At 42.4% G+C, this 267,777-nt stretch overlaps 2 protein-coding genes and 3 long non-coding RNA genes across 13 annotated transcripts; 3 read left to right on the top strand and 2 right to left on the bottom strand.

Annotated features, from left to right (window-relative positions):
* The first annotated feature begins 11,315 nt into the window (after positions 1 to 11,315).
* Positions 11,316 to 37,584, top strand: LOC309849919. 6 transcript variants are annotated; one of them, XR_014303991.1, is made up of 5 exons: positions 11,316 to 11,687; positions 14,424 to 15,012; positions 21,994 to 22,288; positions 32,693 to 32,755; positions 36,678 to 37,584. It is a non-coding gene; the product is annotated as an uncharacterized lncRNA (long non-coding RNA). The 6 variants fall into 6 exon arrangements; XR_014303992.1 differs by lacking the exon at positions 36,678 to 37,584 and having other exon boundaries at positions 32,693 to 33,117; XR_014303993.1 differs by lacking the exons at positions 32,693 to 32,755; positions 36,678 to 37,584 and adding an exon at positions 25,972 to 27,206 and having other exon boundaries at positions 21,994 to 22,849.
* A 55,644-nt stretch (positions 37,585 to 93,228) lies between these two features.
* LOC309849679 lies at positions 93,229 to 94,859 on the top strand. The gene is made up of 3 exons (XR_014303834.1): positions 93,229 to 93,410; positions 94,255 to 94,396; positions 94,737 to 94,859. It is a non-coding gene; the product is annotated as an uncharacterized lncRNA (long non-coding RNA).
* A 29,590-nt stretch (positions 94,860 to 124,449) lies between these two features.
* Positions 124,450 to 203,069, bottom strand: TGFB2 (transforming growth factor beta 2). 4 transcript variants are annotated; one of them, XM_082702998.1, is made up of 9 exons: positions 202,717 to 203,069; positions 188,967 to 189,050; positions 155,798 to 155,836; positions 154,074 to 154,237; positions 133,541 to 133,673; positions 133,308 to 133,418; positions 131,618 to 131,795; positions 130,276 to 130,429; positions 124,450 to 127,268 (listed from the first exon to the last, which is right to left on the bottom strand). In XM_082702998.1, the coding sequence occupies exons 1-9, from the start codon at positions 203,060 to 203,062 to the stop codon at positions 127,110 to 127,112; spliced, it is 1,368 nt and encodes a 455-aa protein (XP_082559124.1). In that variant the 5' UTR covers positions 203,063 to 203,069; the 3' UTR covers positions 124,450 to 127,109. The 4 variants fall into 4 exon arrangements, with proteins under 4 accessions (XP_082559124.1, XP_082559127.1, XP_082559125.1 ...); XM_082703001.1 differs by having other exon boundaries at positions 131,618 to 131,680; XM_082702999.1 differs by lacking the exon at positions 155,798 to 155,836.
* On the top strand, positions 198,260 to 219,604 carry LOC309849931. The gene is made up of 6 exons (XR_014303999.1): positions 198,260 to 201,264; positions 201,677 to 202,567; positions 213,521 to 214,603; positions 214,810 to 215,862; positions 216,087 to 218,760; positions 219,011 to 219,604. It is a non-coding gene; the product is annotated as an uncharacterized lncRNA (long non-coding RNA).
* RRP15 (ribosomal RNA processing 15 homolog) lies at positions 219,415 to 258,580 on the bottom strand. Its single transcript, XM_082703009.1, is given in 6 exon segments — positions 219,415 to 219,925; positions 241,743 to 241,944; positions 244,647 to 244,744; positions 247,212 to 247,486; positions 258,422 to 258,550; positions 258,553 to 258,580. Coding segments are annotated over 6 exon segments (831 nt in total). The 5' UTR covers positions 258,566 to 258,580; the 3' UTR covers positions 219,415 to 219,811.
* Between the last annotated feature and the right edge of the window lie 9,197 nt (positions 258,581 to 267,777).

The following is a 267,777-nucleotide window of genomic DNA, read 5'->3' as shown; positions in this document are numbered from 1 at the left end:
ATAGCTTTTTGATAGACTTAACAGAATCTCAATTCCTTGAAATTGTATTGAAGACTTTCTTGTTATTATAGGTTATTGTGGTTTAAAACAAAAGAATTTTTTGGTTATTTCTATTTACAAAGTCAATAGCTTTTGTAGAAATTTTGAAAATAAAGAAAAACCAAGAGGAAAGTTTTTTAAACCACCCGTCACCACTTAAAACATTACGAAATGTTTCTCTTCTCCCCACAACAGGGCTTGAGCACATTTTAAAAATCAATTGCTTCACTTATTGGACATTTGGTTTGTTTATAAAATTTTGCCATTAGTTAAAAAAACCTTGATGTATATCCTCAGAAGTTTAGTGCACAATTCTGAGAATACCTACTCATCACAGCCTCGCTTGCACTGGAAATGGCATCCACTTTTCAAATATCTAATGGAGTAGTCAACTACCAAAGATGGTGGGTACTTTCATACTTATTGATAAACTGTGTTTCTCTTCGGGATTATAGGATTATATAAATTTCCCTCTAGATACAGTTATTACCTCTTTCTTAGTGAGCTATAAAGGGTCCTTACAGATTAAAAATGTAATATTATGATAAAATTTTAAGTTTCAAAATGCTCCTGAGATTTAACAATCACGAATCATTTATGACTACAAAAATAATTTCAGTGGTGAGGCAGGTATGGGAACCATGTTGCCAAAATCGAAATATGAATGAAAGTAAGGAGTGAAAAATCTAGTATTGAAGTGAACAGAGAAAAGAAAGAGAAGAATATGCAGAGACAGAAACAGGATCTCATGTGAGGAATTGATTGTGTGTGTTAGCTTCCATTATTGGATGTGGGAAGAAGATAGAGAGATTAACTGATGGTACAAGATTCCAGAAGAATAAGTATGTAAGATTGAGAATACAGGTAGAGAAAAACAGAATTGGGAAGGATGAGAGAGTTTCTCTCTTAAGAGTTAAAGGTGCCTGAAAATGCAGAAGTCTGGAGCTTGTGGGAAGACAAATGAAGGAGACCAATTTATCATTTTCATTTCTGGTATTTGTCTGCTTTTCACAAGCTGAGACACAGATAAAAAAGAAAAATAGCACAAGATAGGGCAAAACAGTGTCTGCCATTTGAGTAGCATAAAAACACTTCTCCTTTAGAGAGATGAAGAGAAGATTGGTTTTTATAAATTCTCTCAAAGTCTTAAGGACTTTGACTTTAAGGCGAAGACTCAAAGTTAGTTGAAAGAAGCATTCTAAATATGCTTAAGGAGGTAATGGAGGGGGAGCTGATTAAAATGGGAATTTTCTGAGTTTTTTAAATTATTATTTTGAAAGAACAGAAGGTAGAAAGACCTATATCTCTTCCTTAGTATTTTCTAAAGAAAAAGCTATTAAAGCCACATTTTATGAAATTTCATTTTTCAATAGATGATAGAATCTAGAAAGAAAAAATACCCAGGAGAAAAAAATTCCACCACTTCAACAAATCATTTGACAAAAAGGTCCATGGGAATACTTTTAGCATTTTTTTTTTAATTTATTCCCTCTCCCCTCACTTACTCCATGAGCTTTTATTACTGCTTAGTGTGTGTAGCACTGGGTCAGACAAAATCTATCAGGGAGAATGGTAGGTGGGAGTGATCCAAGTGATGGTTTCTTACATGTGCGTAGGTCATCCTGTTAAAAGTGTTAGCTATTCACTTGTAAAGATCCCTGCTATTCTACCCTTAGAAGTTCATCCCCTGAGTCCTGCCTGACCTTTTCATCTCATGAGTGGACATAGAATAATACTATGAGGGGGGACATAGACTCTGGGGACAAACCAGACAGGAGAGCCACACAGATTAGGAAAAAAGAAGTTACAACGCCAGATATAAAGAGGGTCAAAATATAGGGGAAAAAGTTTAGAGTCAAAACACACAAAAAAATCTACCAACTTGTTAGATCTGATGGGTGAATACAATTCTGAAAACAAAATTCAGAACCACAAAGAAGAATCCTAACTAATATTTGTGGGTTTTACTAGGTACAGGGCTAAATATTTTGTATGCATTACTTCAAGTACTTTTTATGAAGACACAATGAGCATTATTTCCGTTTCGCAGGTGAGGAAACCAAGGCTCAGCTAGATTTAAGTCACAGCGCTCCAAAGTGCCAAAGCCTGCATTTGAATTCAGGATGCAAAATCAGTTCTGTCTGCCTTATGAGTCAGAGCTTGTAACCACACATCTCCCTTCCAGGAGGGAGCAGAGCTGGTGGACACTGTGAACCAGGAATGGGAACTGGCCCCAGGGCTTTGGCCATAAATAGGGCCTAATTAAGATGGCGACCAGTTAGGATCACCGTTAGGTGACCATGATGGATGAGGTGGCATGAACTAACGTCTCAAGTTGGCACTGGCTTATTTGAGGATTCTCCACTAAAACGCAAATACTCGAAGGATTTTCCAACTCTAACCATTTATTGGTTAACAGTTTTGTAGGAATGAGACTGTTAATTAGCAGAATTCTGGTGGGAGCAGTAACCAAGACAGATACCTAGATTTTCCTGGAAATTGTCCCTAGAAGGAAACTAGGACTCAAGGACCAGGTCGAAGGGTTTGGCTTAGCAGCCATATTCTATTTGGTTTAAGTTGTCAGCAACTCCCATAGGTAATGTTTGTTAATAAGAAGGAAGGAAAGAGGAAAGGCGGGTGGGGGAAGCTTGAAGATACAGGGGACTTCTATTCAAGGAGTAGGATCATCACACTGGGATGGAGTTAGGGATGGGGACATGATTATGGACCCTAAAGAAAGTGATGGATATGTGTTCACTGGAAAGAACAGATGACATGTCAGGCCAGAGAGCGAAGGAGCAAGATGACAAGGGCAAAAATTAAAGAATCGCAAAGAGCTGGCTGCGAGATCAGCTTTGCCAGAGCGAAGAAACAGTCCAAAGCTCCAGGAGCTTCCAGCTCTTGAAAAACAGCAGATGCGGGGCGGCAGGGTGTAGACTGACTCGCTGCAGGTTCTGGTCTGCGGGCCGGTGCATGGAAAACTGAAAGAGACAGTGAGACCACGTATAATTCCTTCCAGTCTCAGGAGTGTCGGCCGCCATTGTTTGGAGGAAGGGAAGTTCGCGCATGTCAGGAAGAGGAGATGGCTTGTTACATCCCGGGCTTCTAGAGGGTTCGTGGCCTATATCCTGATAGAGATCAGGGTCTGAGCAGCATCCTCTCTACACAACGGACTGCTCCCTTATCTGAGCTCCATCCACATGGCCACGTGGCCTGTCCTACCAGATGGAGGACATTTTGCACATAATGCCCTTGGCAGGAAAAGAAAATCTATTTTTAGCTGACTGTTCATTTTTCATGATGTGCGTTACAAAAGCCCTGGTGTAGCCCAATTCATTTATAAGTGGACTTAAAACACTTTAAAATACAATGAAGCCATGTGGCTACATGTCGACTCCCGGGAGTTGGGTTCCTGTACGGGAGAGTGCGATTTAGTCTCTCTGTACCTACCTTAAAAATGTATAAAACAGGCAGGATTTAGGTTGAAGTATAACAGACTTAGTGGGGTCCTAACCCGTGGAATGGAAAGACCACACAACAGAAGGATTGGAACTTATTAGTGGGGATGGATGAACCGCTCTGTGGTTTCGGCTGAAACGCCTGGGATTGCTTTTTCAAATGTTTTAAATTTGATAATATATATACATATATAGACACACACACATATATTAAAAAAGCAACTCTGTTTGCCAAAATCTTTTCCCCCGTCTCCATTCTTCAGCCCATATGGATTTTAAATGTTTGTAATCCATACATCTCTGATGTGTTCACACAAGGCCCTCTGAGGACTGGCTCATAAAAGATTGCCCTCTGAGGAAATTTCTGCACAAATCTTTTCTCTCAGAGTTGCCGCATTTTGCTCAAGCCCAGCTTCTACCCCTTTGCCCCACTTTTCTGTGAGAGATATGGAGTAAACAAAAAAGCATGGACTTTGACCCCTTAATCCACTCCTAATTCTCTGCTTTAATCAGTGTGACTTCAGACAGAAATGTAACTTCTTTAGCTTTCTCCTTTTCTCACTCAGGAAGAGGAGCGGGGAAGAACAGGGGGCACCTGAAGGTTCTCTGACCCTGGGATTCTAAGTCGGGGATGCTGATGGCCACCACCCAGGAGGCCTCAGTGACTTCCAGGTTTGCTGCCTCGCTTTCTAACTCGCTCCTAACCCAGAACTTCCTTCTTCGAAATGTGGGAAATTACCAAAGGAACCAAAATAAGTAAGGAACCACAGGGTCTAGCTAAGGGCAGCACTTAGTTCGGGCAAATGGGTGTGGCAACAAAGAGAAAGAAGGCTGGCCAGTGGCCCTAAAAGGGACTGGAAATGTCCCCTCCAACCTGTCCCCTCCCATCTCAGGGTGCTTAAAGTGACAGCACCAAGGAAGTAATGCCAAAGGAAGAAGGTGGGACATAAAATCAACCTCACCCTGTCCTTTCCCTGGCCTTTCCAAGAAAACCCTACACAGAGCAGGAGTCTAGAAACCCAGAACTGAGAACTGAGAACTCCCACTAGCGGACTAGCGGACTTCTAGTCAAGCGAGAGCAAGTGCAATACAGGGAGGTATGGAATCAGAGAGGCCTGGGTTCAAATCCAGTCACTTCTTTCCCTATGAGCTAAATAAAAGACTTAGAACTTTAACTAAAGATGCTTTAAAAACCATAAGATGAAAGATTCACATGGAGGCCAAGTGCAGTTGAAGAGACTGGTCTAGCCCCTCCCCTGGGGGAAGCAGTGGATGCCATCGGAACCTTCCCAAGCTATGGGGCTGGGACTGATCTCGGCATGCGTTCCTCCATGCTTCCTTGCAAGCCTAACACAACAGGGTTGCGCTGTGTATTTAGGGCAGACGTGAAGGCCAGAGAGCAGCATGCAGGAAAAGGAAATGCAAAAGGGGGAGCATGTAACTGCCATTTCTCCACCGTGTCAGGGAAAGCAGTGGACAAGGGCTAGAGTGATTGATGAGGGGCAGAGTCCTTGTTAGCACCAGTGGCCAAGCTTCCTTTCCTGCTGACCTCTCCACATATCCCCCGGCCACCAGCTCCCACGGAAGGCTGGGACATCAGAAAAGGAGGAGGAGAGAACAATATAATGAAGGCCTCGAGCAGATTCCTTGTCCCCCCGCGTCCCACCCCCAGCTCGGCCAGGCCTGGAGCTGTGACAGTCATTGAATCTGCCCTTCGTGGATTTAACTGACTATAAATGGGCAAGAAAGCACATGGAAGGGCCTAGAGAAACAGTTTTGAATCTGTGCCTGATCGTGGCTTCTCGGCCTTCCTCTCTGCAGCCTCAGGAAAGAGGGATGAGGCAAGGCAGTGGCCAGAAGGAAAGTTCTTGGGAGTCTCCCCTTGCCCCCCACAACCCTGCGGAAGCCAAAGAAGTTCTGCTTTGATCAGTTTGCGTATTCCCCTAAATTGTAGTTGAAGAAAGGAAGCAGCCAGTAATGACGATAATGTTTCAGCTTGGGGACTCGTGGCAGCTGAGAGAGGCGCAGGCTCCCCTGGCAGAGGGTAAGTGTGTGTGTGGGGGGGGTGCGTACACCCTCCAAGGCCCCCCGACAGGGAGCGACTGCTTCTGGAAGGCCACAGCCAGCCTGCCGCAGCAGCGGGGGCAGGAGGCGAGACCCAGCCAAGCCCGAGAGGCGGCGGCATAGACAGCAAGGGTAGTGGAAAGATTTCTGTCTGTCTACCTAGGGCTGAGGGTGAGCCTCCCAGAGGGCAAGGAAAAGAACCCAGTTACTCACCGCCCTCCGCTCCTGTGACTGATTTCTGCCTTCCTCTGTGATATTTAATTGATTATAAACTAACCAGGAATCCCAAAGGAGCCCCCAGCCTCTGCTGAGGTAGCCGGTCAGTCGGGGAGCTGTCAGAATCCGAGGATTTTGTGGCTGAAATGTATAGCGAATGACCCAGGTCTGGGCGGCTGTGTGACGCACGACAGCATACATCGGATGACTCATGGAAGTCCGGGGTGGAAAAGACCTATGAGGTCATTTTTTCCGTCTGCCAGCATTGCAGGTTTATTCTCTGCCAAGGTGGGATTATATTCAAATATTTGGTCCAGTCTCATTTAAACTGATTCAAGGAATGGGGCTCCCACAAGCTCCCCTGGGATCTTAATTCCACAGGATCATTGATCTCAATCTTCGGAAAATGTTCCTGATGTTCACTTTAAATTTTCCTTTGCTCAATTTCATCCCATTAATCCTGCTTATTAGCCCTCAGGCCACCCTAAATAATATCCCTTGTTCTTTCCTGTTGACATTCCTCCAGTACTGGTAGGGAGGAGACGGGGGAATACAGAAATGTCTTCTTGGCTTGGCTTACAGTCCTCACTATAAAATGAAGAATAGGAATGTTCTGAATAATAGCTTAAGATATTGAGGAGACTGTGTGTATCAGAGGAGAAGGGGTTTTCCAGACTTGTCGAGGCAATCAATGGCAGGTGTTCCTGAGCTAAACTTTACATTCTAAATATTCTGCATCAGAGAGTGGCAGGGATGAAATGTCACTTAATCCGCCACCCCACCATCTAGTATGGATAACGGGCTATGTCCTCCTAGTCTTTGGGGGAGATAATTCTATATAACCCTCTGATTATTTTTCCCCAGGGGGCAGGGATCACATCAAGCAGCCATAAACCACATTAGTTAAACATTACTCAGGGAGGAATGTCACTTTCGAGGGCACAAGGCACAGAAGCCCTGGGAGCCAGCAAAGGCAATCACCACCAGATCCTGAAGCCCCAGAGGGGGGGAGTCAGCTATGGGATCCTGAAAAGGCTTTTCAGGTGCTCAGGTGCTTACTAAAAATACAAATTATTGGGGTCCCTCTTAGACCAACTCTGATTCAGAATTGTGGCCAAAGCTTAGGACTCTGTATTTGTATAAGCTTCATAACATTGGAAAAGCCCAGATCCTGGGGTAGCTCTAACCCACTACCATTCGGGAACACCTTGGACTAAAATGGGGAAACTGAGCTAGAGTTCAAAGAGAAGCGTTTGGCTGCCAGTGGCCTGAGCTTATTGGCCATCAGAGCACAGTGTGTGGGTGTGGAGGAAGGTGAACTCAGTAAAAGATAAGTCTGAACCCTGGTCGATTCGAACGAGGGCTAAGCTAAAATTGCCAACCTTTTAACTTGTTCTCTGCACATTGTACAAATTAATTCTATAAGGGAAACCCAGCTGTGAAGTGAAGGAAGAAGGAGAAAAATACTCAATGTCAATTTGTAAACGTGCACACACCCGTGTAATTTCAAGGAGTCTCAGGCCTGAGTTTGAGCTTGAGGTAGGATAAAGGTAGTTTGTAGCACACCAGTGTTTCACCCCAGAACATGGACATGAATATTCACCTACTTATTTTAATATCAATAAAAACTGGAAACAAACCAAGTGCCCAAAAAGCCAGTGGATACCACAAATTACGGTGTATTCAGACATTGGAATTTTACCCCACATTGAAAAGAAATGAATTATTGATAGATGCACCATCAAAGATGAAGCTCAAAAACATTATACTGTGAAAAAGTCAGACACAAGTGTGTACATACACTATGATTCCATTTACACAAAGTTATAGAAGAAGAAAACCTAATCTTAAATTAGACTCTAAATGGGACAGGTGGTTACCTGGGGGCAGCGACTGTCAGTATTAACTGAGAAGGGACAAGAGGAAACTTTTTGAAAGCAGACGCTTAACGCACTGAGCCACCCAGGCGTCCCTAGAGGAAACTTTCTGAAGAAATAAAATTGCTCCACATCCTTATTGGGTTGGTGGTTACACTAGGGTCTATGTGGCAACACCCATCACACATTAACGTGAGAAGGCTGCATTTCTGGGCTCCTGGGTGGCTCAATTGGTTAAGCTACTGCAGGTCATGGTCCCAGAGTCCCGGGATGCAGTCCCACATAGGGCTCCCCGCTCTGCAGGGTGGGTCTGCTTCTCCCTCTGACTGTCTCCCCTCTCATACTCTCTCCCACTCTCTCTCAAGTAAATAAATAAATAAATAAATAAAATCTAAAAAAAAAAAAAAGAAAGAAGGTTGCATTTTACTCAACATGAATTATTATACCCGAATAAAAATGATTTAAAAGAAAAAAAATTACAATACTTCAATTTTTTCCTCCATTTGCCTTTCTCAAAAATGTGTCATTTTTTAAAAAAAATTCTCCCTTAGCCTGTTAATTACTAAGACCTTACTAAAAATTCAACAAATATTTACTCAGCATCTATGTTCCAAATTCTAGTCCAGACACTGGATCAGTTTCCCCAACACAACGTGCAAAACTTCCTACCTGATAAAGCTTACACTTAATTACCAAGGAAGAGAAGATTCCTGCAGATTATTCAGCCCTAGAAAACAGTATGTCTTTTCATTACAAGCTCGTGATCTCATTGTGTAGGTGTCTTCATGCGGGTCTACTTTGTGAGGCTTTGTGTTAAAGGTATAGATTTATCACAGTAACGTACTGATTATTAATGAGATTACTGAAGCCCGAAGGAGTTCAGTTTTCCCAGCGGGACTGAGCCGGACTGATTTAAATATTTTATTTATTTATTTGACAGACAGATCACAAGTAGGCAGAGAGCCAAGCAGAGAGAGAGGAGGAAGCAGGCTCCCTGCCGAGCAGAAGAGTCCGATGCGGGGCTCGATCCCAGGACCCTGGTATCATGACCTGAGCCGAAGGTAGAGGCCTTAACCCACTGAGCCACCCAGGCACCCCCTGAGCCACGCTGATTTAAAATAGAAGTGATGGTGATCAGTCCCAGCACCTTTCTTTGTCATCCTGTACTACGCCCACAGCCTCCCCAGCTCCTCACTCCAGGAGACAGCTGGGGCCCAGGGAGATGACTGTTCTATATTAAATTACCTTCTCTTCAAGAAGGACATAATGACCATTAGAAAGGGCTTTCTTATCCTTCTAATGACCTTCACGTCCTTGTTTGGGACAGGACTGGTTTGCTAATCCCAGTCAGAGCTTTGTTGTTCCCGATGCTGGAGGAAGCCTCTCAGGGCTGCTGACACCCTTGTGCCCAGTGCCGGAGTGCAGCTCCCACTTGTTTTGCAACTGAGTGGTTCGGCCCAGGCCCTCTGCCCACAGAGTCACCTCCCACTGCCCTGCGTCCTCCCTGGAGAACACCCCCATTTCTTAACACTCTGAGCAATGGCTGTCTTCCATGCCCCTTGTTGGAAACTCTTGGATCTCTTTTGTTCCTTGCTCAGGCCCTGGAGGACCTGGGGTGGGCTCTGTGTCAGGTCCAACCACCTTGGCATTTACCTCAGAAACGTTTCCTCCCAGAGCCATGTAGCTATGGGTGTCTCTCAGAGGTAGGCACCTTTATAGGCTGAACTGGGGAAAAACATCTTTAAAACAAAGAGTTCCTACCTCTCAGAGGCTTTGCAATACAAGGTTCTAGGAGAGAATGGGATAAAGATAAAGACCTGATGCTTCCTGGAAATAAAGTAAATAACCAAAAAGAAAAAAAAAAATCTCTCAAGAGGCATTGTTGGATTTTTGTCATCTTTTTCCTTCTTCCCTACCTTCCACTCATACACACAATAAGATATGGAACAAAGCGAATATCTGAAAGTTAACTCACCATCTTGAACAAAACAAAAAAAAAGAAAAAAACATTTTTTAAATGCCCTTTGGTAATACAAGCTTGCCAGACTCAGTATTTATTTTTAGGCAGTACGATGTTCCAGGAATTACATACACTAGGTGCTTTCCCACACATCATCTCTTAACAATCCATTGAGGTAGGAATGACCTTCCTCACAATAAGGATGAGAAAACTGGGACTCCCAGAGATTAAAAGACTTGCCCAGAGTCGCCAAACTCAGTGAATGATACAATCAGGCCTGAGAGTCTAAGAGTATGACTCTCTTAAGAGTCGGACTCTTAGAGATAAAGCCCTCAGCCTTCTCTTTCATCATACTGCAAGAAAAGATGCTTATGATCTTTTAGGAGACAAACACATTTTATAATTAATTACATATTAGTTTTCAGCCTCTGCTAACATGATACCAAAACATAGTGCGTGTGTGTTTGTGAAAGAGGGAGCCCCAATTTCAGCAAATGAAGGCAGCAGGATCTTAAGGTAGCGGTCTTATTTATCACAGAGTTACCAAACCCTCGTGGGAGACCCCTCAACCTCCTTTCTGCCTCTGTTTCTTGGCTCAGCCCCACCCTCTGACAAGCAGTAGCTAGAAATCCTTCTTAAGCAGGCGTCTGTGCCCCAAAGGGCTAAAACCACACTCAAACTTCCTACGGTGGTCAGAGGGTGGAGGGTGGGGCTTCTCAGGCAGAGGACTCTTCCAAAGTGAGTCCCCACCTCTGCTGTGCTGGTGCTTGGATTAACTTCACAGACCCAGGGGAAAATCAGCCCCAGTGTGCAGAAGCCCCCTCCCACCAGAAAAAGGTTCTCATCAACCTAGGGATGGTCTGGGGCTAGGGAGGTAGTGCTTGAAACCTATTGGTGATTCATCACGTTTTTATTTTTCTGGGAACACAATCTGCTAATAATATGTAAGTTATTGTTTTGTTTGGTTTTGTCTGTCAGACAGTTGAATTTCAATCATATTTTTAGGAACAATTTGTTTCAAGCACTTTATGGCTGTCTCTATAAAGAATGCTTGCTAGTAATTGATCCATCATAGGTGTGTTTCTGAAGACTTTTCTGCAAATCAGAGCTGGAGGAATCGGAATCATAGGAATTAAGCAGTAAAGGGGTATGCTATGAAGGGAATCGTCAGTTACTCTACTAGTAAAACAAAAATCCTTTTTGTCAAGGAAGTTATTAAAAATTTAAAAATTAGGAAAAAAATTTAGAGCCTACCTCATTCATCTTCCTTGCAAATACACATTTCTTTCTTATCTTGGACCAACTTCAAGTAAGGGTATCACAGATAATGGGTTGGTACCAAAGAAAAAGCTATACTAACGTTCCTTTGGGGAGCCTTTGTTGGGTCCCATTGTGAAGAAGGAATGCCTTTGCCTTGGCCAACAACACAGAGATAGAAAACATGCCCAGGACCAGAGCTGAACACCCATTCACATGGGACAGGAGAAGGTACAAGTGTTGAACACATATACTAAGACCTGCCAACATTTTTCACTTACAAGTTTCTGAAAGGATGGGATTTCATCCTGGACTGGGTAAAGAGGAAAAGGCTAAGCCAAATTTTTTTCACTGATGTAAATATGTGGCTTCCAGGAATTCCAACAGGAGCCGCCCCTATGACTCCAAGGTCAAAATCCACAGCTCAGGGGATTTCTATTCATGCAAAGCAAGCCGAGAGTGGGTGTTTTCTAGGGGACCAAGTTCACTTTCTGGAAATTGTTAATTTTTGGAAGTAATAACACCCACAGACAATACTGGGGAGACTGAGACTCTCAAGGAGACAGGTCAAGCTTCCCAATTTCAATCTTCATCCAATTATATCATTTGAAGTGGTTACAAGAGATTTCACATTTTCTCCTCACCTCTTTCTGCTTAAACCCCCAACGATGCCAGGAGGATCAAGAATTTCAGCCATGAATGAAGATCATTCCAGCCGCCCTCTTCTCTGGACTGTATCCTGAGAGACAGCTCCTGGTTCCATGCCCCAACTGCCCACTTACATATCCCGGCGGGATGTTGATTTCACCTGGTTAGGTAAGCAAATATGGTGCTTACTTACAGAGCCCATTGGGTTGGACATTATCATCTGCAAATGGCTTGCATTGAGAACCAACTCAGTCATCTGAAAACTGGAACATGCTTTCCTATAGGGCCTCTCCGTCTATGCCAGATCTGGCCTAATCTTGACAAATAAGGTAACTGTGTGCGTGCTATTTTGGCCTAGATGTTCCTATTCTCTGGAAAATTCCTAGAATTGGAGGCACCATTTCTGACTGACCCAAAGCAGGAAATTGTGACTGTCGGTGATGGAGTGAACTTACTGGTTGTCTGAATTGGGATTAACACACAGTAATGCATGGTGGGCAAGTAGGGTCCAAATTCAATAGCTATAATCTATGAAATGAAAGAGCCATCAGGGAGGGGAAAGACAGGGGTCTAAGCATCTGAGCAGTGTTTGAACTTTTTCCCTTAACAAGGATCTGCTTTTCTAAAAACCCAACTCTCTCAGATTAGTTGGGTGATTGTTCCTCGGGAGTTTTATTTCTCTACAGGGAGAATTTCCAACACACAGCGTTACTCCTTTTCATCCCTAATTGTGATGCCTCCTGCTAATTGAAAGCTAGGCCTTGTGGTTTCCAGAACACTAATTTGTGATGGTAAAAGCTTTACCCATCATAAATTATTTCATTGTTCAACAAGGATGTAAAATAATTAATTGGCTATTTGGCAGATAAGTTCAGCATTTGCAGGATCTGTTTTATAAGAAATTTTATTGATGAAAATGTGTCTAAAGCTTTAGCAATGCACTTGGCTTTAGCATTTGGCAGCAAGGAGACAAAATCTTAAAGCCAAAAACCTCCCTAGGGCATGAAGCAAAGTACAACTTTGCATCTATATTCCTGCTGTAGGTCATTGGGGGTCTCCTTTTACAGACAATTGGCAAAAGGTTTCAGTGGCTGTTTTATGATCCGTTTTGATTTTGTATATGAGCAAATCTCACATTTCGACCACGAGACAAACCCATGTTTTACCCCATTGCCCTTCAACGATTTTTCAAGAAGTTGCATTAACTTTTAAAATTGACAAGAATAAATAGAGACACCATAAATTTTTAAAGTTGAAGTCACAGGCATCACACGCTAACTTACTTATTGTTAGGCAGCTGGGAATGGGGGTGTTTGGTTTATGTTCTTTTTTAGACACAGAAATGTCTAGAATTCATCAGCAGCAAATGTACGTGGCCGTTCTGACGCTACGATATTTAGGAAATTAAACTGGGTCTTGCATGACACTCATCCAACCAGTTCAGTCTAACCAGTGTCTTAAAGAAAATCCTAAAATTGATTGTTTAGTGATGAATGGACAAAAAGAACCAAACTGAAATTTCAGTAGATGCTAGATGAATGGCTTTTCCATTTGTAAGCCTGTCTATATCGTATACAAAACTGTCTCAGAGACACCATGGAAATGCTGGTTGACTGATGCAATGCTCCAATAAGCACTCCATTCTGTCTCAAACAGAACGTCAACAGAGGCAAAAGTGATACGGACAGTGCTTGCTCCTTGAATGGGAGCCATTTGCTGTACCAATATGTGTTTATAATAAATGCTTCCAGATTAAAATGTCTATTCTCACATTCAAATGTACTCTTCAAAATAGCCTAATTTGGAATAAAAAAAAATATTCTGGGAAAAAAGTAGCATATTCAAAAACTGCAACTAAAGAGGTTACACATTTATGAGAATAATTTCCATTGTATTATAACTAAGACCAGAAGAACAACCAAGAAAAATTGATTATCCAGCATAGTGTTGACATCTCTTCCTTGCTAACACAACAGAGTTCTGAACACATTTCCATATAATCTCTTCTTTTCAAGGATTCATGATTTGGCTTCACAGTTTTCTGAAGACCAAAGCAACTTATTTAAAAATTTTGAAAAATAGTGACTATTTTTAAAATCTCAAAAATGTAAAAAGCTATAAGGAAAGTACTGGAATTGGGCTGGGGTGGGCAGCTGAGGTCATCCTCTGGGAGGGGTGAAAGGAGCCCAGTGCTGGCCTGGACCTGGCCTCCTCATAGCCCCCCTGGTGCTCAGGGGTCTGCTGAAGAACTGCTGGGGTTCTCAGGTATTACCCCAGGAGACAACTCTTCTCTCTTCCATCTCCTTGGTGCCAGCTCCTAGGGTATGGTGGGCATGGCTGTGAGCAGTCATGTTTCTTGATGGGAGTCCAAGCTAGGAATGATGACTCCAGCCTTAAGAAAAAGAAGCAGAAGGAAGGGGGGATGGGTAAAAAGGAAGAGAAAGAAAAGAAAAAAAAAAAAAGAAAAAGAAAAAAGCCTTTAATGAGTTGTGTTAGTTGGGGTTCTCCAGAGAAACAGAATGAACAGGAGAGAAAAAGGGATGGAGAGAGACGGTACATGTACAGGTTATCTGTCTGGCATCCATCAATCATCTATTTATCTGTATATCCGCTTATGGATAGATATTTCTATTAAGTAAAAAAAATTTATTTTAAGGAATTGGCTCACATTATTATGTGGGCTGGCAAGTCTGAAATCTACAAGGACAGACAGAAAGCTTGAAATGCAGGCAAGATTTTATGTTGCAGTGTTGAGGCAGATTTTTTTTCCCTTCAGGAAAACTGCTTTTGCTTCTACAGCTTTCATCTGATTGGATGAGGTCAACCCCATCAGAGAGTGTACTCTCTTCTGTTTAAGGTCAACTGATTGTAAGCGGTAATCATATCTACAAATTCCCTCCACAGCAACATCTAGACCGCTATTTGACCAAACATCTGGGCACCATAGCTTAGCCCACATACAATCGACCCATACAATCAACCACCACAGGAGTATTGTGTGGGTTTTATAAATGAAGCCCAGGAAGAGGAAAGAATGTTTATGGAGTACGGGAAACCTCCTGCCTTTCTCCCACAATTGAAGACTGACAAGATTCCAAGACGTTAGTCAACCCAGTAGGAACCTTACAGTCACCCTGGTTTGGGACATCAAAGGGAACAGATCTGAGTTATAAATAAGGTTTTGCTCCAGATAACACACAGCCAAGTACTGTGGGTTCAGGAAATCACTCTTCTTACTTTCATCAACCTCAAAGAAAGGTTCTCTCTCTGGAGTTGGTGACACCAAGAGAAATGTCTGAGGTGTATTCACTGCTTCTGACCAAGGCTCCCCCTGCCGCATCAGAGGGACGGAAACAGCAGGGCTGTGGCTGTGCCCGGACCCACACACATTAATCATTTTAATGAAGTGGAGCCAGTCGTCTTTGTCAAATCGTTGGGTCAATCCACTTCAAAATATCAGAATAAGGTGTCGGATAGAGTTGATCATATTTTGGTGAGTAAACTGACTTCACTTGTTCATTTAGGGGAAAAAGTTGAAATGTGCTCAGTCTTAGTCACGGGATGCTTTGGGTGTTTTTCTTTCAAACTACACCTCATCGAAGACAAGCTCTTTCCAAAAATGCAGGAGACATGTGGGCAAAGTGACACCAGTCCCTGAATAAATTGTTACACTGATCTTCCTGTGACTAAAATATATCAATTCAAATAATCTCTTCAGAGCGTTTAAGGTACAGGAAGTGAGTCATAGAGAGAACTCCCTCCAGGCTCTGGATTTGGAAAAAAAAAAAAAAAAAAAAAAAACAGAACAAAACAAAAAGCAAAACAAAACAACAACAAAAAAAACAAACCCTTCATTAATTAGTGAGAAGGTGAATTTGAGAAATCTGAGTTAATATTATTTTGAAAAGAAATACCATTTGTGACTTTCAAGTTCTTTCAAATATAATAACTTCAAAGTATTTTTCAATCTAGTTCTTTTGTGAATGTGTGTGTGTGTGTGTGTGTGTGTGTGTGTGTGTGTGTTTTAATTCGTGAGAATAAAATAAAGTCATTCACATGGAAAGGAAAGTTGCTATGGCAAAGCAATATATTATTATTTAATTATTTCATGTTTGGTTGATGTTTGCTGGTTGTCAAAAGAATGAATAAGAAATTGTCTACTAAAGCAAATATTAACATTTTGAATGGGTATTGTTATAGTATTCTCTTTCCTTTGCGCATGTTAGACTGTACTTCATAATTTAAAATTAAATTAAAATTTGAAATATATTTTCCTCATGAGAAAGACCGTTCCATGTTCCAGAGCTCTGGGAACTTAAGCTCAATGGGCACTTGATAGAGTTTTTTTAATTTAATGAGGACAGAGCCCATCCTGGAAACATCTCCTATTAGCATGGGTTCTCCGAGAAACAGAACCAATAGGATGTGTGCATATGTTGAGAAAGGGACATATGGTAAGGAATCGGCTCACGTGGCTATGGAGGCTGATGAATCCCAAGTTTCCTCATTCCTAAATCAGAGACTCAAGGAAGTTCTGGTTTAAGTTTCAGTGCAAGTGCAAGAAAAAGCTGCTGTCTCAGCTCCAAAAGACTCAGGCAGAGAGAATGCGTTCTCTTTTACTCTGACTTCTGTTCTAGCTAGGATCCCCGTGGACTGGGTGAGGTCCACCCACCTTATGGAGGGTAACGTGCTTTCCTCAGTTTACCAGTTCAAATGCAGTCTCCTCCAGAAACACCCACATAGACACATCCAGAATAACGTTTAATGAAACTTCTGAGCACCTTGTGGTCTAGTCATGTTGACACATAAAATTAATCTTCATGTCCCCCCTTACCAACACACACACACACACACACACACACAACCTGGCTGAGAATCTACAAAGAAGGGAAGTTGGAGGCTGTGCTGGAGGCAAGTGGCCTTGGCCTAAGGGGATCCTTCCGAAGAGAAGACATGGCGGGGAGTAGGGAGGAGGGTGAAGCAAATGTTCAGTGTACAGTTTATAGGCTCACTTGTACCCAGAGGCCCAGACCCAAGTAGCCTTATGATGTTCCCATGAGTCCTGCGGAGCTGGCAAGGAAGGATTTCTGTACCCCATGAGCTAACCACGCCTCAGAGGTGAGCACTTCTCTAAACACCCCAGACCTGAACAAGGCTGGGGAAATAGCACAAGGCAGTAGGATGGTGTGGCAGGCAGAAGGACCCGTAGTCAGTCCCTAAAAAGTCAGTCCATATGGAGAACCTAAACTGCACAAGCCACGGGTACTAATAGAGTTCAAAGAAGAGAGAAAATAAAGACTATTGTTAGACTTCCCAGCACTTTGGCAAGTGCCAGGCACCATAAAGGATTTTTTTAAATTTAGAAAAAAAAAAAGTGGATAGACATTTCAAAACCTTGAATATTAGGTTTTATTTCATACCCCTTACAGTTTTAAGGTGTTTGCAAATAGTTGCTTTCTTCCATAAGAATCTGGTTGCTAGGACAACCCTTTTTCCCTGTTCTATTAACCTACCTCTTTGAACTTTACCAGACTTTATTTGAACATAGCTTCCCACTCATCGGCTTTCCACTCATTTTGTCTCCTCCAGATTCCAACACAAGATACAGAATTGCATTTGGTTGTCATTTTTCCGTAGTCTTCTCCAGGCTGCATGTCTCCTTTTGTCCTTGTCCTTTATGACACTGAAGACTTTTTAAAAAGTTGTTTAATAGAATGCCCCTCAATTTCTGTTTGATATTTTCTCATGGTCAGGTTGAAGTGAGGCATCTTTGACAAAGACACCACACAGGTGATGTTCTGTGCTCCCCAGTGTATGCTATCTGTGGGTATGTGATGTCCACATATCTTATGACTGGTTGTATCCAGCTTGATCATTTGGTTGAGATGGTATCTGCCAGGTTTCTCAACTATGAATTCACTATTTTTTCCTTTGTAATGAATAAATATCTTGGGGACAGTATTGTGATGCGATTCAAATATTCTGTTCCTCCGTAAACATTTGTCCATTGTTCTTAGGACCTACTGAGGGCTCTTTCCTGCAACAATTATTCCTGTGATGTTTACCTAATGGTGACTTCTATTTCCATCATTCTTCCTATATGTACTGATCATAATTTTTCTGTAAGAATCTTCTGTAAGATATCTTCTCCCCCATGTATTTGCATATTCAATTAGTTGATATCAGTATGGAATTGTGGGCATTTATTTTATTTGGGGGACTATAATTCCATAGTATTTATTCTTTTGTTCAAATTGTTCCAGCTTTGGCCAACAGGATCTCCTTCAGATACAGATCCCCCGTGTCTTTTCAACATGATCTCATTTTTCTTTTCTCTTGGGCACGTCCTTGCATTCAGGCTTTATAGAATATTCCAGGCTTATCTTACATTTTCCTATTCCAATCCTGGAACCAACCACTTCTCCAAGGAGCCCAGGTTTCTATTGTTGAAGGATGATATTGAGAAGCATAGAGCCAGGCACAGACAATATTTTTTTAATAGAAAGTTACTCCTCAGCCCTTAAATATCATCTTGAGATATCAACTGCTGAGGCTAGTATGACACAGCATATATACTTAGAACATTCACTATTTTGTCAAATGTCCTTTCTTCTCCTGTTGCATATTGTCCATTCACTCAATCAAAATTTTATGTCCCAGATACTGTGTTGGACCCTGGCTAATAAAACAGTGAAAGAGATAAATTCAGTCCCTGTCCTGTGAGGTTTACAGGCTACTAGACTTTCTAGAAGAAATTACAAAGCAATATGCTAAGTACAGAGGCTGAACCCCCATGAGGTGTATCAGATTCCTGCAGAGGGAGCCCCTGAGACGTGGGGTGAGGTGAGGACTCTAGGGTAAAGAAAAGTTTCTCAGAAGAAACCCTACCAAAACTGAAGTTTGGAAAGGGCTTAGTCTCAAAAAGAGGGCATTGGGGTAGGAAGCAAAGAAAGAGAAAACATTGAGGACGGGGTTAAAAGCCTGCACCAGACAGAACGTATCTCAGCCTGAAAACGAAGGGCTGTGGCCAATAGGAAGAGTACGGTACTGGCTCCAAGGAGTATCAAGGGATACAGCTAGAGGGCCAAGCAGAAGCCGAATCAAGATGGGCTTTGTTAAACAGATTTAAGAGTCTGCATTTATTCTAATAGCCACTGAAAGCCACAGAAACCTTTTTAGCTGGAAGTGGCATGATCAGATTTATACCATAGACACATCACTCAGGCTAACCTGTGAAGCATGATTCAAGGGGAACATGGCCAGCAACTGTTTTAGCAATTAGGTGACATGATGTAACTGGGAGAAGGGAGAGAAGTGAATGAGTTCTAGTGATATTTAGGAAGGAAAGTCAGCGGAACAAGATGATTTATTGAATAAGAGAGATGAGAAGGAAGCAGAATTCACGGGAGACTGAAGTCTAATTGTGTTGTTGAATGTCCCTCAATTTGCCTTTGTCTGGTTGTTTCCCCTTGGTTGGTTTCAGGTTATGCATGTTCGGCAGAAATATGACATAATGATCTGTGTCCTTCATCAAAAGGCACGTGATTTCAGTGGGTCCCACATTCAGGGATGTTAGCTTTGATCACCCAGATATGGTGGCGTTTGCCAAATTTCTCCAGTCTGAAGGTATCTTTTATAACATTCTTGCAAATAAATAACCTGTAGGAAGATGCTCTGAGACTACCTATCTGATTACCCAACCAACTTACATTCAGTAGTTTAAGTATCCATTGAAAGATTCTTGCCCAAAACAATTATTTATATGAAACTTGCAAAATAGTAATTTTCTAATTCTCTCATTTCTTCTTCTTTTTTTAAATTTTTTAATTAACATATAATGTATTATTAGCCCCAGGGGTACAGGTCTGTGAATCACCAGGTTTACATACTTCACAGCACTCACCACAGCACATACCTTCCCCAATGTCCATAACCCAACTACCCTCTCCCTACCCCCCTACCCCTGGCAACCCTCAGTTTGTTTTGTGAGATTAGGAGTCTCTTATGGTTTGTCTCCCTCCCAATCCTATCTTGTTTCATTTATTTCTTGTTTAGTTACCTGGCAGTTAATAGAATATAAGCAAATGAACAAGAAAAGGAAATAAAGTTTCTTCCTCACTTTCCTCATTTATAATTTTTGGTATCAACATGGAGACCAGATTATCTTATTCAATGTACTATATAGTTTATTACTATGGGAAGTTTTGATACTCAAATTTTTCCTGATTTAACTGGTGGAAGCCCCTCTAAGCTGGCTTCAATAATCTTTTCAGGTGCATCATACTCTGGTTTTCTCACACAAAAAGATATTTCCAACACAATGTTCACTTTCTTTGCTCCAAGCCAGGGACCAAATATTTTCCTACTACTTCCTGTCTCTCTATTATTTATTTATTTATTTATTTATTTATTTATTTAACAGAGAGAAATCACAAGTAGATGGAGAGGCAGGCAGAGAGAGAGAGAGAGGGAAGCAGGCTCCCTGCTGAGCAGAGAGCCGGATGTGGGGCTCGATCCCAGGACCCTGGGATCATGGCCTGAGCTGAAGGCAGAGGCTTTAACCCACTGAGCCACCCAGGCACCCTAAAAAATTATTTTTGAGAATTTCTTGAGGTCTAGAGAAAAGATGCATACTACCAGGGAGAATTTGCTTTGGTTTTTGTTAACAGTTTAGGGAGATTACTAATCAATACTACTTCAGATTAAATTCATGGTTGAGTATTTTCGGAACCCACCCAACGAGTTGGAATCAGGGACTGTCCCTGGTCTCTGTTTAGCAGTCTCATTTAGTACCACACCCAGTTATTAGGTCTCACTAATTGCTGGCTGTTTACTCTGTTGTTTGAGTAAGGGCATTTTTTGATGCCAGTCTTTGGGTTTTCTTCTGGGCCCAAGAAGGCTCTCCTTTGCTATCTCGCTCTCTCTGATGAACTAACCGACCTATGGTTTTACATGACTGCTCTTAATCTAGAGGAGCCGTTATTTTTAAGAGTGCTTTAGTCTCCAACTTTCCAACACTGTTTTAAATAAAATCAATGCCTTTGGGGAAAACTTCAGAGCCCTCCTTGTTTTGCCTCTTCCGTTTGGTGAAATTTCTGAGCCGCTGTTCTGGGCACTGGGTCAGATGGTAGCCTCTAGTCTCCATGGCTTTCTCCTCTATCTTGTTTCTTTGCAACTGCAAGTGAGTTTGGCTGAGGGGGTTTGAGGCTTCAATATTCTCCACGTGCTATATCTGAATTAGAGCCTCCACCTTGTAAGAGGGGCTGGGTGGAGAAAGATAGTCTCCCCCCTAAAATCACTGTATACCTAACCATGAATTTCAAACCTTCAACTCAGGGTTGAAGAAAAGGAGAAAAGCTAGTAACCCGCTCTTCCTGGGAAGGAACCAAGCTTCTTGGTCATTTGGGAGCTGAGAGAGAGCCCTGTATTTTTTGCCCCATCTGCCCAGAGTAAAGCTTCCATCAAGCTGAGCTGGGAAAGGAGGAGAGAAAGAGAGAGAGAGGGCAGGTCAGGGCTCAAATGCCGCAGACTCTTGCTGTTCTTACTGAGATTAGATTTTCTTGAATAAATATTTCTTCATTTGCTGTATGTTTTTAGGACAATTGCCAGAGACTTGAAATGGTTGGGGTTTTTTATATGTATCATTTTCACCAGTTACGCTTGTTTCAGTGGAGAGTGGGTCCACAGGGCTCCCCATGATGCTGTCCCAGAATTGGAACTCCCATTTCTCTTTCATTCCTATATTGTTTGTTTGACATGGAAAAGCCATAAGTTTTTATAGAGTCAGATCTATTCGTATTTCCTTCCATTATTTGTTTTACTTCTTTCAGGCTTGGAAATTCATCTACGTCTGGAAACTTGGCATAATAGTCACCTATTTTTATGTTTTCCTAAGTCGACACCTAATTTTTAGTACATCCAGAACTTATCTTAATATAAGATGCATGACTGATATCAAAATTAACTTTTCTCCAAAGAGAAAATATCAACATCATTTGTTGAGTGATCTCTTAGTCTTTCCATTTTTCCATGACCTTTTACCATTTATTGAGTTATTACCTACAATGTAGGTCCATGTATGTTTTTATATATACCACATTGCATGAATAATTTTATTTTTATAACATATTTTTAAATCCCCTTCATTATTCCGAATGCTCAAAATTATCTTAGCTGTTTTCATGAATGTATTCTGCCAGGTGAACTTAAGAATTACTTTGCTAACTCATAATATTCTAATACAATTTTCATCAGAATGAATAATCTGTAAATCAATTTGGAAAAACTCACACTTTTTGCGTTATTTGGTTGTTCCATATGAGAGAAAGAAACTGAAGGACTCCATGAAAATCTGCTTTTTGCTCCCTTTCCTGCTTCTGTTCTTACTAGCACCTACACCCCCACCCTACCATGCCTTAATGTATGTCCTCCTCATAAAGGACAAGGAGTTAATGATTTGTTTGGAATCTTCCAGCAGAACAGATAACATCTAAGGAATGACCCGGCAAAGCCATCGTGTGCATATTCCAGACCATTGGTGCTAGACATCTTGACGCCAAGACCCCCTGACTGCAGGGAATAAGTGACTTATGATGGACACCTGGACCTTGTCCTTATTCTGACCAGCTCCTGGATGCCTGAGAGGACACATGCAACAGGCCATACTGATCAATAAAAACCGCAGGCCCCAAGCAAAGACAAGACTCCCTCCTTTCCTTTCTGAGTCTCCCAGACGCTCTGTCTGTACCTACAGTGTCTCTATACCTTCAGTAAGTGCTGCTTTTGGCTCCTGCTGGCTTGCATTTGACTTCTATCCTGCCCACAGCCAAGGATCCTCTTGGCTGGTTCTGTGAGACCCTCCTTTGGGTCCTCAGACCTAAGCTTCCGGCATCCCAGAGAAGAATGTAATGCGTCTTTTCATTCATTTCAATCATCCTTAAAAGCTCACAGAAAATTTGAAGCTTTCTTCCTCAAAGTCCAGTATATTTATCGTTAAGGTTATTCTTAATGTTTTTTTCTTAATTGCTTTGTTTTGTTTTGTTTTTGATTGCTCACATGAATAAGAGTTTTTCAATATGTCACATAATGATGTCTGTGATACAGGAAAATACCAGTATTTCTGAGTGTATGCCATCTGTCCATCTTATGAACTCATCATGAACTTAACAGCTTTTCCATTTAGTTCTCTGAGGATGTGGAGCAGTGAAGTCAAGTTACCTACAAATAAGAATGGTCTTCAACCTCCCCACTGCCATCATTTTCAAGGACAAGATACACAGTTCCCTGTCATCTCATTTACAATGTTAAGTGCAGAATTGAGGTTCTTGCAGGTAAAGGATGTCCAAAATCCATTTCTTTGAAATGGCCAAGAAATGTTGAGTGGTTTTATTGTCATGGGGCCCCCAGCAAGACCCCTTTCAAGTGCAGACCCCAGAATGTCACAGAGCAAGGCCTTCAGGCATGGTTCCCTTCATGCAAATGAAGAAGGCAGATGGAAATCATTGTGATGAAAATCTAATTTTTCAAGAGCTTTAGTGTGCATTATCCACATGGTCCAAGCATTTGCAACAAAAATTTAAGGTCAAACTGGCCTCTTTTAAGAGCCCTCTCTTGCTGCCAAAAACTGCATGCTTGTGCTTAGGGTATAGAACTCAATTTAATATCACTCAGAGTCAAATGTAATTAGAAAGACAGACTAACTGGAAACAAAGTAGAACTGTATTCCAGGATCAAGTATACCTATTTTAAATATCTTGTACTATAGAGTAAAAGGCCTAATTCCAGGGTCAGTATAACACTATGACAATGCTCGTACCCCTCTAGTCCAGGAAAAAAGAGTCAGAATCCCAACTCTGCCTTTCTCTAGCTGTTTGACCTTGTGCAATATAGTCATGTTAGTTGAGGTGGGACTTGATTCTAGCCCAAAATACCTGTGGCATGAAATTAAACATCACTATTTCTCTCTCCCCTAAAAGTCTGGACTTAGCTATTAAGGGAATGGGACAGAGCAGCCTCACAGTGACCTCAGAGACTGTGCTGCCATTCCCAAGGGGTGGGCCTTCTCCTTACGACTCAAAATGGTACCTAGGGTCTCACATCATATTCGTATTTCTGGTAGTAAGATAGGGACAATGAAGGACTCCATAAAAACCTATTTTTTGCTCCTTTTCCTGATTCTCTTTTTACCATGACCCACATCCTCACCTTATATGTATAAAGTTATACGTTATAATGCAAATGGTGTGTCTTCCTTGTAAGGGATGAGGAGTTAGTGATTTCTTCAGAATAGATAATATCTAAGGAAGGACCGGGTGAGAATGATGAGAGGAAGCCATCAGATGAGTATTCCCAACCTCCAGCACTAGACATCTCAACACCAAGACCCCCTGGTTCCGAGGAATAATATCTCAGCCTTCATCTTTGTTCTAACTAGTCCCTAGATGTCTGAGAGAACTATACAATCTTCAGTGAAACTCCCCCACACACTGGAAAAACACGAGACTGTCTCTCCTTTCCTTTCTGAATCTCCCAGACATGCTGTCTGTACCTGCACTTTTTCTATACCTTCAGTAAACTGTTCTCACCTCTTGCTGGTTTCTGGTGATTTCCATCCCACACCTCACCAGGGACCCTGTTGGCTGGTCCTGCAGGAACTCTTCCGGGTCCTCAGACCTGGCCTGCCCATATCAGCAGGATAGGCAAAACAAACAATGAAAAACCAAACAAAAGACAATACCACCACCAAACAAACCCAAAAAGGACACAGGGTGAACATGACTGTCTTTTAAGGAAAGTTCCCTGGTACAGCCACACAAAGCTTTTCATTTATATTACATGGATCAGAACATGGGTCCAAGACAATAATTTATGGCAAGGGAAGTTGGGAAGAGTGTGCTAGGTGTCTGACTAAAACCGAAAGCTTCCATTAGGGAATTTAAAAATTGTGGACATTGGTAGACATTTATTTGTGTTTGTTCTTGTATTTTACTTTTATTTGTCCTCATTTCCGTATTTATAAAATGAGCAGAATGATGATAATCTCACAGTATTATTGTAAGGATGAATTTAACTGAGGTCATATTTGTAAGATGCTTAACTCATATCCTACATAGGGAGCATTCAATAAATTTTGGCGATCATTGTCAACAAACGATTGTGTTGGCAATATACATTTTATTGGTTTCTACTACAAATACAATGTTTTTATAATAGGTACAAATTATCTGAGGAATCACTGTAAAGTTCAAAACTGTACAGCCATGAGTCTTGAACTGTGTTTCCTACAGTTGTGTTGAGTGAGCCTGCTAAGATCTAGGAAAGTAGGGCCATTTGCCGTGGTCACACAGATTTGCAGCTTGGATCTAGAACCCCAAGCCTCCTAATTCATATTCCAAACCACTCCAAGCCACTCGCCATGTGGGCCACAGTTAGAATGAGAGTCTCAACTTCTGATCCGATACCAACTACCCACTGCATGGACCCCTTGACAGGACTCTTGGAATAGCTAGATACACATCATTCCTGGGGATGCTTAGGTTCTGCTGATGTGAGGAGGAAGGCTCTGAGGTAATGGGTCCTGTGTGCAGATGACTGAGGATTTGTTTGCGAACCTTCTACCAGGTAGAAATTCCATCCTCAGTTTTACCCTCTCAGTGTTTGAACCCATCTAGATCTCTCCTCCTCTCTCTCATGAAACCACATTTGAGATTCACCTTTTTCTAGATCACATTGTCAAATGTGACAATGGTAATAGTAGTAGTAAGAGCTACCATAACAACCAAATGCTATTTCATTCCAGATATCCAGTCAGGTACTCCTTATGCATTACTGCCTTCATCTGATCATCAGAAGCTCTCTATGAGATAGATCTTGTCATGATATCCATTTAACAGATATGCATGGTGAGGCACAATGAGAGTAGATGACTTGTCTAACGTCACACAGTGGGTCAGTGGCAGAATGCAGATTTGAACCTGGTAAATTCTAAATGTCCTTCTTCATTAAATTACATTAATTTTCATATATTATTTACTTTTCTTTCCTCCATTGTTTTCACCTACTAAACATACCTTTATGGTCTCATAATAATTTTCACTTGCTCATATTTTGCTCTAGCTTTAAATGCATATCTTATTCCTAATACTGATGATCTCATCATGATTTTTGCTCCCAGGGAAAAGACTGAAGTATAGGAATACCTAGTATGGTATGTTGTTTGCACATAGCAAATATTCAAAATATTTGGTTGAATGACTAAGAAAGATGTGAAACATAGAATTTCCCCCTTCGAATTTTCTGCCTAAGGAGAAATAGAATAGAAATTCGCCTCAATCATATAAAAACATTTGGGGAATTTTCTTTGGTTGACCTGCACTGCTTAGATTTCAGTGGCCCCAGAACTAATCCTCACATTTAACAGCTAATGCTTTGATTATTTCTCTTCCTCATACAGATACCATCGAGTGATGAAACTTGTCTTAACTTCCTTATACAGAAACTTCAAATGATGAAGTTATCTATCTAACTTCTCTGTTAATGTTACACCTCTGTAGCTCACACTGAGGAATTTGTTGGAACACTTCATTTTTTTTTCCCATAATCATACACATATGCCTCTCAGGGAGACATTCTATGTATAAAACTTATTTCTAAAAGACAAACTTAACATTTTATGGATACCTAGTCAAATAGTGGCTTTAAAATGTTAAGGATAAAGTGATTATAGAAATGTGTATTTTATTTTATTTTATTTCATTTAATTTTTTTTTTATAAGACTAGGAAGAGGTTTCACAGATGTATATTTTGCCAGAATGTTGCCCCCGATTATGCATGGATTCAGGGTCAAAAATCCAGCTCCATGATTCCCTTCAGCTCAGGCCCAGAGGAAATAATCCAAAGTGATGTCAGTTGGCTGTGAGCCAACCCATGACCAAAGCCCAAGCACACTCAGAGGGGACCCAGAGTTAGGTCCATGTGAGTCTCCTGTGGTCCCTTCACTGTGACCCTGTCATGCCCTGTGAGCAGCGGTCAGCCTCTTGGGTCTGTCCTCAGTGTTACGTGTCTCCTCTTTCATAGAGTACTGCCAATAGGAACGTTCTTACTTCACCATCTGGGACTGCTGTCCACAAATGCTTCTGTATATATAGTAAATGATCACAAGCAAAGGAATGGGTTTCAGTCCCATAAGCAGCAGAGCAGTGCTGACAAAACTTAAAGCTGCATTTCACAGGGCTAACGCAAAAGAGTATTTTTATCTGCTGCCTCCTTGTAGCCTTACAGGTGCCAAGCGCTGGACATCTGAAAACTTGCAGACTCCATAGCATAGAAGGGAACCCAACTGTTGTAGAAGCACGTGACACAGCAAGCCTTGAACACAGTTTTCCAAATCACTAAACTCCAGAGAAACTTCTATGAGCCTCAGAGCAAAAAGCCTAGGATGTACAAGCATTATTAATGAGCTCTGTTCTCAGTAACACATCTTTCAATTAAAAAATTATACATGAACTAGAGCGTGTCATGCTTAGCGAAATAAGTCAAGCAGAGAAAGACAACTATCATATGATATCCCTGATATGAGGAAGTGGTGATACAACATGGGGGCTTAAGTGGGTAGGAGAAGAATCAATGAAACAAGATGGGATTGGGAGGGAGACAAACAATAAGTGACTCTTAATCTCACAAAACAAACTGAGGGTTGCTGGGGGGAGGGGGTTTGGGAGAAGGGGGTGGGATTATGGACATTGGGGAGGGTATGTGCTTTGGTGAGAGCTGTGAAGTGTGTAAACCTGGTGATTCACAGACCTGTACCCCTGGGGATAAAAATATATGTTTATAAAAAATAAAAAATTAAAAAAAATTATACATCTTACCTTTAAAAAAATCAGATAGAGTATGTAAACTTTTCAAAATTCTTTCAATGTCAGAAAGCACACAATGAATGAAAGTACTAAATAAATAAATGTTTGACAATGATGATTTTCTAGCTACTGCATATTTGTCCCATACGTACATAAAACATGGTTCCATAATATACATAAATATCCTTCAGGTGTCAAGGGTTCCTGCATGGCTCAATCAGTTAATTGTTAAAAATAAACAAACAAACAAATAAATAAGAATTTGAAAATTTAAAAAAAAAATTCTTTAACTCCAAGCATCAATTCCTTCTCGTCAAATAAAACTGGCCCAGAAAGCCATACTAACACAGGACCATTTTTCCATGCAAGGATGACCGCCTTGATGGCTTTATTCCAGAAAACTAGCCATTTTCTCCAAATCAATGGAACCACATATCCGTTCCAATTCTGAAGTTAGCAAATCAAGTGGAGCACTAGTGAAGGGTCTCAAGGCCCTATTCAAGGATAGAGCATGGTCCACTAGGAAATTGTAAACACAAACTGGACCCAAAGATAGGGGATTGCAGTGAACACAAAACTAGGTGCACAGAGTATAAAAGCAAAGAACGAGTGGAAAATCACAACACTGTTGACTGATGAGACTTCATGTAAAATAAATGCAGTTTCCGGTTGGTTCATAGAGTGATGAAGTTCCTTATAAAAATCTCCCTATTTTAAGTAAAAGCAGCAATAAGAAGGAACAACAGGCTAAATGACTCCCTGAACAGGAGGATGTAGTAATACACATGAGATAAAGAAAATGAGACAGTGAAATAGGAAGCTTCCCAGAGTTGTAGTGAGAACAGCAGAGCTCTATGAAAAAATCCTTCTCATGGAGACTGAGGCATCCTGAGGGACCCCGAAAGCCCCACACAACACGCACAAATGGAGAATAGACAGTGCAAAGAGGGAAAAAGAAAAAGACCAAGAAAAAAGTGCAGACTGTGGAGAGAATGAATCACTTCCTGCCTGAAGAAGTGTCCACGTGAATAAACAGAGCAGCTCATTGGTTAGGCGGTCAGTCAGTGAGATCCTCACCTTAGCAGCTCTAACTGGACAGCCATGTTCAGTCTCCCAAATGGTCAGTAACTGACGGCCATGGCCAAGCCCACACTTGCAGAGTGTGCTTGTACTTAGTTCTTGTGTTTACCTAGTTCCCATTTAGAGAGTAGTTCATGCATTCTGGATGACTAGGCTTTTTTTTTTTAAAGCATTTTCATTTGCAGGCAATGGTAATGTATTGTTGGCTATACAAAAAGAAGCAAGCAAGCAAAACCAACACAAAAGCAGATTCAGAGCTGTTGTAGGGACCAAAGTCCAATTGTAGTGGTTTTGAGAGAGGATAGGAAAAGAACAATGAGGAAAACCATAGCATGGAAACATTTTTTGAAGAGTTTTGCTTTGAACGGAGGAGAGACCTAGGATTCATGGTGAAGTTTTTTTTAAATTTTTTAAGACGGAAGGAAAAGCATGCTTTCTGTTGCTGCTCTAATTTCTCCCCCAAAAGAAGGAGATGCTGCAGGAAAGAACCAGACATGTCAGAGCAATGGTTTCCAGTGGGTCAGAGTGATAGAGCTCTGGGGAGACGTAGTGGGTATATGCGAGGATGGCAGCTTGCCAGAAGTCTCTTCTGATTATTCCTGTTTCCCCCCTGAAATAGTCAGTGAGACCCAAGAGTGAGGACTAGGGAAAAGGCACTGGAGATTTGAGGGAGAAGTCACAGAATTGTTACCTAGAAGACTGCAAGAAGGAAAATAGAGCTGCAAAGTACAGTATGATTGCCAAATAGCATTCCAGTTCCCCTGAAGGCCCATGCTCATGAATTTAACATGAGAGGAGTATGCCATTTTCCTCGGCCTTATTTCATGGAGTGTAGGTGCAAGTGTTTGAGAGGCGGAATGTTGTAATCAGCTAGAGTTGAGGTTTTTACTGTGTGTGATGAGGAAACAGTGGGGCTAGGAAGCTGGCCATGTCCACAAGAGAGATGGTAATCAACCACGGAATCTAAGTTAGGGAAGGAGTGAAGTATGAACATGAGCAGGATGAGAGACAATGAAAAGGAAGTAGAAACGATGGGTTTGAGCACATCAGTACAGTTTGAGAATTGTTTGTTCTTGGGGACTGGAGGAAGTGAACAGCAGAGGGGAGAAGTGATAATCTGAAAACTGGATGTTGAAAATTGAGATTGCAGAAATGTCCATTTCGGTAAGGACAAGGTAGGTCAGGAAGTGTCTGAAATGGGGATAACATTGCTAGTAGAGAGGTTAATAATCTCAAAGGGGCTCATGGGTGGTTCAGTTGGTTAAGGGCCAAATCTTGATTTTGTCTCAGGTTATGTACTCAGGGTCATGAGATTAAGCCCTGCTTTGGGCTTCATGCTTAGCATGAAGTCTGCTTGAGTCTCCCTCTCCTTCTCTCTCTGCTCTTTCTTCCACTTGTGTTCTCTCTCTCAAACAAATAAAAAATAAAATCTTTGAAAAAAAAAAAAAAACTCCAGAAAAGGGTGATGGAAGGGTCATCTGTGTGGTGATTGAAGTCCCCCAAAAGGAAGGTAATGGTACTGTTGGAGAGAGTGATGGTCACCTAGGACTGTACAACTCAATGAGTAGTGCAGCAGAAATGATATCACCTGGGTTCTCATTATTTATTTAGAATCTCAGGCTCCATCACAGAAATACTGAATCAGAATCCACAGTTTAGGAAGATCCTCCAAGACATGCATATGTCCACTGAAGCCTGAGAAGCATTTGATCAGGAACTAAACATCCTTGTGAAATGAGGAGAAACCCAAGTGTTGAGTGACCATAACCAGGAGGGGAGTCTGATGACAGATTCAAAGCCGGATGCTTTTAGGGAAGAAAAATAGTGAATGAGCTGGAAATGATAATGAGAAGCAAAGAGTACCACCCCCTCCCCACACACACACACACCAACTTCTGGGATGAGTAGCAAAAACAGCCACCATGTGAAAGGATGCCAGGGAGACAGTGTCCCCAGGGAAACCTAGGTCTCATTCAGAACAGAAAGACAACATCAAAATCTGGAGAAAGGCTGTGTCCTTGAAATCTCAGGAAAATATTGAACTTGATGATTATGGCCAGTGAACTGTGGAAGGCACAGCAAAGGGAAGTTTAGTCTGAGGAGGTCCCAGAGATGTCCCTGTGGTAATAATCCTATAGAATTAGAGGGGTACCTGGGCACTTAACCATGGTGACTGACTGATGTTAAATAGAGATGAAAGAGGTCATGACTTATTCCTGGAAGATTCCAAGCAATATGATTGTCCGTGTTGAGGATTAGAGAAACGTAGGTGCTCAGAGGGAGCTGTCTTCATTTCTAATTATGGAGACTTAGAGGCAAGAAGAAAATTAGAAACCAATTCCAGTTCTCTCAACAGAGGAATGAATGAATGAAGTTACTACATACAATGAATTATGATGGAGTTACATAAATTACCCACAACTATGTGTTTTGACATGGCTAAACTCCACATAATTTCAATGAAATATGCTGCAGTGAAGTTTTGATAGCAAACATTTGGTTTGATAAGATTTACATAAAAAAATATAAAGGCAGGAACACTCGGGTGGCTAAGCAGTTTGGATGTCCAACTCTTAATTCCAGCTTGGGTCATGATCTCAGGGTTGTGGGATTGACCCCTGCATCAAGCTCTGCACTGGGTGTGAAGCCTGCTTAAGATTCTCTCTCTCCTTCTGTCCCTCCGTGCTCATTCTCTCTCTCTCTCTCTCTAAAATAAATAAGTAAATCTCTCTCTTGAAAATGTAAAAGCAAAAGACAATAGTGCATGTTGTTAATGAATATATAGGTATATATGGGAAGATATAATAAATATATACATAACAAGAAACTCTGACAATGATCCACCAATTTTTGGAAATTGATTACCTCTTGAAGAGAAACAAAGAAAGGGTAGAGATGGGATTTGTTATATTTGTAAGGCTTATTAAAAAATAAAAATAGATCCTGAGCAAATACAGTAAATATCAACATCTGTTCCATTTTGTACACACATGAATTTCTGTTATGATTACTTGAAATGTTTTTAATTTTAAAATAATACACTGAGGGGTGCCTGGGTGGCTCAGTTGGTTAAGTGACTGCCTTAGGCTCAGGTCGTGATCCCAGAATTCCAGGATCAAGTCCCTCATTGGGCTCCCAGCTCCATGGGGAGTCTGCTTCTTCCTCTGACCTTCTCCCCTTTCATGCTCTTTTTTCACTCTCTCTTTCTCAAATACATAAATAAAATCTTTTTTTTTTAAAGATTTTATTTATTTATTTGACAGAGAGAAATCACAAGTAGACTGAGAGGCAGGCAGAGAGAGAGAGAGGGAAGCAGGCTCCCCGCTGAGCAGAGAGCCCGACGCGGGACTCGATCCCAGGACCCTGAGATCATGACCCGAGCCGAAGGCAGCGGCTTAACCCACTGAGCCACCCAGGCGCCCCCATAAATAAAATCTTTAAAAAATAATAATAATACATGAGGGACACCTGGGTGGCTCAGTAGGTTAAGTGTCTGCCTTTGGCTCAGGTCATAATTCCAGGGTCCTGGGATAGAGTCCCCTATTGGAATCCTTGTTCTGCAGGGAGCCTGCTTCTCCCTCTACCTGCCACTCCCCCTGCTTGTGTGCTTGCTCTCTCTTTCTCTCTCTGACAAATAAACAAATAAAATCTTTAAACGAATACACTGAAATGATAGATAATGGAAGAGGGATTATAATTCTCTAATGAACCTTGGGAGATAGACACCGAGGCTCTTTACAAATAGAGACATGGTCATTTCATCCAGCAACCCCTTCTTTCTTTAAAGTGTAGCCACAAGAACCCATCTCAACCCTACCGTGACCTTCCCTCTACTCCCTTTCTCCAGGGTAAATGCATCATATTCTCTTGTGCAGAGCAATTTAGATTTTACATTTGCCCTCTCCTTCTAGACCCTTTGTAGGTCATATTTCACAACTAAATAACATTTTGTGTTACCTAGACAGTTTCTTCCCTGAGAAGAAATTTGATATTTGTTGTTAAGCAGCAAGGAGAAGGGAATAAATAAATTATCACAAAAGATACCTGCAAAAGCCCAAATGATCCATCCCTTGCAAACAAACACACAGATACAACCAATAGAGGGTGAACTTTGACCGTTTTTTTCTGGTGATGATGATAATGATGATGATGGATTTGAGATACAGATGAGAGAACTTCTGCTGGAATGAGTCATAACGTGGGATTTAGGTTTTTGTTTCTGTTTGTTTTTTCAGTGCAGCATTCCATGGACTCATCAATCAGAAATCAAAGGCAATTGAATTCTTGGGCCTCTACAGGTATATGCAGCAGATAGTGTATGAGCTAAAAGCCCTACATTGGCTGAGAAAACTCACCAATTCTGTCTTCTTAAAAATATCTTCAATCCATCCATCAACTGAAGTACAAGCATCAGCCACTAAGATTTGACTGACACGTCACAATGCAAACTTAGTCACTTTTGTAACACTAGGGAGTTTTATTTCAGTTCATGCATGCGCTATGACTGCTGAAACAACAAATGCAAGGTTGAACCACATTCATAGTGTCCAAATCAAGGGCAATGCTGTACCAAAGCATTTCCTGATCTTTCCCTGGTCACCTCCTGACGAGCCTGTTTAGACCTGTCTTCGTAATTGTCATCTGTCTCATGAAATTTTAATGACATAAAGGCGGTGTATATCTCCCTGTGTCTTGTGTGCATGTCTGGGCTTCATACATTAAAAAAAAAAAGTAAGCTTCCCTCTCTAAGAACCAATCTGTGCCTCCTTGGGGGTGATAGACCCCTGCTAGGATGGCCGCTGGATGGTGAAGCCTGTTGTTATCTTACGATGAACTTACAAACTGATTTTAGACCCTATCCTCTCTCCTCTTGTTTAATCCTCATTGCAACACAAATACATTAACATATGTGAAGTTATAGAGCTTAATATTTGATCAGAATGAAGTAATACTGCAAGTAAACAGGATCAATGGACAATTTTCCCTTCATTCAACATGAGCAATTTGATCATTACCTTAAAAGCAGAATGTTGTTAATGCCCAGGCATTGGCATATCGACTTTCCTTTTGTTCCTTCTTTAGTTGACCACAATGGTTCTCAAATTTTAATGAACAGAAGAATTTCTGTGCAGGATTGTACACACAATATCGTATGTACTCTCTATTATGAGTTAGTTAAGGGCTTTCTCAAGGGTAATTTGGGTTCTACTCAATTTTCGCCTTGCATGCTGATTTTAGAACCTAACCATTGAATGATTCACAATTTTGTGCATTAGTCAGGCCCTGGCTGAGTCTATACTCAGTTCCGGGCACCAGTTTTAAGAGGGGCAATGACAAACTAAATTATGCTTTACTAGAAGATCACAACTATGGCATGAGAAAAAAAATGGTTACATTAACCAGGGGCAGTTACCCTGAGAAAAGTATGCTTGGGAGAATCCTAGTAACTGTCCTCAAATATTTGAATAACTAGCAAAAAGGATTAAGCATTAAAGCAAACTATTAGCTCAGATGTTAGTTCGAACCCTTTGACCTTAGGAAGATTAAATAACAGAACCAGGCCTTAATTTCCCCATATAAAAATATGAAATATTCATATATATTCATATTTATAATTATAATTATATTTATAATATTCATATTTTGCATTTATTTTATCAGATGGCCATGTTATCCATGAGGTTAAAAAGAGGATTTAATGAGTTTTTATATATATGTAAAGTGCTAAGAATAGTGACCAATAGATTGTGCTATCCCAATGCTAGTTCCAGGAAATACACAGTTCTAAGATACGGATTACTAATTTTAGAAAAGTGCCTCTTCACAGCATAGTGAATGGCCCTTTGCTGGAAGCAATCAAGCAGAAACAGGCAGAGTATCTGTCCGTGATATTACAAAGCAGAACAGACCATAATTGGGCGGGTGTGCCGCTAGGCGATCTCTCAGACTGTGTCAAGCCTGAGACTTAATGTGTACGCAGAACCACCACCTACATAATTATCTCCAACCTGAAGCTACTTGAATATTTGGTTTGAGGGAAGGTGTTTGCAGAACTGACCCATAAACAAAATCCCACAGAGCAGTGGCCTGAAAATCATCCCTGTGTGGTTAGTGCTGTGTCTTCATGCCTGGTCAACCCCAATGCTGAGCACATTAGCTACCCGAACATCGGAGCCTTCTGACCTCCCCCTTGGTCCTTACACTGAAAATTCTTTGTTAGCCACCCAATGACTGCCAGTTCCTACTGAAAATATGTCTCGACCTTAAATGGACTGTGTTTTTCCTGATGCTAACAATGACTGGCCTTCACTACTAAGAAAGGGACTGTATATCTGAATTCTTGTCGTGATATAGCTCCCCCGCACAAACACGGCTTACTGAAAGCTGCAGACTGCTTTACTTTAAAAGGTACACATAGCTCCGAATAACTCGGGGCAAGCGATTATTTCCACTTAATTTGTGAAATTGTTCTGACCAGTTATCAACAATCACACGGGCACGGCCACAAACATAAATTTGAAGTCCAGCTTGAAAAGTTGTAATTCAGTAGTCTTCTTTTGATTTTTCTCTTTTACCTTTCTTCAGTACTTGACCATTCTTCTGACCTCCTCCTTAAAACTCTTTCCCTAATTCAGTGACTTGCAAATCGGCGGACTCAGTATCCTTTACATGCATCCTGGCCCTGTCGCATTTTTCCATCCCTCCTCCCCCCATGCCCACACACCCTCTGTTCCCTGTGGTCCTTAGGTTCTGCTCTTCCGTGCTCTTCTCCCAGGGAACTCATCTCTTTGTTATCTTTAAATACCGTCACTGTCAAGTTGTCCAACCAGGCCCCTTAGGGGATGGTACTGAGGAAAGATGGAAGAACACTTTGATAGAACGCTGCCCTTCATTTGGACACTACAAATGCAGTTCAGATCGCATTTGTTGTTGTAGCTGTCCCATTGGATGCATTCTGAATTTGAATAAAATGCACCAGTTTTGCAAAAGAACTTTGATTACTGGGTAACGAATGACGAAAGGATTTTTTTTAAGCCTCGCAGGGTCGATTTTGCAACGTTAGTCTAACTTACTGGCTGGATTGAGTACTTCCATCGGTCGATCGGTTGAGGACGCCTTGAGCTCAGGCCTTTGCTCGGACACCTGCTGGAGAGTCCTACTCTCAGGATGCCTCTAGGCAAAGGCTTCTATCACAACCCCAATAGAATCTGTGTACAAATGAGCCGTACCCCTGCCCACTCCCCACAATCTGACTGTTTCTACTCAGATCCAAACACCCAACTGTCTTTAATTAGTTTCCTCCCCTTCAGCTCTTACCTGAACAGCTTCCGTATTGAGCCACAAGGCACCCCTGACATTCTCCATAAAATACCACACCTTAACCTCTCCTTCATATTGGCATTGAACCTTCGCAATCAAAGGTCTGGATGACAACAAAAGTTCCTGAGTTCTCCCTGTCTCTCACCTCCTTTCTCACAAATCCAATACATCGGGCTCCTAAAACACTAGTTTTCCCAAAATCATTAATTCTTCTCCCACTAACTGTTTATCAAGTGTCACACTATTTATCGGGCATTGGCGCTACATGCCAGGAAGACACTCCGGAGTAGTAGCCTCAGAAGAGGGCTCCAGTCAATCTTTGTGGAGAATTTGTAAAACTCTGGTATTTCCTTAGATTTAGTGGATAGTAAGTGGATATTCAGTGGATGTTAGTGGACATTTAGTGGATATGATTTAATGGATATTTGTTGAGCACCCTGGCACTGCTGATTCTTACTAGGAGGGGACTGAGTCAAATGATGGGAGTTGCAAACTTAGCACAACAGCGTAGCATATTGAAAATTGTTCCTCTGGGGCCACTGTGTGCTTGCCTCCTGCAACTGCATTAATGCTCCCACATCTCCTTCCAGTTTGCCACGGTACAAAGGGCAAAGTCAAGGGAATGGGAGGGGAATAAAGACGTTCTTATTCTTGCTATTTATTTGCCTAGCCCACACCTCTGCATGGGGTCAGGCTCACAAATGAAAGAAGGATGGAGTTGTTGTTTCTTCAGGCTCATCAAAAAAGCCTTTGACCAAAAATATATCACCTTGTGGGTCCATCTCGTAGTAAAAACTCACAAGGTCGTTTTTGGAATAAAAACATTCAGTGCTCAGCCTCAAATGTGATGCAGGGAACGACATATTAAATCATGATTGGCCTTTGCTTCCTCACCACCAGGTAAATCACGGTCAACACCGCAGCTATGCCACCGTCTCTCACACATCCTTGTGGATGCTGTCACGTGAGCTCAAGCCCCTTCAGAGCCAGTGTGTGGGCTGGTGCCAGTTGGGCCCTAAATATCTCGAGGACGTACTATCGCCGAAGACTATACTGCAGTCTATGCCTCCCAATTGGTCTGTCCTCTTCACTGACTCCCATCCTGTTAAAAAAAGAATTCAGCCCCTGGTATAATCCACATCTAATATAGTATAAAATATAAGGCCCTGTCTTTCCAAACAGAATTTTTGTAATATATAACATCAGTCCTGTCATCTCACAAAGCTCCATTGGCTGTTCACCTACTGGTCTTCCAATGAACATGGTGATGCTTGGCCACTCTGTCCCTCCAACTAAAGCTGTCTTTCCCTCTCCTCCTCCTTTTCCAAGTCATGGCTTACCTCTAAAATCCTAGCCCAAATTTTGTTTTCCAGGAAATCTTCCCAGACTCTTCCTAGTTTTCCCTCTCCTCTGAAATCTCCCAACAAGTATCATACGGTCTGTTCATTTTTAGCACGTGTTCTTTGAAGAGTCCATTTTTTTCATGTAGGTATTTCCTTTTTAAGAGATTGTGAATTTCTCAGTGACTGAGATATGATCTTCTATTACTTTTGTATTTTCATTAAAAAGCAGACATTAGGGGTGCCTGGGTAGCTCGGTTGGTTAAGTGACTGCCTTCAACTCAGGTTATGACCTCAGGGCCCTGGATCGGGCCTGCATCAGGCTCCTTGATCCTTGGGAGCCTGCTTCTCCTTCTCCCTCTGCCTACTGATCCCCCTGCTTGTGCACTCTCTGTCTCTGTCAAATAAATAAATATATATATATTTTTTTAAACAGGCATTGTTCATTTTGAAAAAATGCGGGAAGCCCATCCACTTAAAGAGCATCTTTCTGTGTATATATTGTAATTCAATAAATGGAATTTAACAAAAGAGCAATGGGTATAATTGATGTACTGACAAAGCCAATGGAAGAAATGGAAAGCCATAGAACACAAGGTAGGGAACGTCCAATTGAAGATCTGTGTGAGACAGAAGAACAGATTGCATTAACGTTCTGAACATGAGTTGCAGCGAAGAGGACAATATCACCTGAGCTGCTAAACTGTACATGTTAGATAGGTGGGGGAAGAATTTCTTGAAAAAAATATCTGTCAATGACCTACTATATATACTGCGCTAGGCTCTGAACAGGATAACCATAATTAACTGCCCTCCTGAAGTCAAAATCTCATGGTGCCTCTGAAAATACGTGTTCTAGAGTTTTATGGGCTCTCATAATCAAGGACTCTTTTTTGAGTTTGGCCAAACTGTAGTCAAACACTCACAGTCATCGCTGAGAACAAGAAAGATTTTTAAGTCAGTTTTACAGACTTCTGAAGGGTTGAGACTAAAAGTTGCAATGTAATAATATAAGGAACAAAAAGTAATGACCTGAATGCAATTTAGAGATTTTCTAATTTATAAGGACCAAAAGAAACCATCAGTCTCTCAGGACAGATTTGGAGCTGCCAGGCATGGAAAAACCTAGCCTCTAATCCTGGTTCAGACTCAAACTGGCTGTGAGACCATGGGAAAGGCACCCAATCTCTCTGAGCCACATTTGTCTCTCCATAAAATGTGGATAATGGACTACACCATCTCAGAGACAACTTCCACTTCCAGTGTTCTGGGATTCTGTAATTGCTATGGTTTGGAATTCATTTACTTTTCTTAAGATTTTATTTATTCATTTGAGAAAGAAAGAGAGAGAGAGAGCATGAGTGGGTGGAGGATGGAAGGAGAAGCAGACTTTCCAATGAGTGGGAGCCCAACTAGGCCCTCGATCCCAGGCCCCTGGGATCGTGACCTGAGCCGAAGGCGGATGCTTAACCAAAGGAGCCATCCGGGTGCCCCAGCTACGGGTTGGAATTTAGTATGAGACTCCTCTGCCCCAGATCCCACCTACTGGAAGCGAATGGAGAGCCAAAGGTCCTTGAAAATGAGAACTCCCAAGAAGTCAGGGCAGAATGTACCCACCAAAGGCAGAATACTATTCTTTCTCTTCTATAATATGCTCTCTTTGGGGTTAGCAGAGAGAGCTTGAACAGCCAGAGGTAAGAATGTTGACACATCTTCTCCTTTCTACAACCTCTTGCAGGTGTCCCAAGGTGTCCTTCTGGCTCATATTTGATGAAGACCCAAAAGAGCTTTTAACATGTCTAGCATTCCTATACAGTGTCTTTGCTGAGTCCCCAGTAACAAAGATACTTGTGGCTTAGCATATCTTTGGGAGAAGATGAGCTGATGCCTGGGTGCCTGAGGGCTCGTGGATGGCCTTGTCTATGGCTCTGTGGGAACCCTTGAACCAAATGGATGCCTATGGCCCAACAAGTCTATAGGGAATGTCCCCATATAACTTTCCTGTATCTGAAAACAGCAATGCAAAAAATTGAAACTTCTGCTCTTGAGTTGGCAGCAGAACTGTGGGAAAAGTTTTGGATGAAAGGAAAATCAGTGAAGATTGGTCTTTTGGCTCTGCCTTTTCATAAAAGGCAAAAATGACTCTTCCCTTAATGAAGGGTGGCTGGGGGAAGCTTAGAAGATTCACCGATTTGGTTTCGTTTTAGTTGGCTTATCTAAACCAGATCCAAATGATCTAAGACTTTTGGGTTATAAAATGGGAGTGGAATTCTTAGGGCAGACATGTAAAATTTCCAAGGCTCCCTATTTCTTGTCATCCTTTCAGCAATGCAGTGCCAGCAAAAACCAGCTAATAGAATCTCATGATCCAAAATTAATTTGGAAAAAAAAATAACCAGCCAGAATTCTTTAACCTAAAAAACAGGGTGGCAATTTAGGTTGGATTTGCATTTTCGGCAAAGGTTCATGTCAGGCTTGCTTTTGTGTTTGTGGACACACTAAATAAATATTGTGTATATTTAAATATAAAATGTGATATATATATATATACACACATATACACATATGTATGTATGTATATACATATGTGTATATGTGTGTATATATCACATTTATATTTGTATAAAATATATATGTATATATATGTATATATGTGTATATATATATTGGTAGAAGTGACTACCACTATCAAACTAATTAATGTAGCTATCCTTTATCAGGTTTAATTCTAAAGAGGACATTTCTCAAGCCTGGGCCACCAGCAAAACTGGGAGAGGGCTGGGGTCCAGTAAACACTCCTGGAGGGTCACCAGATTTCAGGCTGAAAGTAGGTAGATTCCTCCTCAATTATGCTCCTCTAGGGGAGAGAAGAGGAAAAACTGAAAAGTCTTTTTTTCTTCTTCTTCTTTAAGCTTTTATTTATTTATCTGTCAGAGAGAGAGAGAGAGAGAGAGAGAGAGCAGGAGCAGGGGGAGTGGCAGGCAGAGGAAGAAACGGGCTCCCAGCTGAGTAAGGAGTTGGATGTGGAACTTGATCCCAGGACCCTGGAATCGTGACTTGAGCCCGGGGCAGAAGCTTAAACAACTGAGCCACCCAGGCGTCCCTGAAAAGGCTATTTTTTAAAATAAGATTTTACTAATCTACAAAAGGCTTAACTTCCACCATGGAGGCTTCCCTGACTATTCTATTCTCTTATTTTCCTTCTATGAACTATAACATTTGCCAGAAATTTTACTTTTAAAACTGGCAATATAACTCGTTGTCTTTCCTTATGGTCACATAAAAGACAGTCTAAGGGAGAAAAATCAATTTCAGTTTGTGTTTGGCAAGCTGGAACTCAGATGGTTGAAATTCACTTATAGTTTGAAATTCCTATTCAATTGGCATGCAATGCATTACATTATATTTACTCTGATTCATATAACTGAGGGTCTTAACTTTAAATTATGTGGTAGCCATAATTTGTGAATTCAGTTTTTAATGTTTTTAAATTACAGAAGTGGGGCATGGGTTTATTTTTGTATTTTGAAATAACAACCGTTTAAGCCCAATGATGATGTTAATTTCCAATTTAGTGTTTTACAAAATACTTCAGCTCTAACAGAAATTCAGGCATGCAGAGTTGGTAAGACCACGATTTCTGACTTTTGAAAGCTTACATGTAAAATAGTATGGTTTATATTAATAAAAAACACAGGTAAAATGATTTTTTTTGTTGCTACACAGTCACTGGTTTATCTTTTTATCATATTAAAAACAGCACTTAAATTAGATGTATTTATATGTATTTAATTTAATCTTAAAATAACCATCCTGATTTCCTCAGGATCTACCTTTCATTACATCTTAACTATTACCCAGATCAAATATAAGTTATCTCCTTTAGTGGAATCAATAAAACTATGCTTTTTGTCTAGTTCATAGAAAATCTAGTTCCAGCAACAAATTCATACTCCTGCCTTTCACAACCATACACACACAGACAAACACACACGTACACTTGTGTGTCACCAGTAAAACTCCAACAAGAAAATGCTACCTTTCTAACCGGCTTTTATTCAGTATTCCCTAATCGCATAATGCTGTGATAGAAAGCAATCCTCTCAAGATAACTTTCCAAAATATAGAGGAAAAAATACAAGAAAATGCAAAGGTGTTGAGTCTTCTCAAATAGAAGAACCTCCGAATTTTGCGGCATCAGGTACAGAGGAGGTCATCTACCTGGCATTCCTCTTTCAGTGCTCATTTCAACTCATCCCTTAGTCACCATGAGGATATTTTTTAACAGTTTTGTGGCAGTCAGCTGATAAAGTTCATCTAATTTCATAGAAATAAGAGGGTCAATTTGTAAAACTCTAAGATCAGTTGCTTTTTGGAAAAAAGGTTCTGCAGCTACATCAGCAACCTTGTTGCTTCAGAAAAGATGCCTACAGTCTCTTCAGACCATTGTGCTTTGTTTGGCATTACTGGTATTGTTTTTGCCCTAGAGTGGCTAAGATCTCCATTTATTCTTGAAGCTTCTGAACAGTGTCCAATGCATTTTATTGTGTGAACACTAATACAAACTGGAAAAGGGAAAATCTATTGGTATCATAATTTTTTGTATCTGGGGAGTTTTCTTCATCTTTGTTTTTGTTCTTTCCTTTTTTAAAAAGATTTTCCTTGTTTATTTATTTAAAGAAATAGAGAGAAAGCACAAGGTGGGGAGAGAGAAACAGAAGAAGAGGGACAAGCAGACCCTGTGCCGAGCCCCCAGCCCACTGTGGGGCTCCATCCCTCAACCCCGAGATCATGAGCTGAGTCGAAATCAAGAGTCGGATGGTTAACCGACTGAGCCACCCAGGCACCACTTTTGTTATTTCTAAGTGAGAATACTTACTCTTCAAGACCTGATTCTCCATGAATTGACCTTCCTGTTGCTAACAATTCTCTCGTATTTGTATCTTTATAGTAGTTCATTCTGAAATCTGGGATAGTTTCTCAGCTTATTGTCTATTTCATTCTTAAAGTGTTCTGTGACATGGAGTCCGCATTTTAGTATTTTAAAACAGAATTTATTTTGATTACTGTTTTTGTTTTGAAAATTCTTATCTCAGCCTGCCTTAAATAGAAATAATATTCTCATTGAGAACAAGATGTTCTGTAAATATTTCTTACACCTCATGAAATAAATCTGTCCATTTTTTCTGAGTAACTAATGCTTTGTTCTCTTATGCCACAAAAGATTTTCAAAGGCTCGTGTTTATTTTTCTATTTCCTCATTCTTGAGTAATGTAATGAACAAACCCTGAAAGGCTGGGTTAAAGTCCATGCTTAGCAACCTTTTCAGAAAGAGCGAGACAGCCATGCCTGCTGTTGGAAGACGGTAAGTCTAAAGTCATTTTCACCAACGCCTACATGCTAACTATTTCCTCCACCATAACCTATAGCAGGAGAGACAACTGTTGCCAAAAAATTCTAAACAAAAGCAAATTCCTTCACCAGAGCAGACACTTAACTGACTGAGACACCCACGTGCCCCAACAAAGTGTCTTATATGGTCAATTTTTTTTTTTAATTTATGCAACTAATATATTCCATCCACTCTATCTTTTCCTTCTGTCTGGCCACCATGAGGTAGCTGTAGGCATTTTTGAAATCCCAATAAAAGAAATTAAGTTTGGGATCAATTTAGTTTGTTTTAGTGGAAAAAATTTGTGTGGCTCATAGACACTTCCATGCATAGGTAAATTCTTGCTGGTGGTGTTAGTGAAGGAACGGTTTCCAAGAACATTCCTATTGGCCCCATTAAAACTCCACCCTAAGTTGTGACAGAATGAGCAGGGCCACAATAGAAACACATACTAGAGCACCCGGCACAAGAAGTGTGTGAGTAGAAGTAGGTCTAAAATGGATGGAATCCAAAATTTACACATGGAAAGTTCTTCTAAGTTTTATAGATCAAATAGGAAAGAAACTTGATGCTTTTCCCAAAATTGGCAGCAATTCTAAAAATTTGCAACATTATGAATGAGTTATTTGAAAGAAACCTCATGAAATTGTCAGTATTAAATTGTGTATCCCAAACTAATATAATAACGTATGTTAATTATACTTCAGTTAAAAAAAATTATCAATATTTAAAAATAATTTTGGATCAACCATAAAAGAGGAAGGATTGAACTATCTTTCTATGTCTGTTGTAGAAAAAAAAAAAGTATTACAAAATCATTATGTGAAGAGGCATTGAATTATTATTATGCAATCAAAAATTAATTAAAATGAATTATTAGTTAATTTTTAAAATCATGTTCTTTTCTGGCTTTTTTATTACCCTCCTTTTATTTTTATTGCCCTCCTTTTATGGGCCAAAAAGCAGGACATGAATTTCCCTTTGTGAAGATCTTTCCCTTCCTCTCGACAGAACCAGGAAGAGAACAACTCCTCACTCAAGGCAAAGTCAGCACTGAGATAAGTCTGCAAACAAACCTTAGTGAAATATCCCTTATCTTCCATTAGTCCCCTGCCCCCATATATTTACCTTCCCACAACACACCACCCCTAGAAGCTTAAACCTTTTTGTTAAAATGGCATATCAGCCCCCAGGTCTAACCACCTCTTTGCATATTTATTTCTTTTCTATGGAAGTCTCCATGCACAGAAAAAATTAAAATATTAACATCAAATAAAGCATGTGTGCCTTTCCCCCCACTTAGTCTTCCTTTTGTCAGTTTAATTCACAAGCTGCAGTCACTTAAACTAAGAGGGTAGAGAAAGCTTTTTCCTCCTTTACAATAGTAATTAAACAGCAGTGAGTTACATAAATAAAGTTCAGCTGTAGTTTATGCCTTGTAAAATTAAGGTTAAGCACACAGTCTATGGTCAAGGATTAAAATGAATCTAATAGGCTCAAACCTCAGTGTGAACCTAGTCCATGGTCCCACTAACCTCAGACTGAGCTAACTCATTTAACTGAACTGAGCAAGGACCACTCATCGTGTATGTCACAGGATTGGCTTCTGGTCTAAAATCCGGTACCGGACCACCTTGCACAGAGATTACCTTACCCCATCACCCACGATGACACTCAAGGAACTTGAAAACACACCTCACATTAGTCCTCATGGAGGCCAAACTTTGCTCAGAAATTGTTATTATCACAGGAAAGGTGACCTGTGTGTGTGTGTGTGTGTGACCTGAAGTTAGTAACCTTCTCAAACTCTTGGGGCTTTAGAGGCACCAACACTCATTTTGCCATTGGTTCTTCCTGAATATTAACAATCTCTGTTGACTTTGAAAGGAAAAGTACTCCATATGTTCCAGAAGCATGTGTCCTTCAATCACCACATGGGAGACATAAATAAATATTACATGTACATAGGCTTGAACTTTTTTAAATGTGGAAGAGACTACTTTTATCTTTACGATGAGCAGTTCTCATTTGGATGTCTGAAAGGGGGGAAAAAGAAGCTACAGGTTCTCCCCCTGGTTTAGCTACTCATTCTATATGTGATCTCAGGCATTGGAAATGTGTCTTCCCATTGAACTTGAGTTATTATAGCAGATCCTTCTGGGTACCGTTGAACCACATATTCAGTAAAGATGGAGTTCAGACCTTCTAGTCTCATGCTCTTTAGTCCCACTGATGACCAAGGGACCAAATCTTCTGTACCCTAATTCAGAAATAGGAACCATATATTTTACCAGAAGTTAAGGAGACTGCTCTCCTGACCACTTCAGGAGAACATTCAGGTCTTCATTCGACTGTGAAGAACTCATCTGCTGTGAGATTTATCGATCTCAAAACTTGGAACAGTTTGTTCAGTGATGAAGGAGGTAGGAGGTAACCTCTTCTACCTTGATGCTTTTAAAATATAAACCGAGCCAAGAAAATACTCCTTAAAAAGGCACTATTTGGGGCACCTGGGTGGCTCAGTCATTTAACATCTGCCTTCAGCTCAGGTCATGATCCTAAGGTCCTGGGATCGAGCCCGACATGGCGCTCCCTGCTCCACAAGAAGCCTGCTTCTCCCTCTCCTACTCCCCCTGCTTGTGTTCCCTCTCTCACTGTGTCTCTCTGTGTCAAATAAATAAATAAAATCTTTCAAAATAAATAAATAATTGAAAAGGCGCTAGTCACATGAACTTCCATCTCCCTTGTATGGCTTCTAGTACCTTGCCTTAGGAAGATGGAGGAGGAGAAGGAGCTGGAGGAAGAGGGGGAGGGAGGAAGGTAATGAGAACTCACAGAAACAGTGTGCGTGCAATGCTAGGTCAAGGAGAGGCGAACACTTCAATGTCCAATACTACAATTCTGATATACAAGCAACAGTATAAAGGTCCTCATAATTCTAGAACGAGGTCCCAGGATACCCACTGCTCATATTCAACTACCGGTACCCCTGCCATGGACTCGTCTTATCATTATTCAGTGCTGTATCACTCGGCAGAGTATAAATGGATCTGATCCTTTGCGAGGTTTTCTCTTCCTCCTATAGCCCTACTCTCATCTCTCCGTGCTAACCAAGCAGAAAGCTCCAGTGGTTTGTTGTCTCTTTTGCTGCTGGAGGATATAGTCAGACTGAGTTTCAAATTAATGAATTCTATTCGACATCTCCTAGATTTTTCTAAGATACTAAAAATTAACATATCAGACATACACTCCTGACATGTCCTCAATTTTGAGGCTTCCCCATGCTTTCCCTCCCAGGAAAGGCTGTCACTATCCACCTCCTTTAGGAGCAAAACCCAACAACTGTGTAGACTCCCCTCTACCTCAACACCCATTCCCAACCCCCAGAACTTGTTGGTTTTACCCCTTACATAATTCTCAGATACAGGTGTTCCCCTAACATTTGCAGAGTCCAGGGCAAGAGCCCAACATACAATATGTCTAAATATTTAAAAGGTATGAATAAAGTAAGTGAACTGTCAGGCAAAATAGATCTATCCTCCTACCTTAACCAACATACCTTCCCAAGGTCTCAGAGAGCAGGGTCCGAATGAGAAATCCTCCCTCTCCTTGAAGCCCATGTCCTTATTTGTATACGCCCTCTCATCCCATTCCCCTGCAAGGGACCCTGTGGACACACAGGGGCACCCAGAATTTATGTCTGAGCCCTGCAAGCTTTCTTCACAATCTCCTAGGCCACCCTGAGGCCTGGGGCCATTCATTCTATATGTTCAGAGCACCCCTAAGGGGACACACTGGAAAGGGGACAGCCTAGGCCGTGGAGCGGGACGCAGGATCACTGGGGCTGAATGAGTGGACGAAGAGTCCCCAGCCCAGGTTTAAGTGTCCACAACGCAGAACAAGATGTTGATTTATTCATGCCTGAGAAGCCCAATATCTAGCACAGGTCTGACATATACTAGATGTTTCATAAGCATTTGATTTTTAAAGTACATGATTGAGGGGCGCCTGGGTGGCTCAGTGGGTTAAGCCTCTGCCTTCGGCTCAGGTCATGATCTCAGGGTCCTGGGATCGAGCCCCGCATCGGGCTCTCTGCTCAGCGGGGAGCCTGCTTCCTCCTCTCTCTCTGCCTGCCTCTCTGCCTACTTGTGATCTCTGTCAAATAAATAAAATATTTTAAAAAACAAACAAACAAAAAAGTACATGATTGAATTAATGAACTTTCATCTTAGATATCAGCACACAAACTGGGATGCCTTGACCCATTGCCTTAACAGTGTAATCCTTAGTCCTGGGGTCCGTCCTGTTGTACATCTTACAAAATGATTTACCTAGAAGCAAAGGCAGCGTATTTGTCAAGTTTTAAGATGAAATAAAGCTGAAGGAATGTGGAAGAAACTAATGGAGTATGAACCAGAAAAATCACTCGTAATGATCTTCAATGATGACATAAAATGATTACATAAAACCAAAACAGCCTTCATTTAAATGACCACTGGCTTCCCTTCAGTGAAAATTCTTCCAGTTTTGTTGCTGTCATTGTTATTCACATCTATCCATCTCTCCTCTCTTATGCAGATATATGTGTGAATGGAGAGAAACAAACTTGTTTACACTTTTATTGTTTAGAGAATGGAAATCACTTGGCACATGACCTTGTGTACTTGCTTTTTTTTCTAGTCAATACCACACCATTAAATTTTCTTCTGAAGCACAATTTTCTAATACCACAGGAGGTATTCTGTAATTTATTGAACTATTACAAGATTGTTTTCAACTTTGTTACTTTGGATGTTGTTGCCATAATCCCTAAAAAAAAAAAAAGTTTGTCCGAATCCTTAATTCTTGACAAAAACTCCTTCAATTTCATTGTTGCCATATACACAGAGAACTCGCTTTCCAAAAAGTCTGTATCAATTCACTTTCCACCAGAGGTGTGGTGGGTCCTTGTTTCCCTGTTCCTTTGCCAAATTTCTGGTTCCATCTTTGAAAAATCTTTGTCTCTCTCTTGGTTACATGTGGTATCTCAACAGTTTTGACTTAGTTTTTGCATTGTTTGTGAGGCAGAATGATGTCTTCTACTTTATCATCTGTATTTGTATTTCCTCTGACAAAAATGAAACTTAAAAATATATACTTTTGCACTTGTAACCCCAAAACTCAAAAATATGGAGAACATAGCATGGAGAAATGTCACTTGATAATAGATTACATGAAAGAGAAAATGAAAAAAAAAATGCAAAGGGAATAAGACAGCTGTCTTTAAATATCTGAACAGTTAGCATATAGAAAAGGAATAATGTTTAGTTTATATTTTTTCCAAGAGGAAAAAGTAGGGCAAGCAGATGGAAAGTTACAGGTTGGCAGAATTTAGCTCATCTGAAGAAAGAACTTTTTAACTGTCTCAGCTATCCAAAGAGGGAATGGGTTGCCTCTCATAGTGAGATTCCCGCCACTAATGGAGTTAAAAAGTATAAACAGTCTGCTGTTGGGAAGTTGTAGAAAGAAGGGCTTCCTGTACTGGGTTAACTGGATGACTTTGAACGTCTCCTCAAATGCACGATTCTTTGCTTCTGAGAACCTGGGTTCACAGTCACATTTTTTTTTTTTTTTTTTTTTTTTTAGGATTTGACTTATTTATTTAAGAGAGAACAAGGAAGAGAGAGAGAGAGAATGAGCCGGGGGGAGGGCAGAGGAAGAGGTAGAAACAAGCTTCCTCCTGAGCAGAGAGCCTGATGCAGGACTCAATCCCAGGACCCTGGGATAATGACCTGAGCTGAAGCCAAACACTTAATGCACTGAGCCCCCCAGGCACCCCACAATAATTAATAAATGTATTACTATCTACCACTTTCAATATTAACTACCATGTAAATAAAAATAGAAATTTCTTTAAAAGAACCATTTTTTTATATCATCTAATCAAGAGATTGTGGCAGCTGGGTTTGGGGCCTTTTTTATTATTATTTTTTACTTTTAGCTAAGCACAAAAACTTAAACTCCCTTGAGATTTTTCTCTGCTCAACTTAGAATATGTTTATAATATATTGTAAATAAGATTACTGAAGCTGTTAAACCTTTAAGTCAATATTTTTTTAAAACATGAACAGTTTGATAATAGACTAACAGAGATTAAAAAGAATTGTCTAGTTAGCAGTCCTGCTAGAATTTGCGAGCACTTTGTTGACATTTCAGTGAAAGTAACGTACATCCTGAAAAGTAATAAAACTGTCTTGCATTCAACTCATCTACACATTTTTCACTAAACTAGATGTGCCCCCCAATAGCAAGTTGAGAATTTCTAGTGTGGAGATTTGGCTCCATTTGCATCTACAGGTGATGATAAATGAAAATCTTTTTTTTTTTTTAAGATTTTATTTATTTACTTGACAGAGAGAGATCACAAGTAGACAGAGAGGCAGGCAGAGAGAGAGAGAGAGGGAAGCAGACTCCCTGCTGAGCAGAGAGCCCCGATGCGGGACTCGATCCCAGGACCCTGAGATCGTGACCTGAGCCGAAGGCAGCTGCTTAACCCACTGAGCCACCCAGGTGCCCGATAAGATGAAAATCTTAAAACATTTTCATGTTTTCATGGAGGATGTGTTCTCTCCTTGCTTCTCTTGGGTCACCTAGTAAAGTAACACCCGACCTTCCTTCACCCTCTTTCGAAAAAAAGAAGACTGTTGGACGCATCCTATGTCGACCCAGAGGAGTACAATCGTTCCACAAGAACAGGCCCCTTTGCTGCATTCAGCTGTAAAAATCAGCCTTTACGTTTGGCTTATAAAAGCGGGCATCACATTGCAGACTATGGGGATTCTGAATCAATTAGTCAGATCTAAGGCTTTAATTCATCCTAATACAGTAATGAGTGAGCTTGCTGTGGTATGCATTAGCGCCCAACTCTTTCCAATATTCCACTATGGATTTGGTGGATTTTTTTTTTTTTTTTTAAGCCCAGCTTGTTAAGTGATACCAGCCTACATTGTGTTATATGATCTTGCTGATACCGCAGATAAAACATAGCTGCTATTTATTTTGGTAATTTAATATGGTAGAAGGACTTAGAGAACTGTGCTGTTCACAGGCTATTTCAGGGTAACAGTGACCCACCCTGGGCCAGAGAAATCGAGTTAAACTGGGTCCTCTGTTTTCCATTCTGTTTTGTAGCAACGTGCTTCTGGGCTATGTTTAACCCCAAGAAAGCTGGAAACGCTGGCTGGGTTGGGAAGAAAAGCCCATAGACTGGCTGTCATGCAGCATCGGTCCATCTCTATTTCTGTGAAGTCATTTATGGTTTTCCTCCTCCCGTTTCCAATTTAGGGAACTAAAAACTTCTTTTTGGAATGCTTACTTTCTAAAATTATGTGAGGGGGAAAGAGACCTCATCTGGCCTTCTTCACGGGGCTTATAATGGACATGCACCCAAGCAGAGTCAAGAAATTCCAGGTGAGGGATACCTGGGTGGCTCAGGCCGTGAAGCAGCTGCCTTTGGCTCAGGTTGTGATCTTGGGATCCTGGGATGGAGCCTCACTCCACCCCCCAATCCTCCCAGAGCTCCATGGAGCTCTTTGCTCAGCAGGGAGTCTGCTGCTCCTTCTCTCTGCCTATGCGTGCTAGCTCTCTCTGTCTCTCTCAAATAAATAAATAAAAACTTAAAAAAAAAAAAATCCAGGAAAAATCTAGATGCCATCCAGAAAACCTTTTCTGCCTTGTTCTGGCAGAGTCGACCTAATGAACATAACTAAGAGTTCAAGAGTAAAAATGGAAACAGAGCCAGGTAAACCTGGCTACTTGAGGTTTTCCCAGAACACTACACTTTCCCACTTCCATGACTTTGGGTATGCTATTCTGCCAGGAATGTCAGTCAAAATCTCTGGGGAGTGGGTTGGGGTCTGACACCGGGAGAATTTTCCAAATACATGTACCTTTTTCCTCTATACTTCCTGCCCACCCCCACTGGGAACTCTGGTTTATAAAGTACCAAGTAACCACTGACAGAGTTGATGTTATTACACATTTAGTAGAGAGAAAGATAAGTAAAATAATAATATTTTTTGTCATTCAATCTAACTTTTTGCTTCCTTCCTTTTTTTTTTTCCATCTACCCTTCTTTCTCGGTAATTTTGAAGGAAAGCTGTACGTCATGACCTCTGCTACATGGTGGAGAAAAAGAAATAAATGGGGCTTCATTCCTGTGAAGCTCATGAAGATCTGGATAGGGAAATATATATAAATAATTCACTTAATGGGCAAACATTTAGGTAAGGTGCTTCCCGGGCATGGCCTAATTACTGCTGGATGAAGTGTACTATAAAAGCCAGAAGATCCAAACAGGAGAGACAAATGCCAGGATATGGACATTTGTTGTCCAACCTTTGGTGGGTGTTTTGAACACAAAACTTCTATAATTTCTCAGAGCCCCTCCACTGTCTCCCACATTCTTTCTTAGAGCCAAGCTACCTAGTCATGTGCCAAGCTGCCTCTTCCCTTCCTAACTTGGTAGGAATGTGATGCTATGGAGCATCACGGGGTCTGGCTTCCTGAGAGGCTATAAAAGAGGCAGATGTCGCAACTTAGAACTCTGGGAAAATTAACTCCCAGAGGCTGAATCTTGGCTAACGGGAAACAAGAGATCAGAGATCAGCTCTGCTGTCTTCTCCATGGACTCCTCTGAGGTGTGATTCTCCTTGGAAACCTCCCAGAAATTTCTTCACCATGAAGTGACACAGGTTTTTACTAAATTATTGTATTTTTCAACTCATTGTGAAGCAGTGGCCAACGAAGTAACCCAGCACATCACATGACTTCCCATCATTCCTTGTCTCAAGGTCCCTTTTTCCCCTCAGTCCCACCACCTTAGGCTTGCACCTCTGAAATCAATTATTGACATTTTAATCCTTGCCTCAAGCTCTGCTTCCTAAAAGAACAAGAATATGATGGTTGGATTTGTGAACATCTGATGATTCTTCCACAGTGAGAAAAGAATTTTTGAGGGGGAGGAAAAAAAAACTGGATTACCTTCTCTTTGAAATCTTGTTTGCATATCTTGGTTACTGTGTTAAGGGTCTGTTGATAGGTGACTGGATAAAGAAAATGTGTTATGTTCAGGGAGAGCAGAAGATTATTCGTACATGAGAAAGGAGTACATCCTGCTACTTGGAACAATATGGATGGACCTTGAGCTCATTATGTTAAGTGAAATAAGTCAGATAGAGAAAGACAAGTACTTTATGATATCATTTTTGTGTGGAATTTTAAGAAACCACACTTATAAAAATAGGTAATAGAAGGCTGGTTACTGGGGAATAGGGAATGGGGAAATAAGACAGATATTGTTGGGCGCCTGGGTGGCTCAGTGGGTTAAAGCCTCTGCCTTCAGCTCAGGTCATGACCTCAGGGTCCTGGGATCGAGCCCCACATCTGCAGGGAGCCTGCTTCCTCCTCTCTCTCTCTCTCTCTGCCTGCCTTTCTGTCTACTTGTGATCTCTGTCTGTCAAATAAATAAATAAGATCTTAAAAAAAAAAAAAAAAGACAGATATTGTTTAAGGGTACAAACTTACAACACATAGTAAATAGACAGGCAATGCAAAATATAGCAAATATGAACAACAATATGGTATTATAATCATGAAACTTGCTAAAAGACTAGAACTTAATTATTCCAACTACTGCAAAGAAAGAATAATTATAAAGTCTGGCAGAGGTGCTAATTATTGATATAATGACAATCATATAGCAATATATAAATGTATCAAATTAACACGTTATATACCTTAAATTTACTCAAGGTTATATGTCAAATATATCTCAATTAAAAAAAAAGAAATCCTGTTTGTTTATTCTATAGATTAAAAACACTATTATTTAAATACTGACAAGCTGTTTTCTAGTGATTATAGAACCTTGAATGATAATATGTTTATCCATTTTCTAGTAAGTGGAATTAGTCTGTTCATGGCATATTCATGGACAAGTCCTAGCTCTTCATATTACATAGAAGCTGTTGCTAGCTTTCTTTTATAACACTGTTCATCTTCTTCTTGGGGAGACTCAAGGATTGTATAAAACAAAAAACCTGAACATTATTTTCAAAGTAAGAAGAGACAAATTCTTACACATTTATCATAAAGTGGACATGAGGGATGTTTTTCTTCCAAAACTAAATTTCTGCTTCCTGAACTAATCCCATCCATGTCATATTCCTTCTGCTCTACATCCTTCCCTATAAATGATAAGGGCCATTTCTTTCCTTGCTTTCATTCTTATCCTTTGCTTCTGGTAGTTACAGAGTTCTCAAACCACTATTATCTGCCTTTCTCCTCCACTTCTTGGCAAACTATGCATAATCTATATGACTTTTCAAATGATTTCCTTAGGAAATGCAAAACAATTCTATAATTTGCATTTGAATTATTACAAATGCACACTTCACTTTTATATCAGTGTCTTTCTTGACACCTGTCTAAAATCTTCCAGTAGGCACAAACGGATTAGCTAGAAAAACAATTTTTCTCAACTTGCCCAAATACCAGTAGTTCAAACGCAACAAAATTTCAAAGAAAATAAAATGTTGAAATACAACCACCACCACCTCCTCCTGCCAGAATAGCAGCTCCATGGGGTCTATTCGACTGTTCGGTTCACTGCTCTATCCTCAGAACATAGAACACTTACAGCACAATAAACATTTGTCAAATGAATAAATTAACAAGTAAACGTATGAAGCTCTATTTAAGATTCATGCAAATCCAGTCAGGATCTCGCCTGAATCCAAGCAAACCCTGAAAGTTCATGCAAATGCTACCCCTCTAAGAGGACTGTCTTAGACTCCATTCCATCCCTAAATTATCCTCCATCCTTTGAACTTCATTACTATTTTATTGGCGCATCTCTTATGACATTTATTCCTTTCTCCCCAAAAGCATATTTTCACTTGCACTTAGATCTTTGAGTTCTAGTTCATCTTCATATTCTCCACTGTGCCTAGCACAATACCTGACCAACCTTCATGTTCTTGAAGAGGAAGTGTGTGTGTATGCGTGCATGTGTGCGTGCGTGTGCATGTGTGTGTGTATCCTGGTTTATAAAATCAATTCAAGTAATTATCTTTGGAGATGCCATAATTATCTCAATCAAAATTATATGCATAGATAACAGGAAATTAATCCTGATAATGTCCTGTCTAAAGAAGAACAAAGATTTCCTCATATGTTGAGCAATAGTGTCTACTAAGTCATGTGATCCATCCTAAAGGTTTGGGGTAGAGGGAAACCCAGGCAAAAATTACATCAATATCATATTTCCCCAGAATAATTACCTTAGACATTACCTTAGACATTCATCTGCTGATTTATCTTCTACCATGCACATACTTAAGACAAATTATATTATTATTTTTACTTATAAAAGGAAAACACAGGATTTCCTCCTCAAACATTTTTTTCTGGTTGACCCCAAATTTGCTCTGAGTCCATTGCTCTAACACTCACTCTGATTTTTCTCTAAACTTCTGGATCATAATTCACCCAGATCATTAGCAATTTTCTTCCTTTATTACATGATTTCTGTCTGCCCCTGGGTGGCTTTATTTTAATTAGGAAAAAAAAATGGAAAAGTTTGAATTGTAAACACACAGAGGTTCTGTTGGCAAATAGGAGTTTGGCAGAAGAAAGGCCCGTGGTCAGCTTAGCTGCACTTTATTGGCTCAAAAACAAGAACGATTTTGAAGGAAATTAGGATAGGTTTTTTTTAAGTGACAATTTTCTCCATCAGGTAGATTACACTATTTCCTGTTATTTTATGATACTGATATTTCACTTATACATTTTCTCCAGCTCCCATAAAATTTTCCATCTGGAGTGTACTTTTCTAATCCCTTTGTAAGCCTTTGGATTCAGTTTCTCCTTTTTTTTTTTCCCCCTTAAGTGTCAGTCTCCAGCAACCTTTATCAGATACCAGGGAACATAAGTTTACATCTTAGTTAAGGAGCTTACCCACTCAGAGAAAGCTACCCATACAGCCCTCAAGGGTGGAGGCGGGGGTAGAAATCAGGCTCAACTACTAAAGTTACCTTTGCCTGAAACCTTAGCTCATGCCTTGAACGGCTTACAACGAAAATCCTTGAAAATTAAGACTCCTAGGGCTTCAAGCCGATAGACATTTTTCCACACAGGAGATGAAAGAGCAGGTACACCCGAAGTTTCTTTCAAAAGGGAGGAGCAGCATTTGGCTGAGATCTGTAGGAAAGGAAAAATAAAGTAAGTGCTCTTTAAAAGCTTAAATAGTACCAAGCAGATCTTTTTCTTCCCCTCTCTCCCGGTGGAGCTATAAAGTCTTCCCAGGCTACAACCAGGCAGAATAAAAGAAAGAGAACAAAGGCTGAAACGTCATGTGGATAAAGTTACAGACTGATTAAAATTCATGTGACAAGATTTTATTAGTGATGGAGCAGAGTGGGAAACATTTTCTTTATGCATGTTATTTCCTGTTTCTGGAATACTAGGTTGCTTCTTTCCTTCGTCCAACATGGCGCTCAATTGGCTTCTTCTTGTTCCTCTTTGATTATTGGCCATGCCGTGGTTTAACTTGCCTGCTCTGGACATGTCCTTGTCCTCTCTCCTATTTCTGGTGGCTTTGTTCCAATAGCTTTGCCATGACTTCCAGAATTTTAATAGCACCCCAGGAAAATTTGTTGAGAAAAAAAAAATATGAGAATGATAATAAACATGTTTACCCGAATTTTTAAGTAGGAAAGCTGAGAATAAATACTGAATTCTGAAAGGCAGAGGAGCATTTCCTCTGCCCAAATGAAGGAGAAGATGGACATATTGCTGGCTGTGTGGTCACGCCGATGATCTAGAACAAGTTGGGTGCAAGGCCAGAGAGAAGACGAAGAAATCTTGGGGAGCCAGAAGGACAGGGAATGGAAGGGATGATCAAGGATCCTCTTGTGGGGAGGATGCTACGGCATTAAGGACCCAAAACATTACTGTCTTCCTTCTCAGTGATCTGGAGTGTTCTAGAATACAATTCCAGTGTTAGGCTGTCTGCTTCATGCCACCAGCAATGTTAATACAAAAGTTTGGGCAATTGTCTAGATAATTCCTACTAAAGAAAACCTACCAGGAAAACAGAAATTTCACAGTATTTACATTCAAAGTATAACGTGATAGTCACCAATCCAAATCAAATTGAAAAATACTGCCTCACATATTAAATATTTGGTTTATATCTGCCCAGTGAATCAATGAATGAGTGGAAGAGTAAGCTGAGCCAATTGGGAGCTTCTATTTCACTCTCTATTTTGCCTAAATCAACAGCACATCAGCACCTGACCTGAAACATTTTATCATAAACATTTTATGTTTATTCCTCAAGAATTTTACAAAAATTCTAAAAGCTGCCAGCCACTTAGACACTCACAGCCTATTGTATGCTATTGCATTTTTGCAAGAGCAAAACCACTTCTTGAAATTATGGTGCTAGCCAAAGGATCACCCAGTGTTTGGTTGCAAAAATGATCAAAATTGAATTTTTTCTGGGGACTAAAATTTTCTGTTGGAGAAAAATAATGGACAGGAATTAACTGGAGAACAATTTACTGGAAAGGGACTATCACATCACATGAAAGACAATGTTTAGGGAAATAGTATGTTGATCTTTTAAAATTACAATAATGAAGTATTCTTTAATTTTAAACAACATTTTATCTTTGCTCTGAAAGATGGTTATACGTGGAGTCAGATTTTTCTCACCCTATTCTTTTCACCATTTAGAAATAACTTTGCATTTTAAGAATAATGCATGTAGGGTGCCTGCATGGCTCAGTCAGTTAGGCAGAGTCCTGAGATCAAGTGGCGTGTCAGGCTCCCTGTTCAGCGGGGGGTCTGCTTCTCTGTCCCTCCCCTGACTGGTCTTTATCTCTCTCTCTCCCTCTGTCTCACTTGCTAACTCTCTCTCTCTCAAATAAATAAATAAAAAATTTTTTTAAAGAAAAAAGAAGAATGCATGTAAGCAAAATCACTGAACGCATAAGGAATATGGACCAGTTTCACTTTGTGGAGCTCCTTCTAAGATGATCAGTCATATGGTTTCAGGAATTCTTATCCACACATCTACGTATTGCTATAATTCATCAAACTTTCACTTCAAAATTATGCGTAAGGGAAAAACATTTTCTTTCTCTCTGCATCCAAACTATCAAAGCAACCCTTTGCAGTATTTGACACCAAGACAATAAATCCAACCATGTAGGAAAACATGAGGTAAAAATCCAGTAGGAAGGAATTGAAATATTCCCAGTAGACTGAGTTTTCTACTTAACTGAATAATCTGGGGAATTTATCCAACCAAGTCAATTTTGAGCAGATGAATTAATAATCCTTTTAGATTGGGTTAGAAAACCAAAATCAAGAAGCTAAGATCTTTTCTTTTTAATTTAGCTTTAATTTTGAAGACATATAACATATCAATCATTTTTAAGTGGATAGTTCAATAGGGTTAATTATATTCACATTGTTGTGCAACAGATCTTGAGAACATTTTCTAACATTTAAAAAAAGACTTTACTTAATTTCAAGAGAAAGAATGAGCAGGGTGTAAGGGCAGAGGGAGAAAGACAGAAAGAATCCCAGGCAGACTCCTCGTTGAGTGTGGACCCTGACGCAGGGCTCAATCTCACAACCCTGAGATCACGACCTGAGCAGAAATCAAGAGTCAGATGCTTAACCAACTGAGCCACCCAGATACTCCCAGAACACTTTCATACACATTAAGCAACTTCCCTTACCCTAGTCTGGCAACCGTTCTACTTCTTGTTTCTATGAATTTGGCTACTCTAGATACTGCCTATAAGTGAAATCATAGAGTATTTTCTTTCTTTTTTTTTTTTTAAGATTTTATTTATTTATTTGACAAAGATCACAAGTAGGCAGAGAGGCAGGCAGAGAGAGAGGAGGAAGCAGGCTCCCCACTGAGCAGAGAGCCCGATGCAGGGCTGGATCCCAGAACCCTGGGATCATGACCTGAGCTGAAGGCAGAGGCTTTAACCCAATGAGCCACCCAGGCGCCCCCATAGAGTATTTTCCATTGTGACTTACTTATTTCACTTAGTATAATCTGAAGGTTCACTCATGTTATAGCACGTGTCAGAATCTTCTTCCTCTTTAAGGCTGAATAATATTCCATTGTATGGATAATTACATTTTATTTCTCCATTTTGGCAGATTTTTGCCAAGATGTTTACTAATCTGTTGTCACCACGTAGACATATTCTCTCCTTCCCCTGAAATAACTGAAAGGGGGGAGGGGTAAGGATAAGGGTATAACTGCTTACTCAGCATTTCTCACAAAATGATCTTGCCAGACCCAACCAATATATAAATATTTTGATTTTTCAAAATTTAGGAGTCTAAACCATTATATATTGTCAGCCATTTGACTTAAGCAAAAAGTGATTAGAACCCTGAGTATGTATTTGTAGGCCAAACTCAAGTTCTTTTCCTTCTGGGAATCCACGCTGTAACACTGTAGAGCTTGTTTCAGGATGCCAAATTTGATAGAAAACATTCTTTTTGTAAGTATATGAACTCAGCCCTGGTCCATCCCTGTACTGGCCCTGAGTCCATTCTCTTGGGAAGGCACCTTCTGTGGCCGCTGAGGTGCCTAAGAAAAGGAGTGATTTCTTTCTTCCCCCTGTGTCACCTAATGCCCTGGTTACACTGTAAGTGTGACAAGGGGCCTGGGAGGCTGCAAGATCTGTAATTAGGATTTCATACTTATCCGGTAGCTAGATAAAATACAGGACACCCAGTTCAATTTGAATTGTAGATCACCAAAGAAGAATGTTTCAGCCTAAGTATGTCCCCAACGTTGCATGGGACATACTTAGGTTAAAACATTCTTCACTGGTGATCTAATATTCAAATTGAACTGGCTGTTCTTGGTATTTACGTGTAAGTGTGACAATTCTAGGTGATTCTGTCCTTGTTGTGTAAAACTTTGAACTTCAAAAAGCAGGAAGAAGAGATCATCCAATCAAAGTGTACCAACAATAGGGCGCATTTAAAGAAACAGCAGGAGGCCATTCTGCGAATTAAATAAAGGTCTCTAATCCTTGGTTTAAAAAAAAAGGGAGAAGGAGGGCCTCTCTTCCCTGCCACTGCCACACAGCAAAGAGCAGTAGGACCACATGAGGATGGGCCAGAATGGAGGACTGTATAACCATCAGATCTGCATAAGCCAGTCCCAGTAGGGACAAGACCAGCCAGCCAGGCCAGGTCACTGGCATCCAAGGAGGCCCCAAGGCTACCAGCCAGAGTGACAGAAGCAACAGCTATGGCTACAAAGCAGCTGAACAGACACTGGTCTCAGCTTCCAAGAAGGACATCTGAGCCTCCCAGGTATCCTGCCAAAGGAGGGGGAGTAGATATTTGGGAACTGAGGTGCTGACAATTCTGGTGGTAGGGGCTCATTTCAAAACCTCTTTTCAAATCCATTGCCATGCCCCCTTTTCTGCTGCACACCCTACACACTCATTCCCAGAGTGACGTTCTCAAAAATCAAAGCTAATTAGACTTTTCAAAAGCATAAAATATACCATTTGCTGCCCCCCCCACCATACTGTCCGATGTAGCCTACCCATGTTCTGCACTGTTCTTTCCAACTTGCCTTCGAATCCAGAAACCTCCATAAACTCCTGCACCTCCCTGAGCTCCCCAGTCCTTCAGGTATAAAGGGAAACACTTCAAGATTTGAAAACTTAAAAAGACATTCTTGAATCCAAAAATAAAAAGAGGAGTCGATGCCAAAAGATACGGTGCAGATAAATCTTAATAAATACCGGAGTATCCGTCCTGAGCATAACATATTATTGAAGCATCTCTCATTCTGTATCCTTAAGAGAAGTATGGGAATTAGAAGTAACAGAGTTGAAAAGTTAGTCAATTCACACCCTCCCTCCAGCTTTGAAGTTCACTGACATTTTCTACTCAAGAAGCTTGACAGCTGGGAAACCAGGCAACGAAAGTCCGAGAAGTCGTCCACCCACTATACATACCTTTCTTTGGAAAACACAAAGTCCATTTGAAGTGAGATGGATTGCACCGTTTACATAAGCTCTGAACAGTTACTGGTCCTGGTTCTCTCTTATCAGTGGGAGAAAACATGAAAATAAAGAATCATAGGCTTACTCAGTGACGAGTCACACGCTAGATACAAAAACCTAGGCTCTCAGTTTATCCAACAGAGGAAGATACGGAATGGTTATTCTGAAGAAAACTGCTCCCAATACATTACTAAATTTGGTTCTTCTTGGAAAGAAAATCAGAAAGAGTGAACTGAACTAGGACTTTAAAAAAAAAATGTACGCTTGATCCAACCCTCCACCAAAGGGACCAAGATTTCTGGTGACAGTGCAGATTGCCTAGAGGTTTGAAGACCCTGGCAAAGAGCAATGATTGCCCGTAAGATGTGACTGGAGAGTTCTGGGAAATCTCTCTCAGGCTGGTCTGACTTGTATGACTGATGTTGCCAATATTAATCAATAAGGACATCTATGAACATACATAAAAAGTAGAAAATGGATTTTCAAATATATCGTGGCCACTTTATGTCTTCTTTCAAGATTCTTGTCACATGGCAACTTTGGTCAAACAGATCCCCAGAGCCTAGATCCGTGTGAAAGGGTTCTCCTCCTGGAAAAGTAAGCCAAAGTCCACCACCAAAGTACCAGTAATGAGTTTCCTCTAATAACAGAACTGCTTGGTATCCATTTTCTCCTTGGATTCACAGAATATGCATGTGAGGTAGACACTTTTGTTCCTACTTGGTATTGAAAGAAAGTAAAGTCTTACCAGGCGCCTTCCCACCACATCTTCCCCTCTCCCCACGGCCCCCCAATCTCCCCAGGCTCCCACTGTCTCACCCATACTCCATGTTGTCAGCAAACTGAAATTCTCTCCAGTAAAATGCTGTGCCAGCAATCTGTCCTATTCCTGACTAGTGAGATGCAGTTCCTTCTCTGCAACATGCTCTTTCCTCAAATATTCACTTAACCTTTGAAGTCTCAGCTGAAAGGCTGAGAAAACTTTATCTGACCCTGGAGGGCAGAGACACATGCCTCTCTGGATGGTCACCGGCTCCTACCTGTCCTCCCAAATAACACTTACTACACTTGATCATAATGACTGGTTTAATGGTCTGTCTTCTCCACTCAAGCTTTAAATTCTGTGAAGGCAGAAATCATGCCCAATGCTAAAAATTTTTAGGCACCTACCAAATATTTGTTGAAATATTAAATAAATATTTAAATGAAGTGACTTCCCAACATAAATGAAGTGACTTCCCAACATCACAGAGAGGTTCAGACCCAGAACTAGAATCTGGTCTCTAGTTCTAGTAAAAGTAGTAAAAAGGTCTCTAGTTCTAGTAAAAGTTCACGTGGTTAGATGGAGGTCTTGTGTTTTCAAGATGATAAAGAACAGCAACCAGGTCGGAGGATGTTCTGAACAAACTAGGAGTATGAGAAGAACTCACAGTACATATTAATCCATGAAATGTGAAAATTCACTGGACGTATGTGCGATAGATCACCAAACCATTCAGAATATGCTAACGTCACATTCTTGACGTTACCCTAGGGGAAACTACAGTTCCATCATGAAAAATACATCATATTATGTCATTTAAATATTAGCCATAATGTCCTTAAAAAAAAAAAAAAGAGCATCAACCTGAAACTCTGCCATAATCTCTTCCCTTGCTTAAGCGAGCTTTGTGTTAAATGCAAAGACAATACAGCTGGCTCATACACAATGTTCTGTGCAGTCGGAACTTATGAGCTCATCCTATCATCAGGGACTCAACCAAATTAGTCTTCATTCTCCACCAATATCAAAACCATCTTATCTTCTTCACCTTGTGTATCTGTCTGTGGCCATTACATCATCTTTTTTGCATGTTTACGTCTTTCTCCTTTACTAGCCTTTTGTATTCACCTAAATTAGTATTCAAACCCTCATTCTCAACCAGCTGTTCCTGACTGAGTTCTTTCCACCTTGGAAATGAAACAAGTGACTTACATTGGAAATCCATCCCTGCCCTTTGTTTTTGGCCAACCTAGTCAACTGATTGGCTTCACTGCTTTCCTCCACCAAAATGACTGATCATTTCACTCAATTACCTTAAGTGGAGAGTCACCTCGCTTTGAGCAGAGGAGCTGAAATTAATTTCACAATTCAGAAGCTAGAACATTGCTTATGATTCATAATCAACTCAGCTCAACCAGAAACAATCTTGTAATCTTTTCTTCAAGTTCAAAACAGAGACTTCTGAAAAGATAGTTGCATTACTTTTAGGGGCACACGTAAGCCCCAGTTCTTCATATTTCCTTGGAAGGGAGGACAATCCCATTTCACTCCCAGGAAGGGAAAAATGAGAGAAACGTTTTTGTCTTCTCTCTCTCTCACTCCCTCCCTAAGAGCGCAAGAGCGATTATCAGATTGGCAAGAATGGAAGAGGAGAGGGAACATGTGGACCTTAGCCCCTTCCAACAGATTTAAGAGCTCTGTCCATCTCCATTCCTCCATGTGGCAGGCAAACTCGGGCAGGATTCGCCCTGCCAGGCACAGCCTGCAACACTCAAACTGTGCCTCTTCACCTTGTGAATCGGTCCAACTTAGGGGGAAACAATGAAACAAACCTGATTACAGCCTCTCCTTTAAGTCCTGTTTTCCAATCTTTTATCTTCAATCCTGATGTCTATACCCATTGATCTCATCCCCCTGTCTATCTGGCTTCGAATACAGAGGAAGACAGGGCTCTAATTAATAACCAGATCTCAACAAGTGTCTAATTTTCTATTTCCCCTCGGAGCCCTTGGCTGACTACATCACCCACATCTCTCTGCCACCGGGAAACTTACAGACCACAGGACGGATCCTGCTGCTTACAGGATTTGTGTCCTTGGGCTGAACAAATTAACTACTTTTTGCCTCAACTCTCTCACTTCAAAACTCCAAAAAGGACTCCAAATCATTATTCTTTTATGAGAATGAAATGAGTTAATTATATATAGCCTCTAGCTCAGTGTCTGGCATAGATAGGTCTTGGTTTATATCCCAGCTATGTCACTTTCAAACATAAAGACGTTTCTCCAGAGTGCCCATAAAGATAAAACTAAGCAGAGAATAGAGGATGTTATCTGCATAAAGCCTGCACCATTTATCTGAGGAGAGAGTGCATTATCTAAAGTAAATACCTTAGGTGGTTTAGATTCACCAAATATGGTTCAGCTCACCCTGTCTTTCCTCTTGGGGGTATCTCCCCATAAGACTGCTGCGAAAAAATGTGATAAGAAGCTCCTATTGACTGTAAAGCCAAAAGAAACAACACCTAGCCACCCATGCCAGAGGTAACTGAGCAGAGAGCTATGATCTTCCCCTCAAGCCTGCTCCTGAGTCTTTTGCAAACCTCACCAGGAGAGTCTCTGAGATTTCCAGCTCTCATGAGCAAATCCAAATGGTTTAGATAGCTGAGATAAAGAGCTCACGTTGGCTAAGTGGGGCCATTGTGTTTGAACAAACACCTTTGAAAGGTAGGGATATTCTTTGAATTTTTTCTTCTCTTAGAAACTGAAACCAGGGGTATTTAGGATTTCTTTAGCCTACCCTCTTGTGTTATTTCCTTTCCACTCTCAACTTCATTTTGCTGTACTTGTCATCACTTCATATTCTATGGACTGTATAAGCTCTCCTTTGTTCTGACTATTTTAAGCATCCTCCTTATCATATTTGTTCCTTCCTTGCTCAATGGTCTTAGCATCAGGTTTGAGATCCCTAGACATGCTGGGGCCATAATACAGAATCCCAGGAGAGTTGGAGAGGTCCTTTTTCTTTCCTGAGGTGTTTGCTGCCTCTTCTCTGAGGTTAAAATGGTAAAAAACAAAGAAATTATTTCCTCTAATTGGGGGCTCTAAGAGCATTTTTATCCTGACAAATAAAAGGGATTATATTGTAACTTTCGATAATGAGAAAAATCGTGTTCAAATGGAAGTCATGTGTGTGTCCATTTTGCTGCTTCTGATGCTACAAATCAACAGAACATAATAACAGTTTTAGTATTAATTTGAAGCCAGGACCGGTCTTGTCTACATATGGACAAGAGGGCTGCCCAAGACACTTCTTGACCTGCTTGTTGGAGGCTGATACTACATCTGTAAAGGAGAGAGCTTTTCTTTCTTGCTTGCTTGCTTGCTTTCCTTCTTTCTTCAAGAGAACATGTTCGCACAGGCAGAGGAGGAGGTGCCGAGGAAGAGGGAGAGTGACAAAGTAAAGTATTAAAGTAAAGTAGACTCCACACCCAGTGCAGAGCCTCACTTGGGGCCCAATCTCATGGCCCTGAGATCACCACCTGAAGCTAAACCAAGAGTCAGACACTTAACCAACTGAGCCACCCAGATGCCCCAAGGGGAAAACTTTTCTACCACTAATTAAGGGTCAGGATTGACATGAACATGCAATGGAGTAAAGCCACACCTTGTATAAGATGTGTTTCCCTACCTGATCTATTTCTATCACAGTACACCCAAAGGATATGTCACACACCAACATAACAGTGGCTCTCAGCAGTAGTGTCTCTCACTAAGCTGAGGTTCGGGGACGAGAAGGCTGTAAGAATCAATGACACCTGGGTGCCTGGGGGGCTCAGTTGGTTAAACGTCTGCCTTCAACTCAGGTCATGATCCCAAGGTCCTGGGAGCATGTTGGACCTCCTGCTCACAGGGAACCTTCTTCTCCCTCTCCTCCCCTCTCTCTCAAATAAAAGAAAAAATCTTTAAAAAGAAAAAAAGAATCAATAACACTGGGGCGCCTGGGTGGCTTAGCTGGTTAAGCATCCAACTCTTGATTTGGGCTGAGGTCATCATCTCAGGGTCATGAGACTGAGCCCCACGTCTGGCTCCACACAGAGCACATGGAGCCTGCTTAAGATTTTCTCTTCCTCCCTCTCTCTCTCTCTCTCACTCTCTCCCCCTCTGCCCTTCTCTTCCACTCATGAGTGAATTCCTTTTCATTAAAATTAGAATTAAAAATAAATTCATTTTCAAAAGAATAAGACTTCATAGAAGGATAGACACAAGGGAAAAGGAGCCATAGAATGAAGCAGTCAAGAGCAGTGTAGATAAACTTGGAGGACTGCATAATCTTGCCAAGGTTGACTCTGCCAATGGCGAAAAGCAAAAACTCTTCTGTGTGGTGCTAGTGCAGGGTTGGGGCAGTTGAGAAACTATGGAGACTCTTTGTTAGTACTTTTATCCTGACTGTTCAAATCATGGGTGTTCTATTCCAAAGTGGGTCTGACAAAACCCAAAGGAGCAGCCACCCTACCTTCACAGATGTGCAAGTAGAGCTCTCCCTGCCGAGAGAGGGAGAGACTCCAGGGAAACACCAGGCAGAATAGAGACTGGAGAGATGCGACGTTATGAAGACAGGAACCTAGTCGCCACTCATCAAGGATCACTGTGTGTCATTAGTGGGCTAATGGTAGGATTATATTCCTATTTAACTTATATCTTCTCTGTGAGGTGTTAGTATATGGTTTTAAGAAGAGAAAATGGAAATTTATAGTGTTTAATTTGAGGATACAACTACTGACCCCAAAAGCCTTCAGTCTTTCTACATCATATTCTCCTCTCCTTCATATCCTGCAAACACCTTCAAGGCTCACAGATAAAATTTCCAGATAGTTGGACCGTCCTAGATCAGTTGCATGGGTTGGTGCTTTTTCAGCACTGACATATTTGGAAACATTCCTGGACTCCGAGCTGGGTGTTTCTATCCTAACACTGTAATCAAGTATAATAAGCATGACTCAGAAGTGAACTAATAAAAATGCTCACAAAACAGACCAAGCAGGCTATTCATTCCCACAGACTTATGGAAGGAAGATTGGACCACCACTCTCCAGGCATGAACTATGCTCAGAAGATTGAAGATAGACAAGATCCCACCCTGCCTGCCAGCCTCCCAGTGGAGAAGCTGGATTGCTGGTAGTCCTGGGCAGTGATTCTCAAAATATGATCCTCAGAGCAGCCGCAGCCTCTGGGATCTTGCTAGAAATGCACATTTTCAGCCGATACCAGAAGTTCTGAATCAAAAACTAAAGGTAGAGATGGGAAATCTGTGTTTTAATAAAAAATGGTGATTCTAAGGCACACCAGAGTTTGAGAACCACTGAGCTTCCCTCTTGTACCTTGAGAATTCCATTACTTATGAGTCCAATCAATCAGCTAAGCAACAAAAATTGAATGATCCCCAGTCTTCCCAGATTCTGTAGAACAATAAAAGAATCTTCTCTACCCTCAAGGAGTTAAATACAAACGTGAAGCAAATACTGAACAATTTGAGTTAGTACATAATATCATGCTGCACCGTGTAGTTCAGATGCCTAGAGAGAACCATGTGGCTGTTACATATGGTTAGCAGAGATCAGCCAATTATAATTCAGGTGAGCAGAGAAAATGCATACTCAAACACCACTTCAAACAATGCAAAAGATCTGTGGATTGCTAACCAACTGTAACAGCCAACGGCTGGCCTGATGCTGATCCCTTAGAAATGGGGTGGCTCTTGGAGAAAAGCATAAAGGACACGAAACAGAATCACAAACAGTTCCAGATTCTACACATAATTGCCTCTGGCTGGAAACCAAAGGCTTGCATGCTCAGCATGGGAAGTACTTTTGCTCATGCATCAAGCCCTACTTGTGCCCACAGATAGTGATCTCCACATTAAAGGACTCTAATCACAGAGTCTGGGCAGATGGCTGTGCAGACCAGTCACTGTAGTAGATCAGAGAGTTGTATTTTGGATTTGGCCCAACCAGAAAGGATTCAGGTGTCACAATTGGTCAGTAGAGAAGTGGCTGTCAAATAACCATTCAGAGTGTCTTCTGTATATAGGATACATTGGTTATAGGTGGTTAAAACAGTACCCACTTTTGAGAAGTTAAAAAAATGTCATAGAAATGCCAAGAAAAACAACAACAACAACAACAAATAAACAATGGAAAGCACAAAAGCAGAATCATGTAAATACAGACTGAACGGACTTTACTGAGCAGGTTGTCCAAGGAGTGACTAGAACCAGGCACTCTTAGCAAACAAAAATGGAACTCAATTATGGAAGAGAAACAGAGGGCAAAGATTGAACTTTAAGGAAAGGAAAATAGAATGGATGATGGTTGGAGGCAACAGGAACAAAGGATATAAAGAAGATCAAAAGCACTGATTTTCTTGAGAATAAAAACATGGACCACCTTGGAAAGGAAGATGGTCCTGAGAAGGTCAGTGAGTAGGGGGGCCTTGAGATCTATTGTCTAGAAACTTAACTCTGTTTCTTTAAAGTCTACGTTCAACTACCCTATGATCCAGCAATTGCACTACTCAGTATTTACCCAAAGGATGCAAAAATATAGATTTGATGGGGTACATGCACTCTGATGTTTATAGTAGTATTATCAACAGTAGCCAAACTATGGAAAGAGCACAGGTTCCATTGATTGATGAACGTGTAAAGAACTGTGGCAATGGACTATATATACAATGGACTATTACTCGGCCATCAAAAAGAATGAAATCTTGCCATTCATAATGATGTGGATGGTGCTAGAACGTATTAAGCTAAGCAAAATAAGCCAGTCAGAGAAAGACAAATACCATATGATTTCACTCACAGGTGGAATTTAAGAAACAATACAGATGGACATATGGGAGGGAGAAAAAAATAGAGAGACAGAGAAACCATGAGACTCTTAAAGACAGAGAAGAAACAAAAGGTTGATGGAGGGAGGTGGGTGGGGGGAATGGGCTGGATGGGTGGTGGGCATCAAGTAAGGCACTTGTCATGTTGAGCGCTGGGTATTGTACATTAGTGATGAATCACTGAGTTCTACCCCTGAAACCAATATTGCACTGCATGATAACTAACTAGAATTTCAATTAAAATGTGAAGGAAAAATAAAAATAAAGTCTATATCCAGAAACCAATGCAAATTTCTGGGAAGAAAAATGCCATGATGGAAATTATGGCTCAGGAGGACTTCCCACTTCCCAGTAATGCTGAGAGTGAAAGGGCTCCCGTCTTGCTTTGTGGTTATGGAGTTAGAGGCAAGGTCGAGAAAATGGAAGAAACAGCACAGAGAACAAGGACAAAGACTGAGTGGAAAAGTTGCCAGCACCCAGGGTGTGGTGAGGATTCCTCAACCCTGTCTGCACTAGAGAATCATCAAATATCCCAACCCAGACCAATTACGTTTTAATCTCTCCAAGCTGACAAGACATTGGCACCTTTTAAAAGTGCTTCCATCATTTCCACGGTACAGCCAGAGTTAAAAGCCCCCAGCCTAAAACATTAGTTCCAGGGACAAGGATAAAGAAGTATGATGTTGGCTAAGATTAGAAGTCTTTGATGGACATGTTCAGTTAGTTGGTTGCAAGAATTTTCAAAGTAGATTAAGTGTGGTGGGAAGGAAAAGATGGGAATTTAAGCCAAAAGATGGAAATGGGAAGTAAAAATTACAGGGATCCATCAAGCTGTGTTAAAAGGTATGCTTCTAAGAGACTATAGACAGCACAGACAAGCCAATATGGACACTGGCGGACCACTGCTCTGTGATGTATGAGAAAAAGAGAGCAGATTAGGGCTCAAAGAAAGGGGAGATCAGTGAATGAGAAGAAGGGCAGAGGCAGACCCTCAAGGATGCTATCTAATTCATCAGATATCGAATTCTTATCAGTACTTAAATCTGAATTCCTGCATTATTCTCTTCCTTCCGTCACCTTCAGTTGGATTGAGGATTACCAAGCAGTATCCTAGTTTTCTTCCCCGCCTTTTCAAGTGATGGTTACCTTCTCATCTCTGACCTCTGACTTGTAATTGGTATTCCAGTGGTATTTTCCTCAGTGACTGTGCTCTTCCATGCTCTGGACCACTGAAAACTTAGCGGGTACCTAACTGTACGGATAAATCAGCTACAGCTTACCTATAGTAATAGATCCAAGTCTTGAAAACATATAGGGTAATTCATCCCCACTAATGCTACTAGTTTGTAATTGAACTAAGCTGAATGCACACTGACCTGTCTTGAGTATAAATTAGTATCACGATTTTTTTTTCTGCCTCTAAGCATCCAAGCAAAATGTTCAAAACTTAAAAATCTCAAAAAGATACTCCCTGGGATACCAGGGTGGCTCCTTCGGTTAAGTGTCTGACTCTTGGGTTCAGTTCAGGTCATGATCTCACAGTCCTGAGATCGAGCCCTGCATCAGGCTCTGCAGTCATCAAGAAGTCCGTTTCAGATTCTCTCTCCCTCTCCCTCCTGCTTCGTCCCTCTCCGCATCTACTCATTCTCTCTCTTTCCCTCTCTCTCACTCACTCAAATAAATAAATAAAATCTTAAAAAAAAAAAGATATACCGTTTCATATATTTATCCTTTAAATCTTACTTAATTCAAGTCATTCCTAGGTAAATAAGTGGTAAGAGGAATAGATTACCAGGATAGGTTTAGACTAATGATTGGTGGTGGAAAAAGCTGATGAGTCAACCTCAGTGATCACGGTGCTGGTCAGAGTCTGACGGATCTTTTACCATCAGTGTCCACAATGCTCGTCAGAGAAGTTCCCCAACATCACTGTCATTGACTCTCTGAAACCCTTCATATCTCACCACACTTTCAAAGTCACTTGGTATGGACACAGCATTATGAACAACCGACAGGCAATGAGAGAAAAACAGGAGGTGGTCCGGTGTGGAGCAGGAGTGACTGACAGAAGCCCAGGGTTGTTTTGAGAGATCTGAGAATAGGATCATTTTGTCTTTTGTCAGTTCATTAGTGGACATTTTTATGCTCTGATTCCTCTTGCTTCTTAAGTGTTATCTTGAGAGACCCACACATTTCGTTTTCTTATGAAAATCTATTTTCTTATGTGTTATAGTATTTGCATTCATGAGTGTGTATTTCTTATTTCTCTAATTGATTTCATCAGGCATCTCTTTCTGTTATGACCTTTTTTAAAAAAAAAAAAATGAACCTTTGAATCACAGATTGGATCAAGTCACCTTCTGGCTTAAAACAATTCAGGGGTTTCTCATTGCTCTTAGGATAAAGACCAAAATCCCTAAAAGGCTCTTTTGGAAACAACCTAATTATCTATCCATAGATGAATGGATAAAGAAGTTGTGGTATAGATACAATAGAATATTATTCAGCCATAAAAAAGGGAAGAAATCCCAACATTTGCAACAACATGTATGGACCTTAAGGAAATATGCTAAGTGAAATAATTCAGACAGAGAAGGACAGATACTGTAGGATCTCACTTAAATGTATATATGTGTGTGTGTATATATATATATATATGAAAAAGACATATTTGTAGTTACAAAGTGCAGGTGGTGGGGGGAGAGGGAATTGATTGGAGGAAAGTGGTCAAAAGCTACAAACTCCCAGTTATAAGGTAAGTAAGTATTGTGCCATAATATCCAGCATGATGACAGCGTATAATACTGCTGTATGAGATACGAAACTTGTTCAGAGAGTAAATCCTAAGAGTTCTCATCACCAGGAAAAACACGTTTTGTTATAGCTCTACAAGATGACGGGTGTGAATTAAACTTACTGCAATAATCATTTCACAATATACATAGGTGCATCCATTATGCTGTTCCTCTTAGCCTTACACAGTGACGTAGGCCAGTTATATTCCAGTAGAACTAGGGGGGGGGGGAGCCCTTGCTGGAATCTCAAAGCCTTGCAGGGCGGGGCTCCTGTCGACCTGGTAACACATTACACCTTGTCCTTTGTGTTCCAGAATTTATGAAATGGTTCAATAATCAGCTTATTGGATGACGTTTTCTTTTGTTCTCCCAAATGGTCCCATGCGTCATTAGCTGGAGTCCAGCAACAGCCCTCTGAGCACCCCGTCTTGGCTTGTCTTCTTGCTCAATCTCCTCCTCACGCTGCTTTTCGGACGAGCTGAGCAGCTCATGTGTTTTTACCTTCCTCTATGGAAGTGTCTTTTCCCAGAGAGACACATATTCCCTACCTTAAGTTCCTTCAGGTTTCTCCTCAGAAGCCCCCTCAGACAGATCCATCCCTAACCAGCCTATCTGGCCCCGAAGCCCGCTCCCACCACCATCTCGGCACTCTGTCCTGACAGCTGATTGATTTGACTTCTGTGCACTTAGCACGATGTGAGGTGTGTGTGTATGTGTGTGTGTCGGTCCATCTGTCCGTCAGCATCTATTTATTTATTGCCAGTGAGCTGCCTCTTCTCACCAGAGTTGAAGATCTATTGAGACCAAGGACTTGGTATTTGTTCACTGCTGTATTCATAGCAAATAACATAATACCAGACAAGTGGCAGGTCTTCAATAAATATTTGTTGAATGAATAAACGAGTGAATGAATGGATCAATTGACATTTGTATTACAATGTCTTCTTTCAAAATGTGTTGACGTTTCAGTCCTCCTTGACTGATTCCAAGCACGCCTCTAGCTTTGGGCTGGATTCACACAGCCTTCCGTGAAGTGCTTCGATCGGCAAACGGGCAGGTGTCTGTCCCAGTCTCTCACAAAGAGAGCTGACCCTTTGCGCAGGTCTAAATGCACAATGTTTGTAGGTCTATGCATTGTTTTGTCCAAAGCGGGGCTCTGCAGCTTTTCAAGAGACCTCTTCAATATCAACAGCAACAACACCGACAGCGCCCCAATGTCTGGAACATGGTTCTCTGGGTCTTCGTGGTGAGAGTCTCCTTCCTAGTCCCCTTTCCCAGGACTCCTGACCATCCCAGAACTCATTCTCCCAGCTCAGGATCCCTTCACTTGAAAACTAACCTCTACCAATCAAGACCCGAATGGTGATGACGTTGACAATGAGGCTTGGTGAACTGACATTACTTCTCTGACCATTTCCATCTGCGTAGACACCGTTTTGTCACTCAGCATCATTTACTGACCATCATGCATAGTGCAGAGTGCCAGGTGCCGAGGGGAATAATAAAGGCTTGTGTTATAAAGTAATTACCTTGGCCGTGGAAAACACTCAATAAATATGTGTTGAGTGATTCATTATTGTACTCTTTGGTTTCTGTATTCACAGGCTTACTCGGTTCTTCTTCTGCTAATTTTTCTTCTAAATCCAAGGCATATTTTATAAAAACTTTCATTACAATCCAAAGAAAATAACTCATGACACAAATTAGGAATAAAAGAAAAACCAGATAATATAACAAACCTAGCAATAGTTCATCTGAAAGCCTAACAGAGCTGAGAACGTGGCTCACCGGCACCGAAAAAGAACATTTGGAGGCTGCAGCAGCAGAGGGAAGGGAAGAAGATGTTTGTTCCTTTAACAAATTCTGTCATTTAGACACAAATGAGACCAGGGGATCATTCAAATGAGCCTAAATTGAATTGTATTCTTGGCCTGGATATATTTCTTTGAGTGAGAGAACAAATGATTTACCCAAGTTTAAGCAAAGAGTTAACCTACTCGGGGGAATGTGGCCAAACGAGCTGGCTCCCAGCTCAGCGTGCATCGTTTTCAACCCTCATTACCGCCAGAGCCCAGAGTTTGTGCAGGGCAACAGTTTAGCCTAGTGAGAGCATTCACCTTTCCAGAATCCTTGCAAGCTCAAGGTGGTCACGTTACCCAGCATGGGACAATGAGAGCGACGTGGAAGGTCATAGGGTTATTTTTCTAATGAAAAGGGTCAAACTCAGCGGGCAGGCATCTCTTGCCCTCACCCCTTCTCGCTTTTTCTGGCTTGAAGGTGAAGGCAGTGCCTGGAGGTCGAAGGAGTCATCTTGTGCTCCCGAGGACGAAAAGCATATGGTAAGAATGGTGGGGCAGGAAGCTAGAAAAGCTTCTGCTCGCAGCGGTTTCTGTGAGTGGCTACACCAGCCTTGAACGACCACTTTGGACCTTGAGCAAGTCACCGTGGTCTGGGTCCACGTAGCCTAATGCCTCCTGACGGAAGGAACTTTTGAGGGCTCCAAAAAATGTGTCGTTTGATGGAGATTTTTCAGACGCATTCTTCTTTTCTGCTCTATTTTCTATGTGTGAGTTAGCCTTTACCACTCTCCCTGGCTGGCTCATGTCACCATTCCTCACTGTAAAAATTTTGTTTCTTGGGGCACCTGGGTGGCTCAGTCAGTTAAGTGGCTGCCTTCAGCTCGGGTCATGACCTCAGGGTCCTGGGATCGAGCCCCATGTTGGGCTCCCCGCTCAGCAGGGAGCCTGCTTCCCCCTCTGCCTGCTGCTCTCCTGCTTGTATTCTCTCTCTCTCTCTCTCTCTCTCTCACAAATAAAATATTAAAAAAAAAATGTTTCTTAAAAATAATGTAGACTTTAAAATTTTTCACTGACATAGCCCACCCTCATATGATTGTAGAATTATTGTCGTCTCCCAAAATCCAAGTAGCATTTTTCAGTTATCTAGTAAAATCTCTGATGTGGACGACTAAATCAAGAGGCATATCTTAGGGGCACCTGGGTGGCTCCGTCAGTTCCGCATCTGCCTTCAGCTCGTCTCACGATCCAGGGATCCTGACATTGAGCCCAGCATGGGACTCCCTGTTCAGTGGGGAGCCTGCTTCTCCCTCTCCCCATGCCTGCTGCTCCCCTGCATGTGCTCTCTCTCCCCCTCTCCCTCTGTCTGTCAAATGCATAAATAAGATCTTTAAAAAAGAGAAAGAGAGAGACATATGTCAGTAAGTAAGTAAGCACACACATTTCATAGCCATAGACATCGGGCTTGAATCCTGCCTCCACCCTTTGGAAACTCTGTGACCGAGGACACAGGACTTCACCTCTCCTCTCGCTGCCCGCCATCCCATAAATCTGGTGCTACCACATTCATCACCGCACTTCGCACATCGCACAGGAGTCCCCAACATACTTGTCTCTCTCCTCAACTGTGCTGGGAACATTTTGGAATTAGAGCTAGTATCTCTCTCCAGTGGCTTTCTCTTCCCAGTTCGCAGCCCAGCACCTATCCCCAGAGGACATTCAGTGAGTATTTGCTGAATGCATAAGTAAACAATTCTGAAACCATAACTAACCAAACAGCTTTCCGAATAGGATATTTTGCTGCAGAGAGTTTAGGAAACGTGGCATGCGAAAATATGAGTGGTGGCTGGGAAACAACTGTGAGGAACACCAGGGGGAACATTCCACTAGAAAGTTCTTCACCAAAAACCATGGTATGGTAACAGCATCTCGAATGGGGAGGCAGTAGGTGTCCTCAGTGTCTCTCTTACACTCAGTGCAACACGTGGGAATGTATGCAACTGCTCAATGGAAGTCAAAGGCAGTTTGAAACAAGATCATCCCCTAGACTTGGAGTCTGTTGCATTCTGTATGTTTGGCTTCCTTCCCTCCCATCAGTGGAGGATTCTCATCTCCCCTGACTGGATAGTGTGTAGGGAAGTGGGATCCTGCTCTCCACACACACGACTCTAATAGGAAAGTCCGCAGAGCTGTGCACCGTGTGCTCCTGGGGCCCTCGGGTAGGAAGTGGTGCAGACGGAGTAAGGAAGGTGGCAGGGCCTCTGCCAACATAGTGAGTGGACGGCTTCTCTGCCTCAAAAGTCCACTCACTGCTATGAGTCGGAGAACCCACAACACAGATGGAACACCCACTTTATTTAAAAACAAACAACAAAATTCTTCCAGGAACTATGAAGGGGACAGACATCCAGTCACTGGTATCTAAGGTTTCTCTTGAGCGCTTTTTTGTAACAGACCCCGTGCAAAGCACTTTGCACATGCTCTCTCGCCGCAACCGTGTGAGATGGGCGCTACCGTGATCTTCATTCGCAGATGGAGAAGCTTGGGCCCAGAAGGTGAAGCAACCTTTTGGAGGTTGAGAATTATGGCTTCTGGATAGAACCCTTGGTCTGTCATTCCAAAAATCTATGCCTTTACTCATTCTGATAACTCTCTCAAAGAGCCTAGTGTCTAACAGGAAACACACGCATGCACACACACACACACACACACATGTGCATACCCACTCATGGATAGAGATGGAGATATATACATCCACGCTCTCACAACACACACACACACACACAAAGAGACACAAACTAACATATACTCATACACACACACACACACAAAGAGACACAAACTAACACATACTCATACACACACACACACACACACACACACACATACACAGCACCCAGCCTAGGGCTGCTCTTCTCCTTCCCCTCTGCTCCTCATAAAGACCTTCTGAGTTAGCCAAGAACTCTCCCTTACAGAAAATACCATGCGTTTGAAGGGTCTGCAAATAACAGAGGCCTAAAAAGACGTTTTAGAGCATGAAATAATATTCCTGTATGGAATTTTGTAAATGAACAATCAAGATAACTTATATTGACCTCTTACAAACACGTTCAGATCCAAAGAAGTTACTTGTCATCTTGTTAGTCTTGTTAAAAGTCAAAAGGATGAGTGGGCAGAGACCTGACCCTCTATGCCAGGCTTTAAAAAAAGAAAAAAAAAAAAGTCCCATCTCATTCTGTAGAATATTTTCCCTATCTTTCTGTTACAGAGAGAACTTACTTCTTTTGTTACACATGATGTCAGACAGTGAGAAGACAATCCTTAGAGAGCTTCTATTTGAAGTGGTTCAATTAAAAGATGAGTCACATTCTCAGGACTGTTTTCCAGGTTCTGAGATATTTTCCACTTTTTTTTCTTTCCCACAGCCAACACAAGGAAAATGAACTGTGTGGGTCAGGTAATGCAGGCAACAGACCACGAGATCATTGCCAAAACTGTAACCACCCCAGCGACGCCAAAGGAAAATATTCATTAAAGTGGCACATGTTAATAGTGTTGAATTCAAAACACTTGTTTGGACATCCAGATGTCGGAAAGGGCCGCATCCTGATTAGCTGAAATCGTCTCCGTTCTTCCAGATCTTCCTTCCTTATTTTGATGGCAAGTCAAGTTTCAGGGAAATTCTTTCCCACTACTGTCTACTGATCACATCACCCAAGCATTTAAAAACCTTACTTGTTTCCTATAAGAAGAAATGGAAAGCATAACCACAAATATTTGTGTAAATGTCACCGTGTATTATTGGAAGCTTTGTTCGGTCGGTTTGAGAGTTACTGCCCCAAGTTCTCCTAGCCGGACCCTCTCAGACGCTTCGTACCTGGAACACACGCTCCCAGACACGCCCACACACTCACTCGCTCTCAGCGTTTTCAAAGTGGGAGTGATTTTCCATTTCTTTTACCCTCTCTGCCGCAGTCTGCAGACAGAAGGTGTATGCTCAGTAAGAGGCTTTCACGCCAAGGGGAAGGGGAAGGGCAAGAGAGCTGTTCTGTGCCCCAGAAGGACAGACAACAAACCCCATGGAAAAGGCGAGCAGGCCCCCTCTGGGAGACAGCCAGAGCAGCGCCCCAGCCTGTCATTCACCAAAAAGGAAGAAAAGAGTGAGGCAGCGATATTCAGCGTTAACTCTTTCCTGGAAGGCTCTGAACCAGATGCCCAGGGTTTCATTTCTATGGAATTAGATCATAAATGGGACCAAGCTCGCTGTTCAGTCATTTGCCACCAAATAGCAAGAATGCAATGTCCTAACATGGAAAGAATGTCATGCCCTAAACATTTATTTCTGGCCATGGCCTTCCCAGCCTCGAGATCAAAACTTCAGCTAATAGATAAACACAGGCCACGGACCCCTCTCCGACCTACTCCTCACTTCCCCTGATAGACAGCACCCTGCTCGCCCAGCCTGGCACGTTCCTCTTGTCCATATTTTAGCCTGCCTCAGCCGCAGTGATCTTTAACCTCCGTCGTGTTTATACAAGAAGTCTCCCTCACATTTTCTCACACCCATTCATCCCGCTGGTAGGACCAGGATTTCTCTCTCCATCTTCCTTTGTCTCACTGGTGCTTCTAGGAAAGCGATTCTGTATTTTATTAACTGACTAACTACCAGGCATGCCTCCGGCTCCCTCACTCACGCATGGCTGTCTCTAGATGAGATGTGTGTGCAGGGAGAGAATGTGGAAGAGAGCAGGGGTCCGAAGGATTTCCCAAGCACTCGGGTGCAACTGAATTATCTTTGGGCAACATCATGACATGCCAGAATTGGCTTTATTTCCACAAGATCTGTGCATGAAAAGTCATTCATCACCTCAAAATCAACACAGTTTCTTGCCCAATAGTCAAATGCTTTGGTCCCTGCATAGTTCATTCTGTATCAAGTCAACTGTGCTTTCTTCTAGAGACAAATTTAGACTGGCAGTTTCTCTACATTCTATATTTTAATACTTTGCCTGTCTTTCCAGGCCCAGAACTGGCATTTGCCACATGGTTACACAGCAAGAATTCAGTGAATTTATTTGATATCAGATTTTCCCAAATTAAAAAGAAAAAAGAAGGAAAGAAAAAAAATCTCTAAAGATGGAAAGGAAAACATTGGTCAAAATGAATGACACTGGATCCACACCGAGGGTCAATATTTTTATTTTAGTCACACCTTAGTCACGTCCATTGCTTCATCCCAAGCAGATGTGTTGTTTCACATAAGACCTACGGCCCCCCAAATTATACAGTTGAGGAAGAGGGGATTACAGGCTCTAGGGTTACACTGTTGAGGATCAAATTCCAGCTGCAGCTCTTATCAATGATGTGACTTTGGACAAGCGACTCAGTTTTCTAAGCCTCTATATCTGAAGAGCAGGGGATAATGATAGCACCTCATATTTTAGGGTGATTGGAAGATTTAAATGAGATATTTCAAAAAAGCTTTTAGCTCAGCACCTGGCACAAGAGATAAGGTTAATAAATGCTTATTATTATTATTATTATTATTACGGTAGGAAATTTTATTTTAAAGAAACTATGGGAACTTCCTACTTTATACATTTACAGCCTTAGAAAGATTCATTTTGTGAAGGAAAGCAATTGTTTTACAAAGTAGAAAATTATGCCATTATTAATTGTGTTATGCATATATGGATTTGGGGTAGGCGTGCAAGAGATGGTTACATCAATTTCGTTAATAAGTTTTACTAAAAATATTTATATATACATAAAGTTTAAAAATATTTATAAACACACACATATATACTTGTGTGTATATATATATGTATACACATATATATACACACTACACATACATTGATATTGTATACATGTGCATACATATACACTTTTTTTTTTCTTTTGAATCAAATATCATCAGTGCTCTACAAGTTGGATAATCTACCAAGGACACATACCAGTGCTTCCCTCTTCTCTAAAGATTCCGACAGGGAAACTCCACTCAGTAATTCACAACTTCCTGTACTACAACACTCCAGGCTCATTTCAGAAGACAAATTTTAGTGACTTACTTGTGTCATCACCATTACTCCATCCACAGTCAGTCTGTAACTACCTCAACAGACAATCACTGTGAGCACAAGAAAACCAGCAGGGCTCTGCAGAGCGCCAGCCTCCCCTAAATGCTCAGAGCATAAGTCATCACTCATATTGACTTGAACTGATTCACACTGAGCAGGGCTTCTTCCTTACTGATTAGATTCCCTCTCTATCTCTTTCAGGGATAGGGAAACCCAATTTTTTTTTAAAGCTCTTGGGTCCTGCAATATCTCCAAACATCCTAAAGCCTCCATTTCTCTATCCCATTCTATTCTATCCAGACCCCATCAAATTGTGTTCTAAGAGAAAGTCTTTCTCTTTTCAACAATACCACAAGGAAAAGTGGAAAAATAGAAACTATAGACAGAACAACAGACCATTCCACCTAATAAACCTTTACTTTTTTGGCAAGGATTCATAAAGGCTTTGTCATTGGAATTTTGGGGTAAGAACCAATTTCAGCTGACACATATTACATACGCAAATTGGTACAGATCCTGTCTCAACAGTGAGGAAAGGTGTTGTTCAGGAACTATTGTCAGTGGACTCAACATGAGAACCAATGGTTGTTCTTCATTCTCAATTCAGGATCCACTCAAGTCTCAGAAGAAAGAAGAGACTGTAATAGGAAGGAAAAGAAAGAGAAGGGAGAGGTTGGTTGGGCTGGGAGGTGGGGAGGAACTCTCGCATCTATTTTAATAAGCCAAATTGAAGATAGTAAAATAACTGAAGCCCTGCCTAGTCCAACTTCAAATGCTATCTAAAATGGTCGCCACCTGCCTTCTAAACCATTCACTTTGACCAGGGTCCTGAACACACTCACTCATTGCCAATATGGCCAATAATAATTAAATAGATTTAAATTTAATAATAATTAGAGAATGTTTCACCCCAAATATAAATTTGTCCATACATTTCATTTAACCTTTATTCATTCATCTTTGAATAAAATCCTTCTCATCCATTGAGAAGGCTACAATAGCCTTCTCAGTGTCTTGAGTTTTCCTTCTTGTAGACGCTGGCTCCCAGTCTCTGAAATAATAATTAAAAGCCATTAATTTAATTGTAAAAATAACAATTAAAAGCACTCAGGTCTTGTCATTTGGGCCCTTAGCATCAGCCATCCCCTACTTTGTGTGAGGGTGGGAAAGGCTAGGCAAAGGGGAAGAGAAAGCAGAAACCTGCTGGGCATTATTCTAATCAGTGAGGAAAGGTTTTGTTGAGGAACAACAAAACCAGTTGGCTTCCAGCACAGACCAGCCCCTGTTTTGCAGAGCAGTTATCCCCAGGGTGCTGCAGAGGAGAATGGCAAGGCCGAGCAGGACCCAGGCTTTCACTACGCTCCATTCAGGAAGCTTTCATTTGCTCTGTGCTGGGAAGTCCATAGGACGCTAACAAAACTCTGAGCTTGTTATGGCTCAAGCTCAAATAGTAAAGCCCGTCAGCCGGGGTGGAGGGTAGCAACCTGAGAAAAAGCTCAGGGGAGCAAGAATACCTCAGTCTGGAGAATATAATAGCTATTTAGTCAGCGAGCCAGGCTGATAAGTGTCTTTCTCTCCCTCAGTCAACCTCATAAGTTTGGAGCAATATCTCCAAATGGACGATATCAGGAAGCAGAGATATGGAAATAGAAATGGATATCCATCAATCACAATACACCAGGCTATCAACAGCTCCGCGGAGGGCCTGGTTTTCATGGAGAAATAATTCCTAAATGCCTCAAAGGAGCAACCTGAATGAGATTCTTTCTCCAAATGACACACAAAGAGCCTTGCAGCCGGAAGCATGGAGGGAGTTTGCGTGGGACTTTCTCTTTTTTGGTCAAGGTTCTACTCTTGCTAGAAAGGGGACAATCTGTTGCTTCATGAAGATTATGAAAAGGAGTCTGATAGTATGAAAAAAGTGGGAAGGGCCCCTGGAATGGGAAATGGGAGAGCAGAGCTCTTGTCCCAACCTCAGGAGACACATCATGTGATCTCATCAGGTCTGTTTTCTCAACTGGAAAGTATGAGGATTAGACCTGATGGTCCCCAAGTCTCCTGTGCTTTATAAGACTTAGTTATCAAATATTGGCACCCACCTGCAATGGAGCTATTCTGGACAACATCACACTTGGACTGAACAGATATGGATCCAGATACCATGAGGATTCCTTCCTTCACCTGTAATGATAGTCAGTGCAATCAAACTACAAAAACAATAACACCACAAAACAGAAACAAAAATCAAATGAATTGCCATTAGTTAATAACTGTTAGTCTGAATTGTTCATGTTTTTAACAAAATGATAGTTTGAGAGGGAAAAATTAAGAACACCATACACACAAAATTAAACAGGAAGCACTAAATTCATAAAACTTGTAATTAATAGTATGAAGACAAAGGATTAGCAAAATGTGGATAATGGGAAGAGGGTGACAAGATGGCTGGTATTTGATATTGAATTGATTGGCATAGTGGAGGGAAGAAAGTTATAAACCAATTTGAAAATGTAACATAAAATCTTGGCTACAAAGCTACTAATTGGCTGCAGTAACTTTGAGGGGTACTGAGTCTAGCACCTCAGTTTTGTGGATTCAATATCTTTTCAGTAATAACCATATTGGGGTCCCATGTTAGGAAATTGGAGACACAATTAGTTACTTTCCCTCCATCTGAAAAGCAAGGCCAGGTTCATGGTGAGACCCTAGTGTTCACTGGACTAAGCGTAGATACAGAGTGGAAAGTCGCCCATTCGAATCTCACCTCTTCCCCACTGCCTTTTTCTCTGCTGAGTCTCCAGAACTTAGCACAGTGCTAACACAGAGAGAACACTCAACAAAATTTATTGAATACATTTGGACCCAAAACAGGTGTGTAATCATCCTTTTATCTTTTTCATTTTTGTTCAGTTATTCACTACTCATTCATTAAAAAAAAAAAAATTATGAGTCAATTACTGCATTAGTTGCTGGGGATAAGATGTGAACTAAACAGACATTGTTCCTCCTTACAAAGAGCCTACTCTAATAGAAGAGATAGACATTAGCCAGACAACCACATAACAATGCCCCGTATGAAGAGAAATGATGGTGTGGACCATGAAGGAAAAGGTAGAGCAATGTGAAAAGAGGCCTGATCTTAGTCGTGGTCAAGAGTGAGAAGGGCTGTTCCAGAAGCTTCCCTATGGCAGTGACTGTTGAACTAATACCTGGAAGGTGAGTAGTAGCCAATCAGTCAAGTACGGAAAAGAGCAATTTGGATACAAGGAGCAGCATGAGATGGAATGGAGCATGGCAGAAGGGAGGAGATTTGGAAAGAAGGTTATGGGAGCTGGAGCACAGCCAGTGAGAAGGCACTGGAGGGACTGTGGCATCCTGCTAAGGACCAAGAGAATGAGTGACAGATATTCCAAGAATGGGATTGCTCTCAGCATTTGGAAAGCTGGGAGAGCCAGGAAGCTAACCCAGAAGAGGAAGACCTTGACAGAACACTGAAGAGCAGGACAAATTACCCAGAATTTTCCAAGTATGTAGACCAGAGAAGGAAATTTGCAAGGATCCTAAGGTGCCTCCAACAGGACCTACCTGATAGCGTAAAATCAAATGAAAAGAAGAGTGTCAGACAAATATCCATATAAAAACCCACACAATTACCCATGTAACTGATTTCAATGGAGTTTTTTCCCTAAGTTCCATCAAAACAAAGAGTAGACAACACACACCAACATATCTGCTTTGTGTATGTATGCCGCAAAGGTTAGTTTAGCAAAGACACAGTTTGCATGTGAAGTTCTCCATCTGCAACAGAAGGAAAATAGATCTGTTCCTACCAACTCATTCAAGACTCAAGAGAATGAGCCAGTGAAGAAGGAAACTACATTTAGTCAATTGTGCTGTATCTCTGGGTATAAATGAAGCACACATCCCTATGCTTAGCTGTGTTTGTATTTCAAACCAGTTGCAATTGCTTTCTTACAACACAGTCATGTTAATAAGTGTGTTTCTGGAAGATTTGAGGTACTCCACATATATTAACTCATTTTCCCTTCCCAACCACCCTATGTGCTTAGTATTGGTATTAATCACCATTTGACATTTGAGAAAACTGAGGCACAGACAGGACAGGTGACTTAGCCAAGGCCATAGAAAATCAGGAGGGGAATAGGGATTTAAAGCCAGGACATCTGGCATAAGAGTTTTATACTCTTACCCTTTACATGAAATGATCTCCGTAATATACTTAAACCAGGAGTCAGCAAACGTTTTCCAGAAAGGCCCAGATAGCAAATATTTGCAGCTTTACAGGCCATACCCCATCTCTGTCTCTACTACTTCACTGTTGCAATGTGACAGCAGCCACTGACAACATGTAAACAAAGGAGAATGACCGGATGTGACCCACGGCAGGCCTGACCAACCCTTGACACAAGCTGTCATAGCAAATAAAAAAAGGATTATGTTTCATAAATTACAAAGTGTGAAACAGATTTCCCTTATTGGTCTTTTTTAAAAGTTTCAGTTTGTACATATTCGTTTATTTTTTCAACCAAATATATTGAGCGCACACTCTGGGCTAGGTCTTTTGTAGCCTTAAGGAGACGTTAGTGAGCCTAATAATTTCTACCCTCCCGGAGCTACGTTCTAGTGGAAGAGAGAAGATACTACGCAATCCATAAGGATCTGCTGGCTAGCTATAGACTGCCATGCGGTGGTAAGCATAAGGAAGAGAAATAGAGTAGGACAAGGATTTGAACTTGACCTTGGCTGCTATTGCTGAGCCTGTGGTCAGGGAGAGTCTCCCTGATGGGGAGATTGGGGTACTAAATAGTTCTCGAAGTCTGGGGGCTACAATCACATACAGAGTACATACATTTTGAACAAAAAGAAGAGATCCGAGGACCAAAACCTGCAGTCTTCCAACATTCCAAAGCTAAGAAGTGAAAGATCCAGCAAATACTGAGAGGGGGATGGCCATTGGGGTAGGAGGCACATGAGACAGTGATGTCAAGAACCCAAGTAGGGAAAGTGTTTCAATAAAGAGAGTGAGGCCAAGTGCACTAAATGCTATTACCATTCACTTGGAAGAGTTCGGAGAGGTGCCCATCAGTTTTGGCAGTGAGCATGTTCTTGGTGACTTTGACAGTGGCCTTTCCAGAAAAGGGAAGAAGGCTTGATTGAATGGGATGTAAGAGCAGGTGAAGGAAAGAAAAGAAAATGCTTCCTGATTGTGGAAGAACTCCTGCCAGGAACTTTGCTAAAAGGAAAAGAGATAGAACGGGGTAGATACATGATAACATAGCCTAAAGAATGGGTGTTTGTTTGCATTTTAAGTAGGAAGATAAAATACAATATGCTTTCATGCTAATAGAAATAATATATTAAAGAAGGAAAAACTGATCAAGTGAGACAAAGAATAAATATATTTGCATTTGCAATTGATAACCATCTATACAACAAACATTAGTATACTTCAGTGGTTTCGTGTAATGTTGATCTCTACTGGTACAAGGTGCACAGATACATTTCAGCTGTCATTTCCATGTGACAGCTCGGTGAATGCAACACAGAAGCAGAGCTAATATCTAACCAGTCTGTACCAGTGCAAACATAGCAGTTGTCTGTGGTCACTATTCTGATTGTTTGATGTAATTCTAGTTGTTAAACCTTTTGTTGATCATCCCTGCTTGGGATCTGTCATTATATGATACATAGTCATTGTGTACACAATCAAAATTTCCTAAGAATCTTAGCTTTTCAAGAGAGGTCACCAACAATGAAATTTTAAAATACATATATATCAGTTTTAGCACACTAAGCACAGGATAGCAATTTTCTGATAATTGAATGGTTTTAAATAAAACACATGCCTGTCTTAGTCTGTCTACATTTTGGGTACTCCTTCAGAGTTGCTTGATAGGGGCATTTTTAGAAATAGCAAGGCACTCCAAGTAGAATGATATCTCATTCCCAAAACACTGTGCTGGTGGTTTTGCTGCGCTAATCTGTGGGTGATGCAGGCACAGAGCAAATGTGTGTGGACTGAAAGCCCAGACCGTGCCCAACCACAGGGAGGCTTTCGACAGGGTTTATGACATTAGGCCTGCTGGAAGGATGGCCACAGCTCCAGCTACATTCCCAAGAAGCACAAATGCCTTTGAAGGAGAGGTATCTTGTTTGGAGGAAATTCCAGAATCATTTTCAAATTCCCAGGTATGGAGATAAAATGAAAAATTAAGTACCCTCATCAAACTCCTATTAAGAACACATGAAGACTAATACCCAACTTCCTTTAAAATATTTTCCATTCAGCATTTTCTCATTTTATTTTATACTATAGAACATACAAATTTGGGGTAAGAAGGGGGAAAATCGGAGTAGATTCCTGAGCTCCTTAAAGGCAAGTGCCTTGATGTTTTTGTATCTCACCAAATGGCACTCAGGCAGGTATTTGATGGATGAATAAATAAATGGATGAGCAAACACTGAGAGGCCAACCTTGCATCATCTCTGACCTCTTACACATTGCTTTTGTGGTTTCTACAGCATGATTTATTTATCTACCCCTTGTTTTTCATACCTAAGTCACTGAAGTCCAATTTCTCAAGCCAGATTTAGTTAACAAAGGCTTTACTGATGCCTCAAATGTTTATAACCCAACACTAGAGATATAGTTCGTGTATTTTTTAGTGTGCTATTCATCATTTTGTTCCTTTTCTTTCTTTCCTTTTTAACAAGGATCTAGACTTGGCTAGCCAATACTCTCTTATCGGGCCATTTATTCATTCAACACACATTCACTAATATGAGCTAGACCAGTGTCCTGAATACTGGAGATACTCAGGGAAAGAAGGTGCCAGACATCTGGGAGCTCACTGGCTAGAGGCTGTGGCCATGACAAAGCACGGGATTATTTTAACAAGGGCCCACTCCTCCATCACCACCCTCCTTGATGTCTCTAACACTCATCATTGAATCATTCAGGTCAAGACAGTGCCCGAATCCTGTTTGTTTAACTTTGGAAATATCTCTTCAATGATCACTAGCAAATGAATTTCCCAACAGCTGTAGCATTATCATATAGCCTCCCTGAGGGCAAGACTCAGGGTTCCTTCATTTTGTTCAGCCTTTATACACAGATGATGATAGTTCCGTGCTGTCTTAGAAAGACTTCTTATTCCTGGTCTTGATTGCTAGCGGGTGGCGCGCTGGGCTGGGGAGAGGGAGCTTTAGAAAGTAGAACCTCTCTAAACTTCACTTTCCTTGAATATAAAATAAGATCGGTAGAGTCGATAGTCTTAAGATCTTTTCTAACCGCCAATGACTGTGATTATTTAATACTAAAGAAATGTTCATTACTCAGCTAGAAGGAATCTCTGGCACCTAAAAGTATATTTTGAAGGAAGTGGAGTTTAGAAGTGAAATGTGACCTTTGAAGTACCTTGAAGAATCAGGGACCCGCTTTCAGATGCAGAGAGCCACATTAATGCAAGTGACATCAAATTAAGGGCTCTTGAAAAGTTGCAGCTAAATAAAAAGGAAACTAGTTTTGCTGAACAGCACCCAATTTTCCCAAACCAGATGCAAACAAGTACTTAAATCTGGTCAGAGACTTACTATTGTAATTTTTTAATCTGATCTGCCTGTTCTGGGAAAGTCATGGCAGCAAGTTATAGGAAATGAGCCCTGAATTCTTGCCACCCAGAGTATGAAGATTTGCCACCCAGAGCCTGTTCTAACAGTAGTAATGATGATAGGAGGCACCTCCCTGACCCTGTTCTCTTGTCCACAAAATCAAAAGGTCAAATCCAGAGACCACAGAAATCCCATGCAGCTCTGTCATAACATAAGTTTAGATAGCCTGCAACATTAGCATGGTTTAATCCTACCATTTCAGACCACCTATACAGTATCAATTGAGCAACATTAGTTACTCAATGATCCAAAAACCTGTCATTGTAATTTTAGCTTAAATTATAACAAACTCATAGGTTCCTGCACTCAAGGAAAGCCAGAAGGCCCAGATCAACTCATTTGATGATTAAGCATCTATGCATGCACAGAACTTGCTGGACACTATAGGGAGCATAGATGAACATATCATAGACATTGTCCCAGGAAACATGAGAGAGACATGCTAGGTGCATCCCGTTTATTCATTCCTTTAGAATTCTTCAGGTCCAACACTAACAATGCCAGACGATTTCTGCTCCAGGCCCCCTGGGAGTAGAGCAGGGAAAGAGGTAAAGTCAGCATGAAGTTCTTCGAATCCAGAAGAGGGAGGAAACATGGCACCTGAGTAGGGTTAAGAAAGTTAGCAGGTTAGTAGGATTCAAGAAGATGAAATGTGGGCGAAGATTAGCCCAGGCACAGGGGTCTGATGGGCAGAGGTAGAGAGCAGAGCATCAACAATTACACAGAGCACAGTGTGTGTGGCTTTTCCAGTACCACAGGCTGACTGGATGTGAGAATATGGAAGAAGCCAGAGTCCAGACCTGAAAATAGACGGGGCCAGAGGAGGAAATATCTGCAGGTCCCTGTTCTTACTCAGCCTTAGCCCACAAGGTATTCCATGGATGTATGGACCCTCCCCGTGAAATGGAAGAGCTACATCATTGCTTTAGAGAACTTCCAGAAGATGCCAAAAGGAAGCTCCATTCCTTCCTCTTGGGACCATCTTGCGTGACAATGTATGCTTCAGGAATTAAAATAGAAGCTTTGTTTATTGTAAATGAAAAACTAGCCAAAAGGAAGTGGCGCCTTTATACAGTGACTTTCTGTGACTTTTCTGGATCATAAAATGTGCTTCGTTATTCATGACTACAAAACAGAGGCATTTCTGTTGTTCATGTTGAGGAATGATGCAGCTCATGTTCAGAATATACTACTGGCCTTCATTTACCCAAAGGAGCAAGTCCAGTTCTTTTCAGCTGTTGTTTCAAATTCTTCTTTTTCATTATCCTATTCTTCCTTCCTTGCTCCTCTCCATGTTAATACACATTGCAGCGGCAAAAAGAACTATTAAATAAGGTATCAAGTAATAGAATAAATCCATTTACAAGGGTTTAAATAAGATCTCACATCTACATATATGCCCATGTAGGCAAATATTCAGACTAATTATGTGGCTACATGGTTAAATTCTGCTTCCCTGAGTCAACAGATAAAGAAACTTATGGAAAAAGAAACCATAAAAATTATCAGTGGTACAGTAGCAGCTAGGCAGTTGAAGAGCCAGGAACAGAATACAGGAGCCCTCCCTGCTCATTCTTTCATTATTTCTCCACACTGTCCCCTTTAGAGCAAAGATAACACCCAACCTTTCTTGGAAAGCACCACATTTTTCAGGCTATGTTTCTTTTGGAGTTGTTCTGGAGACAACAACATCATTAAAATTTGAGGCAAAGGACAGACATAATGTCTATCTGGTTGCTATTAGTGTTTTGGAAACTCCAAATGAAATGCTTCTTTCTAGTTAGCAACTGGAGGTGTTGATCAAACAATAGTTTCCCAGCCAACCTAAAAACTGGATGTACCCAGATGACTTTGCACTCAAACATTGGAATTTTGAGGGCATGTGTGTAAAGCTTGATTAATCATGGTACCGACCTTAGCAAAGCCATAGAAGACTTTGGCTTTGCTAAGTAGCATGACATATGTAAGACAAAAAACCCATATCGTGAGTCTATGGCATGCCAGAAACAGTCACTTCGCATGGCATTACCAACTTCACCATCTAAAGCAACTTTGTTCCAATGTCTTAAACCAGTGGTAATCTATTGAATAATTAATCCCATGGTGGCTCTAGAGCTCCTCTTTACAAACTGAGAATATACTCGGGCATGAAAATATGGGAAAGCATTCAGATATGAATTGCTGAAATAACTACAAGGAAATCTCACTGCACACATACAAGTTATGTTGACATGGAAGAATATCTCCCCATCAGTCTGAGTAAACTATTACATAACAGCTAAGCTATAATAAAATCCTGATTCCAAATCAAATAAGTCTCCCAGACTTCTAAAATGAGTCACCAACAGCTTTATAAACATACAAAATACTTGACAAGGAAGTCTCTGATAATTTTTTAGTAATTATGTCTGCAAATTGTTCCTTGCTGACATCACCATTAGAAATGGTTTCCCATAAGTTTGCATTGCCTCTTCACATCTGTTCATTAATCACTAATGCTTTGAATATTTCTATCATTATTAGGTAATTCACAGCATTTACATGATTCCACAGCACTCTCCTCGGTGGAATTTTTAATTAGGGGAATCAGTGTGATCAAAGCTGACATAACCATGGTCTCAAGTTTCTTGCAGTATTTAGTGCAGGTTCACAATAGTGACATACCTTTATCCTAAAATCGTATTTCACAAACAAAGATGACATGACTTCTAAACACCTCCAAGAAAATGCAGAAGAAAGAAGGGAGCTGGGCCGGGGAGCGATGGGGGAACATGCAAGGGGTGGTGGCAGGGTGGTCACTGAATTGACATCTTTTGTGTTGAAAGACGTTTCAAAGCACTGGCGTCATCTCTCTTTGTGTTGGACATGAGATTTAAAGTTCTGATCTGACATGTGATTCACAAACCAGTCCTGAGCCAAAGACGAGTGTCAGATCCTGAGTTCTTCATACCGTATTGTCTGGCAGTGCGTCTAGGAGAGAGGAAGAGCTGTGAGAGTTAAGTAAGCACTGCCGATCTGAAATAAAGAAAGAGCAGTCTCAGCCTGGGCCTCAGGTCAGGTTCATCCCGGAAAGGAGGGCAACATTGCCGACAATTTCAGGCTAAGATGAAGGAAAGTGGTTGGGAACAAGAGGACTCTTTGGCCTAAACTAGGCCATTATAATGGATGTGACCCAGAATAAACTAAGTCCTTGATCTCCCTGTAACTGTACTCATCCAGTGATAAACACTGGCTCCCTGGAAGCCTGAGAAAGTACAATATTTAGAGGAGTTCAAAATGTGTCTAAATGGAATTTGGATTTCTCCCTAAATGACCTGTGTGGTTGGCATGCCAGAAGCTTGCCACTGGAATGCCACTGGAATGAAGATGGTTGAACAAGCAGAGGAATAAGCACGGTACTTCCTGTCGAAAACAAAATTGCTATCTTCATCAGGCCTGAAACCTCCTGTGTAATATGCAGAATAAATACATGGGAAAGATGCTTTCTATGGGGAAATGGTAGTTCTGAGGGTCAGTTTTAACACAAAAGAAGCTTTTTATCGTTAAAGCTATCCAACATAGTAATAGATTAAATGTAGAGTAGCATTTCCGAACAGGAAACACTCAGGTAGAAGTTATATTTAAGCACCATATAAGTGACTCATACATTAATTTATTCATGCATGGCATGGTATTCATAGAAAGACTTTTAAACATAAGGTGCCAATAATGCAGAGACTAATAAGATATAGTCACTAACATACAGTAATTCACAGAATAGTCAATAAGCTACATACATAGCCGTACATAGAACATGACTTTATAAGGAGCTGGAGAAATATTTATCTTCCACCGGCCTTGTGATTGGTTGCTTTTCTGTGCTTCTGAAACAAAACAAAATCTTCAGATCTATCATTTATATTACTGGAAAAGAAAATAATGCCTACCCCTTTAATTTAAAGAGACACAGCGAGTTGGAATAACACGAAGAGAATAGTAGAACAAGCAGTACTGCCAAAAAAAGTGAATCAGTAGGGGGAAAAGATAAAGGAAAAATAAAGTGATATCAGTAGACCCTTGGAAATCATGCTTTCTATGGCAAAAAAAAAAAAAAAAGAACAAAACTTTTCTCCCTCTTCTCTGATCCAAGAAGTAAATATCTTCTCATCACCCTAATTAAAAGACCTTTCTGACTTCAGAAATTGCCCTGATAGGAAAATTCTTTCTAGCTTATTTCAGTAAGTTAACCCTAAAAATTAATAGTCATATAAGCTATGTTTAGCTTACATTTAAAATTTAGGAAATTAGGAACATTTAAAAATTTAGGAAAGAGTGAACACTGAAAATGAAGAAAGACAAAGTACTTATCTTATCTAAGATCCCTGGGATGAGGAAACCAAAAAATGAGAACCATGAGCCACTGTCAATTATTTTGAAGAACTCCAAGGAACATGAGAGGTGACAGAAGCCTGGGGAAAGAAAAGAGTGGTTCTGGACCAAGCTCACTCTGGGTTCACTGAACTAAGCAAGAAATATTAACTTATTTCCTGTTCTGACAGCTGAGAACTTTGACTGTCTTGGAAGGACACTTGACAAGGTGAGTCATGATGTCCTGGTGGGGAAAATGAAGAAATGTGAACCCAACTGACCAGCTGGTTGGTGACTTTATAACTTAAAGTGACTATAATCTAAGTAAGGTGGCCATGGAGGGCACCTAACTTGGAAAGAAGATTCTCACAGCAAGCTATGGATGCCCAAAATTAACTCATTTCTCACTGAATTCAGGGAGGGTGCTACTGAAATAATGATACTTTAAATGGACAACATAAACTAGAAAGGAACACCTGATTAGTTGATAGAACTTTTTTCCATGTATACTGCTTAATATGCTGCTACTTCTGAAAGCCAATGTCATATCTCACTAGTATTAAAAGTATGATTGAGATGGTATAGCAGATGAAGGGTAGAAATTAAAAGCATGCATATCTCAATGCAAAATAAAGAAGAAATTTCTGATACATACATTGTTGGAAAATTTATTGGCCTTCTAGAAGAGGCTTGGAGGGTACTGAAGTGATTTTTTTCTTTGTGACTGTATAGATCTATCCAATATGGTAGTCAATAATTGCATGGGTCACTGAACATTGAAAGTGTGCCTTGTCCAAGTTAGGAAGTGCTTTGTCAAATACACTGAATTTTTGAAGACTTGGTAGGAAAAACTTGAATATAAATCATATCCACACAATGTGAAGTGAGTTTACACATTGGGTGAGGACTGAGCCCCCTCTATATCCTTGGGACTCCACATTTCATGCTATGGATTAAAAAACTGCCAATAGAAACTGAAAAATAATTAACACTTCATTGCTAATTTGAAAAATGCCTTTCTAGCAACTACCATTTGTTGATTTAAGAGTCCTGCTTAGGTTAAGACCATTTGTGGAAGAAACTGAATGGCAGTGACTCATCACACAAGTGTCCTTGGATTCTTGGCATTTTCTATTAGAGCCATCATGTTGATCAGCCATCCTGTTGATATCTGTAGCCACAGAATCTTGAACTAACATTTATCATCCTTTATAATAGGCACTTTTAATTCAATAATTTTCCAATTCTTATTTCCTACAGTATCTTACAGAGATGATGTCTAGTAGTTTGGTTAGTGATGGGAGAAAAAGCTTCAGAAAATTGCAAAAGAGCTCAACCTTGAGTATTTAACGCTGTGTGTTAGGAAAACTGAGGGGAACAAGTACAGTCTATGTTCATAAATTGGTTTATAATAGTCATCTACCTGTTTCAAGGTTAAACTTTTATCTCCTTAACTGGATAATTACATCCCTTTGAAATCAGCATGCTAGTCCCTTGTATGAAGTGTGAGCTTTGGACAAGAGATTTGTGAAGCATAGACAGATGCTTGTTGCATGGATGGATTATAGTAATGCTCATTATTTGGGGAGACGATTTACTTCTCAGAGAGGAGTGGAATATTCAGATAAGCCCAGAAAGCAATATAGGAACAGATGCTATCTCAGATCACTGTCAATTCTAACCCCCACCTACCTGCCTGCCAATAAGCTCTTCATGGAGTTTATCATCTAACCATGGAGCTCACCATCATGGATCAGAAGACATTAGATCTGAAGACACCAACTCTGAAACCTACATCTCCTAACTCTGGTCTTGACCTCTAACGTTCCACCTGGATGTTACTACCAAGGTATCTTGTACGATTGTAAGGGCTTAGCCTTTTATGGCATGAGGGGATAGTAGTTAGCATTAATGCTCATCCTTGACTCGAAATGCTCTGCTTTTCAGTGGCCTTGATCCATGATGAACTAAAAATTTTGACCAAATTTCAGGATCCCAGAGCCCAGCAGGGACTTTTTATATAATTGGCATTCATATTGTTTTACAGGCATTTGGCCTGTTAGGAAGCTTGTGACGGGCACTTAGAAGTCAAATGACAAGAGTAATTAAGAATAGCCATGAAGGATGATGTAAAGGCATCTCCATTTCAGGCAGGGAAGAGCACAGAAATGTTCTACCCACTGGGTCATAGATAAAAATAGCGGCCATCTACTGGTGCCAGGTACTTCACAGGATTCTCTCATTTTATCCTCGCTGTCTCTTTATGAGATGGGTGCTGTAATATCCCGATGTCATCCATGAGGAATCTCAGGCAAGGAGAGTTTCTGCTACTTGTCAGTTGTTATAGTCCCTGGGGTTGGAGCTCCGTCCTACATTGATCCCATTCCATTGATCTGAAGCCTGCTATCCTGTACTGACTGAGGGGAGTACAGTCCTTCCTAGCTGGGAGCCCAGCGGGTCTCAGAGGAGTCCCTGCTGAGACCTTCATAGACTGTGAAGAGTTGCTTCCTCTGAGAGTAGGAGAGAGGGCAGCTGAATTGCCAAGACGCAATTTGCACCCTTGTGAGAGATGAGAGAGGCTGTGCCTAGAGAGTTCTGGATGATAAAGGACCCCACTCCAAAGAATCCTGGGGACCTCAGAGTTCTGTGCCTCACACGGTAAGATAACCAAAACAAGCACACCAAAAACAAAACAAAACAAAACAAAAACAAAAAAAAAACCAAACAAACCAAATTACCTAAAATTAGGGCTGCACAATTTCAGTAACAGTTCACTCTCCAACTGCCCCCAGAAAGAGGCAAACCAGTGCCTCCTATTTCCCACGGAAACTTGCTTCTTTTGTACCTTAGTCATTAGAGTGTTCCAATCGAGCTCCGTGCAGATTAAAACCCTTTATGGACTTGCTATCTCTGTGTTCTGATCCAAATTTAGTCAAAAAATGAAGGACCGTGGTCACCATCAGAAGCCAAGGAGGAAAAAAAAAAATGCATATAAACTCATTACCATTAGACCTTAGAGTTCTTATCCTTACAATGTTGGGTCAGAAATGTTATCTTGAAGTAAAGGAAACCAAGCAAAAAAGAGATGATGGCATCTCTCTCAAAGAGACAAGCAGGAAACAATCAGAAATGCAGGGGTTGCCTGTGTAGACAGCACTGGTTCCAGATCCGGTTCTGAAGGCCTCCTGAGAAAAAGAGGCAGGAAGAAGGAAGGAGGGCCTTCCCGATCACCTCCTGCCAGAAGAAAGTTTGAGCAAGAACGTGGCAGAGCGAAAGGAGCCCAAGAACAACACGGCTGGGTGAAGGGAATGTCAGAGAGCGTGAATCTCAGCTTTGCACTTCCCGGAGGCCCAATATCTGACCAAATTTAGAAGTAAACAACAGCTGGAAAGGAAGAGGAAGAAAAGAAAGAAGAGACACATTTATCCAGGTGCTGTGAAATGTGAGGGGGAGTCGGATATGCTTGAGAGTGGCATCAGATGTCAAGGAGAGGCCGCAGGGTGGGGGGGGGGGGGCAGCTGCAGGAGGAGAGGAACAGCCAAGGGCCACATTAGAGAACGCCCGCCAGCAGACAGCTCCAAAGCCAAAAGGATGTTGGCCTTTATGGTCAAAGCACAGTTCTAGGCCCTCATAAAGGACAAGTGCCAGAAAAGGAGGCAGGAGGGGAGGGAGGCAGGAGAGAAGTAATTAGGGGCTGAGTGGACAGACGGTGGGAAGCAAAGAACCCACACTTCCGGCCCCTGACGTGGTTATCTCTACGCAGCCCTTTCCTGCCTGGCTTATTTGCAACCACCAAATCCTCCAAATTATAATAAATATGAGAATGTTTTCCACGGCTGAAGTCTCCAGTTAAAGTTAAAACGGAGGAAAGGTGAAAGAGTGAAGAGTGTAGGTCCCTCCACCCAAGGTTATCTTCAGCCTTAAACGGGGGACTCCAATCGCAAAGCCTGGAAGAGGGTCGTCCGAGAAAGAGTAGAAACTGGCTGGTAAGGAAGGACAATGCAATCAGAGTGGTCAACGAGCTGTACAGCGCAAGGGGCAGATGTCTGAATTACCTAATTTAATGGAGTTCAATTTTGTGTTTGCCCCTGCCAGTCAAGAAACAGCCATCTAGCAATATGGTCAGGCGGAAATGATGTATTATTTAGAAGAAGAAAACAGTTCCAAATTTCATGTCATGTGAGACTAATAGCCTCATACACGTGCATCCAAATAATACATAATCAGTACTGTTGTTTATCATCATTATTATTATTATTATTTATTAACAACAGTGGTGTGGAACCCAATTTCTCAGTGACTGAGGTCAGCCCCCAATGGATGACTCACGCACATGGCCGATCTACATAATGGGCTAAGATTACCATCTGGTATAACAATCTACATCACAAGACTCCACATTTCCTGTTACCCAGGGTAAGTAAATTTCAAGCATGAGGGAAAATTTTAGCAAGTTTCTCCAAGTACCTTCACTGTGAGACGAATGTGGCTTTCACAGAGAGGAGGGGAAGGAAAATTATGAGGTAAAGGTTATTCTCTCTTTCATCTACCCCTGACTTCCCCCCACAGGAGAGAAGCACCACCTTTGCAATCCTGGCTTCTACCATCTAGAAAATCTAAGTGGCCTAACTGATCTCTAACAGAGGCCCTCCTGGCTTTATAGGAGACAAGCATTTGAAACGACAGTGAGAGCAGGGGGTATGTGTCTGAAAATCCCTAGCCCTTCCCTCCTCACCCTATTCTTTTATTTATTTAGTTTGTTTCTGGAATGAAGATACCGAAGCATGTCGTGAAAACACACAAGGATACATAATCCCTTGAGGATTCCTTTAGTATTTTGTATTTCTAATAAAGACATCCACATCTGAAATCATTCTCACACAGAACTAACTTTGCTTCGTTTTTAAGATTTTCCTACCCATAAAGATGTTATTACTGTCATAACTGGAACTGCCAGGCTTTCCATCTGAGGCAGGCTTCATACCTGCCTGCGCGAAGCCCCCTGGTGCATTTTCTCAACACCCATCTCTTCTTCTGAGCCACGCCCCCCAACAGTTCACCAATCACAGAAGCCCTCCAAGGGCTTTGGTTGGGTGGGGGGAACATAAGACAAGCCAACAACCCCACTCTTGGTTTGGTTCTTCAGATTCTTTTGTATGATTTAATCTTTTTTTTTCCCTCTGCATTTTTCACCTATTTAGAACTTCACAGTTTTGCAATTCATATTTTTAAATTAAGATTAGAATTCAGCTAGATAAGAGATTTCTCTCTCTCTATTTGCTACCTGTTAGAAAGTGTTGTGTTATGCCCATTCAAGTATAAACAAAGAAATGTAATCTAACCAGGAAGAAAAGCAAACGAATAGTTTATGGCAACCTTTGCTTATGAGCAATAGCTCTGTGTATTGTTAATAATACAAAGTCCTTTGCACGATAGTCTGAAGCAAGGATCGACAAACTTTTCCTGGCAACTCAGACAGTAAATATTTTAGGCTTTGTGGAGGCAAAATAGAAGATACTGTAGTTATTTAACTAAAAAGTATTTATATAACAAAAAGACAAATATATTTATATAACAAAGACAAATATTCCACAAAATTTTTATTAATATAGTTCAAAATGTAATAATACAATTGAGTATAGTTTTTTTGTAATATAGATCTACTAAGAAGAAAGAAGTTATTGGGAGGGGTGGTAACATTTTTCGTAGTTGGGGTTCTGAGCTGGTTCCCTATCATCCAAGTGGGACACACATTCATCTGTAGCATTCCTGGCTCACTGGCTGTAAAAATAGGCAACAGACTGAACTTGATTGAGGAGCCAGAGTTTGCCATCCTCTGCCTTATAGTCTTATGTGCTTTCAAGTGAGTCTCATACCTACCATCTTACTTTGTGCTTCCCAGTATTTCTATGAGAAGTCTAGATAGCTATATCATTCCTGGATTATAGATGAGGCTCCTAAGACTTCCAAAAATAGAGTGCCTTGCTGAGGGAAAAGCTAGTAAATACTGGCACCAAGACTTAACCCTGAACTTCCTAATTTTTCACACACTCCAACAGGGGGCCGATAGGGGAAGTCTCTGCTTCCTCTGGCTTGCCCAGGTAAATAGTCAAATGTTAATAATATTGCAAGATGGTGTTGGTACTACCCCAAAGATTCTTGTAATCCTATTTTTGAATGGTCTATCTTGAATGACAATACATCTTCCTTAGACATTGATTTGACTTTTGGTAAGATCCCCAAATCCTTAGATGCCAAGTTTCATTGAACACAAGCTTAGTTTGAGTCACAAACAAGGGTTAGCTATAATGTGATGAGACTTTCTATCTGAATTGATCTCAAAAAACCAATTGTGAAGAAAATGTCCAAGCAGAAATACCTACTCCTGTTCCCCAAAAGAAAAGAAATCTTCCAGGATAAATGAATAGCCTCCCAGTTGACTTAGCTTTATAACATTCTAGAATTAGAAGAGACTTTGAAGATAAATTTTTCCAACTTCCTTCATTTACAGAAGAAAAAGAAAAAATAGACCCAGAAAGACTATTTTGAAGACTAGCATTCAATTGGATTGTAAAATCTAATATTTAGTTTTAAAATCCTTCTCTCAGTAATAATAAACACTGAAGAAATTCTCTCCAGAATATAGCTTATAAATAACACTGGGTATAGTGTTATTTACACTAACAAGGGTAAGATTTCTACCCTAAAAAGACTGGTGAGTTTGATCTTTTTAAGGCAAACTACTGGTCCTGATGACATCTCAAAATCTTTCCCAGCCTCTGAACTCCCTAATACTGTATAGACTCATCTGGAATTAAAGTCAAGTTTTGTGGGTAGTAGTGACCATTTACTGAGAGCTTCCTGTGTCTTGCAGAGTGTTTAGCTCTTAGTTAATAGACGTTCCTAACAACCCAAAAGATAACTTATATTATTCCCATTTTATAGATTAGAAGACCTGCACAAAGAGCTTTGTCTAAGATCACGTTTAGAGTTAGAGGCACATATTGGATTCCAACTTAATCGGTTTGTTAGAGTTCAATCCAAGAAGCAAGATCACCAAAAAGAGATATATATTTGACTTTACACAATCATAAGCTCAACAGTTTATGTACCGCTGGGCCTGAAGTCAGAAGTCAGGGTTTCAGGAAAGGAAAGATGGACACAAAATAGGGGAAAGCAAGGACAAATGAAATCCATGAGGATAAGCTGGAATCTACGAGAGTCAACTGGAAACCATGTGAGCCTCTCGCTGCCTCCAACTCTCCAACTCCAATGATTCAGGTAACCTGCCAGTGAGCTGTGCCCTCTGCAGTCAAATGCTCTACCCCTGAGTTATAACCCTGAGCTGTGTCCTCTGTCACAATATTGCACACCAACCTTTCCAGGTTCTCAGCTTCGGTTTTCATGTAACCATTGTTCTTTCTGCTCTTTTTTGGGGACTAAGACCTCTAGACCAACAGATCATGGGCATGAAGAAAAAATTCCACTAATTTATCACTAGGAGTGAGATAAGAGAAACCATTCAACATGTCTACCTCTATCTATGAGATTAATAAATCCTATCTATGAGAGAAAGAAGACCATCATCTGCTCACTAGTTTAGAGCAGATAAAGCCTCTTGGAGGCTATGACTTTAGTCATCTATTCTATTTACATCCAGTTGGCACTGTAACAAGTCTTCATGAAGCCATGCTACCATTAATTTTTTTTTAAGATTTTATTTAGGGGCTCCTGGGTGGCTCAGTGGGTTAAAGCCTCTGCCTTCGGCTCAGGTCATGATCCCAGGGTCCTGGGATCGAGCCCCACATCGGGCTCTCTGCTCAGCGGGGAGCCTGCTTCCTCCTCTCTCTCTGCCTGCCTCTCTGCCTACTTGTAATCTCTCTCTGTCAAATAAATAAAATTCTTAAAAAAAAAAAAAAGATTTTATTTATTTATTTGACAGAGAGAGAGAGAGAGCACAATCAGGGGAGTGGGAGAGTTAGAGGCATTCTCCTCACTGAGCAGGGAGCCATATGTAGGACTCAATCCCAGGACCCTGAGATCATGACCTGAGCTGAATGCAGTCTCTTAACCAACCAAGCCACCCAGGGACCCCTCCATGCTACCATTCTATCTGGCCTAATCCTTCAGAGCAATGGGGGAACCCAGGAAGAGCACTGAACTGCAGGATTTAATTTCCTGTAGAATGAAGTCCTTTGTTAAAAACAATATTGTGTGGTGATCATGGCATTCTAGAAGTCCATTGATGGTAGTGTTAGCAGAAGAACTACAGGAAGGTAAAGTGAAATCTACATCTAGAGTAAATATCTATTCCAATGAGAACAAAATTCTAGTGCTTTCCTCTTCCAAGAAGGAAATGACCCAATGCAATCAACTTTCCACCAAATTTCTGCCTAAACCTTCCAGGCAATGGTGCCATCTTAGGGGCTCAGTCCTGTTCTCTGCTGCTGGAAGGACAGATCTTCAGAAGCGGCTGAAGCCAAACCAACCTTAGTGAGTATAAGACTCTGTTTTTGTGCACATGTACAACCTCCACTCCCACTTCTCTGTCCATAATGTTTGAAGAACCCATTGAGCAAGTCAAGGAACACCTAGGGAGAGATATCGACTTCTGTCAATAAGACATTATTGACATAAGACATAAGAATATTAACTTCTGGCAATAAGACAGATCATCTTGTATATTGATCATTAAGATCTTCCTCTGCTTCATTTGGTTTTGGACACACATTCAGAGATCCATCCACATTTCTTCCCCAGACCTTTTTGTCACTAATTTTCCAATTGAGCTCCTTCTAAGTCTCTGACCATCTGGGAAACCATAGCCACAGCCATGAGTCATTGTACATCTACTACATCTACTACATCTCTTACCCTCTCTTTCTAAGCAAAATGAATGACTTTTAATTACACTGCTCAAAGTTTTGCACACTGACATACTTTTCCTTACCTGCGGTGTCTTTAGGGCACCCAGAGTGAAGCTATAGAACTACAACAATTTTCTTTGGAATAGTGCTAGCATGCCATCCAGAACTACCCTTAAATCAGGAGAAGATAATTGTTTCTTCCATCAACTGATAATAGAGAACCTCCATGAGGCCATAGGCCTATGCCAAGATGGAAGGAGCGTTGTAGCAAGAGAATGTCCCATGAGCATCTCTGCTTTTGCATATACAACTTCCTTTTGCCTTCAGAAACTGCTCTAAGCTGATCTCATTTATAACACTCTCATTCAATAATGGAGTACTTCTCCACACATACAACTTGATGACCCAAGTCGATGCGTGTCTCCTTGGCCTTAACTATTGTGTCATCTTACGGTTGGAATTCATAACAAACAGGAGCCATGATATTGGGTGTAGAAGGAGACATCAGGCAACCACTCTTCTTTTCAACAACACTGCAGACATTATTTGTGTTAACACTGCTGATTTCAAATACAAAGCAGGTTTAATGGAAGAGCCAAACCCAAGCAACCCCTGGGGAAAGGATAATGGAAGATGCTTGATTTACACTCTCGAAGATAATGACCTGTAAGCAGTAAGTAAGGAGAAAAGATCTCCCAAATTATATATAATTTAAGTTCTTTTTGTTATGCTATCTCTTAAGACTTATTTATTTAAACAAGATGGGGCCAGGGAGGGAGACAAAGCATAAGAGACTCTTAGTCTCAGGAAACAAACTGAGGGTTGGTGGGGGGTGGAGAGGAGGGTGAGGGTGGCTGGGTGATGGACATTGGGGAGGGTATGTGCTATGGTGAATGCTGTGAATTGTGTAAGACTGATGATTCACAGACCTGTACCCCTGAAGCAAATAATGCATTATATGCTAATAAAAAAATATTTAGTTCAGAGAAAGAAAACAGGGGTGAGGGAGGAAGGCCAGAGGAAAAGACTCAAGCAGAATCCTTGCTGAGTGTGGAATCGATGTGGAGCTTAATCTTATGAGCCTGAGATCATGACCTGAGCCTAAATTAAGAGTCAGATGCTCAACCAACTGAGTCACCCAGGTGCCCCTATATAATTTAAGTTCCAAATATCTTTTTAAGTAAATGGGGGCTTCCAGTTTTTAGTTGTTGCTGTTAATGATGCACTCCCAGAGCCAAGAACAAAGTATTCAGCCTCCTCTGAACTCTTTAATTTCCCTCTCAAATTTTCTAAAATAAAACATTATATAAACTACAATAATTGTTCAAAAATGTTAACATTGGGGCACCTGAGTGGCTCAGTGGGTTAAGCCACTGCCTTCGGCTCAGGTCATGATCTCAGGGTCCTGGGATCGAGTCCCGCATCGGGCTCTCTGCTCAGCAGGGAGCCTGCTTCCCCTCTCTCTCTCTCTGCCTGCCTCTCTGCCTACTTGTGATCTCTGTCTGTCAAATAAATAAATAAAATCTTTAAAAAAAAAAGTTAAGATTATTCCACTGTCAAACTTGAAACATTTTGCATCCCATTTTGACAAATCTTATAATGATAACCAACTCATAAGTTTGAGTGTCCCTTTGGGACGTTCTAATCTGATTCAAGCAAACTTGATTCTGGGCTCCACAAGGAAGGAGAAGGTAAAAGGAAAGAGAAGCACTTCCTCTGTGAAGCAGGAGGGGGAAAAATATCTTCTCTTGGGAAACAGAGTGCAAATACAATACGGTAAAAGTGTGGCTTTGATGTCCATATTACTACTTTCCTCATCACAGACCAAAGGAAGACTTCACATAAGCAGAAAGATGGTGCATCTATGAAGAGAGAACTATTAGTTTATCAATATCTTACAAATAATAATAAGAGAGTGATTTTTTTCCAAAGAGCCTTCCAAGTATTGCATTTCCAATGATTACAATTAAAAGCAACTGGAACGAATCACCCCTAGAAATTTGAACGAGAATTTTCCTTCTAGTCTTTGGGTGACTTTTACTCCCTGGACTTCACCACGGTGGCTGAGGACTGCGAGTGTTGGCACCCTGGGAATGTGTCTGGTTTTTCCTGGGAGGATTGTCTCGCCCTGGTTACTATTGGACATAAATGAGAAATGACGTTGAGAACGCAGTCACTGTCAAGGCTTTAGAAAAAGGGGGTTGGTAAGTGGTGACAAGGATAATCCAAGAACTGTAGTTACTGTCAAGTGCAAGGATAATCGTAAGAATTGCAGTTAAGCCAAGGAGCATTAATGCTTGGCGTGGGAATGCTTCATCAAATTTAGGGAGCCTTCTTGCTGAACTCTAACAAACGCTAAAAGGATTCTGTGCCCTGGGGATATCCACCAACTCAGAGGCTAGCCTATGTTTAACATTTTTCTTCCGCTGAGGTAGAAAGTAGACACCCCACGTAGATTCGTGGAGAATTGATTTTGTATGTGGAGTGGTAAGAGATGCCAGCAAGGTGAGGGAATGGAATCCATAGGGATGGAGCAAGAAGAAGGCACATTTCACATGTGTCCACGCTCATGCTGCTACCGGTCTGATCTGAAATTCTACACCCTGTACCGAAGAAGATGCTTACAACAGTCATGGGTCGCAACATGAAATCCTTTATTCCCACGGCAAATAGCATTGGAAAATGATGCTCCATGCAATTAAGGTTTGTTGGGATTTTTTTTTTTTTCTCTTCACATATGGCAATATTTATCTTCAAAGTTTTCCTCCTTGGCTCACGGGCTCCTTTGTAGAGCAGCTGGTCTTGTGTGGCCTAATTGTAAGATGATTTGTTGTGTGATTCAGTAGCATTGTTTATTTGTACAGTGGTTCAATGGAATTTATAAACTGCATAATATTGTTCTAGACTGTTTTCTTTTTATTAAGACGCCACATTTTCTCCAGCATTCATGACTGGGATTATAATTAGGTGGAGCATTCAAGATATTTTCATCCCAACTTCCTCTGTTAATTAATGACATTAAACAAGAAACCCTTGCATTTCAGTGAAAAGATGGAGGCAGGCATAAAAAGAGGACTGGATGGACAAATCAAGTTAAAATCCATCTTTGTCTTGCACACAAGAGCTTGTTAACAAATACTCAAATGTAACGAATACAAGCTGCAAGTTATTTCTAATTAGTCCTAGCTGTTCTCAGGAAAACCGAGTCAAATCATGGAGTCTTTTAGAAAAGATCCCTTTTGCTATTCTTGGTCTGTCCCTGAGAAACCCTCAGTAAATGGTCCCAGTGACTTGTCACACGTTCTTTAATGATGAAATGTTTCCAGTGCTGCCAGGCCTATAAAAAGTTCTAAGAGCAATTTGACCTTCCCACTTAGTTTCCTTTATTAAAAAGAAGCCGTGTGTGGGTTTTTTTGTTTTATTTTTTTTCCAATCAGAATATTTCTAAATAAAGTATAAATGGTATTTTCAAGGGGCTTTGGGGTTAAAAATAATAAATAAAAAAAGTTGTAATTCCAGAATCGGGAAGGGGACTTGAAATCTTACAATGTTAAGATACGTTGGAGCTGGAAAGAAAGTCTTAAGGCAAAATAGGGATGTCACAGGGGAAAAGCCAGCTAGCTATTGGTCAAGCCGTTTCCAACATGGCACTGCTTTGGTGAATGAGTCACAGACCAGAGTCTGGCCCCCCGCCTTTTCAGTCAGCAACTGGACCTTATCAATAATTCCAGACATAGTCAGAATCTTGGGGAGAGACCCACACCCTCAGTTCACAGGAGATTAATGTGTAAACCAAAGGTCAATTTACTAATTTATTATGGTTGATATCTATGTCCAGGGTCCCGAGTGCTTGCCCCTCCCATCTAAGACCTCCCTTTCCATGTACTGAACAGCTAGGAGGTTGGGTTATTAATCTGAATGTTGCTTGGTTGGCGTGGAGCTGAAACAAATGGGTGGGGAATGTCTTGAGGATCATGTCATCTAAGCTAAGATAAGGTTTAATGAAACGCCCATCATCTCACAGGAAACACTCTACAGATATCTATGTCTCCCAAATTCAGTCATTTGAATCCTCCAGCTAAGACTTAGCATAAATCATTAACACACTTACTCTTTTTCTTCTCTGCGCACGTCTTTATTTAAAAGTGTTAAGATTATAATTAACCAATTATCAAATGACTATTTCTGTGGGCATCAGAAAGTATGCTGTCCACTTCCCTTATGTGCTTATTTAATTTCTCTAAATCTCTATGAGCATCCTTTTGTTTTGTTTTGTTTTGTTTTACCCCTCTCTAAGTTTCTTGGATAATCCTTGCCATTATCCCAATGCATCAACTTCAGACTTCAGGATTCAATCATCCACTGAAGATATGCTCATTTACCTGGAATGTATTGAGGAAATGCTAAGTGCAGAGAACCGAGTTTGGTACAGTTAAAGGCACGAAAGGAAGAGGAGATGAGCTCCTGCTGTCAGGAAACCTCACATCCAATTAGGAAGATGAAGTATCCACACACAAATTCTAAAGAACAATGCAGGGCAGTACATGGCTTCATGCCAAACATGTAGTGGAGTTCAAAGAAAGGGGAAAACAGGGTCGTTCGGAGAGGGTTTCATGGAAGGAGTGGAATTTCGGAGGAAAACTGTATATGGATCCCAGGGTAAGGCAGGCTTTCTCCGTCTAGGCACTGCTGACATTGTGTGAGGACCCTTGCCATGCATTGTAGGGTGTATGGCATAGCCCTGTCCTCTGTCCCATGAACCAGTAGCACCCTCCCACCAAGTGCAACAACCAAAATTCCCCGCACATTGTCAAACAGCCCTTGGAACGCCAAATCCCCTTTACTGGGAACCAGAGGGTTAAGGTGACCACTCATCTAACTGAAAGATCCAACTGACCCTTAGAGATGGGTGACCAGTGCCCAGCAGGGAGAGAGGTTAGCGCTACAGATCCAGAATAAGAGCCAGCAACACAAAACTGTGAACAGGTTAAGATCGGGGAGGCAAGGAGACTTGGGGCAATCTAAGAGATACAGGCCTGGGACTGGATGTAGGATAATACATAACTGAAGTCACATAATTTCCTTTTTACCCTTAAGCTGATTTTTCAAAATGCTCCTGCCTTTTTTCTGAATGGTGATTTTCTTTTATTGGCAGGGGGGGGGGCATGTCCTTAAAACCATAAGAAAAACCTCAAATAAAAAGATAGGTTGGCTACATGCAGCCAGTTATCTCAGGAGACATTTAAATAACCTAGAGGAACAGATAGGACTGTAGGCATGACATCAGGAGAGCTTTTCGGGGCACAGAGCTCCCTCCTGACTCTACACGATTCTGCCTGAGAATGTGAAACCTAAACTGAGTGCTGAAATATATGATTACTCCAGGACACATTTCAAAATAACCACCACCCTAAGCAGCATCATTACCGTCCATTCTATAATGCCTTTCCAGAGTGCTGTCTTTCCATTAGGGCTACATAGGAGAAAGGTCTCACTCATCCTCAGCCGCTAATTTTCCTGAAATGCCCCATGGACAAGCCAGCTCAGAGCCAGAAATGGTCACGTGCTGGTGACCCCGGGGGGAGGGGGAAGGGACCCGGGAAGGGCAAATGGACACCTGAGACTAGAGAAGGCCTGTGACGATTCCATCAAGTCTTCCACAGCTTCATTGTCTCCTGGATTCAATTTGTAATCATTCTAGCAGGAAGCGAGGAGGCGCCAGGAGGCCCACAGGATCCGTCCTTTAAAAGAAGAAAAAAAAAAAAAAAAGCAAAAACCCAGTTGACCTTTCCAACTTGTGTCTTAAAATTGTGCTTGTTTGTAACTCACCCCAAACCAGCTACGGTGAGGAAATATGGTTGGGGGTCGGTAAGAGGTGATGGAGGTGCTGGGGCACAGTGAAGGGCCATCGGAGGGGAGAAGAAACCAGGATCTATCTGGAACTTTCCCCAGCCTGGCTAAGTCAGCTTCCATGCTTTCTATTTCGCTCTTTGCCTGGACGCTAGCACCTCGGGAGCAAGCGGGGCAGAAACAACGCTGATTCAGAAAGTCTGGTTGCCAGACATTCTGTCAGAAGCAGAAAGACGAAGAGGACCCTGTAGAAAAGGCAGGCAGGACATGGTGAGGGCTGTTGCCCCTGCCTGCCTGCCTGCCTGCCGATGGTCAGAAACTCTCTCGGGTCAAAGAAAATCAGAGTGGAAAGAAGACTTCATTTAAACAAACAAACAAACAAACAAATACTCAGTTTCCTCTGATTTCCAGAATTTCTGGGTAGGCATCAACTGGAAACCGCCACAGTGGGGTTCGGGGGGGGGGGGTTGTCATACAATTTCTTTTTCCCCAATAAAATCATTTTTATGCAATGTTTCTTTTAAGGTCTTCTGAGATGGTTTTTATTTTGCCCGAAGAAATTCATCTCTTCCTTTTAAACCTCTCCTTCTCCATCCATTACTATTTGCTTCCTTTAAAAAAAGAAGAAACCACTCATATTATGACATACACTAGAATAGCACCAAGACCTATTCTTAGATTGATATATAAGGAATTCACTCACCACTCCCTTCAGGATTAAGGAGCATTAACCTTTGGAATGCAGTCTTTATATGCATGTCAGGGTATTTTTAAGAATGGGAAAACCCAGGATACAGATAAACAACATGGGTTCCAAATGGGGGTTATTTTTAGACCTGAGATGCCAAAGTGTATAAAGCTACAGATACCAAAATGTTTCTCATCCTGGTGGACATACCACCCCCCCCCCCTTCTTGTCACCTTCACAGTCCACTCTCCCCTTGGTCTGGTGCACTGTATGCACACATGCAAACACACACACACACCCTCAGACCTCTTCATAAAACCCCATTGCCACAATCTCTAGTCTTGATTATAACCCAAACTGTGATGAGGAGTAGAAATATTGAACTGTTGTTTTCTGCAGACAAAAGAGGACTTTTACTGAGGCTTCCTTCCAAAACTTTTTTTTTCCCCCAAAACGCTGGGGTAGCTGTGAGTTTTTCTGTCAGCCTTTAAATGTGAGTTCTTCCTACAAACCAGTCGCAAACTCTTGAGCGTGTAATGGGAAAATGCTGTGGATGGTATCCTTCCTGCCATTCCTACCAGGAAGCAGTCTCTGAGAAATGGACAGAGGGACCATTGAAAAGAATGGGAAAAGCTCCCTTATGTGATATGGCATATAAAATCCGCAATGAAAAAAAAAAAAAAGTAACAGCACTTGAAAGTTTAACTCATTTGTGCTGATCATTGTGCACTCTTTGGAGTTTTCATAGAGAACATGAAGAGTCACATGTTTATTCCCAAACTGGTGAATCTCTCTACCATATAGAGTGCACATTAATGGATCTTTTGTTTTCCACTAATCTAGGACACATGTCATCCTCTAAAGAACTAATGGGAAGGGAGGATAATGGGAACTGTTTGCCTGATTCTTGGGGAAATACAGCAGATGTATGGGCCCTGGCACCTGGACGGAATCAACTTTTCTATTTGGCTTGACCCAAATTGTCTGAGTCTGTTTATGTTCTAGGGAAGGAATATCATTATGCTAATGATTTTCATAATCTTAGTCAACTGATACAATATCTGGGATTTGTTGCAGAATAGTCCAGTGAAAGGAAGAAGAAAGTGAGGGGAAGTAGAGAGAAAAAGCTGACAGCTCGAGGTAGCGAAAACCCTTGTACATGAAGGGTTATGGGACTATTTGTGATACCTTTGTGATGTCTGAAATTTTCCATAGTAAAAAGCTTCTTAAAATTTTATTTTAATAAATATATTTATTTATTTTAAGAAGGTATTTTTCATATCAACTCTTTGAGTAACTCTTGCATAAAAGCACATTTTCCCAGTTTAACTTACACAGTGGAAGCCCCATGGAGCTAGCAATCTAGTTTGGGGTATTATGAAGTCATGCAAACAGTAAGACACCCAGAATCCCAAATCCTTGTCTCATTACTTACTAGCAAAGAGATTTCAGGCAAAATTGCTGGCTCTCCCTGAATTCGGTAATATCACATCTGAATTGTAAACAGTAATACCTACATTATCATAGAATTGATGTGAAGTTTAAAGAAATTAATACATCTAAAGGGATCCTTCCATGATAGGTGATTGATAAATGTCAGTTTTATTTTTCAACAAAACCATTAATGCAATATAAAATGCTGACTTTATGTCAGATGCCAAAGAAACAGAACAAGTGTTCATTTCAGCATATATTTGATCTCCATATATTAAGTATCTTCCGTGTGATTTGAACCATGCTGGGCATAACACAGAATAATAAAGGATCCTAGTTCTAGAAGATTCCATAGCTATGTAGAAGTCAGATCTATAAATTTATACAGCCAGTTAGGGGCAAGTCAAAATAGGCATATGCACGTGGAATTCCAGGAGCCCTGGAGAAGACGCTGTGAGCTTAGCCCAGGAGGGGTCATCGAGTGGTTAATCAGGCACTCAATTAGGCATCCTACTGACCACTAAACCCTGCTCCACAGCCTCCCAGGGAATCCATCCAAGCTCCCAGCCAATCCATTGCCTTCCCTGTCCATATCCTAGGTAACCAACAGACAGCCGCGGAAACGGAGCATACACAGTGGAAGGAAACCAGAACAAATAACCTCTGGCATTTCCACTCATTTCAGGACAGTACATCTGAATTGTTCATAAACAGAGAACAGAACTGTTGGAAGGAACGTTGGTAGATTGGAGGGTCCGGCTTGAGGGGCTGGGGCGAGGGCTCATACAATGGGGACACTTGAGCCCCAGAGAGGCGGTCAGTGGCAGAGTCCCCCTGGGCATCAGAAGGCAGTCTCTGGCAGGCTCTGCCTTGGGTCAGGGGACAAAGAGGATTTGAAAACTGAAAAAGAGAATCGCTGGGGTGGTAGTGCACAGAAAGAGGCGATGTCCAAATAACTTGTCCCTCCCATTTTCTATTGGCACTATAAATACCATTCTAAAATGTTACCGTAACTTAATGAGTCTCTTTTAGGAAGCATTTGGTAGTGAGTCATCTCAAAACTATGTATGAAGCTAAAAACCCTGCTCTGATTTTTTGCAACTCCTCAACTGGCTTTTACTGGGTCTGGTTTAAAATCCCATTTCTGTGACCAGGAAGGACCTGTGCAATGTACAGACAAGGTCACCTTTGCTGCCGTGGGATCACAAACAGCCTTCACTCCTGTCTGGCCAGGGGGCTTCCAGGGGAAGAAGGGAGAGAGTCAGAGACCGCTTTTTAGTAAGACTTGAGACAGGGGCTCATTTTGACGAATAAAAGGTTTTCAGAATGAGATCCTTATCGGATGACAGGCAATAGACAGAAGAGTACTAGACCGATGGCCCAACACAAGAGACTTCGAAAGATTGGTCCCAATCCCCAAACATCCTGGATCCACTTTCCTCTCATGTCCATTGCTACAGCACTGGCCAAGCCGCCATTTTGGCCAACTGCCTAGGTAATCTCCACACGCTTTCCTTTCAGACCTCATCCTCTCCACCTTGTGGCTCCTCAGAAAGTCAACAAAAAATTCAAGGCCCTGCACTAGACAGTAATCCTAGCAGAACTGCTACATCACCTTACAAAGTGAGGGCCTTGCGCATTACATCAAATCCTTACCACACACAGCAAAATAGACAGTGTTCATTAGCTCTAGGTTTTTGGTGCTGTTTAGTGATTCTGCCTTTTGAATTAGAATTATTTGTCAGTACAACAGTAATATATGTTTACTACATGAACATTTTAAGGTAAAACAACAACAACAACAACATAGAGATAAGAACTCTTATCCGACTCCTTGAACATAAGAATGATGAGCATTTGGGTACATTTTTCTGCTGAATTGCACAGGGATTAAGAGTATAGGCTTGAAGACAGTGGCTTGCTTTAATATTAGCTCCTCCATTGGACACCTAGGTGACTTTGGCCAATCTATTTGACTTCTCATCATCCCACGTTCCTCACCTGAAAAATGGAGACTACAACAGAAGCAATCATAGGAACATTGTAAAGACTAATCCTCAGAAATGGGGTGCTGCAGCCAAAAGAGAGAGAGCAGAAAGGGGCTCAGTACTTGAGAGTAGAGGAGAAAGAGGAGAAATTCTGTCAGGAAACCTGGGCAAACTCCTGTGACTGATTATAAAATTGAGCTCTGAGCTAGTTGGCAGACAGAATAAGAATAGATTATTGAGGCATCATATTCTCTCATCATCTCATTAAAGAAAGCTTCCCATTATATCAGGAAAGATTTGTATTCTATTAGCAGTTGACTCTAAGAGGAATTATCGTATGGTCTTTTACATGTGGGACCAAAGAGAACATAGTAGGGATTATATTTTAAATATTTACCAAAACACAGATGTTTCTGGCAATCATCTTATATCTTCTCTTCATGCTCTCCAAGTACGTAATTACTTGCTTTTAAAATTGAATAATATCTATAAAAACAAACTTAAATCAGCCCCCTAAATATCAGATTATCCTTGACTTTGCAGCCTTTCATTGTTTTATCATAAATCTCTATGGTTTAATACAGTCTTTCATTTTACTGCTGTATATATTTCCTACTTACAGGTTTTTTTTTAAGGTTTGTTTTGTTTTGTTTTGTTTTGTTTTGTTTTGTTTGACAGAGAACACAAGCAGGCAGAGAGGCAGGCAGAGAGAGAGAAGAAGGGAAGCAGGCTCCCTGCTGAGCAGAGAGCCCAATGTGGGGCTCCATCCCAGGACCCTGAGACCATGACCTGAGCTGAAGGCAGAGGCTTTAACCCACTGAGCCACCCAGGCGCCCCTCTAATTACAGGTTCTTGATAGAATGGTTAATGAACAACATTCAACTGAGTGAGATTTAAAGACCTTTTTGACTTTGTATAGTGATTCACCAATCAGGCAGCACCCAATGGGCCACCAGACAGAATCAAGCTCCAAAGAGTTGTACAGCTCCAGAGGGTTTTATAGAGCAAAGTGAGCAGGAACAAGGAAGCTATTCTGGGAAAAAAGCAAACAGGTTCTTACTGTAAAACTACTTCTCTTATATGAAGCAAAGAGCCCTGTCAGGTAACTTCTGCAGGCAAGCACTCATTGGTTGACCTAAGTTTCCTTTTCTGGGAAAGCCAAGCATACAATGATGGGTAAGCTTGGGTTTGCTGATATGGGACTTAGCATGAGGGATTCCATCTTGGGCTCATTCTGGTTCCTTTAATAGAGATCATGCATGAAATTTGCTCCCCTTGAGAAGAGAACATGAGTTTTAAAATAGGGTGAATATAGTATGTTGATTATGGCATCAAAACCAATATCTTTTTATAAAACTTTTTAAAAAAGAATTGAAAGCAAGATTTTACTGAACTCATTAAATTTGCTTAAGAATAGTTGAAAACTCTTATTAAGCTCTCTATGTACCCCAAACTGACAACAACTAAAAATATTTCTTCTGTGTCTTTTCTGTATGGTCATTGTATTAAGTCCCCCAAGTCTCTGTACATAACACTTTCCTTCCAGAATTACCAAGCCCTGAATACTTGAAAACATTAATGCTGCATTTTTAAATGACATCTCACATTTGAATTTTCTATTAATCCAAATGGCTCTATTAATGTGTCTCTGTAATTAAAGCTGTGTAGATACCGAGAGGATAAAAACAGCCCAGTGATCAGAACCAGGCCCCTAGAATGACAGAAAGTTCCAAAACCATCCATGGAACAGGCTTCCTTTTTGAACAGCTGGTTTATGTTGCAAAGATCACAGAAAGCTCAAGATAGCCTTTTCTTTGTGTATGAGACTTGTGAGTAAGAGTTAACAAGATCCATAGTTAGGAAATGACATCACAACTTTCCAAGGGGGGGTGTGGATTTACTTTGTAATTTGTGCACTGAATGGTGTTTCTGATAGTGATTGTCTAGTCATGGGGGTGGGAACAGGGAGGTCCTTTTCATGCCACCTGCAGCGCACTTCCATGGTGTGAGGGCTGTTTGGGGGCTCACTATGAAGGTACAGGAGATGACTTAAAGTTCTAAACTCCTCAGCTCTTCAAGAACAGTCCTAGAGCTTTGGAGGTTCAACTTCCAGAGGCCATGTCCAATATCAGCCACATCACATAGCACCCAGCACACCCAGCCTGGGGAGGGGGTATGGACTGAGGTAGGAGAAATGGTGACCCAGTAAAAGAGCCCAGTGTACAGTTGAGGAAGAAATTTCTGCTCTAAGGCTCCGTGCATGGCTCCAATTGGTTCCCTTTATTGGTAAAGTTTTTCTTTGTGGGTTTTCTTTCTGGTCTATTGAGGACTTGACCAATAGCCCATGGAATGTGTCAGCTCTAATTGCCTGTGTGGATTGGCACAAGTCATGCCTCAAAATTGGAATGTTGTCACATATAACATAGTCCTGCAGAGGAAGCAATGTGGCCTGGAAAATGTTTTATCCAAACATTCCTTAAAAGCAATTGTGTTCTGCCATAGTAAGGGGCGGACAACCTTTACCAGCTGAGCGACTTGCCAAGAGGCCTGCGTCTCCACACACGTCAAGACACTTTTACCCCCCCGGGCCGCTAAAAAAGCAGACTTCCTCTTCCCTCTCAGAATATCAGACAATGGCCAATTGCATTGGGGGGGCGCTCTAGTACGGTCGTCACCAAGGCCAGCTTTCTAAAAGCGGGTAAATTGGAGAGCAGCAAAGAAAAAAAGATGAGGCACCTATGCACCTGGGCTGGGCTTTGGGGTGAGCCTCCTAAATGACCAGCAGCTTACACAAGCCTGGCCTGATGGGCAGGTAAGAGCTGGCAAAGTCAGGCAAAGCTCGCTGGAACAAGTTCGAAGGAAGCATGGAAACTGTCTTCATGAGGAGACTGGCCACTAAGAGAGATGCCGTGAATTCAGGCTATAATGTGATTAGGGAGATGAAGAAACAACAGCTACATCGAGGGAGCATCTGTGAGGTGCCAGGCACAGTGAGTTGGCATTTTTGCCAATATAATCTGAGGACTCTGAAGTCCAAGCCCTCACATTCTCTCACAGAGTCTGTTTTCTTTAGAAATAAACGGTGGTAATCTGGTTCCTGCGAACCAATTAAGTGGTAAATATCAGGCCACGCAGAAAAATCAGTGCTTTGCTTATTCACTCTGTTTCCCTCTGCACCTAGCAGACAGGTGCTGGGCGAGAAAAACAGATGCTTAAACCCAATACTACCACATAGGCAGGAAAACATTCACTTCCCATGTCATAAGCCCAGATACTATTCCTCTTGCCTCAGAAATATACCTCATTAAGGCACCTAGGCAGATACCAAAGCATTGTTGACAATAAAGAACGTAGCAAAATAGCTTTCTTTATCTAAAACCAGTCTATTGGTTGACTGACTGAAGTTTTTGAAAAATTAGCAAAATTGAGTTGCTCTTTTGTCACAAGAGAGTGAGTTGAATGGAGACTAGTAGCAAAGCCAGAACTCTACATCCGTTGGAAAGATATGATCAAGAGCTCCCACCAGGGAAGGACTCTCTACAAGAGAAACTTTCCAGAAAGTTCCCATAGAAAAAACTCAGACCCACAGGAAATGTCTAGTTGAGTTGATGGATCGCAGACCACCCCACTTGCCAAACTCCCATTTCAACCTCTTGCAGCCACCATCATGTGAAGAAACAATTCTCCTTTTCGTCCTGGGATACATCTTTTTTGGGAAATGACAAACTGTGGTCTTCTAAACATTTCGTGTTTGATATTTGACATTTTCCCAAGAGACCCAACCCTACCCTCACGGTGCAATGGAATGGAGATAAAGATTGCTTCTTTTTTTAGAGAAGGACAATACTGCTTTGGGAGGGCTAGAGAGATAAGCAACCATCTCCCAGCAGAGAGTGGGGTCGAAATAATCAAGATCCCCAGAGAAGTGAGTGTGAGTCTGTTACCACCTGATATTATTGATACTTAATCTTCAAACTGATAGTCTTTCAAATATTTATAGTGTCTGGAAACTGTATGTCCCTGAAATGGTTCTGGTTTTATGAACACTTTTTCATAAATGGAATCGCCTGTGCCAGATGGTCAGTGACAAAAGCTGACATTAGATGTTGCATTGAATTTACCTGGAAGTTTTTTTTTTTTTTTTTTTTAGCTATAAAATCCCCTTCTCTTTCCCCCAAAGTGATCTGAGTTAGTAGGTCAGGGGTGCACTTAGGAACCTTTAATTTTAAAAACTCTGGGTGCTTCTGTTGTGTACCCTGGCTTGGAACCAATGGGGGCAGATGGAATGCCTGTGCAGGAGGGAGTGTGAGGGGCGCCTGGGTGGCTCAGTGGGTTAAGCCTCTGCTTTCGGCTCAGGTCATGATCTCAGGGTCCTGGGATCGAGCCCTGCATCAGGCTCTCTGCTCAGCAGAGAGCCTGCTTCCCCCTCTCTCTCTGCCTCCCTCTCTGCCTATTAAAAAAAAAAAAAGAAGGGAGTGTGAGACTTTTACTTATCCCACAATTGTAGATTTTTCAATCTGTCTTACAAAGAAGACTGAATAGCAGAGTTTGGTCTAGTTGGTCCAAATCTTTCTCTATTTTCAGCAGAAATATCCAGCCATGATCAGATCATTGAAACCCATTATGTATATATAGTTTATTATCCTTTGAATGTTCTCAGGAATAAGTAGTCTTTTTCTTTATACTTCTGAGTTAAATGGCTATAGGTTGAGTTGTGTTCCCTCAAAAAAAGATCTGTGGGAATCCTAATTCCAAGTATCTCCAAATATGACCTTATTGGGAGATAAGGTCTTAACAGAACTAATTAAAATGAGGTCATTAGGGTGGGTCCTAACCCAATATGACTGGGGTCTTTGTTAAAAGGGGATATTTGGACACAGAGATAGATGTTCTAGAGGAAAGATGATGTGAAGAGACACGGGAAAAAGATGGCCGTCCATAAATCAAGGAGAGAGGCCTGCTTAGAATAGATACTTCCCTTACACCCCTCAGAATGAACCACCCCTGGCAACATAAATTAATGTTGTTAACATAATAAATTTATGTTGTTAAGTCACCCAGTTTGTGGTGCTTTCTTACAGAAGCCTTGGGAAAAGAACACATAAACATCAGTCAATATTTGGTGGCCCAGCCTCCATCTACCTTCTTAATAAATGTAATATTTCTCCGGTGTAATTAATGTTTTCCTAGTATAGGGAGTCTTGCTGGGAGGGTAACTCCCTTTTGCTACACTACCATAGTAGCCAAGGGAACCAGATTTTTCTTCTAAATTCCCAGGTTCTAGCAAAGGAATTGGCCTATGACCTAAGTTCAGCCCATCGGTTGTCTTCTGGGACTTTCCATCTTGAAGGAGGAAAGCACAGATGGAGAGAGCCTGAGGAAGCTCTGTAGCACCTCCACTAGCTATTCCTGCAAACAGAATGTTGGTTTCTCCTTCCTGCTTCCCGTCCTTCCAGAGCTTCCTTGGTCCCTGCTAATCCCCTAGTCTGATCTCCCTGAATCCTGTTTTGTTGTCCTTGTTGTTGTTTTTAGAGACGGGCAGAGGGAGAGGGAGAGAGAGATTCTGAAGCCAGGCTCCATGCCCAGTGAGGAGCCCAACCCCAGGCTCGATCTCACAATTCTGAGATCACGACCTGAGCTGAAACCAAGAGTCAGACACTTCTAACTGAGCTAACTAGGTGCCCCCTGAGTCCTGTTTTTGGAGCATCAGATGAGATTATCACTAGTTAGTCTTTTTTTGACCCTACAAAACAGCCAGTTTCATATGGCTCAACCTAATAATTTTGCCAGAGTCATTTTCTGTTGTTTGTTGCTAAGAACCTCAATGCACTTCTAATGCTTCTCACACATTCTTCATTATAGCCCACTAATATAATTTCCAGGTGCCTGTCTTCCCAATACCACTATATTCCCAACACCTATAGAGTGCTTATCACATCATAGGTGCTCAATAAATATTTAATGATTTGATCACTTTTGACTTTCAGCTTGTGTCTCTTTCAGGAGACTCTGAGTACCTTGTGGCCAGAGATTATGAATTTACCATCTCTGAATCTCCAGCAATTTATACATTTCCCGGTGATATAAGATGTTGTTGAATGACTGAACTCACTAAAAAAAATACTTTTTCAATAAGAAAGGATCCATGCAATTCATCTTTTTTTTTTTTTTTTAACTTATAGGCCCTCTTAGTTTTATCAATAACTTAAAAGTCCTGTAGCTAACTTCTTAATTTCAAAGGCAGAAATAGTAATTATTATTGTTACCATTGTTATATAACCAATCAACTTAAATGATGGCTTAAAATGGCAATAATCATTTTTATTACCTTCCATGGTTATGAGTATTGATGAGCTCAGCTGAGCAATATTTGCCTGAGATTCTTTGTACAGAAAAAGTCAGTCACAGTGACTGGAACAATCTGAAGCCTTCTTCACTCACCTGTGTGACAGTTGATGTTGACCATCAGCTAGGATCTCAGCTGAGGCTATAGGCTGGAACACTTAAAAATGGTCTGTGCATGTGGTTTGGATTTCTTTACAGCATGATAACCAGTTTCCAAGAAGAAGTTTCTGAAGAGAACCGGATAAAAGCTATGTTACCTTTTATGATCAACCCTTGGATATCATGTAGTATCACCTTCATTACAGTCCCAAGTCCAGCCAGATCCAATGAGACAAGACCTGTATTCCACAAGGAATGGGAAGAGTATCTATTTCATGATGTAAAATGTGCATGTGGGATGAGATATATGGTGGCAGCCATTTTAAAAAAATATAATCCACCAGAGTGTACCCTCTGACTACAGTGATTCACATCCCTCCCAAAATGCCACATACACTCAACCTCCTCCCTCAAAACTTCCATGTCTCATGCCATAAGTTTGAAGTCTAGGATTTTGTCATTTAAATCAGATACAAATATGGTTGAAATTCAGGTGAAAATTCTTAAGTACAACATCCTAAGTACTGTTTCTCTTGATGTGAAGGCCTATAAACTCAGTGGCCAACATAATACAGGAAGAATATGGTTCCCCCTCCCACCACAAAGGAAATAAAAGTTTCACAACTATAGGAAAGAGATTGGAGCCAACTTGATTAGGGTGTAGAAGATGAGAAGAGGACCATGATCCTGTTCTTTGGTCAAGTTTAAGGAATATCCGCGTCCACACTTTCCCAGACAGTAAGCCTCGTGGGGCAAACATGGGACCTGAACTGCAGAAAAACAATGACTGAAGGAGATGTTTGAAAGGATTACCTAAAGCAGCATCAGTGAGTTCTATGAACTCAGCATGAGTCAAGGAAAACAGGCAAGAACATCCAATATCTCTGAAAAAGACACAGAAATGGGAGAGTCAACCAACCACCAGAGACTGGAGATTGGGATGTGGACAATATAAAGCATATCTTCTTAACAGCAAGAAGGACACAGTGGGTCCCCTGGCCTCAGGAGCACATAAAGCAAACATAGAGGGTAGGGTGGGCCTGAGCCAGTTTGCCCTGAGATCCAATCCTCACTGTCCCCCGACTCTGTTCTCTGACATGGGGAAGCTAATTCTTACAGGTTGCATTACCCTGACTTCCATCTCACCTGGCTTCCCACTGAGTGTAACCAGAGGAGAGGCTGACAGGACACAGGGCAAGGGGAAGAAAGAATCTAGGGGGCTTCTATCCTGTTTTGCTTCAGACAACATTTCCAGCAAAGACTGTGGCACTTCAAAGCTCCAGCCCCCAACAGAGGGGCCACTCCAACGCAGCCCCTGAATTCATAACACTGCATCCTCGCTTGTCCCTCTGGGTAGTATTAGCTTTCTGCTGTTGCTAGCCTTTGGGTTGCCTTAAAGTCTCCTATGTGTTTCCTCATCTCTTCCAGAACTGGTAACCAGTTCTGCAGACCAAATTCCTATTTCAAACACCAGTGTTTTTTTATTTTCCTGTTTTGACCTCCTCTGATATAGAAGGCCATGTCCACGATGGGTTATGACATACTCCAGGGATCAGCGAAAAGAGAACCGCAGACCAAATATGTACCTCCGATAGACCCCATAAGCCTCCACCAGGACCCGCATGCTACTGAGAACAGAGAAAAAGGAGGAGTGGGCCAAGCAAATCCAATGCTGAGTAATTAGCCAAAAGAAACAGCTTTTAAACTGTAGCAGCGTAGTTTTCTTCACTTGGCAGGCTTAATTGTTCCACTACTTGAACAAAACAAGAGGCTTATAAGTTAAGTGAATTCGGTCAGAGAAACAGAAAATTCCTTCCTTCACATCTGAACACAGAGTCTTAAAACAAACATCTACCATGTCCAGGATTTTAGATTTGCCTTCTATGCAATGGCAATGCTCTGTTAGGTTTCTTTCAGGGGCTGACATATTTGATCATTGCTTGAGAAAGATCCTCTTGCTGAATTGGGAAGCGTGTTTCAGAGGGAACAAGAGAAGAGACAGTGAGACATGTTTGTCTTTTTATGATAGCATAAATTGCGGGTCCAGATGTAGTCTTCCTTAAGGACCTGAGCAATTTGATCATTTGGGATCTATACCCCTCAATAAATGCTCCTGTTAATAAAGATGACAACCCAATTTCCTTTCTTCCATGGTCAAGGACAGAGCCCCAAACAAATTTCTTTAAAATTTGAGGGAAATGCTAGAAATACGAATGCAGAAAATAAGTCTTTAAACCTTGCTTTCCCACTGACTGTAGACTTTGGAGCACACGGGGAATGATATCACATCCCAAACGCAGTCATCCCTGGAGCCTTTATGATAGACACAAATTAATGCAGAATTCACCTGAAGAGACCCTCTGGTTGAAGTAAATTTTGGAAATATTCTCATTTTTGCTACTGTGCAACTAGAGGGTCATTTTAGAAACTCACCACAGTTATTTACACTATTTAATCATTCTTCACGGCCTTATGAAACCCTTGATAACTGACCAATGTTGAGGAAGTTTTAGTCGAGATCAGAGTTTCTCAATTATAGCAATACTGACAATCTTTGGCTAACTACTTCTTTATTGAGGGAGGCCATCCCGCCCACTGTAGGATGTTTAGTTGCATCCTTGGCCTTTACCCACCAGAATCAAGTTGGACTTCCTGAATTGTAACAACCAAAAGTGTCTCCAGATCTTGTCAAATGTCTCAGGAACAAGGAGGCAAAAGTGTCCCTGGCTCAGAGTCCCTGGAACTGGGATTAGATGGAACAAGTTACCCATGGGGGCTATCAATCAAGACACACACACTTGTAAGTCGTAGTGATGATTCTGGAGATGTTGGCATGGCAGGCAACAAAGCTATGATAATGGTAATTTGGTGCATTCCAAGCTATGAGCTCTTGGGGTGCTGACCTAGTTCCTGTTGACTTTCAAGAGTTCTAGGTGATGGAATGAATTTCAGAAGCCCTGTTTGCTGGTCCTTCATCTTCAGAGATAACATTGTTCCAGTCTTCCTTCATTATGAAAAGCTGCTTATCAATTTTCTTGTGTAAATTTGCAGAGTTGGGTTATCTCCCAGGAGAGCTAATTTTCCAGCCTTATCTCTGGTTGGCAATTGAAAGGCTTTGCCCATTGACAGGCTCTGATGGAGAAAGCATTTTGGGAAGTAGTAGCTCTTCCTTCTCCTATACCTACCAAATGATGCCTGGGAAGTGGATGATGATTCTGCCTCCTTCAGAGATAGAAACCATGTCTCCGTGTTGGCAACAAGGAAGGTACAGTGTGAGCTCACATTCCAGCATCTTCTTTCAGGTTTTCACTGGAGTGAAATCCCTGCTCAAACAGAATATGATCAGAGCAGAGTTTATTGATTTGGCCTGTGTTGTTCACTTTTGTGAACTTAAAACCTGAAACAAAATCTGATACATAGGATAAACTCAGTAATTACTTGTCAAGAGAATGATGCTTCCTGCTCGCGGGTACCAATCATAGAAAAACACATGAGGGCTACCTACAAATCAGGAAAAAAAAAAAATACAAAGTACTTTATAGATCACCTAATCCAATGCTTGTGTTTTATTAAAGAAGGGCATACTGAGAATGCTGATTTCTTGGGGTCCTAGACAGTGCCTCAGCAACAGAGTTGGGACTCTGCACCTATCCCAGGCCTTTCCTCAAATTAACAAACATTCATTAAATTTCCATGAGTTAAATTGTGCTGGAACACAATATAAATAAGGACTGAGCAAACATAGGAAACACAGGATTGGGATGGCTAACTGTTCTGAGAGAGACCCCTGGGGGGAGGGAGGATGTGACCATTCCCCAAACCCAGGGCAGCAGGACAGAGACAGAGAACAAAGGTCCCCTTCTTCTAGTCACATCATTTATGCAAGCAGCAGGTTGGCTTTTAAAAGACTCCTAGTGAAAGACAAGAGCACCGTGGGAGTCCTCCTTTGACTCTTCTGCTTCAAGTTAAGCCCAGCTGACCAATTTGTTCCGTATTTTTTCAGTACCTTTGTTCGGCTGCTTTGATATCACACACAGACAGCAAACTCTTGGACTACATGCGAGCCGCACATGAAGCTGGAGCTCCGTGGCCCTCCCTTTTCCATGTTCCCTCCTTCCTTCTCCTTCCATTGCGCCCTGAAGTGATCCCTGATATCACTACTCCAGATCCCTGATCAAGAGTAAATAAACTAAAATCGATTCTAGTACCTCTGGGTTGCAATTGGTTCTGGTGCTACGATGTTGAAACACACACACACACACACTTTGGGAAAGATCATACGGGAATAATTCTTCATTGTTGACCACCAGAGGCTGTACCAAGTGGGCAGTATTCGGGGGGATTGCCCGACCTCCCCAGGGCGCCAGTGTGCCTCCCACAGCAGCTCCTATCTACTTCACCTCTGTAGGAATCTGAACGTGGCAAGTGGCTTCTTGGACCACCAGGACATGAGCGAGGGGAAGATGTACACACATGCTGATGTGACATTCGAAACATCACAAAATGAACCACCAGCGCTTGATTTAAAGTTCTCAGTTTTCTGTACTGTTTAATTTAATTTTGTTTCAAATGAAGAAATTAGTGTTACGCCCATATTTGAGGACAAGCCAAACTGCATGACTTCACATGGCCTTTAGAGTCGTATTGGATTACATAACTTCTTAGCTTGTTTGCTCCCAACATCCTGAGATTTGGAATTTTCTATATGCTTCAGAATGGAGATTTGGGCCTGAGGAGAGGGTTTCCATCTCAGGGGCTGGCCAGACCTTTATGATGTCACCTGAGTAACACATCTGTGTTCTTTCAGTTGGGTTGGCATCTATAAGAGAGAAAATCCTACTTTGGGGGAAAAGCCTGAGAGATTATATTGGGCTTTTTCCTTTACCACTAACTTCTTGCCTTGCTCTTTAATTATGTCTGTTCTCTCAGGCGGACTGATTTCCCTAGTTTTGATCACACAGTACAGAGTCTCCCTCTGTTACATTCTGTTCCTTTCACTAGGTCTCTGCCCAGTTACAGGAACACACTCATCTCTTCTTCAAACAGCCATTACTTGCTTGAAATAAAAAAAAAAACAACTCAAAGTATTTCAGGGAAATAAAGACACCATCAGGAAAAAAATCTAAAGCAATTCTTTCATTGAAAGAAGGCCATTGGAAAGCATTTTTAAAATCATTTTGCGAAATAATTTCAGTAAGTTACTCATATCTATCAATACAATGATCAAATATGTATCTTAACAATTTCTCCAATCTCATAGGATCTAGTTTGATGTTTCAAAAGAGGTATAAAACTAACCTTTCCTTTCTTGTCTCTGACTTGGAATACTAGTGAAACCACAGTCTTATTTCCCTTTGTTCAGCATGTAAAATGCAGTTGCAGAGACAAGGGGAGGACAGAGAACAGAGCAACTGATTTAAACTGATTTAAAACTGATTTTTAGCAGATTAGCCACAAAGAGATGAAATCCAGTTATAGCTAGAATTACAAGGTAACAGCCTTTGATAGAAACAAAAGCATGTGTTAGCTTCAAGCCCAGAAGTAGGTTTGCAGGGAAGCTCTTAAAATTTACGATGCCCTGGCTTTTCCCACTGTTATGGGCCCTTTCTAAGACTGTGAATCTAATTTTGTATTTGTAATTTTGATTCTGTTTTAAAAAGATAGATAGATAGATAGATAGATAGATAGATAGATAAATGATAGATAGATAATTTCAAAACACAACCCTGAGTCCCAGGATCGAATCCTACATCGGGCTCCCAGCTCCACAGAGAGTCTGCTTCTCCCTCTAACCTCCTCGCTCTTGTTCTCCCTCGCTGTCTCTCTCAAATAAATAAATAAAATATTTAAAAAAGAAAAAAGAAAGAAAAGCAATGTCTTCTCCAGCCCAGTAACTCAAATGAGCACAACAAGTGTTTTGTGTCCTCCCTAAATACAACAGAAAAAGTTGTCACAGGTGTATCAGTGAAGATTCTTATGGACTGAAAACATTTAATAAGATAGTCCAATGACTCTAGGAGTGGGTGGTACTGCCCCACACAGTGGCTTTGCTGGTACGTAGCAATTAATTTTGTCAAGAGTTTTGTCAGTGGGGTTTGGATAATACTTGCATTTTCCTTACTATATTAGTCAACCAGTGCCAGCTGTTAGGTTGAACCCTAAGGAATTGTCAACATACAAGAAATCATGAGCTACAAAACCAGTTTCAGGGGGTTTGGTCTAATATTGTTCAATGGTATGTTAATTATAAAAACAAAAGCTGGTCAGTAGCTGTTGGGGGTAGTTTAGATTTTCTTTCTAAAGAGAGCAGCTTCCAAATTCTACATTAGAGCTGTCGAATAAGAAATAGAACTTCCAGTTTCTGGTTCTGCGTATAAAGAACTGGAAGTGGCCACTTCATCTTAACAACTAGTACTGTCAACTGAGCAGACTGAAAAATCAGAAAGTCTTTTTGGAATCTTAGGAGAGGAGAAAACTGCAGCTTCCAGAACTGGAGAAAAAGACAGGCAAACATAGGCCATCACAGCTTCCAAGACCAGAGTCTCACAAGCCAGAACCAATGCAGGAAGCATTGCAGGGCTAGAAAAACTGGAAGTATCATTGATGAATGGCAGAAGGCTCAGTGCAAACAGCTCTGAAAGTTAAGGAATTCTAGGGGGACCCAGTTACAGGGGAGGCCCCACAATACTGTTAAGATTTACCTCCAGGAGCTCTACCACATTCCCAGAGTAGATATTGGAGAACAATTTTATAGTACACCCATCAGGCAGAGGGGGCAAAGAGCCATTCTGAAATATACCTAAGCACTCTGTTCTTAGCATGGCCCCCTCTCAGGGGAAACTAATTAACCGAAGGCTAACTAGCCAGAGTATCAGAGCCTAACTGACCTAGAGAAGGGAAGGAAATACCAACTCCAACCCACTCTAGCCATGCTGTGCTACCTAATGGTGGTGGAGAAGAAAAACTGAGAAACTCTTATGAAGTTCAGAGCCCAGGGGCAGAGGCATACTGAGACAGAGACCTCTCCAGGAGACTGTAGTACAGAATGTTTCCCCTACCATCTCAACACCAAGCCAGTAAGGCCTATTTACAGCAGTTTCTTTCACCCAGTATGTCATGTCTAGCTATCAAGAAAAAAATTACAAGGCATACTAAAAGGCAAAAACACAATTTGAAGAGACACAGCAAGCATCAGAATCAGACCTGGCAGGGATATTGAAATGACTAGATAGGGAATTTAAAACAATTTTGATTAACATGCTAAGGGCTCTAAAGGATAAAGCAGACAGCGCGCAAGAACAGATAGACAGGCAATGTAAGCAGAGAGACGGAAATCCTAAGAAAGAACCAAAAAGAAATGCTAGAGAAATGGAATGTGAGCCACGTGGATAATTTTAACTTTATGATAATAGTACTAAAAAAGTAAAAGAAACAGGTGAAATTAATTTTAATAATGTCCTTTATTTAATCCCATATATCCAAAATAGTATTATTCAGACATGTTATCAAGATCAAAACTTAATGAGACATTTTACATTCTTATTTTGGTATTGTCTTTGAAATCTGATGTGTATTTTACACTTTGCTATATCTCAGTTCAGATTAGACATATTTCAACTGCTTGAAAGCCACATATGCCTAGCAGCTAGTGTACTTACTGGACAATGAAATTCTAGACCCTTCCCTTACAAACTGAGGGATCGTGGACACATGATTTAACCAAGCTGTGTCTAATCACTTCCCTGCAAAATGGAGCTGTTAAAAACAACAACAACAACAACAACTATATCATAAGGTAATATGTGAGGTTCACTAGGTTAACAGAGAACAGGAGCTGGTCGGTGCTCAGCAAACCACAGTTCTATCATCATCTTATTAGGAAGTAGGTCATTCAGTTGGCCACTTTGTCTCTTTAACAGAATTACAGAGTATTCTCAGAAATAACTCATGGCTTGATCCATTTATGAGAAATAGAGTCTGGAGCATTTACACACTCACTCTCAAGACAGGGAAGTACGGCCCCAGGTTACAGTCTGAATATAAACAGTTCGTTACAATAGAATCTCCAAGAGTCCAAAACAGAACAAGTTGAGAAATATATTAAGACAGCAGTTTACTGATTATCCACTCTCGTCCAAACGTCAAGGGAAATACTTGTCATACGTAGATTCACTGGACCACAGGAACACAAAAACTAACCTGCAAAGCCCTGTAAATCAGGTAGTCTAGTCCTCATTTACAAAATAAAGAAACAGGTCTCAGAGTGGCTGACAAACTTGCCAAAGCTAATGTGAGGTGACACTCTTCGTTCCCCGGCTACCCTCCTTTTCTTACTCATCACAGGAAGGCAGTGAGGGCTTGGATGATGGGCCCCACACTGGCCACTCTGCAGAGAAGCAGGAAATAACTGTGATCAAGTGAAACACTTCCTTTAACTGTGAGTTGAAGATAGAAGATGAAACACAGACGATCGTAGAAAAGGGACCATTTTCTTTTTATTACACCTAAACTCGCATTGAGGGTCTGTTCCCATGTGAGGTTTCGATGGTGGGCACAAACTGGTTTTTGCATCGGAAAAAGCAAGACAACCAGATTGAGCCACGACTACTTTTTTATTAGTCCCATTTCTTATGAGATTGGCAACTCACTTGTGAAGCCTGGCCTTGAAGGGAAAAGGCCAAAGCTCTTTGCGAGAATAGGGGTTTTTCAGGGCAGCGGACTGGGGAGAGAGAGAGGAGTAGCTGCTCTGAACACCAATCCCAGAGAGCACGTGGCTCTTGTTCTATCCGGCTGGCTCAGCAGCTACCCAAGTTATGGGGCTACAGGGGATACTGTCTAGACCAGTTCTTTTGGCCCTGCGGTTGGCAGAACATAGAACCAGAAAGCCAAGGCATGGTTCAAACAACTCTCTGCATTTTTTCTGGTAGACAGTCAAGCTGGATGGAAACCGAATCTCAAACAATTACCAAATGGCAATAAACAACAGAATAAAAAGACTGCACAGGGCTTTCTCTGGTCCTTGGTCGACACATCCTAGCTCATGAGCTATAAAACATGACATTTCTGGAGAGAATATCCTTGAAAATAAAAGCCCAACCTTAAAGATGTAGGACTTTTCCAGCTCGAGATGATTCTCAGGGCGGTAAAGGTGTTCTCTAGTCTCAGTGATAATCCCGTGAGAGGAAAAACACATCAACATCCAATTGAAATAATTTATTTACCACTAGAGCACCACAAAACAGACATACATCATGTTTAAAATACAGCGTAATCGGTCATCAAAGTACAAAACAGCTATTCTTATATTCCATTTTTTTAAACCATGCCGACCATGAAATCGTACTGCTGCTTAACATAAAAACCACCATCCCACCCCCCACCCATAGACTAACATCTTCCCATTCCCACCCGCCTCCCTCCCTGCCCACCACAATATTTACTTATAGGAGATAAAGACCTTACAGAACCTCCAAACTAAAAAAAAAAGGATTCAAGAGATCTTATAATAGAGCATTTAAAATATTATCAGTGCATTCATGAGGAAAGACAAAATAATACAAAACAAAACGTCATTCTGAGAGGAAAACACCTGCAGAAATAAAAGTGATTTACATAGAATTAATAGAAAACGGAAGGAAAAAAATCAACACACTCGTTTCTGAGGTCAGGTCACACCCAACACCAGGGTCCTCTACTACCATGGCGTCCCTTCTCTTGCCTTTCCAGTTTGCAAATCTGTGAATCCAATTCGTCATCTCATTAATGGCCAGAAAACGGCAGACAAGAAGTCCACTGGATCGCACACACAACTTCAGTTGGATTCACACCTCGCCAGGCAACCCTTTCGGGGACCCTGCATATACTCCATTGTTTTACTTATTAATTTTTCTTCTCGAGCTAAGGATGAGACAACTGGTAAACTGACCTACCAACCTTGACAGAACGTTACCTTCTCTGCAACAATATGGCAAATCATTCACTTATTAAAGCAAGGTAAATTCTAGCCTCAGATCTAGATAACTCTCATTCAGAGGGATAAACAGAATTTTTTGATCGTGGGCATATTTGGTTTGTACCTCTAATGACCATCAAAGAACATCTATGAAGACCTTAACTTTAGTGAAATCAACTAAGTGACTCGCGCTAAATGGGGCTTTTTTCCTCCCTTAAAAAAAAAAAAAAAATCAACAAAAATGTCAGTCTTTCCATTTCCCCCCGAACACTAAAAACCTGACTAAAGGAAAAGATGTCTCCTATGAACTGTCTGATCTCAAGAACCATAGAATTCTGTGAACATACTGATTAAACTAAGTTGCAGAAAGCTGTCTCCACTCAGCCATGAAGATTCTGAGTTTCGGTCAGATCCTGACTGAAACGAAAATACTTCAGCTCAGTGATCTATGTGTATATCTATCATATTCCCGAATTTAACTAGCACAGAAGATGGTTAACATTGGAATTGATTAGTAATGATGCTTAGGAGATGAAGGAAGACTTTTGAACTTGAATCGATCCTTTTTATAAAAGGAAAACGGAAGGACAAGTGGACTCACATAGCTTATGTCATAATATTGGACAATACACAAAGCGCACGGGGAGAAATACTATAAAACACATAATTGTAGTGCAAGTCAAACTGCAGGGCCTTTCCTCCAGAGTCCTGGCCGCCTAAAGGAAACACACAGGTCTGAGCGATCATTAAAAAGAGCCCCAGTGTAAGTCCAATCTAAATCATAGTTGACATTATTACAGAACATTAAAAATATGGTAAAAATTTACACATTACATGTAAAGTAGTTAACGTTCTGATTTAATAGTTTACAGAAGAGATCTGCAGATGTGTCTCCAATTACACTGGCTTCTCTACCCATCTATTGTAAGAATGTAGGTACGGTTACATATATGGAAATGAAGAAAAACCTATAGCATAGCCATACAGCAACACTTGAAGGTCTGAAATTGGACCGGTACGTATCAAAACATTTCAACATGTCACTGGTTTACTGAACTGACAAAGAGCCATTTACAATTAAAAGGAAAGAAAAAAATCTTACAGACTTATTCTGACTGAAATTTTCCTTTATTAACAGGCTTTTCAGTTTTGAGCCTTACAAGAAGCTTCCTTAGGCAGTTGGTACATAGCATGTGTTTTCAGGGTCTTTATCTTAATGCAGACTTGCTTGGTCACAGAATAACTCGCCTGCGTTTTCATCCCGTTAATATGACCTCTTTTTTTTCTGGCTCATTTGAGTTCAAGTTCCTTAAGCCATCCATGAGTTCCTGGCAAAGTATTTGGTCTCCACTTTAGACACCTGTTTTATTTTCCAAGGGCAATGAAACGTTCATTATGTAGTAACACACAATAAATAACTCACTGTTAACTCGAACGGTAACGGGAAGGGTGCCTATCGCATAGCAATACAGAAAAATCAAGTGAGGCATGTGATAGGAATGGTACGTACAGCAACTCCACTTAATGGGATTTTCCTGTTTGTTTGTTTGTTTTTCCTTTCACATAATTAACACTAACAAATTCTTCCAGTGTTTATTTTTTTCTTAAAAAAAAAAAAGGTTTCGCTTCTTGTCTCTCTCACTTACAGAGTAGGTGAAATGTAGAATAAAGCCTTCAATTTGTTTCATTTTGTTTTGTTTCAGATGCCAGTTTTAACAAACAGAACACAGACTTCCAAAGTGTTTGAACTAGTACCGTTTTTTTTTTTTTCAAAATTTTTTTTAACACTGTCGAAGCAAGGCTCTCTTAGGTTTTCTTGTTATAAACATTGTCTTTGTTCTTGTCGTCACCCTCCTGCTTATCTTCATCACCATGGGATGATCATCTCGCCACTTTTCCAAGAATCTTAGCTGCACTTGCAAGACTTTACGATCATATTAGAGAGTTGTTCAATCTTGGGTGTCTTGCCGATGTAGTAGAGAATGGTGAGCGGTTCTAAATCCTGGGACACACAGCAAGGAGAAGCAGATGCTTCTGGATTTATGGTATTATATAGGCTGAGAACCTGAAAGAACATAGGAGAGGAAAGAGAACATAGGAAAATACCAATAAAAAAAAGGAAGGGGAGTGACTTTAAAAAGAACAATTCCATAGTGCTATAGTGTGACCTTATCAGTCACGGAACTCAGGAGACAATTTAAATGTACTGGTTTACAATTTCCTTCTCTTAAACCCCCAATTATGGTCAACTTCGTATGTGTTCCTAGTAATCACTGAATTCATCATTTTCCTACAGAATCCTTTCCTCATGCGTGCTAAACAAATGATTTTGTAAAAGCTCAGATTGTACAAAATCGCCCATTCAACAAATTTTACAGTTTCCCCAATAATTCTTGACTTTGATCACTGCATCGCTGTATACCCACTTGCCAGACGGTCGAAAAATTTGGTGCTCTTAGTATTTGCTTTGGTGTCTACCCTTCCTTGTAACCAAGTGTCTATTTCTAATTCCCACCTAGGTTAGCACTCCCTTTGGCTCAGACACTCTATGGACTTTGTTTTGACCTCATAGCTGGAGTAAGCAGAATGAGACTGCTGGGCTCCGTGAAGAAGCAAATGCAGGGAGAAGTAGAAGAATCACAGGCCGGATGAAAACTCCCATCAGCGCTTTAATCTACCCTCACGTATAGAAAAAAACACCTGTCTGCCTGTGAAACCTCTCTGTGCTGTGTCTTGGCAGGCCAATTTAATGTCACCTACATTTTTGTTTTAAAGAAAAAAAGATACAAGTTTTTTCATTTAATATTGCTTCATAACACAATCAAGAATTAACCAGTTAAGAGTTACTTAAGAATGACACCAGGGCGCCTGGGTGGCTCTGTGGGTTAAGCGTCTGCCTTCGGCTCAGGTCATGGTCTCAGGGTCCTGGGATCGAGCCCCGCATCAGCTCCCGGGGAGTCTGCTTTTCCCTCTGCCCCACCCCCTTGCTCATACTCTCTCACACGTGTTCTCTCTCTCTCAAAAATAAATAAATAAAAATCTTAAAAAAAAAAAAAAAAGACTGACATGAAAAGCAAGCTCTATTTTTTAATTATTCACTTTCTTTCATTTTGCTTAAAACAACAATAGTAATAATAATCAGCCCTCCATTAGATTCCATGTGGTAAATGGGCATGTCTAAGTGGGAGGGCTTTAGCCAGTCCCACAGTGGAATGAAAAGAAAGTTCTAGAGTTAGTCCCATACCCTTAACTCGGTTTCATATCCACAGGGGATGGGCCTTTAACCCATGGAAGTACGTAGGTTCCCCAGTGATGATAAAGAGACGTTTCCAAGGATGCCATTAATGTGTTAGTCAACAGCAAGTGACCTTTTCCTCGAGATTCACTGCGATTTTTTCAGCCGAAGACAGAAGATCTGTTCAGTGCGGCAACACTGACTACTTTATTAAGCTACCTCTGGCTTCTTGGGTAACTGTCCAAACCACATATTTGTGACCATGACAGTTATTCTTCCTCTCCCGTTGAAAAACAAGCATGGTCTCAGCCTTCACACACTCCCTCTGTGTATCAGGGAGGGGAATTATATTTCTACTTGGCAATGGGGCCTTGCCCACATTCTAGCTACTGTTGCCACAGCCCAGTTGAAACAGCCTGGCCAGAGAGCTCAGACAAAGGGACAGGCATGAGCAAGCTTTCCTCACATGGCCAAGCACGTGGTCAGCCTGGAGTGCCAAAACCTACAGGGGGTTGAGAAAATAGCTGAAGGAAGGAGTGTCCTATTTGTCAATTGAAAGCCCAGCATATGTAGACATTTATAAATAAATAGACTTCATGTTCTACTAGCACGTGATCTTTCATATGAATTAAAGAGGAATTTTATAACACAGATTGTCTAAAATCATCAATAACCCCCAAACTCTTGAATTGAGTCGAGTGCCTTATGTGATCCTCTTGGAAACAGGTCCATTTTCCTACCCTGCAGTGAAGGCAATTTTTCTAATGCTTCTTTAATAAGGAGATTTACAGAGACATAACCCCAATGTGTAGCCACATTTCAGGAATAAGACTCAGTAAGGTAGAGCAAACCGAGGCCTGGTTATAAAACAAGGAAGTCTGCATTCCAAGTTTTGGTTTGTCATCAACTGTTAGATCCTTGATCTATACAATCTAGACCCCAATTTCTGTAAGTAAAGTGAAATGTTCAGATGAGATAATTTATGAAGACCTTCCCTTCTCTGAAATCCTACATTATGAGGTACGAGGAAAAAAGCATTAGGACAAGCATCATTATTCCATAGAAAAAGTCTTTGCTGATCTGGGCTACTCATCCATGGCCTCCCGTCAAGGACTGGCCCTCTGAATTAGCCTTCTAACCTCACTGAAGTGATCCGACAAAATATTTAGATTCTTGTGTACTTTGGGTATATTCAAAAAGACTTGGAGATCCTAATTTTCCCATAGCTTTCTCTAATTTCATCAATTTGCTCTTTATATCTACTCTCAAGTCTGGCTTTGTTATTTTAAAAGATCATCTTTAACATAAACATTCCTTTTTACTGATGAGAAATTGAGGGATTGAGGTTTAGAGAAGTCAAATGACTTTTTAATTGTCGTGCACGAGTGAGTCACTATTCCAAAGCATCGAACGAGGTCCTCAAAGTTCTTTCCAATGCGACAGTCCTTGATACAGATGATGAGAGCTCCTTTTTTTAGATTGGGACTTGGGTCCTTTCACATCCAAGCTATGCATGACCCCAAGTGATAAATGGATTCCAAAAGATTTTTTTATAGCTACCAGTCACTTGTAATATAAAATAAAGAAAAAAAAGAACAAAACTGTCTCCTAGATGCTTATCATTGAATTGGGAAGGCAAAACCCACACTTGAAACTGAGCAGTGTCACTTCTGACTTCACCTACCCCCTACATTCTTCCTGGCCATTCAAGAGGATCGTTCCAGTACCCATTCATGTGCGATGAACAGGTACCAGGCTAAACAGAATTCACTGGACATATTACCTGTAGGTACACATTAGCGACCCAACAATAGAAGAAATGGAGCCAAATACTTACCCTACTGTGCTGAGTGTCTGAACTCCATAAATATGGGCACGCTCCAGCACAGAAGTTGGCATTGTACCCTTTAGGTTCATGTATCCATTTCCATCCAAGATCCCTCTTGAAATCAATGTAAAGTGGACGCAGGCAGCAATTATCCTGTACATTTCTGTTAGAAGAAAGAGCAGTGGAGATTTTACAGCTGATTCCCCCCCACACACACCCAATTCCAAGCCAGAAAAATGACTCCTTCACTCATGCAAACAGCATCCAATGAGCAAGTACCATGGGCTAGGTCCGAATGGTTTTATAGGAATCTCAAATGACTTTCACGATGGAATGTCATGGTGACCTGATGGACTACTTCCCCTTACGAATTCTAAACCTCAAGTCCCTTGGTTGGCTGTGACCTTGAAAGTCAAGCCTTTCCCTTAAATGACTAGATAGAAGCAGAGAGGTGGCTGAAGAGACCAATCCCCCCTTTCCAACAACACTGAGCAGTTTTGCCTGGTCAGCCTCAAAGGTCCTTTCAAATATAAAAGTACAACAACTATTTGTAAAGAACCTCCTAAGGCATTTTCCTTTGAAATGAAATCCATAATTTCATCTCATGCTCCTAGACTAGGGAATGAACCAGAAATCAAGACACAAGGAGCCTCGCTGAGGGTAACCACTGACTCTGGCGACCAAAAAAAGCCATTTTACTCATGAACTCTCTGAGCATCTATCAGTGAGGACCTCTTACTGCCCCATAACTCTCAAAATAAAGAACCTTCCTCTCAGGAGACTTGATAAGAAACCATAGGAGAACACTCACAACCTCCCCTCTATGAACTCTTACAGGAGTAGTTAATAAATCTGTGTTGCCTTCACTTCTCTCAGATTCAGTAGCTAATGACACAGTAGCATTCTTCTATTTCTCTCATCTCTGTGAAAAAGGGTATGGCCATGGGCGCTCTACAGTGGGCAGTGAGGGTACGGAGGACTTCATAGAGACAGTGAGTCTTTCCAATTAAGGATCAGCCATCATACCCCTCAAGTAACCTTATATTTGCTCTGGGGAGCAGGGAGCTCATTTTCTTCTTCAGCCCCAAAGTGCTTCAGGGGGATCTAGGAAAAACTTCAGGGGACTAATTTTTTGACTTCACCCTTGGTTCCTTGCAATGGGGCCATGGAAGACTACACAAAAAACAGTTTGGAGCCTCTGGGAAGAAGGCTGTTAGGAGGTAGGGTGACTATCCTGTCCTATACCTGGCCTTAAGCCATGAGTGGAGTTTAGCTCAATTTGTAAGAAAAGACAAAGGCAGTGTGAGAGTCGACAGATGTGATTACTTTGTTTTATTTTGATTTCCTTTACCTAAAACAATATGCTGCATCCAAAGCACGCTTCTTCCGCCGGTTGGACTGTTGTGACTCAAGTCTGTAGGAGGGCAACAACATTAGCAGGAGGTGTGGGGTCTTCCCACTGTTTTTTTTCCTAGTGGACTTTATAGTTTTCTGATCACCACTGGTATATGTGGAGGCGCCATCAATACCTTGAAAAAATGCATTTGGGTGACAAACATTTAGCTTTACCTTCATCAAATACAATCAGCCATTCTTTCTTTCCTTTGCATCTTGTCACAAGCAGCCATGATGACCTCACAATGGCATCACCGGCTGGCTACCGTCATTCTCCACGGAAATCGATACGGCACGAGGAGACAATCACAGGCGACAATGGACACTTCTCACTGAGACTAGTGGCAGGAGACAGTTCAGTGTCCAAGGCAGGGCTTGTTGGTTATGAAGGTCACTACAGAAGAAGACTTTGACCATAGTCCAAGGGCGACCTAGCTAGTTTATTTGAACTGAACCCTCAGTTCAGGCCGTGTCCAGCCCCTCAGCGACTGAAGGGCATGGCAAAAGAACACGGCTTGTCCCCCGCCAGTTCACTCTCTTCCTCAGGCTACTAAACTCAAAAGACTTTCCTCATGAACACAACCCGAGACTCACAAGAAATTGCAGTGAATTAAGTTCAAGTGAAACAGAAGTCACCCTTACCTAATGCTATTTGGGGAAGCTGTGAAGAAAGGGCTTTTTCATTTATTTTATGGCGTCTTCAACACTTTCCTGATTCCATCTGAGATTCAGAAACTCGAGCTCCCCAAAGCATGCTCAAGAGACTGCCAGTTTAAGCATTTAATCTCCACACTCCAGAGAATCATGGCTACGTTAGAGACTAAAATAAATCTCTCGACCTCCTGGAGTAGTTTTCCATGAGCGAGGGCCACTGGAGCCTTCTGCAAGTGGACGGGGGTCCCGGGTGGTGGTAGCTGGGGTAGGGGAATCAGCTCCCTGGCATGTCACTGTGGCCCGAGCACACGGAACACTTCCCTCCTGCCTCTCATCATCCAAACTGGCTGGCTCACAAGGGAAGCAAGTCCAACTGTTGGCATCTCCTCCTTCTCCCCGACCTATGGCTAATCACTAAGAGGTAAGGAGGAGCAGGGAGAAACTAAAACCTCATTATGTCTTTATAAATTATTCCAGAAGTTTGATCAGGCAGCCAGTGGAAATACTGGGTGCCAGCTAGAAACAGTGGAGTGTTCTGATTCACATAAGATGAGGTCAAGAGGCTATGGTATGAGGGGCTTCTCAAGTGAAGTATGGTTGTAGGCCTCCTGACGTTGCACTTGGGGCATTATCGATGGATGTCCTTGAATGTATGCGATCTTCTGCTCTAATACTAGCATAGCTAGAAAGCTGGATTGCTTAAATGAAGAGTACAGGGCTTACCTGACTAATAGTTTGGAAAGCTGATGAATCAGTCAGTATTGCCAAGCAATCACAGGGCATGGAGCAGAGTAAACTGGGAAGCGATTGCTTGGTCCTAATTCTTTCTGCCTTCGTTTATCTTTCTCCAGCCTTATCTTTACCCAAACAATTATAACTCATCAGGCCTCACCAAACAATTCCATTTTCACATGCAAACAGGCTTGATCCCCCACGAGATTATCAACACAGACCCTCCCCTCCCCCACCTCATATGACCAAGTTTCAGTTACCTGCAAATCTTGCTTCTAGCTCTTCACTTTTATTGGGAATGATGTAATTATTAGATGGCACAAAGGTGCAGCAGGGACAGTGTAAACTTATTTTAAATCCCAGGTTTCTGTCTGGAAAACATTAAGTCAAGGAGGTCATTTGGATGTGTGATCATACCCTTAAATCTGCAATCAACTTACAATAATGTGGGGTCACTGAGCATCTAGGGACGAGGACAGAGGGCGGCTGTAACCTTTATGGTGGAGCCATTCGTGGACGGCATCCGTCACGTCAAAGGAAAGCCATTCGCCTTCTGCTCTCGTCTTGACGACTTTGCTGTCAATGTAGCGCTGGGTTGGAGACGTTAAATCTTTGGATTTGAGAATCTGGAGAAGGAGAGAGAGAGGGAACAAGCTCAGTTGGCAACCAGTCAGCATGACTAACCCGAAGCCATTAACAGTATTCCAAGTCATTATCTAAACTCAGCTCCGCTCTGGTACACCCATGTATTGTCATCTAACGGCACGTGTGCATAAAAGCATGACACCAGGCCGTGTGCCATGAAAAATAGAGCTACTAAGTCAGCTGTGTATTATGATAAAGGTGACATGAACCATAAAGCCAAGTGTCTAAGAGAAAGTGACAGTAATTATTTTACTTTGCTGACATACGCTTTGTGAGATTCCAGCCATAAATTCTATGCTATTAAGTTAGCGGTTTTGTTCTGCTTTTTAATTTGGAGAGCTGGGAGGTGGGGGGGGACAGGAAGAGTGGGCCAGTCCAGAGGACCCATGCTCACCCACCCTCTAACAGCCCTGAATTATATAAATTTCCTTCTAATAAAGAGAAAAAGTTCCCAACCTTGGTTCTTAAATCCACCCCCATTAACATATGTGGCACGCCTCAGCTTTTGAGGTAAGTCGCTGGCTGGGATTTTTACGCTCCAGGTGTGACTTGTTATGATTGATAAAGATATTCCATATCCTGCAGACAAAGAATGAATTGGGGCAGGAGCAGTCTGGCCCAGTGTGAGACTCTGAAAGCCAACCAGCCTGAACACTGAGACTTCAGAAGGATTCGTTTAGTTCAAAGACATAAAGAGCCACTGAAGGAGGTTCTTGGGTTTCTATAGGAAGTGAACACTTCAGGTGGTTTTTAAAAAATTCTGTCTGTCTTTAAATGATGGTGTCTTATGAACCAGTCAAACCAAGATCTCATTCTCTTAGAGCTCTATCAAATCCCTACCCAAACCTGTATCTTGCCTTCCCTTAGTACTCAGGGGCTTATACTGCCCTTCCTGATGTTGAGTCTAACTATCCTGGGCTTGGTTCATACATGTGGGTTGGTCTCTCCAACAAGCTCATATGCTTCCCCAGGGCAGTGATCATATCTTCAACTTGATGCCATTTCCAGGCATAGCATTCAATTTAATTCAGTGTCTATTAAAGGACTATTTAAATATCCAGAAGCCTTACTTACTCTCCTTTCAACCTTGCAAAAACAAAGATGCATAATCTTCCTGCTGATTTTAAAAGGCACTTTTCTTTCGTATGTGTACATGACTTGTTCAGATAAGTAATTTACCAACAAATGCTTCCTAAAATATTTGGCATTAGGGTGGACTTTCTTTTTTTCGGGATGAAGTAAGTTCAGGAAAGGAAAGAGATTCTCATAACGGAACTTTGGGGGGCCCTCAAAAATTTTAGACAAAATCTACTCTACTGGTCTTGCCCTTGAGGGTCGACACACCCCACTAAGTGAAGACAATCTAGAGGCATTCGTGATTCCACCACAGACAAGAGATGTTCTTGGTAAATTAAAGGAAACAAGTAAACATGGTATGAGGGCTGGGTGCACTGGGCTTTGGGCTTGGCACACATTATTTCCTTTCATTGAATCCTCAAGATGTTCCTGTAAAGTGGATTAAGGAAACTGAGATTCGGGGAGGTTCATGAACTCATTCAGTGCCTCACGGTGGGCCTGTAGGGAGAGAGGATTCAAAGCAATCCCCTAACTTCCTCACTCTGGTGCTGGATTTTGAAGACCAAAGAGTTATGGGGTCATATTTGAATCACCATTCATCCTTACCCCTTCCAGATGACCAAGAAACATTCAGTGATCGAAGTAAAGATTTTTAAATAAGGTTAAAATAAATGTTGGTACAAAAAAGGAAATAAAACATGTGGAATGTATACACAGTTAATCCTGATGTAAACCTCTAAAGATACAGCCTCCCAGCAGGCCAATCCTCTGGAAACCAAACCTTGCCTTGAAAACACTCCCAGGTGGGTAAATAAGACACCACATATCCAATTCATAACAAATGGTATAATTAAACTAACCTAGGATTAAAATGATAAAACAATGGTTGAGATGTGTTCAGGCATTTCCATCTTAAAATTAATAAAAAATTCAGAACGCGTTTTTCTAATTTTAAATTTCTTCCCCTAGTGGACTGCCTATACTGATACATTATTTCATAATGTCTTTATATTTGCTTTATTCCTAATCAGCACAATGTATGTCTTTTATTTTTTTTTTAAGATTTTATTTATTTATTTGACAGACAGAGATCACAAGTAGGCAGAGAGGCAGGCAGAAAGAGAGGAGGAAGCAGGCTCCCTGCCAAGCAGAGAGCCCGATGCGGGGCTCGATCCCAGGACCATGAGATCATGACCTGAGCCGAAGGCAGAGGCTTTAACCCACTGAGCCACCCAGGCACCCCAGCACAATGTATGTCTTATTCACCTTCATATCCCTAACACTTAGACACAATGTCTAGAACAAAACATTGCTTTCATTGTTGTAGTAATTACATATTATATATATATATATATATAAAATATATCAAATATCTATGATATCGATCTCTGATATAAGTATCATTGAAGACACAGATTTTTTTTTAATGACCATATTGATCAAATGGACAGAAAAAAACACAAACCAGCAAATCTATGGAAATTCTTCACCTCAGAGAGAGCAATAAATCTAGAGGATCTTTCTTTCAAAGAAGACCAAAAGAGATCAAAAGATTCTGAAACCTTTTTCTTTTTTAAATCTCATCCTCTAATAAGTCTTTCCTCAGCCACAAAACACCAGTAGGTTCTGATGGTGGACAGCTTCATATTCTCACCTGACTGATAGGTTCTCTGTGTCTTTTCACTGGTTCAAGAACAAGCCCATTTAAGCCACCCAAGAATGACTGCTACTTAGCTACACAATTCTGAAACAGAGTGGTGGCTTTGGTCTTGTGGGTTTGCTGTCTCAAATTTTATGGCCAAGGAGTTCTTAAACTCACTTGTTGCAACTGAACTCCATTCTTTCTTACCAAGTCCTCCATGGAAACAGGAAACAGCTGCTTTCCATCACTCATAGACTATCCCTCATATTCTTGGAGACTAGTATTAAGTCCCCCTCAGCATGCCCGCTCTCTCTCTCTCTAAGCTAAATAAACCCTGTTCCCTTAGCCCATATTTAGAGGAGCTATTTCCCAAACCTTTAATCACTTGGGTCACTAACTGGGATGACTGATGCTCTATAAAAGTATTCCTCCTCCAGCTTCGTGGTGTTGTTTCAGAACTGGCTAGAAAACCTTCTAATCGCATCTGAAAGTCTGAAATCTTAACTTAAAAGGTATCTTCTTTCTAAGAATAGACACCACCTCTCTATTCCCTGGTTATCTTTCATTTAACATGCACACAAAATTAAACGGGAAGGGAGGAAAATCAACCTACTGCTAATATTGATTAGGACTTCCTCAAATTCAAGAGTTTATACCAAAATGACTAAATCAGTCACTCTCACTCCATTTTAGCCTTTGCCATCATCTTTCCCAGTCTCCCGACGAGTGTATTGAACATGAAAAGGACTGGATATGCAGTTGTCGTTTTTTTCTAGAGCCAGAGTCGCTTCTAAATTCCTCTATAGATCGTATCATGACAAAGATAGTTCAGATGAATACTAGAAGTTCTCTGAACTGGCTTCCACTCAACTAGCCAGATTCACCAGTATTCTCCATTTGTTCTGTAATGCATATTGGCGTATGCTGGGGTTCATTGTTGGAGAACTCCTCTCTAGTATGTTCCGAGAACTTCTGGTCTTACCCGTTGAGTCATATGCTTAGCAAATATCAACTGTACATGTTTCTAAACCAGTGTATGACAGTTGGGCTTGATATTGTAATTTTCCAGGGGAATCAAATGGTCTAGAAAGGATGAAATGCAGGCCCCAAAGTTAAGAGAGATCTGTTGCTTCTGTGAAAACCAAGGTGAATGCTTAGGAAAATCTTCAGTACAGAAAAGTTAAAAACACTTAAAACAAAACAAAACAAAATACCAGTTTGGTCGTTCCTCATAAAGGTAGACATAGAATTACCATTTGACTCAGTGATTCCACTCCTAGGTATATAACCAAAAGAACTGAAAGCAGGCACTCAAACAGATACTTGCATCCCAATGTTCAAGCAATCCCAATACTCACAATCTCTGAAAAGTAAAAACAACCCAAGTATTCATCAACAGATAAACAAACAATATAAATAAAACATACCATAGGCACATATTATTTAGCCATGAAAATGAACAAAATTCTGACATACTACAACACAGATGAATCTTGAAAACATTATGCTAAGTAAACTAAGCCGGACACCAGAGGATGAATAAAGATGATTTCACTTCCACGAGGCACCTAGGATAAGCGAATTCATAGAGATAACAGTAGAATAGAAGTCACCAGGTTTGATGGGTAGGGAAAATGGAAAGTTACTGGTTCATGGGTGCAGAGTTTCTGTTTGGGATGATGGGAAATTTCTGAAAATAGTGAGTGGTAGTGGTTATATGACATTGTAAATGTACTTAATGCCACTGAATTGCATACCTAAAAAATGGTTAAAAGGTTACATTTATGTGTATTTAACCACAACAGTCTTTCTCTAATTTCAGATGTCAGAGAGACAGCTTATAGAAGAAATAACAAAAGGAATAATATAATAAAAACCTAGAAGGAGCCTGGGGCACCTCAGTGGCTCAGTTGGTTAAGTGTGTAACTCCTGATTTTGGCTCAGGTCATGACCTCAGGGTCCTGAGATCGAGTCTCACATCAGGCTCCACATTCAGGATGGAGTCTCTTTGGGATTCTCTCCTTCTCCCTCTGCTCCTCCCCCAGCTCACTCTCTGACATAAATAAATAAATAAATATCTTAACAAACAAACAAACAAAAAACCCTAGAAGGATTCTGTTACTTGTGTTGCTCAACACATTGCCCTGAAATTTCTTTCTTCTTCAAAATTTCTTTCTTTCTTCTAGAAATTGTAGGTGATGCATAATGGATGTGGTTCATGCAAAAAATACAACATGGATTGGCAGTAGGCAGAGCCATGGAAAAATCCTTGGCCTTTTATAAAACACAAAGCATGTAAAGTGTGTGTGTGTGTGTGTGTGTGTGTGTGTGTGTGTGTCTTTGGGTATGTATATGCATATACATATATATGTTTTAAGTTAAAATATCTGTTTACCTCTCTCACTCACTTGCTCCTGTTTCTATAAAACCTCTGCTTTGACTTTTTTTTTTAAATAACAGACCAACAACTGTTTCTGATTGAATTAGAAAGCATACTGAAAATGAAATTTAGCTGCCTCTCGCTTAGCTACCACCCACAGTGGTATGAATGTTACCTTCATTACATTACTGATATACACACATTATCTATAATATGTGCAAAATACCCACATACCGCCTTTGGCAAGGCTCTAAACTCTACACTGAATTACAAAACTTCCTACACAAAAGGATCCATTCATCTCTCTGGCACTGGAAAGCAGCCAATCAGGAGTGGATCGAGGCAAAAGTCACTGATGTTACCCAATAGTTCAGGGCAAAAAAAAAAAAAAAAAAAAAAAAAGGAAGAAAGAAAGAAATAGAAGACTAGATGCAAAATTACAGCCAGAGGAAATCTTAGTCTTAAAGGAATAACAATATAAATCAACTCAGGATTTGGCTCAGACACCAAGGGCAATACCTATTCCTCTCCTATGAGACACTGGAAAGAGAGAAAGCAAGCATTAAAAATTCTATTTTACTTCGCATATTCAGACATCAATGGACCTACAGGAGAACTAGGGAGCCAATTCAACCCAGACTTCTAATGCAAAGGTAAATTTAACAATAGGGTTGTAGAGAAAACTCCCAACACTAGGGTAACTAGTTGTTGCTGTTGTTTTAAATGCATTTAATGTTCTTAATGTACTTAACATTTAAAAGCATTTAAATGTTTGCGGTTACTGGCACAGAGTGATTAGCAAATGCTGAATGAGCACAGTCTCTCAGAGGTGCCTGACCTCACACTCTAACTTCCCTACTATGAAGTATCGGTGTCAGAAAGTTCCCAGAAGGCCATCAGCTCCAATCCATACGATTAATTCATTGACATCTTGGTCTCTGAAGACTTCTCGTGATGGCGGACTCACAACTTCTTGAGGAAGGCCCTCTCGCTTCTGAATAATTTGTATGTTGTAATCCTTCCTTCTCTTGGATGCGAAATCTCCACCAACTAGTCTTACTTAATAATAATATCATTGCTTCATATGGGTACTATCATTTCCGGTTTTTCAAGTATTTCCACAGGCTCATGTTTTTCAGTCTTCACAAAAACCCTGTGGTGTGGATATCATGGCCCTTACCATCCAAGGTACACGATTAAAGGGAAAGAAGCCTGAAGTGCTTACCTGTCTGATCACCATATGGGTTTCCCCATATGGTGTTTGTTCTCTGGAAAAAGACATGAAATTCTCTTTCTTTTCTATGTCAGGCCCCTGTCATAGGAGGCGCCTCTCTCAACGGCTTCCTGCAGGACGAGGTTTGAGGTCCTTCACCATCCTTGTTAAGCTCCCACCTCGATGTTCCTCTTATAATCCCTTCTTCAGCGCACTCGGAGGCCGTCTAGCAGGATGCGGAGAATATTACAGAATGCGCCACATGTGGAAAAGAGGGGCGATGGCTTCCCTTGTTCTGGTCACTATTTTTAATGCAAACTATTTACTTTTGGCAGCAGCCGCATCACACCATTGGGTCATAGTAAACTTTTTATAAAATAAAACCTTTGTCCTGACACAAACCGTTAAGTCAGATTTTCCATCCCCAATCCTTTCTGGAATGACATGGAATAAAGAGACAGAAATGCAGGGGGGCAAAAAGGGAAGAGAAGGTTGGTTTATCTAGCCGCATGGTTCTCTAACTTCAGCCTACATTAGAAACATCTGGAGGACTTACTAAATAAAACACAGATTGCTAAACCCTAAGCCCCCAGACTTTCTGATCTAATAGAGACGAGATTGGGGCCCAAGAATTTGCATTTCTGACATATTCCTAGGCGACGCAGAAGCTGCTGGTCGACTCTGAGAACCAGAGCTCTAGTCTACATTTATGCGATTCATTCTTGAACCTAAATGACAATTGCACATTATCTCAGTTAATTTTGAACTTCTTATTTGACCTTGACCTTAGTTTTTAGCCTCTTGAGAGCTCTCTGAATCCTGTTTGCTACTCAACATATACGCTATTCATCAGGGTGATGGTAACATCATTAAACCACCTAGAGCCAAAACCATGACTTCTTGCTGGATCTTTGGGTCCTTCTTTCCTGGTTGGCCCTGTTTCTTTAATCAACACTCTGTGGTTTAATCAACACTCCTTATATACAGCAGAAAAAAGTAGTTCACTACTTTGAGGTGTGAGGCCCAGTTTAGTTCAGGAGTCTTGCCCATTTTGCCACTGACAATCGAATCTGGTGGTCCGTTAGGTTTCTTTGAAGATCCCCATAGGCTTGCCAAGTGTCTTTGGAAATTGTTAATGCAACAAAAAGTTTCATAGGCTTTGAAGTCAGGCAAACATAAACTAGCACTTACTGGATTTGTGATTTTCTTATTTATGGAATGGGTTAATAAAACCCACCTTCTATGGTTGTTAATAGAATTAAATAACACATGAGTAGGGAAAGCATCTATCACATTGCTGGTATTCAATAAATGTGAATTATTATAATTATGTTCCTTATCTGGTCAAAATCTTCCAGAGGCTTCTACTATCTAGTGAATAAACTCCAGATCCCATAGTTTAGTATTTAAGACATAACTTGCTACCAATCTATCAGCCTAGACTTGCCTCTCATCCCTAGAAATCTAAACCCTATCCCTAAAACGTGTATTCCATGTCCCAACTCTGCGTTTAGACTAGAATCCCCATGAGTATGCCTTCCCCACTCTCCCAGTTTTTACTTAAAAACAAAAACAAGCTTAACAATCACAAAAACCTTCTTACTCTTCAGCTCAGCTTTTCAATGAAATGGTCACTTTCACTCTGAAATCCCTTTTCTCGTCCGAGCCCCTCAGCAATCACTGTGTGTGCCAAGTATTCAGCCCCTTGCACACCGGCCTCAAGGGTAATCCTGCCTGTGCGTACACGTCCATTTCTTCCAAGGGAATAACCAGCTACTAAAAGAGAGGGAAACATGCACGTATTTACATCCCCATAATCCCTGTGCTCTAGTTTGCTGACCCTGGAGGCTTTTTATATGATCAGTTCATTAGTTTGGTTATTGACTCATTTGTTGAATAATTGCTGGGCACCTTATACGTGTACGAGTCTTCATTTATTCATCTCTTCCAATGTATTTCATAGCTCACTTCTCCAGGCTAGTTCAACCGCTCTGAAGCACTTGTTGTAAGCAAAGCATTACCCTTCTGTCCGGGACAGTAAGATGGTCTCCGTTCCTAAAAGAGTCCATGCTCTAGTAAGAGAATAGGGTCTCACAACAACAACTGAAAGCCCTGCCTTCACGGGCCACAGTGAGGTCATGTTGCAGGGCATGACCGGGAGCAGGGAGATAACTATCACCAAAGTGACAGGTAACTACTAACGTCGGAAAGGCTAGCAAGAAGCCTGGGCACTGTGAGAACACAGGCCACATCATAGAGACGTCCTGGCTCATTACAAAAGAGAACAAATAAATGTCATCTTCCTTTCTCTGCAGGGCTCCTTCACCCATCCTAAGCACTGGAAGCTTGAACTTAGGGAGAGTTTGCCCCGGAAGTACATTAATGTACTTGGTACATTAGCTCTTGGAACACAGCACTACAAACTGGGTGGTTTAAAAGAGCAGAAATGAACTCTCTCATGGTCCTGGGGGTCAGAAGTCAGAAAGCAAGGTGTTGGCTGGGCCATGTTTCCTGGGACACCTCCAGAAGGGGATCCTTTCTTACCTCTCTCAATACCTGGTGTTTTGCTGGCAATCTTTGGCATTTGTTGGTTTGAAGCTACCTAACTTCGATCTCTGCCTTTGTCTCACATGGCATTGTCTCTGTGTGTCTCTGTCTTTATGTGGTCATCTTATAAGAACACTGATCATACAGAATGAGGGTTCTACCCCCTACCACAATAGGACCTCATTTTGACCTAACCGATTGTATCTATAATGACTCTATTTCCAAGAAAGGTCACCTTCTGAGGCCCCGGGGATTAGGACTTCAACATGTCTTTTTTTGAGGGAGCACAATTAAACTATCACAATAAGTGTTCGTATGTTACACTGGGCTGAGTACGTTCCAAATGCTCTGACCATGAAGTCCTTTAAAACAAAGGACGTTCTGGCTCTTTCTTATTCTTCCACAAAGTATGCCACTGAATTTGCACAGTCCGTTCTTGGCAAATGCTTGTTGACTAGCAGACTTCATTAGAAAGACACACACAATCAAGTGATAAATAAGCCCTTGAACAATCCATCTTTTACACTATAAATTTGGAATTTTATGCACACACATCACAAAGATTATGTGTATGTGTATCTATATACCATATTTTATGTATATGACAAGGAGGAGAGAAAGAATTATCAGTGTAAGCAACTTTATACTGTCTTTTCCTTGTCTATTTAATATATTTCACTGTGGAATGAAAATAAGGGAGAAAAAGCAAGAAAGGGAATTTTCAAGTAATAGAAAGTAGGGCTTTACGGAGAATCAGAAATAGAGAAATGGTTTCTTTTCTTCCCCTGAGGCATAAATGTAGCTCTCTGTTCCTGCTCGCCTGCAGGCTCCTTGAACAACGCTGGGTCACTTTAGGGTGCTTAACACACAGACAGACCACCTGATGATCCTTCAGAAGTGGCTTAACGGACCCAATACTTATCTTGCTTCTCCCATCGCCCTGTCTTGTAATTGCCCTGGCTGCTTTGAAATCGCATCCCTCTAAGAGGAGGTGGTAATGTATACCTCACAAGAGCTTCGAGAGGGCCTGGAGAGTAGATTCCCATGGAGTACAGATCAGCTTCAAAAGAAAGACACATAAAAATACAGTGTCTCTGGGTTTCAGATATCTACATTATTGTGTCACTATAGTAAGTCTTTCTCTGTAAGGCACAGAGTTCCTGTATTATACATATCCGTGTGCAATTAGGATAAAGAAGGGCATATATACATCTCTAATGACCTTTATGGAAATGTCGCCAGAGAGGTCTTCAAGCTACACATATACACACAAACACACATACACGCGCACACACATAGGAAAGCCTTGCCTCTGTGATGAACACACCTTATAATTCTCTATTGTTTTCTTCCACTTTTTTTTCATTCTCTACAGATGGGCCTTTGTGCTGACTGCCCGTATGCATAAACAAGTAAATTCATTTCCACAGGTCTGAGGGATGAAGGAGTCCTTTGTGTGAACACAAAGTCTCTCAGATGTCACAGCTCAATAGCATTCAGAAGACCATCACCTACGAATCACACAGCAGAGGAAAAAAAAAAGATTCAGCTGGGCAAAAGTCACGTCTGTGCAGGCTAGAAAGAGACGTGTGCAGGCCAACAGTTAGTGACAGCTTCTGAAGGGAAACCAGGTCAAGACCTCAAGTCACGTCTATCCTTGAGGCTGGACCACACAGCCTAGGACTGCGGATTTTGATAATTCCAGTTGTTTCCTGCTGTGGGAAGAAGGAGTCTCCCCAACAAGACTGCAAGCTCTCTGGGGCCATATCTTCTGATTTTTTTTGATTGATCTCCCTTTCCAAGTCCACTCTGACTTGACACCAACACACACATACTTGAAAACCATACTTCTAACACCCTTTCCTACTTCCTGGCTCCCAACAACACATATGGCCTACATTACAATTTAAGTCCCTTCTTAGATTCAGTTGAGAACTTTAATTTAGGGGGTGAGATTATAAAGCAATGAGTCGAAAAATAAAATAATGACTCCGGTTTTTCTGCAGACATAGAGTTTATGGGTTACCTAAGAATATCAGTTTCACAAATCTCTTATGTAATATATTTTTTTTTTACCTACATCATTCTTATCCACTTAACCAGCACTAGCTCTGAATAAATAACAAAAAAATGGGTAGATATATGTTTCTTTCTCGATAGTTAGATATCTTTAAAACAAATGAAGCAGAATTTCCAAATCCAAATAAAGAAAAAAATATTTCTCAGAAGAGTCCCCCTCATGATATTACACACTTATTTCACAACATTTCCTTGCACTTGAATCTCATTTTGAAATACGTCTTCAATTCCTTGGAAAACATTTGTTGAACACCCACCGCGTACCACGTACCATTCCAGGAATCTGTCCCCGGGGTGAAGGTAAAGCAGATAGAGGAAGGGCAGAAGATCAAGTGCAGCCAAATGATGAAGGGCCTGGAGGCGAAGCATGCAGTGGAGAGTGGGGGTGGGGAATGTTGGGAAGAGGGGCCCTCAGATGTCAGGGTGGCCACGAAGGTCCATGTGGGAGGAGCGCACAGTGGCCAGAGTTTAGGAGGGAGTAAAGGCGGGTGTCGGAGGAGGCGGCGCGGGGGAGAGGCCCGAGTGTGGGCAGAAAGCGCAGGGGGCGGTGGTGCTGGAGGCCTAGCGACAAACAGGCCCACACACAGTAAGGGCTTGGGCTCCTTGGTGACATGAGGTGAGAAGCCATCACAGGGCTTTCAACAGGGGATTGAGATCTGACCCACATCTCGGTGGGAATCAGGTCTTAACTACACACACACACACTCTAAGGAGGTCGGGGGCACCAGCCAGGCCCGGGGGCCACACCTGGACCGGTCAGGACGCTACTGCAAAGGCTAGAGGCAAAAACTCCTTGGATGAGAGTAGCAGCCGCAGAGATGAGAAGGGGCTGGATTTCAGATCTGTCTTTGAAAACCAGCTATCACGTAGGAAAATTAATGACTTTTCAATTTCCTCTTCACCAGAACTTTGGCAGTTTCCAGAAATTAACACCACCTTTCAGAGGTTCGGATCTGTTTCCATTGAAGGAATTCCCAATTATGTATTTGTAGGCTCTGAACCCAGTTCTAGAGGAGAGGTTTTCAAAAAAAAAAAAAAAAAAATCCCGAGCGCTGTGAATATCAAGAAATAAACATGCATCCTCCCTCGGAGCCATCTTTTGCCCTAGTGAAGGTTGTCCAACAGTTGGCAGACATTAAGATTTTTTAAAACGGAGCCTTAACGAAGCAAACAAGGAGCTGCTCCCCGCGAGCCCGCCCTGCCCCCCGATAACAGGAAGTCGGTCTGATGAGGCCTCATCCAACCAGACATGAGCGACAAAATCACACAGTGGTGTCATCATCACAAGCCATGTCTAGGGGAAATATAAACCATGTTCTGGATGATAAGCAAAACCCTGATGATAATGCACTCTCCGTGCATCCAACATGCCAGACCCTTCACGTGCTTCTCCTCCCCGTGACGCGTTAGAACCGTGATCTCCATTTTATGATGAAAAACTGAGGCTCGGAGACATGAATGGTTTGTAAGACCAAAACGCTAATAAATAAGAAGAGGCAGAAGATGAACCCAACCCCCTACCCCTACCCCTACCCCCACCCCCACCCCGCAACACCCCTCCACAAAGATTCTCTTCTTGCCTGCCTGGAGCTGCTCCTTAGCAGCAGAGTGAGACCAACAGGAGCGGAACTGAGTTGAAAATAGTATTTTAGGAGGCGCAGAAGCGAACTCCTGGGGCAGCCACCGAGAGCCTGACCCCACAGCAATGGAGACCGGAGGCAGTTTTCATTTTTACGAGACTGTGAGCAGATCAAAAATGGAAGAGGCTGTTTCTTACAAACATTCAAACCCAACGCTTTGGCAACTATAGTAATAATATGAGAGTAACCATTGAGTCGAAGTACATTGTGCTAGGAGTTTCCACGCATCCCGTGTTCACTTTACGAAGTCCTGGCCAAGGAGGTGTTTTTACGCACATTTTACTGATGTGGAAATTGGCTCAGTGATGTGACTTCCTCAGACTCTCCGGAGGGGCGAAACCACACCTTGAACTCCCGCTGGCCCCACCCCAGGGCCTGCGTTCTTCCTGCGAGTGTGGGCAAGTGGTCCAGAGCATGGCCTGTGGGGCCAGACTGCCCGGGTTCGAATTCTACCTCTGCAAGGGCCTGGGCAAGTTACTCGACTTCTCCGCGCCTCAGTTTCCTCTTTTGTAAAATGAGGATAAGAACCCACCTCAGAGGCTTATTAAAAGGATTGAATGACTCCATCTATATAAAACACTTAAATCATGCCTAGTATACAGTGTGCCCTGTGTGTTGGTGATAATTATCAATATCATTACACAATCATATTCCACAAAAGGAACATGGAATTATTAGTAACTATTGCATGACTATCCATGTTTCTTTCAATACAGTGGGGGAACTACTATTCGCACAACTTTTGGGGTCCCGTCTGCTCTCAAGGTTAACATTGAGTAACGTCATGACTTAACCCGAATGATAACAATCCGATTTCCTCGTGAGGCAAGCCTGTCCTTCGATCAGTTTGAAAAAACCAGAGATATTAATAGCCTTGTGCAAACAAAGTGTTTATTATATATACCTCATGGCTTTTTTTTTTTTTTTTTTAAGCGGGTTACTCTACTGTGTGTCTCCAACGTGGCGCCAGAGTCAGGATCAGCATTAAGGGGATTGTATGCGGTAAAATTCTGTACAACAGAAGCACAGTATAACTTTTTTTTCAGTAGCACTTTTTGCAAGTCTAACTTAACAGACAGTCAGTTTTTTTGGCTGACTTCTTTTTATTTTACACACCCTTGGGCAATATGAGAAATGAAAACTGAACTCTGTGTGTGTGTGTGTGTGTGTGTGTGTGTGTGCATAGGAACACGTGCATGTGCATGTGTTTGGGGTTCGGAAAAGGGGGTAATTCTTATTAACCCCATCAATGCCATGCTCCCCACAGTGAGGGAACCTCACATTTCGTTTTGCCGCCTTAGAGTCCCTTCAAAAGTAGACTCAAGCCCTTAACCTTGCATTTTCACTGTAAAGCCTCAGGGTGTGCATATTTTAAAATATTTTGCAGAGATTATGTATGTATATATAAAATTATACACACACACACACATATATATAAAACATACATATGTATTCTATATATTACATATATAAGATTCAGAATTCCTCTGAAATCCACTTGAGTTTATTTTGTCTCAGCACATTTATCTTCTACTAACCAACAGGCACCCATCAGCAGACTACTCTCCCAAGCTATCTGCCGCCAACACTAACGGTCTCATACCAGCGCCATGCAAGACCTTTTTCTCCCAATGTTTTATGATATATGAGCTCATGACATCACCTTGTCTCCCAAGGAGTGACTTTGCATGATTTTATTAGTGGCCTGAAGCTAACAAATTAATCTTAAAAATAATCTGGCAACTGACTTGGGCAGGTAATTCTGTTAGGGCTCTTCCTCTTCAAGGAATTAAAGGTTTTGAAGCCAAAATCGAAGAGATGACATGGAAGGAATTGAGTGCCCACTCTCCATCTGGGAGGTAGAGACATTGTTTAATGTCACCCTTCCAATAAACACCAAGCTAATCAGGAATTGTTAAGGAAACTTAGGTCACAATACTCTTGCCATTGAACCTGCCACCATGTTGCCTTGTAAAGGGTGAAAAGAAAGCATAGATGAAGCCATCGAATCCCGGGGTATTAGCGCAGTCCCAACATGATTAAAGAAGTCGCTGTGCATATTAATTAACCAAATCTGCTCTGATCTCAGTCTGATATATTCAGATATCCCTGCTGTAAATATTGCTGGGCTCAAGGGAATCTCTTGATTCAGACAGATGGTTTCACCCAAGGAGTCCAACCCAGATGCCAGGCTGCCCCCCACCCCAAACTGTCACAACTCCCCCTCTGGGGAAAAAAAAAATGAATTCTGAGGCATTTCTCTGGATCCTTTTAGCTTTTGCTTTAAGAGTACTTTGGGAATATCTCTATTAGTGGAAAGACTGTACTTCTGAGACACAGTGTCAGATAACAGATTGTTATTTGAGGCCATGAAATTTTGGGGTAGCTTGTTATTCAGTGACTAGATTGTCAAAACAGTCATGAAGGTACAAGTCTTACTATCCTAGAGGTAGTCAAGTTTGAAACGCGCAGTTAGTTTGGAAAGGGTGTGAGTTAGTGAGGGGAAGCTAGAAATATCTGAAAGCTACAAGGTCCTTTGAGGTCAGTATAGCTAACGTTAAGTATTGGTTGGTGCTCTCATGGCACCATGAAGTCATGACTGCCCTTAAATAAGTTATTAATTTCTTGGACCCTCGTTTCTTCACTTGTAAAATTGGGAATTTTTCCCAGTCCAAGATGTCAGGTGCCTTTGTTCAAGTTGGTGATATTCATTTTGAAGAACGTTTCTCTTCCCTAGCTATTCTCTCTCTTATAACTCTGGGCATGATTTTAATCGTAAACGTAGGAGCAGGTTAATCAGAGAAAGATGTGTTCAAATTTCCAAATAAGCTGAGAGCTATTTTCAAGATTGTAGGTTCGAAGGCATTCCCAGAGCACTGGAGCTTTATCTGATCGTATTCCAATAAAGGCTGCCTTTGGCATAAAGCTTTAAAAACATGGTAAGGGTCATTCCCATTTGGAAAAGGTTCAGTTTGTGTCTTTTTTCCCCTCTTCTTTTTCTTCATCTATCAAAGTGCTTTATCCCCCTCATAGTCCCTCCAGCATTGGTGTAGACTTGAAGTCATTGCAGGATTCCACCAGTATATGCTATTTACAGTCCGTCGACATCAGCAAAGTCAGAGCAGGAGGACAGTAAGGCTTTATTTTACCACCATTCATCAAAGTTCTGACAGACTATTCTGTAGAGAGAGGAGAGCCGTGAGAACTCCGAGTCCCCTCGCCAAGCTAAATGTGACTTCCACAGAAGCTCGGGTGTCCTAAAGCTCCCAGGAGAGGAGAATCAACACACACATAGCCCCGGACAAGACAAACTGTGAACTCACTCACAGAAAAGCTATCTTATCCAGCCTGGTAATCTGACTCTAGAAGGAAACCTGTATAGATCTATACAGGTATAGACAGCTATAGACAGAAGAACCCCCAAACCCTGCCTGAAATCTGGGATTCCCAATGGAGAATGAAGAATGAGCACATCCAATGATCTGAGAGCCTTTGCAAACCACACCTGTCCAGATGCAGGTTTTTAATTTTTTTTTTTTCCCCTCTAAGGAGAATTGGAATCTAGAGACTGTGGGTGGGCCTTATAAAAGTTCCCACGGGGCTTTCATACTTGGGGGAGCACCAGCACCTACCCATGAACTTGCATGTGCGCATACTTATACACACACATTCTCCCCCTGCGTAAAACAAATGCCCTGAGGAATTCTAATAAATTATCCATTCAACCATCTGAACAGCCTGAGAACCTATTCATAGTCCTCCTACCCTTCTTTTCCTAGGGAGTAGAATGCCAGTTGTGTGTCAAGTATACAGTAATCAAAGGGCATCTGGAAATTTCAGAGGCTTTGTTCTTCTGAATAGTGGAGCTCTCCAAATAGCAAAAGATCTCCTCTTGTAAGCACCAAGCCTTGCCCCCACCCCCACAAGATAACGTCTCAGCAGTTTCAGACGTGAAACTCTGAAATTTTATTGCATGTATTCAGTTTCCTGAATATCATCTAACCTTACCTTCATAATTCAAGGCTCTTAAAGCACCAATTTCCGTACCGGGGCTAGAAGAGGGGAAAAAAAATAAATAAACTCCCTCTTCTAGAGGGAGTTTATTCCTGAAGCCTGCAGAGATGCCACATGGCTGCTGAAGGCAAGTGGAAAGTCAGAGAACAAGCCAAAAATGGGACTCCAAATAAAGACACCACAGCAGACGTCAGGAGCCCGGTGGGATGCCATAGCTGTCAGGGCTGGGTTAGCTATAAACAGGGCAAGATTTAGAAAAAGGGCCCGCAACAAGCACCGTGTTCATTCTATGATCTGATTTTTGGGGCCAGCATCATCGAGGTGCGTGGGCAAAAATCCAAGTCTAAAGGATCATCCGCTTCTGTCAAAGCATCCACCCCCAGCCCTCCCCTTCTAATTCAGCGCTTCTGATTTCTTGTGGTCCTAGAGACGACCCCCCCTGGTCACAAGTGAATAAAGGGCCAAAGGCTGCCTTTCCATGAACTCAGCTGTGTGTGTGCTTTGTGTCTTCTGTGACGGTGGTCAGGGGTCTCTGACTTACTTCCTAGCTGTGTTTCAGGAGGGGAGACTGCTGCCTTGTTGAGCTCCCCAGAGATGAGGAAACCAACCACCTCCTTCCAGTTCCTGTTTTCAGGGACAGAGAACCAGCCCATGCTCACCCTCTTCACACAACACGCTTCTGTCTTGGGCTGTTCCTCTTCCAACTGGGGACTCCAATCTGTGCAGATCTTACTGCTCCAGTGATGGGAGAGCCCATGTGGCAGTAACCTTCCAGAAGGTACACAGCCACTAAGAAGTCACTGAGGAAGAATTCACGAAAGGTCCTCTACATGACCAGCCTCGAGGGACACACCCCTTCCTGGCGATGAGACGGTCTCCGAGAGTAAGGCAAGTGCTCAAGTTAATTCTGCCTTTACCAGAGGCCACTCCTTGGAGCACAGGGTCAGGGGCCTAAGAGTAACAGTGACTTGGCTGCTTAGCTTAGAGGCAACAAGATGTAAGAGATCCTGCCTTCAACTGATTGAAGTCAGACCACTGAAATGGAACCAGGGAGGATATTCCATGATGCTATCCTCCATACACAAGACACATAAAGGCAATTTTTTTTAAAGATTTTATTCATTTATTTGACAGAGAGAGAGAGATGACAAGTAGGCAGAGAGGCAGGCAGAGAGAGAAGGGAATCAGGCTCCCTGCTGAGCAGAGAACCCCGTGAGGGGCTCCATCCCAGGACCCTGAGATCATGACCTGAGCTGAAGGCAGAGGATTAACCTACTGAGCCACCCAGGTTCCCCATATAAAGGCAATTTAATTGAGAAAGAAGAAAAGAGAGAACATGGAATCATGTTTTGGGGTTTTTTTGTTTTGTTTTGTTTTATTTTTAAATTATCTTGAATTATCTATATGGCTACCTTTGCCCTAGCTTCTTTTTCCGAGAACCCAGTCTTTGTTTTCCCTCCAGACACCAATCCACTCTCTGGCTGGCCTGGTTTCTCTTGTTTTCCTTCTCTTCTGGCTGATACCCAGGCAAAGAGGAAGGGAATGCACGAGGTGTAGTAAGAAGCGGGCACCTGGGAGTCACAGCTGAACTGGGGTGGCCACCCTGCCCCTTCCTAGCTGTGTTGATCCTGGCCAAGGGACTTACTTTCTCTTTGACTCAGCATCTTCCCCTGTGAAAAGGAGGAAGAACACAGTAGTCAAAAGAATACCTTCAATGGGTGAATGTGGTCAAAAATGTCGAAACTTCCAGTAATAAGATAGATAAGTCCTGGGGGTACAAGATACAGCATGGGGACTAGAGCCAACCACGCTGTAGCAGGTATTTGAAAGTTGCTCAGAGAGTACATCTTGAAAGCCCTCACCACAGAGGGGGGAAATTGTGTAACTATGGGAAGTGATCGATGTAAACTGAACTTACTGTGGTAGACATTTTGCAATACAGACATACGTCAAATCACTATGTTGTACCCCTTAAACTAGTATCATGTTATACTGCTATTATATTTCAGTCATTTCTATAAAAGAAAAGAATACCTCACCATGCCAGCCTCGCAGTAGAACTGTGAGTATTAAAGGAGACAATACTTAAAACATGCTTAACAGAGTCTCTGGTACTCAGGAAGCCCACGCTGACACTATCGTAGGTGACCAGAAGCAATGGCTGCCCTCACGGTGCTCTCAGAACATGCACCAAGATTTGAGGTCCTCCAAGAAGAGGTCCTTGGGGATTCATTTTAATAAGTAAGAATTAGCTTTCATGAACACACATGTACTTGAAGACTCTTTTTAAAACTTTTAAAACCTACTCTCTGCAACCTCATACACAACATTGATTAGCGTGGTAATTCCTCATTCTCATAACAAACACAAAGAAAATTCTCATCCGAAGTATCGATGTTTCCAAGTGATTAGAGTCCAGAACAACTAGAAGTTTCTGCCTACAGATGTCAATACCTTTCTTTTCCTCAAGTAAGTCCCGTTTTTAGTCATACAGTCACCCATGCCTCCTCCTTAGCATCATGGCGCTCTGGTGTGTTCTTGACCCTTAGTTTCCCTCCAGACACTGTCCCAGAAGGATGAGCTTCTCCCAGTCTCCTCTCACCCCCAGTCTCTCCCGAGCACCCATCTACATGGGGCCCTCAACGGGCCCCTTCAAGGCTGTGTTTTTGAATGGGTTGCTCCTCTGTCGAGAATGATCGTCCCTCATCCTGTTTTAACCGATGCTTCTCAAGGCCCTGGTCCGATGTCAACTCCCTGGTCAAAGCTCTTCAACTCTGCCCTCTACACACACCGTTCCTGTCACCCTACGACCCGCGGAAGTCACTCGTGCACAGGTCTGCCTCCCTCCTCAGACTCAGGGCTTTTTGAACAGTGTTTCCAAGTGCATTCAAATCACCCCAAGGTCTTGTGAAAACCGTAGATTCTGCTCTACATTGTGTTTGTTCTGACTCAGCAAGGCTGGGATCATGCAGGAGGTTCTGCATCTCCCTCAGCTTCTAGACTGCCCTGTAATCCACTTGAGAAGCTTTAAGAGCCTTTCAGATATGTCAGTGACTTGGTACTTCCTCTTCATTCTCCTTCTCATCATCTTTTCTTTTTTTAATATTTTATTTATTTATTTGACAGACAGAGATCCCAAGTAGGCAGAGAGAGAGGAAGAGAAGCAGGCTCCCTGCTGAGCAGAGAACCTGACGTGGGGCTCCATCCCAGGACCCTGAGATCATGACCTGAGCCGAAGGCAGAGGCTTTAACCCACTGAGCCACCCAGGTGCCCCGTCATCATCATCTTTTAACACAGGTGCCCAGCACCTGTACTTAGAGAGATGAAAGCGATGTCAGGGCTGCCTGAAATAATGCAGGGCAGAGGCAGACAGGAAATGGGGCTGGGGGGAGCTGGACAGAGAAGGAGGTTAGCGAAGGGGCAGGAGATAGGAAAGAGGGGACAAAAAGAGGGAAAATTATAGGGAGAGAGAGGACAATAGAAAGGCAACACTGTCTGACTTTCCAGGTTGAGGAGGTGGATTTCTGGGTGCCATCCCTCCCGGGGGAGGGGGGTGCCCCAGCCATTTATGCCACCAGAGAAAGGTGCTCAGACCTTCACCACTTCCTCCTAAAGGTTCTTCCTTCCCGACCGATTGAGGAACGAGGTACCGAGAGCAAAGGAATAACAAATGAGAGTCTCCCTCACGATTGTGAGTGTCCAGAATGGTTTTTGTCACAACGGCAGAAAGGATTTTTACCTGAAGACTTCAAACTAACTGTTCACCAAACCACGTACACGAAAGTTACCTGGTAGAGTTCGATCCGTTGCTCGGGCACTCTGGCTTTCGGGTTCTGTAAACGAAAGACTCTGAACTCTGCTTTCACCAAGTTGGATGCATTCTTCTCCATCGCCGAGACGTCGAAGCGGACGATTCTGAAGTAGGGTCTGTAGAAAGTGGGCGGGATGGCATCTGTAAAAAGGGCAATCATTGAAAATGATAAAATCCATTATTCTCTCAAAAAGGACCCTGAGGCACGAGATCGTCTCAAGAAAACCAACGGGAAATATCTACAGAAGGATTTCGTTTCCAAGGGCCAATTTAATACCATTAACAATTTAACCAGAGGCGGGGGGAAATAAATAAACATGTGCATTTGGTTACGGGAGTCACAGATTAATAGAGATTAACAAACCACTTCCAACTCCGTTCGAGGGCATGCCGTGAACCCCATCCTTTGAAAGTTGACAGAGCCGTGGAAAATCCTAGACGGTTGTGACCTGGAGCAAGATTGTGACAGTTGACGCCTGGAGAGAGCTGTCGGGCTTACATACACTTTAATCAAATGAGCCAAGAAAATAGCTCCTAATGGCAAGCAGTCTGCCCATGGATTTTTTTTTCCTTGAAGTTTTGGCATCCGAATCCCCTGCTCTATCCAGGTTCGTGCATTGCATCTTTTTTGGCTTCAATAGTTTGGTTTTTTCACACACATATGACCAAATATACCCTCTAGTTAAGTTAAGTTAATAAAATTTGAATTTAAAAAGATGGTAATAATAACATCCAAATACGAGTTATCTGGTCTAATGAGGAGGAAGAGAGGAAGAGTCCGCCCCAACACCTTCAATTCTAAGCTGAAACACACAGAGGCAGCTAGTAACCAACAATTTCAAGTTCACGGGTTGCTAGAGGTTTGCTGTAATATTTTACAGTCATTTGCCACTGCCTTTGAACAAGCACGTGAGCTTCTCCAACAAAACCCAAGCGGGTCCCCATCCCGGCCACGCAGTTCAGACACGGCATCCGTGTATGGAGCCTGTACACTGCGCAGGTCACTTGTTCCAGATTTTTCTACAATTCTCCTCCCAGATCTTCTGTAAACTTCCCTTCATTATTCCGGAATGTTCCATCCAAATCGGGTAGCTCCAGTCCTTTCTACCCTCTTCTCGAATGTGTAGCTTCGTTACAACATAATCATTCACAGTTGTTTATGGCTTTTTACAAGTGTTTTTATGGCTTCTGCATTATGTTTGTTTATTTTGTTTTCCCCCGTGGAAATTTTGAGAATCTTGAGGGCAGAGACCAGATTTGCCAGGTCTTCCTCCCTGCCCGTGCAAACCCCACAGCCCTGGACAGGGCCCCCTGCACACTTGGAATTCACCAACCATCCCCTGTTGGCACGGTTGGTCATCAGTAGGAGTCTTGAAAGACTTGGCCATCTGGCTATTGGCAAGACTAACTTCTTATTAAATAAACGAGCCATCTTGCCGATCTTAAAAGAGAAATAAATACCTTTCATGATTTCTTGGGAAACCCGTGCCCTGACGATGAGACTGGAACAGATAACAAGTCACTATACATTGTGTATATAAGTAGCTTGCGATTAAATGCATAATTAGGCTTCCTGTTCACGGTTACTTTGTAAAGTGCTAACTAGTTAGATTTCCTCATTTCCCCCCTCTTGTCCATTCCCCCACATTTGAGTCAGCAGGGAGATATGGCCAGTGTTGAGATGAGGGAAACACCACTCACTTGATGTCACTCCGGAATCTCCCATGTGCAAGATTTTCCCTGAGAAGCAGGAAAAAAAAAAAGGCAAAAACATGTGACCATTTGCTGATCTTAAGAGCTCAGCACTCTTATCCCTCAAGGGGGGGTTACCCCATCCCTCTCCCCACGTCCTGGGACTCCCAGAAAGCCACTTTTGGGGAAGGGGTGAATGCCCAGCCACGCTCCGCACCATGACTGCCAAAGGACCTTGTGAATGGAAGCTTTGTAGCTCGTGAGTCAGGAGTCTCTAAACAAACAAACAAACAAAATAAAAACCCCCAAAAATCTAAAGCATCCAGGTGTCAGAGAAAAGAAAGTATTCATGTGGACACAGCGATGGCCCAGCACACTACAACTGTGAGGGAGTCGGGGGACGGTGTTCAGGTGGACAGACATGCCTTCAAGCAACCCGGTTTTCTGGACCCCCGAGCCCTGCAATTTGTAAAGGTCACACTGCTGGGCTGCTGGGAAGAAATCGATCTTTCTCTCCTCTGGAACATGCCGCCCCCCTCACCCCCGCCAGGTGATTGGACCAGCTGGTCATGGCCTGACCAGCTGAGCCACAAACAGGCGGGGAGGCCCAGCCCAGAAGCTGAAGCCAGGCTGGAGCCAGGTTCTCCGGCTTCCTACACCCTCCAGGCTGGCCAGAACCTTCCACAGGCCTAATGGCTGAATTCGTCTTCCCATGGCCCCCCACCATTAGACAGCAGAAGCTTCAGACACGCTCTGAAGCAGCATCCGGAGGAGCAAAGCCCATTCGGCGCGTTTTCCCCTCCACGTTCTGCAGAAGCCCCACAGGCTGGTTCCTCTTCCCCAAACACCCACCGTTCACACCCACCCGCCCAATCTCATCCCTCCATCGAGTTTGTAAATAAGTGCTCTTGAGATTTATTTTTATTCTCTTTTGTGTTTATTAAACTTGGAGCAATCCCCCCCACCCCCTTTCTGGTCTTCTGCCCAAACTCACTCTCTCTTTTTATGGCTGCTTCAGACCACGAGGTCAATTTTGTTTCTTCTTCTTCTAAGCAAATTGTCCAATGATCCTGTCCGAGGCTTTTGAGCTCTAAAGGGGCGTTTGCAAATATTTACAGCAGCAGCTTGATGGTTAAGTGCAGCTGTTCTGCTCGGCTCCCTATACACTGGTGAACGGCCCTCCGCCCCTCTGGCTCTTAGAACCCCTTCCGCTAGTTCTGTTTCAAGACCTGATAACACAGATCTGCATTTGCGGGGGGTGGGGGGCGGTCTTGCTTTAGAAGCAGAAGGAGCTCAGACACCAGGAGAGGCCCCCAGAGCAGCCCCCACCAGCAACTCTACTTTGGTCTCTAACCACAGGGAAGGGACCCAGCCAGGAGGAAGCCGCAGCCTCCCCCACACCCTTGCTCCAGGACACGGGGCCAGGAGATCCCTCGATAAAGACTGTTGACCAGAAAGAACTGACGACTGCTTCCAAGGGCCAGCTGCAGCTGTCCCCTGCTGTCATGTGCTACGGGACGCAGCCCCCTGCCTGGCTGAGGAACTTGAGTGACTTGGCAAATGTTTCTGCATTGGGGCAGGGTGGGGGGGTAGAGAAAGAGTCACAGCAAATTGCTCTGGCCTGGGCTGTGACCCTGCCCTTGCCTCATAAAAGCTTCTGTAGGCCCAGTGTGGGCAGGGCCGACAGCGGGCCATCGACACCCAGCCAGGGGATGGGGCCGGCTCGCTCCCCGGGTTCGGGGCGCCAAAGCAGCCGGGTGGGGATGTAATGGCTTATGCAGCCCTAATCCACCCACTTCGCCTTGGAGGGATGGAGCTTTTTCCTCTGCCTTCTCCAAGAACTCGTTTCCCCCGTTGGAATGGGAGTTCTCCCCAAAGTCCTCTGTAATTCCAATCCCAGCTCCTACTCCCCAGCCAGGTGGTCAGGTACTTGGGTTTGACCTTTGCCAGCTTACCCACACTCACATCCTGTTTGGCTCCTGCCTCTCCATTTCTGACCCACTTTTTTTTTTTTTTTTTTTTTTTTTGGTTCAATCAAATTGATTTTCCTGCAACCCTTTGGATCAGACCACCAGGCTGATTCTCTGCCTCCTCCTGTGCTCTTTCCCGCGGGCCTGCTTCTCAGGGAAAATCTTGCACATGGGAGATTCCCGAATGACATCAAGTGAATGGTGTTTCCCTCGTCTCAACACTGGCCATATCTCCCTGCTGAATCAAATGTGGGGGAATGGACAAGAGGGGGGAAATGAGGAAATCTAACTAGTTAGCACTTTACAAAGTAACCGTGAACAGGAAGCCTAATTATGCATTTAATCACAAGCTACTTAAATAAGCAATGTATACTGACTTGTTATCTGTTCCAATGATTTAATAATAGCTTATTATGTATTATCTTCTCCTGAAGTAAACGCCTCCAGTCCAGGAACCTTTACATACAGTTCTTTGATTCATCACAGCCCAGGGCCCGCGGCATGGACGTGTGACCAGACAGTCACACAGAGTTCCCATGCTCAGAAAAGCGTCATACTCGAGTTTAATGCTCTACAGCCACCATCTTGAAATCCTTAATAATTTCATCTTTGAATTGAGGTTTTAGAAGGGAAGTCTGATGGGACAAATGAGATGTACACAGGGGGCGTAAAGCCTTGGCTCGTAAGCTATTCCATCTCTCATTACCTGCGGGCCTTCCTATGATCAGTCTTCAGCCCACTAGCCCTCACCCCTCTAAGGCCCCTAGCCTCCCCTGGGAGAGTCGGGGTCAGGCACACACCATTGAACCCTCTCAGGGCAGCGCAGCAGCTGTCTCCACCTGAGGCTCACAGCGTTGCCGTGCATTCAGAGGGCAACTCTTGCCCACTGTGACCCAGGTTACCAAGCACCCTGCAGGTTTGCAAACCTACGGGTTGGAGTGGCAGTCTGGAGAGGCCAGGCTCAACACAGCATCAGTCTGGTGGCTGGAAGCAGCAGGCGCCCAGCTACACAGTCCCAGGGTAGAGGGCAGAGCCCTGGGGGCTACGCGTCTGCTCCTGCTCTGGGAGCATCCCCGCCCGTACCCATGGGAGCACGACATCAAGGAGCCCAGGACATCACCGCAACGGGTCAAGAGAGAGGAGAGAGAAAGAGATCACGGAGCCAAGGAAGAAGCTTTATATTTTAGAATCTTTGACAGCACACGTTCCCTGCTTTTTAAACAAGAGGCCCCACATTTTCATTTGGAAAAGCAACCCACACAGTTTTAGAGCCAGCCTCACCCCGGTGAAAGCTACAGGATCTTAATGCCATGTGGGACCTTCAAGGCCATCTGAATGTTAATCCCAAATCATCCAGTGCTAGCTAACGGCAACGGGGACATTACTGGGCTTTTCGGAGCCCGTTTCTCCATCTGTGCAATGATTTAAATAATTCCCTATCTGATATGCATGGAGTCATGTGGTCAGGATGCAAAACGAAGCAGACGGAACATTGGAGCCCTGGTCTGGCACGAATTTCCCTGCAGAAACGGCCCTTCCTGTCCCCCACCTCATTCTACAACAAAGCTGCCACGGGCTCCTCAGGGCTGCCTTGAATACCCTGGGGAAGAGAAAACTCCCCTACCGCCTACTAACTTCATTAGAAGCGGAGAAGAGAAGGAGCAGGAGCAGCTAAGTGGACTGCGGCAGTTTCAAACGACTCTACGTCTGAGTGCCTAGGAGTCAATCTAAGTTTCCTCAGAATCCCCACCGCCCGCCTTCAGCCTCCTGCCTCAGAAAGGAGCCAAAAGACATCTTTCTTCTCACCGGACTTCTCTGGGTCAAGCTATTCCATCGCCCCCTCTGACGCTCATAGTAGGATTACTTAATAGTAGTAGCAGTAGTAGGACTACATAGTAGGACTACTTACCCAAAAAGGCAGCAAAAACACCACCTGAGAAAAGTCTGACAGCATGACCAGCATGATGAGCTCTGACAACGAATGTGGACGGGGCTCTGCAAGAAATACCTCTGAGAATGTGCAGGGCTCAGCCTTTAGAAAGGCAACGAGCCACTGGACCGTCTGGTGCCTACTTCCTAATATGGTTGTCTTCTTGCCCGAGGCACTCACCATTCACCTGGACCTTAAATACAAGGTAGTCTCCCTTCCTGGGGACGGAATGCGGGGGCCTTACCAAGTAGTCCAGGCTCCTGGTGATAAGGGGAGCAGTGGGCCCTCCATAGTGGGGGTTCTCAAAGAGTGGGTGTGGGGTAGGGGTGGTCCGCATTTTGTCAAACTCCTTGGGCAACTCGTACATTCCCTAAAGCTTGACAACCACTGAAATTAAAGACAGAAGAAAAGAAATTCACCGAGAAGACAAAGGAGCACCTATGAGAGATTTTTTTCTTTGAAACCACCGATCATCACATACTACTTAAATTGAAAATTCTAATTATTAGTCTTTCTTTTTTGTCCATCTCCTGCTGCTAGAATATAAACTCCATGGAGAGAGCTTTGTTTTATTCAATGAAGTATCCGCAGTATCTAGGAAAGCACATAGAACATAGTAGTCATCCATTAAATAGTTTTAGAATGATTTTTTTTAAGACAAAGGAGTAGCTAAACTTTTTTTTTTTTTTTTAAAGAAAGAAAGAAAGTAATCTATTGGGAGCATCCAAACTTTTGATCAGGCATTACACATGAACAAAAAGAGTAGGACAGGGTGCCTGTGTGGTTCAGTCAGTTAAGTATCAGCCTTTGGCTCAGGTCATGATCCCAGGGTCCAGGGATAGAGCCCCACATCGGGCTCCCTGCTCAGTGGAGAGCCTGCTTCTCCCTCTGCCTACTTCTGCTCTCTCTCTGTCAAATAAATAAATATTTTTTTTTAAAGAGGAAAGAAAGAAAGAAGAGAAGAAAAAAAGAGAAGACAGAGAAAACGTGAAATACATGACTCTGATAATGGAAAAGCAGAACTCCCCCATGATTTGTACTAATTGTCTCCCCTGACTCCACATTTCAAACGAAAGAACTTTGAAAATATGAATGCCTGGGTCCCAGCCCCAGAAACTGTTTAATTAATTGGACTACGAGTGACGTTCTTGAGCCCCTCAGCAGATTCTCAAGCAGAGACAGAACAGAGAACCCAATCCCTTAAAAAGGAATTGATAACACTTAACTTGAAGAAGGAGACAACTTAGAGACCCCAAATATTTCAGGCTCTTGCATATGGAAAGTTCTTATTTTCCAAAAGGGCCAGAGAGTCATATGGCTCAACGTATAAATATTTTTATAATAATTTAGAAGAGTTTTTAAAAATGCACTATCTTTCAGGGTTGGGAGTGCTCACGTCACAAAGAATTCATGTAGTTTCAAGGCCAAAGATGCAATGCGGTGTCCTGAAGCTGGGGGCGGGAGGAACTAGGTAGCCACCCAGCTCAGTTGTGAACTCATCTTTCTCATTTTGATGTTCTCCATTCATGAACCTCCAAAAAATGATTTCCTCCCCTAAATCCCACATTAGATGATTGTCACTCACTACCTATATGGGAATTACCTGGGGGTGGGGTGGGAGAACTTATTAATGTGCTTATCACCTGGCTCCATTCCAGACCTACAGGGAGGATTTCAGATGATTCTGTTTTACACTCAGGTCGGAGAGCATCTGCCCTAGCCCACGGTCCAACCACAACGAAGTTGGCCAGGCTTCCCTTCCCGCTACTCGGGGTCATGAACTAACCAGGGATGAAGAAATATGTCCATCCACCATCCACACCCTGAAAAAGAATGGCCCGGATCACTGCAGCCTCAGAGTTCTACTCCATGACCCCCTCCCAATTTATTCCAGCTTCCTAGACGTCATGTCTGCTCCGAGGGTGTTTTTCATCCCATTTCACAGACAAAGAAATTAAGAGCAAGGAGAATGAACTAGCTCTTGGCTAAGGTCAAGGCAAGCCTGGCTCTTCCATCAGTTCTGGCTTTTTACTCTAATGCCTGCCTTCTGCTCAAAGGAATCCCTTGAATAAGAAGGCATGACCATCACCCCAGGCAGAAATGCTGACCCAAGCACTGGGGCACAGCCACAAAACCCAACACGGAGAAGTGGCTTGTTCTCAACTAAGGATCAGCGTGACCTTGCCTTAAAGCTCAAGAGAGTTCAACATGAGATCAAGTATTTTCACCGATACTTCTGGAAAGAATGACCCCGATCTGGAGACCTGGGTCTTGCTCAGTGTGAATGTTTCCCCATGAGACACACTTTGCCAACATCAGCATGGTCCAGAACCCTAGGCCCCGTCCCCCGCCACGGATGTGCCTGGTGGCCGTCATTCCCGAGGGGTCCACAGGCTCCTACCCCGGGCTCCTCGAATGAACAGAGCTAACTTCTCACCTCCCGCCCCAGAAAAGACCACCTCCCGTGCAGCTCCGCATAACCGGTATAGACTTTTGACATCCCTAATGAGTGTCGTGGCCCCTCATTCCTGCCATCCCCAGCTCTGAGGGAAGTAATTTGGGGTTCATTAGACAGTCCCCAGAGTGCGGCAAGGCAAGCAACCCACTGAACGGCTGGAGGGCAATAAACTAGCTTCTATTTGTGTGTGCAGAGACACGGCCAGCGAGAAACCAAGACAATTGTGTTTTGGGGTTTTCTGAAATTTGTCTTGGCCCACGGGCTATGGATTTTATTTCACTACCACATCCCAAACACGGCTGACATTCAAGTCACAGCAATTTAACCCAAAATGACTGAGAAATAAACAGTGCATCCGTGGTTTCTGATGTTCTCTCCGGCCGTCCCTCCTATTAAATGTAACACGGCACCGGCGCATCTGCCATTTAAGGGGGAGGGGGGCGTCTCCAAGTCGGGGACAGTGTCGAACTTGACGGGCTGTTGGCATCTGCGAGGCTAAGTGTGTCAGCATCGGCTTATGTGACTTGGCCTTCCTCTCGCTGCTATTTGAGACCGTGCGTCGTGTCAGCAGGAGTTTCTGGGCCCCTTCCCGCACAGAGCACACACACAGGAAAATAACAGTGGGGCCGGCCCCTGGCAGTCGGCCTTCTCGAACTGTGACAGACACGGGGTTTCTAGTGTCTGCTCCCAAGTTTCCATCGGGCTCATAAAACCCCACCTCCATGGAAACACGCCTTCTGGTTCAATTCCTCTAACGTGTCTCCCTCATCAGGCTCAGGGCTAGGCCGGCGATGCGTGTGTAGGGCGTGCTGGGTTTTAGCAGCAAAATCTGTGGCTGTGGAAACGGGCAGGCCAAGCCCTGCTGTTAGGAGGCCAGTGGTTAACTGAGCAATGTCTCAGGCCCCGAGCGCCACTGTGAGGGCCCCCGTGAATGTGGCGTCTCCCTTTCCAGTGGTCTCCCCGCGGCGGGGTCTTCTCCATGTTGGACAGGCCTTTGAAGGCACTCTGTCACTCTGTCACTCTGTCGCTGTCTCATTCTTTAAAGCACATAAAGCTCCTGGCTTGGGTTTCTTTCTCTCTCTCTCTCCCTCTCTCTCTCCCATTCTTATCTTCTTTCCTTCCCTTGCTCCACTTTCTCTCTCTTCTCTTCAATTTGTGCTTTCTTCTGTCTAGGATACCTAATGGGGCAAAACAGTCACAATTTGGGGGCACTAATGGCGTTTAAAGAGGCCAATGACCCTATGACGTAGTTACCCATACAACTACTCTAGAATTCAGCAACGGCTCCCAACAAGGTCAGTAGGAAAAAAAAAGGCAACATGCATTGACTTCGCAGACAAGTTAAACTTGGACATTTAGGATGTCATCCTTAATCTCTTAATGGACTAGAAGCACGCTTCATTTTTAATCTCTTTCTACAGACTGAGAAACTGAGGAGTAAAACCTCCCCAGGATTACCCCCAAACACTGGCAAAAGGCGGCTTCAAATGCTCAATCTGAGACCTTCTAGCTCACCCCTGCGAAGAGAGCATTTATATCCCCAAACTTCAATAATTCCCCTTTCCAAAAAGGACCGCCCTTTCCCTGCAGCTCTAGGACTGGTGTGGATTCTGGACATGATTAATGGACACAGTGCTCATTACCAGGCTGAAAATCTTCCTCTAATCCTCCTGACATTAAGGCAGTGATGCATATAATGGCCACTGCGTGTCTGGTACTGTGAGCTTCTCCCTGTGTTTGCTTGTAAGCTTCTTGCTTGTGGCCTAACTTCTTTGTCAGGCAATTGTCTAATTACGTGGGCTGTGCTGATCGGCTGTTGCTCTGCCCTAAAGCTAAGCTAATGAGCAGGGAGGCACACCTTGCTAGGATTACAAGCGATTCACCAACTTAACCAAGGGGCAGGGGCTATTATTATGCACATATTAAACTCTTAACTTGGGAGTGAGTAAAGACGAAAAGGAAGAGATGGTCTGGATTATCCAGTTTGAGAGAAGGAAAGTGAATACAGCCCACATTCCGTCTCCCTGAAACTCTGTGTTGCACTTCAAGGCATTGCCTGGCACTTCCCACGTGCTCTCTCAAGGTCATTGGCATCTAATTCTTCTTACTGCAGTTTTCTCTACAACAAGAGAAGACCCCATTGCGTCTCTCCCAGAACTCCTCACTGACACAGAACTCAAAATTCAGGTATCCTACAATGTCTGACAGCTCTGGTGGTACAAAATCACTTCTCTATGCTGCGCTGAGATTGGTTTTGCAGCCCTTCCCATTTGGTCTAGTTTTTGATTTACTCTACTTCTGCTTGACCCTGCTCAGAAATTTGGAAACCAGTTCTTATGTCTCCCCACCCCTATTTCTTTCCTAAGCAAACATCCTTACTTCCTTTCATTATTTTTCATGAAAGCTTTTTACTTCCACGTTATCCTCTTTGTTCCAATCTTAAAATCAGACCCTCAAGTCTGAACATAATTCTCAAGGCAGAAGAGAGTAGCACTATCACCTCCCTTACTGTGGGACTTATACTTTTATTAATGCATCCCAATGGTACATCATTCTCACTCTTTTTTCTCACCTTTGCACTCATATTTTCTAAGTCTTTTGAATGCATAATACATTGCAAGTCTGAGGTCTTTTTTACACAAACTATTTTACAGATGTTACTGTCTTGGGCCTTATACCCTGAGGCTTTTTTTGGGTGCAGATTTTACAGTGATCAACCCCTGTTCAAATGCCTCTACTTATTTGACCTCATTCCTCATTTCAAATATGCTCAGATGGATTTGTAATCTGATTTAGGAAGCATCAGCCTTCTTTTGTTAAATGACATTGCAGAGGACTGAATCTGAAAATCAGAAAGCCACTTAGCTTGTATTTCCTACAATACCCTAGATCATGAACCGAGTTTCTAAATTGTGTTTGGGTGAATACAGACCTGAATCCATGCTACAGCTTCTTCCTTTGAGCTGTTTCCACTCTGCCAGGCACCCCTATGTACGACTCATCTCCGTGGGGACAGCCAAGTCCAGGGGAAGGGGCCCCGAGTTACACACAGTACCATAGGGTTGCTGTTTGCCCAGTGGCCTTCTTTCTAAAGCAGGTCAGCAGGACAGCTATATCCTACTGCCAACTGTCAAGGAAAATGGCCAACAGGACAAAGTTGAGGAAGGTTCCGGAACCCACCTCCCCCCAGAATGCCTATCCTCTACGAATCGATACTCTGAGGGTTAGTTTCCAAACACACTTCCTTGAAAAGCTGAATGGAAGGTCTGAATGGTTCATTGTGCTGAATGCTAGCCCTGAATCTCAAACATAAAGATGGTAGGGAGGAAGAATGGCTTGGAAGGAATTTTTAGTTAGCAGATAATCTTATTAGCATTTCAGTAGATGGTCACTCAGTACCTAAAAAAAAAATATTTGCGTTTCAGAGGATGGTGCTTTCCTGTATTCAGTAAAGGGCGTGTACTCTTCCCTCCATCCTGTTTGTACTGGCAACACGGCTATGGGCAATTAAGATATGGGGCCATACAGGAATTATAGGAATCCAGATTAACTGTGGCATGAACGTGTTCTGGAATGGAGCCTCCGGTGTTTTGCTTGTTTTAAGAAATCAGGTTCATTTGGGTGCTTAGCAACTTATGTTCAAGGTGGGGCCACCATTTGTGAGAGGAGAAAAAAACAATCTTTAAAGAAATCTTCATGGCAGAACTAGACCACAACTGAGTCCTTTTACGTGTTCAAGGATGGTTAGTTTCATTTAAGTATCCAAGAGCAAGGCCGGTGGCTTAGCATCAATCTCATGGGTCAGGTGCAGAGAGGATACAAAATGTGTCAATATCACCTGCTCTTAGAGACACTGAGCTAGAAAACTGACAGGGCAACAGCAGCCAGGACATCCCAAGATTGAGTCCAACCTGTCCTCCTTACCTCTGTATCCCCGCAAAGACCGAAAGCACGGAGATTTTGAGGACAGACAGAATTCTTAAGGGAAAAAAAGAGTTTCTCCTCTTTGGGAAAACGTAAGCTCTGTCTTACGGCTCTCTCAAGTTTTTTCTCAGACGCCCTCAGAAGTCTTTTGGACAAGGGGTCAAAACTCAGGTGATTTCTGAAGCTTTGTCCTCAGAAGTTCTATTTCCTCACGGCCAGAAAGCAGATGACACAGGACAGACCCTTTTACTTAGTCCCAAGCAGTGGCTCTCCTCCATTTCCTCAAAAGCATTTCCTAAGCCCTTCAAAGAAGAGCTCTTTGAAGAAAGCTAGTGCTTCTCAGATGAGTTGGGATGAGAGCAAACAGAAGTCCCAGAGAACCAGAGAGGTATCCACCCGTGTATGGAAGCAGAAGAAAACACGCAGCAGGCGAAAGTAGAGAGATGGGAATTTCTACGAAGGCAGCAGAGGTCTTACACACGCACAGCCTAGTGGACCTTAAAGTCAGCGGAATTACTTTTGCCAGGTTAGGTGACTGAGTTATGTCTTTTTGATGCCTATTTCTTGCCATTTTGCTTTGATTTCATTAGACTTTTAAAAACTGAGGTATAATGGACATACAGTATTCTATTCATTTCAGCTGATTCATTAGACCATTTTTAAAGGCTAGACAACAGATCTGAAAAGCATTCCTGTGTCAGAAAAGTGAGAAAACCATCACTTCCATAATCTCATCTGAATACATTAATTTAGCTTTTGTGTATACAAATGAATGAAAGTTCACCAGTGAAGAACACACACATTGTGCAGCAGAGAACCCACAGGATACTGGCTTGAGTTCAGTCACTGCTGGAGGGGTCTGGACAAGGGAAACTTCGTAACTCTTTTCAAGGGCTCTTAAACCCCTTGAGAATTCTCTTTAGCAGGGAGGGAGCTGTGTCTTTGCATCTCGGAAGCCCTAGATCAGAGATCGCTGAGAGTCAGCAAGAGGTCTGTAGACATCTGTCTCTCCAAGAAAACTCATTGGTGAGTTTGCTTTTAGACCTTCCTGACCAGGATGCACATTGGACCAGCCCTGGGAGCACCAGCACTAGGAAGACAGGCACTGGGCACACTAGTACTAGTACTGGAAGCATAGGCACTGGCAGCACTGGCTCTATATTGGGGGAGGGGTCTTCGTAACTTTCACGAGCACAGGGGCTAAATGCGTTGCCTTCCCACTCCTATGTTCCAGCTCCAGACCCAGGACAGGACCACCTAGCACGTCATAGGTGCTCAGTACCACAAAGCAGAAGGAAGTACATTCTTTCCTCAAAAAGCTAAGCCACATGATGACAATGAATGCTAATCACATCCGCACAGGACTTGGCATTGCACAACACACTTTCACATCTATTACTTCACTGGAGCCGAATAACCTACGAACAAGGTAGCATTATCCCCATTATACTGTTAAGGAAACCACCACGCGGAGAGGCCGAATATTTTATTTAAAGGGTTCTCCAGGCTTCCTAGAGTTAATCTAATGCTCATCTCCTAACACCAGGTTTAGGAGCTGCATCCCTTCTGCAATGTAAAGCAGGTCCTAAAGAGAAGGGACAGCAGGCTGAGAAGACTGAGTTTGAGACCGCCGTGATCGTCCCCCGTGAAGAGCTACAGCGACATGGAAATAAACACGCTGTCCTTTCCGCCGCTCTGATGTCCAGTGCAAGGGGTTTTCTCCTCACTGATACTGAGAACAGCTATTTCTAGTGCCGAGAGCAAAAACATCTTCCCGTACAAGCACGACCAGCTAAGGGTGACAGCGCAGAGACGGGGCCAAGATGAAGAACCAGACTGATGGTCATCCCAGACAGCCGCCTCAGGGACCGTGGTCTCCCATGACCTCTGTGACTGGTACTTCAGGAATGACCTAGAGATGAGAGGGAAGCTGAGGGACAGCCAGCTTCCCCAGTTTCAGCGGGAGATGCTCGATGTCTTTAGAACCCGCTGATTTCTTCCACAATGGGGGCGGCTGCCTCCGTGGGCATGACAAAGATTCAGAGACACTTTTTGATCATGAGCCTCAGGGACGACATCATTTAGTGGTTCAGAGACAGTCCACAAGGACCTGGGAGTTGGCAGCACTTTTGACTGCTCCCTCTGGCTGTGGAGAACACAGCAGTAGCTGCGACCTCTCTTCCCCCAAGATGGCCTCACCCAGGTCATTCTGCTCAGGTAGGCCATGGCGCAGCCCAAACACAGATGGACTTTCACAAACTCCAGCTAATCCCTTTGCTATTTTTTTTTTTTTAACTGACTGACCACACATTGTGCTTGTATTATAGGAAGGAAGCCGTGCGGTGAGGGGCGGCTCCAAGAGGCCAACATGGCTTCTCCAGAGCTCTGCTAGAATTATACCTGGTGTCTAATCCCAACCCACGGCTCCGGGGGCAGCCCTGAGTCCTCGGACTACAGATTCGAATCTTGCGGGAGACACAGAGGCATGGTTCTTCCCACAGGGCGCCTTGCAGGCTCCATCCGCTTCTAGGAAGAGTCACCGTGATCGGGCCAGGCATCAGGGGGTGGGTCAGACAGACAGACAGACAGAGACGCGAACTTCATGGTGTGTTCGGCACCTTCAGTATCTCGGAGAGGGATGCCTGACCGCTGAAAGCACTTGGCAGAGAGAGAGAGAGAGAGAGAGAGACGGCAGCATGGAGTCAGGGCTGCTCTCCCAATTTTCCACCACATCGTGTTTTCCCAGAAGTCGGTTGGGGGCGGGGGTGGGGGGTCGAGGGACATGAAAAGGTCAAGTGGGACAGGGTCTCGGGCTGTGGCCATTCGGGCCCGAAGGGGGTTATGGTGGACAGGGCAGGAGGGGCTTTTCAGAAGCGAGCGGGAAGAGGGCGAACAGAAGCGATTCCGGCAGACTCCGACGCCCTGGGGGACGCGCCTGCAAACGCTCCAGGCCCCGGTTCCCTCACGCGTCCCGCAACAGCGGGCCCAGGCTCCACGCGCCCCTCCAAGGCGGGGACCGTCCCCCGCTGCGGCCGCGGCCCGGGGCTGTAGGTCAGAAAGCGCAGACCCTGCTGGAGCTTAGCGTCCCTCTTCGAGCCGGTCAGGAGCCCGGCCGCCAGGCAAGCCCGCTCCCAACCTGTCTCTTTTTAAAAATGTACTGTTTTTTTTTTTACATTTTTTATTTAAGTTCACTTCAGTGCACTGTGGAGAACCAGTGTCTTATTCGTCTCAGGGGTAGGACGTAGTGACTCCTCAGTTGCCCGGGACAGCCCGCGCTTCTTGCAAGTGTCCGCCTTCGTGTCCGTCGCCCACGGCCCCCTGCCCTGACGCCGCCCGCTCCGGCAGCCCTACGCTTGCTTGTTCCCTGCGGCGGGCTCTCTCAGGGTCTGTCTCCCTCTCTGACTTTATCTTCTTTTATTTTCCCTTCCCTTCCGCTCTGCCCACTGCCGTTCTTAACCATCCTCTCCCGCCTCTTCACTTCCAACCCGTGAAGCCTCCACAGTTACTCCCCATCACCTCAAAGACACAACTTCATAATGTGCCTTGCTTCGTACACTGCGACCCCAGCTTCGTGGGCACTCGGCCGTCTCCCCTCCCCTCGGCTCCTGCTACAGGGGACCCTGCCCCCGGGGCACCCTGTTATTTCCAGACTTGCCAGGCACCGGCCCACCACCACACCCATGCCCCTGCCACGTCTGGGGCCTCGTCCTGGAAAGTCTAGGAAAATCCTACGTGTCCTGGAAAGTCCTGCCTCAGTGCCTCCTCTTTGCAGAACTTCCAGCTCTGCCAGAGCAGAAGCACAGTCTCCCTTCTTTGTGTCCCAGGGGCACTTCTGTATTATATATATATTATTGTCACCTTTCAACGTGCTTACTCGATAGACATGGGCAGCAGGACAGCAAAGACTCACACTCATTTCCGGGCTTAAAATGTGTTAACGCTGGGGCACCAGGGGGGCTCCGCTGGTTATGGGTCTGCCTTTAGCTGAGGTCACGGTTTCGGGTCCTGGAATCGGGCCCTGAGTCAGGCTCCCTGCTCAGAGGGGAGTCCGTTTCTCCTTCTTCCTCTGCCCCTCCCCTCCAGTCATGCTCTCTCTCTCTCTCTCTCTCTTTCTCTCAAATAAATAAATAAGATCTTTTTTAAAAATAAAAAAAATAAAATAAAATGTGATAATGCCAACTCTCGCCTCAAAGAATTGCTATGAAGGGTTAGGTAAAATAATGACTCTGAACACAATGAGTACTCAGTCCGTGTGAGGTCGTATTATAAATGAGTGCTGGGAGCAGGACAGGGAAAGCTGCACCTGCTCATGGAGAAAACCAATGTCAGTAAGACTCTTCTACCCACAAAGAAGAGGTCCCATATGTCAATACTCCAGAGAGCCTGAAACCCTGGGGATAGAAGCCATGCTTCTCTCAGCTTACAGAATCACACACACACACACACACACACACACACACACACACACACAGCACAGTCCTTGGATCTGCCTGTCCTACTTCATTTACAACTACTAGAATCAGAAACCAGTGGGCACAAGTGAGCCTGATTCACTAGGACGTGTCTTAGAAAACCAGTGTTGGATCCGCTGGATTTGCTGACCCACAGCATCACCCACATATAAACCAGGTGCAAAAGCAGACTTTGAGTGGTTTCATTATTAGAAGTACCCACATGCCCATACAACCTACAAAACACTTTTCTCAACAGAATCTCGTTTTTATCCCTGTGCGAGATCAGCCCCTCTCCTTAGAGCCCCCAGGGTATACAGCTTACAGTGGGCAGGTCCCTTGTGCAGAGAGCAGAGAAAGGGGCTGGAAATCGCAAACCAAGTCTTTCTGTCCCCAAGTCCACACTCTTGTCATAACACCCCCCCCCCCCCCCACTACTGATAGAGGTTTGCTCTGCAGTACTTTAACGACCAGGGGATGGAAAGTCCTAGGACAGCCCAAGCTCAGTAAAGCCTTCTCTGGGCCAGAGCTATCCACAGAAGAAGCTGGTAACTTGGAAGCAGTCTTATGACAGATTTAAGGAGAGAGGACAAAACCAGATGTCCTTTACAAAGCCACCTCCCCATGACCTAGACACCGTGCTGAAGCTTATCAAACAAGTCCGGGTCTTGCAGTTTGAATCTTCGATGTTCCTAAAGAGCACAGAGAGGGAAAGAGCCAGACACACCAAGAGTTCAGAGATTGAACTTATAAAAGGCCTCGTTTAGGTTACAACGTCTGGGCTACAGCTCTTTGCCACCAGCTGCTGACATGTTTGGCATGTGATTCGCTAGCCTGTGATCCAGTGCTGTCTGTTGTAGTTAAATGAGGAGACCGATCTTACTCCTGACATGTGGTTTTATTAAAACCCTTCAGCAAAAACTCCCAAGCCTTAAGGGTGCGGGGATGGATGGTTTATGCCAAGGACTATCACTTCTTCGTAAGAAGTCCCATTTGTCCCTGAAGCTGTGTTGCCTTGGGGAAGACCCCATAACCTCTCTGTGCCTTGTCTACTCGTGAGCGCTTCCCGGGGCCACAGTCAGGCTCAAACATGATGATGTTCACGAAAGTGTTTTGTTCAATGCAAAGCGATAAACAAACTTATTCTCAACTGTCTTTGAAGAAGAAGACTAACCCCACAGCCCGGGCGAGTCATTCAAAGATCACAAGCATTGCTTGCCTTACCTTATCTCATTCCCTGGAAATGACTTTCGAGGGAGACGCCTCACTCTGCAGAAAAGGAAACTGAGGCTCAGAGCTCAGAACCAGAGAGTACTAATAAGCCCTTAACGAACCCAAATCCTGACTCCTACATGCGTTCTTCCCACTCAGCACTTTGGGAAAGGGTTCATGCCGATTTGAAGGCAGAGAGCTCAGGCCCCCCTTGGGATGGTTAGACCCGATCTCTGTGACCTCAGTGCCATGAATGAGACTGGCCCCGGCCTCGGCATGCACCTGGGCAGCCCCACACACTCGCAGCCAAGCCTTGTGTGTCTTCCCAGTTTCACTGAGCGGCCCCACAGGTCACCCTCGCAGGTCACACAGGTCAATGCAGCCATCCTTCTCAGCAGATCTGTTTTCTCCTTCTTTCCCTTTTTGACCAGACCGTAGGCACATGAATGGACTACCCATGGCCCCTGAGCTTACGGAGGAAGAAGGTGAAGCAAACACGTGGTAAATCCACTCCCTGGAGTGTCAGCCTCTCAATGTGGAAGGCGCCGATAATAATGCCGGCAGCAAAGAGCCTTCCCCGCAACCTCTCCTCTAAGCCTCGTGAGGTGTCTACCAGGCAGATCCTATTTTAATCCCATTTTACAGATGAGGAGACTAAGGCTGAGGCAGATTACATACTGTGTCGGTGGTCGCCCAGGTAATCAGAGGTGGAGCCAGTGGTGAACTGTCTTACGGTGGACCTTGTGCCACACATCACAGAATGCGACATGAGCCCAAGTGACACACAACCCTGTTCATAACACAGAATGGAGTAACTAATGTACTTGCTTTTCTCAGCTTTGCAAATATCCCACATACCTGCCATGCTTTTCCCTCTCAGGTTATTCTCAGATTATTCTAATTCTGTTCTCACACACATGGCGACATCGATGATCTACACGAGTAAGACTGTAACTTCGAATCCTACAAACTAATGAATGACTAGACAGTCATCAAAAATGAGAGAAGTACCCAGTGATATTTAATCCCTTTTTTCTTTCTTTCTTTCTTTTTTTAATGAATTAAGATGTTCTGGAAGTGGTGGGGGGGGGTGGGATTCCCAGTGAATTACTTTGTAACTATTTAAATAAACTTTCTCTAGACCTCATCTCTACAGGACTGTCACACCACCACCAAATCTGCCACGGGTGACCAAAACTCTGTGGTGCCAAAATGAGGGGACGGGCGCAGGGCAAGCATTCTTGGTCATTTCACAACGTTCAGGAGGCTCCAGAATGTGGTGCTTTCTTATCAGTGTGGGTTAACTCTCTACCTTTTTAGGTGGGGAAATCCAAAGGCAACATTTCTTACTTGAAAATGCCTTTCACAGAAAGTTCTTCAGAAGCTTGTGGTTAATTTTGTTGCAATTTCTAACTCCTTGAAATCTGACTCATGGAACAGATCAACAAATTTTGTGAGTCTTCTGACATGTAGTTTTGTTGAAATTCTTCCGTCAAAATACTCCCAAACACCACAGTTAGAGAGATGAGCTGTTCAGGCAAGGAACTCCGGAGTTGCCTCTGAAGCCAAGAAGAGCCGTGACTCCCCTTCCCACAAGCCACCTGCTCGCCCATCAAAAAGGAAAGGGCTCTCCGAAGGGCAAAATTAACACTCTCGTTCCTGCATTTCAAAATGTTCCTGCATTTTCCCTCATGTAGATTTATATTTACAATAGATGATATGTTTTTCAATAAGACACATGCTTTCCAGCTTTGCATTTTTGGAACCACCTAAAAGATCACTTACAAATCCCAGGAGGATTATGCATTGAAAAAACAGGGATTTCAGATTCTGTCTAAACCTGGGTTCATTTGTGCTCAGGGTGTTCCAATTAAACGTCTGTTTATACCGTAAATCCAGTTCTGCAGCTTTCCTTTGATATCCAAGGGCAGGACCCAAAAGCTTAAGACTCTGTCATGATTCTCTTTCCTCCTGGCTGAGACTCGCCTTTCCTTTTGCTTTTCATTCCTTCCTATCCCCCTTCCTTATCAACTAATGTCTCATTGAAAAACCCCATTATTTCCACAAAGACTCGAAAAGCAATTTACAGTCGGTTTGTATCACAGAACCACATCCTCAGACCCATAAACATTTCTCTTCAAAAGCTGAGTGAGGGACCAAAAGAGAAACAGCACGTCACACCTGCACACACCTCCAGTGCTTGGAACGGAATGCCCACAACCACACGAGCTCCTCAGGGGACCAGAGGAAGACTTTGCAAATGGTCTCAGCCTCACCACCGCCCCCCACCACCCCCACCCCGTTTGAGGAGCGGGGCTTGGTAACTCTAGTCCTTCCTGTCCTAATCCTGACTCCTTTACCCCTGGCCGTTTCACTACAGACAAGTTACTCTACCCTCTTCTGCTTTTAGATTTCAAATGATGGATTCGCTTTCCTGTGCCCAGATGTTCAGCAGGACACAGTACGGAAAGCCAGTAAAGGGGAAAAAAAAATAAAATGTGAATTTCCACAGAGAAAAAAACCCCGACTACCTACTTGAACTTGGAAGTGAAACCAGGTGCTTCCAGCCAGTCCCCCTAGGAGTCCTGCATCAGCAAAGCACCTCGAGGAATCGGGGCCCCTCCTTAAATCTCGGCATGTATCTCCGAGCCCCGTTTCTCTGCGCTGGGGGTGACCGTTCTCCCATGGACAACACTCACCAGAGAGCTTTAGTTCAGACCTCTGCTTTTATAATTTTCCATCTTCAGCTAAAAATACTTCTTTCTGAGTGAGTTTCAACCAAAGCATAATCCCCCAAACCAACAGGCACAGGGACAGAATAAAGGCTCTTGCAAGGGGCCTCGGGGCAAGAAGCCTCCTCGGTGTCTCTTGCCAGCCTCATTGGAAGACGGCCCTGAGCACCTCCATGGGGGGGGAGGGGGAAGGGGGACTGTTCCCCTGGGACGGCTTAATTTACACACATCCACCATCTCCCCTCCCCCCACCCCGTTCCCTGCCAAATTATAGCTCTCTTGGGGGCTCTAAGGGCAGCCCCCATCTGGGGCAGAAAGAACTAGAGTCAGCTTTCTCCTTCTCCTCTTGCTGACCTTGGGGATCTTGTCACCATTGACCGACCAGATGAAGAGATAACAGAGAGAAAGCATGGGACGTTCTCCATGTACTTCCCTGGCAATGGCTGCTTCTTCGAGCTGAGAATAATGGTCTCCTGCTGCAGCCCTCAACTCTCCACTTGTACGAGCACACACACACACACACACACACACATACACACGCTCCGAATAACAATATCTCATTTACCAGCTCTGTTTACTGACCTATCGACTAGCTCTGTTCAGTACGGGCTGTCTGGAGCTCTGCCTCAAGCCCCTTCTCTTTGAGGAACATCCCAGAAAGCTGTGCTGGCCCAGAGCTTTAGGGTTTGGTTTTGTTCATAATCTTGGCCCGGGGGCCGAAGGAAGAGTCCTGCTTTAACGGAGAGCGACGTCAGGGCTGCGATTCGGCAGGCCCTGGGTCGACTCCTGGCTCCGCCACCAGAAAGCCAGCCTCGGGGCAGCCGAGGCAGGGGGGTGCTCTTCACCTGGTTGGGCCTCAGTTTCCTCATTCATAAAATGGGACGAGCGCCCCCAGGGCCGGGCGGTTGGGTGGGTCAGAGGAAGTGAGAGCCAACAGGGGGGACGGGAGGGCTCCGGCGGCTGGATCCCCTCGGCAGCACCGCTCCCCCGCTCTGTCCCAGCCTCGCTCGAGTAAAATTCCAGACAGACCTTGGAACAGAACCTGGGGAAATCCACTTCAGCCTTGAAACCGCACTTTGCCCATCTGCACAATGGAGGCGACCCAGCGCCTCCCTCGGACGGAGGGCCCTGGGCGGAACGGACGGTGGGGAACGCAGGAGCACGGGGCACTGCGCCTGGCATGGGCCAGGCGCCCCAACGTGTTGGTCAGTCTTACTTCTCCCGGATCCCAAGTTGCCACCGAAAAGGGCTGTTTCTGGCAAATGTTTGTTCACCTTCCCAGCTACCTGCTCACCCAGCGAGTCCTCTGAGCACCGAGCTCCCTTCCTGGCCACCCGCCCCGCCCGCGCTCGGCTCAGCTCTGCTCTTCATCTCCAGATGAAGCAAAAATCTGGTAAATATTACACTTACAAGGTAACAGGTCTGGAATGCTTGGCATCTCAGGCGAGTGCAATTGCTTCTTGGCGCCCAAACACATATACGCTGCAGCCCAGGGCCAAACTACATTTGGCTGCTTTGTGCAATTCAAATAAAGATATTAAAAAATCCTCCAAGTCTATAAACATTTGTACTGTTTGCTAATCAAAGGGGTTCTTTTTTTTTTAGCCATCTGAAGACAACTTGGCATGCTGGGCGCTCTTCTCTGCTCGGAACGTAAGGAGTACTGCTGATCCAGGCACCGCATGGGTTTCTGATCCACGTAAACGATTTATCTAGTTTAGGTCAGGTGGACTCTCCTTGCGAGGGGACTGCCTTTCCCCAAACAAACAGACCCCAGCAATTTTCGTTCCAGAGTTTGTGTCGGTCACAATGCTGCTTTTGTGCCTCAGGACCAGTGACTGACCTGAGCTTCCCGTGAAGGGGGAAGGTGACAGCTCTCGTGGCTACGGGTCTTGGCTCTACCTCTTAACAGCTATGGACCTTGGGCAAGCTCCTCTTCTCTCTCTGTGCCTTGATTCCCTCAATCTGTGCAATAAAGACAATAATCACACCTACCTATTATTGCCAGGATCAAATGAACCAGGACCTCTGAGGTGCTTAGAAAAATCTTTAGAGTCTAAGCAGCACGACGCAAGAATGAGTAAAAAATATTGTTGTTACGGATCAAATACCAAGCATAAACAAGACAGTAGACGAAGGTCCTTAGCAAAGGATAACTGGTTCCTTTGGTAGAAGAAGCTGAATGCAACTGGCCTTACTTAGGCCCACATTCTCCACGAACTCACAGCAAGGAGAGAGGAACCTGGTCAAGTTAGATTATCTCGCGGTCAGTGATTTAAATGCGGACTTCACCAACTCAGATGTCAGGACTGAACTTGTTTTGGTTGTAAGAGCAGGAAAAAATAAATAAATAATACCATTTTCAATGGGCTTCCTCTTCCCTTCCCGAGAGCTAACGTCAGAACTTTCCAATGAAGCCTCCTCCCACCATGAGAAAGCACAGGAGGACTGGCCTTGAGGGGGGGGCGGTAGGAACAAAGAACGGGGCCACATTTTCCTAAGAATCGAGGAAACGCAGCACACTCTCTGGGTCTGCTTTTACAATTAAAGGTAATAGTGCGGCGCGACTTCCCCTGCGGGCGACAGGAGGCCATGTCTCCAGGACAGCCCGGATGACAGCTAGAACAACAGGCCGGCAGACACCCCTCGGCTCGCCGGCCCTGGAAGGTGCTGCTTCAGCCGGTGACGGCCACGGGCCCAGACAGCGAGCAGGTGAGGGCTACCTTGGTGCCGCTTCTACACCGGCTTCTCTCTTACCCTTCTCCCCACCCCCCGCCCCTTCCACCCCTGCCTCTTCCCTCAGGTCCCTTTTCTGTCAGAAAAAGAAGGAAAAAGCACTACAACATACGTAATGAATTAGAACTACAGAGACGGTAGCTAACAGGGAGGCCTCGTCCCAGGATTCCCTTTACAGAAGGTACCAGAAGAAGCCAGTCATAGCAGTGAGAGAGACGGAAAGAATTTTTATAAAGTAAGACCCTCTGGGGCCTCACGTTGCCTCCTCTGGAGGCATCTACCTTGCATCCCCAGGACCTAGGGCAGAATTTCTCCCCCCGCCAGGACCACTCAAGGTGCAGGAGAGGACTGGGGGTTTTCCCTGGGGGTCAGCAGGGGCAAGCTATGCCACACATGGGCAAGCACCCAGCATCCGACAGGACTCCTGTTCTCTGTACTTGAGAAGCCTAAGTCTCTCTCAGTATGAAGTAGGTGAGGGGGAGGAGCACCAAACTGAATGAATCACAGCGCTGATTGGGGGGGTGGGGTTGGCGGGGAGGGATGTCCTTGTGGTTAACCACATTTTACTGGGGTTTTTATTGATTACAGTTGTCTTGAAAGAGACATGACTCAGACATACCGTATCCCAAGCCACGTATAGCACTGGGCTCTAATGGAATTTCAGTGTAGGAGAACGTCACGAACCATACTATGAAATGTGAAAAGCTTTGCTATCAACATAGACACCATTTGCTTCTGTCCTTCAGCAGCTCGAGAACAGGCTGACTTTTCTATTCCCCTTTCCACTGGAAGGCCGTGGCCATTCACTGCTCAGGCACGCACACTGTTCTGTGTACATTAGGGGTCGCTGCTCGTTAAAGGAAGGTTCTGTGAACCAACCACCTTGCCTTGGTGCTCCCATCGTGTTTTGCTTGTGAATATCATTCAACAGTTTTCTAGGATCCTCCTTTGTACGGGGTCATTAGTTTACTGTAAGCTACTTGAGGGCAGGCATTATATAACCATAACAATATGACAATTACAACAACAAAGTCAACATGACTTGTTTTGAGGGGAATATCATCTATACTGTCCCCACCAGGATTATCCCATTTTAGTGGAAAACAGGAAACTGAGTCTTAAAGAGGAAACACAGCCAATCCCACACATGGAACTAGAAATGGCACCGCCTTGACTATACTGGGCTGGTATGATCCTAGTGCCTTTCTCCGGGCCATCTGTACTGCCTCTTCCAAGAGGGACCCATCTCCACTTATCTCATTTCTTATTCACCTGTGTGGTTCAGACACCAAACCCTGGAGGCAATATATGCTCAGTAAACATTATTAAACTGAATAAAATAAAAATTTCCACATCAGTATTTGCACAGACGAGTCCAGCAGGAATTCAAGAGACATGATGCGGGATGCAGAGGGACCCACTTAATTGTAGCAATAATTACCAACACATATACTCCTTTTAGGCCAGTACTGAGAGTTTTTAAGCCCTCCAGAGAAGACGAAGAATGTTATTCTGTCTTACACTCTTCCATCGATTTTTAAACAATGTCTCCAATATTATTTCCTCTTTAAAAAAATCAGTAGCATTTTTAAAATATTTTCCTAGGCTTAAAAAAAATGATACTTGCTTTTCTCAATGTATGGAAATTTGATATTCAAAACATGGGCCAGAATTTCTAGTTTCCTTGTAACTCTCCATATACAAAAGCTAGAAAGTTAAAGACCTTTTTTTTTTTTTTTTTCAATTCCCTGCAATGAATGAATGGATAGATGGATGGATGGATGGATGATGGTTTATTTAGCCCTTAGCATGTGCCAGGCATTTGTACGTATTAATTTCTCTCCTGGAAAGGACCATTGAGCAGGAGATTTTTTTAAAATTCGTCCTCATTTTTGTCTTAAATATTTTGTTTACTTGAGAGAGAGCAACAGAATGTGAGCAGGAGCAGGAGGGAGGGGGTGGGGGAAGGGCAGAGGGAGAGGGAGAAGCAGGCTCCCCGCTGAGCAAGGAGGTGGGGCTCTAACCCAGGACCCTGGGATCAGGACCTGAGCAGAAGGCAGACGCTTAACCCACTGAGCCACCCAGGCGCCCCTAATTAGTTCTCATTTTAGAGACGGGAAAGATGAGGTTCAGGGAAGGTAGCTGACTTGCCCCATATTACAGTCAGGATTTTATCCAAGGCTCCTTCAGGCAAAGCCTGTATTTTCTTTCTATTATATCATAGACTGAGTGTCACACTCCAGAGTCATCTTTGGCTCATGTGTGAGTCACTTTCTTGGCTTATCAACAGTAGGTTAGGATCAAAAAACCAAAGGCTGACATCTTCACAACTTTAAAGGAAGGGACCACCGTCTGTTATAACAAAGCAAAAGAAACAGAGAGGCCCATTATATGAACCCGTCTGTCTAGACAGATGACTAAACAGGGGTCCCTCCAGGGTTAGACTTGAATTTCCTCCATTCAGCCTGTTGGATATTTAGCAATAAAAAAAAAAAAAAGAAAGAAAGAAGAAAAAAAAAAGAAAGAAAGAGAAAAAACACTGCTTGAAGGCTTTAGTGCTGATGCAACCCTCCCACACTACCCTGAGAGTTGTTTCAAAGTTGTTCAGTGCAGGCTGCATGTGTTAAACCCTCAAGAAGACATCAGATTGACACAAGAAGAGCCCTAAAAATACTCATGCTGTGTGGCTAAAGACCCAAGCACACAGGCCTAACTGTCCCTTTTGAACCTGCAGTGACAGCCCTTTGAACTCACAGAGGAGCAGGAAGCAATCCAGGTGTCCCCCCAGGACCATCCACAGCCAGACGGCATCCAAGTGGGGCTTCCCTGTCACACGGGCTGTCAAGTAGCTTCCCTTCCTGCTCTTCAGGTGCCCTGGGGACTCTGCACTGTTTGTAACTCACAATACTAAAGATGCTACTTTGAACGAAGAAAAAGTCAGGATCCTTTCATCAAGGCTACGAGAAATCAACAGAGGCTGGTGATTGGAGTTTTTTAAAAGCCTATTATTAATACTGCTGTTTCGTGTACAGAAATGTCTCCCAGGTAGGCAATTAGGAGTTGGTGAACACACGATGTGGCCCCAGGCAGAAACGGGGAGCTTACCAACAAACTAAGACCTTCCTCCGTTCCCAAGAAATCCTTAGCAACATGCAAAGCACTGTTCAATCATGGCCCACATTTGCAAAATTCATTCACTCCCTCACTGAACAAATATTTACCGGGTGCCTCGATCTGCAGCACTTTTTTCAATGTATGGGGCGAGATAGGACTGCCAGGAACCTGTGGTGGAATTTCTAGAGCCTGAGCCTGGGGACCATTCTGGGCTTTTAACGGGCGTTAAAGGATTCATGCGGCCGTCGGAGTAAGTACGCAGATTTACCAGCCTTCAGGAAAACAAACGACAACGACAAAAAGGCTGTTCCTCTCCAGGGAACAAAATGAGAAACGCCCGATTTTGTATTACACGCTCCAGTGATTACACAATCCCAACAAGACAATAAACCGCAAGGAGGCACCACAGCTCATGTCAGTTCCCATAAGAAGGAACCATTTCCATGCCTCAAATGGGGAACACAGAACCCAGATGGGCTAAAACCAGAAGTTGCCGTCTCATTCCCACATCTGTGTGCAAGCCCTTGGGTTCTGCTGCCTATCTTGAACTTTCCTAGGTTTTGGGAAGTGAAAATAATGTATTTAAGAGAATTTAAAAATACAGTATTTAAAATACTGTATTTAAGGAAAAAAAAAGAAAGACATCCAAACATACTGTTTTTTTCTTTTTTCAGAATAGAATAATTTCCTGATCATACAGATACATATTATTCTCAGTAAGTTCTCCTTTTCTGACTATCTCATCCCTTCATCCAAAATTTCAGATTTCAGTTTATCATCTTAGGGGTCCAACCAGTAGGATGAGCTCTGAAGTCAGACAGACTTCATGTTCAAGTTCTGGCTCTGCTACTTAGGAGCAACATACCCATGGGGAAGTTACATGATGTCAGTAAGCCTCGGTCTCCTTATCTATGAAACACTGACTGATAATTATATTTATCTTATAAGACTAATATAGAGATTATCACAGTTCCTAATACAACTATTCAATAACTGACAGCAAGCGTTTTCAGCTTTTTTAATTTGTTATTACTGAAGACAGAATCCACCCTCTCTCTCCCAACACCCTTCCCCAAATGTACATCTATTCTTCATACAGAAGTCTGTGCATACTATAATAAGGATAGCTGGACAGAAAATCATAGTTTGAACCTAAGCTAAGGAAACCCCCAAAAGAGAGCTTCTAACTCAAACCAAACATTAGAATCACCTGGGCTTTTTTGAAAACCAAAGATACGGCACCCTCCCTCCCCAACTCCCACACCCTCCATCAACCCAATGGAAATTCTGGAGGATACCCCCAGCATGTTAAATGCCCCCCCAAGCGGCTCAGCGCACAGCAAGGCTGAGAAGCCTGGCACTAGAGCCCACGGACCCTGTCGCGGACTGTCCACGCTTCCAGTAAGGGTTCTGCGCGCTGTGGCACCTGCAGCCCAAGTTCAAGTCCCTGCTGCGGCGACCGCGCACCGGTAGCTTTGCCCTTCTTGGTGCCTCCCCCGACTCGTTTCTGAAAAGTCTCTGTCCCTAACACTTACACTCAAGTCAACGAGCCCCGAAGCCTCCGCGGCGGCGGTCCCACAGGGAGCTGCCCTCCTGCTCCCCTGAACCAGGCGGTGGACCAGGTAAAGAGCTGCCTCCGTCCAGCAAGACGGAGCAGGAAAACAGTCGCCAGCCGGGCCGCCGCGCAAACACAAGAAGTCAGCTCCACTTCAGAGCAAAGGTCCGATCCAGGCATATTAGAAAAACGTGGCCTGACCATGTAGATTCCAGAGCATCCAAAACCAATCTGGAGCCCGTCGGTGGACAAAGTTCACATTCAGCGAAGCAGCTGCAGCAGCTGCATGGCGCACACAGTGGGCGATTCAGAAACACAGATGTCCGGCCGTGTGCAGAACAACGCTCTGGTTCTCGCTGCTCTTTCCCACCCCTGACCTCAAGGGCAGGGTGGAAAAGCTCAGCCTCAGCAGCTCCTAAGGAGACGAAGGAGAGGCTGCCAAGATGACTGCGAGCTCGCTAGACCGAGCCACCCAGCCTGCTCAGGACAAATGGGCAAAAGGATGGGTGGCCGTCCCTGCGTGCAAGGTCCCACTGGAGATGCCCCACGCCAGCAGGGTTTCTCTCCATTTGCTCACGGAGCACAGCGGGAAGGAGCAGGAATCGAAGCAGCCGACTGGGCAGGTCATTGCCAGGCGACCGAGGTTCAGGTTAGATTGGATTCTAGGGAACCACGAGGCACGTGATGTTTAGATTGTTAAACTGGCATGGGCCTCACACAAGAGAGAGAAATAGGAAATGGGAAATCCGACTTCCCTCCGGCCAGCAGTGAAGCACCTGTAGACTTCTGCTCTCCAGGAAGGGAGCGTGGGTCTTACTGGGGACGACATCCATCAGATAGGGCTGGGCATGTCAGGATCACGGTGGCAACCTGAGACCCTAAAGCTAGTGGGGGTAATCCTGGGTTTCAGAGTGTCCCTGACATACATGCATTTCACACAACACAGGAGGGCTTCCTTCAGAAACCCCATACTACCAACAGGGCCATTTATACCAGGTAGAGTTGGCTCCATTGGAAAAGCCAGTCAAATATAAAAATGGAGAACGACACTTCTGTCTGTTATAAAATCAACCCACTGATTATTTCGTAAATATCCATTACAAAGCTCCCCATAATTCCAAAGATGAAGCAACAGAGAGGATCCAAGCATGCAAAACACACCATATAGGAAGTTTTTAACAGGAATGAAATCTTTCTCCCTTCCCAAATCCGCCACCTACGCTGTCGTAAACTGCATCACCTGTTCAAGATGTCCGTCCCGCTCTCCTGGGCCCATTGCCACCTGACCCCCACCTTTGTTCTCCCTTTTGGTCCTGTTGAAACCAGGTGTGGCCAGTGGAATGTGGGTAGGGAAAACGGCCCATGTCATTGTGTGGCGGTGAGCTCAGCATGCCTGGGTTAGAGGCTGCCCCTTTCCCTGGGTCCCAGAATGAGGATGTCGTGGAACCAAGCCACAGCCAACCCACAAACCCATATGATATGAGCAAGAGATTCATTTTTGTGGTATGCCATTGAGAGGAAAAAGAAAGCTCTAGATAGTGACCTTGAGCTTGTGAAATAATGCCGTTTTCCACAGAGTCCCATTACACCACTGCCCGTCACAGTATAATGGATTTTATACACCACAGACAAATCACGTCTTCTGAACGTATCAGCTCTGAATAACAAATCCTCAATATAAAGATCTTACCCTCTGGCCTCAGTATTTCAGAGTGGGTCTCCTGAAGGAACTCCATCAATACTAAGGGCTTCTGCTGTTTTTTGGTTCAGCAAGATGGTAGCCACGCAAGCTCACAGAGGAAGGGGACAATGAGAAGGACACATCTCCTTCCAGAAAGCATAAGCTGCTCCCTCTGGCTGCTTGAAGACTGCCAAACTGCCATGGCAAAGGTTGTCTTTCAAGTAGCAGATATCACCTCCTTCAGGAAGGCCTCCTGTACCTCTCCAGGACAAGTTCAGCAATTCTTCCAACCCGTCAGGACTCTTACTTAGAATCAACCACACAATACTGGCTTTTTTGGTTTGGCTTGGTTGGTTGGGGTGCTTGACTTCCTCACTCAGCTGCAGGCTCCCTGGAAACAGGATCTGCACTCTAGGCCTCCATCTATCAAGGGACCTAGCATAATACCTGCCACCCAGGAGACTCAAAGGATATTTCTTATACCGATGAGGGACTGAAATCCACATTCCAGTCTTCCTGTTCAAAGCTTAAAAGTTAGAAAGCAAACTCTGGTCCAACAGAAATGCTTCTCGCGAACAAGAGACACAGTTTTACAAATTCCCTGGCTTCTGACCACATTTCAGAACCTAGGCAAAGGCACTAGGCACTTCTGGACAGATTCAGATACTCTTTGAAGCCTGACTTTCCAGTGTCCAAGTCTGTCATTCTAGGCCAACGCATGGTCACCAATGAGCTTAGGGACACATGTCCCTGCTCACCCGGTCACAGATGCTGTGAGAAGGCATCACAGCGAGGACACCTGTCAGCACAGATGGGAGACCCCAGAGGTTATTTTAAAACACACATAGCTCCTTTCTAGAAAGGAAAGGGGGTCAGTGGACAGTAACTCAGGAATACTAACTTAAAATTTGTTCGAAAACCCTATTCTACCTACAGAACCCACTGGAGCTTGCCTATGAACTTATTCCCAAAGAGAGAACTCAGCACCACTTGAAATTCTTGACAGAGTGAAGTTTCACCTGGAAAGGCAACTGTGAAATGCACTGCAAACATCACAGAGACCTACCTCCTCGCTGGACTGGTGTACGGTTCCCACCTTGGCAGCCGCCACAACAACCTTGACTAAACCCGCCCTTCGCCCTATTTGATGCAGAGGAAAAGCCACAGACTTGATGTTGGCCTGCAAGGCTCTATCTGACCCATCCGACATGACCTCTCTGTGATCTCATCTCCCAGGGCACTTCTGATAATCCCTGAACAGCTCAGGAGCAGCACCAGCTGTTCCCTCTGCCAAAAAAGCTCTCTCCCACAGAGCACCAGGCTCCTCTCCGACCTCCTTCAAGCCTCAGCTTCGAATCCACCCTCCTCCGGCGCCCTCCCACGCCCAGCTTCTTTGAAATCGCAACTCCCCGTCTCCCTCTCCAACCCTGGTCTATGTTCTCCCCTCTAATATTTTCAAATCCTGCCATTCTTATTGAAATCTTTAAAAGAATTCTTCCTCTTCCTCCAAGGCGTAGACCTCTCTAAGGACCCGATTTTTTGCTCTTTTATTCCCTGATGCCATCACGAGTGCCTAGACAAGCTGTAAATACCGCTGAATGAACTAATGTCTCCTGACAGCTTCCTGTTTCTACCTGCGTCCACCCACAATCTCTGCGTGCACTTGACATTCATCTTAAACCTCTATCTATATTTTGTAATTAATGTAGAGGTCTTGCCATTAAAGGCTTTTGGGGAAGTAGAACAGACACGACTCCCCTTTCTTTTCATAGCTTCAATAGCCAAGGAGTATGGTTAGTGATACAGACCACAAAGAACTGGATATTTCTCTAAACAGTTGGACAGCCAAAAGTCCTACAGCAGGTATAAGATATCTGTACCGTGTGGCTGGATTCAAAATCGTCATGGTTCCAAAGTAACCAGCAGAGCATCGGAATAGCAGCCGGCAGAGGACTGCACAAATGCCAAGTAATTTATCCTCAACTTTTCTTTCTAAAACCTGATCAGATTTGCACCTGCTCTAATACCTCTGGTTGAGAAAAACATCCTTTGGAAGCAGAAAGCCGCTGTTACTCGAAGCGGAGTCTGGCTGAGCGAGTGGAGTTTACATTCCATCGTCGGCCAGATCCTTCCCCCGTGGAATGTCTGAGAACACGATTCAGACCACGAAAAGGTCGGCAGCGCTTCGACCAAACACGACCTCAGGGAATTAAACCTTATACGTCGACTTATACATTATTCGTGTCCCTTACACATCATACATTAGTTTTCCAAAATCTCCTTCCCACTCCCAGGGGCCCAGCTCAAGGCACCTGGGTGGAAGAATTCACTGCCAGGCATAATTGCTAAGCTAGGCCTCCATCACCCCATGTGACTCATTCATTTGCTTACACACTCCCTGCTCCCTCCCTGATGAACAGCGAGCTGGGGGCGGGGAGGGGGGTGGGACCAGAGGGGCGGATGTGTGATCCTGCAGACAACAGGTCTACCTGGATCTCTGTATGCACCCAGGAGAAGGGAAAGCACGGCATCAAGACTGTTGGCTGAGGTGAAGGTCCCACACCTGCAGAACCAGCCGATCTCACAGAGGCCCCGCTTCATCTGAATCTTTCCACGCGGAGGACTGTGACTGAACAGACCTGCGTGATCAGAGCATCCTTGGCCTTGAGCGGCCGATGACTCTAGTGAGGTCAGAGCAAACGGCGCAGCCCACTTCCAGGCGCACAAGCATCAGCTCCACAACCCCGCCCCCCGCCCTGCTATTCGGACTCTGAGGTTCTGGGCCAGGACCGGGATCTGCTCTTCAGGATGCCTCGGGAGACACACGCGCAGGCCACGCTTGGAAAAACACCATCTCTCGGCCTCCACCGAGCTATTTCAAAGCCTCGTACTCAGTAAAGACTTGAAAAAACACAAAACCCAAACTCCGAAGCCATCTGAATTCCTCTTCACCACTTTGAATCCATGTTTGCAGACAGACTGCCTCCACTGCCGATTGTCTAGGTTCTTAGATCTCAGTAGGAAAAGCTTCAGGCAAGCTAACGTTATCTTAACCCAGACTTTGGGAGCGAATGATTTAAAAAAAGAAAAATGATTCAGCAGCCACATAGGCGGTGCGGAGCAAGGACCACTGCATCCTCCAGAGGATTTTCTTTCGCGAACGCTGTGCCAGTCCAACCCCGGGTGTCAGGACACGGCGTTATCAACTGCTCCCAGGTTAGAGAGTGAGAATAAGGAGAGGCGCCACGGGCCCTGCGCTCCCTCCGGCCGCTCCCAGCATCTCCTTGGAATGGAGAGGCGGTTCACACAAGGTGACAGGGATGGCCCTCGAGCTGCTTGGCACAGGCCAGCCTCCACTTAACGAGTGCTCAGAATCACACTCAGCATGGAGAAATTCACCCTGACCCTGGACACTTGCCCCCTGGCATCCACTCACTTACATTTTTACTCAATTACTATTTCTAAGAACAGAGACCAAAAAAAAAAAAAAAAAAAAAAAAGCAGGGCCCCACGGCTCCGCGGTCTTCTGTGGAAAGGCTGAAAGGGGTCCGCAGGCCTGGAGGCCGGGTGGGGCGGAGGAGCCTGGCGCTGTGCGGGGTCCCCATGAGTTCGCGCTCTTTCCCTTCCACGCCCTCAGCGACACTCCTGATTTTCCCAGACTCGCTGAAGAGCACGGTGGGTTTCCAGTGTGTTTTCACCCAAGAAAGAGGGCGGCTTGCAGCCACGAAATGACCGAAAATAACCCCAGGCGAGGAGTGTCTGAGAAGAAAAACCACCCAGAGCATGATGGTAGGCCTCTCGACTTGTTTACTAGGGGAGCAAAAGATGAAAAGGAAATGAATCCAAAGTCGTCACTAAGACAATTACAAAAATTAACGAGACGGGAGGGCCAAGGGAAGGCAAAAGGAAAGCCAGAGAGCCTGCGGGCTCTGTGGTCTGGTGGAGGCCAGACCTGAATTCGGATTCTGGCTCTGCCGTCCACCCCTCGGGTGCTGTGACCGAGCACAAGGTATTTTCCTGTCCAAGCCCCAGTTTCCTGACACGTGGGGACCCACCAGCATGGGGAGGACAGGACGCTGCATAACCGCATAGGACACAGGAGGGATTCAACAAATGTTTTCCTTCTCTGGTTCCCTTCTTCCCTTTTCTTTTCCAAAAAGCTAGCGGGGAAAACACCAGACAATTAAATCCTTGGTTTAGATAGTGAAATAAAATATAAATGTTAAGGTTGAAAACAAAATAATAATCTGTCTCACAAAAGGGAAATTTAAAAGCATAGATTAAACCTTTTACTCTTTATTCACATAGCGACTTCTAGCCACTTTTTACATGAAAATAAATGTGTAGTCCCAATAGAATCTGTTCTTTTTTGAGGAGACCCAGCTTAAACCACTGTAAATAAATGACTTTAATTCTTTGTTCCTTGATTTCTAAGAAGCAAGGTTAGGCATGGTAAATTGTACAGTAGGCTATCCCAGTAAACTAGGTATCTACTCAGGTAATAAAAACATTTCTTTTGTCCATATCTGGGACCTCGGCCCACACTTAGCATCAGTATAATGTGAACCTTCTTGGGGTTTCAAAAATATGAGTGAACCACAAGGCCAGGATTATGAGTCTATTTCATTTCTTCTTGAACATGGATCAGGGAAAACTGGACCCCTGAATTCTTACATATCAGGATCACTAAGTCCTATCTTTGCCGTGATCTCACTGCTCAGCATACAGTAGGCACTCAATAATAGCTGACGGAATTGATTAATGCTCTGAATCAGAAAGCATGGAGACCTCCGGCTTCAGAGGTCCTCAGCCTGGCATGTAGCACTGGCTCCAAAGGGTTTGCACTCAGGGTTCAGTGGCGAGCTCCCAGGGCCAGTCAGCCAAAGGCTTGCCCCATAGCCATCCATTTCTCATGTCACCCAGAAGGTCACAAATAATGGCAACATTCCCACACGCCTCCCTCCAGACCTTCCAAGAAAAGAAAAGCTCCTTCGTCCCCTTTAGTTCAGTACGAGAAACATTCATTGAGCAATTACTGTATGCCAGGCATAATAACATAGATATTAAAAAAGACACCCAGAAAGGACCCCTGATAATCTGGCCACACTCGCTCAACCCTCCAGAGAGCATCGACCATAGTGGGTGGGGGAGAGCAGGGTCAGCAGATCCGTATTAAACCCCACGTCACTCCCGGAACACAGATCTCATGTACCCGCAACCCCTTCTTGCACATACGGCCATCAGATCGTCATTTACGGACTAAAAATTTGGGGCACCTTTGTGACTGTTCAGCTCCAAGGCTGCATTCCCGAATTCTCTTTGGCCTCTGACAAGTTCCCCCACAGGAGACAGACACCGAAGATGGACGTGATAGCACTACGTCAAATGAGGTATAAAGCAGACAAGTGTACTCACCAGGGTACCCACAGAGCACCTGGGACGGCCTGGCGCACAAGCTGCCCACTGAGCCAGAGGGCGTTGTAACAACTGGGCAGACAGCTAGGAGTTTTAAAAAGCACAGTCATTAGCTATTTGACTGAGGTGATGCCTTGCACAGAGCTATACAAAGATTCAAAGTCGAAGCTGGCTCTCCGAAGGCACTCAGTCCCCCACACACAGAAGGTCCCCCCTCCTCGGGGACCAAGGATCTCGGAGGGATTCTGGATTCTGCTCCCAGATCTCTCAGCATCCCTTAACCACCAGTCAGGCTCCTGAATTCCGTTTTCCCTTTAACACGCTCTAGCATCAACATCGCAGGGTACAATTTATACACAGAAATGGTAAAATAAATACCGTGACTTATGTCAGAGATGAACAGGGAAGGCCTCGACCTCCTTGGACAAAAGACAGCCTACCCATGATGATTAAACCCCATGTTTCATTTGGTTGGCCTAGATTTCGGTTTCCTTAAAACACCTGTCATCCTTCCGAACCCTCACATGAAAACCCCTTGAATGGGTCAAGAATACAAGTGTATCTTAGTTGGGTGCTTCTGGGTGACAGTTTAAACATCTAGGTCTTCTCAGGATAGGTTAAACATTATCTCCCATCATAGTTATTACCCCGTGAAATTTTGAACTTTTTTTTCTTTAAAATAATGGCAACATCTTGTATATTGCCAGCCATATTCTTAGAAAAAGAAAATACACCAAAAAATACATGCCATGGAAGAGAAAACACTGCTGGGTGTTCTATCTGAGGTCGAGTCGATGACAAATACAGGATTTCGGTGTAATAAGATGTAGATCGGAGCCCCCACTTTCGTCACCCAATTCCCGTGAGTCTTTGAACAAGGGCCTCGATTCACCCAACCCTTGGTTTCTACATGAAGCATACATCAAGCTACCCCTGGGGGATTTTAGGACAATCACAGTGAGATGATATATTTAAGAGACTGGCAAATAAGAGGCGATCAAGGGATGTAATAATATTAGTTATGTAACTAATTTGATAGACACACCCCTGACTGGCTTCCAGGCCTGGGGTGAATGTACTTCTTCCCTAGCACCTTACATGGATTTAACCTCCGTGCACCTGCCATCCGTCTAGGGCATGTCTTCCAAAAGTAGCCCCGTCCCTTGGCAAACCAGACTTGAAAACTTCTTTTGACAGAAGACCAAAGGCCTTGAGGAGTCCTCTCTTTGTTCCTTTTTTGGCAGATTTGTGCCTTTTATCTCTCGATTTGAAAATGGACAAGGAAGCCCTTTTCCATAGCCTGTAACTTACCGTCTCCAACACGGAGTCCACTAACAAGACCCCCCCACCCCCCGGGACATGCTTTCACGCCTCAGTGGGACACATCTCCTGGTCAGAAGTCTGTGTCACCGGGACCATGGGGCCCTGGATGGCCTGCTGAGGCGTGGACGAGGAAGGCTCCCTCGGGGCTTTCTGTACCATGCTGCTCTCACGTTGCCACCATCTGCTGTTACCGGCTGCCATCTGCTCACATATGTTCTCACCAAGAAGCGCCCATGTTGTTTATTTTTAGAGGCGCTCCACAGCCTTAACCCGGAGCAAATTCCCTCAAAGAACCAGTCAGCAAAGACAGGAAGCTACACTGGGTATAAACTGTTTGTCACAAGATTAGCAAGTCAAACAAAATCTTCCCCTTCATATCTGACCTCTAACAAGAGACGCTGGAAATTATCTTAAATAAAAATCTCAGAGAATGCAACCAGGGAAAGGCAAAACAGGCCAGAGGAAGCCGCTTTGTGAGCAATGCTTTTGCTTCAAACTATGGCCCTGTGCGGTTCTTGGGGGGATTTCACTCCTTTTCCTGGGAAACAGCACCTTCTTCAGGCCAGTGGATGTTGTGGTGCAGAGGAGGGACGGTTCTAGTAAAAGAATCCAGATCCCTGAGTTTGCTCGGGGTCGCACAGGTCAAAGGAAGTCTGGGTTAAGACCAAGGCCAGGTAACTAGGGTCATTTGCAATTTCCACCAAGCAGGCCTCAAGTATGCCCCTTTGGTTTACTTTTACTATGCCATAAAGCTGCAGTATTAAATCCTTTCTCTCTGTCATTTTTTTTTTGGGGGGGGGGGGCTGTTTGTTTGTTTATTTAAGCAGGGCCAAGAAAGGGTGCCCCGGTGCTGACCCAAGGCCTCACAAGTAAAGACCATGAACAGGGTAGAGATCTTAGTGATGCTATAGTAATCATTTAGGCCAGAGAAAATAATCCTTCGTTTTTTCACAGATGGATTTCAACAGTCTATAGGAGTCAAGGGGCATCGTGGTAGGAATACACTTTTGTAGATCAGTGAGGCTTTGGTGAATGTGAAATGTTTGATAAAATGTGAAAAGCTACAAAAATCCAAGACAATTAGTTTTAAAGAAAAAATCCTTTTTTAGAAGTACTTGGACACTCACTAACTGATCATGGAGGACGACCACTTGCAGAAGTCGTAAGACAGAAAGGACCCTGGAATTAAAATTTTGTATGGGTAACTTACAAAATGTCTAAAAGATTATGATATTAACTGCAAAAGTTCTGAGGTACATTTTGCCTGGGATGACACAGCTAAGAAACAAAGCAATGAAACAAAACAAAAACGCACGGTGTTTCTAGAGCATCTTTCTGAACTCCTGCCTAAGAATCACCTGGCCTTGTCATCAAGGTGTAGGTTTCTGGGTCCACCTGCAAACGACCGAATCACAATCTGGATGGAGGCTAGGAGACAAGGATTTGGGAATCCGCATTTATACTAAGCACCACTGGTGATACAGGGAATTTTTTGCATGGTAAAATTTGAGAACCTGTGTTATAGGCTTCTATGACTTACAGTTTCGGAAAGGCCTTTTATTAAAATGAAATCAGAGAGGGAGGCAAACCACAAGAGACGCAGCTTTAGGAAACACCCGAGTGTTGCTGGAGGGGAGGTGGTGGGGGAATGGGGTGGCGGGCGGGCATTATGATGGAGTGAGCACTGGGTGTTATTCGCAACTGATGAATCACTGAATCTACCTCGTAGATTAGTAAGACACTATATGCTAATTAATCAAATTTAAATAAAATAAAATGAACTTTTTTTAAAAAGGCCTTTTACAAAATCTCACTTGACCTCAAGGCTACCCAATTGTTCTGAGTAAGTAGGGGTTTCATGTCATGCGAAAGTGTCTATCAGATAGTGATAAAGGCTTCCTCACTGCAGTGATATCATAAACATTATTAAATGCCATTACCGATGCTCCAGTAAACTCAGTGTCAGATCAGTCCCTCCTCAACTCCTCCAAACCTTCCCTACATACATTTCTCTCAGGATTGTCCATCGGGGGACATTTCCTCCCAACACGTACTACAATAAGCTTCTACTTAAAAAAAAAAAAAATACAAATAAAAATAAGCTTCTACTTTACTTAGAGAATTCCCAGCAAATGCTGCTGAGAAAGGGCAAGCTGCTGATCCTGAACATACAATGACCCAGGGTCAGCTTGACTCAAGACCCTCCTTCTAGAGTCTGGATGCCAGTGCCAAAGAATTAATGAAATTAGACATGACTCTCTCTATATAGCTCCACTGCTGCTGGTGATATTTTGTGACAGCGGATTTCTTCTGAAACATGTCTCTCTCCAAGACAAGCTAGCACCAGTCACCTCATTCTAGGGCTCATTCTGGGGGGGGGGGGGGAGAGAAGAGCTTAGTGGGTAAAACAGCCCCAGTTCCGGTTGTAGTTCATTGGTCTGATCAGTAACTTCCATCAACACACTTAACAACCCAAGGCTTTCTACTGTGAGGAGGGACAAATGAATGACTAAATTTTATCCAATATTATCCAAATCAATATGATTTTTCAGAAGATGTATCTACAGGTGAGAACGGATGCTTCAGAACCCGAGGAATCAGCCAAAATCCAGCTTTGGTTCTGCTCAGCTACTTTCAGTTAAAGCCAGGAACTCCAGCCCGCTCCTGCCTCTGTTCCTTTCTCATTACCATCCAGAGCCCCAAATGCAGAGGTTTGAGCTTGGATGTGGAAACGTTTCCCCTCAGAAAACCCAAACAGACCTCAGAAGGGCAGAAGGGGCTGTTCCTTTACCAAATCACTGATCTTTGGTGGGGAGGGGGGAGTCCTCGGTCTGTGATTTCTTATTTCTCCTTCTAAAGTGGAATCTGAATAAGTCACCCATTCTTTTGGGTGCTTGGCCAGCCAGGAACTTACTTGTAAGAGCTGATTATAAAGCAAGTAGCAACAGCTTCAATGGTATTATCACTAAGATGTCAAAGCAGAAATGAAAATGAGATTAAGCCAATAGATGATAGGAAAATAAATGACCAAAGAAGAACCAAACCCCCCAATGGAAGGAGTGACAAAGCCCCTGCTGCATCTGTTATAGAGAAAATAATCTCTGATGATTTAGGTCTAAAAAAGCATTGAGGGGCGCCTGAGTGGTTCAGTGGGTTAAGCCTCTGCCTTCAGCTCAGGTCATGATCCCAGGGTCCTGGGATCGAGTCCCGCATCAGGCTTTCTGCTCAGTGGGGAACCTGCTTCCCCCACCCTGCCCCACCGCCTGCCTCTCTGCCTACTTGTGATCTCTGTCAAATAAATAAATAAATCTTTAAAAAAAATAAAAAGCATTGAATTTCCAACACTGAAATGAGTCCAAAACTTAAAAATTAAATATTTTCCCCCCAAATTCCTACTTTTGTTTGGACAACCATCAGTAGTTTTGTGCTTTCAAAAGACACAGAGAAAACACGCCGTGTTCTCTTCTAGATGGTGCTTCTGTATAGATTTGCAAAGGCCACTGGATTGGCGGTGATTTCAGGGTCTTTCTCAAAACCCAACCCTGCATTCCTGTTCACAAGATGAAGTAACCAGTGAGGACTCTTACAACAGCTCAAGTTATGAATGAGCAGTGATTTGTGAACTAGCCTGTCAAGACAGATGTGCTGCTTGTCAGTGTGGCGTGGGTTAGATAGGGAAAGCCAAATGAACAGAGCCAAGATCTAAGTCACAACATTTTTTCTTTTCCTTTCAGGAGACTGGAAAGATGCTACAGTATTTCCTGAAACAAACAACATCTCCCCAAAAAGCAGTCGGAGTCTCCAATAGCTGCTCTAGGGCTCTTCTTTCAGAAGCCCCATGAGTCGGCTTCGGGAGCTGCCTGCTTCCCAATCACTAACACGCAGGCCGCAAGGACGACCTGAAGGAACAGTGGCACGGTCCCAGGGAAACCCAGGGAACACGCCAGCAGACGGGCGAACAGCTGCCTGGGGAGCTCGGAAATGCATTCGAACTATTTTCAGAAGGTTCGAGCTTCACAACCTCCAGAAGGCATTTTCCATTGGCCTGGAGTTCCTCAAATCCTTGTGGTTCAAGGAATCCCGAGAGGCCCCAGGTTTCTAACCTGTCAGGCGGTAACTATCCAAGGGCTCATCGGAGAGAATGAAGCGATGGTCCTGGCCCCTGGATCATGGCTTTCTCAGCACCAGGGGCTTTCCCTCCTTCTAACAGATGCTAAATCCAGTCACCTCAACTCCTCTTGGACAGGAGTGTTTTCTCACACCAGTGAATGGGCTCACTGGGCTGCCCCAGGAAAGCTGGATGCTCCTCACACGGAGTACGTCTTGCTGTTAACCACCACGCAGGGCCCGTGTGGCCTCTCCCCTCTGCGGTCACCCCCCACGTGTTCATTTCCTCCTCAGACCCTTTGCAGGGACACCTGACCACGTTCTCCTCTTCTGGTCATCCATCTTCCTCTGTGAGACTTCTGCTCCCTCATGTCACTTTGTCACTGAGACCTTTTTCTAAAATGAATCACCTGACAGCTAAGAAACTGTTGGGGCCGGTTCTTGGTCAGGGAGGTGAAATGAGGTCCACCACAGTCTGACTTTGGCGGCCTGACCTGGCTCAGCCGAAACTCCAAATGGCCCCGCTTCCTTCTCCACAGACTCTCCCCGGGAGAGGTTGGGGGGAGGGGTGGAGGGAGACAGAAAACCTGTGAGGACGGACTGAGCCAGGCCGGGAAGTTTACCCAGAAGCAGCCTGTGCATGCTAGCCTCTTAGGGACAATATCCCCTCCTTCCTTTGCTGGATTTCAGACCTTATAACCAAGAGAGATAAAGAGCTGAATGCTGTGTGAGTCATATGCTTGTTTTCATCACTGAAGTACAGATCTCTCCACTAACTAAAGCAAGATCGCTTTTTAACAATTGCCCTAGGCCTGGAGCGGGGCTTCTCTCCCTTGGTGCTACCTCTTCCCCTTCAGTCTCTGAGACTCTTTTGGTGCAATTCCGTTCTATTCATACTCCTTCTTTTCCTTATTGGGTCTGTGTGGCTCCAAAGCCCATGCTCATGGCGCCACTACCAGCCTGTCCTCCCCAATAAATTAGTTCTCTGAGAGAGACAAAGGAATCCTCCATCAATCAAACTTATCAAAACTCTTGTGAAGAAATGGTTGCAGTTAATGACCCAAACCAGAGACCTGATAAATCATAAATTTTGTATCAACCAAATGTAGTGAGAAAAGTTGAATGTGTTAAAGGCAGGGCAAAAGACCCAGGGCTGTCTCTCAGGCTTCAGAGGTATACTGCTTTTTATAGAAAAAGAATTCAGAGCATAAGGCTGTAATTTCTGGGAGGAGAGGAGAGACACCAGTCTTGAATGGATGGGCTCCGTCATTTTGCCAGAGGAAAAGGAAAGTCGTGCTCTCCATTTCCGGGTCTCTATTTTAGGGCCTCGATTATTTGTGGTAACTAAGAGCCTTACTCTCAATACATTATCTGAGATAGCAATAGCTATGTCCATGTCCTCGTGGGTCACAGGGAAAATGCTAGTAAATCCTAGTACGCACTCTACAGGGTTGCTTGTGAGAATCAGTGAGGACATGCGTGGCACAATCAGTAACCGGTGTAGGTCAGCCACCGCCATCAGTCTCACCGGGACTTTCCTGATCGGTTGTAAAAATGGAAACAGGAAATGCACAGGTACGAGAAACCCAGTGTTGCTGATCCACAGTGATATGACCCATCGGGCACATTCTCCCTGATGATGAAGGTGAGTAGATTTCTTCTCTCTATGTCTGCTGGTCCTGATGCTTAGGAGCCTAGAGCTTTCATCCCCTGGTTCCATCTTATTCTCTAAAGGAAAATGTTCATTCATTTACGAGGCACGTAATGGCAAACCTAATGCGCTAGTTGCTGCAAGAGTCCGCTCCTGTTCTGAGACAATTTACAAATCAACGAAGAAGACAGCCGGACCACAGCTAGATTTTACCAACAGCCAAAGAAAAGAGGCTGCTTTAGAGATGACTGTCAGTCTTGTGGGAAGACAGAGGACGAAGTGGTCCACATGACTAGAGAAATCAAGTTTTGGCATCTGAAGAAACCTCAAAAGATGGTTAGAGATATTACAAGATGGATCTCCAATGGAAGAAACAGCATAGACAAAGGCCTGGAGGCATGAAAATAAATGACCCTTTAGGGTAAAGGCCAGGAAGGTGATGTGGCTGGAGTGTAGCTCAGCAAGATTGGGATTTAGCAAGAGGTAGGGTTGAAGAAGGAGGGATCAGACCCTGAAAGATCTTGGATGTTCTCTTAAGAAATCTGAAATGTTACCCAAGAGGTCTAAATTCTCAAGGCCTTCTTACAGGAGCACAGATAGTACCACACACGGTGGGCGACCAGCACTTTCAGTCTCTGCTCCCAGTTCCGTAAGTGGCAGAGGTCACCTAAAGACCAATCCAAGCGAGCAACAGAAACACACATTGAGTAGAACTTACAAAGAAAAGAATGAAGTGCCCTGAGATTCTGGGCTAGTGGGAGCGCTTCCCAGAGCAACACTGCTAATCACACCGTACTATCTCTACCATACCTCTCTTTACTGTGTCTTACAATCGATGCCATGTCATAATTAATTGTCAGGGTTACTCTTTGCTTGGTGGCACGCAGAATGACGGCGCATCTTAAAATCAATGATGCTTGTGATTCAGTGAACGAGGGCTGCCGAGAAGGCCTACTGAGCGCCATGCACAGGGCCAGGTGCGTCCTGACGCCTCTGGGTGACCCTAGGAAGCAGCTCCCTTCCTCATCTGCAGAGGTGAAGCGAGTGAAGCCTGGTGAAGTGAGGCAAACTGCCATGCATGCGGATATTCCAGAAAGCCGAAGACGGAGGCAATTCCGAGGCTATGGGGGAAGAGGTCAAGGGGTAGCCAAGGCCACGGAGCCGCTCCAGGACGCAAGGTGGTGGTCAGGGCCGTGGCCGCTCCACACCCACCTCCGGGCATCAGAGGTTAGAAAAGGAACAAGTGACCAGCAAAACCCCTCCCCGGCAGGCGAGTTTCTCCTGGGCCGAGTGACGGGGGCAAGCTTTCAGTCTAAACAAACCCATCAAAGAATCCTTAGCCTGTTATTAAATTTAAAATACCTGGAGAACACCGAATTCCTAGGTGTAAAACTATCTTCGTTTAAAGGGGTATTAAAAAACAAAGGCAAGCCATATGGTTCCAAAAGGACAATGGAAACAGTTGTTTATCTGGGCCAGAGGCGCATTTCATCACGCTGTTCCGAGTCTGCAAAGTGGAATGCACCCCGCAGCCGAAGGGGGGCCCGCGCCGAGCGAGCACATCTGGCGAGTCCGAGCCGCTCCAGGATCCGTCAGGGCCGGAAATGCGGCCTCAAGACGGCTCCAAGGGCGGCCTTCCGAGCTCCTGCGCGCCGCCCCTCTGCCCCGGGCGGCTCACCTTACGGCCCCAGAGCAGACAGGGGGGGGCGGCGGGGGGCGGCGGCGGGAGGGGGGGGGCGGCGGGGGCGGGCGCGTCGCGTCCCACCCGGAGGTCGCTCGCCCCCCGCGCGCCCAGGGCCGGGCTCCTCCGCTGTTTCCCTAACCTTCTAACTATGCAGCCCGAAGTGTGTTGTAATCTCTGGGCGAAGGCCTAAGAGTCGGTGACCTCCTCGGTGCTAACCCAGATTTGATGTGGGATCAACAGTGAGTCATTAGCCCTTTTTTGCGCGTCTCCGTTTCCTCTAGGAAAAATGATCTGTCATTCTTTCATATCTTTATAGGAAAGATGCGGCGACTGGGTTACATCAGCGTCTTCCCACCGGGGAGAAGCCGGAATTTACAGCGTGCAGCGCCGGGAGCAGACCCCAGGGGTCGCTGCGGAGACACAGAGGGCTGCAGGTCCCTGGGCCAGGTCAGGGGGCCCCCCACCTGCCCCCTCTGGCCTCGCGAAGCCCAGCCTCTCTGGGTCGGGGACTCCTGGCGGAGGCCTGCTGCGGGCTGTTCTCCTGCAACAAAGCCTGCCCAGCTGCTTCAGTGATCAGCAGTCCCCTTCCAAAAGAAGGAAGGGACAGAAATCCTGAAAGAGGAATGGGACCCAAGTTGACTGGAACCACAGTTAGGCACGAGAGTTAGTACAGGCAATGATACAATAAAAATGCAGAAGCTGACGTTCGCTCCGTTGCGTACGAATAACTCAATCGTTGGAGAAATCAAGGGGGTCAAAACCGATGGTCTTTGATCTTTCTCTTTCTTTCTCACACATCCTCACACAAAGACTCTTAAAAAATAAAATTCCTGGATATAAAGCAAAAATACTATGATGTTCCAACAAGGGCTAATATATTCCTTCCTTGGGCAACTGGCCGATACTCCAGCAATCCGTATACAGAAGGCCATGTCCATGAAGAGACTCTTTAGTCACATTCCCCAGAACCATAGTGCTATTGGTGTTCATTGTACATTCCACGATTTCACTTGGAAAATAACAGGAGAAATAGAAAAGGGATTGTGTGCTATTAAAGGTTTAACATTTGTGTGAAACAGCTACAAAGGAAACCTCATTGTGATGTCTCAGGCTGTATTATCTTGGTTTATCTAATTCAGTATGATGGATTAAACCTACAGTTATTTACTTTCTTCTGTTGTCTAGGTTGGAGCTCTCCCTCCTCGTTAACAGGAGCTGCTTATTTTCTTTGCAAGGAAAAGCCAAAACAACTTCTCACTTCTTTTTTCTCTGTTCTAACACCACATTGCTGCTGACTGAAACTACTGGTGGGTGGGGCGACATCATTTTTTAGGCTAAATGAATGGGAAGTTTTGAGGTCTCCAGTTTGGGTGGTTTGGGATCATAACAATAAAGTATCCACCCCACAAAATGGTCTAATTCATACTCCCATCTAAGGAAGAGAACTTTCTGATTGTGAGGGCTTCTCAACATGCACATTGCTGACCATTCTTTGATGTATATGCTGGTGGGGGCGGGGGGACCTGTCCTGTACATTCGAGGATGGTTAGCAGCCTTCCCTGGCCTCAACCCACGACGTGCCCGCAGCACACCTTTCCTATAAGTCATGACTGTCAGACCTGGCTCCAGACAACGCCACAGGTGCCCCAGGAGGTGGGAGCGGGGCAAAATCACCACCTGTGAGAACCCCAGCACTGCTTGGTTTGCTACAATGAACAAAAGTGAGAGGAAAGATAGAAAAGGAAACTTTCTCTTTCTTCTTCTTTTTTTTTTTTTTTTTTTTTGACTGTCCAGAGCCTCTAGGGATTTTAACTGTCAATCATCTGGATTCTCACTCTAGTGAACGGAATCACTCTGAAGATTTCTAAAGCATTGGGCAGTGTCTTTCAAACAGAGGTCCTTCAACTGCAGAGGGCATGTCAAAAGGACTAGGGCGTCCCCTAATTCCCACTGGGGAAACTATCGGTAAACCTTAGCATAACTCCACTTTGAGCCTTAAACTAACAGCATGTGAAAAGATCAATATGAATAAATTCAAAACTAATCAGACCCCTTCTTTAAATGTTGACACAGTATTATTTATATCCCATAAATACCTTCTTGACTAAAATTCATCCTTGGAGATTGGCACCTGGCCAGTTCTATTCATATTTACTGTATTTATACAGTATACTGGGCCAAGCATAATATTTAAAACAAAATAGGCCTGAGGGCATATACAATATCTCTTATATTTTTACTTTTAGATCTCCACATTGCTAAAAATACGTAGTCTGAACTGTATAAAATGTCCCACAAAGGGCTATCAGTGATCTGTAATGATATATAGCTCATTGAGTATAATTAGAGCATATTTGTAATATTTGAGCTGAAGTCACTCCCTGAACACTAATAAGTTGGCGGTAAAAAATGAACCAGTGACCTTTCCCATGCCTTCATCTCTGGGGCTTATGACCCTTGTCAGATTCACTGCAAGAAATGACAGGCACACTCCCTCCCTTCAGCCACTTCAGTGACGCCTGAGTTAAAAGTTGGGTCCTAAAGCGGGAAAGCTGATATATAAGCTAATGCTGTACTTTCAATTGGCTCCTTAAAAATATGGCGGAATGATTTCTTCTTTTCTTCCTTTTTTTGGGGGAAGGGTTCACTATATTCCAGTATAACTAGAAAGTGCTGGAAAATCAGTTAACCTACTTTCTATAAAACTATCCACAGTTCTTGCATAGTAGTATCCAATCTGCTCTTAATATGCTTTTCTGCCTCTAAACTTCACAGAAGCCGGTATTCTTTGTATGAAAACTGACAGTATTCTTCCCAGCCCCCCACTGCACTTATCAGAGCTTTTAATCTATTTGGTGGCTGGAGGTAGGATGCCATGGAGAATCCACACACTGATCTGAGATATCATCCTCTGAAATCCTAACTTTCTGAGAATTTTTCTGGTTTGGGGAGTATCATTGTCCCGGGTCGGATCATCTTGGGTCTTTGGACTGAGGTATGCCAGAAAGAACAAGGAATCGACAGGCTCTTAGGTAACTGGCTCTCTCCACACCTGTCTAATGAGGAGGAAGAGATCAGACCTCAGTCTGTAAAAGTGCTGGCAATTCATTTGAACTTCCGCAGGTAAACACGGTTCAAGTTCCATATAACCTACTTTACTTGCCCGCCTGCCCAAGTGCCAGGAGAGGGGCTCCACGTGCTTGAGAAAGCAAACTGACTCAACTCTGTTTAGTCTCAATCATTCTGGACCAATTACAGCGAACTTGCTTTCTTAATATCTCCTTGGCTCCACCCCAGGTAGAAAGCTTTACTTCCTGAGGGGAAAAACCAGGGCGGTGTAGTTATCAGCGCTGTTGTGGACGGTGCCTGCTTACAATAATAAAAGCATCCTGCCTGCCAGGATGCTCCCGCATCTGCTCTGCTCCAGAACGAGAAGAGAAGAGAAGGGGTAGCAGAAAAGAAAGGTGGCCGCGAAGACTGGCGTGAGATCCGCCGGCTGACATTCTGAGACGGTCAAGTCCAAGACACGGCAAGTCACAAGACTAGGGCTTGTCGAACTAAAAATAAATATTAAAAAAGAAAAGTCCCACCCTGCAATTAGAACCTCTAGGCGAAAACTACCAAGATGGCCATATTATCTATTTAGGCAAGACACAGAGACATTGTGAGGGCGGCCAGCAAGTATATAGGGCATGGAAAGGGGAGGAGAGAAATGGGCAACCAATGAAAAAGTTTATGACTTGGGATTTGGAATAGGCAAATGTTGAAGCTTTTTTTTTTTTCTCTTCTTCCTGGTATTTAACCCTCTCGGGTATCACTGGATGCTTCTTTCCTTCCTGCCTGCCTGCCTTCCTTCCTTCCTTCCTTTTTCTTTTTCTCTTTTTTTTTTCCCTTAAGGACTTGGAAATCATTCTCTGCTAACTGTCCTCTTCCCTTCCCCCCGAGGAACCGCAGGATCAATCACTTCACGCCCGTCGCTACTGTTTGCCCCTGGTATTGAGGACGCTGCCCTCGGAGAAGCCAGTTTAAAAACATTAAAAACAAACAAACAAACAAACAAAAAACTCGTTTGTCTTCTACTGTCTGTGAGATTTAGGAACACCCCGAAGTAACCGCAAGGAAGCCACAGAAAGCTCAGGGAGCCGAGGGCTCGAGAGGGAGAAAGATCAACGGTAAACCCGGCAGGAAAGTGATCTGCTCCACCAGCGACCTTAAGAAGACAGGTCGGAGGGAATTCTGAAAAATAACGCGAAGTAAAACACTTTTTTGACGTCGTCAGATGCGAAGTTGTCTTTCCTGCCACTCCAGGTGAAATCGAGAGGGGACGAGGTGACAAGATCTCGCCTTGGGGGGCGGGGGTGTAAGCCCCCGCTGTGGCAGGAGGTCCAAGAACTGGGGGTTCGGAGGTGTTTTGAAGGGGTCTCCAAATGGGGTTTTGTCCTGGCGATGCTGACATTTTTAGGGGCGTTAGAGACAATGGGGAAGACTTGGGGAACCCGCTGATAGGTCGGCCCGGAAAGGGGCGCCTTCCGGAGAGGCTAGGTTTGAGCCACCTTTTTTTTAACCCTTCGTGCGCCAGTTCGGTGGGGTCCCCGCGGAGAAAACCAGCCCACCGAGACGTCCGGGTCTAACTCGGCCCCGGGGAGCGCCTCGCGTGCCACAGAGGAGCGGGGCTGAGCCCTGGCTGGTGGCCGGGAAGAGACTTTCAGGGGCCAGAAGGAGAGCCTAACGCCTCGTACGGGACCGAGGCGTGGGGGGAAGGGAGACATGGAGAAAACCAAGTCGAAAGTGGCCGACTGCAAGCCTAAGGCTCTCAGGCACGCCACGGGCGAGGAGGTGGGTGGGACGCAGGGCCGGGGAGGGCAGGGGAGCGCGGCCCCGGCCCCGACCCCAGACGGGAAGGGCCGTCCCCGGAGTCGTGGCGGCTCCGAGAGCCTCTGGCCGCGCTCAGCCTCAGGGAATGGGAGCGAAAGAACAGTACTTACTTTCCGAGGGGAAGAAGGGCGGCATGTCTATTTTGTAAACCTCCTTGGCGTAGTACTCCTCGTCGCTTCTCTCGCGCTCGCAGGCGGCCGCCCTCCGGCTCGCCTTCTCCTGGAGCAAGTCCCTGGTGCTGTTGTAGATGGAAATCACCTCCGGGGGCACTTCCTCGGGTTCGGGATAGTCTTCTGGGGGGCTGGTGAGCTTCAGCTTGCTCAGGATCTGCCCGCGGATCGCCTCGATCCTCTTGCGCATGAACTGGTCCATATCGAGCGTGCTGCAGGTAGACAGGCTGAGCGCGGCCGTGACCAGATGCAGGAGCAGAAAAGCGCTCAGCACACAGTAGTGCATTTTTTTTTAAAGGTGGAAAAATTAAAAAAAAAAAAAAAAAAGTAAAAAAAAAAAAAACTAAGGAAAAAAAAAAAGAAAGAAACCAACAACTCTCAAGTACAGATCAGGTAGATTTTTTTTTTTTTAATGCGAAACTTTTGCAAACAATCGAGAGTCAACGTCCAATAGAAAAAGGTATCTTGCTTGAGTTCCTTTAAAAAGAAAATGCAAGTCGTTCCAAAAGTGGAAATAGTAATACACGATGGGCAGGGGGGACTCTAACTTTGGGGAGTAAGAAAAAGTTTTCTTGGAGCGACGAGATGAGGGGGAAAAAAGAGACGAGGGGCTATTAGGCAGGAATAAATTTAAGAGGAGGCAACGGAGTTCAGTGTGTCAGTTTCGGTGCGGAGTGGCGGATCTGAACTCGGCTCCTCCGGCCAAAAGGGAAGAGATGAAAAGGTCCCGGGGCTGGCAGCCGGCGAGCTGGCGGGAGGGGCGCCGGGAGCGCTGTGCGGGGGGCCGCCGAGGCTGGCCGGGCGGTAATTTAAGTATTTAAAGAAGGAGCGGTTCGGCCCTGCCTTCCACTGCGGCGCTGAGAGCAGGAGCAGCCGCGGCTCCGGAGCGGAGAGCGCACACGTGTGTGAGTGTGTGAGTGTGTGAGCGAGTGTGTGTGCGCGCGCGCCTGTGCGCGCGCTGGGGGCGAGCCGGCGCGCCGCGGGGAGGCGGGTGCGCTCCGCACGGCGCTCGGGACGCGGTCCGGTCCTGCGCGGGCCGCGGCGGCGGCGGCGGCGGAGGCGGCGACGATCCTGCTCCCGGAGCTGCGCGCGGTGGCCGACAGCCCGGCCGGCGCGCGCCGACCCGCCCGGCTACTCCACGTCGTGCCGCCGCTCGCGGACGCGTCCAGCCTCCACCTCCCTCCTTCTCCTGCTCCTCCTTCTGCTCTCGCTCCAGACGCCAACCCGGCAATAGACGACCAGCTGCCGCCGTTGCCGTCAGCCCCGGGGGCGCGCTGCCTGGGCAGTGTTTCTCCTAAAGGGGCGACGAGGGGGTCCCTTGGACTCCCACCCCTTCCCAGCCTCTCCCGGTTCCTGTCCCACTCGGACTTTCTCGCGGCGGGTAGGTGGGCACTTGGCACCCTGCGACAGACCCTCTCCTCCGACTTCCTGCAGCCGGGCAGCCCCTGGCTCCGCTGCGCAGCGGCTCCCTAGACCGTTACACTGTTCTCCATCCCTTCCCCGTGTCTCCTTCCCTGGCGCCCTGCTCTTCTCTGTGCCCTTTTCTGTCTCTCGCACGCTCGTCTACCTCTCCTGCCTTGCTCCCTCCTCTCTCTCTCTCTCTCTCTCTCTCTCTCTCTCGTCGGGGGCTTCTGGAGCTCCCCTCGGAGCGAACCTTCTGCTGCCAGCAGATAACATCACGATCTTGCCTGGGAGGAGAGATTTATAAGTTCTCTCGGAACCACGTGTTTGCCTTCAACAAAGTGACGTGCTAGGATTACAGTCAGAAGTCCTCTCGTTTACTTAGACCACGAGCTCTCCCCGAACCGTGGAGGGGTGTGGAAATGAGGCCAGCCGCGGGCACGGGAGGGAGGAGGTGGAGTGTGCGCCCTGACAACAGTGATTTATGGTATTTACTTTATATAGTCATTTTGGACCGGTCTGTTGAAGGACAAGCTATCAGGCCTCCCGTTTTTACTTAATGTGGCTCACGCACAGCCTCCCAAACTCAATCACTTGCTCTAGAAAGTCTTCCCTTCTGTACTGTACGCACACAACTCTCTCTCTCTCTCTCTCTCTCTCTCTCTCTCTCTCTCGTGAATGTGCATCACACAGTTTACTCAGGATCCCCCCAGCCCTGAGACATGCTTCCAATCTAAGATTCACTTCCTACATTTTTAGTGGAATCCTTTTCTGAGATCCCCTAACACTATGCTAGTACATCTCTCCTAAAGATTATCTTATTCGGCTTTGTTGTTTACAGTCTAGTCCCCCATTTGACTGTAAACTGATGAGAACATGAAAACAGCACTTTTTTTTACTTAGAGAATGAACTAGATGTACTTGTTTCACTGTATGAATGAATGAATACCTTAGCTTGCTGCCTATGCCACTACTTCATAGGGCTTTCTCTTCCTCGCCTTCTTCCCCAGCTAGACATCAGCAACCAACTTCATTCTTTCCATAGCATACATCCAGGAAGCCGGAATTTTAAAGTGATGTCTACTGCTAGGCACTACACACTACTTGACATTTTCATTTCAACCTAATCTCAATTAGATGAGTCTAAGAATGATTCTTGCCATGGTTCACTTTTCCCTTTGTCTTTCTATTTTACCTTCAGTTACTCAAAGTCAACATTTTCATTTCATCATGACGATGGCCATACTGACTAGACAGATGGTTTAAAGTGGAAACTCTGTTGACTATTCCCCCAAACTCAAAGCCTCTATATTATTCCCTAGTTCAGATATTTCTTTTCCATGGTAAGTGGTAGAGCTGCATTTTACAGTCAGGATCCGTTGCCTGCGGACTAAGATGCCCTATATAAACTGGTACCAGAACATGTCCGACAAACATGGATTCCAAGGTGATGGGAAGTCTGCGAGATATGCAGGCCCTGTTCCTTCTTGCAGATTGACATTTCCCATCATCCTGTTAAAGGCTCTGAAAATCTTGCAGGAAAAAAAATTGTTCAGGTCTTTTAACGTAGCATATTCTGAACTCCCTTGAACATGGGATTCTTTACCTATTAGGGCACACTGGAAAACTCGGGCATAAAGAGATTGTTCCAATCTGCTTCTGAAAGTTACAGATGAATCAGCATTAGTAGTTTCCTTTCCTCGAGGCCAGTTTCAAATTGAACTGTCTTGAAAAGAGCTGGACCACCAGCTGCACTTCTAGTAGCCAACAGAGATAGACTCAAAAGGAGCTACTGTGGGGCTAGCTCTCCCCAGACTCATCAAGCTGTCACCCCTTTGAGTTCAGCTGGAGAACAGCAAAAAGATCAGCTCTACACCGAGGGGGAAAAGTGAATATTCGTTTGTTCTAGAAAGTAGAGCAAGACATGCAAACTAGAGCTGGTGACCGAAGATGCTGCGGCAGGTGACCTCCATCATGATGCTCTGTGGAGGTCACAGGTTCAGCCTCCCTGCAAACCAGCGAGACTACCTCCGTGGTATAGACACAAACTGACCTGAGGTTAAGTGGATTCAGATTAGAGTACGGAGAGATTAGCCAAAGTCCATCTACTTCACTTCTAAAAAAACAATGTAAGTAATAAATTCTCCCGACAACCCTTCCCAACAGAAACATGTCATTCTATGTCCACAATGCTTAGTTCATGGAGCACTTATTGCTAACTCAGCAACCCCTGAGACCCCCTGGCCTAAGCCCAAGAGACTGCTTCTAATTCCCCCAAAGCCCAGGCAGGTAGGACCAGGGAGCGGCTGGTGAAATGTGGCATAGGCGAGTATAGCAATTCAGGCTAGCAGGAGTGGAGTCCACTCTGCCTCTCAGAGGACCCTCTGAAGACGTAAACGGATTAAGACTGTCAGTGATGCGTCCCTGGGAATCACGAATGGACCCTTTCTTCTATTAAATAACTCTTTCAGAGCCTTTTCATCTCTATATTCAAGAAGTAAATATCCACTAAATTTATTGAGATCTTATTATGTGGGAGGGGCTTCAGACAATTTTCATGGTAAGAGGGTATGTAACTCATCTGGATCATCCTGATTACCTCGAAAAGGTATTTAAGCTGTATAAGACATCTTGGTTACCTCAAGGAGGCAGGAGAGCATAGTGGTTAAAGGACAGACTCCACAGTCAAGTGCTCTTGAGTTCAAATTTCAGTCGCTTTCTGGTTTTGTGATCCTGGCCACGTGAGGCAGATACTGTGTTAGTTCTTCATCTGTGAAAAGGGGACAACACTTATTAACCGACAAGATTACTGAGGACTGAAGTACATCCACGAGGTACACAAAATGCTTCCAACAAACCTGGCACTTAGTATGTGCTCATTAAATGTCACTCAGTGTTCTCATATCCTCTCCCTTCTTCATTTTTGTCAGAGACGGTGTCATAAAACACACGTGGCCTCTCCTCTTTCTCAGATATAAATAAACTGAAAAAGCTAGGGAAGATGCTAGTGAGACTGTGCCTCATGGTTAGGCCTCCGGGCAGTTTTGCTAAGTACATTTCCATTCAGTTATTTTAAACAGTCTGGTATTTTGCTCCCATGTATTGTAGGAAAGGACAAGAAGGTACACTTCTGGCGAACAGAACTCTGAATGACAGAAGCCCAGTTAAGCAGAAATTCCAGATTAAGGTCTCCTATTCTTCAACGCCCTAAAAGGGACTTCTTTGTTTTCCAGATCAGAGAGGCAGAGGGTGCAGCTGTTTCGACCACTAGCCCTTCTCTGCTCATTAATGGGCCTATTCACTTAAGTAATTTGGAATTCCTACAAATGTCTGATATCAAAACTACTCATTCCTGTCCAGGGTTTTACCCTGCAGATCCTAGGCAAGAGTTTAGGATGGAATAGGTCCTTCCTGACTCTAAAGAAAGAATAACTTCATTTGCAACAACTTTGAAAGTTGTTCCCACAAGGGTTTCAAGCATTATAAAACCAGGAAGTAGGGAAAAGAAATCTATAGAACTCAGCAACACTTGCTAAATGCAAAATAACCATTTCACGTGAAAATACTACAAAGCCTTTTAGGTTCTTCTAATTTGATATGCTACAACTCAAAACCCCTCTTTGGTTTATAAAAAATTTTCTCATGTTCTGTGTGTATTTCTGTAGCCAAATAAACTTCTGCTCTCAGAATAATGAAATGGAAAGGTTAGTGATTTCCCCAGGAAAAATAATCCAATTACTGACTCCATTTTGTATCTATAGGTTAATCTAAAACAGAAGTGATAAGGAGGGCACAATGCGCAGGAAGGAGAAAGCTTAAAAAGATCAGAGGTGGTCAGAGATAAAAGGATCAACTCAAGAGATAAGGACTAGAGAAAAATAGCATAGCAGAGATAAACTCACACTTTAACTGATACTCTGTGGGAACATTTATCTTACCCTTTGGAATTATGATTAGCTGATGGATTACTGCTTGTGGCTTTTGGGCACTCACATCTCCACCTGTCACTACTTTTCTGTTCTGAGATTTCCAACGGGAGTAAGTCTTTTCTTGGGAGGCGGTCTCTCAGTGGCCTGGGCTTTGTCAGTCCCAGGGCCTCCTGAAATCTGCTTTCTTGCCTCTGCTCAAAGTTATCCACTAAACTAGCTTTTAGTGACTGATATAAATGAACATATGGGGACAGTTGTCATAGAGTTTCAGATGGATACATGCTTCGTAAAATGTTAATGTTGATAAAGGAAAGCCAGCAGCAGCATTTTCCTTAGTCAGGGTATGCGTCTGCTCCTGGCCCTGACGGCGTCTCACTACTTCCCTTACCCCAGCACCCCGGCAGTCCAGACACGTGGCACAAAGCAAGAAGCCAGAATTAGGGTGCTGGGGAGAAGGGCAGAGAGAGAAGTATTTCAACGAAGTAAAAATACAAATAAAAGATGAGTAGGGGAAAAGAGAAAGCAAATGATAAAGACATGATTATGCACCCATAATTTTAAAAAAATGACTATAACAACCTAAAGTGAAATTTTCATTTTTTAAGATACATATCCTTTGAATAAATCTGCCATCATCTCGGTGGGTATCATTTTGTGAAAATCTGAAGGTGTACATTTTCTTTTTTTTTTTTTAAGATTTTATTTATTTATTTGACAGACAGAGATCACAAGTAGGCAGAGAGGCAGGCAGGGAGAGAGGAGGAAGCAGGCTCCCCGCTGAGCAGAGCCCAATACGGGGCTCGATCCCAGGACCCTGAGATCATGACCTGAGCTGAAGGCAGAGGCTTTAACCCACTGAGCCACCCAGGCACCCCTGAATGTGTACATTTTCATTAGCGAAGTTGACAACCTATATTTCAAACCATCTTGCCTTTCTGTTGCCTCAATTATCCTGCAATTAAAAAATGAATAGGGGGAGACTCACAGCTACAAAATTTTCCTGATGTTTAAGTCTTCTAAGTAAGCTCTTGTAATGAGGGTGACCGTATGATTTATCACACAAACCTGAGCACTAAGAGGATGATATTCATAAATACATGATAAGACAGAAGGGGTAAACCAGGACTGTCCCAGATAGTCCCCTTACTTTGAAACGAAGGCACTTTAAAATCTGAATCAATAAGGTCAGGTGTTCAGCTGTTCTCAGTTACCATGGTGATATATTTTGCATATTTCCAAGCCTTTTTTATTCTTTGTGCTTCAGATTCTAATAATCATTATCAGAGCTAAAATTTGAAAAATACTTCCTTGTACAGCTTTAGCATTGATATAAACATGCATCACCCAAAAACTGAAGGCTTTAAGAGGTTAAGATTCTTCTGAGCCCCATGAAAGCCAGTCTCTCACATGGAAAGGAAGAAGATAAAAGATGTTAATAATAGGGATTAACAAGCATTTCATGTATTTTGTGCACAAATTTGTTTCTGAGTTTGGGAAAACGAACAACTGATAAAAGAATTTTAACAGTAAAAATGAATTCTGTCTTCTTCTCATTTTAGTGTACAGAAAAAAGCATGTCCTCTAATGCTCGGGGGTCACCTACTACTGATTTTTTTTACGTGTTGATCTTCCATGTTTAATAGACAGTAGATGGCTTCACAAAACTAGAACTTCACTCAGTTGAAAGGCTGTTTTCCTGTTAACCTGAAAATTGTTGTGATCCAAATTCCTACAATTTCTGCTTTCTCTTTAGAGTATCTCAGTCATACCTACGTGCCCCTTTACAAAGGCAGTATCTTACAGATTCTATCACTGGCGGGCTATTTACCATAAACCAAAGAAATAAATTTTAAAAAGTGGGTGTGTGCTGTGACCTGAGAACAACCTCAACAATACACAAACAGGATTTTGGTTGCCTGGTCAGTACAGATAAGATTTTAGGGTTTGCTTCTTTCAGAGATCTTTGTCTTTTAATGTTAATTAAGGTTATTAAACAACAGACAATGACACGGTCAACCAAGTTATTTGAAAAGTTGTAAAAATTAAATCTAATCAATGCCACAGTTGTACTGATTGTTCAGAGACTAGGCACTCATCTGGTTGAACGGAAAAAAATTTTTATCAATCATTTAATTCAATGATAGCCTAAATCATGCCACCTAGAGGAGAGCAGTGGTATTTCTCACAACTTCCTATATGGAGAAAACCAACATGCTCAATTTTCTGAGTATTTTCATCATAGCTTATTAAACAATCTACAAACATCATTTTGCTGTAAAATCATTTAAAAAACTAATCAACAGTGTCACCTCAAGAATATTTCCCATTGATATGTTGTTTCATTTCTAGAGGAAAAACACTGTATGACAAAAGCTACTGCACAAGAAAATGAAAGTTACAATTTGACACGTTGAACACACACATTTTCAGGAAAGATCCTAAGTCAGTAACAATGGAACTTCCATAATTCTAGTTATCTCCTAGCCAATAATATCCTAAGCTAAAATCTAGTCTTCCTGTATAAAGCATAACTGAAATATCTAAATTCTTAAGAGCAAATATGTCAACACTTAGCATTTTCATGAATCATCAAAATATCATTAAATAAGAAACAGTAGCATATGGGCAATATATTGTATCTTGGTAATGAAAAGAGCAACAGAGTCATGTCCTAAGAGATAAAACTATGGGATCCCACTCTAGTAGTCATGCAGTTCCATTTCTGCAGAATCCAGATAATTAAAACATTTTAATTACCAGACATATTTAAGACGTAAAATAAATTCTCCAACGGCACACGGTATAATAAACAGACAGAGGCAACCAAAATGAAGCCTGGGAAGACATGCTACTTGAAACTCTAACTTGCTACTGCCAGGAAGATTTTCACTTTTGATATGCCTTGTCCCCTCTACCTTCCCCAGGCCTTGGGTTCTGGCCCTAAGTAAATGTGACTGAAAAATAGAACATGTTCACTTATTTTTCCAGAGCAAAAGTTCAATTTCTATAATCTCATTTTCTTTTAGAATCTCATTTTCTGTAAGACATTAGTATCATCTAAAATTAGGAAATTAGTGTTGTGTACAGCCGCTCTGTCAATTCAAGCTTGGACTTGACTGTATTAGCTGTGTGACCTTGCCAAGTTATTGAATCTACCTGTTCCCTCATCGATTTATTGGGGACAATAACAGCACCTACCTCATGGGGTTATAGGAAGACTGTGTAAGCTAAGTGCATTATGAAACATGTAAATAGTATCCAGCCTATAATAATTACTGTATAAATGTTTGTTATTATTATTACTTGCTCTGTTTCAACCTAAACTTGAATGATGGATGGGACCTGTCAAAAAAGATGGTTGAGCATGAAAAGGCAACATTTTAAAATAAGTCAAGGAAACAGAGATTCTCATTTCAAAATAAATTTCTATTAATCAAGAGACACAAAGTGACACAAGGGGGAAAGAGTCAAAATTTTTCATGCTCAATGTTCAAAGCAAGGTAACTATTAAAATTTAAAAAAAAAGAAAAAGTGGGGCACACCTGGGTGGCTCAGTCGGTTAAGCGTCTGCCTTCAGCTCGGGTCATGATCCTAAGGGCCTGGGATCAGGGAGCCCCACGTTGGCTCTCCGCTTAGCGTAAGCCTGCTTCTCCCTCTCCCTCTCTCTGCTTACAGCTCTACTTGGGCTACCTGTCAAATAAAAAAATAAAATACTTTATTTTATTTTTTTTTTTTAAAGATTTTATTAATTTATTTGACAGAGAGAAAGATCACAAGTAGGCGGAGAGTCAGGCAGAGAGAGAGGAGGAAGCAGGCTCCCGCTGAGCAAAGAGCCCGATGCGGGGCTCGATCCCAGGACACTGAGATCATGACCTGAGCCGAAGGCAGCGGCTTAATCCACTGAGCCACCCAGGCGCCCCAAAAATAAAATATTTTAAAAAACTAAATGAAAAAGAAAAAAAAGTAGGACTGTAGCAAATGGGACTCTTGATATAGTTACCTCTGCACTTCTCCAAATCAATACTTAAATCAATGTCCTCGGCAAGACAGTAGAGTCTAAGTTCTAGAACAGTCTAAGTACGCAAAAAATGTTTTAGTATCTTATTGAATGTCAGGATCTTTTTACTCATTGTGAGACTTGTCTTGCAAAATGTCGAAATTATCTTCTTTAATAAAGAATGTATTCTTATATACATCTAATGAACTTTTGGCATTTAAAAAACTTATCCTGTCATGTTTTTAATCTCACCCTTTCAGTTAACATTATTGACACGTCTTTTCGCTGCCATCATTCTAAAGGGCAGCAGAAAAGCAGAAGTACCAAGGTTTATGTAAATGATCACTTATCACTGAAGCTGTAAGTGGTCTAAAATTCCTTGCCGTTAGAAACAATGTTATACTACAATACTGTTCACACAGCCTTTTTGTAAGCAGGGTCTTTTCCTGAGGAGGGTTTCCAGAGTAGGGCTACTGCGTCTCAGTATGGATCTACGACCTGCAGACTGTAAACTTCTGTGGGGAGAAACATTTACAATTACACAGATCAGAAATGAACGACAAATCTACAGGCACAGCACCTGATCCTCCAAGTGCGTGACAGAGAACGTTCCTGGAGACCCTCCCTACTACATAGCAGGCACTGTGCTAGATGGGCTGGGTGGAACATTATCCAAATTCCTATTACACGAACAAGTGTGCCCAGGCGGGATTTATATGCTAGTGACATGTAATTTCACCTACCATCAAGTCTATTCGGGAGTCTGTGGAAGAACCAGAATATGGCGGTTGTGGGTCGCACAATCTAGTTATTCTTGGTGTTTACAGAGAAGGGTAGTATCACCTTGAATCTCTGTAACCATGAGCTTCTACATTTAGACTACATAGAAGAGAGCCCAGTGTTACTGTACGAAGACCAGTATCATGCAGAAACACCCCGATGTTATGCTTGGTGATACGCAGCTACTTCAGGGCGCCTGCTGTGTCCGGCCGCCGTGTGGATGTTTTGAGAGCTGAGGTCCATCTATTGTTTATGTCCATGCCCTGGGAGGGGAGGCATTTTTCCCTCAGACTGAAGTCTGGTTCTGCAAGCGCAAAGGCAACTGTCTAGTAGCCGGAGGGAGAATCAACAGCTGTGAGGCCACCCACGCGGGAAGAAGGACACCGCTCTCAGCTGTCTCTCCACTCGGAGCCCCAGTTGGTCCTGACCCCACACAAATTTGGTGTTCTCGCTTTGATGTTTATGAACCGATTGCATTTAAATGCAGGAGAATGATTCAGGGGTTAGAGAAACTGTTATTTATACAAACGTGGTTAACACCTCATCATTTTCAGCTGGCTGTGCTAATAATGCTCATTGTGCTCTTTGTTTTCGGGTTTTTTTTTCCCAAATCTGCAATCTGAATTGGCTCTGGCAGGATGTGGCTGTGTGCTGGCATAGACTGGAAACTGCCGCATGACCCCGGAGAGCTGTGACTGAAGACACTTCTCCGGGGGACCTCCTAGCGCACGTGGTGTCTGGTGTCTGCGGGCCTGGCAGTCCTCCAGCTGCCCTTGTTCACGTATCATAAATCTGTTCTTTTAGGGAATCAATAAGATTTACAGTTGGATGTGTTCCTTCTGAAAACTGTAGACAATTACCTAAAAAAATGAAATGCTATTTGTTATTAACAGTGGCCTCATATTTAAGGACAACAGCTACCTGAGGAAATCATGTAATTACAAAGCAACTTAATTTATCTTCTCCAAAATACAAATATTGAAAAAAGACAGTGATTTAATCAATAAAATTACACCAATATTTGTATGTGCTTATATTGTATCCATAATTTTATCAGAAGAACTCACAGACATTTCAAAGCTTACTGCTTCATTATCAGACTAAATATATGCTAATTTTACTCTCTTCATAGTTAGATAGACCACCACTAGCTACATGCAGCTTTTAAAATTTAAAGTATTTAAAATTAAGTAAAATTTAAAACTCTGTTCCTTTATATCACCAGCCACACTGCAAATATTCGGTAGCCCCTTGTGCTAGTGGAGATATAACGTGTCCAGCAACACAGACAATCATATTGGACTATACTGACTTGGACACTGAAATTATAAGGAATTAGCTCAGTCCTGTAACATATATCCTTGCTTATATCCTTGGTTGTAAATGCTGCCTACAAAAAGCATTTAACAGACAGCTCAATACGTACCCCTGTAATTGGAGGGGCCGGGGAAAGGGGGAACAGGTGAGCAGTGCTGAACTAGTTATTCTTGACAAAGAAAACATGCTCTGTAACTGTCTCAGAGGACACCTCTTCTAAGCACACAGGTTCATCACCTATCTAGACAAAAAGCCCGAAACTGTAACTCCCTAAAATTATGCTCAGTAGCCTGGATGAAAAATATTCATGTGGTTCTCTAAGCTAGAAAGCACTCTTCAGAAAATCTAAAAATTATTTACAAAGCATTAGAAGATACCTTCCATCTGTAAAATTCTGATTAGAGTTATTACAACTTAGTATTTTTTTTTTAAAGATTTTATTTATTTATTTGACAGAGAGAAATCACAAGTACACTGAGAGGCAGGCAGAGAGAGAGAGAAGGAAGCAGGCTCCCTGCTGAGCAGAGAGCCCGATGCGGGACTCGATCCCAGGACCCTGAGATCATGACCTGAGCCGAAGGCAGCGGCCCAACCTACTGAGCCACCCAGGCGCCCACAACTTAGTATTTTGTTAAACATCAATCACGGTTGTAAATGTCTTTCATGAACTTCAAAGACCATCCTACTTCCAAATTTGTTCACAGGTCCTATTGATTAATACATTTAGTCAAGCTTCAGAGAAGTTCACCCAGTGAAGAAGTTCGCCAGGCCTACCTTGGCTGCAATAGTCGCTAAGATTCATATATCCACCTGGCCAAAATTCAGACTATGGTTTCCTCGTGCCTGCAAATATCCGCAGGGCTTAACGGTCTCCCCATGACTAACATACCAAATGGAGACAAACATCACATTAATCCTAAGAGATGCATTTAAGGAAAGAGCAGAATGAATTCTGCTTCCTTCGCTTAACTTTCTCATTTTAATTTAAGTCAAGAAGCAATGGTAAAGTCATACCACATCTAAGTTCAAAATGTACAACTTGCTCTTTTACATACTGCTATAGACTATGTGTCTTCCCAAATTCATCTATGAATGCCCTAATCCCCAATGTAATGGTATTTCCAAGGGGAGCCCTTTGGAAGGTAATTAGGTCACAAGGGTGGAGTCCTTATGAAGGGGATTAGTGCCCTTATGAAAGTGACTGAGAAAAGATGATCTCTCTCCTCCCTGAGCGAAGACACAAGAAGTCAGCTATCTGCAAACCAGAAAGAGGGCTCTCACCAGACATCGAATCCGCTGGCATGCAGCTGGGGACTTATCATCCTATAGAACTATGAGAAAAGTCTGCTGTTTTAGCCACCCAGTCTATACAGTATTCTGGTACAGCAGCCCAGGCGAAGGCAGCCAGCCAGGCACAGACACATACATGCTTTTCTTAAGAAACTACAAAGGTTCAAAAATATATCCACTAATTTTTCAAATGTTTATTATTTTTAAAAAACATTTATTTATTTGAGAGGGAAATGGAGAGAGAGTCTCCCAAGCAAGCCCCGCACTGAACGTGGAGCCCAATGTGGGGCTCGAGCTCACGACACTGAGGAACCAAGAATCAGACACTCAACCAACTGTGCCATAAGGCACCCCTCAAACGTTTATTTAAAAGTGAGATTCGGGGCGCCTGGGTGGCTCAGTGGATTAAGCCGCTGCCTTCGGCTCAGGTCATGATCTTGGTGTCCTGGGATCGAGCCCCGCATCGGGCTCTTTGCTCAGCGGGAGCCTGCTTCTCTCTCTCTCTCTGCCTGACTCTCTGCCTACTTGTGATTTCTCTCTGTCAAATAAATAAATAAAATCTTTAAAAAAAAAAAAATAATAAAATAAAATAAAAGTGAGATTCACGTTGCACATACATAGCAACAAACTAAACACAATAATGGTTCTCTCAAGTCATGAAAAAGCCCAAAGAAAGAAAACCTCCATCCCACTTCACTCAGGACTCTTCTCAGCACATATATTTATAAAAATCTAAGATAAAAACAACAAAAAGGAAGTAAAGCTAAACAGGGAGCAAAAAAAATTATCCAAAGTTTGCAAAAGTACTGCCTCATGTATTTGACCTCCTCGTTCCTCTGCGACAGAAATACTTACGCTCTGTGGAGGTTTCCTTTACAGGCATTTTAGGCCTTACAATTTCTTTAACTTCCCAGCAATGCAATTTATATCTACAGTTTGCTTACGTTTCTGTTCACACTTCAACCTTGGGAAGTCTCTGCTATTATATGTTTAACTAGGACATCTTCAGGCATCTGTGGACTGCACCCAGATGGCTTTGTAACGAAGTACTGTACTCTCACCACCTGCACAGGTGGCAGAATTAGTTGGTGGTCACTGAATATTAGGTCTATTCATATATGCAAAACACAGTAATCAAAAGAGCCCTAAGGTTTACCAGAATATAAACATTCCCTTTCCACTCCCTTGTAAAACACACAAAATATTTTTAAAAACTTGGAACCTACCCTCAAATAAACCTTCTGGAACCTCCTCGCAGGTCATTTTCAGCCCCGAGTACCGAAGGTGAGCCTTCGGACCATTCCAGCTAAAAGGCTTCCACAGTATACTTTTCAATGAGCAGAATAATATTTGATCTATGTAGAATTCTAAGTAACTTGAAAATAAACCCAATACTCCGACTCCAAGCTAAAGTGCTAAACTATTAAGATTATTCTAAGTATTTTCAGCCTAAAACAGGTATTAATTTTGACTCTGAGAGCTCAAAGCCTAAAAACAATGAATAACCAACACTAAACTATGCTAAATATTGACAACATTCACGACAGCCATCTAAATATCCACATAAGGGGATAAGATAATAGCTGATTACTGGTTACCTGGAAACTATTTTCCACAGTCTTTCTAAACAAATAAAAATTATCTTTTTATTATTACAGTACTCTAACTAGTTAACAAAAATAAAATCCAAATATTGTTATGTCGAGATAAAGCAGGGAAGATCTAGAAATGTGGTTCTTTTTCTCTTCCCTAGTTAACTCAAAGACGATGTAGGAAGATGGAACAGATGCAGATCCATCCGACTGATGTGAAAAGAATTTAAATGTTGTGGGTAAAATACTTAGGGTAGAGGCGCCAGAGCTAGAATATTTAAAACACTCATCTCAAGATATATATTTCATTTCTAAAATAATAGGCTCATCCTTGGATTTATATTAAAACGTAACGGTATTTTGCTTATATATTGCATAGCTAAGATGCAACAATACTAAAACATACAAAATATCCCATTTTTATGACAGAAATTATTTCATGTACTTTGAATATGCTTTATAGCGTTCTAAAATAAGTGATAAATTTTTTATACTGGCAAATCACCATTAATTTAAAATAAATAATTTCTGAAAGAAGAGTATCTGCCTATGTTCTCTTCCTTATTTTCCGTTAAAAACTCTTGCCCAATTTTTTTTAAATTAAAAACTATGTGAGTTTATGTTTCAAAAATATTTTAGTAAATAAATAGTTACCTACTCTGGGCCCCTGGGTGGCTCAGTGGGTTAAAGCCTCTGCCTTCAGCTCAGGTCACGATCCCAGAGTCCTGGGATCGAGCCCTGCATCGGTCTCTCTGCTCAGCGGGGAGCCTGCTTCCTCCTCTCTCTCTGCCTGCCTCGCTGCCTACTTGTGATCTCTGCCTGTGAAATAAATAAATAAAATCTTAAAAAAAAAAAAATTACCTACTCATTTCTATCATCCAAATGTACTATTCAGAAGAATTTTTGCAAAGCTTTAATATGATCCAGAATAAGATTAAATTAAGATTAAATACAATCTTTAATTCTGGGGAGAAAAAATTTTTAACTGCTGCAAAGAATTTTCTTTTTCAAAATCATGTATGTGTTAAGTGATAATGAACCATTCACCTGCGTTACGTTCTATCATGATAGTTAGCACTCTTACTATTTGGAGGAGTACTGGTTCACATTTATTTATGTTAACTGACAAAATGGTAGTTCTATAATTTAATAAAACACTTAAGTTCAGAAGTTGGGATAAATACAAAAATGCATCACTTGATATCTTAAGTGTACACCTTCCTTTATAATAATAAGTACCAGGTCATGGACTAATTTAACCTTGGATAGGTAATACCTGTAACACTCAAATGGGCTTGAAAATATAAACCTCTCCGTTCCAGCACAAGTTCAAGGGGAGGATGCAAGTATGCTCAGATGAGTGGTAGAAGGGAGCTCTTTTTATGATGGAGAGATGGGAAAAGAAATGGATCCCTTTTTTAAAAGGAACAGATCACAGTTATTAAACAATTCCTTGATAAACTTCAGATCTTAGACGTAGTCTCAAAGAAATTTTGGAATTATATACAACAGTCTTACTTTCTTCTCTCAGTCTTACTACTTCTCTCTTACTTAACGTCTAGATACTAAGCCACCTGATTTAATCATCTTTACGGGAGTGACAAGGAACCAAATCTCCAAACAGATGAGGCATCCCGACGAGACCACCTGCAGCCAAAGTCTCCCGTTTCCCTGGTCAGTCAAACCAAGCAGGAGAATTTATTTATTTATTTATTTTTTATTTTTTATTTTTTTAAAGATTTTATTTATTTATTTGAGAGAGAGACAGTGAGGGAGAGCATGAGCGAGGAGAAGGTCAGAGAGGGGAGAAGGTCAGAGAGCGAAGCAGACTCCCCATGGAGCTGGGAGCCCGACGCGGGACTCGATCCCAGGACTCCGGGATCATGACCTGAGCCGAAGGCAGTCGTCCAACCAACTGAGCCACCCAGGCGTCCCCAAGCAGGAGAATTTAAACTAATTCAAGTGTCAGGGAAAAGCTGGGGCAGGGGCAGAGTCTAAAATACATCAAATATGCTTTCTAAGAAATTCTGCCTCACTGCGTGAGTTAAACATGAGAATTTCCACCTCAGTAAATCTCTCATACAAAATAACCTAACACTTATGTGTGTTTTAGCATATAAAAGGACATAATAGAAAAGTAGAAATTTGGTGTGTTTCTTAAATCTTACATAGCACAAGTTCTAAAAATGAAATCATCACGCTGAATCAGAAATACTATCATGTTAGATTACACTACACAGGGTTCTCAATAGCTCACCAAAACAAATACCATAAACTCTCCTCACGAAAGCACAAACACACAGAACCAATAAAGCTGGAAAGCTGACAAATATTAACTTCAGGGAGTTCATTTTAATTATGAAAAGCACTGCATTTCTAGAAACTGCTGATACTGGAACAAAATACCAATATCCATGACCAATACGTAAACTTATAATGTTCTGGGCAAAATGGGCATTTCGCTAGTTAAGCAGAAATACTTCTTTTTACATGTTTGAGAAACAATGCTTAAAATCATACAAGGTTTGAAAAACTTAATTTAACAAAGTTTTCACGAAAAGAGAAAACACCCAGGTTGGTAATAATAAAAGTCTTTTGGCTTTCTTAGAAATGATAGCTTCACAGCCGCGTAGCTCTGAGAGCACAGAGCATTTCGCTAGGAAAAATACACTGACTGTGTGCTGTGTTTCCTCGACAGTCTACGTATCCAGTCGCTCCCAGAGCCTGGCTCACGGGTTCTCCGCATCATCACTCTCTTGGTCCCAGTCTTTCATGGATGCTCCCATCATGAAATCGTCACGTAAGATTGTCCATCCAGGGCCCTCTTCTGATTTCGCTTCAGTCTGAGGACAATTACAGAAACAAAATATCAAAAGACAATTTAATCATAAGGGAAATAAAAAAGCCCAAGCTACAAAACTAACTTGTCAACACTTAGTTTCAGAACAGAAATGAAAACAAGACAAATTATAGTTAATTTACACACTGTGATATAAGCACAAATATGGAATAGAGTTATACGTTAATGAACTCTTTTTAACCCCATAAAAAATTATGGAAGCAAAAAAACCTTTTACTGGCAGGGGGGGAGAGAATATAGTAGAATCTAGGTTTGCTATGAATTTTTAAAATCTGGCAATCGAAAAAGACTTAAATATTATTTAATGTTTATGGATGATTTATTAGAAAAATTCTGGCAAACTATTTTAAAATAAAAAGGAATTTAACAAAGCCTTATCATACATAATAAAAGAGAGAAAAGGAGACTAACTTGGTATTATGTTAGGTTTTTATAGATGTTATCTCATTTAACATTTGATAAAAATGTGAACCAAATGTTCTTTATTTAGGTTATGATCTCACTGCCTGACCTAATCATGTAGTCAAAAGACTAATCACATGCTAAAAAGATAAATAACTGAAGCAAGCAATAAACGTAATAGGTAGTCAATTTTGCTTATTTATAGGATTTACATAAAACTATGACAGCTGAAGTACAACCTTGACTTTCATGGTACAACAGCACCACCTTGTGGTATTAATTAAGTAATACAATATATGCGACCTCAAGTTCTGGGTTTCTTTCCTTCATTCCACAAATGTGCTTCAAGCACTGTTCTTAGTGTTGGAAATACATTCGTGAACAAAACAAAGCCCCTGTTCCCTGGGATCTAACAGTCTACACCTTTCTATTTAAACCATTCATAAAATACAACGTTGGGGAAAACTCCCAAAGTATGCAAGAACCCATGATATTTGGCTAAAAAATAGTGTTATCTTTATGAGAGCTATTAACCATATAAAAAGCAATTTTTAAGAGAAAAGATATTAAAGACATTTCCTGGGTTACAAGAGATTACTTATCTAATTCTGCTGAAGCTACCTTCTATTTTAAAAAACATCGCTCCAAAAGAGCCAATTCTATTTAGGAGAAAAAGGACACTATTACAAAACAGGAAAAATATCCTATTGGATTCACCCTTGTCTTCCTGGGATCAAAAAATCAAGCAAAGTTTGTACCTAAATGTAAAGACTAAAGAGTATACAAATTGAGCAAAGATTTCAGAATTGTCTTAAGTCAAACAGTGTGCTCTGTACTTTAATTAAACCAACACAAAAAAGAAAAAATATCGGTGTTTTTAGAAACCAACACTAAAACAACTGCAAAGCTTCTCATGCCCACACTGATATGGGGGTGAGCAGTGAGAAAGGAGCGTGTGACTCCGCACGGAGCCCGCGCACACCTTCACATCACTCGTCTCTATGGCTCCAGAACTACCTTCCTAAAACTATTCTTGCTTCTGTTGGATTTAGTTACCTAACTGGATAAAAGGCTATTTTTTTTTTTAATTCAGCTCAAGATTTCTTTGCCAATCTCCTCACCTTAAGTAAGAGAAAAAGCTGTTTCCTTGGAGAGAGCCACTTAGATGCAACCAGAATCAAAACACCTCTCCTACCACATGAAGCGTTCAAAATTTTCAAGTAAATTCTAAAAAGTATAGGACTCCTGGGATAGTCAATGCAAGTACCTGACCAGTAAAGACTTCACCCTGACACTGATGTTCGTGTTTACACATGAACAGGCACACTCTCTGCGGTAAGCTTCCACGGGCAGAGTTACACCCAATGCGCTGGCAACATGCCCCCAACCACGGGAAGGCAGACCCCTCACGACTGAGCTCAGTGTAGACTGTTTCTACGTGAGAGCGCGTCCTGACAGCCCACCTCAGCAGGACTGTGGGTGACTCCTCTACTAGGCAGCATCATAAAAGCTGTTAGCAGCCGAAAGCAAAGGAAGGAAGAAGAGTAGAACAGGGACAAAGCCTTAAACAGGTAGTTCAGAAACAAAGAAAAGAACCATAGTGGACCAACGGAAAGAACTCACTAATTAAATGTTGAAAGCAACTGCCCAGCAAGCTTGTCTTGAAAGACGATTATGCAAACCTGTATTTCAGGCAAAGAGAACAATCATAGTAAACCGGAAGCATCTCTCAACGGTCCAATGCAAAGAGTAACAATGAAGTCAAGCTTTGTTGGGGGATTTTGGTTGTACTGTTTTTGTTTTTTTTCAGCAACTGATTGTCTATATAAATAATTTTCCAAGTGTGGTCCCCAGACAGGCAGCACTAACATCAATATCACTTGTTAGAAAATGAAAATCTCAGGCCCCATTCCAGACCTCCTGAATCAGAAACACTGGGAGCTGGAACCTGACAACCTCTTTTCATAAGTCATCCAGTGCTTCTGACACTGGCTACAGACTGAGAACCACCAGTCTATAAAAGAACAAATAAGTCTTAGTTTCATTCTCTGCTACAAGACCAAGTAAACGTTATAGCTGAGAGAGAAAAGATTTTAGATTCTGGAAATCCAATGTTAGGACACCTCACTAGATGTTTCTAAAGTCGCCATCATCCAAGCTCCCACATTACAGTGCTATCTTTATACTGTGAAGCAAAAATATGGACAAAAACAAAACAAGAGAAAACTTAGTACAAACAAGTATGGGTTAATGTATTTTAAAAAGCAGGTATTTTTTAATAATATTTGTCCTGATGGCAGTGCAAGAAACACTGTGCTTTAAAGGCAACAGGATGACCCTTTACTTTCTCTGCCTACACTTGCTAAAGTGATACGCAGCCAAGAAAAAAGGCGGGGGTGGGGGGAAGTCCACGTAAGGTGGCAGCTGGAACATACACAACTAGTCCTGCTCAACTGCAAAACTCACTAAAACAACAGAAAAGTGCCTTGTCATTTTAAAGACATAAATCACAAGGAAAAGATCCAGAGAGACAGCAGTGACACCATGGAAGCGAGACGGGCCAGAAGACTGTCTGGTCAAAGCCACAGAAGCGCACTCTTAGGACTGCAACTGTCAAGACGTGACAAACCCAGTTCACACAGCCGGGTCTCAAGAAACCAACCAACCAACCAACCAAAGCCCCGGGAACTAGCACTCGCTGGGTACTTTGGGAATTGAGGATAGGAATGGAAGGCTCAAAACAAAGAGAACTGGGAGAACCTTACATTGAGAAGCGATCAGATCTCTGGCTCCCCTTGCCCATTCCACACTAGCTGGGTGGGAGACGGAAGCTTTACCCTCCAGAGAGGTGATGGGCTAAGCACGGATGAAGGCGCAGGTGCAGCACCAGAAACAGAGAATTAAGTTATACCCCCTGCTCCCCGATAACGAGTCTCAAACCTCCTCACTTTGGGCTCCCAAGAATACTGGGAGGCAGGGGCGCCTGGTTGGCTCAGTGGGTTAAGCCTCTGCCTTTGGCTAAGGTCATGATCTCAGGGTCCTGGGATTGAGCCCCGCATCGGGCTCTCTGCTCAGCGAGGAACCTGCTTCCTCCTCTCTCTGTGCCTGCTTCTCTGCCTACTTGTGATCTCTGTCTGTCAAATAAATAAATAAAATCTTAAAAAAAAAAAAAAAAAGAGTACTGAGAGGCAGATCTTTCCCTTCAGACAGGAAATCAGGAACAGCCTAGAGAATATCTGGCCAGTCACTAATAAACAGCCCCCGGAGAGAACAGCACACGAAGGCTCCTGTCACATGCACAACATCCGCACGCGCACAACTTCATTGTCTCTTTGGGATTATTTGTTCTAAATCATGAACAGACGACTAAGGACTATCAGAAAGGAAAGAGAGGGTAACAAACACAAACATTTAGAAAGCAGCTTGTAGGAAAACAGAAGTGTTCAAAGAGAAGAAAATTTAGGGGAAAATACCATTAGTATACTCAAAGAATTAGGAGATGATAGTGCATCCACACAAGTGGTTGCTATTTAAAAAGAAACATTAAGAGAATAACAAGGAGCCTGAAATTAAAAACATGATGGCAGAAATAAAAACATCAATACAAGGGTGAGAAGCTAAAGCTGTGGAATCAGCCAGAAAATAGAGTAAAAAGAAACAAGTGATGGAAAATAGAAGTCAAATAACTGGAGGACCAGTCCAGGAGGTTCAACATACAAATAACAATTATACAGAGAGAATACAAATATGGAGGGGAGGAAAACCAATGAAATACTTCAAGAAAACTTCCCAAAAGTAAAGGACACACACTTCCAGAATAAAAAGAGCCCTGAGAGTGTCCAAAATACAAAAGAAAAACCAAGCCACATCAAGGACATCATGTACAATTTCAAAATAATAGGTACTGGAAAAATATCCTGTAAGCTTTCTCAGGTCCGAAAGAGAACAAACAAGTCACATACTTAGAGATGATCAGGAATTAAAACAGATACAGATTTTCCCATACGCAACCCTATAAGCAAGAAAGCACAAGATACATTCTTCCAAAATACTGAAGAAATAATTCCCAACTTAAAATGCAATAGTCAGATACACTGTTATTCAAGTATGAGGAAAGAACAGAGGTACTTTCAGACTTGTAAGGTACCCAAGTTTACTTCTAATTAAGCCTGTCTCAGGGAACTACTGAGAACGTCCTCCACAAAAACGGAAGAGTAAACCAAGAAGACAAAGACACAGGACAGAAGAAGTAGGCAGTCCGACCGAGGAAAGAGAAGGGAAGTTCGGGGCGCTGGGTGGCTCAGTGGGTTAAAGCCTCTGCCTTCAGCTCAGGTCGTGATCCCAGGGTCCTGGGATCGAGCCCCGCATCAGGCTCTCTGCTCAGCAGGGGGCCTGCTTCCCTTCCTCTCTCTCTCTGCCTGCCTCTCTGCCTACTTGTGATCTCTGCCTGTCAAATAAATAAATAAAATCTTTAAAAGAGAAGGGAAGTTCAGAGTGAGAGTAAATGGAGACTCGAGAATGGTAACTGAGCATCAGGCGCACAGACATCCTAGAACACGGCATGTACCGTAACCTGACAAAAACACTGAAGATATGCTTCACCACAACAGTGGGAGTAAACCAAGAAAGAAGAAATGTGATCCAGTAAATATGAAATCCAATCCAGAAGAAATTCCAAGGATCATAAAAAATATAAGTCGCAGGATGACAACTGTGAAGCAGCCCAGAAAAAGGAGAATGGGGCAGTCTAGGAGAGAACAGCTCAAAAATACATTATCTGAGGTAATTTGATTTTGAGAAACTAAACTAAGGAAGTTACATATGAAAATCAAGGCGATTATTAACTTAAGGAAAAACAAATAGAAAAGAAACAAGTTAAGAATACAGAGAGGCATAAATGCCAATGTAACGAGCTAAAGGAGTAAAAAGTGGTTGTCCTGGGGTAGAAGCCCCAGAAGAGTAGGCAGAATAGGGCAGAAAACTACTTATAATAATCCTTTTGGCAAAAATGTGGCCTCTTAAACCACATGGATAAGTAAAAATTAATTTAAATGGGGAAAAACAGGACCAAGTAATAAGAAAACAAACTATTCCTTGATTATATCCACAAATTCTAAGTTTTGCAGGCCTCCTCTAACATCCTCCCCAAAAATCTCCCCCAAGACACTCTCTCAGTTTTACTATGATTCTGTTTCCCTTTCCAACTTATTGAAATGAAAAAAAATGTTAAAAACATGAATTATGCTATGAAGTTATTATTGCCAGTTTACATAATACTGCCTTATTTCTAATTCTCTTAAAATTCCTAGCCAGAAAGCAGCTGTCTTCCTCATCTTATAGAAGGAAACGAAGGCTCAAAGAAGTGAAGGAACTTGAACTCAAATTCAGTTAATAAATGGATGAGTCAACACTCAAGCACAAATCCATGATTCCAAAGTCCAAGTTCTTTCCATAATACTATCCTGCTCTAAAACTTAGTAAGAACACTATTATTACTAAATCGCCTGTTATAACCTATAAATTATACAGTACAATGAGTACTAAAATATACTGAAACGGACTGAATATGTTTAACACAATTTCTATAAAAGTCAGAACTTGTGGGGGGCACGTGGATGGCTCCGTTGGTTAAGCATCTGCCTTCAGCTCAGGTCATGACCCTGGGGTCCCGGGCTCCCAAATCAGGCTCCTGCTCATCTGCTTCATCCTGTCCCTCTGCTCCTGCTTTCTCTCACTCTCTCAAATAAACAAACAAAACCTTTAAAAATAAATAAAGTCAGAACTTGGGAATATTATATTGCACAACAGATTTACATAATTATCAATTTACTATATCTTTTCCATAAAGATGATTTATCATTAGGTATAAAAATTTTCTGAATATTTGGACCATCCGCAAAAAAAACGTCGATCAGAGATTAATAAGAAAAGGCGGCTGAGGGAAATTCCAAATGTGTCATTCACTGGAACACTTTTGCCTAGGGTGATTCCTAAACAGATTGCGTTACATGTTAAGACATCATGAGAATTAGGGTTTTTTGGTTTGTTTGTAAAATGGAGGTAGTGGTAATCTGATGCATTACTTTTATAAAAGGAATGAAAACCAACAGAGTTCTGGATCTGAATCACAGTTGACTATTGATTACAACACTGAAAATCAGAAAGCTCAGAGGTCCACGTCTTCAAAAAAATGAAAGATCCTTCCCTTAACCTTGGTACAGATATACTGCAAGATACAGGGAACCACACTACCCAGTTTAGGCTCAGACAGGTGCTCTCATCAGGAGGAAGTGGTAGGAAGGTTCAGCACAATCCAAGTCGAGCAGGTTGTGCAGCCCGTCAGTGCCGCTGCAAAGCAGTACAAACTCAGTGACCTCCAGCAACCTGCACGGCAACTCTCTGGGCCTACATCAACCGACAAGTAACACTGATTAAATGCAAAAGTTTAATGAAAACCACATGATACAAGGAAACAAAATAGTCCCTACCCTCACTGGCCTGCTTTTATACAAATATTTAATCAAGATCATACAGAAGCAGTCTGTGTCAATTTTGAAGATGAAGACAACCCTTGAAAATGTTAATCAGCTTCCATTTCAAGGTTCAAACATACGCTGGCAGCTACTGAAAAGCAAACTGAAAACAGAGGTTTGGAATTATTCATTAGTCTAATACCAACTAATTAAGAGTTTAACCTCATTTCAATTCTGAAGGGGAAAATTAAAGCCAAATCCTAAAACAATAAACAGTATAATCACATCTATATTTAGCAATGAGCAATAGTTGTGATTTCATTGCTTTCCCTGAGAATGTTCAGTTTCCATTTTAATTTAGTTTCACCTGAATTTAAAAAGGTTCTTAACACATGGGCTAAATTCACCTTAATACCTTTATTGTTGCAAATTTTTTATAAAGCTATTTATAGTTTTAGTTAGTAATCTCCCCTCCAGCTGAGTAAAGCCTATCTGAAAGTTCTGCCATGGAAATGAAGGATATATGGGAAATCCCTTTATAAAAAGATTTATTCCGGTAGAAATCAACAGAAATGAAACACAGCCCCGTATTTTTAGAATCCGAATAAGAACATCTATGGCTTTCTCATAACGCCAGACATTAAAGCATCTCACGAACCATAAAGGTTATTTATTTATTTATCTGAAAGAGAAAGCAGAGATGGAGAACACACGGGGTAGGGTGAGGGGGGAGAAGGTTCCTCTCTTCACTTTTCTAGAACTCTGTCAGAGTTTTTAATTTTATTTCTTATTTAAAGATTGTATTTCTTTGCAAGCGAGCGAGAGAGAGCACAAGCAGGGGGCAGAAGGACAGAGAGAGAGGCGGACTCCTCTCTTAGCAGGGAGCCCCATGCAGGACTTGATTCCTGAGCCAAAGTTAGATGCTTAACCAAATGAGCCACCCAGGCACCCCAAAGATTGAAAATTTAATCAGAGAGTGTTGAAATTTTCAAACTGGAATGTACACGAGTTCTAGTAAGAACATACAGATTCAAGGTTATATGGAAGATCCTGTAATCAGTACATACTCAACTTTCCTCTAATTCTCAAATCAGGGAATAAAATAAATTAAATATTAAAATAAGTAAAATATTAAAATGGTTCTTAATATTTTTTTTATTTATTTATTTGACAGAGCAAGAGAGCACAAGCAGGCAGAACAGCAGAGGGAAAGGGAGAAGCAGGCTCCCCAGTGAGCAAGGAGCCCGATGTAGGGCTCAATCCCAGGACCCTGGGGTCATGACCTGAGCTGAAGGCAGTCGCTTAACCAACCAAGCCTCCTAGATGCCCTAATTCCCAAAGAATTCTTAATAAGCAATTCCTAATTGTTTTGATCAATCTGTGCCTTCTTCATTTCTTCACACACTTGTTTTAGTTCGTTGTAACTATTTTACTAGGACAGCATTCCAGGCAGTAAGCCCATTTGGGCTTTGTTTTTGTTAACTATTGTATAGTTTCCAGATTCTTGTACAGTTTACAAACTTAAATGGGTAACCTGTAAGATCCAAACAAGCAAGAAAAGTATTCAGTAGGCTATCCAAGGTAAAAAGACCAAGATGCTAAAATCATGTCATCTTTAGATGTAATCCAAGCATATGTTAAACGTAGACAGCTCTCTAAGAAAACCTAATTCTACGTAGCTTTCTGAGAATTCAGGCCTAATACTTCTAAAACTCTTCGGTGTTTGTTTCCCCATCTGCTGCACTATTTTTTTATTTTAATTTCCACGCTGCCCTGGATTTTACCATGTACTCCATGCACGCGACTGCTCAACACGGTTCGCTCTGGCGGCTCCCATTCTAACTTGCTCTCTATATATTTAAATAGAGTTAAGTTTGAGGAAACATTTAAGCAACCCAGATGTTCCTCATTGTTTATAATCTCTTAAGAACTCTTAATAAGTTAAAGTTGACTGAACTGCCCAAAAGACAAATGTAACACCTCAAGAAGCCTTTTGACAAAAGTGCTCTATTATTTTTAGACTCAATTAGGAACTTGAAACATTGAGAACACACTCTGCCAGTCAGACGCTTAAAGCATATCGTTCTTCTTTTATCAACCTCGTTATATAGTATATAGATGAGAATTCAGACTTATAAACAACTTACTAGAGCTGTGAATTCATCTAGAAAACAGACACTAATTTTTAAAATCATAAATGTGTTAAAAAGCTTAAGTGAGAAAACATATGTAAAAGTTCTCTGTGAAACTATGAAATGTTACATAAACAAAACTTCTATCTAGTAAAAATATGCATGCTATCAATCTACCTATGAAAATCAACAAAAAGATTTAAAAATAAATAGACTGTCCTCACTAGAGATCCCTGGGAAAAGGGTGAATCCAGCTCTGGGCCACAGAAAGTACAAGGTTAATCCTGAGAGCCTGTGTCCCAGAAAGCAAGAAAGTACTCGAAGGAAAATGAGGTCATGTCAGAAGGGCACAAGAAACTAGTTTGCATTGGTTCCTGTCCAAGCAAGGAGCCTGCTTCTCTCTCTGCCTCTGCCTGCCACTCTGCCTGCTTGTGTGCTCTCTCTCTCTCTCCCCCTCTCTCTGATAAATAAATAAATAAATCTTTAAAAAAAAAAAAAAAAGGCATAATGATTCTAAAATACCAAACAACTAGACATTCCTACATCTATGAAATTAAACCAAGACAAAAACAAGAAGGTGGGAGTGAGGGAGGAAGGTTAACTCGCCTTCCTGGAGCACTGGAGATGACTGCTAAACTAAGTCCACGCCTTACTCTGAACCTGGCCAGCAATGGAGATGACTGCTAAGTCCACTCCTTACTCTGAAAAGCGGTCATTAAAAGCAAAGTTACATTAACCCCGTATTTTGGAACTTAAATTTAACCCTAGAAAAATAAATAGAAAATGAGTGAGAAAAGCACCCGTTTGCAAATTTCAATAATATTTAACTGTTTTGGACAAGGATCATCAATTGATGGTAACAGGCAAAAGATAGATGGGGAAAAGTATATTTGCTCCTTTCAAATTATTCATCCCAGAAATTACTTTCTAACTGTAGAGGAGAAAATGCACCTTTAATGAAGAAACATTTATTACCACTTTCACCAAGTGAAAAACCCTCATCGCTAATATGGGACATTCTGATACTGGGTCTCCTGAAGTGAGAGCATGCTACAGAAACAGCATCTACGTATTACACCTATGACACAGTTTAAGCCACAAAAAAGTTGAACCTAAATCCTAACCTTTAGTCGTAAACTTCCACTTGCAGCAAAAGGGCACAGAGGAGCAAGTTCACAGACATGATGAAACAATCAGACAGATTCGGAGCTGGACTCATTCTTCAAGACAACTGGTTTAGTTATAGATAATCTTCTGAATTGTAGGGTATATGAATTTTATCTCAAGAAAGCGGTTTTAAAAAAAGAATTCCCAGGACAGTATGGGTATTGCCACCTTCAAATAATCACCCCCAAACAAAAACTAGATGCAGAGGAAGACAGGCAGACAAGTCTATATAACAAACACACGGACAAGTGTCAACAATTATCAAACCTAGGTGACAGAAACACTGGTCTTTCATACTTTCTTCCTGTTTGAAAATTCCCATTAAGCAACAGGGGAAAAACAAGGATCCTAAAATTTCTATTAGGCAAGCAATGATTAAATACAGGATGCATCTGATACCCAATAAATTTTAATTAAGTCCCTGATAAAAGAATAGAAAATTAATTCTAATAGTGAACTTAGAAAGAATTCCTTATATGAGTTCAAAGAGTTTGTTTCATGATTCTGAAATGCTTTACTATAGTAGTATTTTCTCTTACTTAACAGTTTTGAGAAATGAGATTTTAAAACCTATCAGTCTCGGGGCACCTGGGTGGCTCAGTGGGTTAAAGCCTCTGCCTTCGGCTCAGGTCATGATCCCAGGGTCCTGGGATCGAGCCCCGCATCGGGCTCTCTGCTCGGCAGGGAGCCTGCTTCCTCCTTCTCTCTCTCTGCCTGCCTCTCTGCCTGCTTGTGATCTCTGCCTGTCAAATAAATAAATCTTAAAAAAAAAAAAAAAAACCTATCAGTCTCCACGCGCTGCTACACCTCTAATGAAGGGGCTGTGAGACCCAGGCAGACTCAGACGGCAAGCCCTCTCTCATCATTCTCCTTCGAGCCTCGGGGGTGACACTGCGGCTCATTAGCCAGCCCCACCTCTTCTAGCTCATCTAGGTGAGAAAAGGGAGACCCAGTTTTCAGTTCTGCTTCTCACGAAGGACCTCAGATCTTTTTAAGGAGCAGGCACAAATGGCTGATTTGGAGCAATGTGGACTGGGTTTTAATCCAGATTCCACCAACTACTATCAATGTGACCGGGGGCAAGTCACTTAATATTTCTGATTTGGGGTTTCTTACCTCTAAAATGAGAATTCTAGGGACGCCTGGGTGGCTCAGTTGTTAAGCATCTGCCTTTGGCTTGGATCATGATCCCAGGGTCCTAGGATCAAGTCCCACATCAGGCTCCTTGCTCAATGGGGAGTCTGCTTCTCCATCTCCCACTCCCCCTACTTGTGTTGCCTCTCTCACTGTGTCTCCTCTCCCTGGCAAACAAATAAAATCTTAAAAAAAAAAAAAATGAGAATTCTAGTACTTCTTAAAATGTAACTATATAAAAACACCTCTCAAAGTACCTGGCACAAAGCAAACAGTACCAAGCCCCTTCCTAGTCCTTCTACCACCATTCCCACTTCCTAATGCCCTGAATCATCACATATATGCACGGAATCCCCAACTAGGGATATCTGGAATCTTCTAATGATGTTTCTACACACTAGTCACAAAGATGAGAACATTCAAATACTGTCGTATGAAAGCAACCACTTAGAAACCAAACTCTCCTTCGTAAGTAAAATCTTTAAAGTAACAGAGTTTAAGTATAGCCTAAAACGGGGAAGAGAAAGTTGGCAATCTCCAGTTCCCCAAAACCTAGGTTTATTATTATGTAACAATTTGCATCAATAGACAAGAGGCCCCTAAAATGAGAATTTTCCTAATCTAAACATAATTTTCACTAAATTATTGGATATTTTTTGGATTATCCAGTAATTCATAAAGAGTAACAGGTTCTTTCCAAATTCATTTCCAACTTTCATCTTTGACTACTATTTGTTAAGAAAAATAAGAACTAGGGGCGCCTGGGTGGCTCTGTGAGTTAAAGCCTCTGCCTTCAGCTCAGGTCATGATCCCAGGGTCCTGGGGCTCTCTGCTCCACAGGGAGCCTGCGTCCTCCTCTCTCTCTGCCTGCCTCTCTGCCTACTTGTGATCTCTGTCTGTCAAATAAATAAATAAAATCTTAAAAAAAAATAAGAAAAATAAGAACTAAATATAAGGAACACAAAATGAAAGTACCTGCAGACATTTACATAGCACTGTGACAAGCACTATTCTAAGGACTCTACCTATACTAACTCCCTTGAGTCTTAGAGTTATCTCTATGAGGTGGTTATTGCTACCAGAATGATTATCTGAAACACTTAAGGAACTTGAGGCATCGTGTGGGTGCATAACCCATATGCAGTGTATTGCAGAAAAAGCGTTTCGACCCAGGCCATCTGGTTCCAGGCCATGGCCTCTGCTACTGTAGAATATCTCACACATCCCTCATCAACATTCTCATCTGCCTATAGCTCAAGCAAAAAACACCAATCAACTCATATTTGATTTTCAGCAAGAAACAATAAAATATTTTCTTAATTTTTGCAAATGTACCATCTAAGTGTAAGCATGTAGCATAAGACTTACTTTGCACAGGACAATTATTAGAAAAAAAAAGCCTGAACCTCACTGATGAGAATCCTATACACACATCCACTCCAGCAACTTCAAATAGAACATTTCTTCAAATAGGGCCAGGAGACATATGGCACCATCAGTACATTTTATTTCAACAGTAACTAAAGATTTCTACAGAAGCCCCGTGATTAGTTCTGACGCTTCCCCCATACCCGTATTTCCCCCATGTCAAAATGCTGCATGCACCACGTTCCAAACATAAGTTTGCTTTGATTACAACTGCTGTCCAAATCCAAAACCACGCGACATTAAAGCTAAACAGCCTATTTTAAAAGGAGTTGAGAAACGGGCTTTAAGCTGTTCCCATCAACAGCATGTGTACAATCATGCTCATTCTCATTTCAAACTTTGGAGTCTCTCTTTTGTCTAAACTCCAATCTATTTAGGCATTTTCAGTAAACAAACATTAAGCCGAATTATTTACAAAGTTAGAATTCCACACATTCCAGCCAGAGCTGCTTTTATGTGAGAGGAAAATACTGTCGCCGTGCAGTGCAGGGGCAACTTAAGGACAGTATCGTTCTCGACCCGCTTGCCTGCCTTTCATTTCCCCAACACCAGTTAAAAACTAAATCCTGAAAACTGCCAGGGACCACCTAGGGAGCTGCATGCAGAGTCCCTCCATTCTTCGGGAGCAGGAACTCAGCAGGTCTCTGAACCCTACAGAACGCAGTTTTTCACAGGATAGAGCAGTGCAAAGCTAGGTTTAGTTACTAACATACCAAAGCAGCCAGGTACTAAATACGCAGCTATGGAGGAACTGTGAGGGCCATTACTGTGTATGAGAAACAAAGCCCCTAACTTACCTCTATGTTTGACATTTCAAGTGCTCACTATCACAAAAATCAGGAAAAAAAAAATTGTGTGCATGTGTGTGTGTGTGTGTGTGTGTGTGTGTGTGTGTATATATATATATATATATATATATATATATTTTTTTTTTTTTTTTTTGCCCCTGCTCCAGCAACTTTTTCCCCTGGGAATTTTTCACTGAAATTTGTTGTCCAGCAATCAGTAAAAAAATTACTTTCTAACAGAAACTACCTAACATTTCCCCTTACTACGAAATTATTATTGTGGCTTCATTAAGACCAAAGGTGAACATGGCAATTTCAAATAAATGAAAACTGTGCAAGTTTAATTCAAGAGTTTGAATAACATACAGTCAAAGCCTTCCTAACAGCAGCCAAGATATACTCTTCTGAGATTCAGATTTAAAATGCATCATATGCATCATATTTCCTTCAGTCCCACCTTTAAGGAAATAGACACTTAAATTTCAAGAAGTTTGACTGGGTTTAGTCAACTTTCAATAAAAGAGCAAAAGAATAACCAGGACTTTGGAAAGTAAGGAAAAAAAATAACAGCTCTACATTATTAAAATCTTGATCACTCAGCATAAAGGGAAAACATATCACCAGATTGGTACGTGTTCTGAACGGGATAAGGAAAGAGCTATTCCTGAGGGATAAAAAAGTGAAATTTTTTAATGAGACCCTTTCTTACACAAAATATGAATTGTTGTTGCTTCCTTAAACACAGTGTCCTAAATACAATTTAATCTTTTTAAAAACCACTCGGGGTCAACATCACGGAATCCGGCAATGTGCCTTCTTACATGCTGGTGTGTAGCTGCTACGGGCCTTCCATTTATTTGGTTTAGGAGAGGAGTGGAATTTGCAGGTTCTGGATTATAGAATTCTCTCCAAATAACTGACAATTAATTTTTTTTTGACAATTTTTTAAACCTAGAAACATTTAATTATGGGAAAAACTCTCTAAAATACATGATGCATCTTCCCTGATGAAGTAAACAGGTACATTGCTTTAGGGCCCTACAGAAACCTACAGGACTTCTGAGTCTCTGCAGCAAGGGCTCACGTATACTCTCCCCCCCTGGTCACCCTCCCCTCTGTGTTCCATCTCCTCCACTGACCAAGTGCCTCGCCCCACACCTGCTGTTTTTAACCCACTCCTTACCATCCTTCTCATTTCTGATTACAACTTTATCTCACAAAAGTCCTCCTCTCTTGGGGGGAAGGAGGTCAAACAGGGGTTGGGGTTCAGCAGTGCACTTGTGATGAGCACGGGGTGATGCAGAGACGTGCTGGATCACTACACTGTACACCCGAAGCTGACATCATACTGTACGTACACTATACTGGAATATAAAATAAAATAAGCCTTCATCCCCCAAACATGTTCCATCTTTTAAAGGTTCAATTTTGTGAAAGCTGTCACCATTTCTGAATCTCCTAAGCTGTAAACCTCACAGTCATCACAATTCCCTTCTCTCCCTGAACCCTCTGAATTATGTTAGTTCCAATCAAATCAATCTATACCTTGAAACTACCTCTCTGACCTGGCTCTTGTCCATCAATCCCCACCCACCACATCTTAGATCAGCTTTTCCCCGCTTGCTTATGGCAACAGTCGCCCACTAGTTGGTCTTCTGACATAGTCTCTCCATCCTTCAGCATTCTTTTCCTTAAAAATAACCAAATCTGATCAGGTCACTTACCTGATGAAAAATTACAACTGGCTCTCAAAACCCCAAGAAATAATGTCCAAATGCCTTACCAGAAGTCTGAAGACTTAAAAATGTGATCTACTACTTCTCCTCAGGTTCCCTTTCCTAGCCTCCCACCAATCAGCAAATACCCCATATCCCAACCTCTACGAAAGAAGGACCAGGAAAGGAAATTACAAAGGATGTAAAAAATTGAGAGCTGGTAGGCTTTGTTCCCCTGTAGTAGCACAATGACTGCCCGTTGCTTTTCCTTGGATCACCACTAGTGAAAATGTCACTCACGAGGACTCCATTCTCTGACATTTATTTCATTTCTTTTAAATGTTTTCAAAGATTCTGTTTCAAATAGGCTAGCTTCAACAGCACTGAACACTTGTTCTAATTTATGACTTTCTTCATGAAATTCTTTAGCTTGAAGGTAAATGTTCCAACAGAAATGCCACTCACGGGTGCTTCCTTTCCTGTTATCATCAGAATTCACATTATAAAATGAAAATGCTTCTTTAGATACTCAAAGCACCTTTACCCAAAGACTGGGTTAGTCCAGCGAAGGAACTAGTACCTTTACTATGTTTGCTTCATGACTTTTTAAAACTAAAGCTAAGTGTCTCATACTCTCCTCAAGCACATTCCTCTCGAGAGTCACGTTTTCTCCGATCATCCTCCCAGCATTTTTCCAACTTGACTACCTTCTCCTTTCATAAGCAACACACCGTCTGTACTACCTGGAACATTTGCTCAAGCAATTTTCAAGTGGTTTCTCTTCTAGTTTCCACATGAAATGTTCAGTGAACTAAGTCATTCCCAAGAACCAAACCTCCACTGAACTTAACATTGAGTACTTTACCCCAAATTTCTACTTTTTTGGTTAAGAATCACTCTTTTCTTAGGCTTTCTCACTTCCACTAACTGTTTTTTGTTATGGCCCTATTTCACAAAGATATACATTAAAAAAAAAAAAAAAAAAGTTAACTAAGTCTCTAATATTGATTTGACATGATTTAATATGATATGGCGTGTCAGTGACTCGAGAAAACGGACATTACTGAGGAGATATTGGACAGTGAACTCACAAATAAATGACTTACTTCCGCATATAAGTTTTGCAATGTAAGGAATTTAAAAGAAAAAATGTTAAGTTTGTGAATGACAGATGTGTAATGTGTACATTTATTAAAGTGATGTACGTCACTGTACAAATGACCTGATTTCCCATGATGAAAGAGATGTGCAACTGCTATTAAGAAAAAAAAAAAGTTAACCCTTACTTACGTAACAGAAGAAACAGTTCATTTTTTGATAGACAAAAATACTTAGAATACTACTTTCCCTAAGTTCTAGTGAGGGCTTTTTGATTTACAGACATTAGCTATTATCTCTTCTGAAATGAGCCCATCAGGTACTTTTTTGCTTTTGTTTTACTTTACATTATGTGGGTTCAGCTCCAAGAAATAAAGCATAGTAATTAATGATTCAAATGTAATTTAATGTATCAGTCTGACATCTTTTAAAATACTTACATCTTTTCAAAATCTCAAAAATTTAAATTTCAAAATTTAAACATCAAAAATGTTTAAAAAGCGATTATACCTTTTTGGCCTCTAACACAGGCTTTCCCAACTACTTTACGCCAGAGATCATGATTGCATACAATAAAATTAAGACAAAATAAGCAAGAAAAGTACTAAGGGCAACAATATTATCCAAAATTTAATCTGATATCTGATTATCTGATATCTGATTATCAGCAGAATCAGATTAAAAATACTCTGATAAACAGCTAATGATGGGAAAGGCAGTCTTTGGAACATATAAAAACTTTGCTCCAATCCAGGCACCAAAAGCCTTTGAAAACTATGGTTTTTAAATGGAGGAAGCAGACTTTGAATAGCTGAAGTTGTAGCTCACAAAAATAGTAAATATAGAAATGTAAAATGCAATAAATCAAATGTAGGTATGTAGGGCACAATATATATGACCCTTAAAACAGACAGGAAATCACAGATATGCAATGTGTAAAGGCATGATTTAGTAATTCTGCTTACCAGATTAAAAATAAATCAACACACTAGACAAATTTTTAAAAGATCATACACTCTCTTTTCTTCATTTTCTAAGAAATGATGTTAACCAAAGATATGCCAGAACATGAATCAAAGTATCTAAAGATCCTTAAAGGATAGAGATGATCGCAAAGCTGGTTTCCAAGAAGATGCAAATACAAATACAGGAGGGGTGTATATCTGCCATCAGTGGACATTTTCCTCTTCGTAAGGCTAAAATTTTAGAAAAATGTTTACAGACAAGTAATTTTTAAATAATCCACTTCAAAACATTAAAAATGTCCACCTCAAATACATTAAAATTTATTGTTTGTGAAATACTTTATAATTAATTTAAGGCTCCCAATAATTCCATTAAAGCAATACGAAGTTATAGTAAGATTAACCTTTTTGCTTTTAAATTAAAAAGGAAGTCTTCCATTTAATAGCAGACACACATTTATCTCTAATTCTTACGGAAAGCCCACTAAAATTAAAAGTATAAAAAGTTATAAACAAACAAGGAAATAAATGAAACCTGGTTAGAGTTGTGATAACCAGTTAGAGAGAAGGAAAGCTAATGTTTACGTGAGAAACTGGATCCATGCTCAGGAACTGGAGGCAAGAGGGGAGGCAGACGTGAGGGGTGTGATAAAAACACAAGATTCCTGAAAGTCTGTGTAAGAAGCAGACTTTTCATTTCCCTTTCTGACTTACGGAGGGAGGTGACCGACCCTACCAAGGACATGTAAATTAGTCTCTGAAGACATTAAACCAGAAAAGGTTTAAATGCAGGAACACTAAATCATACAAAGAGATGGCACTGAATAAGCCTATGTACCAATACTGTTTGACTTGGGGCCACACCGCCCCAACCTCTGCCTCTGTGGTTACTTTGCCTGCCACTTCTGTCTATCAAATCTCCCCTGTGCATCTCCTGGAAGGATACTTAACACGGGACTTAGAACCCACCCAGAGAATCCGGGATACTCTCTTCACCTCAAGATCCTTAAGTTAACTTTATCTGCAAAGACCCCTCCTCTGAATAGGCACATTTTACAGGTTCCAGGAATCCGAACACAGACTTATCATTTTAGCGTTCTGTCTACTAGACTGTTCCGTCTACTACACATAATTTAGCCAACACATCAATTAAAAATGAAGATATCCTACATCCTTTTCCAGAAAGCTACCAGTCAATGTGACCTTATCAAACTGAGAGTGAGAGCCAAGAGAAAATAAGACCGTCCTAGAAACAGGGTCTACTGCAAAGGAAAGTAAAGGGACTCCCTGGGCAGTGATCAGGCAAACCCCAAGCGCACACCAGGGTAAAGAACCGCCAGCCGAGATTATATATAGCAAGACGAACGTGGAGAAAATAGGACTGAGAAGGGTTTAAAAAAAAAAGAGGCAACTGTTACCTCTAGGAAAATAAAAACCGTAAGAAAGCTAAGTTGAAGAATAAAGTATTATTGTACCTGCTTTGTTCAGGAGTAAATGGTGTTCACACTGAATACTGATCTAGCTAAAAGCGTTAATACGCTACATCAGAAGGGCAGAAGGATGCAGTACGGGAGGTATGGCAGCAAAGGAAAGAATGACAATTCTTGGTCCTGCATAAAGGTATCTAATATTGACCAAAAGAAAAAAAAATAGTCTAAATATTATTTAACATACAGAGATCAATACCACAACCAAGATCTAAGAATTGAAAATGGTTTCCTTGGAAGGGAGCAAAGCAAGGGGCAAGAGGGATGGGGAAGAGCACTGGCAATTTTCTTTAGTCACTGGTTCCCTTTGGAGCCACAGAAACTGTGCTCCTATTGCTTTGAAAATAAAATTCATTTATCGCCAAGAAAGGGAAAGCGTCTCAGAAAGTGTCTTGTCCAGGATCATAACATAGTTAAGAAATATCTATCAAAATGCCTTAAAACTTCCTGTATCCACGGGAGTATGGAAATTCTTAAAAAGGGGCTCTTAAAAATAAATTCCCAAGTTCTAAGTGTTCCCAGGAATAAATTAAAAAAAAAAAACCAAAAAGCAGACACAACCAAAAGCACTATTAGTGTATGTTCATATAATGGATCCAACCTCTTGTTTCTATTACTACAACCCCATCCAGCTTTCTTAAGTAAAAGTACTGGCTCATTTTTGAACATAAGACATTAATGTCACAACTACAAATAACAGGTCTAACAAGGTAAAGGAGCTGAAGACATAGGAAGGTATTTCCAGACGGCTATCCTGATAGACAGCTATCTACAGTTTACATGCAGATGAACGCTAGCAGTAAAGATTTCATAGCATTAGGAGTACAAGACGCAAAGGCTGTGTTCTGACCCCTTAACCCCAGGAAAGGGACAACCGGAATTTCCCCCAAGCTCTTCTCCCCGACTGTCTGAGAAGGGAAGGGGCACAGACAAGGGGCAACAGCAATGGTGCTAGGAAGAGGTAAAATATGAGAAAAAAGGAGAATTTTATTTTCTACTTAATTAATATCCCTCTTTATCCATTTCATTAATCTATGTCTCCTTTCTGAATCGTGTTTTGGCTCACTACTCCCACCTTTCCCTTCCCTCCTCCTCTTCGACGGCTTTCACGCCCACCTATTCCAAATAACCTGCACGGGTTTACTGATCGATGTCCTAACCGAGCATGACCGTTACATCAAACTCCACCCCCCCAAACAGGGCACCAACTTCATTTACCTCTTACTGTACCTAATGATAATGTGCCGTCTAGACATATTAATTTAGAATTTTTTAATCTTATTGACTTGAAGTCATCTATCTGAACTGTAAGATTTTAAAAGATAGAAGAATAGCACCAGGTACAACGAGGCAAGCATTTTTGATATTAGTAACTGACCCAATCACAAATGCTATCGTACTTTAATATTATTCAGATGCAAAACCAAGTCCAATAAAAAAAAAAAGTAAGTCTGGTGGTTTTTCCATAAATATGAAACCAAAGTGAAAGCAACATTTTTAAAAGAAATGTGCCAAGATACTGTTAGTATGGGATAAGAAGCTCTAGAAACAAATTACTTTTAGAGCAAACCCACTTCGGTTTGACAGTGAAGTAGGAAGTCAAAGGAAAAGTGTAAATGGTAAGAAAAAAAAGGCAACAATGGTATTGGAAAGAACCCTTCATGTATTTTCATAACTCATGAAAAAAATAATACCGAAGCCAAAACAAATGCCTCTATTAAAGTTATTCTGAAATGAACAGAAAAAAGAAAAATAGTAAGTCTGTCTTTCTCCATCTTCCTATTAACTCCTCACGCAATGCTGCTGGATCGTTCTCTAAGTTTTAGAGTAAAATGTCCCTTGTGAGAACACAGGTTAGATTTTTTTTTAACTAAAAAGTAATCATCCCCAAACACAGTATACATGTGTTTATAATTAATTCTGACACGTTAAAACAGCAGCAGCAGTGAGCATCAGTATTATGTAAATATTGGAAAATAATTTGGAGGGGTCCCTGGGTGGCTCAGTCGGTTAAGCATCTGCCTTTGGCTCAGGCCATGTTCGCAGGGATCAAGCCCCGCATCGGGCTCCCTGCTCAGCCCTCTGGTGCTCCCTCTAGCTATCTCTGTCACCATCTCTGTCTCTCTCTTTCTCAAATAAAATCTTTGAAAAAATAAATAAATAAATAAATAGATAGATAAATAAATAAACCCCATTTGGGTCCTTTAATATGCAAGAGACATAGTTAAATAGCTTAGAAAACTTTTGTCAAATTTAGGCAAAACTGGCAACTTAAAGTACTTGAAAAGTACCTCAGCTCTAGGTTAGCATGACATTCCGATATGCTCTTCTTCTCAGAGTTTCGACTGGCAAAGCAAAGACAAAACGCTTACAACGGAGACTCCTGACTGAAGCACTTTTTGTTGGCAATAGAAATTAAGCTATCAAACACACCAGTACTTTAATTAAAAACAAAACCAAACAGAACAGCCCTTTTGCGAGTAAAGCAGATTCCAGAACCTTTCACCTGGTACCTACTGAAGTCCACCGGTCAACAGGACTGGAGAAGCAAAGTTATCAAGCCAAAGATCGGGAACAGTATTTATACTCTTCGTCCTCCAACTAGTCAAACTTCACCAAACAGCCTCAGTACAAAGACGACCTTCCACTGTGTTCCCCAAAGCTCTGAACCTTCCTATTTTAGAAGTTAAACGCCATCACAGTTACCTCTGTGGGCGAAGGTGCAAAGTGAAGCTGTATCCCTCATTCAGGTTTCTGTTCTCCAAAATGCACAAAAAGCAGGATTTCAGGTAGGAGAGACCTGGTATCTCTCACAGACTGACGTGAATCCATCGGTCCCTGAGCTCTAAGAGCAGCAGTATGGACGTCACCTCTAACTGGCAACTTCCATACTAAATAAATTATCATGAAACCTAAGAATACTAACTCTTAAATTTATAGTTTGCTTTTTCACCCCAAAACTTTAAGAACTAAAAGTCTGATGCACAGAGTCCTATATAAACACTTTTTACCTGTTTGGCTTTCACGTTCTTTGCAGTCGAACTTTTCTCACTGGTACTTGCATCCATCCCTCTCAGAACACTGATGAAATCTTTCTTCGAAACAGTCGATATCAACTTAGCACGTTTTCTAATAGAACTTCCAGCTTCTTTAACCTTTTCATCAATGTTCTTTTGGTGCTTCTGAACGGCGTTAAATAACTGTACCACACCCCTACAAAACATAAAATGACCAGAGTAACATAGTTAAGTAACGGTTACACTAGAATACAAACTGTGAGGTTAAGCACAATGTGTTTTTACTGCTTAGGAAAGAGGCAAACATTTAATAGGCACTCAGATGAAAAGAGCTGAATCTAAAAAATGAACATACATTTCAATGAAAGAACACAGATTTCTGAATAGAGAATAAATATATATGGACTGATATGATTTTTCTTTTCAGCTTTCACCTTTCTCAATCAACTTTTGTGCAATTAGAACTAAAAATTACTTTTAATGCAAATATCTATTCCTCAAAATATATTATTTCATAATAATTACATCACGATATAATGGATAGAGAACAGCCTCTACAGTTAGCTGTCTCACCCCCAACACTACGAAAGGTTTTCTGGATTTCAATGTCTTCTATAAATGGAAAAAATAACTCAAGTAGCTTAAAAAGAATTCAGTTATATTATCTGCAATTCTTATGATAAAAAACTAATTTTTAAATAATTTATTTATTTGAGAGGGAGGGAGAGCACACACACAGCAGACAGAGGGAGAAGCAGGCTCCCCACCGAGCAGACAGCCCAACGCGGACTCCATCCCACGACCCTGGGATCACGACCGAAGCCCGAGGCAGACGCCTAACTGACTGAGCCACCTAGGCACCCTGATATGAAACTAATTTTACCCTGATATAAAACTAATTTTAAAGTCCTATTTTAAAATGAAATACTTATTTAAATATTTGGTCTATAGTTAAGTTCATTCCAAGAAGGATTCTGAAGACTGAGACCTGTAGTGTCCATCACAGCAACCATGAGCCACGTGGAGCTGGTGAGCCGCGCAACGCGGCTGGCTCATCCGTACTGCACTGTGCTTGCTCCAGGTTTAAAATATGACTGGATGTGTCAGATTTAATATGAAAACAGAGACTTTTAATATCTCACCAAAAACTTTTTTAAGATTTTATTTATTCATTTGACAGACAGAGATCACAAGTAGGCAGAAAGGCAGGAAGAGAGAAGAGGAAGCAGGCTCCCTGCTAAGCAGAGAGCCTGATGGGGGGCTCGATCCCAGGAACCTGGGATCATGGCCTGAGCCGAAGGCAGAGGCTTTAACCCTCGGAGCCACCCAGGTGCCCCTCACCAAAAACTTTTATATTAATTACATGATAAAATAAAAAAATAATTTGAATATTTTGGGTTCAATAAAATACATTGGTACAATTTATTTATTTTTACCGTATTATCTAGATAGTATGTGGCTACAAAAAAGTTTTACATTATGTATGTGGCTCCCATTATATCTCTACTGGACAATACCGATTCAAACCATTACTATCTTTTCGAGCTTCACAATTCTGTCACCGGGAGAGGCACTGGCCATGTACCTGGAGTATCCCTGCGTGTTCCTAATACGTTTTTCAAGGATGTGAGGCCCTGACTGTTTTTTACACCAGGCATTTCTGCGAGTTGAGTTTGTAGGGCGCAACCTTGAGAGATGAGATAATCGTCTCCCCCCAGACAAAGAGCAAGCTCGTTACCATTCACCATAAAAGCAGTGGATTCCCAAGTCAAGTGTTCTTCTGTAACACAAGCCATTGCCCGCTCACGCATCCTTACAGGGCACCTGTGTTACCAATGAGGGACAAAGGGAACCAGTGGAAATGTGATGCTCTGGCTACTTTGCCAAGAGTAATAAAGTCCTTTGTCTCTGACCCAAAAGTCTCTTGTATTCTGGCAGTACCCAGGAAACTAACAGGCTAGCTTATTAGATTGTAAGGAGGATAAAATTCCATACCCTTCGAGCAGGGCTGGGGCCAAAGTGAGGAAAGGGAGGTGCATGTTATTAATTTCATTCTCAGAGAAATCCTGCAGGGTAGATGTAATAGTCCACTGCTTTTCTAGGTAAATAAAATGAAGTAAAAATTAGGTAGCATGCACAAGGACACAGGTAGTAAGTCAGTGCTGGGATTTGAACCTAGCAGTCTGGCTCTATCTAGGTCACTCTATAACACCTATGTGGATTAAAAAATGACCCAATCATATAAGAAACTAGAAAATCAAAAATAATTCCACTAAGTAGAACTGCTGTTATTTTTCAAGTAGCAGCTCAAATGTTCTCTCCTCTGTGAAATCTTCCCCAACTCCCCTGACAATCTTCTGCTGTAAGCTCCCAACACACAGGACATGCCTCTAGTCTCAAAGAGACTGTAATTCCTACAGGTGAGTAGGCAAGGGCCACCTGGCAGCCACCAGATTCTATTTATCTTTGGATATGGAAGACATCAATAAATGTTTGGTGCCAATGATAAAAAGAAATGCAGAGTGAAAGGACAGCATAAGGTTATTGTAATACATAATTGGTTATGCCCTAAGTATAATGTAAGAGAACAATAATCACCTATAGTCATAAATTCAGATAACCATCGTAAGAGAAATGCATGTCTAATTACACTGTTCTCCTGACTACAGCAACAGTATGATCTGCAATAGGTTCAGACCAAATATACACTGAGGACGTTCGTAATATGCTTGCCTCATGAGACCTGTAAAAATCTTTCGCTGAATTTAGGATTAAATAGGCAGGTTTTGATATAAATCACTTGGCTGAGAAGGCAGAGCTTAAGATCAGATCGAGTCAGAAATGGATCACTATCAAAGCTTTCATATACTCACTTTTTAAAGGGCAGAACAGTCTTACCTTGTTGCAATTCTCTGAAGATTTCTCTCTGTTTCTTTGTCTTTGACAACATCTGGCTTTACTCTGCACATCATTTCCCATTCCCGCTTCTTATCAAGCTGTGTTATAAATATTGTTATGTGAAAGAATATTAGGCATTTTTGAAAGTGCAGCATACTTTGATATGATACTCTGTGAAAGGACAAAGGTAATAAATCATTCTGGCTTAGTGTGTCACAGCAACTGAAAAAACCCCACACTTTTAGGGGTTCAGCTCAGGGGGCCTGTGGTTAGCACTCTGCATGTCATGTGAGAAGCACAAAGTGAGTTTCTGTCAGGCTCTCTGACAGCAGGGGCCTGGACAGCTGCCAGGATACTGAGGCAAGGAGGACAAGGTAGCATGTGAGAGAGCCACACGCTTGACCTGCCACCACCAGAGCATCAGAGGTAAGCGTTAGAAAGACCCCAAACTACAGTCTTTGATAATCACAAGTTTAAATACTGTTTATTTTCTCAAAAACTGTCTTTCTCAGCAGACAGAATAATTAAAAATTTGCATCAGCTTTTAAAATAATAGCATTGTATCCAGTAGTACTCTGGTCCGAGGCACCTGACTTGACACCCCAATACACTGCACTGGTATACACTGCTGTCTCAGGCCAACATATCACCTACAAGCAAATATATATCTTATAAAGATCACCAGGAAGTTAGTAAGCATCAAAGGCAGTAATAAGAATCCGTGGGGGGAAAAAAATCTTTTATCTATTGCTTTTCTGCATCCATCTAACCTCTTATTTTTGTATTAATGAAAATGTCTAAACATAGTTATATCAAACTGTGTTCACCATAGATTAGCCTGACTTCTTTCTAAAAAGAATAGATTTCTCCCCAAATAAGATAATTTACTTTAACTGTTACGAAATTCACTATTAGATTATGGCAGGAATTTAGAAATCTTACTTTTACGTTCAAAACAGTTAATTCTTAATTATTTGTAGTATCCGAGGCATGCATAATCCCAAAATAATTTTTAACTGTTTGAAGTAGAATTTTAAACTTATGATTAGAAATAAGTACTAGATATTCCAGAAACTGAAAATATTTAACAGTAAAAAACAATGATAATCTGCACAGACTCTACTCAGAATTACGTAATAAGAACATTTGTAGAGACTATGCCCTTTTTCTGCTATCAACGTGTGTTTTCATCCATTATGTGAATAGTATCATCGAGTTGAGTTAGAGACTCATTTTTTCTTGACTTCAAAATGTTCTTACTTTCACTAGAACACTGGGACTAGCGGTAATTAAGGATTCTAGTATTTGTAAAGCTTCCTTCAGCTTCTGCCAGATAGTAATGATTCAAATTTTCAGTTGAAAAGCTATCAGTAAGATTTAGAGAAAAAATTTATCTTAAAGTAAAAAGAATATTGAAAAGCACAGTACACTGTTTCTAAAAGCAACACTTACAAAGCTCCATTTTTATACAGCTTTTGCAGAGTACTAGTATTTGGAACAAAGAAAATAATTCACCTTGAAACAAGATAAGGGGATAATGAACTTAAAAGGAAATACATTTCTTAAAAGGAAATATATGCCAATCTAAATCTACCTTTCTTTCATTTCATTTTTCTGTCATTTTACCTATAAAGTACCTCTTGGAAATTAATACTTTTATATTGTCAGTATGATCGCAGAAAGTTATTTTCACAGAAAATAGTATTTATTTCACTAACCAAGTATTTTAGACACAGAAATACTTCATTGAGTACAAGGGATTTAAAAACCTTACTATTTCTCTTTATTTTTATAATACACAACAGCAAAATGAAGTCCAACTTTTGGCCTTGAATCAGCAGATTGTCCTAGTCTAACTTCTATGAGTGATTTAACACAAGGTATGAATTCGAGTTTATCTAGCAGTGAAACAGTCCATTTCTGGAACTGCAACCAATCCCTGACAAGGACACCTTCACAGATTCATATTACAAAATAGGTTTTTAGCAAAAAGTAACTAACATGACTCTATTGGTTCAGAATCTAATAATGTTAGCATACAGACAGCTAAACTGAATGAAATATTTAGGCCCAGGAATCACTGCCACATGTATAATTTATTTGACTTTAAAAGGTCAAGTTTCTCAGGAGTTTAATTTCTATTTCTTTGCTTAGATGATTAAAAAATGAACATGCTCAATGGAGTAATTTAGATGAGGTTTCTGTACAAAAGCTTGGTTATTCACCCCTATGTAAAAAGCAAGTTAAAGGGTTGCCTGGGTCGCTCAGTGGTTTAAAGCCTCTGCCTTCAGCTCAGGTCATGATCCCAGGGTTCTGGGATGGAGCCCCACATTGGGCTCTCTGCTCAGCAGGGAGTCTGCCTCCTCTTCTCTCTCCTCCTGCCTCTCTGTCTACTTGTGATCTCTGTCTGTCAAATAAACAAATAAAATCTTAAAAAAAAAAAAAAGCAAGTTAAAAAACTGGACTGTTAAGTAGACCAACACTCCCAGGAACAAGTTGATACAGATAAGAACTAGGCTAGACTAGGCAAACAATCTAATCTACAAAGCAACTGGTAAGACACACCTGTTTTCTCTTCTCTAGTCTCTCTTGCTTTAACTTTTCTTTTTCCTTTTCCAGCTCTCTGTTTTTGACCAGAATAGTGGATTTACTTTTAGGAGTTTTCTTGTTAAGAATTTTAGCCATGGCATCCGCCCAGCCCATGTTAGTTCCAACACTAGCTTCAGCTGTTTGTTCATTTTCATTGCCACAGGGTTCAACTTCATCTTCATTGTCAGCTTCCACTGCTTCATCATCTGAAGAAAAGTGATCCTTTTCTGATTCACAACTTCCTACAGAACCTAAGAGTAGAAACAAATTAAACTTTAGCACTGGAGGAACAGGTTGTCAAGGCCACGCCAGATCCCCAGGACCCATCATAAAGCTAACAGATCTCCATCTGTCTCCATTTGCGCAAGAGAGGGCTTTTTAAGTCCCAGAGCTGCAGTCATAGCAGAGAGCAAAAGGACCCTCCATCCTACTGTCATCAACCCCCAAAGACCTGGCCCCACCACCGCTGGGCTTCAGCACCGAAGACCCAGGCAGCAGAAACAAATCCAAAAGCCCACACCACCTTCTACTGTCTCCTATTGCAGATGCCGACATGGGAGCAGTGTAGGGTGTGTTCAAGTCCATGGGCCTTCCTCATGTCATTGAACTACTTAAAAAGACTAATAAAAATTATTTTAAAAACGATTAACAAAAAACTTTAATCCATCAAGATAATGGAACAATGTTTCCATGGTACAGAGAAGTTAGATTAACCTCTCTGGGGATTTGACCCAGATATTTAAAATTCTGAATTAGTGTGTAGGAAAGTCTAAAAAACAAAACAAAACAAAACAAAACAGAACAAAACCACCAGCCTCCTTTCATAGAATTTGCATATAACATTATGAAATTAGATGTTTAAAACATTTCCAAAAAATGATCTAATAAAGTAATATCCGCCCAAGAGACTGAAGATTCAATTGCACTGCTGGGTGACCAAATAACAGTATCAAGTTCTGAGCTGTAGACACAAAAGTGTACTGTTGGAATTGTATCCTGCACAACCTCCGAAAGAAGCATGTACAGGATATTTGCTAGCTAGTTCATCTTATAAGGTTCAAAGAGCTGGGATCAGCGGCTTGACAGAAGTAAGAGTCTAGTTGGTGGCCTTACTTGAAAACGAACTCATTGTGAAGCTTTTATAGTTTACGTTTTGTGGCCTTTCTCAACTTCTGAAGTTCACCGAACTTTACTAAGAGCACAAGCAGCCAGCACAGTCTGCAGACATCTATATGATCCACAGCCTTCTGGGCAGCTTCTGTTTTATGTTCTTCAGAAGCCAGTGTAACTTACTAGGAAATACTTCAAAAGAGAAAATCATCCAGTAGCTTAGAAACTCAGAATGTTCCTTAATAAGCAGAAGAGGAGTGAACAAAGCATTGCATTTCAGAAGTGTGCGCTGGGTCCATGTGCGCATTCATAGCCGAGCGTCACAACCAGAACTTCTCCTTCTACTTGAGAAGTCGGATTATCCTTTGTTGTTACTTCAAAATAATGTGCCTACTCCTCAGCTCTAAGACCCCTTTCTTCCTTAAGTCATTTCAAGAAAATGTGCATATTCTGATTTCAGATAACACCTTAGTCTTTTTTCCCCTCTTAATTCAGCTTATTGTCATGACCAAAATGAAAGGAGCTGAATGTACAGCGGCCTGTTAATGTCTGAGTGATCCTCTCTCGTCTCTCGACCATAAGCCATGAAGTAAGAGAGAACTGCCAGAAAGGTCCCACTTAGCTAGTCATTATAACACCTGCAATTTTGCCATTACTTTTGCACAATGCTTTTACTTAAGTGTTGGAAATTCATGAAATGCAAAAGATGTAAAAATAAATACTTAATACATTTAAGATAAAAATTTATAACCTTCGAAAACAGCAAATAAAAATATAAACAAAACATTTTACAGATGTAAAAAAAAATGAACCTCAAACAAGTAAGGAAAAGTATCTTCAAAGTGTGCCAGTGTTATCAAAAAGTAAAGGAAATAATAAAGGAACTTATCAGTAATTCCACTGCCCTAATGTGCTGCACATTTCTTTTTTCTCTCTCTCTTTTTTAAAGATTTTATTTATTTATCAGAGAGCGAGAGTACAAGCAGGGGGAACAGGAGGCAGAGGGAGAGGCAAGCAGAGGGAGAAGCAGGCTCCCCGCCTAGCAAGGAGCCCGACACGGGACTTGATTCCAGGACCCCAGGACCATGACTCAAGCCAAAGGGAGATGCCCAACTGACTGAGCCACCCAGGTGTCCCTACACATTTCTCAATAAAGAGAAACAAAGTTTTAAATAGAGACTCACTTGCCACATATTTAATTTGAAGCCTTCTCTACATGCTGCACACTGGGTAAATTTAAGAAATCTGAGGACATGGGATTCTAGGCTTTGACATGCACATACAGGTGATTTAAGAACTTTATTATTTACGAAGTATTTTTAAAAGTATCTAGATTTTGCCAAACAAAAGCTGTTAGCACCATCATCCAATTCAATGAAACTAAGGGTCTACTTATACACCAGATTTCAGAGTCACACAATTTTTCCCTCAGAAGCATCTCCTGGGACCACTGTTCCTAGAAAGTACACTGAGAAGCAAAGTTTGGAGAATGCAATTACCTGGAAAATAAAGATGTTAATATTTTACATGTTTTATTCCTCAGAGCCAGTAGCATTTCATAGGTATTAATAACAAAATACACAATTATCTGACAAGTGCTTCTTCTAATAAGAATTTATTTAAACGTAAAGAGGCAGAAAGCGCTTAAATGTCTGTGTGAATGAAGAATACTTGGGTGATTAAAAACAGAATGTTCTACCAGCCCACAGTAACATGTCAAAACTACAATACTGACATCTAGTGTTTTGTCCTGATGCATTCGCACAGATGGCAACAATCTGACCTCAGTTGCACTTGCCACAAGACTTTAGAGCTGTAGGAGCTATCCCAATTCTCTGCTTACAAACTTTGGCTCTTTCTCTTGGTTTGTTTCTTATCCAGATTGACTACCACAGTACGCCTATTATAGGCACACAATAAATCCGTGAAAAGCCTTGTAACACCATTTCATACAACACATATAAACCAATTTAACAAATTCAAAAAGAATCCACTAAATTGATCATTTTTATTTGATTTTTTTTTTTTAAAGAAGTTCTAGCTCAGAGGTGTCTGGCATTCACTACAAATGGAAATGATCATGTTTTATATAAATAAAAAAATGCCAATGTAATGAGGTCCTCCAGCATACTAAAAAGCAGGATTTACTCCTAGGATACCAAAGATAAAACAAATCAGAAAGCAGAACTGGTTCTTAAAATTTTACTGTATCCTATGAAGATGAGATTTTTAAAAAATTTTTGACTAACTGATCTTTAATAACATAAGTTAAGTGCATGTATCTAGGGGCACCAGATAAGTAAAAAATTCCTTTGAAGCCTTCTGCTATCTTTAACATTAAACCCTAAGTTTGCATTCTATTTTTAGAATCTGGAAATTAAGGAAGGGCTACAAAGAACACTTACTGGAATAACTAAAGGTTCCAATATAACTTTCCGCATTTATGGAAATGTTCTATTATCAAAGCTGCCTCCAAGCCACTGGGCATCAGAGGCTACTGAGTACTTCAAATGCAGCTAGTACAACCGAGGAACTTGATTTTTCATTCTGATTACTTTAAATGTAAAAAGCTCCATGTGGGGCGCCTGGGTGGCTCAGTGGGTTAAGCCACTGCCTTCGGCTCAGGTCATGATCTCGGGGTCTTGGGATCGAGTCCCGCATCAGGCTCTCTGCTCAGCAGGGAGCCTGCTTCCTCCTCTCTCTCTCTCTCTGCCTGCCTCTCTGCCTACTTGTGATCTCTCTCTGTCAAATAAATAAATAAAATCTTTAAAAAAAATAAAAAAATAAAAATAAATAAAATAAAAAATAAAAAGCTCCATGTGGGGGCACGTGGATGGCTCAGTCCGTTAAATGGCTGACTCTTGATATCAGGGTCTTGAGTTCTAGCCCCACAGTGGGCTTCACGCTGGTTGTGGAGCCTACTTTAAAAAAAAAAAAAAAAAAGCCACAGGCAGCTAGTGGCTACCACCTACCACACTGGCAGGACAGGGTTAAACTTCCAAGGTTCTGAGGTAGGCACAGGCATTTCCCAACTCCCACTGCCTTTTCTCCAAACTTCTAGCTCCCTTTCAAATTTACCATCTGTCCCTGATCCCAGATATGGTTAGTTGTTGGCTAGAAAGAGGGATAAAGTTTTAAGAAGACTTACAGTCCTTCAATATTTACTGTGCACACATGAATGATGGTGAAGGGAAAAACAAAAAATCTAAGTCTAGGTTTCTCTCCTTGAAGAGGTCATATGTTTAGCAGATAGATAAATCAGTTAACCGATTACAAAACTGGTTTTACAATATGCAAAATTCTAAGTGCCTCTTCTTTTTTTTTTTTTAAGATTTTATTTATTAATTTGACAGAGAGAAATCACAAGTAGATAGAGAGGCAGGCAGAGAGAGAGAGAGGGAAGCAGGCTCCCTGCTGAGCAGAGAGCCCGATGCGGGACTTGATCCCAGGACCCCGAGATCATGACCTGAGCCGAAGGCAGCGGCTTAACCCACTGAGCCACCCAGGCGCCCTAAGTGCTCTTCTTTAAAAAAAAAAAAAAAAAAAAAAGGCAACAAAGAAAGGGTGACTGTTTGGGGGTATCTTTTAATATTTATATTAAAGTTGCTTCCTAGGTAAAGCAAGGGTTTGAATGACAAGAGACGGGAGGAGGCCCAAGAGTAAGATTCCACAACCCAGGTGAACTGAAAAAGGCAGGGGGTATGATCACTAAATCTGGAACAGAAACTCCCTAGATCTGACTGAGTCAATGCCCTGCATAAAAATTAAAATTATGATAATCATCATCACGATGGGCATTCCAGGCCGAATAAACCAGTATGTCCAAAGGCATGGGAATGTGAAAGAAAGTGAGATGTTTATGAAATGACAAGAAGTTCAGACTGGCTGAAACTGGATCTAGAAACTGGATAGTAAGAACTGAGTCTAAAAAGCTTGCTGCTTTATAAAAAAGCTGGTCTGATTTACTACCCAAGAAATAAAATATGCACATTAACCCCCAAATTAAAACCAAGTGGTTTAAAATTACAATGCTATAGGTGTATGTTTCCAGTAAGAGGCCAAACTGCTAGTGCTTTTCTCTCTTGGTACTTACCTTGGGCCCTTACTTTTAAAAAGCTTCTCTATTGGATTAAGAAGGTTGTTCTTTTAAAATACAAATACCATCTGGGAGCATTAAGGTTACTGGTTAACATTCAACCTACTTCACACCTTTAGAATTACTCTAAATCAAACAGAATTCCTCATAAAAACTTGGTAGAGATCAGTTAGTAGTAGTAAAGAGTACGAACATAGAAGTCAGGCTGCCTGAATTCAATCTTACCTCCAGATACAAAATCCCCATCTGTAAAAATAGCAATAAAATAGTATTGATTTCATTGTGGTTTTGTGATACTTAAATGTATTAATATATATTAAAGTTCCTGAAAGAGTGCCTAGCCCATAGTAAACATTTAAGTGCTGATTACATACTACACACAGAGACACACATGGTAAGAATTTTAATGTGGTTGTGGAGGAGAAATGAACAAGGAAGGAATGCGTCTGGTGGCTGGGATCTTCAGGATGCGGGAGGTGCTGGATGGGAAGCTTTAGATGACCGGCTAGTCACAGCACGGGGTGAAGAACTCAGATTATAAAATCAGACAGACGTGGCATTATGTCTTAGTCCACTACTTTCCAACAGTATTAACTGGGGTGAGTTTACCTGACTCTGCTTTGTCTCAGTTTCCTTGTAGCAAAATAGGCATGAAAAATACCTACCTCACTGGGTTGTTACCATGATTAAATCAGGTAACACATGAAAAGCACTTAGCACAGACCTGGTACATGGTAGACATGAAATAAATAATGGAGAGTAACCAGTGGACAGACAGGAATGCTGAGAACCTAGAAGACAGACCAGGGATGGGAGATCACAAAACATTAAAGAAAGATGCCAAAAAAGAGTGGGTAAAAGGGATTTCAATTCCACTGTAACTTTGTCTGCGGTCCAGGATAGAGCCTATAGCGCACGTGCCCAGGAATTAAGTGCAGGCAGGCTACCTTGGACTTGACTTTAGAAGTCATCAATGTCACTGCACTACAACTTGTTTCTCTTTTGTAAAGTAAGCTCTACATTCAGTGTGGGGCTTAAATACATGACCCCAAGATCAAGGGTGCCTCACTCTACTGACCGAGTCAGCGAGGTGCCCCATGTCCCACAACTTCTCAAAGTACTCTAAAATACTGACAGTACTACCTAGCTAACACTCATTCAGAGCAAGCTACTGTGTTTTTTGTTTGTTTGTTTTGTTTTTAAATTTTAGTCATTTTATTTGACAGAGATCACAAGTAGGCAGAGAGGCAGGAAGAGAGAGAGGAGGAAGCAGGTTCCCCGCTGAGCAGAGAGCCCGATATGGAGCTTGATCCCAGGACCCTGGGATCATGACCTGAGGTGAAGGCAGAGGCTTTAACCCACTGAGCCACCCAGGTGCCCCTATCTTTTTTTTTTTTTTTTTTAAAGATTTTATTTGACACAGAGAGAGAGCCTGAGCACAAGCAAGGGCAGCAGCAGAAGCAGGCTCCCTGCCAAGCAGAGAGCCCAACATGAGGCTTGATCCCAGAACCTTGGGATCATGACTTAAGCCGAAGTCAGACACTTAACTGACTAAGCCACACAAACACCCCTAAATAAATACATCTTTAAAAAAAAAAAAAAAAATATATATATATATATATATATATATATATAAAATAAATTTAGAATATTCAAAATTTGTTTTAAATTTTTTCTAAAAGGCATTTAGTTTTGGAAAAAAATGAAGTCATCCCAACTTTTCATAAAAATAATCGAAATGAAAAAGTGCTGCTCTGAGACAAATTAAAAGATGTGATTACATGTGCCATCTAGACAAGCCAAAGCACAAAGCCTGAAAGTAATCTCCTTCCTGAGTCTGTCCTATAAAGTGCTAAACCATTCAAGTACCTATGATTTATTTCATTTTTTAGACATGTTCCTTTGCTATTTTAAGTAACTTAAATGATGAAAGAGGCCATAAGCTACAGTTTGATAAAAAGCACATTTATCTGCTGGGTTATTATTATATCTAAAATACAGCTTTGTAGTTTATCAAAAACGAAGCAATAGCTCCTAGGACCTTCTAAACTGGATTGTTATCAAGTCTTCCGTTAGAAGCACATGGCCATTTTTCATGTGTGTGAACAGAACAATTCAAGAAAACATGAAACCACCATTCTTCTCTACCAGTTTACAGTCCTACAGGCACGTGCTATGAGAGAAGGGTTGATCACATCATGGCACTGGATAATGACCAAGGCTTTTTCCACTTGGGCTGATTTACTGACTATAGAAGATTATTTTTTTTAAGACTACAAGCTTAAGTATACAGTTAGCATTGTGTCTAAACCTTCAAGGCTGCATCAATTCAATAAATCTGAGTAATTCAAGGATAACTCAGAGGTAGAGGTTATCAACAACTTCTCCATAGTACTGGATACCATCAACCAGTTTTTCCTTCCTCACCTGAGTTGATTTACTGACTAGGGAGGCTATGAGTGCTTGTATGTGTTTTAAGAATACAAACTTTAGGGGCACCTGGGTGGCTCAGTCGGTTAAATGTCTGCCTTCCACTCAGGTTATGCACCATCCCAGGGTCCTGGGATCAAGCCCCACACAGGCTCTCTGTGCATTGGGGAGCCTGCTTCTCCCTCTCCCTGCCGCACCCGCTGCTTGCACGCTCTCTCTTTCTCTCTGTCAAATAAATGAACAAAATCTTAAGAACCAATTATATATTGTATCAAAACCTGCAACAAGGTATCAATTCAATAAATCTGAGCAGTTCAATATTGACTGAGATAGGGGTGTCATCATCCCCTTCATAATGCCCGATATTTATCTGTTACTTAAAATGCCGACTGTAGCATTTTACCTTCCACATATCTGATTTGTGATCACTTGCGATACTATTATGACCAAATTTCAAACCCTACTGAAAAGTATTACAATTTACTAAAATTCAGTCTGAACCATTTCACTATCGTGTAAGTTTACATTATATACAAGTTCTGTTAAGTTTACCCTCAACAATACCTTAATACATGAGAAAAATGTAAAAATCACATTAAGAGCAGTTTCCAATTTGGTTGGAACGGTTAAATGAAAATTAACCATTAAAAATTAATTGGTTAAATTGGAAAGAGCAGTTTCCAATTTGGTTGGAATGGTTAATGGACATCTAGTACTATACCATGTATCAAGTTCTACGCCAAATTCTGGTACAGCTGTTAGTAAAGCTGACAAAGTTTTTCTTAACAGAACTAGGAAATTTCCTTCTTTAAAAATTCATTTATTTGTCAGAGAGAGAGAGACAGCTCATAAACAGGGGGAGTGGAAGTCAGAGAAGCAGGTCTCCTGCTGACCAAGGAGCCCGATGTGGGGTTGCATCCCAGGACCCTGGGATCATGACCTGACTCGAAGGCAGACACAACCGACTGAACCAACCAGGCATCCTAAGAACTAGGAAATTTCTGCGAAGTCTGACCAACACTACTTGAGAGTCTTACACTCATAAAGGCATCATTTTCTATCTTTCTTATATAATTAAAGCAAGGAGCAAAAGTTCAAACAATGCATGTGTTTAACCTGTGTGTTTTCTATGAAATATAAGTAGTATTTTGCTGAAAGAATTTGCTCTCAAATGTTCATATGACAAGGTACATCCTTATCAATTTTTAGGATCCAATTGAAATTCAAAGAGAAGTCTCTGATTCAATTTCCTGATAAAACAAGCCAGTACACTTCACTATAATAATAAACTTATAATTTGCCAACTGATTCATTGATGTGTTTGAACCAGATTTAATCTTCTGCCTTTATAGTTTCTCAGCATCCATTCTCTGAAATTCCTGAAAACTTATTAGTTCTGCCAAGGCCACATGTACACAAATTCTGAACTACAAAAGCTATTTCCGCTGGTCGCCTTTCCAGAAATAACTGATTTCCTAAGAGGAAAATAGCAGATTCAGATATTAAATAACAAATTCTGAATTAAGCAAAAGGAGGATGCCCCATCTTATAACCAACGGACCTACATTATTGAATTTATTAAATAAGAGGCCCTTTATAATTTATCTGTCACAGAGGTACAGTCTAAATCCTGAAGGAAAACGTGGATAGAGACAATTAAGTCAAAACCTAAAGGATACAGATAAGAAAGTAAAGAGAAAAAGGGAAGGAATCAAGAGTACAGGTGCTACAGCCAAACTTCAGTAATGGCTGTGTCATTTATCAACTTGCTGATCAAGTCATAACCGTTTTGGACCTCAGCTTCCCATAAGTAAAATGAGAATAACAGCATCAATCTCATAGGGTTGTTGTCAGAATTAAAAGAAATGACACACATATGAATGAGGAGCTTGGAACAGTACACAGAACATACAAAAGCTCAAAAGATATAGCTATTATTATCCAATTCCTCTAACAGTAGAGCACATCCAAAATTTATGGTGCTATGAGTTTTTTTGTAAGTTGGTTATTTGGAAGACTGAATGTTTTCCTTCTGAAAAACATTTCAAGTGGAGCCCTTCTGTCTCTTCACTGTACTGGTGCCAGCTCTACCACAGTTTTGCCACTGCCCACCAACAGTTCTGGCATTCTCTGTCAATTGACATACAGTCAGCAGTGGTATTTATAAACAGGTGTCCCTCTCTTCTTTCAAAGTTCTCAACTGTTCCCTACTGCCTACAAATGGAGAAGCCAATCTCCTTCATATGGCACACAAGACTCTTTACAATCTGGCTTTATCCTCTGTTCCGGTTTCACTTCTATAACTTCTTTGGAAGCTAGAGCCACAGCAGACAATTCGTTGTGCCCTAAACAGCCCGCGCACTTTAAGAGACTGCACGCCACTGTTTGTGCTTTCCCCTGTATGTCTGAGAAAACTGTCTTCTCCACCCTCAAACAAAAAATTATTCACCCCTCCAAGGACTAGATGAAATGCCACCTCATTCATTTATTCAGCAAGAAAATTTACTCAACACTCAGTACTAAATTTACTCAATACTAAAAACTAAAAAGGAAGGCCCTATGAAAGTAAATAAGACATAGTTCCAGCATCTGGGGAATCTATAAGGTGAAAGACACGTTAAAATAAAATAATAACATAGCATACTATGAGTAATATGCATAAGACAGAAGAAAGCGATGCCTAAGCTGGGTTCTACAGGATATGGATTTGTTTCCATTCTTACCATTTTAACTGGACCATAACTGTAATAACTACTTTTACAGCCATGCGAGCATTGGAAAAATAATCTAGGCAGTGAAGCCAACAAGTGATGAAACCCTTGTGTGGGAGGGAGCCCAAGGATATCAATGTGGCTAGACATTGATGGGCATAGTAGTTAGGAGGGGGCAGAGTAGAAAGTATGAGACCTAAAAACCCGACCTAAGCTACATCATACAGTCTACGGATTCTGGAGGTTATTCTGAGATGCGAAGCCACTGGACCATCTTGAGCAGATAACTCTCCTAGGATCTGAGGGACTCATATGATTTAAGCGATGATCACAAAGTGTCTTCCCTTCCTTTAACAGGCGTCTCTGAGAGATCAAGTAATACTTTTGTTCTACTTTAACCACATCCTCTTCTTTCATTTACTGCCATCAGGTCTCTAACTCCCAGAGTCAGGCACCTACCACACGAGAAAAGTCAAACACACACCACCCATCTTCCTCTTAGCTCTTTCGGCCTTCTGCTCCTGGTTTCCTGAGAAACCTTTCCCACCCTTGTCATTTTAAATAACCCCGCCCCATTCTGCCTCTATCATTGTAACCTTTTTCCTGTTGTCAGCAGCACCAGTTTCATCCCTTTTCATCAGTAACAGTGACAGTGAAAAAGGCCTAATAAAAGCGCTTCTTCCCTAAACACCACCTCCAGCCATTCTCACTGGGCCAAAGTCGCTCCTTCCATGACCCCCAAAATGAAACGAGCCCCGAAGTCCGTCGCATTCCCTACTTTCCGCGAATCCAATCCGGCTTTTCTTTTCAGCAGCCAAAGCTTAATCCTAGTCCGTTACCTCCACTGTCGGCAGCGTCTCTGCCCTCATCTTCCAACTCCGAAGCTACTGCCCTGGCTACCATTTTCATCTTCTTCTTCTTCTTCAGCGAATTTTTCAGCTTTTTCCCTGCACCCACACGTGGGCCCCCACGGCCGCGGCCATGTTTCCTCTGCGGAAGCGCCCGGAAGCGTTGCGCCCGGTGCTCACCACAGGACCTCGGCCTTCAGTTCCGGCGACACAAGGTTCCGGGGCGGGGCCATCTAGCCTCGGACTGCGCCTCGGCGGGAGGTCTGCGGGGTTCGGCGAGTCTTTACCGGAGTCCGCTCCGGGGGCGGGGAGAGGAGTGGCTGTACGGTTCTCAGACGACCCCTCTTCCAGCTCGCCCTGGCCCTTGGACCGCTGCCGCAAACCGGAGAGGTCCCCTTTGCTGGTCTCCCTGTGGCCGCTTCCCTTCCGGGCCGCGTTTCCGGGTGTGGGTTCCGGGAGCTCCTCCGAGGTCCCCGACTCGCCCCTGCAGCCGGGCGGCCGGGAGAGCGGGCGCCGCGTCGGGAAGGGTACGGGAGTGTCATCCTCTCTCCCCAAGTACCGAAGTCCAAAGAGTCACACGCGACACACACGATCTTTCTCAAGCACTGGATCACGTAAACGCCCTCTGATTAACCCTTTCCTGGCGTGCGATCGCGAAGCGGAGAGCGCGTCGCCGTCTGGCCGGGACCTAGCGGGCTCCGGCCGCGCCGGGCCGACCTGGGGTGCGGATCTCGGGCGGCCGCGCGGCGCTCCTGCCCGCAGGGCGGCTTCTCCCTGCGGCAACCCTTCGGGCAGCTACCGCAATCTGGCCCTACCGTTTTCCTCCTCACTTGTTGACCCCTTGAAAGTAGGACCAGATCTCATTCGTCCTTCCACCGTCCCCGAGGCTGGCAAAGCTGGTCCAGAGCAGGAGATCAGAAAATAATCTTGGAAGGAGTGAATGAATGAAGGACAATAAGCGATTAACGAAGTTAGTAAGTCAGACTCCCAATACAGCAAACCTTTATACATCCATCATGTTCTGTCGGCCGGACGAATTCTAAAGGCTTTCCTTCAGCTTGATGTTTTCCTGGTAGAATGTTTCTTGGTTTTTAATAACCTAAAATCTGTAAGGGAGTACGGATTTCTCAATCCCACACATTCCAGCTGCTGTTTGGGGGGGGTATATTTACATAAGCCAAACTCAGTACATTTTAGTATATGTGCTGCCAAAGCGAGCACAACTCTCTATTTTAAAACAAAACAACTGTCTTGTTTTTAACAGTGCGGGAAAAGTTACATTGCAAATACAATCCATAAAGTTCAAATTCCAGCTTTTGAAAAGTGCAGCTCTTGTCAGTGCAAGAAGTATGTCTGGGGATGCCCCCTGGGACATTGCAGGGGCCTGGATTCTCCCAGTCCTGCTCAGTGTCCATCTTCCCTCGCCACTTAGTGTTGAACCTGTGCCCTGCTGACTTTCCTACTTAACCTTTGTTTTGGCCTAGTGTTCTACATGGAGTTCAAAAATAAAGTTGGGAAAGCATTGAAGAAAACTGTAGAGAAGAAACAAATGTTAGAGAGAAAAATGATGACAGTGGCAAGAAGGCTCTCTGGCATAGAAGGTACCATTTGTTAATATTATTGAACATCAGGAGTGGTATTCTAAGCATTTGACATCTTAATATGATGGCTTATTTTGGAGAGTCTGGGTGGCTTAGTCTGTTAAGTGTAGGGCTCTTGGTAGGGACTCAGATCATGACCTCAGAGGGGCGAGATTCAGCCCAGGCTCAGGCTCTGCTTGGGATACTTTATCTTTCCCTCTGTCACTCCCCCACTCCACCCACTTCTCCCTCTTAAAAAAAAAAAAAAATGATAGCTTATTCATAAGTAGACAGTTACTATGTTTAGCTGTAATTTAAGGAATTGCTGGAAAGGTAGAATTGGTTGATTATCATTCATTCATTTTTGTCCTTTAAAAAAATAGTTTCCAGATTTTCATGCAGAAATCTGATTTTCAGAAAGGGATTGCTACTGTTAAGTGGGAGATTCCCGTGTTAACGCACTTAATCTTCACAGTAGGCCAGTGTGGTAGGTACTATTGTTCCTATCGTAAAGATGAGGGAGCTGAGGCACACCAGAGATGGAGTACTTGGTCAAGGTCACAGCCAGCAAGTGGCAGAATCATGTTCAAACCTGAGTAGTCTGTCTGCTCCAGGGTCTGTTCAACCACTGAGCTATATTCCCTACTCAGACTGTTGCCCTTGACGTTTAACACGTATGTGCAGAGAACAGACAATGGAAATTTCTGGTACGCACTGGAATACATAAATGAGAAAAAAAAGAAATCTATGCCCTTGCAATGAACTAAGATAATTGAAAGTTTTGCAAATAGAATGTCCAGGAATGGTGGAAATAACCAAAGTCTCCTAGACATTTATATGAGCATTTGTTTTTAAGAGTGGGAGGGACGAGGGGCAGAGGGAGAGAGAGAGAGGGAGAGAGAGAGAATCCTAAGCAGGCTCCATGTTCAGCATGAAGTGGGGTTGGATCTCACGACTCTTAGATCATGCCTTGAGCCAAAATCAAGACTCCGTCCCATGCTTAAGTGACTGAGCCACCCAGGTGCCCCTCTACGAGCATTTGTATAAACATACCCATGATAGCTGTGAGCTTATAACCTCTCAATGTCACATTCACCCTTTTTGGCTGTTCTGTGAAAAAATGGGTGGATCCTTTAAAAGATCTCCTTTTGCCTACCAACAGGTTGTTAAGCTTTGTCAGTAGAGGGCACTAGAATGACATTGTAAGAAGGAGCAGCTGGCTTCCTGCTTCTAGTGTGTGTGTCTTCCTAGAGACTCTTGCCACAGCTTCTCCGGCCCTAAATTCCTCTAGCACAGGTAGCCTCTGCTTTCTGCAATGCACTATGCTCAGTGGCACCCAGCGGCCAGCAGCTCTCCCTGGCCAGCCCCCTTATGCAATCTCATAGCAGAGCACTTCTAGCACGCATGCTCTTCATTTCTGACCAGCCCATCCCTTGTTACTGCAATGCTCGGTTGTAGTTAATCACTCTTTATCTTAAACTTTCCTGTTCAAATTACTAAGGCGTTTCCATCTCCTGATTGGTCCCGACTGATACAGAGCTAGAGTGAGGGAAGTGATGAAAATATTGTCAGCACCTACATACAGTCCCTGCCTGCCTACAGCACTATTAAAAAGTTCCTTGGAGGATTATTCAATTCTGGAAGAATCAGGGAAACTAAAACAAGGATTCCTTGTTAAAACACCAATATTTATAGGAGGATAACAAATACAATAAATTCTTCTGCATGGTTTGTTGCAGCTTGACTGATGTGAGTACATTGAAGAACTCTAAACTAATGGATATGGAACAGATAAGAGGTCAGGGTCATTGTACAGTGCACCCAGAGCAAGGTTGCTGCTTTCTGGCAAGGTCTGAATGCAAAAATGATTAGGCAGGAGCTCTGGAAAGAGATTCTGGTTAAGTGATCGTGCATGGGTTCTCTGCATAGAGAAAAATCCGTGAAGGGAGACTGCAAAGAGAAAGAGGGTATCTTAATAGTATCAGAGTTGCCAGTTGGGAAGGCATAAGAAAGAGGGACCAGGGGCGCCTTGGTGACTCAGTGGGTTAAAGCCTCTGCCTTCGGTTCAGGTCATGATCCCTCTGGAATACATAAATTAGAAAAAAAGAAATCTATGTCCTGGGTCCTCGGATCAAGGCCCGCATCGGGCTCTCTGCTCAGCGGGGAGCCTGTTTCCTCCTCTCTCTCTGCCTGTCTCTCGCCTACTTGTGACCTCTCTCTGTCAAATAAATAAATGAAATCCTTAAAAAAAAATAAAACAATCAACAATCTGAGGCCTCTTGAATTAAAAAAAAAAAAAAAAAAGAAAGAAAGAAAGAAAGAGGGACCAGGATAAAGTTGTAAGAAGAACATTTATCTTCTCTGGGATAAATTTCCCCAGAGAAGAGATTGTCACCAGTGTTAAATTCTATTGCGGTCTCAGAGGAAAAGAAATCACAAGCATTTAGTGACCTGTCACTTTAATGAGAGATATAAAGGAAAACTTTTAAAAGCTGAAATGATATACCATACTCCTAAATGAGAGATCAAGTATTCTGAAGTAATTTATTTATGCCAATTTCAAAATTCTATTGGAATTAACTTTGGGAGAGGATAGACAGAGACTGATGTCTAGATAAAATAATTCTTTATTTTTTTAAGATTTATTTATTTATTTGAGAGTGAGGGAGTGGGGGAAGACAGAAGGAGAGAATCTCAAGCAGACTCCCCTCTGAGCATGGAGCCCTGGGGGACTGAGACAGCAGAATATTAGTGTTTTAACAATTTGTGGAGAAAATAAAGAAGCTCATATCTTACACTAAAATGAAGTCCAGAATTAAATCTTGAAACACAATGCAGGAAAAGAGAAAAAATACCTGACTTATCAGGATTGTAGAAACAACTCATCCAACTTTAAAAATCAGTGAGGGTGAGTTTTGAAAACAATTCATACCTCACATCATATACAAAATGGAATCAAAGTGAAATAGACAAACAGTACAACCGCAAAGTTTCCATCAGAAAGCAGACGAGCAAACCATTGTGAAAAAGCTACATACAGTATGATCCTAACTTCATGATATTCTGGAAAAGACAAAACTAGGAAGACAGTGGTCTCCAGGAGTTGGGGAATGGGCATGGTGGAGAGAGATGAATAGAACACGGGAGATTTTTAAGGCAGTGCGAATACTCTGTCTGATGTCATAAAGATGGATACAGGTCATTATGTATTTACCCAAATCCATACACTGTATAACATCAAAAATGAAGAGCTGTAATGCGAACTATGGCCTTTGGGTAATTTTGATGTGTCCATGTAGTTCATCAGTTGTAACAAATGTAGCCTTCCGTTGCCAGCGAGTTGATAATAGAGGAGGCTACGCATGTGTGGGAAAGGGAGTACTCTCTGTACATTCTCCCAGTTTGCTGTGAACCCAACACTGCTCTAAAAATAAAGTCAATTTGAAAGAAAAGAAAAAGAGAAGAAAGGAAGGAAGGAAGGAAGGAAGGATGGATGGATGGATGTGGCAAGCCACACACTGGGAGAAAATATTTTAAAAGCTTATGTCTGGTAAAGGGTTGTGCCCAGAATATAAAAAGAACTCTCAAAGCTCCATCTTAAAAATAAGAAGTTTTTAAAATGGGAAAAGATTTAAACTAACACTTCGTCAAAGAAGATACACCAATAACAAATGAACACATGAGGTGTTCAGCATCATGAGCCACTAAAGCAATGTAAATTAAAGCCCCAATGAACACATATCTTTCAGAGTGACGAACATTAAGAAGACTGACCATACCAAATACTGGTGAAAATGTGGAGCAACTTGAAATCTCATACGCTGCTTAGGAGAATGTAAAATGATCAACCACTTGGAAAACAAGTTGGCAGTTTCTTAACCTTGAATAATGTTATTGAGCTACTAAATCACCAGAGGCAAAAACCCACAGTGTGGACTGAATTGTGTTCACATTGCCCTACTGCAATGTGACCCTGTTTGGAGATAGGGGCTTACAAGAGATAATTTAAGTTAAATGAGATCGTATGGGTGGGTCTCAATCCAAGAGCAATGGTGTTTTTAAAAGAAGAGGAAGAGACACCAGGGAGGCGTGTACACGGAGAGAAGGCCCTGTGAGGACACATGAGAAGGTGGTCATCTATAAGCCAAAGAGAGAAGCCTCAGGAGAAACCAACCTTGTAGCCTCCAGAAGAGAGAGAAAATAAATGTATGTTGTCTAAGCCCCCCAATTTGTGGTATTTTGTCATGCTAGACTTAGAAAACTAGGACTGCCATTCTATATCTGTCCTTCCTATTACTATTAGTAACATAACTTAGGTCATCATTTTGGTCAGCTTGTAATAAGTCAGGTTTTCTGTTCCTTGCTTCCAAAAATCTTTGCACTCCATACACTATGTGACTTTTGTCAGCTTGCTTTACCTTTAACAAGGTAAAGGTATTTCAGTATTCTCAGGCTTAAAGATGAGGCGGTTGGACTAAATAAACTTTAAAAATCTTTTCAGTCTACATTTCTGGGCTATTGTGGAAGAATTTCCAAGTAGACTTTGTTTTCCCAAAGAATTCCCCCTTGATTGGAAATCCATAATTCAAGATTAAAATGCAAAGATATCTAATAGCATTAAGAATATAAAATTAGGGGCGCCTGGGTGGCTCAGTGGGTTAAGCCGCTGCCTTCGGCTCAGGTCATGATCTTGGGGTCCTGGGATCGAGTCCCGCATCGGGCTCTCTGCTCAGCAGGAAGCCTGCTTCCTCCTCTCTCTCTGCCTGCCTCTCTGCCTACTTGTGATCTCTCTCTGTCAAATAAATAAATAAATAATCTTTAAAAAAAAAAGAATATAAAATTAGTGCTAATAGTATAATGCTTTTTTTTTCTGAACTCTGCTATTATTTTCAAGTAGTAACAGAACAGAGAGAATATAAAGATGAGCATAAATTTTTGTGGGTTGACAGGTTATGAACACAGCTAAGTGGGCAACCTTCCTTTGTGGGAAACAAGGACTTGCAGATTTTAGATGCCTGTGAAGGTATGGCATTCTGTGTCTCCTCTGGATACTCACCCTTAGGACAGAAGAAATTACTAGTAATAATCTGTCATGTGAGTCTTAAGACTTTTGAAATCCATTAGAGAACAAGTAACTAGAATTCCATTTTCTCACAGACCAGGGAATTTTGTTCTCTTAAGGAAATGTGAAACCACCTCCAAAGTTCAAGTATTCTATCCTTTTGTTCGTACAGCTGCTTCTGAGTCTCACAGTCTTCATTTTTAAGGAGACATGTTTTTGGATCCTTAGGAACATCCTTAAAAAGACGACAGCTCGCCTCTTTATCTTCACTTCCTCTAGCCCTGAACTTCAGCTTATGATATAATTAAGACCCAGGCAGTAGCCTCATTATTCCTAACCAGACTGAGGCCATGTTTGATTGCCTCTTTAGAAACATCCCTGTAAACAAGAAAGGGACAAATTACATCATCTGGTTGGCGTTAAACAACAGACCATGTGAGTACTGGTAGGCGTAATACGGTTTATTTCATTTGAACAAATTACTCTTGAATTCCTGGTCTCGGAGCCTGCATTAGTGAGACAGGGGCTATCATGTATCAAGGAGACATATTTCACCTTGCATAAAACCTTTCCATTAAAAATTCACCTCACTATGGAAGTTAACAGTCTCCTAGGCAGTATTCATCAACAGTGACAAGATTTGCCCAGCATTTCTGAATGATCAAGCAAACACAAGAGAAAAGTGGGCCGCTTTGATTCTTCCAGACTTTTACATTCTCATTTCTGCTAAGAAACTGTGTCCTGATTGTATACAAGGAAGTTCTTTCTCATTATGACAGTTGAACCTCGCCTGGGTGTCCCTAGTAGACCAGTGACACAGCTGAAAGAGGCTTTAAGAGCTGGGCCTTTTTCTTTCATCCTTCCAAAGTTGAAGAGCCACATCATCCAAGAGAAGTGACTATTTGTGCAAAGGTAAAATCCCAGGGTTAAGGCTTCCTCGACATGTCATTTTATTCATCAAATTTTTAAGAGCCCTTACGATGTGCCATGTTGTACATTCGGTACTAGGGATTCCCTAATGAGATGGACAAGACCCTTGTTCTTGTGATGCTTACCTTCTATGTGAAGGAAACATAAGTAATAATCAAATGAAAAATAAAATAAATAGCTGTAGCTAGTGATAAGTGTCAGGAAGATAATAAAACGTGGTAATGTAATAGAGAATGGTTTGGAATAAGGGGATGCCTAAAGTGAGATGGGATAAATCAGAGCTGAGATCTGAATGGTGTCATTGAGATGGCCTTGTGACAATCTGGGAGAAGTATTTTCTAAGGAAGGCAGCAAGCTCCTTCGAGAAACAGAAGCCAGCCGGAGTTGAGCATAGTGAGCAGAAGAGGTGGGGCACATGCTGAAGTAACAGGAGTAAGAAGGGGCCAGATTAAGCACATCCATGTAGGTCAGGCAAACATTCAACTTTATCCCAAGAGAAGTGAGGAGTCATGATACAATTTTTTTTAAAGAAAGATTTTATTATTCATTTGAGGGAGAGAGAGAGAGAGAGATTATGAGCAGGGGGAAGGGCAGAAGCAGAGAGACAAGAAGACTTCCCACTGAGTGGGGAGCCCCATATGGGGCTCAATCCTGCGATCCTGAGATCATAACCTGAGCCAAAGGCAGATGTTTAACCAATGGAGCCACCCAGGTCCCCCATCATGGTACTATTCTGACGCTGCAATAATAGGATCTGAGCTCATTTCTCAATGACCATTTTAGTTCTGTTGGAAACTGTCAGGGTCAGAGTATAAATGCTCAGACCAGTTAGGAGATTACTTTAAATTTTATGTGAGAGATCACGGTGGCTTAGAATAGGATGGAAATAAACTTAAATGACATATTAAGAATATATTTTAGATGTGCAAGCATACAGCTGTTGATGGACTAGATGAACCCATGAAGTAAAGGAATAAAATATTATGCCTAGATTTTTTTACTCAACAGCTAGGTGGATGATAATGCCGTTTGCTGATATGGGGAAGGCTGGGGAAGACCAGCTTTGCGGGAAAGATCGTTCTTTTTTTTTTAATATTTTATTTTTTATAAACATATATTTTATCCCCAGGGGTACAGGTCTGTGAATCACCAGGTTTACTCAAAATCTATAAAGAACTTAGCAAACTCAACACCCAAAGAACAAATAATCCAATCAAGAAATGGGCAGAGGAAAGATAGTTTCTATTTGGCCTTGTCAGGGTTAAGATCTTGACGTCTAGGTAAAAATGTTGACTAAGTAACTGCGTCTCAAGACAGAGGCCAGGGCTTGAGATTTGGGTTATAAAATTTGACAGCAACATCTTAGTGATTTTTACTGCTCAGGAATGAATGAGGTTTTCCTGGAAGAAGAGAAAAAGGAGGCCCTTTCCAGTTGGCAAGGAACTCTGGTATTTAGAGGTAAGGAGGGAGTGCATGGAAATGAGTAGCCAAAAAGTAGACAGAATTAGGAAATTAGGAAAGCAAGAGAGGAAAGTATTTCAAAAAGGAAGCAAGCATCATCTTTGTTAGATACTGTTGTGAGGTGAAGCTAAGTGTGGTCAGGAATGTGTCTATTAGATATTTTCAAGGAGGTGATTTTGAGGGGATTTGTCAAGAGGTCAGTGGAATGACTGAGAAAAAAGCCCTGGCAGAGGGCACTGGCAAATAAAGAGTCCAGTTTCCAGCTAGATGGCAGACCATATGTGCAGAGAAATGCCTCCTGGTATGGAGCACTT

The sequence above is a fragment of the Mustela nivalis genome, assembly GCF_964662115.1.
Source record: "Mustela nivalis genome assembly, chromosome: 16".
Taxonomy (NCBI): Eukaryota; Metazoa; Chordata; class Mammalia; order Carnivora; family Mustelidae; genus Mustela; species Mustela nivalis.
Note: the sequence above shows the minus strand (reverse complement) of the source record. Positions and strands in the feature narration are given on the sequence as shown.

Coding starts and splice junctions, on each gene's coding strand:
- TGFB2 (XM_082702998.1), bottom strand. CDS start 203,062: ATGCACTACTGTGTGCTGAGCGCTTTTCTGCTCCTGCATCTGGTCACG. Junction 154,238..155,797: donor AGATTCCGGAGTGACATCAA/GTGAGTGGTGTT, acceptor CCCTTTTTACAG/ATGCCATCCCGCCCACTTTC. Junction 133,419..133,540: donor CGAATGGCTCCACCATAAAG/GTTACAGCCGCC, acceptor AATGTTTTCCAG/ACAGAAACCTGGGATTTAAA.